This window comes from Carcharodon carcharias, chromosome 17 (assembly GCF_017639515.1).
Source record: "Carcharodon carcharias isolate sCarCar2 chromosome 17, sCarCar2.pri, whole genome shotgun sequence".
NCBI classification, from domain to species: domain Eukaryota; kingdom Metazoa; phylum Chordata; class Chondrichthyes; order Lamniformes; family Lamnidae; genus Carcharodon; species Carcharodon carcharias.
The window spans coordinates 79,586,180-79,874,537 of NC_054483.1; the positions used below are offsets into that span (position 1 = coordinate 79,586,180).

The window sequence follows — 288,358 nt, forward strand, 5'->3', positions numbered from 1 at the left end:
AAGCATTAATGACTTTTCTGACAGGGTTGAAGATTGTCAGCATCAACCAATCAGCTCTCATGCAAGAGGGCAGTGAACTCTTGATAGTTTTGCCATTGTGAGATTTGAACTCTTGATACTCTTTTGAGTAAACCTGTTTCCATCTGTTTCAGATGAAGTTACATTGTTTCATAGTTTGCCATTGTGAGATTTGAACTCTTGATGAAATCTATCAATGTATCAGTCATTACATTGTTTCATAGTTTGCCATTGTGAGATTTGAACTCTTGATCTTGGGGTTACAAACCCAGTACCATAACCACTTGGCTACTTAGGCCAAGCCCAGATCTGTTGTGTAACTCTTTCGAGTACAAACACGTTTCCATCTGTTTCAGATGAAGTTACATTGTTTCATAGTTTGCCATTGTGAGATTTGAACTCTTGATCTTAGGGTTACAAACCCAGTACCATAACCACTTGGCTATTTAGGCCAAGCCCAGATCCGTTGTGTAACTGTTTCGAGTACAAACCCGTTTCCATCTGTTCCTATTCAGATGAAGTTACATTGTTTCATAGTTTGCCATTGTGAGATTTGAACTCTTGATAATTTTTTTTTGAGTAAACCTGTTTCCATCTGTTTCAGGTGAAGTTACATTGTTTCATAGTTTGCCATTGTGAGATTTGAACTCTTGATAATCTTTTTTTTGGGTAAACCTGTTTCCATCTGTTTCAGATGAAGTTACATTGTTTCATAGTATGCCATTGTGAGATTTGAACTCTTGATAATCTTTTAAATGAAAACCAAATCAACAAAATTGGGATAAATCAGGCACAGCCCCTAATTCAGGTCAGCTGTAAAACCAAGAACAAAGTTTTAAAGGAAACTTACAAACTTTAAATCAAAATGTGATTAAAGGGGTCAACAAAACACCCCAGTCCCCGCGGTGCCCACCGAGCACGGAATTGAACTCTTGATCTTGGGGTTACAAACCCAGTACCATAACCACTTGGCTATTTAAGCCAAGCATTAATGACTTTTCTGACAGGGTTGAAGATTGTCAGCATCAACCAATCAGCTCTCATGCAAGAGGGCAGTGAACTCTTGATAGTTTTGCCATTGTGAGATTTGAACTCTTGATACTCTTTTGAATAAACCTGTTTCCATCTGTTTCAGATGAAGTTACATTGTTTCATAGTTTGCCATTGTGAGATTTGAACTCTTGATGAAATCTATCAATGTATCAGTCATTACATTGTTTCATAGTTTGCCATTGTGAGATTTGAACTCTTGATCTTGGGGTTACAAACCCAATACCATAACCACTTGGCTACTTAGGCCAAGCCCAGATCCGTTGTGTAACTCTTTCGAGTATAAGCCCATTTCCATCTGTTTCAGATGAAGTTACATTGTTTCATAGTTTGCCATTGTGAGAATTGAACTCTTGATCTTGGGGTTACAAACCCAGTACCATAACCACTTGGCTATTTAGGCCAAGCCAAGGTCATCACAGACAGGGTGTAACAGTCCTCAGGATGCCTCCACCTCCGCTGTGGATGTCTGACAGGGTTTGGAGAGTTAAGAAGATGTAACTCTTTCAAGTACAAACCCGTTTCCATCTGTTTCAGATGAAGTTACATTGTTTCATAGTTTGCCATTGTGAGATTTGAACTCTTGATCTTGGGGTTACAAACCCAGTACCATAACCACTTGGCTATTTAGGCCAAGCCACACGTTTCCATCTGTTTTTTCAGATGAATTTACATTGTTTCATAGTTTGTCATTGTGAGATATGAACTCTTGATCTTGGGGTTACAAACCCAGTACCATAACCACTTGGCTATTTAGACCAAGCCTTATTGTAACTCTTTCGAGTACAAACACGCTTCCATCTGTTTTAGATGAAGTTACATTGTTTCATAGTTTGCCATTGTGAGATTTGAACTCTTGATACTCTTTTGAGTAAACCTGTTTCCATCTGTTTCAGATGAAGTTACATTGTTTCCCATTGTGAGATTTGAACTCTTGATCTTGGGGTTACAAACCCAGTACCATAACCACTTGGCTACTTAGGCCAAGCCCAGATCCGTTGTGTAACCTGTGTCTTCCCACTAAAGTAGCAAACTGGCACTTAACAAGCTGACAACGAGCTCAGTGACCAGCCTAATTAGATATTGATCTGAATCGGGTCCTGCTTTCCCCCCTCCTGAGATAAATTGCTGACTATCAGAATGGTGTCAGGAAACTGGCATGACAGCCCACCCACCCCCATCCCTGACCCCACATCGAGGCTCCATATTTAGTATTCCAGTGAGGCCAAAACCAAATTGCATAACTATGAAAGTTGTAGTGTGAATGAACTCTAAAGTGAAACAGAAGATACAAAGAGGCCCAAATCAGAGGACTGGAGGGGTCGAAATTCATCTCGGACAGTGGTGCAAAACAGTAATGTCAGATCAGCTGCCCATTGTGCCCGCCTGATATTCAGTCCCGTTGCAGTCAATGGAATTAAAGTTCAAGCGCTGTAAATAATGGGCAACCATCCAATGCCATCTGTTTTGTGGCACTGCCTGAGTCAACTTTCAACACAGAGCCATTTCTGCAGGTGGTCTGGCTACAATTGAATAGGCAAGAGTAGAATCTAGCAAGGGTGGGCCCATAGACCTGGACAGCAGAAGAGAGTCACTGTGGGGGAATGGTGTGCTCAACCTTGTTAAAAATAACTAGTGTTCTGCAGCTCTCAATATTCCATTTCAATTCCTCTGTAAAAGAAATACAATGCTGGTCTCTTGAGCACCACCCACCGCCCCCCCACCCCACCCCCAATTTTAATTGCTCCATGATTGTTGGCTGTGCTTTCAGCTCACAAAGCCTTAAACTCTGAAATTCCACAATTAAACATCTCTGCCTTGCTACATCTTTCTGCTGACACTTCTTAAAACCTACCCATTTGATTAAGCTTTTGGTCATTTGCTCTATTATCTCCTTATGTAGCTTGGTGTCAAATTTTAATGTCCCTGTGAAGTGCATTGGGATGTTTGACAGCGTTACTGCTGCTATATAAATACAAGTTATTATTTTTGTTATTTCAGAGCTCTGAAGAAGGGTCTTGCAGACTCAAAATTTTAACTCTGTTTCTCTCTCCACAAATGCTGTCAGACCTGCTGAGTTTTTCCAGCATTTTCTGTTTTTGTTGTTATTTTTGTTACTGTTGATTGCAAACAGTCCTTTCATTTCATTACTTTGTCATATGGTGCATTCAAAGAAATGTGAAAATAATTAAAATAGCCTCAAATGTTTATATATATAAATACACAGAATCTGAATTTTCTGCAGTTTTATAAATTAGTTATGTTATGGAAAAGAAAGCTCATATTTGTAAAAGTTACATATTAGAGCCTCACTGCGTGACCTGCATTCTACAAATTTTATTTAGTTCAACAAAAACATTGGGGCTCTTAAGCGTATGGCAGACACCTAATGCAAAATTAGGCACTCCTTTCCAAGCTGCTACACCAAAGGGGCTTGTAGCCATAATGTAAATGGTGCATTAGACTCATTTGGCCTTCAGGTTCTACTTATATGACCTGCTGCCCCATAATGTACTGGGGCACTAGAGCAGCCAGGTAGCCCACTTCGGACAGCTCCAAACAGGCAGCACCCATTTCGAATGGTTGCTGAACTGGACACCATCATTAAAAACCAAATTTAAATCCACTGGTCTTGGTAGCAACCCAGCCCTTGACATCAATTCAGCACCTGCCCAGTGCCCTTGATGCCTCTCCGTGCCCCTCACTTATTCCCTCACTCAATGCCTGGTGTTCTCCGTCACAATGAGAAAGCATCTCAAATACAATGGGCAGCCAGAAGTTCTTCACTGGCTACTTGCACAGCCAGGGCTGAATTTTGTTGGCGCAAAGCCAGACGGGAAAGCTTGGGGCACCCATGCCTTGACCATTTGGAGGATTTCCAGCTGCATTTTTTAGTTCTTAGGCAATTAACCTTTTAAAAGACAAGAACCCGCTCCAGAGCTGCTGGCCGATCAAAAGGCTGGAAGCTCTTCATTCTCAGCAATGCCACAGGATGCGGTGGTCACTGCAGGGACTGCAGCTTTCAAAAATATATAATGACCTCCCTGCAAAATAAGTGGGTTCTGCCAATCAGACAGGCCCTCGTGAGGGATGAAAGGAGTGGTTTGTGAGGGCAGGGGATGTTTCTCCAGCTTGGTCCTTGCTGCCAGGAGGCCCTCCATGGGTCCCAGAGCGCCCCAATCAGGAGACTCCATCCACAGCCCATAGGGAAGCTGCCAGGTTTTACTGAGCAGACTCCCCATGTGGGAAGGGGTCCATCAGCATCTGGTAAAATGCCAGCGGTGACAGGGCGGGCCCTTAATTGGCCACTTAAGGGCCTCAATTGGCCTCTAGATACCTTGTCCACTACTCATTAAATTCCATGATAAGGCAATGAGCACTTCGCACTCCCCCTTCCTCCTTCAGTACATCCCCCTTCCCACCCTTCCCCATTCCCCCCGCTCCACCTTCACCCCTTACCCTATCTTTAGAGGACTGTTAAAATTCAGCCCCCAGTGAATAAGAGATTCTGCCAAAGCGACAGTGGATTATGCAAATATGCAGATCCCAAAGGTTGGCCCGTGTGTGTACAGTGTTACCACCAATAGCATGGAACTTGGATTGGACTATTGACCTCACTGCCATAACTCTTTGATCTGTTTGAGTGCGACATCTATGAAATAAGTCTTTCAAAATATTTCACTATAGCTTTTCTCTTTTTTTGTAGCCTCACCCTAACTTTTCTGCTTTCTAGCAATTACTTTCCCATTTACAACTCCTATTTTACTCTCACAAGGGCAGCAAACGAACAAACATGAACAGTGCTGACAATGATTTAGTTTTATCCATGCTCTGCATTTATTGTCCATTCCTAGTGCCCTGAAAAGGCAGTGGTGGGGCTGCATAGCAGTTTGCAAACATAGCAGTTTGATACAATTGATAAAAACAAAAAAACTGCGGATGCTGGAAATCCAAAACAAAAACAGAATTACCTGGAAAAACTCAGCAGGTCTGGCAGCATCGGCGGAGAAGAAAAGAGTTGACGTTTCGAGTCCTCATGTTCTGTCGAAGGGTCATGAGGACTCGAAACGTCAACTCTTTTCTTCTCCACCGATGCTGCCAGACCTGCTGAGTTTTTCCAGGTAATTCTGTTTTAGTTTGATACAATTGTCGGTCTTGCTAGATCATTCCTGAGAGCTGTAACGATTCAAACATGTTGGTATGAGGCTGGATTGACATTAGACCAGACATGGTAAAGACAGCAGATTTCCTTTCTTAAAAAACATCAGTGGCCCAGTTGAGTTCTTATGTCAATTTGATAGCTTCGTGGTCACTCTTTTTTTTACTAAAACAAGTTTTTTAAAAAAAAAAATTCCTGATCTAAGATATAATTCATTTAGTTTCCAAACTGTGATGGTGGGATTCAAACTAACATTAATTCAGAATTCTGAATTGCTGGTCATGTTACATAACCGGGGCACTACCATAACAAAATTCACAGGGCAATACTTACTTTGAAAATATCATAAGGATTGTACAATTTTTTAAAAGTTATTTGAACGTAGTTGCGTAAAATATGAGTTGCACAGGATGTGTACTTCATAAAGAGTCGCATTTTAGGGCACTTCAGTGTTAAACAGTTCAGCTATCAGGATGACATCTAGTTGCAAAGAAAAAGCATATAAATGTTTCCAGATTTTTGATTGTAGAACTATCACAGAAAATAGAGATGACGCCAGAGCCCCTGCTACATTTGAAATGTATTCCTCCTCATTGATCTGTAACTGTCACACATTATATGGAACTAAAATGCCGCTAGTGGAAATAACACATGGATCTCCATTGCCTAATATCAATGCACAGCATCTATCAATAGGAAAGGCCAGGCTGCTGTTCTCTACAGAGAAGCCCGTTAACATTCTTTAAATCTAAGGCCAGAGTTTGAATACATGGAACATGCAGAGAGTTATGTATAAAAGTGCCCTCTGCTGAGTTATCTATTAAAGTTAGCCAAGCAATGGTGGTTAACTATAGGGGTATTGAAGAAAATGAGCCCAAGGTCGTTTACCTTTGGCGGGAGCACGGGATCAGCAGGCCTGGGGGCAGTCGGGAAACAGGCCCCCCACCACAATTGGCACCGACCCCGATTTCACGCTGCCTGGCCAATTAATGGCCAGCCAGCAGAAAAGCTCAGCGCTGCTGAGGTGGGGGCGGGTGATGATGTTTCTACGCACACAGGTGAACAATGCAAGAAAGCTCCCTGAAGGCAGATAGCCGCCTCAGGGAGCTGCGGGCCTGAAAATGCTCAAAGGTTTAAAAAGCTGCTAAAAAATGTCCGTGCAACACAATAAAGCACCTGAAAGTACAGCTGATGAAAATGCTGTTCACGGATATTTATTCTTACTTCATTTCATAATGGAAATTTCATCCCGCCCTTTCGTGAGGTCTGATGAAAATGTAAAGGCCACGTGGCCGATTCACCTGTTCTCCAACTGTAAGGTTGGATGGGCCATGAAAAATCAGAGACAATTGCGCCATTAATAGGCTTAATTGCCCTCTTAATTGTCAGTGGGCGCACTTCCGACATTTGCATGCGCCCGAGAGAAATATTGCGCGAGGGCACCATCACGTAGGTACACTTGCCCGGTGCTATCTCGCGCGATCGGGTTGGGTGCATGCCCACCCATGGGATATAAAATTCTGCCCAAAGACTGACATACATTAGCTCATTATCAATATTACTGAATCAATGCAAGAGCAAGTGAAAACCGGCATGTTATAATGCTTTATTTTAAAGGCAAGAACACCTAGAGCTCAGATGACTGCAAATTAACAAATTAGCACAAAGTGACAAAGTAACACAGAATGAACAAGTTACATATATTCTAGCAGGTTAAATATAAAAATATTATGGATATTCAGCTTACAGTTTCCACCATAAACCCGAGTGTACACCAACAATATAAAAATATTATGCAACTGTGCTGAAATAAGAAAGGTACTATCTTCAAAGGTCATATTTAGAACCTTAGCCATGACTATATAAATGTTTAAATTGTGCTTTGATTACTTGCCACATGAGAATGTAACATTGGATGTAAACAATATTTAAAACACTCGAAAGTGATGTGATACAATATTGCTAATTGATTTTTAAAAGTGCCATTTCATTGAAGGGAAATAATACCATTTTGGACATAGAAATAGAATGAAAACACCAGTATGCTTAGCTGCTCGCAATCTCCTCAAATGCCCACATTTCTAATTGTGGAACATAAATCTAAAATCAGAGGTACTAACAAAATAATTAGACATACTCAGATTTTATCCATTCGACACTGATTTTGAGTATCTTTAAATAGAATTTCTTGTATCCGTTTATCTCATTAGTTAAGTTTGTGTTCCTCTCCTGATTGGTTATTTTTGACATTTGCTAATCAACGAGAATACGACACTAAAGCTCTCGCTAATTTGAATTTTTGCCTGAAACACATTCAACCACAAATTCTAACTTATCACATCCCACCATTTTTTTCCAGGTGCAGCTACCATTACAGTTCTTCACATCCAATTATAAAAAGGGGAACTCTGTGGTTCCAACTTGTGTACAATGGAAAATTCATCTTTGTCCCTAAAACCAATAACATGTATCCATTGGAATCCTGGTTTTATTCATTTTATTATGCTACTGCCCAAGGAGTAGGAAGAAAAAAAGTAGAGACTGGTGGGACAAGAACAGGGTGCTGGATGTTGCTATTGGAAAGAAGAGCATATTAAGAACTAGAGAAAGAGAGCGAGAGTTCTCTGTCTTGTGGTACTGGGATTGTTGAGTCTAACTATATAAAAGAGGTATACCAGAGAGATAGAAAGGTCCAGAGAGTTAGAAGGAGGAACACCCAGTTAAAGAAGGGTAGAAATGAAGACTTTTGGGGGAGGAAAAACAGAGGGAGAGAGAGAAAGAAGTGACGTTTATGAGGGCACATATGCTTCTACTGAAAGTGCGAGTGACTATTGCTGTCAGAATTTAGCGGACCACATTTTAAAACAGTCAATCCTCCAACACAAAATGAACAAAAGATCCAGAAACATATATGGGATGATCTTCCAACTTCCACTCCAGCTTTTTTTTCATTTATTCATTCATGGGATGTGGGTGTCACTGGTTAGGCCAGCATTTATTGCCCATCCCTAATTTCCCTTGTTCAAAGGCATTTAAGAGTCAACCACATTGCTATGGATCTGGACTCACATGTAGGCCAGACCAGGTAAGGACAACAAGTTTCCTTCCCTAAAGGACACTAGTGAACCAGATGTTTATTTTTACAACAATTGGCAATTATTTCTGGTTGTCATCATTAGAGTTTTTAATTCCAGCTTTTTCTTGAATTCATATTTCACCATCTGCCATGGTGGGATTCAAACCTGGGTCCCCAGAGCTTTACCCTGGGTCCATGGAATACTAGTCGAGTGATAATGCCAATATGCCACCACCTCCCCATTCTTCTGCCCCAAATGGGCATAAAATCGGTAGGGTGATTGCACTACCCATCTAAATGCAGCATCAGGAGACAAAATTATTTTCATTTTGGGCCTGCTTAATTTTTGAACCCAATTGCTTCACTATTGTTCTTCAGGGAACTGCCACACGTACCTAGTCTTTCTGGGACTAATTGTGATTCCTGTCCCAATCAACATGGTTGAATCTTATTGCCATCAAGCAAACAAGGGATGGGTAATAAATGGAGCACCGCAGACATGTGTAACTCTTTGCCTCAATTGTTCAAGTTGGTCAATAAGGTTTTAAAGTTTCATCTTAAATGTAAAATAATGCTTCCTTTTTTTCAATTTATTACTTATATCCTTTAGAGAAGTAGCATGGGAATGAGGGATCAAAAGAGATTTCTAATTTGTTTTCCTATAGTGTAACAGCAATTGTTTACCCAGCAGTTGGAAAAGGGACTCCAATATATTTAAATGTGTTTAGGTTGGCCATCCTTTCGATTGAAGTAAGTAACAAAAGTGAATGTGCAGTAACATTCAATGGTCGAAATTTCAGTTTGGGCAGAGGCAGGTGTATAATGGGCATCCAATCCACAATGGACAGTTTTCCACTTGCAGCCAGCCTGAAAATTATCCCTGTATGTTATCCCTATATTTATGCTTTCCTTTAATTGTTTCAAATTCATCAAATTTATTGCTTTACTTACTGATGACAGTTTCACTTTTGAAATCAAAAGGTAATTTGTTTTGATTCAGTCTAATTAGAATCTGGAATTTGGTATCTGGATGGAACCTCTGAAATCAGCAATTGTTTAACGAATCAAAATGATATAGTTTGTGCCCATAACCAATAATAGAATATTGTGAGTCCATGTAAGTTGATATGCATTCCTCATTTTCAGTAAGCCGCTTGTTAGAACTTTCCCTCGTTGGCTTTTTACATTTTACTACAGTTCAAATTAATTTTGCATTAGAATGACTGAAATAGCAATCAAACTGAAAGCCACATGTGTAACTCTTTGCAAAAGTGATGCCTCAATTGTTCAAGTTGGTCAATAAGGTTTTAAAGTTTCATCTTAAATGTAAAATAATGCTTCCGTTTTTTTCAATTTATTACTTATATCCTTTAGAGAAGTAGCATGGGAATGAGAGATCAAAAGAGATTTCTTATTTGTTTTCCTATAGTGTAACAGCACTTGTGAAGAATGTGTAACAAAGATCAGAAATTGCCTTGATAAACAACATATCTGCTGCACGACCAGTGAAAAACAGCATTGGGGCAGGTCCAAAAGGCAACTACCAGACAAAAACTAAAGTTATATCTCACCATTTCAATACGTGTACCAAAAACTTGGCTATTTTGATATTATTACCAAAGTATCCACCTAGATGAAGAATATTAACTCCAATACAATAACCCTTTGCATTGCAACTATTAAGGGTTTTAAGTGATTTCAGCTTCGATAAGTCAGATCCCAAACTGGCTCCAGAATAAAATAGGGTGAAACGCTTTGAAGTAATCTCACACTGCTCAGAGTATCTGCTGGACTCCATGCAGACACACTGTGGTTGCAGCAAATCTCAATTTAAATGTTTAGAGTGTGGAGATTCTCCACTCCTTGCAAAAATGTTTAAATATTTAACTATTGAAGAGAGCTTTTCGCAAACTTGCATCCAGGCATGCCTGGAACTGTCTTTTGGACAAGACTGGCAGGAGTTCGACAACGTACATGTAGTTCTACCTGTCTAAACATGTGCTGCAGTTACTGGTTTTAAACCAACAGCTGCAATATAAATGTACCCTTGGTTGTTGCTTCAGGTCACATAGAATAACTTCCTATCTGAACACATTGTTATAGAATTATCTATTTATGATATAAGACTTGTGAATATAGTACTGCTGATAGTTTTGTGAGTCCTGTGTCTGTTCTAATAAAACTGAATGCCAACAACACTTTGCAAACCAGAATCCACTGTGTTAATTTGTCTGTAACCTACTTCGTTGCTGAACACCCTTGAGTCACTGTGAGTAAGTAAACTGCTGTTCTAAGAGATTGGGCACTTGGCAAATACAGGCTGCAACATTTCTGGTGCAACATTTTCTTGTAGACTCTCCCTAACCATCCTCATGTAAATGAGGAAAAAAGCGTCTTTCAGGCTGTACTCTTCTGCGACCGATAATTATTTAGTAAAGTTGCCAAACTTAACTTGAGCAGACCAATAGCAATAGGGAGGTACAGTGCAAATCTCAAATAGATTTAAAAACATCTGAAGGAAGTTTCTTTTGCAAGTTACTAGGATAAATGATTAGAGAAATCTGGTAGATATTGTCTAATTGGACTTCCAGAAAGCCTTTGATAAAATATCTCACACTAAATTACTTCACATGATGGAATCTTGTGGTATTGGTAGAAATTGGGAACACTGGATCAGGAATTTGCTTCAATCCCACAGCCAAAAAGTGCTAGTTAACAGATGTTAACAGCTTGGAGGCATATTATTAACGGTGATCCGCAGGGAGTGGTCCTGGACCTGTTTCTCTTCACAGTCTTTATTCCTGACCTGGACAGCAGTGCTGGGAGCATGGTAAGTAAGTTTGAAATCAAGAAAGTTTGACACCAACATCTGTGCAAGGGTTAAGAAGTTAGAGGAATCCCATCAGATCCAGAAGATTTTGATATGCCAGGGGAGTGGGTCGCACATTGACAAATGACATGAAATTTAGCTAAATATAATACTTCATTGGTTATAAAGTCTTTGGGATGTCCAGTGGTCATGAAAGGGACTATATAAATGCAAGTCTTTCTTTTCCCGCGCATGTTTTTGGCTAACACAGAATTCACCTATAATTTAGGAGAACAATAGTGAAAGAAGATAAGAGAGAAACAGTCTTAATGCTATTGTGCAAAGATTACTGAAGGTTCATGACCAATGTTGAGAAGCTAAAGCTAAAGCTATCAATGCATTGGGTTATGTTACAAGAACCATTCAGTATAAAGCAAAGGATACCACCATGACACAGCACAGATCGCTGGTCAGACAACATCTAGAGCACTGTGCCCAGTTTTGATCCCCCCACATGGTGGGTGAAATAGTCACCTTGGAAAAGATCCAGAGGAGAATTACAAGAATAATATCTAGCTCAAAGAACCTCAGGTGCTTAGATAGACTCAAGAACCTTGACCTAATTACTCTGCAGCGTAGATTCCAGTTTAACAGATTGAGAAGGACATGGGGACGTGAGTTTAAATTAAATACGGATAAGAATAGACTGATATTAGGCAGTTCTTCTTCTCCAAGAGAAATGTGAGCTTCCAGAATACATAGCCAGTTAGTGTGATGGATACTGACTCTCTTCTTGCCTTCAGAAGGGAACTGGACTAGTTCTTGACTGTGGCAGATTTTTGCATCAAGTTGAAGCACCTTTTATATATATATCACTTAGTCCATGTGATCTCTGAAACTGGTTTTGATTGTCTGTGAGGGTCAGAGAGGTGTTTTACAGAGTATTTTCCCCTTATTGGCCCTGTGTTTTTTGTCAGTCGCAGAGGTTTAGCTGGCTGTGGGGTGGATGCAATGGCAGTCAGGGGAGAGTGGCAGGGAGTGCTGTGAAGTGTTTAACCATGGTGGTCCAGCCATCATGGTTTGAGGCAAGCTTGATGGGCCAGCTGGTCTTATCCTGCCTGTCAATTTATTATGTTTGGATTCCATTTTTTACAGTACAACTCATAACGCTGCAGTAAACTAAATACTCCCAATAGTTTGAGAAGATTTTAGGGTATTTTTCAAGATACATAAATCATATCTATGTAGTGTCGATTAGTGAAGGCCAGTGTTTCCAAAAAATACTGGTAAAATGTTCTCCTGTATGTATGCAGCAGTGTGGCAAGTTTTCTAACTACATCATGCAGGAAAGTGCTGAATAGTGTAAAAGTTGCATATGTTATATATTAAAATAATGAACTGAGTATTGTGCCCACAAATAACATGACTGCATCTTGTTATTTTAAATGAATTGGAAAAGGTTTTTTGTTATTTGATATAAAATATCTTGACCGTGATCATTTCGAAATGTCCTTTTTCTCGACAAGGATTTCCTATAACTGGCGACGTCTGTGTCGAACCCGCCTGAAGCGCTTAAGGGACAGATTGATCGGCTGCTTCCCAAACTGCTCCATTATCTCTTTGATTCTTGACAGATTCGTTCTGGCCAGAACAAAATGACACTGCGTTGCTCCCATGTCGTATCCCACCTCACAGTGTCGGGTTGCACTCGAGTAACCTTCAGCCTTGGCAGTAACTTTGTATTCGCCAGGATTTAAGAGCCGCCAGTAGTCTCCATCAATTGCTGCAATAAAAGATGCACCCATAGGATTAAAAGGCTGTGCTCATTTGGTATATCACCAGCTTTAACTGTCATTCTGCACTCCATTTTATGATCAGACTTCAACTGGGAGACAGCAGCAATTTGATTAACAACCCAATGATTTTTTTGGGCTGCTCTCCAAAATCTGTTATAGTATTGAAAGTTTGTTTTTTTTTTATATTGTGTATTTTTTTCAATGATTGAAGTGGCTAGCAACATACACTTGTTCTTCTCAATTTTCCCAGTCTGTTACTCTTACATTGGTCAATACAAGCTGAGACATCATTCTTGTTGAAATCCTCCTGGCTTATTAATGATAGAAGTGACTATGGGCAGGATTTTCCCCCTGTCAGGGGCGAAGTTGAACGGCGCCCCCAATTGGGGGCATGGTAACATTTTACGTGGGTGGGCCAATTGAAGCCCACCCAGGGTGACCTCCGCACGGAAGTGCTATGCGCTCCCTGTGCAGGCGGAGGGGGGGGGGATCCCTAATCCCAAGAGTGCGCTCTTTCACGCTTGCGCACGAAAGAGCGCACTCATCTCCCTGAGGCTAAGTGTTGCCTCAGGGAGATTGGCTCTACTGTCAAAAGTATTAAAAATAGAGAAAAAAAAATTCTCTGACATGTCCCCTCATGTGACACTGTCACAAGACTTGGGACATGTCCATAGTTTTTTTAAAAACTTTAATTAAATTTTTAAAAGCCTACATGAAACCTCATCCCGCCCGTGGATGAGGTTTCATGCTTTTTCTACTTCCCGCCAGGGCTCCTGGCCTGCCCGCCAACGAAAAGGTTGGACGGGCAGGTCTATTATTAGTTTGATTACTCTGTCAATGGCCTCAATTGGCCATTGCTGCGTCCCCGCCTACCTGAAAATTTAAATGGAGCGCGGGACTCCCGACGTCACCGTGCGTCGGCGAGCGGGCCCCGCCCCCTGATGGGAAAATCCTGCCCTATATTCTGCTTCAGTTTTTATGAGAAGAATGCTTCCTTTGTCAACCCACCACCTCTAGGCCTCTTTATTTTTATGGATCTCCAATAGTTAATATACCCAGTCAATTTTCTATACATTCTTTGGCTTGATAATATAAAACAATGCATGTTAGTTAGATTTCATATAAATATATACATACACACATAAATACATAGATAGATAGGTTTTACTTCTAAACTTTTTTCTGATTTTCTCCATTTTTCTTTTTTCTTGCCTTATATTTCAGATATTCCTGTGATTTATTTAACTTCTCTGGCTGCTTTTACTTCCTGAGATCATTTTATTTTCCTCCATTTTCCAAATCAGTCAGTCATGTCCCCAAAAGATCAATGCCATTGAAAAAATACTTGGGCGGAATTTAAGTTTTTCCCTTCTTGGGGAGAGGAGCAGAATAGAGATGGTCTGCTGTTAAGACATAGTGGCTCCACATCCCGTTCTGTTCCCAGTGATTCCTGATTTTAATACTGTGGGTTTGTATGGAATCCCAGTGGACTCAAGTGGGAGCCTTGTGCATAAATGCAAATTGGGGTCCTATGACATCAACAGCTTCCCAATGATGTTTCAAATTTGCAAGGAGAAATAGTAGGGGAAGTTACTGTGGCTTCCCTGCCAAGAAAATGTAGGATAACTGTTAAGGGTGAAGAAGACCCCACCCCACACCCCCATCACCCGGTTAGAGAAGTAATTTCTATTACGTGGCCAGGAGGAGCAGAAGCGCTGCTCCATGATCCATACACAAAGTCATGGTCGACCAACTCCTGGAATCTCTCCCCCACCTGCTGAAATACTCTGCACCAGTTACCTGCACGCCAGTGGGCAGCCATAAATCATATGATCTTCACCTTCTGGTATGTGGTCTGCATGCATATCTCAACAGTCCTAGGCAGGAAGCAGACCAGGGCATTTAAATGAAGCCTGGGAGTTAAAGTACCCCAAACTTGTAATTTAGATCAGTGAGTGTGTTTCACACTTGCCTCATCTTTATCTGCCTGAAACTTGGTTAAGTTTAACTCCCTTGTTTCAGCCTTCCCTGAATATCTCAGTGAGCAAGTCAGTGGATCAGATAACTCCTTCAACCCTGGTTTCAGCAAAGGAAACTAAATTCATGTATTTGGTTCAATGATTATCTTCGATTTTTCATTTCTTTCTTTTAAGAGTTTGTTGTCAAAATCACTCACTTGATTAGTTCTTTGTCACTTCTTATTTTCCCAAATGGCTTTTCTTATCTAGTGTAATTTTTTTGGTCCCGGCCTTGTAGCAAGCACCAGCTCAAATGCAAACACTTTATGACTCCCTAAGCAAATAATCTCTTAAAGCAAGGAGTCATTGACCTCAGGTTAATTCAGTGCTGTCACTGGAAGGATCCTGTGCAGTAACTTGTCTCAGGCAACAGCACCTCACTTGTCTGACAGAGTGCTGTTGGTGGCAATGGAGCAGGTGGGGCATGAAGGCAGTTGGTTCAGGGCTAGATATTGGTTCAGAGCCAGAGGCAGTTCAGTAACCTGGACAATAAGCTGGGTGAGCATAAGCTTGTCCCATCTCTGTTTCTCTGCATTAAACCAGTTTGCAGCATTGGCATGTCTCCGACAGTACTCAAACACTTCCCTCCTCCATGCCACCTGCTTCTCCACCAATCAGAAGGGGACACTGTAGTGATTCTCTTTGTTCCAACATTATACACATCTTTGCTGCTGCCCTCATGACAGGGATACACTGAAATCTTCTGTTACCTACAAACAACTGTGGAGCACTTCTCACTGACTGCTTTCTCATTTCATATGGCTTCCCCACTATTTACTCGCAACTTTATTGCTCAGCATGCACACTATATGACGCTGATGCTCACATTGGCACAAATCTTTTCAACAGCCATGCACTAACTCTTGCCCTCTCTTGCAAGAGGATAAGTTGGCTCATAACAACCAGTAGAGAATGAGAAAGCCCAGCACCCATCCCAGCCCTCATTTTGGAGGAAGGATAGACATCATCAGGGCAGGTAGGGTGAGGGACATTGCTGATGTTAAGGCTAGAAGCAACACTCTATAGGGTATCAGCCTATTACTTGCATTCTTTCTCTTTCAAACAAACATACATTCAAGCAGTATGAAAACCTTGTGGTGCATCCTTTGCCAAATTTCTGCCAATACTTCAGCTCTCTGTGCCATTCTGACCATTGTCCCTTTTCCCTTTCTTTTCTATGTCCTTCTGAAGATCTTGGAGGAGGTTAATCCTGCTGAAGAATCATGGACAATCCATCTCTTCAAGCAGCAATACAGAAATCGGCACCACAGGAGGAATGGATAGAAAGTTAGAGGCATCTGCACTGAGTGAAATGCACGGAGCAGATGAACTGGAACAAGGCCTAATGGAAAAGACAGCCCAGCAGACAGTTCACTGGAGGACAACCTCAGATCATATTCTACTGCAGAGGATAGAATCGCCAACTCTTGGATCCCAACCCTCAATTAGAAGCTGCTTTTAGCACATATGCAATTGTGTGAAGAATTGGAAAATCTGCCAGCAGTGTTGTTTGATGTTTGGAGATATGGAGAGTCACTTCCAATTTGGGCTGCATTTTGGTGCTGGCATCAACACTCTTCAGTTTTCCACAGAGCATGCGATCACCTCTGTGGACATTGATGCTGGACCAGACACCAGAGGAGTCTGTCACCAGCTCTTGCAGCATTGATTGAAGCTGAAACTGATGGCATTCAGGCCCCGGGTTCCATTATCTCTATTACATTGAAAAGGTTGGGGAACAGCATGGATGGGAACTTCAATCACATTGCTAATGACCTGCCCTGCTCCAGTTCATTGAGAGTCTCAGTGACACAATGTGAGTGTTACTTGTTGCTTTCTCTCAACCAGTGCTAACCAAATGCCAGAAAGTTAGCTGGATCAGACTGCCTTGGTGATAGTTGACATTAATCCCATCTGTTTGCTCTAAACCTCTACTTTGCTTCTTGTAAAATGTTTAAATTGCAATTTATGTTTCCTGTTTTTTTTTGACTTCCTGATTTGCAGCCTACATGTGTCAGTGAGGATTCTTCAATCTGATTGTTGAAGATCCCCTGCACACACCACCACAGACCCCTAGCAGAAGGCACCACACTGGATCAGATGTGGGATTAGTGGAAATCTCCACTAACAAACCCATTAGAAGGCTTTGGAAACTGTACACAAAGTGAACGGCAAAAGCCATTTCTTTGCCACTGAGAGGAAAATCACCTTGATTCCCTGAAATACACTCCTTGTGAGGGAAAATCTGAAGAGGGAGTGCAGGGTTGTGAACAGATCCTTCCCACTGATTCCACTACTTTTGCAAATGAAATCCTAAGTTTGTTAAAATGATGAAATACAATTTTGCAGGAAAACTAGCCTGGGTACAAATCCTGCATACTAGGAAATGCTAAGCATAGACAAAAGGATGACGTTTGGTATCGTAGGTGTAGTAGGTGCTTTCAATAAACTTGACTCTTTATCAAAGTACTTAAAATTGAACAACTTCTACATTTCTAGCATATGTCTGTCCAGCTGGACAACACCTTGGAAAAGGATTGCAAAGGATGTGTGCCAGCCATGGCTCAGTCAGTAGCCCTTTTGCCTGCTGAGTTCAAAAAGTTGTAGCTTCAAGCCCCAATCCAGGATTTGAGCACAAAAATCTTGACTGACGCACCCAGTGCTGAGAGAACACTGCATTGTTGGAAGTCCTGCTTTTTGAATGAGACATTAAACCAAGGCCCTGTCTGCTCTCCCAGATTGATATACAAGATTTCATGGCACTATTTTAAAAAGCAGCTAGCTATCCCTGCCGTCCTGGCCAATATTTATCCCTCAAACTAACATCACAGAAATAAATTATCTGGTCATTGTCACATTGCTGTTTGTGGGAGTTTGCTGTATGCAAATTGACAGCCACATTTCCTACATTACAACAGTAACTGCACTTCCAAAGTATTTCATTGACTAAAATGTTTTGGAATATTCTGAGGTCATAAAAGGTGCTATATAAATGGGAGTCTTTTTTTAAATTAATCTGATTGAGTTGATCATCTTTATTTACAACTAATGGTCATATCCCACAACTAAGTTTCCATTATGATACTGAGATATCTGCTGTTATCCCACCACAAAGAGACACTCTTAAGATTTCTTGCACATTGTATAGGATTTAATTCTCATCTACATTATCATTTGTACATTTTGGTCTAATTTTATTGAGAGAAAAATAATATTTTCTTACCTGTTGTAATATCATGATTTATGCCTTCAACAGATATGACAGCATTTGGAATGCCTCTTCCTTGTTTATCTTGCACTAAACCTTTGATACCCCTGTGGACCTGATTAGGAGAAAAAACAAAGACTGAAATACACAAATGTTAAAAGATAAGTTTTCTGTAATTGCAAATCTTGCAATTAATATAATTGTTAAGTGCTAAAAGATTAATTCATCCTGTAACAGATATCCTGGAATTCCTCAAATATATTTTGTGTTATGACAGAACTTTCAGCACTTTGTGATGGGCTAATGTGTCTTAACCACACAATTAACTGTACTGGGATTGAAACTAGCAGCAACACAGTCGAACAGTATGTATGTACAAAAGATACAAGAGTGCATTGTTCAATATGGATGCAGTTTACTGCCAAATGTTTAGACCAGGGTTAAGCCCAAACGAAGTAAAAGTGTGCTGTTTGTAATGCAGTCTTTCATTGCCATATCACATAGTTTGAGGCACAGATTTGGATATGAGTAGAGAGCATGGGAGCAGAATTTATATTCACATGAAATTTGACAGAATGCAGACAATTAACAGGAGGTGTCAGACTAGGGGGTCAAAAGATCTTTGTGGACGTAGGTAATGCTAAATAAAAGTATTTCCACTTATTGACAGCCTTATCCAAGACAGATGGGGGACTAAAATGTGACAGGCAAAAATGAAGCGAGAGGAAACCTAGTTATCAGCAAACGATGGAGCAATTCACAGTCAACCTCCTGTTTGATGGCTGCTGATGTGGAGGTGGTACTGCGCGTAGGACCTTGATAAAAACAAAAGAGATAAGGATTTGGAATATCTGTGGGGCTTCTCCCAATCTCTCACAGTGGCAAAGGAATCCTGGAGAAGGGGTGTAAGTAACCATTTCTGTGATATCTGTATAGGTTCCACTGAGCTTCTTCTGAAGTTAGAGTTGGAGATCAGGTAACTCTGAAAATTCCAAGATTTTCACCCTAAAGTGTATATTGAGTTTAGATGAGATAGTCAAAATTCAAGCCTCCAAAATATAAGTTACTCATCATAATGTAGCACAGCAAAGTCGGTACCCATGAATGTTAATACTCTTCTAGGAACAAAAAAAATCTAACAGGGGAACGTCAAAGCTAGCTTCTACCTAAAGTTTTATCACAGCATTGTAACATGGAGAGAAATAGATCAGTACCTCGTCTGCATGTAAAGGCAATGATTTGAATGCAGGGCATGAGCATGGAAGGTATGGTAACTACTATAATTTTATCATGATGAGAAAATGTCCTTAGGGTATTGAAAGGTATTACTCATCATTGTAATTTTGCTTTCACGAGTATTGCAGGCAGCTTGTTCGCATGAGGAAAATGTTTTGTGTTATTTTATGGTCATTCCCTTTGCTTATGCCATTATCACAAATCCACTTTCCTTTGAGAATTACCATTAGATTGTTTCAAAATGAAAATATATTAAATCTTCATATTTTCCCATTTATTCATGAGAATACTGAAAATGAAGGAATGCTTTTTAACAGAAACATCTTCTGTAATGCAATAGAAATCTGCATTTTTTGTGTTAAGTCATTGAAATGGTGTGTGTTTTGAAAGCAATTTTCATTACCTAAAGAATTAAGCAGTTTTAAGTGTCAGAAACAATGATAGAAAAATATATTTTACTCACAGAATATCTGTAAGATTTTTAACCGATCATTTGAATTTGGTATTTGTATTTACAAAGAGCGATAAATATACAAGTGGTAGGATGATATGTAGAAAGGAGTTTGTGGAAGTCTGATACCAAAACAACTGAAGCAAAATGGTCTGTAGCTTAATCATGTAAGTAAACGTAAGCCGATTAACTGAAATTTTTCACAAACTGCATTTAATCATAAAATTCAATGAAAACACATTTAAAATGGCATCTATCAAGTTGAAAATGTCTATTTTGCTTACTTTTAAATGGTGTTATTTCTACAAGTGTCCTTTTTAAATGTTTTCATGTGGAATAATTTGAAAACAATGGTTTCAATGGTCAGGACTTGGATCTTACCTGAAAATATTTAAGTCTTGAGGTTGGGGAGGGTGCTGCCAGAGCTGTGAGGGTGGGGTTTGGGGTGTGCCACAGTGGTGAAGGCAGGGGTGGGGGGAACAGGTGCTGCCAGAGCTGTGAGAGCAGGGGTTGGGGTGTGCCACAGCGCTGAAAGCAGGGGTGGGGGGAACAGGTGCTGCCAGAGCTGTGAGAGCAGGGGTTGGGGTGTGCCACAGCGGTGAAAGCAGGGGTGGGGGTAACAGGTGCTGCCCGAGCTGTGAGAGCAGGGGTTGGGGTGTGCCACAGCGCTGAAAGCAGGGGTGGGGGTAACAGGTCCTGCCAGAGCTGTGAGAGCAGGGGTTGGGGTGTGCCACAGCGCTGAAAGCAGGGGTGGGGGGTACAGGTGCTGCCAGAGCTGTGAGAGCAGGGGTTGGGGTGTGCCACAGCGCTGAAAGCAGGGGTGGGGGAAACAGATGCTGCCAGAGCTGTGAGAGCAAGGGTTGGGGTGTGCCACAGCGCTGAAAGCAGGGGTGGGGGGAACAGGTGCTGCCAGAGCTGTGAAAGTGGGGGTTTGGATGTGCCACAGCGGTGAAAGCAGGGGTGGGGGGAACAGGTGCTGCCAGAGCTGTGAGAGTGGGGTTTGGGGTGTGCCACAGTGGTAAAAACAGGGGTGGGGGGAACAGGTGCTGGCAGAGCTATGAAAGTGGGGGTTGGAGTGTGCCACAGTGGTGATAACAGGAGTGGGGGGAACAGGTGCTGCCAGAGCTGTGAGGGTGGGGTTTGGAGTGTGCCACAGTGGTGAAAACAGGAGTGGTGGGGTACAGGTGCTGCCAGAGCTGTGAGGGTGGGGTTTGGAGTGTGCCACAGTGGTGAAAACAGGAGTGGTGGGGTACAGGTGCTGCCAGAGCTGTGAGGGTGGGGTTTGGGGTGTGCCACAGTGGTGAAGGCAGGGGTGGGGGTAACAGGTGCTGCCCGAGCTGTGAGAGCAGGGGTTGGGTGTGCCACAGCGGTGAAAGCAGGGGTGGGGGGAACAGGTGCTGCCAGAGCTGTGAGGGTTGGGGTTGGGGTGTGCCACAGCGGTGAAAGCAGGGGTGGGGGGAACAGGTGCTGCCAGAGCTGTGAGAGGGTGAAAACAGGAGGAGGGTGGCTATTGTGCATGCGGGTGACTTAAAGGCCCAAATTACTTGAAAAACAGCATCCCGGGTGAATGCAAGCCAGGACACAGGACGGTGGGCTCAATTATGAGACAATCCCATGAAATAAGAGATTTTGGGTCACCCTGGCCATGATATTCAAAGGCTGCTTGGGAGAACCAGACATGGGTAGTCTCTGATGAAAGCCAGCACTTCTCAGAGGGGAGGTGCAGTCTGGCTACAGAAGGAGGGAAACACTGCTGAACAAAATTACTGGCTGCTAGGCCTCAAGATTGTGTGCCCTGGGTCTCAGATGCTGCTTTGGAAGGCCTAGTCTGAGCAGTGATCAGGAGGAGGGAGACTTTGATATCCTGGGGTAGAGAATATACCACATACAGGACGGAATTTTTTGCAGTGGGATTTTACGTTCCTGCCGAAGTCAATGGAGTCTAGCATGGCTCGCCATATTTTACAGCCCCGTCCCCGCCCTACAGGACTGTAAAATACCCGCCATAGACTGTTCCAAACTGGAATTTGCAAAGAAACTTGGGTGTGGGCTGCTCCAGCTTCTACCTGTGCATCAAAGTGGGCCACCAGCCACCATTTATAAAGCCCTGGGATTTTAAACGTGGATCTGCATCCATTACTAGTGATGTATTTAAGTCCTGATCTGCTGCAATAAGGTCGGCAAATTGGCGACATTGGAATTGGGGCTGTGGGTTGACTGTGAGAGATGATGGTTTGGAATACCTGCCCTGAAGAGCAGCAGGCTTATTCTACATTTTGCTCTTAGAATGTGTAACTTGTGGAATAACTCTCATTGATTCTATACCACTGACCTTTTGGAACTGTATATAAGGGTGTTGCCATTTATTAGAATAAAACAACAATCCGAACCGTAAAGTAACATAATTTGAGCAAAAGCCAGTTTTTTTTAATTCTTTCACGGGATGTGGGCGTTGCTGGCTAGGTAATAACTAAATTGGACAGGTCAATTCAGGTCACATTTTAGTAAGAATAATGTTGGAAACTCATGCTATTTGAACAATAAGTCCTCTGAGCACTGAAGCTCTTTTTGCTAAGCCTATCATCACCATTCTGGCATCAAAGAATAACTATCATCTCTGACTCAAAGCAACAATCGCACAGAAGAACCTATTGTAGCTTCCACTTAAGCTCCTTGCATCATCTTTTGATGCAAGAGCATGGAACAGAGGAACGAAGAGAGTTAATTATTTACAAAGAGAGAACTAATCTTATCATAGATGGGAGAAGTGTCAGATGGTATGTCAAATGCAGCTGGGTGATAGTGACTCATTCCTGAAATGAGGCAGTAATAGCACTAGCATGAGTATATTGCTGATAGACTGACGGCCATTGTTGCAACATCTTCTTCCATTCAGGAAATGTAATTATAGCCACCATAGTCATCATCTCCATAAGAGCTGCTATCATTTGCTATAATGGTTCTTGAAGCAGGCAACGACTGTAGACTACTTTTTTGTCCATATGTTTGTTGTGTGCCTAACAGGAGAAGGTATAACCTGCCTTACATACCTTACACATGAATAAGTCTTAGCAACTCGATAAATAAAATAATGAAAATTTGGCTTTAAATTTCAGAGAAACCACATATTGAAATATTCCAAATGTTGTTTTAGTTTGCATATCTTTTAGTTATAAAGATATTTGGCTGATGCATTAAATTTGCAAACCATTAATGAATTTTAAGTAACAGTGACTGCTTTTAATTTGGCATTATTAGAATGGTAACAGCCTTGAAATTTTAGTGATAGCGACCATAACATGGTACAATTTAAGCTTGTTATGGACAAAGAAATAGACAAGTTGCAAAAAAATGTTTCGGATTGGGGGAGAGTGAATTTTAGTAAAATAAGGCAGGATCTGGCCAAGGTAGGCTGGGAACAGCTAATTGTGGGGAAATCTGCAGAAGAGCAGTGGGGGGCATTCAAAAAGGAAATGGGGAGGGTACAGGCTCAACATGTTCCCTCCAGGGTGATAGAAAGGAGTACAAGCCCAGAGAACCATGGATGACCAGAGATATGCAGGATATGATGAGAAGGAAAAGAGAGGCTTTTAGCAGATACAAGGGGAGCAAATCAGTCGGGGCATTAGTGGGGTACAGAAAGTGCAAGGTGGAGCTTAAGAAAGCAATTAGCCTCACTGGCCACAGGGGAAGTGCCAGAGCACTGGAGAACAGCTAATGTGGTTCTGCTATTTAAGAAGGATTGTAGAGATAAGCCAGGGAACTACAGACCAGTAAGTCTCACATCAGTGGTAGAGAAACTATTGGAGAAAATTCTGAAGGAGAGAATCTATCTCCACTTGGAGAGGCAAGGTTTGATCAGGGATAGTCAGCATGGCTTTGTCAGAGGGAGGTCATGCCTAACAAATTTGATTGAATTTTTTGAGGAGGTGACCAGGTGTGTAGATGAGGGTAGTGTAGTTGATGTAGTTTATATGGATTTCAGCAAAGCCTTTGACATGGGAGACCTATAAAGTAGGCAAATGCACATGGGTTTCAGGGTAATTTGATAAGGTGGATTCAAAATTGGCTTAGTTGTAGGAGACAGAGGGTGAAGACAGAAGGACGCTTTAGTGACTGGAAGCCAGTGTCCAGTGGCATACCACAGAGATCTGTGCTGGGTCCCCTATTATTCATCATTTATATAAATGATATAGATGACTATGTGGGGGGTAGGATTAGTAACTTTGTGGATGACACAAAGATTGGACGGGTGCTTAACAGTGAGGTTGAGTGTCTTGGGCTACAGGAAAATATAGATGGGATGGTCAAATGGGCAGATATGTGGCAGATGGAACTTAACCCTTAAAACTGTGAGGTGATACACTTTGGAAGGAGTAATTTGACAAGGAAGTATTCAATGAACAGCATGACACTAGAAAGTTCTGAGGAACAAACGGACCTTGCGTGTCTGTCCATAGATCTCTGAAGGCAGAGGGGCATGTTAGTGGGGTAGTGGGCATATCAGACACTTGCCTTTATCAATAGAGGCACAGATTACAAAAGTAGGGAGGTCATGTTGGAGTTGTATAGAATCTTGGTGAGGCCATAACTGGAGTACTGTGTGCAGTTCTAGTCGCCACATTATAGGAAGGATGTGATTGCACTGGAGAGGAGATTCACCAGCATGTTGCCTGGGATGAAACATTTAAGTTATGAAGAGAGGTTGGATAGACTTGGGTTGTTTTCTTTGCAGCAGAGAAGACTGAGAGGCGACCTGATCGACGTGTACAAGATTATGAGGGGCATGGGCAGGGTGGATAGGGAGCAGCTGTTCCCCTTAGTTGAAGGGTCAGTCACAAAGGGACACAAGTTCAAGGTGAGGGGCAGGAGGTTTAGGAGGGATGTGAGGAAAAAATTTTTTACCCAGAGGGTGGTGACAGTCTGGAATGTACTGCCTGGAAGGGTGGTGGAGGTGGGTTGCTTCATAGCCTTTAAAAAGTACCTGGATGAGCACCTGGCACATCATAACATTCAAGGCTATGGGCCAAGTGCCGGTAAATGGAATTGGGTAGGTAGGTTCAGGTGTCTCTCACGTGGCGGTGCAGACTCAAAGGGCCGAAGGGCCTCTTCTACACTGTGTGATTCTGTGAAATGGGGTCATTAATCTTACCACTCCATTAAGCTCTACCAAGCATTTATCACCATTTTGAAAAGGGCTTACTACTAGATGCCCAAAGCTACAGCCTTTTTCAGACTCTTGGCTGCTTTTAAGATGCAATTTGAGATACCCATTGACACCTTAGTTGCAATTGGTAGAGTGCATGCCAAATATGTTCTGATCATCTGTGTGGCTAATAAACTTACACTTACTTGGCTTTGTATAGTTCTAAAGTTAATCTGTGGGGCTGGGAGATCCTGCCCTGGCACCTTCCCCACACCACACTCTGTAATTACGACATCGTCCCCGCACTCACCTTGCTACAAAGTATAGAAACTCGATATTGGCCAAATTTAATGCTGTGAACTGTTTCAAAAGGAATGTTTGGAAACCCGTACTTCAACATAAATCAAGCCAGAGCCTCAAAATGGTTGCCGTCTCTTTGACATCAGCCTGTGACTCCTGAACTGATAAGCGACCTCATGTTTTTTTGCCCACTAGTATCACCCAGTCCAGTCCAGCTTGTCTTGCACTGGAATGGTATTATATCCTCTATCCAGAAATAGTTACTCATATTTGTGGATATATAGTACAGTGAATGACTCTTCTATAATGTACCTGTTCCATGAAAACAAGGAGGGATTCTCGGTTGTTTTCCCACTGATCTGGCAGTTCACTCTCATGAGGGAATTTGTCACAGCCCACATACATAGAGATTTCAAAGCAGTTTGTGTGCAGATAACTGAAGTCATTCATACCTTTAAAAAAGAAAATAATTTTATTTTAACAACAGTTGCCTAATAATTATCTGGCCAATTATCATAGAAATATTTCATTCAAATCAAAGTTCCATGGTTTGCTAACATTTATTCTTCAGCATTTACTTCAATTTTGAACTTATTTAAGTATATTTTACTTGCATTGTACTGTTATAGAATACTAACATTTTCACATTGTTATAGATATACAGTGGTTAACATTCTTCAAAATACATTGAGAAAATAAACTGTTGTGGCTGCTGTTTGCCACTACATTGTGAATACATTCAAAAAGAAAATGTTTGTGCTTTCATTACTTTAGGTTATTTCTTGATCTGAATTTTCGGAATCAAACTTTTATATCTAGAACTGATACATTAAAGGGTATGGTAGAGTCAACAACAACTTACATTATATAGTGCCTCTAATGTTGTAAAATATCCCAAGGCAATTCACAGGAGTTTAATCAGGTATAAAATTCAAGTGAAGCAACATTTCACTTGCATTTCCTCCAACTTAGTCTACTGCATTTGTTGCTCCCAATGCGGTCTCCTCTACATTGGAGAGACCAAACGTAAACTGGGCGACCGCTTTGCAGAACACCTGTGGTCTGTCCGCAAGAATGACCCAAACCTCCCTGTCGCTTGCCATTTTAACACTCCACCCTGCTCTCTTGCCCACATGTCTGTCCTTGGCTTGCTGCATTGTTCCAGTGAAGCCCAACGCAAACTGGAGGAACAACACCTCATCTTCCGACTAGGCACTTTACAGCCTTCCGGACTGAATATTGAATTCAACAACTTTAGGTCTTGACCTCCCTCATCCATCCCCAACCCCTTTCTGTTTCTTCCCCCTTCCTTTTGTTTTTTACCAATAACTTATATAGGTTTTTCTTTTTCCCACCTATTTCCATTATTTTTAAATATTTTTAAATCTTTTATGCTCCCACCACTCCCACTAGAGCTATATCTTGAGTGCCCTACCATCCATTCTTAATTAGCACATTCGTTTAGATAATATCACCAACTTCGACACCTGTGTTCTTTTGTTCTGTTGTCTGTGACATCTTTTGATGATCTGCTTCTATCACTACTTGTTTGTCCCTACAACCAACACCACCCCCCTCCACTTCTCTCCCCCCACCCAACCCACCCACCCCCCGACCTTAAACGAGCTTATATTTCACCCCTTCCTTGGATTCACCTAGTTCTGTCGAAGGGTCATGAGGACTCTTCTCCGCCGATGCTGCCAGACCTGCTGAGTTTTTCCAGGTAATTCTGTTTTTGTATAAAATGACACAGATCCAGAGAAGGAGACATGAGGGCAGCTGACCAAATGTTTAGTCAAAAAGGTTAAGCTTTAAGGAGCATTTTGAAGGAGGAGATGGAGGAGGAGAGGCAGAAAGGTTTAGGAAAGGAAATCCAGAGGCTGGAAATCCAAGGCTGAAGCCACCGTGGGCAAAGGAAATGAGGATGGGAGGGGGAGGGGGGCACAAGGAACCAGAGTTGAAGAACTCAGAGTACCTGGAAGGGATGAAGATGATTACATGGGTAGGGAGGGATGAAGTATTTGAACATGAGGATGAGAATTTTAAAATTGAGGCAGTTTTGGACTGAGGGCTATAGTCAGTCAGTGAGAACAGGGATGGTGCCTGAATGGAACTTGCTGCAAGTTAGGGTACCAGCAGCAGAATTTTGGATTAGCTCAAATATATAGAAGGTAGAAGATAGAAGGCCAGCTAGGAGAGTGTTGAAATAAAAACAGAAAGTGCTGGAAATTCTCATTAGGTCAGGCAGCATCTGCAGAGGGAGAAACAGCGCTAACATTTCAGGTTGCTGATCTTTTGTCAGAACAATTTTGTCACAGCTGTTGACTATGAGATTGCTTAGCTCTATCTACAGCATGCTGACTACACTATTTAGCTTAACTGTAGTCCTGCGTTGTAACTTCAGCAGGCTGACACCTCATTTATAAGCACTCCTGCTGCTGCTCCTGACTGCTCTTCTACACTCCTTATAGAAGCTGGTTTGAGGGTAATGGTAATGGTGAGAACTATGTCAGGCAATTAGGTTACAGATTGTGGTTGAATAGAATCTGCTGCTGCTGATGGCCCACAGCATTTCATGGATGACTGGTTTTGGGCTACTAGGTCTGTTTTGAATCTATCCCATTTAACACAAAAGTAGTGCCACACAACACAATGGATGGTGTCATCAACGTGAAGTCTCCACAAGAACTGTATGGTGGCCACTCCTACTAATACTGTAATGGACAAATGCATCTGTGACAGGTATATTGGTGAGGAGGAGTTCAAGTAGACTTTTCACCCTTGTGGGCTCTCTCATCATCCGCTGCAGGCTCAGTCAGGCAGCTCTGTCCTTCAGGACTCAGCCATTCAGTCCGTAGTGATGGCCATTAAAGTTTCTCACTCAGAATTAATTTTGTGCCTTTGCCACCCTCTTTGTTTCTTCCAAGTAATGTTCAACATAGAGAAGCTGTATTTCCTAATTTGAAGAAAGGTGATAGGTGGTAATCAGCAGGCGGTTGCCTTGCTCATATTTGACTGATACCATGAGATATAGGAGTCCAGAATCAATGTTAAGGGCTCCTAGGGCTATTCCCTTACCACTGTATACCATTGCAATGTCACCTCTGGTGGGTTCTGTTCTGCCAGTGGGACATACCCTGTGATGGTGATGGAGAAGTTTGGGACATTGACTGAAAGGTATAATTTTGTAAACTATTACTTGACAGCTCTGTGGGACAGCTCTCCAAAGTTTTGAACAATTTTCAGATGTCAGTAAGGAGAACTTTGCAGGACTGACTGAGCTTGGCTTTCCTTTGCTGTGTCTGCATCAGGTGATTGGGTCAATGCCAGGTGGTCAGTCCAGTTTTATTCTCATTATCGTTCACCATTGCATGTTTTAATAGGGCTGAATGACTTACTAATCTGTTTCAGAGGGCGAGTAACAGGCAACCACATTGCTGTGGTTCTGGAGTCAAATGTACCACCAGGTAAGGATGATAGATTTTGTTTCTTGAAGTACATTAGTGAACCAGATGGATATTTCTTTTACAATAATCAGTAGTTTGGTTTATATATTTAAGAGTTGTAATCTGATGCAATTCTATTAAAAGCTGAAAATGAGTTTATCAGAAAAAATAAGTCTTTTCAATAAGGATCCTTTAATCAGTCCTCTGCTGTGAATAATCTAATTAGAAATCATTGAAATGACTTTTAAAACTACACTGAATCAGTTAATACTCAATTTCTTATAAATTAAATATTTTTATATGATAACTGTTTTAAAATTTGCCTACTAGCACCTGCGTGCCAAAGGAAATAAGCATAATTTGAAGAGCTTTCGTGAAGCAATGCTATTGGCATAATCTCGTAATTGTAACTTGGGGGCATCGCCAGTTCAGTTAGTGGAGCTGACTTGGGCACTTTGAAGTTGAACCAGTGTGAAATATCTCTGAAAACATGGCCATAAGCAGTTTTGGGTGTAACTCACTTACATTTAATACTTCTGTTAATTTGGATTGTTCCACCCAGATTGCATAGTTGTATCCAGCGGAACAAGAGACACTTGTCCCCCAGACCTTTAATATATTCTAGTTAATCTCACATTATGCGGGGTTAAGAGGGTAAGGGATAATTGGACCACAGTATACAGATATAATTCCATCCCCAAGGCAACAATATACCTGATTTTAATCAAATATTTTGATTGTGTATTACTATGACGGTTAAACAGCAAAACTGACAATATTGGAAACAAAGAACTAGAGCTTGCTGCAACAGAAAAGTGACTGACACAAGTTGGGAGATGTAAAACTGAAGTGCAATAACACAGCAAGTTTACACAGATAGTTTCCATTACAAACATGAGCATAGTAATTTATAGTGGGAAAAACTGATAGAAAAGTGTTAACAAAAATACGTGAATGGAAAGTGAGGCTTTGCAGACAGAAGTGAGTGTGGGCACAAGATTTTTAATATATTGTAGATAGTAACATTTTTCCAAAGAGTGAAAACTGTGAGATTGTTGTTAGATAATGACTTTTGGTTAGTTAGGTTGTTAGTGACAAAGAAATTTGTGCTCATCAGTTTGCTCTGTGCTGCAGATTTTCACATGCCAGATGTATTATGCAGTTGCGTCAAGTTTCTATTAAAAGTTCAAACATTTGATCAGAGGTGTCAGTAACACTGAGTTAATGGTGTTCTTTTTTGAGCCAACTGTGGTAGCTTTGATGTAATTGGAAGCATATCTTGCAGTCACTGTGATTGGTGAGATATTGACCTGCAGCTTCCTCATATTTTATACTAAAACTGTAGTGTAGCACATGTCCCGTTTTTAGTGAGGAAACCTGTGTATGCGCGACCTCTGCCACTTTCGCACTGAAAAAATTCTGCATGCAAGTTGAGCCACTCTGTTCGACCTCTTCCCCGTACTTCTCATTTCCATAGCCGCTGCATTCAATAGCACAGCTGGCAAGAGTCTTCCAGCTTTAATGCCACCATTGCACTGTCACTGTCACCTGATTTCAATGCAGTTGAAATCAGGTGCAGTTTGAGGACAGATTTTCTTTGATTTCTGCAATTTTCTTGTGAGTTTCCCAGCAATTATTTTGACTTATATCTCAATGAGGCCTGCACTAATACTTCATAACAAAAGGCATTTTTATGCAAATTGTACTTTAAACTGACTCACAGCACTCCCTAGGAGTGCCATCTTTGAACTTGTCTGATTTGGGTTGCCCTGTCAAAAGCAATTTTCCAACAGGCAGAGCTCCTAGTCTCATAGGACCATACAAGCCTTTTAATATTGCATCGAAGTGCAGTTCCTAGAGAAAACAATGTATGAAGCAGCCTTCATAAATAACTCACTCTGTTTTTTCCTAACACTGTGCGTCATCCCAGTCTCTAGATGTCCCTTTCTACCGCCTATTTTAGTGCTGCATCTGACAGTTCTAATGTTCTTTAGGGAGGGAAATCTGTCGTCCTCACCTGGTCTGGCCTACACATGGCTCCAGACCCACAGCAATGTGGTTGACTCTTAAATGCCCTTTGAAATAGCCTAGCAAACCACTCAATTGTAATAAAACCGCTACCAAGTTACAAAAAAGGAATGAAACCGGACAGACCACCAGGCATCGACTTAGGCACCAGAAACGGCAACAGCAATCGCAGCCCTGCGGATCCTGCAAAGTCCTCCTTACTAACATCTGGCGGGCTAGTGCCAAAATTGGGAGAGCTGTCTCATAGATTAGTCAAGCAATAGCCTGACACAATCATCCTCACGGAATCATAACTCACAGATAATGTCCCAGACTCCACCATCACCATCCCTGGATATATCCTGTCCCACCGGCAGGACGGGCCCAGCAGAGGTGGTGGCACAGTGGTATACAGTCAGGAGGGAGTTGCCCCGGGAGTCCTCAACATCGACTCCGGATCCCATGACCATCATGGCATCAGGTCAAACATGGGCAAGTAAACCTCTTGCTGATTGCCACGTACCCTCCTCACTCAGCTGATGAATCAGTGCTCTTCCATGTTGAACACCACTTGGAGGAAGCACTGAAAGTGGCAAAGGCGCAGAATGTACTCTGGGTGGAGGACCGAACTGGCCGAGTCCTAAATGACATAGCTGCTAGACTGGGTCTGCGGCAGGTGGTGAGGGAACCAACAAGAGGCAAAAACATACTCAACCTCATCCTCACCAACCTGCCTGCCACAGATGCATCTGTCTATGACAGTATTGGTAGGAGTGACCACCGCACAGTCATTGTGGAGATGAAGTCCCAACTTCACATTGAGGATACCCTCCATCATGTTGTGTGGCACTATCACCGTGCTAAATGGGATATATTTCAAACAGATCGAGCAACTTGAGACTGGACATCCATGAGGCGCTGTGGGCCATTAGCAGCAGCAGAATTACATTCAAACACAATGTTTAAGCTCATGGCCTACTCCACCATTACCATCAAGCCAGGGGATCAGCCCTGGTTCAATGAAGAGTGCAGGAGGGCATGCAGGAGCAGCACCAGGCGTACCTAAAAATGAGGTGTCAACCTGGTGAAGCTATAACACAGGACTACTTGCACACCAGACTGCATAAGTAGCAAGAGATAGACAGGGCTAAGCAATCCCATAACCAACGGATCAGATCTGAGCTCCGCAGTCCCATCACATCCAGTTATGAATGGTGGTGGACAACTAAACAACTCACAGGAAGAGAAGGCTCCACAAATATCACCATCCTCAATGATTGAAGAGCCCAGAGCATCAGTGCAAAAGATAAGGCTACAATCTTCAGCCAGAAGTGTTGTGTGGGTGATCCATCTCAGCCACCCTCACAGATGCCAGTCTTCAGCCAGTTCGATGCACTCCACGTGATATCAAGAAATGGCTGAAGGCACTGGATACTGCAAAGGCTATGGGTCCTGACAATATTCCGGCAATAGTACTGAAGACTTGTGCTCCAGAACTTGCCATGCCTCTAGCCAAGCAGTTCCAGTACAGCTACAACACTGGCATCTACCCGGCTATGTGGAAAATTGCCCAGGTGTGTCGTGGTCACAAAAAGTAGGACAATTCCAACTGGCCAATTACCGCCCAATCAGTCTACTCTCCATCATCAGTAAAGTAAGGGAAGGGGTCATCAACAGTGCTATCAAGCGGCACTTGCTTAGCAATAACCTGCTCACTGATGCCCAGTTTGGGTTCCGCCAGGGCCACTCGGCTCCTGACCTCATTACAGCCTTGGTCCAAACATGGACAAAAGAGCTGAACTCCTGAGGTGAGCTGAGAGTGACTGCTCTTGTCATCAAGGCTGCATTTGACAGAGTGTAGCACCAAGGAGCCCTAACAAGACTGGAGTCAATGGGAATCGGGGGAAAACTCTTCGCTGTTTGGAGTAATACATAGCGCAAAGGAAGGTGGCTGTCGTTGTTGGAGGTCAGTTATCTCAGCTCCAGGACACCACTGCAGGAGTTCCTCAGGGTAGTGTCCTCAGCCCATCTTCAGCTGCTTCATCAATGACCTTCCTTCCACCATAAGGTCAGAAGTGGGGATGTTCGCTGATGATTGCACCATGTTCAGCACCATTCATGACTCCTCAGATACCGAGTAGCCCATGACCAAATGCAGCAAGACCTGGATAAAATCCAGGCTTGGGCTGAGAAATGGCAAGTAATATTTGCGTCACACAAGTGCCAGGCAATGACCATCTCCCACAAGAATGCATCCAACCATCGCCCTTTGATGGTCAATGGCTGAATCCCCTACTATCAACATCTAGGGAGTTACCATTGACCAGAAACTGAACTGAACTAGTCATATAAATACTGTGGCTACAAGAGCAGGTCAGAAGCTAGGAATCCTGTGACGAGTAATCCACCTCCTGATTCCCCAAAGCCTGTCTACCATCTACAAAGCACAAGTCAGGAGTGTGATGGAATTCTCTCTGCTTGCCTGGACGAGTGCAGCTCCCACAACTCTCAAGAAGCTTGACACCATCCAAATCAAAGCAGCCTGCTTGATTGGCACCACATCCACAAAACATTCACCCCCTCCACCACTGATGCACAGAAGCAGCAGTGTGCACAATATTCAAGATGCACTGCAGGAATTCACCAAGGCTCCTTCGACAGCCGATGACCGCTACCATCCAGAAGGACAAGGGCAGCAGATATATGGGAACATGACTACCTGCAAATTCCCTTCCAAGTCACTCACCATCCTGACTTGGAAATATATCGCCGCTGTTCCTTCACTGTCACTGGTTCAAAATCCTGGAACTTCCTCCCTAACAGCACTGTGGGTGTACTTACACCGCGTGGACTGCAGCAGTTCAAGAAGGCAGCTCATCACCACCTTCTCAAGGGCTATTAGGGATGGGTAATAAGTGCTGGCCCAGCCAGCGAAGCCCACATCCCATGAAAGAATAATTTTTAAAAAGTCCCCTGAGTGCCAGGAAGGTGGGACGTACTGAGCTTCTGATACTGGACTGAAGGGTCAAGAGACTGAGGTGTCCCTTGGCTAATGGCTTCCTGTCATGAAATCACAACTGGCTGTACCTCTGGAGGTTGCTCCTGGGTAGCATTTTCCTGCCTGCTACTGGTATGGTAGTCTTCAGGAGAAGGACAGAGTTCTGGTGGATCCTGCTGCACTGAGAGTCAGGCATTTGGACTACAAGAATTACCCTTCCATTAACCCCAGTTATCAGCTGGATGGTTGGCATGATGGCATCAAATCCTGCAAGCACTGACTCACTGGATTGGCCAACAAATGAAAAGCAGGATTAAAGGAGACCCCCAATGTGTCCTTGAGTGTCATCAGAACTTCAGTCATGCTGACTTGAAGGTGAAAGCCTCAAATGGTCCCTGTATGTCTCTTTCCTGGGGAGCTACTGCAGACCTGAACCCAGCTGTTATATGCTATACATTTACACATTTCACTCAATTTCTATGAGATATCACAAATATTGGGAAATCATCCTCACAGCACACATTTGCCTTTCATGTTGTTTGCCTTGTGAGGGAAAGACCCTTGATGTCTGGGTTCCAGAACTCTGAAGTCCAATTGGCATTCTTCTACTCAGACTCTGTGGAGAAGTGGCTTTAACTTTCCCATTTGCCATTATTTTGGGTTCCTCATGCTTTCTGTCTTGCTCAATGAGCTATCCTGACATTTGTTAACTAGCTCCCATCCACCCTGCACCACCCACACCCCCCCCCCAACCCACCCCCGACCGTCAATCTCTACACTAGCTCTTTGAACATGTCAGTCATATGACATAGGTGTTAAGTCGAAGAGGATGATATGCTCTCAGCAGAGGACAGTAAAATAGAGCCCTGGTCTTCCTTCTTGACATCTGGGTCTTCAGAAAGATGGAGGCCCAAACCTTCCTTCTCTTTGAGCTGTTCCCCTTTTTCTCAATTGCTTTCTGCTGCTGGACTGGATCTGCAAGGGTCACAGTCCTGGAGCTAGATGGCCCTCTCCTTAAAGAGGATCAAGGTTTTCAGACTGGGTATTGGCCTTCCAGTGGTTTGTCTCTGGTAGGTATTGTGCACCAACTTGTCCTGCAAGGAAATAGAAAATATCTGTGAGACGTGCAGTTGATTAACTGTGTTTGAAGTGTTATTGCAGAGCTGATGTGCAAGCAGTGTAAGTTTAGAGGTGCCAAATTGGTGAAGCATGTGTCAGGGATACATTAGTCAGTTGCTGCATGTTTAGGGAGCCATGTATACAGCAGGATAGCACAATGGAGGTGCCCTGAAGCTGAGTGTAGTGTGAAATGTCAGTTGATTAGTGCTGCTTTAAGAGCTTTTAAGAGTAAGTGCTCAGGGTGGACAGGAAAGAAACAGAGTGTCTTACCTTTCTCAATCTGATCACATTGATCTGGGTTTGGGAGATAGAGAGTTAGCACTCAGTGCCAGTGCTACCACCTTACAAGCGTTATGATCCAAGATCCTGCTGGCTTGACTGTCCTGTTCCCCAGAAATCAGTCTCTCCTCATATGAATCTCCTCCATGAGTACTTGCAGGTGGTCAGTAAGGAAGTTACAGGTCCTCTTCCTGACTGTATTGATTTTCTGTCCAATGGGCACAATGGTCAGCTCTCCAGGCTTTATTTTGGGCAACAGTCGCCTCAAACACAGAGCCTGAGGCCAGCTCAAAATTGGTCCTTATTACCATGTTACGCATGAGCTGCTGACTCCTCTGCAAGTAGATCATGAATTTGACAAGCATGAGTATTGGGCCACTGATGTCACCAACGGCAGCTGTAAGGCAAGTCCCAGGTCCATAATTAGAGTTGGCAACAAGAGAGCGAGATGATGGAGAGGATTTACTGCACTCACCATCAGGACAGCATTTGATATCATAGCATGATAGAGCATTTTAATTTTAAAAAGATCAAAACCTAAAGTCAGTGAACATTTAAAAACCTTGAATTGTGTAGGTCCAACAACAGCCCTGCTTGTGTTCAATTGTTCAGTGTTTGGTTGCGTGTGTCCACTGACTTTTCTCTTTGCTGGGTGCTGTTAGTCAAGCCTGTAGGTGTGGTTATAGAGGAAGGGAAGCTGAAAGCAACTGGAAGCTTGTGACTGTAGCCATTTAAAAAAATCTTTTATAATAAAGTTCTGTTCACACATAGAACTTGGCATGTATCATCTCTGCATATCTCCAAGGTACAAAACATCTTACTGCTCATTTTATTAGCATTTGTTAGAGGTCTTCAAACATGTACTTGACCCAGAATATAGACATTTATAGGACCTAGTGCTTGTTTTAGGCAACCACCAAGTGAAAAATAGTCCAATTCAATCGTGGCTCAAATGTTTTTGAGGCATCCTTTGGTCGTAGGATGTTTAGCCTCAAAAATGGGCCTTGTGGCACCTGTCTTACCCTTGCATAATAGGGTAATGAGGTCCAATTTCTACTCAACTGAGAATAGAAATTTAAAAAAAAGGAATGAGAGAAGCAGCAGCTGGCACTTTTACCTTCTACTTCCAAGCATGCCAATGAAGAATGGTCTTTGTAGAACACTTTTATATTGTGGAAGCTCTCCTGGTCATACTAAAGTTCGATTTGTTTTATATTGGTATTTCTATTCCAGCATAAACAAGTGAGCTCTGTAGGGAACTGGTGTGTAACTTCCTGTCAGAGCAATCACTGAGAGCAACATGTAAATAATGGTGCAATTATGGTGTGAATTAGATTGAGGAAATTCCAGACCATTCTGTTGATTCTATAAACAGAAATTAAACACTATAATCACTGAGAGTGATCTATAAATTAATTCTAGAATGTCAACTCATAATTCACATTTGTGTATTATTATTTCATTCTATTGACAATTTATATTACAATCTGTACTAAATAACCATGTAAGCCACTATTCAAAGCTTTATATAATGTGATGTTGCCAATATCAGTTTTATATTATATCACATCTGTGGCATAACATAATCTACAAAAACATCTGTTCCTGTACAGTTAATTTACAAAACGCCACTATTTTTCATGAACCATGTGAAGCAAAAGTATTTTATGCATTTAATGTAAAATGGCAGGGCTATGTGATAAATTACATGAATGGGAATCATCATTATTTTTGATTTGTACATGAAGTAGAGACCTGAACCACATCTATCTCTGTAAATCACCTCTGTCTAGTCATTGTTTATTTTCTGTCACTGTTGTAAATTACTTTGCATTAAACAGTGAAATTATTATCCATTTCTTGAGAACATACCATATGGAACAATGAAATGCCCATTTCTCCCCCAAAATGTCTCCTTTCCTCTCACCTCTGACTTGTGTATAGTATCAAGGGTGATAGCAGCCATCTGGGGCCTTGCCCGAATGGTTATTATTCATGTGCGAGTTTATGTAGTGAGGGCTGCTAGGCTATTCAGTTGTGGATGACACTATCTTCAGCTGATAACCACACAAATTGCTTTCCAGCAGTGATTACTGCAGAATAATTGGGAATAGAAGTACCCGCAGATTTCCCTGTGTTTTAGACAAGGGATGCCAAGCCATTTTAGTTCCAGAACTGCTACGTTGGCTGAGACCACCTTATTTAGCACAAGCCGAGGGCCAAATTTAGGAGCTCCCTAGTGTGTATTGCACAATGTGATGCTATGCAGTGTTTAATCACTGAGCTCTGGGAAATTTGCAATTCATATCACCGATTACACTTTACAAAAGGTAATCCACTGGGAGTAAAAGCACGTTGGGATGTCCTGAGAATGTGAAAAGTTGTGCATAAATGCAAATTATTTTTTCTCTCTTAACAAAATTATTATTTTCATAAGGTATATCTCTAAAGTATTCTTATGTTAGTATCCATCAATCACATAGTAACGCCTCCCGTCATGGAATAAACATGGAATCCCGTGTCCATTAGATATCCTCTACTCTTTCTCAGAAAATTATTTCAACAACAGATGTTAAAGGATGGGAGGATATATTAATGTCAAAGCTGCATTATGAAAGCCACGAGACATTTATTATCTACTAGTGGACCAGCCTGATAAATCATGAGCTATGATAGAACAACTGATTTACATTCAGTGTCTGCATTGGGCTATATATCACATCCCATAGGCTTTCAACGTTTATTCTGTTTATAACATATATTAAAAATTTAATTATGTAAAGAATGCAAAGTTGATCCTGGAAAGAAGTTAAAACAGATATACTTAATGGCATGTGGCCCCTTGTGGCATAGTTTCTTATGTGCTGTAACTCTTGGCATGGTTTCTCCTTGCACAGTCCCTTGAGGCATAGTTCATGGCATGCTTGCTAATGGTGCATTTCCCTGTAGCATGCTTCCTTGGGGGGTGGTTAAGTATGGTTGCTCATGGCGCTGTTCCTCATGAGGCCATTCCTCATGGTGTGTTTCCATTTGGCACAGCTACTAGTGGAAAGGTTGATTGTGGCACCACTCCTCATGGCACGCTTCCTTTTGGTGCAGTTCCAGCACAGCTAAAGCTAGTCTGAATTCTGATTCCCTGGTTATTATGTGGCGTGGATTTAGAATACTTGTTATTTGTACTTTCTCGTTAAATAGAAATTAGAATGAAAACTAATTCCAGCAATTTGAACGTGATGCAATTCCATGCCAATAATATTTAAAAAATATTTATTAAAAATATCAAGTGTGGTGAGAAATAGTTTAAAAAGCTAACAGTAGTAAAACGCAACAGTGGGCAGAATTTTTCCCTCATCGGGCAGGCACGAGCCTGATCTGATTGGAGAAAAATAGTGTGCGATGACGTTGGGCGAGCGTCCCAACGTCATCACGCACTCATGCAATATTTTGGTTAGTGGGCATATGCAGGAGTTGGCAGTGCCCCCCGCCAACAATTAAGAGGGCTGTTAAGCCCATTAATTAATTTTTCCCTGCCCGTCCAACCTTACGGTTGGGGGGTGGGCGAATAGGTCAAGCAACCTTTGGGTTATTGAGGAAATCGTATCCATGGGTGGGATGAGGTTTCCGATATTAATTAATAATAAAATTAAAATTTTTACAACTCATTTTCAACATGTCCCTGCTCATGTGTCACGGTCACATGAGGGGGCAGGTTTTCTTTTTTTTGACAACATTATTTTTAACGTGAAAAATCTTCAGTTCTCTGAGGGAGCTCTGCACCTTCAGGGAGCTTTCTGTAAGCGCACCCATACATATGTACTGACTTCTGCACTCGCCCTCCTCCCACCTGCCCCTACCTCACTACACCTCTCCCTTCTCCACCCCCCCCCCCACCCCCCACCACCCCCCCCCCCCCCCCCCCCCCCCCCCACACCCCCCCGCCCCCCTCCCCGCCCTGGCAGAACTGAGGTTAGCAGTGCACGTTTCACACTGGCTGGCCGTTAATTGGCCGCTAATTGGCCAGGCAGTGTGAAATTGCGGGTGGGGCCTGAACATGGGCAATGGTCCATTGTGCGGCTGCTCTTGGGCCCGCCCGCCGCACCCGCCCGACAAGGTAAAAGTTCTGCCCATTGATAATTTGGCCAAAGGTCGAAAGGTCATCAGCCCGAAACATTAACCCTGTTTCTCTCTCCACAGATGTTGCAAAGAACAAGGAGCATCTGTAGACCATACGGTCCCTCAAGCCTGCTTCACTATTAAATACAATCATGGTTGATCCTTCTGCCTCATATCCAGTTTGCTGCCAGCTCCCCATACGTCTCGATTCCCTGAAAGACCAAAAATCTGTCTACATCAGCCCTGAATATACTCGACAATGGAACATCCGCCACCCCTGGTATAGAGAACTCCAAAGATTCATGACCCACTGAGTGAAGAAATTTCTCCTCATCTCAGTTCTAAACAATCTCTTACCCTGAGATTGTGCCCCCATATTCTAGATTTCTTAGGCAGGGGGAACAACCTCCCAGTGTCTACCCTATCAAGCTCCCTCAGAATCTTGCATGTTTCAAAGTGATCAGGTCTAATTTTTCTAAATTCCAGAGAATATAGGCTCAATTTACTCAGTCTCTCACCAGAAGACAACTCCCTTATAACAGGACCCAATCTAGTGAATGCAAGTATATCCTTCCATGAATATAGATACCAAAACTGTGCACAGTGCTCCAGGTGTGGTCTCACCAAAGCCCTATACAATTGTAACAAAACTTCCTTATTCTTGTACTCTAATCCCTTTTGGAATAAAGACCAACATAGCCTTTGCCTTCCTAATTGCTTCTCTGCCAGTAGGCTAACTCTCTGTTTTCTTTGTACAAGTATACTAAGGCCTTCCATTCCGGGCTGGAGCCCCTATTTTATGACAATGGTTTCATGGTTGTTATTTTGACTGAATTCAAATGATTTTTATTGAATTAAAATTTCACCATCGGCTGTGGTGGGATTCAAACCTGGAACCCTAGAGCAGTAACCTGGATTTCTGGAATACTAGTCAGTGAGAATATCACTCTGCTACCGTCTCCCCAGCGGGTGAGTGGGTAGGGTGAGTAAGGTAAGTGGGTGACGGGCAAGGGTGGGTGAGGTAGTAAGGTGGATAAGGTGAGTGGGTGAGGGAATAGGGTGGGCAAAGTAAGTGGGTGAGGGGGTAGGGTGTGTGAGGGGGTAAAGTAGGTAAAGTAAGGTGAGGAGATAGGGTGGGTGAGGGGGTAAGGTGGGTAAGGTAAGTCAGCATGGGGGTAGCGTAGGTAAGATAATAGGTGAGTGGGTAGGGTGGATGATGTTAAGGTGAGTAAGGTGAGTAGTGAGGGGTAAGGTAAGTGGGTAAGGGGGTAGGAGGGTAGGTGGGTAAGATAGTGAGGTTGGGTCAGGGAGTTTGTTGGGGAGTGGGGGGATTCAGGGGTCAGGGGGTTAGTTGGGGGGCAATCAGAGGGTCGGGGGCTTTGGGGGATGGGGGGCTAGTTGGGTGGCAGTAGCAAATCAGGTTGGCTTGGGGAGGCGCCATTGGGGTTGTCGTCAGGGGGTGGGACAAGTCAGGTTGGGCCAGGGGAGTTGGGGAGTCGGGGTGGAGCTGGACGATCAGGGACCATTGGGCGGTGTAGGGGTAGTTGGGGGATTAGTCAGGAGGGCCAAAGGGGTAGTTAAGGGTGGGGTCAGTGTAAGCGATTAGGGGTTAGTTGTATAGTTAACCAGGTGTTAGACTAGGTTTTAGTTTATCTAACATTTCCTGCGTAACTATCCAGGTAAGCAAGTTGGAAATGTCCAAAGTCAGAGACTTCATCGGTAGGTCCCTCGGCAATTCCCATTGAGTCATTGTGTTGGCACTTCTGAGTGGTCCTGCAGTGAATCTTGCGGGGAGGGGGTTGAGGGTGGTGTATGTCCAGTCTACAACTATCCAGGAACTGGATGATGTTTTTATTCATTCATGGGATGTGCGCTTCGCTGGCTCTGTCAGCATTTATTGCCCATCCCTAATTTCCCTTGAGAAGGTGGTGGTGAGCTGATTTCTTGAACTGGTGCAGTCCATGTTGTGTAGGTACGCCCACAGTGCTGTTAGGAAGGGAGTTCCAGGATTTTGACCCAGCGACATGAAGGAACAGCGATATATTTCCAAGTAAGGATGGTAAGTGCCTTGGAGGGTGGTGGTGTTCCCATCCATCTGTTGCCCTTGTTCTTCTAGATGGCAATGGTTGTGGGTTTGGAAGGAACTGTCTACGGAGCCTTGGTGAGTTTCTGAAGCACATCTTGTAGATGGTACACACTGCTACCACTGAGCATTGATGTTGGAGCAAGTGAATGTTTGTGGATGTGGTGCCAATCAATTAGGCTGCTTTGTCCTGGACAGTTTCAAGCTTCTTGAGAGTTGTGGGACTGTACTCATTCAGGCAAGCGGGGAGTATTCCATCACACACCTGACTTGTGCCTTGTAGATGGTGGACAGGCTTTGTGGAGCAGGAGGTAAGTTACTCATTATACAATGCCTAGCCTCTGACCTGTTCTCGTACCCACGGTATTTATATGGCTGGTCCAGATCAATTTCTGGTCAATGGTACCCTCCCAGGCTGTTGATGGTGGGGGATTCAGCAACGATAATGCCATTGAACACCAAAGGGTAATGGTTGGATTCTCTCTTGTTAGAGATGGTCATTGCCTGACACTTGTGTGGCACGAATGTTATACGCCACTTGTCAGCCCAATCTTGGAAGTTATCCAGGTCTTGCTGCATTTGGATATGGAGTGCTTCAGTACTTGAGGAATCATGAATGGTGCTGAAAATTGTGCAATCATCAGCAAACATCCCCACTTCTGACCTTATGATGGAAGGAAGGTCATTGGTGAAGCAGCTGAAGATGGTTGGACCGAGGACACTACCCTGAGGAACTCCTGCAGTGATGTCCTGGAGCTGAGACGACTGACCTCTAACAACCACAACCATTTTCCTTTTTGCTAGGTTTGACTTCAACCAGCGGAGAGTTTTCCCCCTGATTCCCATTGACTCCAGTTTTGCTAGGGCTCCTTGATGCCACACTCAGTCAAATGCAGCCTTCATGTCAAGGGCAGTCACTTTCACTTCACCTTAGTAGTTCAGCTCTTTTGTCCACGTTTGAACCAAGGCTGTAATGAGGTCAGGAGCTGAGTGGCATTGGCAGACCCCAAAGTGGGCATCAAGGAGCAGGTTATTGCTGAGCAAGTGCCACTTGATAGCACTGTTGCTGACCCCTTCCATTACTTTACTGATAATGGAGAGTAGACTGATGGGGCGGTAATTGGCCAGTTTGAATTTGTCCTGCTTTTTTGTACAGGACATACCTTGGCAATTTTCCACATAGCTGGGTAGATGCCAGTGTTGTAGCCGACTGTTGTAACTGGAAGAGCTTGGCTAGGGGTGCAGCAAGTTGTGGAGCACAAGTCTTCAGTTCTATTGCCAGAATATTGTCAGGGCCCACAGCCTTTGTAGTATCCAGTGCCTTCAGTCAATTCATGATATCACGTGGAGTGAATCAAATTGGCTGAACACTGGCATCTGTGATGCTGAGGACTTCCGGAGGAGGCTGAGATGGATCATCTACTCAACACTCCTGGCTGAAGATTGTAGCCTTATATTTTGCACTGATGTTCTGGGCTCCTCTATCATTGAGGATGGGAATATTTGTGAAGCCTCCTCCTCCAGTCAGTTGTTTAATTGTCCATCACCATTTACGACTGGATATAGCAGGACTACAGAGCTTAGATCTGATCTGTTGGTTATGGGATTGTTTAGCTCTGTCTATCACTTGCTGCTTATGCTGTTTGGCATGCAAATAATCCTGTGTTATAGCTTCACCAGGTTGACACAGCATTTTTAGGTATGCCTGGTGCTGCTCCTGGCATGCCCTCCTGCACTTTTCATTCAACCTCGGTTGATCCCCTTGCTTGATGGTAATGGTAGACTGGGGATATGCCAGGTCATGAGATTACAGATTGTGTTCGAGTACAATTCTGCTACTGCTGATGTCCCACAGCACCTTATGGATGCCCAGTCTTGAGTTGCTAGATCTGTACGAAATCTATCTCATTTAGCACGGTTTAACACAATGGAGGGTATCCTCAATGTGATGGCAGGACTTCGTCTCCACAACAACTGTGCAGTGGTCACTCTTATCAATACTGTCATGGACAGATGCATCTGCGGCAGGCAGGTTGTTGAGGATGTGGTTAAGTATGTTTTCCCCTCTTGTTGGTTCCCTCACCAGACCCAGCTATGTCATTTAGGACTCCAGCCAGCCCAGTCAGTGGTGTGCTACCGAGTCACTCTTGATGATGGACATTGTTGTCCTCCACCCAGAGTGCATTCTGCACTCTTGAGGGAATGCCCTCAGTGCTTTCTCCAAGTGATGTTTAATATGGAGGAGCACTGATTCATCAGGTGAGAGCGGGCAGTACATGGTAATCAGCAGGAGGTTTCCCTGCCTATACTTGAACTGATGCTATGCTGTGGGTCTGGAGTCATGTGTAGGCCAGGCCAGGTAAGGCAAAACAGATTTCCTTCCCTAAAGGGCATTAGTGAACCAGATGGGTTTTTACAGCAATCGACAATCATTTCATGGTCATCATTACACTTTTATTTCCAGGTTTTTAAAATTGAATTCAAATTCCACCATCTGCCGTGATGGGATTCAAACCCAGGTCCCCACAGCATTACCTTGGGTAATTACTCATCCGACAACAATACGACTAAATCATCGCCTCTGGGCCACTGCCTCTCTGAACAGCAACATTTAGAAGGTTCATGCTTTTTAAGAAATATTCTGCTTTTCTATCCTAACTATAAAAGTGAATAGCCTCACACTTCCCCATATTATGCTCCATCTGCCTTTTGTTCCCACTTACTTAACCTGTCTATATTCCTTTGCAGCCTCTATGAATCGTCCTCACAGGTTACATTCTCCCTAGCATCATGTTGTCAGCAAACTTGGATACATAAGTCTCAGTGTCTTCGTGTAAGTCACTAACACATTTTGTAAACAGCTGAGGTCCAAGTACTGATCTTTGCCACACTCCACTAGTCACAGCTTGCCAACTTTAAAATGCCCATTTATCCCTCATCTCTGCTTCCTGTCCCTTAACCAATCCTCCATCCATGCTAATATATCACCTCAAACTACATGAGTCCTTACCTTGCGTATTAACCTTTTGTGTGTCATCTTATTAAATGCCTTTTGAAAGTTCGAGTATACTACATCTAATGGCTTATCTACCCTTCTTCAAAGATACTCTGAAGCTCTCCCTGAAACACGGAAACATTGACATTAATGAATGGGAGGACGTTGCTGCAATCATTCAGAATGGCATGTAAGGAAAGGGTTAAGGGACTGACTATGAGGTCAGAGCAATGTTTGTTATGTGGAAACTGGATCAGTGCAATACTTGCTGTTTACACGGATACTTGTTAATTGCAGGGATACTGCTGAATCGAATAGAACAATTTGAATTGAATAGAATTGTTAATCGCAGCAAACTGGTTGAAATCAGTGGAGGCTGATTGAAACCTATAGGTAATCGCAGTGGGACAAGAAGAGTTCCTTATATGGTTAAGCCATTGGGAGATAAATTGGGGATAAACTAACCAACCAACAGCTGATCATTCACCCAACTAACCAATCTGTATCCAAAAGAAGGATATGCATGAGCTTTTTCAAAAACTGTATTCTATATGTAAACCCCTGAAGTATCCCGAACAGGAGCATTCCAAAAAGAAAGCAGAAGATAGATATCAACGAGAAGAGTCCTGGGCAACCAAGCAGGAAGACCCTGGTCAAAGATAACTCCTATGGTCATCTCAGATTGACCACCAGTGGGGTAAATGTGTGCTTTAATTGAAAATGTTTTGTTTAAAATTCTCACTAAATGTGTTAGATTTAGTGTGAGATTGCATCAATTGTAATTCTAGGTCTCCGAATTTAAGAAAGAGGTAAAATCAACAACAAGCGGCAACTTATCCAAGAGGAGAATTTTCTGCCCGTTGTGGGGCTTGTGCAGACACTGCCTGACTTGCTGAGTATTTCCAGCACCTTTTGTTTTTATATAGTCATGGTTAATGGTTCCAACAATTGTTTGATTGTCACAGTAAAAATATTTCACAAGTAGTTCCTGGTGTAGTTTGAACAATGTCAAATGCTTGTATTCGTAGTGGCCTTGAACAAGCTAAAGGTCCCATATGCTTCACAAAAGGCAAAAATAGATACTAATAGAAGCGGGAGGGAAATGCTTGAAGCCAGGTTTTGAGGAGGGTCTTGAAGAAGAGAAGACATGGAGAAAATAGCTTAGGGAGAATATTTTAGACTATGAGGCCAAAACAGCTGACTGCTCTTTCACTGATAGTGGAGTAGAGGGATGGGATGGTAGGAAAGAGGCCAGATACAGAAAAAATTATGATATATGTTGACATCGGTCTGCAGGAGTTTCAGAGATGTGGAATGGTGATGCCATGAGGAAACTTGCAACTGAAAACAAAGATTTTGAATTCGCTATTGTTGGGTGATTGGGCAGCATGTATTATAGGAGTGCAGGATTTAGTATGCAAAAAGATGTGGACATCAGAACTCTGGAATTTGAGTAGGGTGAAACTTGGATGGGTGGTGAGGAGAATGTTCAAAAAGTCGAGGGTAGAGATGAAAAATATAAGACGAGGATTTCAACTGCCATAGTGATGAGATAAAGGTAGAGGCAGGTGATGTGCAGAATAAATAGGAAGGCCAGCTCAGGGTCACAAAAGACACAGATTGCACATCAACTAACTGGCCAGAACAAGTAGGCAGCTAGGGGGAAGGTATTTGGAGCTTGAGTGCAGAGATCTTGGATGAAGCCAGACAAGGTGGTGTCAGCCTTGCTGATACATAAGGTAAAGTTGCTGCTTGTCCATGACTTAATACAGTTCAGTCAAACAGCATAGGAGTGCTGGAGCGCAGATTACGTCTTCAAGAGTGGTGAGATAGACCTCAGTGGCTTCACCACATAGGTGGAAAATGACCAATGCCTATGGGGGAAAAGACAGCATGCAGGTGAAAGGAAAAAGGAGATTTCTAAGCATGAACCCTTAGGAATGAGAGGAAATAACATTAGAAAAAAAAATGTAAAGGTTATTTTGGGACAGGTAGGAGTGGAATCAAATGTGAGCAATGTAATGGAAGGAAATCAGAGAGGACACAGTGAAGAAGTCGAAATGGTTATCCACAGAGAGATTAAGTGGGACAAGGTGGGATTTAAAGACATAGGTCTGGATTTTCATGGATTCGGGTTGACTTGGGAGACCTTTAAAAATGGCAGAGGGGAGTCCTGATTCCGGGATTCCTGACCCAATTCCTGGGCTTTCCAATTTTCAGAAGTGCCTTTTAAGGGCATGGCTAGGTTCAAGTCATGAGCCTGCACACTACACTCCTGACCTGGCTGACTCCATTGTGGGGATAAGCATGCTCTAGTCATCTACAATTTTCATGGTGTCAGGCCAGCTTTCCAAAGAGTCATGGTACATGGCAGCCCAGAGGTGTCATGAGCCATAGTTTACATGCGGGAATCTTTTGAAAGGTAAGTTCAAAAGGTGCTCCTCATGCCTCCCATGCCAATGTGTAACCCACGCCCAACCCCTATGGCCATTCATCCCACCAAGCCAAAGTATGCCCCTCAAACAACCCCAATAACCTGTCATGTCCCCATGGCAATGTATGCTTCCCAAAGAACTCCTTTTGCCCCTCAAGCCTCATTATGTATTCTTGGCTGAGAGCCCAGAAATCCATTAGCCTGTTGAAATACCTGGGCCCCAGGGAAAACATTGCTTGATTGACAGCTCTGGCTCTCTGATCTCTTCTGTCAATTTCACAATGTTTACTTACACAAGACAAAGAGGTTACAAGTGTGTGCAGTTTCTGCTGTTGATACTTTAAAGGGTCTAGATGATTGACACTCCTATTGGGCTGTTTTAAGGAGGAGATTTTAAAGAAAGCGGGAAGTTATCAATGAATGTCTGCTTTTTATAGCATTTTTTTTACACAACCTACTTTCACTATAGCATTCATTGCTTCCATACAGTAGATAGAGGGTGAATGGACATGGAAATGCCATAGCTTGGACTGGGAGGCATAAGGGCCATAGGAGGTGAGTGGGGGGGCTTACGTTGGCATGTGTGAGGCATGAGGGACCATAGGGGATGTGTCGGGGGTATGAGGTGGCATGGATGAGGCATGGGGAATGAATGGGGGATGTGGGAGCATGTGGAGTGAGGACCGGAGGATCTTTTTGTTTTCATTATAACTGGGATGAAGTCCCAGAGCTCCAAGGCTGACCTTTTAAACAGCCCGTCTCTGCATCCTGTGGCTATCTCTGAATTTTTTCCCAGGTCACCTGGGCTTGCATCTGCACCCTACCCGACCCCCCCCGACCACTGCACCACCCAGCTCCCCCCCACCCCCCACCCACAACAAAATGAAAATCCTGGCCTTGTGGGCACTTTCTCCCAAGGAGGGTGGGCCAAGCTGGGAATTTTTGCAACCCTTGATACCTACCTTGAGGATGAAAATCAAGCCCATGGTTACCATCATACATGATGTTGTTGACCTTGATCAAGAAGGTCTCTGTGTGGACAGGCAGAAACCAGGCTAAAAGGCTTCAGGCAGGGCAGAAAGGGCATGCATTTAGGTGGTGTAGAAAATACACAGCACTTTTTATTCTTTCATGGAATGTGGGCATCAATGGCAAGGCCAGCATTTGTTGCCCATCCCTAATTGCCCTTGTGAAGGTGATGGTGAGCCAGCTTCTTCAACCGCTGGAGTCAACATGGTGCAGGTACACTCACAGTGCTGTCAGGAAGAGTGTTCCAAGGCTTTAAGCCAATATTATTAAAGGAACAGCAATATAGTTCCAAGTCAGGATAGTGTGTAGCTTGGAGGGGAACTTGCAGGTGGTGGTGTTCTAATGTGTCTGCTGTCCTCGTCCTTCTAGGTGGCAGAGGTCATGGGTTTGAAAGGTACTGCTGAAGGAGCCTTGGTGAGCTGCTGCAGTGCATCTTGTAGATAGTATGCGCTGCTACCATTGTGCATTGGTAGTGGAGGGAGTGGATTTTTAGGTTGGTGGATGGGGTGCCAATCAAGCTGAGAAAAAGAGACTGAAGATCGAATAGCACATGAAAAAAATTGTGGAGTGTTAACAGTAGACTTCTGAGGAAAGGAAATGATGGCAATGATTGTACTGATGTACAGAGCCTTAGGAAAGGGTGGTGTACTGTACATTATAGTGCTGAGAAGTTAGATGGGATGGCGTTTAGCGCTGAGGGGCGATGTTAGCTCTGTGAAGGCTGGTTAAGAAAAAAAGGCTCCAGACGTTTATTAGGAAACTAGCATTTCCTGAGGCTCACCTGCTCCATTAGCAGCAGAAGAAATGGACAGGACACATTTCTTAGGATCTTATCATGCCTCCTTTTTGCCAATGTGGCACAACTCCAGCATTCCACTGGCAGTTTGGGGAACATATCCATACAGATGAAAGTGGCTTACCTCAGCCATATCCAACAGTTTAGTGCCAGGATTTGGGTCTGGAATTCCAATATAGAGTTGAGGCAGATGAGGTTGCACTCCACCACATCGTACCAATGGAGTGGACCTCCAGAAATTTGAGCCACAGTTTTTGTCTTTTGATAATGAGTATGCAGGGAGGGAAAACAGCATGAAGCATATTTTCAGTTTTGGATGAGGAGAACCAAAAGAATATTAACCATAGTAACACCAATAAAATAAGGCTAAAAGGGTTGTGATAGGGAGAGACGATGGAGGTTAGTGTTGCAAAAGGATCACCAACTAGATGACACCCTTTCTCTTGTAACCTACCCATTAACAAAGGAATGGTGTTAGATAAGCTTTGCAAGGTATTCATGTCTTGGAAAGAGTTAAGAACTGAAGGGAGAAACTTTTGACATGAAAGATGCAACCCACAATTGTAGCAATGGTGGAGATGAGATGCAAATACAACATGGGATGAAATGAAAATAAAAACAAAAAGTGCTGGCAAACTCAGCAGGTCTGACAACATCTGTGGAGAGAGAAACAGAGTTAATGTTTTGAGATCAAAATCGGTTCTGAAGAAGAGCCATACAGACTCAAAACGTTAGTTCTGCTTCTCTCTCTACAATGATGCCAGACCCACTGAATGTTCCAACATCATCTGCTTTTATTTCAGATCTCCAGCATCTGCACTATTTTGCTTTTATATGGGTGAAACTGATCCAACAGGAACAAAAAAAAATGGTCGCTGGAAAGTGAATGGGAATAGTCTAACCTGGGCTGTCAATTCACTAGCTCCCCTTTTGGCTTAACACCCAACATCAATTTCACCACTGCCCCGCATTCTGAAATGTTTTTAATGATAATTTGATGTTGGGAAATGTTTTGCTATGTAACGTTCAGAATACAAATAAACCTTTTTTCAGAATTAGTTGCCAGCTGTCATTTATTATAGCGACTCAAATTACTTTGTTTTCATTCTCAAGAACTGCTGCAAGATCTCAGCTGTAAAATGCATGTGCATTATGGTTGGATTTAATATTAATATAACTTATTCCAAATCAATAATCTCAGACTCAATAATACAAGTTTGATAGCATCTGTCATATCTGTTCTTTGCATATAATTAAAGTTCCCAGTAGACAGCTAGCTTTGAAAATTATTTCTAACTTCCACTCACACACAAAGTGGATATGTTGTTGCTATTCTTACTGTGGCATCTCCATGTTTCACAAACACTTATAGTTACAGAAGTCCCATCATATGATTCTATTTCAATAAAGCAATAGGAGTCACTGCAAAATATTAAATTAAATATCTAAAAGCCAAGCAGACTAGCAGCACACCCTCAACTTCTCAAAGAAATGACAAAAGAGATAAGTAAGACTCAAGCAAATCAGTAAATTAGAGAATGGGAAAGAGCAAAGCTAACCAAAATGCTCAGACAGAAGAGAGACATGAACCTGGAAATTGTAGGTCACTTAACCTGATGCCCATTGTCTGGAAAATACTCTGCAGCAATATATAGTATATTATCAATGCATGTTTAAAGAGCACAAAGGCCAAAAGAAATAGTCAGCATGTAAAAACAATAAACCATGCCTCATCAAATCTATTGAAACCTTGAGACTGGCAAATAAGTTTGTAGATGAGCAGCTGATTTTGGTCTAAATGTGATGTATTTAAATGAGGCCAATACTTATGAAATTAATGAGAAATTATTGTTTGATTGCAGTTGAGCTTGATAGCAGAAGGTAGCAGAAGGTGATAAATTGAAAAAAGCTGTGTGCATGGCAGCAATTAAAGGGATTCAACAGTCTTTGTATGCACAGATCAAATGATTTGGAGAATATTTTGTAGCATTATAATATTTGCTGATAAATCTGAGAGTCTAAATGATGAGATAGCATTAAAAAGATATGTGAATTCATAGTAAAAAAGCTAAGGCACATAGGAACAGGAAGAAGCCATTTAGCCTCTCAAGCCTGTTCCACCATGCAATGAGATCACAGCTAATCTGCAGCATAACTCCACCTTAATATCATTAATTAACATAAATCTAACAATTTCAGACTTAAAATTAATAATTGGCTTAGCATCAATTGCCATTCGCAGAAAAAAGTTCCAAACTTCTACAAGGATGTGTGTAGAAGGGTTTTCTAATTTCACTGCTGAAAAGGTCTGGCTCTAATTTTTAGACTATTTCCTCAATCCTAGACCCTCTAACCAGCAGAATTGTCTACCTTATCTGTTCCCCTTAAAATCTTAAGAACTTTGATCAAATCACCCCTTAACTCTCTTAAACTCTAGAGAATACAACCCTAGTTTGTGTAATCTCACTTCGCAATTTAACCCTTAGAGTTCGGGTATCGTTCTGGTAAATCAATGCTGCACTCCCTCCAAAATCAATACATCCTTCCTAATGTGTGGTGCCAAGAATTGCTCACAATACTCCAGGTGCGGTCTAACTAGGGCTTTATATAGCTGAAGTATAACTTCTACCACTGTGCATTCTCAGAATGAAAATGAATTTTAGTGTGGACGTATGTCATGTGGTGTATTTTGCAATAACAAACAGGAGTGGTGTGTACCCACCGAAAGGGCGTTCAACGAAAAAGCTGAAAATACAAGAATATGATTATTGACTACTCATTGAAGGAAGTGGCACCAAATGTTATCAACAAGACAAATCAATTAGAATCTATTTAGCCCATTACAAGTTAAAAGTATTTAACCTAGCTTCATGCAAATCTTTTGGTGATGCCACATTTAGAAGGATGTATACATTTTTGAATACCATTTTACTGCAATTTTTAAGTACTCATTGGTAGGAAGAGCATTCTTATTGGACTATCACTTACCCTTAGAAAGCTGGTAGTCAAGGGGCTGTTCTTGGGAATAATCAGAGGGGCGATTGCTTGAGGGTTGTTGAATGGCGTTGCACACTCACCACCACCCAAGCATGCAAGTCCCGACCAAAGGCATGACTCACCACCGACACTTCAGGTAACCTTTTCCAGGTTGTGACTGTGCTCTCGAGATGACAACTTGTCATACAGAGCAAAAATAATCTTGAGATATTGGAAGCTGATGGAATATATGCCAAGTGTCGGACTTGAACAGTCTAAACAACCCACACACCAACCTGAGTGTCAGTAACTAACAATGCATCTTGTAGCTGGGTTGATTTATAGTGATTTAAGATTTTGGCTTTGGAAAATGTAACTGGAGCAAGGGAAATGGGGTGTTATAAGACAAAATCATTTTCCTTTCAATTAAATACACCAACCCATTGACAGGTAGACATTTCCACTGCCTGCCAAAAATAATGGGTGGGAATCAAGCATTATGGATTGCCACCCTCACCTATCCAAGAACAACCTGGACATACAACAATATGAGGCAAGACATCTCAGTTCCTTTTAAAGTGTCACTACATTTCAAACTGGAAGTATTTGAAATGAACAATAATGGGTGTTTTGTTCTAAGATTTGTTTGCTATGAAACTTCACTGACATTTCTACTTCTGTGCTGATTATTTAAATTTTCTATACTGTTTTTATTAAAAGCTTGTGGGAAGTGATTCATTTCTTACAAGTTATAGTAACAGATTTTTTTTCTGTCTACAGCGTTTTCACTAAGGTCATTATCAGAAAGCTTACTATCAGTTGTATTTAAAAATGTTAATTATTATATGTTCCTATGTTAGCTTTATTGTCTGATGCATTGATCTGCATTATTCCATCAGCTAAAATAAATACTAAATCCTTAGGTTTAGTTAGATTTAGGCCCTTCTTAGTTTGCTGTAATTTCCCTATGTATCGCTGCTCACAAGATACGTGTGGACATAAACAGTTTCACAGTGAAGCAGGATTAATGATTATTTCAGCTCTGACAAATACAGGAGCTAATAATTAATAACGGCAACAGATCAGTCAAAAAATATCTATATGAGGGCAATCAATTTCAGGACTTGTCTTAAATTATGCCAATACAATAATATTCAACACTCGTTTATATAGGCCTCAAAAAACGACATTGTCTGTGTATAACAGCATCCTCTATATAATACAGTTAGTATACAGGAAAACATCACAGACCTTTAAGGAGGAAGAGGTAGATGAAGGAAGGAAATGTTTATGAGGGTGAATTGAAGAATTTGGGGAATAAGTAGGTTTCTATGATGTCTTTCAAGGCAAGGGAAAAGAAAGCAAGGCAAAGGGGTTCAGGAAGAGCATTTCAGAAGGCAGGGGCAAAATAGCTGGGTATCACATGAAAAATGGGAACAATTATTTTAATCTTTTTTGATTCTTTCCAAGATCATAAACACAAAGACACAATTAAAATTTGTTATTATGGTTCAAAAGTATTGCTGCCATCCAACTCTTAATATACTCAGATTCATTTCCTCTGCTATTTTATTGGGGGCAATAACCCATTTAAAATAAGCTGATTAACCCCTCCATTAAAATAACACAAAGAATAATTTGACATGGACGAAATTTACACAATACTATCCATAATCTGTACCCTATGGAAACTGAGGAAATGTTGCACAGGAGCTAAGATATCTCTGAATTAGAAAAGCAAGTAGCTATGGGTCATTTGTTAATTATTATATCTTTGCTCATTACATTCATGCACACTTTTCGCACTTACTTCCTGCTACTGTGTGCCAGGATGCCCCATTTATAGTTCCATCTTCTTTAGCAAAATCATCAGTGTGGCACACTCTTCTATTTGCATTTGTCATTAGTCGGTGAGTGGAAGCATAAGAGAATGCCAGCCACCGGAAAACATGATCATCTGGCGTGGCAGAGTACTCGTGGACTTTTGTGCTAAACCGTGTCATGTCGAATGGGTATGTCACAACCAATTCTCCTCCTTGTATATTTCCACCCAAAACAAATGGAATTTTTTCCATCCAGGCAATGACTGCTCGTGTCTCAACAGCTACCTGTAAAATTAATTGTTTTCAATCAGAATTAAGTTCAATATTTAATGCAAAATAAGGAAGAGATGTGCAGCTCTCATTGACTCCTGATATGAAGACTACATATTCTCACTAATACTTGACACATGCTCCAAGGACTTAGATAAGTTCAGGTGTCATCAAAGCTCTCATCAACCCCATAGCCCACACCAAGATCAAATGGATTAGGTCAGTTTCCTGGATGGCTAGACTGTTGTGCAGAATAACAGCCCCACATTGGCTAAAGTAGTTCTTGGGGCCTGCCTCCTCACTTTACCCCATAGCAATATCATGTATAAGACATGATTAGCAACTCTCAAACAATAGAATGTTACATGGAGAGACTAGTAAATTTGTACAGCTTTGTTCTTCATTGCTGTGAATAAACCAAATAAAATGTTTACATAGTTTACTTATGACTCTCTATTTATTTAATGACTTTGTCCAATTCTGATATAAGCACAATACAACTAAAACTCATGGCAGGCAATAGTTAAAACCAAGAGTTCTTTATTAAATGGAATAGGCAGGTTAAGTAAGGAGCGTAATATTTGCTGCATCATTGACTCGATTTTTTAGGTTTATTTGAAATAGTTTTGGTACAGTCAAAGTTAAAATTATTTGAAATATAAAACATAAATTAGCTCTATATAGTATAAATTTTTGGATTTGGTGCCCATCAACTCCAAAGCTGCAGTTTGCTGTCTCATAATAACCAACGAAGCGATACTTGCACCCATCAGTGGGTTGACCACTGAGCCTGGTGGAATTGGAAAGTGGTTATGAGTCGTGGGGGGAGGTGAGAGGTGATGGGGAAGGGGTTGAGTTCATTTTGATATTTAGTTAGGGGTCAGAAGTACAACTCCTATGCAACATGTGAGTAAGTTACTGTAGTGGGGGAGGCGGAGAGGAAGTTTGTTGCTGTAGGTTGTAAAAGCCAACATCCAATTCCTGAAGGCACAGCAGGCAAGTATTTTTAAGTTTATTCTTTCACAGGATGTGGACATCACTGGCAAAGCCAGCATTTGTTGCCCTTTAATTGAGTGGCTTGCTAGGTCATTTCAGAGGGCAGTTAAGAATTGCTGTGTGTCTGGAGTCACATGTAGGCCAGACCAAATAATGACAGCAGATTTCCTTCCCTGAACGACATTAGTGAATCAGAAGGATAGTTTCAATTGAGGACAGTTTTCATGGTCACCATTACACTGACACTAGCTTTCAATTCCAGATTTTATTCATTGAAACCTAAATTCCACCAGCTGTAATGGATTTGAACTTGTGTCCCAAGAACAATAGCATGGCTTCTGGATACTTGTCCAACAACATTACCACTATGCCACCATCTCCCCTAATGGTAGATGTGGTCTCCTTCAGCTTTTGTCAAAACGTTCAACTTCAATGGTTTATAACCTAAGGATTCCTTGATCTCCTTCATATTCTGGTAGCTTATGATCGAGGAACAAGTCAGGAAACTAGGGGAAGGAAGAGGTGATGCCACAAGTTTGCAGATGCTGAGCTACAGAACCCTCTTGACAAGATCCACCAGAGGAGAGACCATCTGCTGGGCTTGCAGGGAAGGAGGCACCAAAAATACATGGAGGGAGAGAATGGTGGCACAGCCTTCACTCACCCTCAGCACAGCCCACTGCAGGTCCTCCTCAAGAAGTAGCTGTCGTTAGACAATAGCTATCTCAGTTCCAAGTGTCTCTTGTACCACAGCAGTTGCCAACTACCTCTCATGACACTGGCCTATCAGTGATACTTAGATGCAGCCTGAGGATAAGTGTTAGAAATGTACACCTCATGGAAATAGTAATAAGAAGCAGGTCGAAACACATTGTAAAATATAAATGATGTTTCATTTTTAATTATATTTATGGCTCAATGATATAATTACATCACATAAGCTTTGGTAGGTGTGACATGCCATTTTTACAAGTGGGGGCCAGAAAGACACATGTGGGGCAGGATTTTTCATTTGGCGTACAGGTGCACGGGCCCAACACGTGAAATAATAGGCGATGACATCAGGCGAACGTCCCGACTTCATTGCGCACTCGTGCAATAATTCGGTCGGCGGACACGCGCGAGAGTCGGCAGTGCGCCAGTCGACAATTAAGAGGCCTATTAAAGTCATTAAAGTTTCAATTAACAGCCATTTTTCGCTGCCCATCCAACTTTACAGTTGGCTGGAGGGTGAATCGGCCAGACAGCCTTTGGATTTTTTAGGAAACCTCATTCATGGGCGGGATGAGGTTTCTGACATTAATTTAAATGAAAACGTTTTGATATAGGTTTTATTATGTTTCTGTTCATGTGACTGAGTCCTATGTGGGGACATTTTTTTCTGATCTTTAAAATCTTTAATTCTGAATTTAAAATTCTTCAGTTCCCTGAGGCAGCTTAATGCCTTCAGGGAGCTCTCAGTCTGTGCTCCAATCCTGCGCATGCGCAGACTTTTACGCTCATGCTCCTCCCACCCCCAACCTGGCAGCACTGAGCTTCTCAGCATGCCTTTCACACTGGCTGGCTATTAATTAGCGTGAAATCGCAGTCGGGGGCCATTCGGGGGGGGCAACAGGCTCCCAGACCCGCTCGCCGCACCTGCCCGCCGCCCTAAAAATTCTTCCCATAGATTAGTTGGAATTAGCCAAATGCTGGGGAGATGTTGAGGTAAAATGTCACTAATCTGTTGTATTACTAATGATCTCCAGATAAATTTCTGAATAGTGAAGTAATGAAGGGCATAGGAGGCAAGCACAATATAAGAGACCTTCAGTGTCTCTCCAAATCCTTACAGAGTATAACTTCACCTTCAGGCCCCCTATAGCCCTCTTACTTTGGTGGATACATGGGCTTCGCTCTAGTGTTTGACCCTTTATTATGGCATTCCCTTTTAATTGTTCCCATCTGTTTGGGTTTTGAAATGCAATTAATACTACATGTCCTATCCGGCTTGGTGCAGTCATGTGACCTCTGTTATGAGGGACTCCCTGCAGGCAGCCATCTTACATTCAGTTCAATAAAGACATTACACTAGAAAGACTGTAGTCTCTGAGCTCGTAACACCATCCATTAGACATACGAAGAGATTTTCCCTGCTAGCCCACTCCATCCAAATCACTCCTGAAGTTATGTAACTGAACTGACTTAGAAACCAATAATTGCCATTCTGGCAATGATACCACTAAAGAGAAATAACTAGGCTTGAGAGTCCATTAAAGGTAGCTGGCGTATAAAATGGAAAAATTCACTGCTGCCATTCGGAAATTCCTCCAAGGTTTGGTTAAACACAATATATTTTAAAAATGACAAATGCAGTGATGTTCCCGCAGTAAAGTTACAATAAGTAGATTATTCTCTTGAGTGGATATAGAGGCGTCTGACTGAACAGTAAATGGCACTTATCAGTCAACGTTTGATTTATTTTGGAAATTCTTGCCATTTTATTATTTTGTTCTAAAAATGACTGTTGGATTAAACCACTGCATTTCCTCAGCACAACGCACCTAGGTCAGATATGTTGCCATACTTGCCAATAAAAAGGTAAAAGAATATAGGAAGTGAATTGGATTTTATAAACACAATTTCATTGCTGATGTTGGCATGTGGACTCATGTGGATTTTCATTGCTGACCCATCTGTTTTACATTTACATAGTGTTAGCTTGCTACTGAACTCATTTGACATCTCCTCATTTCAGACTGATGAACAATTTGCAGGTTAACCTGCTGAGTGTGTTCTGAATCTGAAAGAAAATTGATGAAACACAATTCAAAATCTTATAGGGGAATGCCTTAACATTGCCTTAAATGTGTACTCCAAATAGAACCAGTAGTTAGACTGAGTGCTAGGAAAGAACTTTCAGTAATTAAGTCAATCGGGCTTATCCAAACAAAACAGGGATAGAAAACAAGCTATCAAAACTACAGGCCCCAAAATGGATTTAAAGCAGGGGGATAACGATGTCCTGCCCATCTGGATCTGTGTTAGCCTCATTATTAGCAAAAATGTGAGAAAACAGGGCATAAATAGATTCACTGACATGCCAATACTTCACTAATTTGAAGGCCACCAGGGGTATCATCAGAAGAGTTTTAACATGTCACTCAAATTGCTCAATAAAATTGGGGCTTCTATGAAAATTAAGGACATGTAAGTGTTTATGACACTAAAGTTATGCTTTCTGTTCTCGATCTTCAGGCCTTGATTCTTATTTTAGCTCTAATTCTTTGAGCAGTCTCTGTAGCAGAAAGTGTAGGAGTTATTTATCTAGAATATGTAGAAGGCTATGCAAAATTAGAAAGGGAAATTCTGACAGATAGAGAACAGCTGCAAAAGTTATGATGAAGTGTATCACTTAGGAGGTACAAGTTTTCCTGAGATCAAGGAAGGCCAGACATAATCCAGCTAGTCCAGAATCAATTAGCAATGTCAATCAAGAACTCACCCAGGAGCACAAGATTGAGGAGGAACAGAACAGACAGATGTTCCCAATCACTCTAAACTCTCAGAGGGCTAGCACCATGCTTCCAAAGGAAAGTGAAGTAACCAGTTCATACTTTTGCTAGCTCTTAAGGATGAGATTGTATAAATTCTCTAAACATTAATAACTACAAGCATGTTGTAAACATTGTTTAGTGTTTCACAGAGAGGTCTGGAGGCTTGAACATGAACCATTTATTGATAACCATAAATATGTACATATCCAAGGTACTGCCATGCATGGGTGCTGTTTCCATGACAGTTCCTTCAAGACTCTGGATTATCATGTGACTCTATCATGTGACTCTCTATATCACTATGTGGGCGGAATTGTTCTCCAATCTACATTAACTCTTGCTCTGCTGAACATCCTTATCCTACAAAACACATAGACCATACTATGTTCAATAGACTCATTAATTTGTCAGCTAAAGAGTTTAATCCTAAATTAATCTGACAATTTATATCAGACACAGATATTGATCTCAACTGTAAATTTAAAATCAACGAGCAGTTAAGGCACAGTTACTATGACATGACAGTGCTTGTAATGTTATTTATTTTGCAAATTACCCATACTAAATGTGCAAACTCAGTACTTAGGTGCTGATTACTGATGCTAAGGTTAATAAAAAACTGTTAGTTCATGACTTGTCTGCCTTCTTTTATAATTGGCAAGACAGTTACTTGATTTGCAGAGTAGCTTGTGTTGATGTTGATGGAAGGTTGGAGGTGTAAATGCTAATATAATTCAAATTGGTTTCGACATGCCAAGTTGAACATCATTAACTTACAAGCATCGACTTCGTGGTAAACCTCAGATGGTTCTTTAATGAGAAGTTAAGGTAAGAATTGGCTGGTGCTGTTGATGAATATGCTTGGCTGCGTATTGATCCTAGTGTTTTTATAATCTCCAGATAGGTAAACAAAAAGCTTACCTTTCATAAGGCCACTGCCAGAATAATTCTGCTTAGAGGCAACAGCAACTTTGCTTTAATTATTTGCTTTCTTCAGTTTGACATCAAATCCCAAATTGTCCATTTTATCTTACATTATAATTTTTAGGGGCAGGTACTTTGAAGAAGCCATTCGTTTTGCCTGGTTTTAAACTTCACTTCTGCATATGGACATTTTAAAGCAAGGAATATCAATCATTTCAGCTTCTGATAGTCAGCAAGATTCTTCTGTATTCACCATCCTTCAAAGCTGGTTCACTTCCAGATTTTCTCAGGCAAACACGATTGGCTTATTTCAATAGGAAAGGCGGTTAAATTGACCCATTTTTGCCATACTATCTGTTTCAATTTACCTACATTGTAATGAATGGACAAAAACGCCTCCTTATCCTCACTCCCACTCCCAGCTGTTTCACATTTTGAAGTTCCTGTAACAGATTGTGGCATACAGTCATTTGGATTCTCTGTTTATACTCAGTGAATCACAAACCTGGAATTCAATTTTTATTCTTGTTTTTGTCACTTGTATCAAGGTGTATTGATTAACCCCAAGGATCCCTATTTGTTTCCATCTTTCCAAATAATTGTTTATCATCAAATTCCACAGCATTACCAATAATAAATATTTTCTGACAGGCTCTCCAGATTTCTTTCTTTCTTTCATATCCTACAGATTGGATTTCGTCAAGGCAGTCACCTTACTGCAAGATTCAAAGTTTCATCATCTGTGACCAAATTAGATCACTGGTTTTATTTCAGGGGATTCTGTTGTTAACGAGGAAATTATTAATTTTACTTTTGTGACAAAGAAGCATTTCACCGTGCCGTGCCTTCACAAAATCTTTATGGAGCTGAATGACTTGGCAGATCTTAGACTTGTAGATTCTAACTATTTTCTCCTGCATTCTCAAGTTCCTTGTGAATATCATATTTATCTTTGAATAATTCTCAAGTCGCATTCTTCTGCACTTACTTCAATTTTCCCTGCAGTCATAACTACCATCTTATCCTTTTGGTTAACGCCTTTGGCATACTCAATATGCCTTATTATGAGATAGAGCTATCCCTTTAATAGTATGCATAACTTGACAACTACTCCTACTCGCTTAGAAATTTGTCTGCTATTTAGTTTCTTTGGTAACTCTAAGCTGGGTGTAAAAGTTGGCAAATGCATTTCTGAAAATATTTGAACTTTGTTTTCATCTAGTCTCTTTTGACAATAATTCTCTTAAACTGGAGGTGAAAAAGCATCAGTTTTCATTAAAAAACAGGATATTACCAATTTCACAATATGGGAGGAGGTAGTAGATTAATTGGGTGGGATTAGAATAAAGAAGTGTTTTTTAAAAGGTTGACAGAGTAGAAAAGTCATTCAGTCTGGATGGGATGCAGCCTAAATTGCTGAGGAAACTAAGATTGGAAATTGAAGATGCTCTGACCACAATCTTCCAATCCTCCTTAGATATGGAAGAGTGCCAGAGAATTGAGGATTGCAAATATTACACCTCTAGTCAAGGAAGGAGAGGTGGATAATCCTGGAAATTACAGGCCAGTCAGCTAAACAGTGGGGGTGGGGAAGCTTTTAGAGACATTAATCAAGGGCATTGTTGATTGGCACTTGGGAAAATATGGGTTAGTAAATGAAAAGCCAATAGGGATTTGTTAAAGGAAAGTCATGTGTGGCTAAATTGATTGAGTTCTTTGATTAAGTAACAGAGGGTAGTGTGGTGAAACTATGCATATGGACTTTCAAAAGGCTTTTGATAACATATCACTTGTTTGCAAAATTAAAGCCTTAAAATTAAAGGTTAAAGGGGCAGTAGCTGTGTGGATACAAAATTAGATAAGGGACAGAAAGTTATGAATTGTTGTTTTTCAGACTGGAGACAACTGTGTAGTGGTGTCCCCGAAGGGACCACTGCTCTTTTTGGTATGGATTAATGGGGCCTGGACCTAGGTGTACATGGGATCATTTCAAAGTTTCCAGATGATGTGAAACTCAAAAACATAGCGAACAGTAAAACAATAGTAATAGGGGTCAGGAGGACATAGATAAACTGGTGAAATTATCAGATAATGTTAGTTGTATCAATTGCGGTAAGTACATACAGGTAGAGGATATTGGTTGGATGGTTGAGCAAATTTACAGGAGTAAAGTAGAGTTAGGAGATAAATACCTGCAATGTTTCTTTCTTAATAAGTCTATCCCAAGATTAGCTCTGGTTTCTTCCTTCACCCGCTAACTATCAGGAGTTTTTCAGATAGATGAAGTGAAGTGATAGGTGAAATTTAATGCAGAGAAGTATAAAGAATGGTAGGAAGAATGTAGAGGGGCAATTTAAACTAAAATGTACATTTTTAAAGGGGGTGCAGGAACAGGAGACACCTGGTGGTGCAAGTAAAAAAGTCATCAAAGGTGGTAGGACAAGTTGAGGCGGCTTTATAAATAGAGGCAAAAACAAGGGAGTAATGCTAAATATTTATCAAAGAAAAACTGGCTAGGCCTTAGCTGGAGAATTGTGGCCATTTCTAGCACCACACTTTAGACAGGACACCAAGGCCTTAAAGGAGGATTGGAAGAGATTTACTAGAATGATAAAAGAGATGAAAGATTTCAGTTAAGTGGAGTGTATGGAGAAACTGAGGCACTTCTTAGACCAGAAAGGTTTAAGGGGAGAGTTGACAGAATTGTTCAAGGCTATCTTAAATGCTTTTTATAGAGTAAACAAGGATAATCTGTTTCAAGTGGTAGAAGATTCAGAGGACATATTATTTTAAAAAGTGGCAAAAGATAAGAGAAAAAAATTACGCAATATGTTATGATATGAAATGTACTGCCTGGAAGGGCAATGGAAGTAGATTTAGTAATAACTTTCCAGAGGGAACTGAATAAACAATTGAAAAGGAAAAAAAAATGCCAGGCAAGTGCAAAGATTGAGAAAAAATAGACAGCTCTTTCAAAGAGGATTGATGGGTTGAACATATGGTTGCCAACCCTCCAGGGTTGGCCTGGAGTCTTGAGGAATTGATGATCAAGCTCCAGGATACTGCTGTGTGCACCTCTGGAGAAAAATCATTGCGGCATTAAAAAGGATTGTTTTACTTTGTAATTTTCTTTGAACATTTATCTTTACGAGATATAAAAAGATTGAAAATAGGAAAAAAAAGGCTATTTGGCTGACAGTCAAACATTATCTATTAGGGTAATGAGACTTTTTGCTTTCTAATTAGTGTAGGAAGGCAGTGCTTCACAAGGATAGGATGTGTTGGCTGACTAATGGCTGAAGAATGGGGGCAAGTCATGTGATGAAACTTCCAGGAATACACTTAATCACAGTTGACAATCTTAGCCAAGTGGCCTCCTTCTGTGTTGTGACATTCTATGATACAACTTGTTTCAACATTTCTTAATTTTCTATTTTGGCAACTACCCCTCAGAACCCCATCTTCCTTTTGGGTCGTACCTTCATAGTTCTAGTCTACTGCAAAGCTATCAGGATTAATTGTCTATCTGCTCTCCTGATTCTAATGGATAACCAGATTCAAAAGTATTAAATGCTGAAATAAGTCAACATTTTCTGGGACCATTTCCACGTTCAATTAACACTTCACCGGGGATGATTTATGTCCCCAGAGCCTATGGATTAAGAAGCAGACTTCGAGCATCTTGATGATTGTCAGCTAGAAAAATTCCACAGTCTTTCACAATTCGTGATGGACATCAGTTATCCAAAAGAGTTTTATTTTTCTGATGGGGTTATAATTTTGTAAGCCAAGGTTCTGTTTAGAACAGTGGTGATTAGTCATTCCCACTTGCTCCGAAAGTAACTTGGACAAGACAGGCCAGAAGCTTCAACTCGGCGAGTGGGGGCAGGGCCAGGGGTGGGGGCGGGATCGTAAAGTGACACACAGTGACGTTGGGCGTGTGTCCCAACGTCACCACATGTCATTTCGATTTTCAGTTCAACGGGCGCGCACCGGAGTCCGCTGCGTGCCCGCTGAACTGTCAAAGGCGTATTAAGGCCATTTAAAAATTAATTAAACCACTTAACATAGCTGCCTGTTGAACCTTAAGGTTGGTAGGCAGGCAAAGAGCCCAGATGGCCTTCGCATCTTTCATGAAATCTCATCCACAGATTTTTAAGTGAAACAAAGAGTTACATTTGAATTCATAGACATGTCCCAGCTCATATGACACTGTCACATGAGGGGACATGCCCTAAATTTTTTTTTACTGAAAGTTTTGAAACTCAAACTTATGAAACACAAAGTTGCCTCATGGAGATTTCTGTGCTCTTTCGTGTGCATGTGCGAAAGAGTGCAGGCCCCGACTCACCCTACTCTCCCTGCCTGCACAGGGAGTGCTTCCAGGTGTGCGACACACTGGGCGGGCCTTAATTGGCCCACCCACATAAAATGGCGGTGCACAGCCGATCACGGGCGGTGATTAGTTACACGCCCACCCAACCCCCCCCCCCACCCCCGCCGACGAGAAGAAAATTCTCCCTATAGTTTTGTTATTGTCTTAAATAGCTACTCCTTTTTGCTTGCATGTTCCATCTTTGAAGCTGCAATCTTGACCTAAATAAATATATGCACTGCCATCTAGTGAGAGATACTGCTGACGGAAACCTTTACTTCAGGTGGTTTTCAGCTAGGCAATGGACAGTGCAGCCAGGTTGCCTGCTCAATGCCATCCATGAGAGGCCCAAACCGCTGTGATGTTTGGGCCTCATTTAGGTTTCACTGGAACCCTAGGTGGCCCATCCATTCCCAGCGGTGACAGGCAGCCTGCCAATTCGAGGGTAGGATTTCTGGCAAATCTGCTGCCATTTATAGAGTCAAACAAGATTTCTTTTCAGTCTCTGGGAATTATTGCTACTTTATATGGGATCCATCCATGTTTCCAATCCAGTTCTGACTTACACTGGGATTGTGCCACTGGACCCATAGATATTTGGGCATGCATCTCACAGGATAATGACTACCTAGTGATAATAATCAGAGGTTGGTATGCCTAAGTTTGTATGATTCATTATATAAAATTAGGTTTGTCTACCAGCAGCGAGTGAACGTTATATGTAATACTTATAACAGATAGCTTGTATGTGTAGATATGCAGCACACTGACAATGAGGAGAAATACAGTATTGCTAAATTATCAATATTTGTTTGTTTTCATTGAGATGTATTACCAGGTTAAAATGGCATTTCTTAGAAACTGTGGAATAATGGTATTGCTATAAGGTGGTAAACTGAATGCCCTGAGTTCAGTAGGTTGTAATTAAATTAATTCATTTATCATGGTTTTGTACAAGCTTGGATGAATGCACATGCACACTATGCTCTGCAAAGTTGCTCTACATTTAGTCAGATAAAGCCAGTGATGAAGCAAAATATTGTTTAACCAAGCTTACTGATCATAGATGCAGAAAGCCACATCCGCTTATAAAACATATGAATATATCACAGACTCTTGTTCAGATTGTCAAAAACATGATTTTGTGAATGTGGGGTACAATGTACCCCACATTATTTAATGCCAGAATAGCTTCAGTAGAAACATTCTTAAGTGCTTGTGCTGTGGAATCATCCTTTTTACCCCAGGGCAAATACCCCAGCACCAGTGATGGCATAAAAACAACTGCGGATGCATATGGTTGCACACAAGCAGTTGTTCAAAAGTTTCCATTGCAACTTTCATTTCTGGCTTCTCAACCTCTGCCAACGTACGTGGAAAGTCTATTCAGACGAGTTATGTGAAAACCATTGACCTGAATGTACGGGCTCAGTGTTCAATCATTCCCAGCCAGTGCAAATAATACCATGTGCATGCAGCAATGGCTATTTATGTTTTCCCCGGGCAACAGTGTTGCTTTCCAGAGCAGAAGCAAAGCATCACCTCTTCAGGTGACTCTCCACTCACTATTTACAATACAGTACTGCAAGTGAAGTCTGGCTGCTATGGTGAGTGAGTGGCAGTGCTGTAACATAAAAGGAATATTTAATTACTATGTTTTTAGGATGAGCTATCTGAAAAGTAACCTTTATGACAGCTGGCAAGATTAATATGAAGTATCTTTAAAAAAATCTAATTTCTATTAAGTAGATTATTTTGCTTGTACCCCCTCTAGCTGCTGTTTTGTCCATCTTCTGGTATGAAGTGATGAGATAATCTTCAATCATTTACCTTAAAATTTGTTATTCTAAACAACATATTCGAATTATTATTTTATATATCTGTCATATATAGTGACAACTCACAGTGGCGTTTTCAGATAAGTACCACATAGGGAGGGGTAGGTGATGATTATTCATCTTCTTGTATCCCCTTCTGCGCTCCTCTGCTTCCCAAAGAACAGAATTGAGATCAGGAAAGTTGTGATTGATATCGATGCCATCATGAGTCCAACGTCCCAAAGACCAGCCTACGAGTTCAGAACCCTAAAATTCAACAAAAGAGAGTGATTACATTCACATACACTTATGTGATGGAAAAAAAGTGATGGTGGTGAGTTAGTAAAGTTCAAATAAATGTAAATGTATGGAGGGAGCAACAACTGTTAGAGGTTTAATGAAAAATTACCACTTCGCAAGCTTTTTCATATCCGTCAGGATTAACGGAAGGCAAGAAATGGATTCTAGTCTCCTCCACAAGGTGCTTGATTCGTGGATTTCCTGCTAAGTACTCTTGACACATGAACTGCATCAGTAAGAGGAGCAGCTCACGTCCAAGAACTTCATTGCCATGGGCTCCTGAAGAGTAATGGAACTCAGGCTCACCTAGTTCGGACAAATACAATCAAAAATTACTTCATGCAGACCTAAAAGTAAGTAACACCTTGCTTACCCCATATCATTTCTATTTAATTTCTTTATTATCATAATGGACTGCAGTATCCTGTGACCTTTTAAGCTAGAAAACTTTTAAGTTACACAATCAACATCTTGGGGGCTACCATTAATCAGAAACAGAACTCGATCAGCCATATAAATACTGATGCTACAAGAGCAGGTCAGAGGCTGGGAATACTGCATAGAGTACCTCAACTCCTAACTCGCCAAAGTCTGTTCACCATCAGCAAGGTGCAAGTCAGGAGTGTAATGGAATACTCCCCACTTGCCTAGATGAGTGCAACTCCAACAACACTCAAGAAGCTTGACAGCATCCAGGACAAAGCAGCCCGCTTGATTGGAACCCCACCCATCACCATCAATATTCACTCCCTCCATCACTGATGCAAAGTGGCAGCAGTGTGTACTATGCACTGCTACAACTCACCAAGGCTCCTTCAACACCACCTTCCAAATCCACAACCTCTAACACCTAGAAGGACAAGGGCAGCAAATGCTTGGGGAACACCACTACCTGCAAGTTCTGCTCCAAGCCACTCACCATTCTGACTTGGAACTATATCGCTGTTCCTTCATTGGGTCAAAATCCTGGAGCTCCCTTCCTAACAGCACTGTGGGTGTACTTAACACCACATCGACTGCAGCAGTTCAAGAAGGCAGCTCACCACCACCCTCTCAATGGCAATTAGGGATGAGCAATAAATGCTGGCCTAGCCAGTGATGCCCGTATCCCATGAAAGAATTAAAAAAAAGGTAAACACTTTGGACAGCATTTTCTGGTCGGTGAGCGGTGGCGGGGCCCGCTCGCAGACGTGTAAAATAATGTGGGTTGATGTCAGGTGTGCATCCTGACATCACCCCATGTCACTTAGGTTTTCAGTTTGGCAGGCGCGTGCAGACCTGTCAACGGCCACTTAAGGCCATCAGTGAGTTACTTAAAACACTTCATCGACCTGCCCGTCCAACCTTAAGGTTGGGGGGCAGGCGAAGAGCCCAGGCGGCCTTCAGACAAAACATTAAACCTCATTCATGAGCGGAATGAGGTTTCATAAGGGTTTTAAAATCTTAACATACTCTTCAAATAAAAGTTATGGACATGTCCCAGCTCATGTGACAGTGTCACATAAGGGGACATGTCATTAAAATTTTTTCTATTCTTTAATCTGTTTATCACATTTTTTGCGCATCCACGAAAGAATGCTCTCCTGGCTCAGGGAATCCAGGCACATGTCATGTTGAGCGGGCCTTAATTGGCCTGTCCACATAAAATGGAGGCACGCCCCCCAACCGGGGGTGCCAATTGGGAACTCGCCTGTTTGCACCCGCTCCTGCACAACCCTCCCGATGGGGGGAAATGCAGCCCTTTGTTTATGTATTTAGGTCACCATTAACTTTAGTGAATGATTTCCTGAACAAAACTAATACACATGAGATAAGATCAGTTTACTTTAGTTTTCTGGAAAATATCCTAGACTATGGGTAACTAGCTATACTAGGGAGCAAATTTCAGCAAATTTACGATTTCTAGGACATAGTTGGCCTTCAGAATCAAAATGTCAATATTTAGTATGATATTCTGATTGCCTCAAGTTGTTTACATTATATTAGCATTTTCAACATTTTAGCAGTGAGCTTCTATTAAATTATCAATACTCACAAGTCATTTTCACTTAATTAATTAGATCACAAGATCAATTTGGATTGCAAGGGCCTTTCATGCCTCTTATTCTCATCTTTCCAAAATACCACATTCTTATTAACAGCATCCAGTGAATTGAGTACAGTTTAATTCAGTTTCAAACTAACTAAAAATAAAGCTGAGCAATTCCAAACTATACAAGTCAATCCCATTTATTTGATGGAAAAGTTAAATAATTGACTATCCTAAACTGGCGCTGTGTAAATATTTGCAAGTTTATTTTGGACGGACTTTTCAAAGTTTCAAAAGAACTTGGATCCTCAGTAATGAATGCGTTGTCATCTCTGGGATATGTCCAACACAATTTTTGAGTAATGTATGTAATTTCTTCCATTATATCTAATGCCACTTGACTAGATGGTACTAGTTCAAACCTTCAGTCCATATATTTATATTGTCAATAATTCAGCCAATTGAATATTTGATATGGTTTGATACACCCTTTCCTAAGAGTTTCAGAGACTTAATATTGGTATGATTAGAACAGATATTTCACACACTTCTCAAACAGCCATATCATCAATTCTAAAAATATTGCACCCACACTTCGTTTTAAAACTTATTGAGGTCAATTTTTAATCCGAGGAAATGCAGTCCAGCAAGTGGCTAACTTGTTCAGGAGATGTCATTGGATGACTTAGCCAACTTTAAAGGCCAGCCTGCATGAGGATGCTGATTGCTGACTTCTAATCAAAATGACCTATAAGCCAGTCAGAAGCAGCTGCCCAGCAGTTAAGATCAGATGGCTTAGAGGCCAATTTTGGAGTCCAGGGTCTCCCACACACACTAAATGTCTCAGGGGAATTAAGGAAGGGAATCCAGGTCCGTGGCTGTTCCCTCTGATCCACAAGGAAATCTGTAAAAAGTTAGATTTTGAGTTTACCCGGATCACTTCAGGCTCTAGATCTCAATTCAACGGGTTTTGGATTAACAGGGAAGCCATCACTGCCCCTCTGCAAATCAGGTCTTTTTTTTAGGCAATTTTGAGAAAAAGGTCAGGCCTCAGGTTGGGCAGCAATGATATCATTGGAGACTTACCGTATACTTAAAGAACTACACTGCCAGATTTTGGCAATTCTAAATTGCCAGATTAAGAATGGAGTGGGTAATTTCCTCTGCTCCATTTAACTGCTTCTCCTCTGGCTTCTACCAGATTATGCTAAATCAATCTTATCACTTGTAATTTAACATACTTTGTGAAAAGTGAGTAAATCTTCCACAGTGTTACTTACAGAAAATTGGATGACATTTATTCTCAATGACGGTTATGTTTGTAATGTACAATGTATTTTTCTTCTTTTGAAGTGAAACTGTGATTTCACGATTTTTGTTAAGGAGTCTCAGGTCAGAGTTATGCTGTTTGTCGAGAAACTGTTCAGAGCAAAGTCAATTCATGATTAATTGTAGGTCAGTCTACTAGGCCAATTTTCTTGATCCTTGTTTCTGTTGAAGTCCTATTTTTCTGGCAGAGAAGGGTTGGACAGCTCTTCCTCTAGGAGTATGCACATTTTATGTTGACAAGATTTCTATTGCTTCCCAGAGAAGATAGGCTGTGCTTACATCTGTATTTGATGCGAACTGGACAACCACATGCTAAAGAGACAAAAGGAGGCATTTGCAACCCTCTCTTTTATTCTTACAACACTGACTAGGTTATTCAGTACAAAGATGCCCAATGAAACAAGGTGCTACAGCCTGTCTTGCTGTTATTCTGAGTCTTCTGTGGCCTAACTAGTGATCCCCAAAGTAAAACCATCATTGCTCCTCCTCATTCAACAAAAATACTGCAGTTCATGCCTGCTCTACCTTTTGCTTTCTGCTCCACTCCAAGGACCAATCTGCAGGCCAGCTTGGCATCAGAATTAGTCAGACCTCAATTGATGAGCTTTTTTTCATTCGTTCATTGGATTTGGGAGTTGCTGACTAGGCCAGCGTTTATTGTCCATCCATAATTGCCTTTGAGAATGTGGTGGTGAGCCACCTTCTTAAACTGCTGCAGTCTATGTGCTGTAGGACCACCCACAGTGCTGTTACGAAAGGTGTTCCAGGATTTAATCCAGCAAATGTGAATTAATGATATAATTCTAAGTCAAGATGATGTGTGACTTGGAGGGGAAGCTACAGGTGGTGATGTTCCCTTGCATCTGCTGCCCTTGTCCTTCTAGGTGGTACAGATCATGGGTTTGGAAGGTGCTGTTGAAGGAGCCTTGTGTCACAATGCATCTTGTAGATAGTAGCAGCAGTGTGTACCATGTATCAGTGGTGGAGGGAGTGAATTATGAAGGTGGATGGGGTGCCAATAAAGTGGATTGCCTTGTCCTGAAATGGTGTCAAGCTTCTTGAGTGTTGTTGTGGCTGCACTCATCCAGGCAAGTGGATAGTATTCTATCACCTTCCTGACTTGTGCCTTATAGGTAGTGGACAGGCTTTGGGGAGTCAGGAGGTGAGTTCCCAGCCCTGACCTGCTTCTGTAGCCACAGCATTTATATGGCTGGTCCAGTTCAGTTTCTGTCAATTCCAGGATGTTAATAGTGGGGGATTCAACAATTATAATGCCATTGAATGTCAAATGGTGATGGCTAGATTCTCTCTCACTGGAGATAGTTATCACCTGACTCTTGCTTGGCATGGATGTTACTTGCCATTTATCAGCCCAAGCCTGAATATTGCCCATGTTTTGCTGCATATGGACACAGACTACTTCAGTATCTGAGGAGGTGCTGAACATTGTGCAATCTTCAGCGAACATCCCCACTTCTGACCCTATGATGGAGGGAAGGCCATGGAAGGAGCAGCTGAAGATGGTTGGGCCTAGGACACAACCCTGAGGAACTCCTGCAGCAATATCCTGGGACTGAGATGATTGACCTCCAAAAACCACAACCATCTTCCTTTATGCTAGGTATGACTCCAACCAGTGGAGAGTTATTCCCCTGATTCCCATTGACTTCAGCTCCACTGGGATGCTCAGTTGACACCTACAGTTCACTGATTCAATGCAAATGAAGCCTGGTGGCCCATTTTGCTTGAGATTGCGCTGCCTATTGGTTTTCGACACTAGTTGAATTTCCCTCTTTGTTCTTTCTTTCGCTTAGTCTCAGCTGTGAAAAAACTGTTGTATCGCTGCTGGATGTATAGGCCAGCTGCTGATATACATGGCCTGGGGTGATTGCTGAGAACTGATGTCAATTTGTCAGGAATAGAGGTTTGACTGTCAAGATTTAAGACCAGCCTACTTGCTGAGTGGGTGAAAAATCCTATTCCAATGCTTAAGTTTAGAAATGTGGTAAAAACTACTGACCAGATCAGGAGGCTAGCCACTGCATCAGTGTTTAAATATTTTTTCAAAAAGTTTGTTTCAGGAGCATATATTTTAGGTGGGTACCCCAGGTTTTATCTTGGGACATTTCATTAGTAGACTATATATTTACGGTTGAAAGTGAGTTGTAATGAAGAAAATATTTATCTTAGAAAATGAATGGGATTTTAACAGAGCAAATGGAAGCATGAAAGACAATCTGTAGTCTTTCAGATATGTATCTTACCAATTTCATGCTCTCCTGGATTATCAGAGATCTCGATGGCGTACAGTTTCATTCCCTGATAGCTTTTGCCAATGTTGTAAATCCTAGTGATGTTTGGACACTGTTCGTTTACTATCTTCATCAACTGTTCAACAAAATGTACAATTCAGTGTGAATTCAGTGGTTGGGGCTGAAAGAATCACAATGAGTTATTAGCTCCCTTGAGTGACATTTCATAACATCATTCTTAAAGGCTCTCTCAAATAGCTCAGGTAAATTGTGTGCACCCTACAAATACTTCAACACTTCCAAAGATTAACATCATATAAAACATTCAGAAGTTTAGGCAAGTGAGTGCTAAGCAATGATAAAGATTAATAAATCATCAGTCAACTAGGGTTGCACTAAAGACAGACTTTCATGCTTAATTAACTGAATAAATTGGTTTGTCCCTTATTGCAGAATTTTTTCTATCTGTATCAGGGCATCATTTTAGAAGTTAATGATGCAGAATTGTGTCATATGTTGTGCTGTAATCCCCTAAAAGAAGCTTGATAATCTAATGAAACAACTTGTTAACATGATATGGAAACTATGCTGGTGTGAAAACTTTAAGCCGAGCACACTTTGCTTTGTATGCTTCATACATAAATCATTGATGATGGCAGGATAGGTTGACAAAGCAATTAATAAAACATTTGGGGTCTTCAGCTTTTATAAATAGGGACATAAAGTACAATAGCCAGGAGATTATGCTAAACTTAAATTAAACACCAGTTTGTTCCCAGATAGAATATTATGTCCAATTCTGAGCACACTACTTTGGGACAGGCAGGAAGGCTTTGGCAGGAGTGAAGAGAAATTTACTAGAATGTTTCCAGGGATGAGGTATTATAGTTCCTTGGATAAACTAGAGAACCTGGAGTAGTTCCTCTTGGGGCAGAGAAGGTTAAGAGGAGATTTTATAGAGGTGTATAAGATCATAAAATGTTTAAATAGAGTAAATAAAACGAGAAACTTTTTCCAATGGCTTAAGGATCAATAACCAGAGGACACGGATTTAAATTGATTGGCAAAAGAGGCAACATAGGCAAAGATTATTTTATGCAATAAATAGTTAGGATTTGAAATGCACTCTTGATTGCCACTACTAAAGAGTAGCCTTCAAAAAAGGGAACTGGTTAACTACATGAAGGAAGAAAAGTTTCAGTGATATGGGGAAAGAGGGGGAGTGGAATTAACTAAATTGCTCTTCAAAAGAGCTAGTGTAGACTCAACGGACTGAATAATCTGTGCTGTACCGTTCTATGATTCTATAGATGTTTGACATGATAACATTTGGTTAGGAGATTTTTATTTGAATATATATAATTTTTTTAAATTTCTGTTGCTCAGATAGAATTTTATTCTTGGTGAACCATGCCAATGATTTTTGATTTGTGTGCACAACATATGCACACAAACTCCCAGTCAAAATTTAAGAGAACTTGCTGTTCCTGATGCTATAGTTTGAACATCTAACATGCTCATATCAAATTGCTATCTTTGCCAATTGTACACAGAGTTCTTCTTGTCATAATCTTAGTTACATAACTAGGTGACCAGGCATTGACTAAATTAAGGGGCTGGATTCCCATCTGCTGGGAAAGGGGTCAGGAATGACAAGCACTTAGAATTTATTTTTTCACTAATTTCAAATTTGCAGTGCTTTCCTGACTCCGTGCTATTTTTGTGTGGCCTTTGGGTCATGACTCCGCACACATCTCTTCTGAATTTGGGGTTGCCATTGAGCCCAACAGGAAATTTCCCACCCCTGCTATTTTCGTGTGCTGCTGTGGGTTTTGGAAGCCTTAAGAAACTTATCTCATTGGAGAGTTTGTGACCAATGGGAGAAGCCTGCTCAGGAGCTGGGAACATTCTGACTGGTAAGTGTAAACTGTTTTGACAACTACAAATGTCACTATTAGATAATGCACTGTAACGCACATGTGTTTTAACTGCAATGATTCATCATAGGGCCCTATTCTGAAAAAGTAATTTGGCCATTACATCGACCAGCATTGTTTAAGTGTTGAGATGATATAGTGGAAATGGGGTTCAGACACAGGCTTGGCTTTCGGAAGTCAGGAAACACGAGTCAAGTTTGTTCCTGAGCCTGACATGAAAATCCGGGCCAATAATTGTGCCTTAAAATATGCTCCTACTGAAGGTAATTCATTCATTAGTTTTACCAGATCCACCAACATTGTCATTTTGAAGGTAGGCAAATTAAGATCAGCTATATCACAGCAGAGTACGTTTCAAAATTGTCTCTTTTCGCATTTTGGAGAAATCACTGAATAAAGCTGAAAAAAGAAAATTATCCTTAAGTTATTGCATATTTATGAAATTATGTTTTGCATCGTTGAGAAGCAAATTAAATTTGTCAAGCAAATTTGATTGTTTCCAGTTTGAAAATAAAATATTTCCTATGCCTGTGAACATGTTTCCAGGTACTTAGCGAGTTCAGAAGATTTCAATTCCTCCTCACATTGAAAATCTGTCATACATCAGAATCTGTTCCACTGATAGTATATGTCGGTTAAGTTTGCAATGAAATTATGAACAGATCAACAGGCCACATTTTATTTATGATTTGTACTACCAGTTACTTGTGCTAACTTGGGTTTGAAACAACCTCAAATATCAAAGTTTATCATTGCCGAGGACAAGATTTCAGCCACAGATTTATTTTCTAGACTGCTGTGGTTAAATGTGAGAGTACTGACCTGAGATTATACTGTGGGACAGTGCTATTGCATTCATTGCTAAGTATCCCATGGGCATTCCTTTTAATACTTTCTGAAAGTACCATTTGCCTGCCACATAATATACTTGGGCAGATCAGATTCAAGCCTAGAATTTGCTGTTCATAAGCTAATTAACTGAGTTTTTAAAGATGTTTGGTGAGTTTAATAATCTTGTTCTTTTCAACCAATAGGCTAAATGGTGAATTATATCTCCCTCACCATGGGCCAGTCAATGAAAGGGAAATAGCATTCACCCTCTTAATCAGCTACAAGCTACAATTAGGAGGGACATTTGAGGTTACCAGAAATTCAGCAGCTTGCAGTGAAATCCTGCAGCCAGATATCATGCTTATTCCTCTATATCACATAGGCAGTATGGTGGTTTAGGTGTTGCCAGTCTAAAGCAAAATACAAGTGCCAAGGGACAAAAGCGTGCTAATTTAAGCTATCATTATCCAGGTGCAATACAATCGAGAAAATAAATGCAATGCACTTGACTTGAACATTGAGCTGAGTATTTATTTGCCATTGGTTACAATATTTTTGAAAAAATTAATGGACATGTCCCAACTTGTGACAGTTTAACATGAGGGGACATGTCCTTAATATTTTTTTAACCTTTCTTCAATGTTTCATAACTTAAACTAATCTCCCTGAGGCAACTCTCTGTCTCAGGTAGATTTCTGCGCTCTTTCGCGCACATGCATGAAAGAGCGCAGACCCCGACTCAGATAGGGAAACCTCCCCCCCACCCGCACAGGGAGCGCCTTAATTGGCCTGCCCATGCAAAATGCCAGCATGGCCCCGATCGAGCGTGCCGATTGGGTTCGCGTCTGCCCCCGCACAATCCCCTTGACAAGGCGGGGGGGGACATTTCTGCCCATTGTCTTTTCAGTCATTGTTAGGAATCTCATCCTGCCCATGGATGAGGTTTCGAAAAAAATGCAAAGGCAGCCTGGCCTATTCGCCCGCCGGCCAACGTGAGGTTGGATGGGCAGCAAAAAATTGAATTTAATTACTTGATTAATGGGCTTAATAGCCCTCTTAATTGTTGGTGGGCGCACTGCCAACTCTCACATGCACCTGCCGACCGAAATATCGCGTGAGTGTGCGAAGATGTTGGGAAGCTCGCGCTATTTCACACTCGCTCATGTTGGGCATATGTTCGCACGCCGAGCTAAAAATCCTGCCCACGGAGTCTATTCACTTCTACTTGATATGTATATGTTTGAAGTGACAGCGAGCGAGGTACAGGTTTAAAACACTATCAGCTGCTTATTGTATGTGTTGGTAACTTTTGGGATCAGATGGGTGGAGCCCAGGCAACAGCACAAACCTATTGACCTTAAAGGCTGCAATATCTAATCGCCAAAAATAGGACACAACCTCTGTACAACTGAGAGCGGGATTTTCTGGTCCCATCAGTGGCAAATGGGGCGGGCAAAAAGCCAGTTCCCCACTGGCGTAAAATAAGTTAGCAACTTTCCGCTCCTGACTTTCATGGTGGGCCAGGTAGTCTACTGTGTCATGCTGGGCAGCGCATTTGAATGTATTTGAATATCATGAATACTCATTGAAAAAAGGCAGCTCACCAGAATCATGCCCCATTCCAGGTCAAATGTCCACGCCGGCAGCTAATTACACAAGCGTGATTCACAACCAGATATAAGTGACATGCACCTGGCAAGCACCATTTCACTCATGACCTCAAGGTATGCCCACCTATCTTTCATTGTGCTGCCCCCGTGGCTACTCCAGCTCTGTGCCAAGGCAATGCAGGCAAAACGAAGGGAACTCAAGGAGTGGCAGGGGAGGGTCAGATCTAAAGCTTACCTTACGGGGCCAACGGGAAGGCGGAGGGGGAATGTTTGGAAGGTGCTGGAGGGCAAAGGCTTGACTGGGTTGAGGGGGCGAAGGAAACAAGACAGAGGCAAGGGAAGGGGCTGGAGGGCAAAGGCTTGAATGGAGGAGGAGCTGAGTGGGTAAGAGAGCACAGAGACACATAATGGATGGTGAGGGAGCGGCGGGGGGTGTGGGGTTTGCCACAAAGCAGAGACAGTCCTGGGCAGTTGCACAACAAGTAGTCGGGACCACAAAGCTGAGATAGTGCTGTGGATCTACGCCATAACTTAGAGGGATCTGCTTGGCACACATGTCCTGGTCCCAGTCCAGGGATGGAAAAGGCTTGTCAGTCCTGTGTCAGTTGTGTCCAGCATGGAGTGCAGGGTGTGCTCAGTCCCTCAAACACATTGGTCCTAGGGTTGGTGGCTTGATACTGGGTCACGGATGGCACAGTCACAGTCAGGGGTAGCATCTGCAACCTGTAGATGGGGAACAGGTAATGGGGGGGGGGGGGGTGCGCTCGATGGTCTCATGTAGGGGATCTCTGTAAGTCACAGCACAAAGGGCCTCAAGATGGGAGGGGTCAGGTCTACATGGGACATTGGGAAAACAGTTCAGCAGGGAGGACAGGAATTTCAACAACTATCATATGGGCTCAAGGATTAGAGGGGAAGGATTGTAGGGAGGGAAACCTGAACATGATGTTCATCCAGCATGATGGGAGGAATTTCGACAGTCACAGTGGTTGGTGGGGGTGGGGGCAGGGGGAGGCTGCTGGAAGCTGATCTGGTAGTAATACCTCCCTATCACCATTTTTCAAGCTGATCCAATGACGCAGTTGCAAAACAAGCTACAAAAAAGATTAAGGCAAAATACTGTGGATGCTGGAAATCTAAAACAGAAACAAAAAGTGCTACAAAAACTCAGCAGCTCTGACAGCATCTGTGGAGAGAAAGACAGAGTTAACATTTCAAGTCCGTATGACTCTTCTTCAGACTTGAAACGTTAACTCTGTCTTTCCACAGATGCTATGAAAAAAGATTGACAAGGGAGTGCTCTCAGGGCTTGTGGGAGGAGTCAACTACTGCACTTGTGTACTTATTGAAGGCATACCCCACTACATTCCGCTTTACCAAATGGAGAGGAAGGCACAGCTGAGGCATGTTAGCAACAGACAAATGCCAATTTAGGGAATGTGCCATTTAACTCATGTTGCGCATTCTTAAGAAAGTATAAACCGAATTGGAGCCATTGCAGAATTGGCCTCCAAAGACCCTTTGTCCCACTCATGGGAAATCCTGAGTGTCAGAAGGAACTGAAGAGGGGCCACGGACCAAGTTCATATGCCCTAATGGCCTTAAGACCTCTAAATCTTGCAGCTTGCAGTTTAATATTTTGAAGGCCCCCTCCCCACAATACTCCCACATAAAACGAGTGCAAGTTGGAACTGTTGTATAATCCTAAGGATACAGTCTGATAGTGCCCTGACTGAGGCTTCTCTCATCTGGCAGAACTCAATCAGATCCAAGCCCCTGCGTCAAAGCCTTGTCATGCCTGTGTCGTTTGGGGGTAGGGTTATTGGGGCCGGGGGGGGGAGGTGGGGGAGGCGGTGGCGCGGGGAGGGGCTGGTCCCCTACCAGTATTCCAGAAGGCTGTAATAACACTCCAAGGGACTCAGTGGGGATGTAATGTCTGGGATGAAAGTGACCCATGGGTTCCACAATAACTCTCTGGTTAGCGATTGGAAGGTGACCATTGAAGGTGACCATTACGTTCACTCATGTTTCTGTTCAATGTTTTCATAGACACAAGTTTGGGTGCCTCATGGATGGAGTAGGTAATGTTGCCTTCATCCTGGCAATCAGTCAACTAAGAAGGAGAGGAAGGGCCTGTCATTGCCAGGCTGAGCTAAGGGAAGGGCCTCACCCTTTTGAACAAGGGCCAGTTGGGCCCCCTCCAGACCCAGAAGCTAAGGCTGACAGAGCCATGGATTGGAGGGGTCTAGCAAGACCAAGTGTATAGAAGACATCTCATATATGTCCAGATGAGCAAGAAACAGTACCGTAGATGCCTTCACATGCCTGAGAATGTGGTAGCTCACATCTGCCACATTCTCCAAGAGGAGTTGGTACCACAGGAACTGGGGGGCCACCCATTGCCAGTGGCTCTAAAAGTGATGGTTGCTCTTAATTTCTTTGGGAGTGACTTGTTCTAGGACTCCACTGGGAATCTCTGTAGGTTTTCTTAAGCACCTGCTCACAAATACATCTGAGGGGTTACAGATGCCCTATTTAGCAAGGCGCACAATTACGTCCAGTTCTCCCTAGTTGAAGCCAAACAGGCTGACAGAGCTGTGATATTTGCAGTGATCCCTGAATTGCCACTGGTGCAGGATGCCATCAACTGTGGCATTAAGAGCTCCCTGGGAACAGCTAGTGCAATTAATCAACAGGAAAGGGTTCCACTCTCTCAATGTGCTGTTCGCCTGCAACCACCAGGAGCATGTCTGGAGTCACTCACAGGTGCCACAGATCTTCGAGGGTCCGCAGGGCATCCTGGATCACAAAGGCTACCTGCAAAGGATGTGGTTGATGACACCTGTTTGTCAGCCACAAAATGCCTCAGAGGAGAAGTATAATGCTGCTCATTTTGCAACATAATCATTGATTGAGCAGACCATTGGCATCTTGAAGATGCGTTTTCGACATCTGGACATTGTGGTGATGCTCTCCAGTACTCACCACAGAAGGGTCTCCCGCATCATCGTGGCTTGCTACACCCTATGCAACCTGGCGCTCAATGTGGGGGCTGTTTTGCCAGAATGAGAGATGGAGGAACTGAACATCTCCTCCGATGATGAGGACATTGAGGAATCTAAGGATCTGGAGGAAGGGACTATAGTATGGGCCAGACAAGGCAGGCATGCACGTAACATGCTTATAGCCACCAGGTTCCAGGATGATGATAACTAGCTCGTGTGAACCTCTTTCACCACTGTTGTCCATGTCGGGTCCACCTTATCAGCTTGGTTGCGATCTTAATCAGGTCAATACAGCACATCCATCTCTGAATGAGGAGTGACAATCCAGCGTCACAATGTCTTCATCTTTAGAAGGTATGGCAGCCTTGGGAGCATGTAGCCTGTCATGGGATAAGCGCAACATGGCATTTTGTACACAGTTGAGATGGTGCAGCCTCTTCAAGCATCTTGCCAACATTCCACTGCATATACAGCAGCCTTCAAGAGGCAGGAGCAGCACTGCAATCCTCAGTACACTTGTGGTAGTGTGCCTGCAGTCTGGCAAGGCTTCTTAAGGAAGTTAATCATCACCCAATGGTTCTTGCCTTCATGTGTGAGGTTGATTCTGAATCCGCACTGCATTTTGTCCAAACAGCCAATCGCTCAGGCAAGACAAGTGTTCAGGCCGCATCATTATTCTCAGTCCCCAGCATTAGATATATCTTCAGGACGCAGTGATCTGTAGCTCTCAGTAATGGATGTGAGGCTGCACTTCAGCTCGCCTTTCAGTGGACCATGAAAACCTCAGGAGGCAGCATAGTCTAATATCTGTCAAGCACTCATGATCATGCCTCCTTTTGGCGTCTCCCTTGCTGCTTAGCCATGGCATTTGTGGGCCCGAAAGAAAATACTGACATTCCATCTGGGCCTAAAGGACCCCAATCATTGATAATGAAGAGGACGTTTTCATTCCAACAGTCTGACAAATGCAAACGGAACCCAGGCACACCGATACCATGGTAAGTTGCACATTACCATGCTGACTGATCGCCTCAGACCTGGAAGAGGGTTAATGTGACGGGACATTAGCCAGATTTTCAGATCCAGCACTGCATTGTCCCATGTCCAAGTCTGCATACAACTCCTAGATCACACAGTTTTAACCATCCAGCAGGAATCACAAGGCTCAACATCTGTTAGTGAGGCTCATAGCTCTAAACCATGGAGGTGGGAAGATGGGGACTAATGTTGGGGTGATGTTCAGATGTACACACGGACATGAGATAATGCTGCAGGCAGACAGGAGTGATTAAGAGTTCGAGTTTTGGTTCATATGTAAGGCACACTCAGGGCTGACAGAAGCTAAATGGAGGCTAATGAAAGGTGCACCAACCCCATGCACATCACCATTCACTCCTGTTAGATCCACATTGAGCATTCTACAGTGCATAAGCATCGGAGAATAAAGCAGCCACCAGGTTTGAAGCTCATGAGGCAGCATTATATTAACCCTGAAGCAGGTCTCAGAGATGCCTTGTCCGACCACCACGTTCTTAGAGCCAGAGAGAACAGTCAGGCACTGTAATGAGATGGTTCTAGACAGCATAGAGCTGATGCAGACAATGGGACATTTGGGAGGAGGGGGGCATCGATGACACTTGACTGACACTGGGGCATTTCATCAGATAGAAGAAGTATACACTACATCAGAAGCAGAATGAGTCAAAATCTATTTACATTTGTGCAAATTCCATACAGATTGTGGGCACCTGTGCTCTTAATATTTCTTAATTTTTCTTATCTTATTTCTACATCTAGGTGAGTCCCCAACATCCAGAGGTGGAGGCAGCCAGCTGACTGCAGGCCAGGGCCCTCCAGGCCCCGGCTTTCCAGAGGATACCCACCAGGTACATCATAGACAACAGGGCGTAGCAGTCAGCCGACTGCCTGACCAAGGCCTGACCAGCAGGATGCCATCTTGCTGTGGGGCAGGTGCACCCTCTTTGACCTGTGGAGCTACAGATGATGGGGTCGCAGGCAGAGGGGATTGGGGTCGGCTGGATACTCTCGGAGTCAACTTGGTGGATGGCACCGGGGTGTCCAGCTGATGGTCCTCTTCCCAATGGGTGCCCGAGGACCTGACTCCCTATGGGTGCCCTGCCTGACTCCTTGAGGAGACAGGGCACCTGGGGTAAGGTTGAGTTGCCCCGTCTCCCTCTCACCTAGCCACTGATAGGCTCCACCAAAGGCTGCAGGTCCTGATGAATATCAGGAGCAATGTCCCGGACAAAGGTCTCCATGGTGGTTGCCATCATACCTGTGTTGACCTCTGTGTGCTGGCATGTCAGCACAATCGCATAAGATTGAACATGGACAGATTCCTCCATCGTCCGTTGCAATCTGTTGACGGCATCTGACAATCTTGCCTGATGTTCCCATGTCTGTCTTTGCAGCTCCAACATCTATGTTAGGGCTGAGTCCAGAGGCTCATCCTCTGACTCGGATGCTGCAGGAGCCTGGCCTCCAGCAATCCTCCAAGTGCCGGTGACCTTGGATGTCCCTGCCTCCACCTGCTGTGGATCAGAATCTGTGCTGTGCTCACCAGCTTGTGACCCCGAGCTCAAGAGCGAGCTAGGTCCCACCAAGTGTGGACCTCTGTGCTGGTGGGTGAACGCTGTGATGGCTCTACATCCTCAGGATCCTCATCTGATGTGAGAGCTGGGGCTGATGGGCTGGCTGGCAGTGGGCCTCTTTGTTTCCTGCTGGTGCCTGTCAAAGAGAGGAGATTATTAATGATTGGCTGCATAGTCACCAACATTACAAAACACTCAACAGTTTTGTTGCATGACTGAGCTGTTAATGAGTTCTCACTGGCTTGGGAGATGCCGGCCTCACCCTTGGCGCAGGCACTGTCCTGGTCCTCACTGGCCAGTTCTGCCGCATGCTTTTCATAGATGATGAGGGCTCTAAGCTCAGGCATTCCCCCTCCAGGCTGGGATCTCTCCATTCTGTTGTGGGCACTCTTGTCCGGTATAAAGACAAAAATGCAGACTGTGAGCAGGAGGGATGCTGAGGCAGATGATAAGGGTGCCAGCCATGTGAGACCTGTGTAAAGCCTGAGGACGTGAACTGCTCAGGATGTGAGAAGAAATGAAGATGTCAAAGCGTGCGTGAGAAAGTCAGTGGTGATGTTCCTTGTGATGGCAGTGTGTGAAATCCCTGTGGACTGTAACCTCACGAATGCCTGATGGGCTTTTGAGAGAGTGAGTTCAGAGTGAGGAGACTTATCCTAGCAGAACGGATGAGATCATTCACCCTCTTTCTGTACTGGATAGCAATCCTCTTTTGAGGAGCATTGGCACTGACCACCCTGGCAACCTGCTCTCAAGCCAGCATGGTGAGGTTTGTGGACCTCTGTCTCCCATCACAGAAGTAAAGAATGTGCCAGTGTGCCTCCACAGCATCCAGAAATGCCCCCAGTGCATTGTTGCTGAACTTGGGGGCAGTAGGCTACTTACTTTTTGGGGCCATCACTCACCACGACCAGTCCCGGGCTGCACAGAGTGGATGATGTCTGCGGGTGCGGTTTAAATATGGCGCCCAGAAAGATGATCCAATGGGGTCACAGTGGGGATGACAAATCCCAGCCTGCCCCACCACGAGGTACAACATGCTTCACGTTCATGAATAAATAATGAGCTGAAAAGTGGACGATCTGGTGCGGAAACCTGCCACACCAGCCGATGGGAAATGTGTCCCTTCCCCCAGCGTATTTAGTCTCCAGAGCAGAAAACTCTGCCCTGAGTCCAGGCCCACATTCTGCTCCATTTATCTTGGTTCTGCTTCTTTTCACAGCCCCTAAGTGCAGAATCTTAAGGGTTATTTAGCCAATATAAATCAATTGCCCTACTTAAATATGGATGGAATTGCAAAAAGTGATCCCAAAATCTCATAATAAAGCTGGGAAATTGTATAAAAAAGGGTTCTTCCAGTGTTGAGCAGTGGCTCAGGTCATTAACAGCTCTTTAACTAAAACCACTGTTTCACCTATGTTTTAGTATTGACCTACTGATTGTTACTTGTAGTTAATATAGAATAGCGTTAACACTTTTCAAACAAATGTCTCAGAATTGTGCAAGAATCCACATTAACTAATAATTAAAGCTGCTCCTGAAAGTCTACCAATCTTCTGCAAAAGAAATTCATGGATAAGTGAGAATATATCAGAGAGGAGCATGAAAAATAATGCTTTCACAGTATGCTAAGAGATTTCAATCTAATGTTTATAACTGTTTGAGCAAAGTTATAAATATTCTACTGAACCATGCTTAAGTTATTTAATACCTAATGTTACAATCCCAGCTGATGTTATTACTGGACAAGTCAGATCCCAGAGTAAAACCTGGCTTGATAGATCCTAACTTTTATTTTTTTTAGAAACCGTGTAGGTAAACCATTGAACAAATTCACAGGAGTTTGCTGATAAGCTTTTAATTCAAAGATTAAAACATTTATTGAAGAAGAAAAATGAATCATATTACACCAGACAAAAAAGTTGGAAGGATCTCAATACAAACACAACAAATGATTCAAATATTCACTATTCCTTCATCTCCAGCTATATCTTTTACAGACACAAATTTGGAAACATAAAATAACTTACCATATCTATCTAACACTCTTAATATTCAGGGTAAAAATTTCCTACATGTGAACCAACTGGTGAATGACAGATGCGACCAGAACAGATTCTATGGATTTCTCAACAACACACACAGAAGCTTGTCACACTGTGAGCCAATCGGTCTCACTGAAACTCTGTCTTTCTCACGAGGGTTTCCAATTTCCACCTTTGAAGAACTCGTCTCCACAAACTGCTCCCACTCAGACAGCTTCAACAAGAATCTACTTCCAGGGTTTCAATCTCGCCAACTGAAGAATTCCTTTCCCCAGATCTCCGCATGTACTCAAAAGTTTCACCTTTCAAGTACACTTTCAAGACCTTATGCAATGCCAAACAGAACACCACTGCTCCAAAAGGGTACCTTTGCTCTTACCACCCACAGCATGGAGTCACCAACCTCTTGGATCTTCAGGGCTTCTCTCAAGCTCACTTTGCTTTAAGTCTGCTCCCCTCAGCTCTCTCTCACTCTTAAATTTGGAGCCTATTTCGTTGTTCCTTTCACTCAACTTTACTTAGCAGAACCTGTTTCTGATTTCTGTTCTTGTTGCTTACCTGGGACTGTCTCCTGAGACCTCTTTCTGTCCCACTCCCTTGTTTGGGATCTTCTTTTTTGTTTGGGACCTTCTCCCCATTTCCTGCTCCCTGGGACACCTTCTCTCAAATAGTGCTCCTGTTCAGGTCACCTGCCCGCAGTTTCATGCTGTTTCACTTCCTCTCGTCCTTTTCTTCTTTTTCTTCTGCACATATGTGCAGGGCTGCTTCCTGGCCTAAGGACGTGAAAATGGACGAACTTCGCATGTGCGGCCCTTTCGCAGGCAGCACATACGCAGAAGTCCCAAGGCCCAATGGGAACTGTAGTTCCAGAACTATGACTAAGATTTAAACTTAATGAAAGTCTTTTTCTTTTTTTTGTTTCATTACACTAAAGTACATGCAAAAATCAGCCCCAACTGCTAAACGTTATAAAGTGTTAAACTTGACTGCGAAAGTTACAATTCCTAATGGCTCAATGCTTTATGGTGTGGTACTGAACTATTTAGAACAGGAAGGCTTCCAGTTCTGTATTAACATTAAATGGAATGGTGTTGCCACACCTACTGCATGCCTATTTTCAATTGGGATCCAATATCTAAACCATTAATTTTAGATGAGAAAGAGGAAGGAAAATAGGCTTTAAATTTTTCCTGTAGTCTTCAGTTTGCAATGAGCCAAAACTGTTTAACTTCAGCTGTCTTATTTTCCTAACAAGTTCTGTAATATGACATATTAAACATCGCTGTGGTTGCCAGCTTCATACTCGGGTCTGCACTTAAGAAGTAATGCATCACTTTAGCTTACCAGGGATCTTTTCAACTTGGATTGTGCTGCATTGAACTACACTGGAAATTGGCATAGTGACAAGTGCAAAGCTCATATGATACACAATCAGACATGATGTTAAGTGTTTGAAAGGTTAGGTGAAACAAGAACTTGAATTAAAATAGTTCGATCAGAAATGATCCAAAATACAATTGAGCCTCAGGAGTAAACTATTAAATAAAACATAATGGATGTTATCGTTAAGTGAATAATGTGTACTTCAAACACCATTTATCATTAGCTGAAGTGCAACAATGACATATAATAATCTTCAGCAGATAAAGAAACTCTTCAGTAGTATGTCATTAAGCATTTTCAGACTCAGGTAAATTAATTTTAATATTAATATACAGAAAGGTAATGAATTGATACATATTAATAAACAGTTTTACAAGTAAATGAATTGTTGATTTGGATTGTATAATATGATACAGTATTAGAAAGACAAAATCTTACTTTTAGTTTTATTTCCCTCATCTTTATTACTTAGCCTGAAAGAAGCTGTAGTTTATTTCAAATACAAATGGTCTTATATGAACTGTATATTAACAGTGCTTGCATCAGTATAAAACTAACAAAAGTAGCCTAGTGGGTCCGAAATTAAACTTAAGCCCCATAAAGATAATAATAGTCATCAGTTCCATGGAAGTAATATTCTTAGATTGGTTTCATTAACCTATTATTTTGAACTATTTATGCAATTTTAATTTGTAAACAAAGCTCCTTGCTTCTTTCTTTCATTAAGGATTAATAAACTTGCATTAGAACAACCAAAAGTTACAAGTGGCACATTTATGTGACTATATAAGACTCCAGTGGATGGTAATTATGTTTTATAGACCAGGCAAGTTCAGAATAGCGAGACTATTAGATCATGGAGAATGTTTATGGATTTAACTTGACCTATATTTGACTTGCTGTGGTTTATGCAGCAACGTAATTGAAACATGGCAAATTAATAGAAATTCTTTTGTATTACTGTATTTCTAGTAGAGCTCTTACTTAACTATTAAGATGCATGGAAAAACATAAAATAGTTAAGCTAGTATCAGGACTGCACCATTCAGTATGTTGATGTAATAATGCAGTGTGCCAAAGGGAGTAAAACGTTTCATGTTATGAAATTGCAGTTGATGGCAAACACATGGCTGCCTCTCTATTTACTCTATACAGAAAAATCAACAGTCCGACTTTATTCCAATGTCAGTGGAGTCTTTTCATGTGGCTCTTGTGAACTCCTGACTGATTTGCTTGTCCACATTTGACTAGCGTTTGATGCACAAGAGAGAGAAATGTAAACAGGCCGTGAATGAATAGAAACTAGTTTTAACATTGCTCTCCCAAAACCCACAAAGAGAAATCAAAATAGTTTTATTCACAATTTCCCACTCTGCTTTTATCCTTTGTCAGGTAATTAGTACTCCATGAAGATCAGACTAATGGATTAGAACATGTTTCCTCACAGAGTGGAACAGAGTTTTAGCAAAATTAGATAGGACTAAATGGTTAACTCTTTCCAAAAGGAGCTTGGCTAAATACCCTGTTGCAAAGAGGAATTGTAGCCTATAGGAGCCTATGTAGACTAACACAACTAAATGTTCTATTGTGCACAACAGTTTCTGAACTGCTGAGTGATGGCTGAAATCCGAGGAGGGTGGGAAGCTGAGGATGTTCATGGAGAACAGCAGACCACAGTAAAAGGTAAAGCTATGAGAAAACTATTTTGGAGCCTTGCTAGAAAATCTTGGGAAATCAAAGAGTGGCTATTAAAGGTTTTCCTATAGGAGGTCAAATGGATGTACATGGTCTGTAAAAGGAGTTGGCCGAATGGGACAAAACCTTTAGCCTCTTTCCGTGATTTTATTTTTGCCAAAGTTTCTGTTCTTTGTCTTCTGAGGTGATATGATCCTGCATGTGCCATGCATTCTTTGTAATAGTGAAGTCCCTAGAGAGAATTTCTGACCATAAAGTGCACCATAACCAAGCTTGATCATAAACTCATCCCAAATCTAGACATGTACATTTTCCAATGAGTTGCTCTGGATAGTGGTCAGAAAGAGGTGGCGGGCTTATTTTTATAGCCTGGCATTGCTAGTGCTCCAAATCCAGTTAAGTTTAGTCAATTGAGTACAGGTTAAGGATCACCCCTGTAAGTCCTGGTCTCAATGGCTCATTCACACACGACCTTACCGGCTGCTCTGTGTTTCTTTTTTTTGCCTTAACTGACAGGATATGAATAGAAAAATTGAAAATAGGAGCAGGAGAAGACCATTCATCCCTTCAAGCCTGCTCCATCATTCAATCTGATCATGGCTGATCCTCTAGCTCAACGCCATGCTCCTGCTTTCTTCCCATACCCCATGACTCTTTTAGTATCTAGAAATCTATCCATTTCCTTCCTAAATATATTCAGTGATTTTGTGGTAGAGAATTCCACAAGTTCACCACCCTCTTAGAGAAGAAATTTCTCCTCATCTCAGTCCTAAATATGGGCCTAGTCCATATCCTGAGACAGGGACCCCTTGTTCTAGGTCCCCCAGCCAGAGGAAACATCATCCCTGCAACCAGTCTGTCCAGCTCCATCAGAATTGCATGCATTTCAATGAGATACCCTCTCATTCTTCTAAATTCTGTTGAGTACAGGTCTAGTCAATCCAATCTCTCCTCATATGGCAATCCTGCCATAACAGGGTTCAGTCTGGTGGTGAACCTTTGCTCCACTCCCTCTATGGCGAGTATATCCTTTCTTAGATAAAGAGACTAAAACTGCACACAATACTCCAGATGTGGTCTCACCAAGGCCACGTAGAGCTGCAGTAAGACATCCTTGCTCTTGTACTCTTATATCACTCTCATATTACTTGCAATGAAGGTCAACATACCATTTGCTTTCTTAACTGCTAGCTGCACCTGCATGCTTGCTTCCAGTGACTGGTGTACAAAGACAGCAAGGTCCCTTTGTACATCAACATTTTCCAATCTATCACTATTTAAATAATACTTTGCCATTCTGTTTTTCCTATCAAAGAGGATAACATCACACTTATCCACATTATACCACATCTGTCATGTATTTGCCCAGTCACTCATCCTGTCTAAATCACCTTGAAGTCTCTTTAGATCTTCCTCACCACTCACATTACCACCTAATTTTGTGTCATCAGCAAACTCGGAAATATTACATTTGGTTCCCTCATCCAAATAATAGATATGTATTGTGAATAGCTGGGGCCCAAGCACTGATTCCTATGTCCCGTTAGTCTCTGCCTACCGCTCTGAAAAAGACCCATTTATTCCAACCCTCTCTTTCCTGTCTGCTAATCAATTCTCAGTCCATGCCAATATAATACCCCCAATCTCATGTGCCTTAATTTTTGCACAGTTACCTCTTATGTGGGACTTTATCAAAAGCTTTCTGAAAATCCAAATACACCACATCCACCAGTTCTCCCTTACCTATTCTACTAGATAAGTCCACAAAAAAACAACAGTAGGTTTGTCAAACATGATTTCCCTTTCATAATGTCTAATCCCATCGATATTTTCTAAGTGTCCTGTTATCACATCCTTTATAATAGGCTCAATAATAGATTCATCCTGAACCACTCTCATTCATCTCCTGTGGGAAATTTCCAGTTCTTGAAGCAAGTCATTTATGACCTTTTGATTGGAAAATAGTTTGTGGTGAAGGAAATCCTAAAAGGGAACGGTAACTAAAATGCAGATTAATGGAAACAGTAGTTAACAAACTCTTTGCATACATTCACCATTTCACTTATCACTAGAGGTCATGTTTCATTCGTCTTAACCGATGCCATGCAAGAAGGGAAACTCAGAACAAGGTCAGCATCTCACATTACCCTCATGTTACTTCTTTGGGAAATGTTTAGAATCTGGGTTATCCCTCCTCATTGAAAAGAACAATGTGGACAGAAGGAGAAAACAATGAGAAAATACAGAAAACAATTGCAACAATCGGTATCATTAATGCAACAATTCTAACATGAACATGTGGACATGGTTCATTTCTATTTACAAGTAGATTTCTGACTTTGCACTCCCAGTGAGGAGCTTAAGCCTATGAGTATAGCATATCCAAAATTTGTATTTGCTCTTGATATGATTTTCCAACCAAAATGATTTACAAAATTGGACCAAGTGCCCTTGATCAGGGTGCAAATACACCCTGCCAGGAGCACGATGTTTAAAAAAAACTATAAATATACAGTGGTTAAATTCAGTTGAAGTTTTCAATGCAGCACAAAATGAACATTTAGAAAATCACAATATTTCAAATACTGACCCAGAATATGATACAAAGAATGCTCACATTGTTCAGTGTATAACTTTTTCACTGGTTGAAAATAAGTTGTGTATTTCAAACTAATAACAAAAAGTACATATTGACTACAAATAATCTTAAATATTAGGCAGCAGATACATACACTAACCAGATAAATTATTTAAAGGGCAGATAAAATCGCTTCACACATCATCATTATTCAGTTCACATCCTTAATAAATAAGCCGTGTTTGAAAAATATCAAAAACGTTTTAGTCAGTTAAATTAAAGTTCTGAAGCATTGATTTTTTTTCCTGTTTCTGATTAAGGGTCCTGCTCCTACCTGCCTCATTTCCTTATAACTGTGGTGTTTGAAGTCAAGATCATCTGTTGTGGTGACTTCATTTCGCCTGTGGTAGTAATTGTTAGGATCTGAAAGTAAATGAAACACAGAATTTAGGCTCCAGCTTGTTAAGCTCAGTAAGATTAATAAGACTTACAGGTGTAAAATAGGCAGAATAAGGCCCAGTTTTAAGGAATTGACCCATTTTGACGACTTCCTTGGCAGATGCCTAAAACAGGTATTTATGTCTTTAAATAGATGTTAGGCATATTATTTACATATTACTGAAATTGGGATATGCAATGAGCAGGGCACATGTTGGGCCTGCTGCCTTTTTGCTCAAATTCTGCAGCTGGTGAGGTGCTGAAGGTAGCTTTCTTCAGAAAAACATTTTTAAAGATTCTTCCTGTAGAGCAAGGAGGAGCAGAAGCACACCTCCATCCTCCAGAATGCTCAGGATCCCCCCAACCTGACAAACAGCCTGCTGCCATCTCCAAACCTCCCTCCTGGGTCTTATCTTCGGCCACTGTCAGCAAGATATGAGGGGCCAAATATTCTGAGTAAAAGTTGTGAGCTGCCTCTGGAAGCATTCTAGGCACTGAGAGCATATGCCAAAGATGTTATTAAGTCCCCATTTCATGCTGGTCTTAGGCCTACTGGTTGGGACCTATGCTATATGTGAGCTCTAAAATAAACTCAAGCGTATTTCTACCTCAAACATCCATTCTAGCAAAGGTCAGAAACATTAGGAAAAAAAAGAGAATCCATCGATAGACTAATCAGAGAAAGGATGTAAATATGCTTAAATGGTCTTAAAACTGCGAAATAGAAAACAGAAATATTAAGTATTATCAGTGAGATAACGCAAATAGACAGGGCAGAAACGTTCCAGATTTGCACTAAGTGTGGTAGAGGCGGGTAAAATGATGTTTTATCCACTGGCTGCAATGGTGGCTTTTCATGCCATTGCACGCCATTCATCCCAAACCCGTTGCATTAATTACGCATCCCCGGGAATTATGCCCTTTCTATGGCAGATGGACTCTCATTCGCCCACCAAGCCATCACCTGGCCACTTCATCATGCCAGGTAGCATATTTAAAGTGCAGCCATGCATGCGTAAACCACTCAGTGCTTCCAGCCCAGGATGGCTGCATGGAAGACATGGCCCTGAAAGGCAAGAAGACTGCAGCTCCTAGGTTCAATGACATGTCCCTTGAGCACCTTTTGGACACAGTGCAAGCCCACTGTGATGTCCTCTTACCCCACTGTGGCTGCAGGATAGACAGTAGCATTGCTTATCCAGCTTGGGAGGTTGTGGCAGCAATGATGGCAAAGAGGACAGCCGCCCAGTGCCACAAGTAGATGAATGATCCCCTCCATTCCGCCAGAGTAAGTCAATCTTCTCACCACTCTCAACTCACAAACCCATCACACATCCACAAGGATCTCTCTCACTGCCAGTTCAAGGGACATCACCACTCACTCTCTCACACACACCTTCATTGGCCTCATCCCGTCCATGGGACCACTCACCACCCACACATGCCAGGCACAATTATCATCTGGCCTGGCAGGCATCCTGCTTACACTCCCTCCATCTCAATTTATGCAGGACAAGCTGGCACACAAGAGGAAGAAGAGGTCGCAGACCGGTGGTGGAATGCCCAAAATCAAAGTCCTCACAGACTTTGAAAACAGAACCATCCAGCTGGCTGGCGAGGATCGGGACTGTTCTGTGCTGACGGTGAGGTTGGCGCTGCTCTACCATGTGAGGATCCAGCAGTGCAATATCCATCAGACAACCATGCTGTAAGTGATGTGTCCTGTTTCACACTAATTATCTCCCCTTGCTTTCACAGGCACATCTGGGAAACAGCCGACAGAGTCCATGACCCAGGGCCTCCAATCAAGCCCTGAGGGAAGCTCAGAAGAGGAATCCGCTGAAACCCTCCCTAAGGACCCGTCATAGCGCTCACCCACACCCTCCACCAGCACAGAGATACACACCTCAGTGAGACCTAGCTTTAGAGTGGCCTGGGGCTCACAATCTGGTGAGCACACCGCACTTTCTGATCCTCAGCAGGCAGCAGCAGGGACTTCCCAGGTTTCCAGCACTCGGAGGACTGCTGGAGGCCAGAAATTTGCTGAGTCCGAGTCAGATGACGAGCCTCTGGACTCGGTCATGTCACAGTTGCTGGAGCTGCAAAGGCAAACTCGGGAACATCAGGAAGGGATGTCGGCTGCACTCATCCGATTGCTACCTCTGCCCCACTTCACTTGACCAATTGGCGGCAGCTTTGGCCATTGGACTGCATGCTGTGCTCTCAGCTCAGGTGCAGGCATTCTCCTAACCCACACTGCATGACTGCACTGTTAGCTTTAATCATGGGGGAGATTGATCCAAACTGGGTTGATGACATTGAAAGAGGCTGTGAGCGCCTCCACCAGTGACTGCTACACGGCCAGCTTTAGCAAGGAGATTGTACAATGTGCCCAGTCGTTCAACTGTTCTGCACTCCACTAAAATGCTCATTAGTTTGCAGTCTGTGCCAAGGAGTGAAAAACTCTGGAGTACTAACGCACCTCAAGCACAGAGCAACCCTGTGAAACTCATTGGTGTAGACAGATGATTGGGGGGGGGGGGGGGGCAGGTGTTGGGGTATGGGGGATGTTTCTAGCGGGCTGAGGTTCCCCAAGGTCCGATGACAGGAAACGCGGCCCATCATCAATGGGCTGAGCGGACGATTGCAAACTGGTTTCATGACGTCGTGAAACCAATTTTTGGCCTTCTCACCATACTGTCCGCCCACACCGCCAAGCACACCCAATGTCAGTGGGCATGGATGATTCCGTCCACAGAAAAGATAAACAAATGTGTAAGTAGTCAAGGACAAAACATACAAGAAGTCAGTGTGCAATAAAAGCATGGTAAGTGGAACAAGATATTTGAATTTCCAATAACTGACTAGAAGGATCGCATGACAAGATTTTTTTATATTATTCGTTCATGGGATGTGGGCATCTCTGGCTAGGCCAGCATTTATTGCCCATACCTAATTGCCTATGTTCACATTGCTGTGAGTCTGGAGTCACATGTAGACAAGACCAGATAAGGATGGCAGATTCCTTTCCTAAATGGCCTTAGTGAACCATACGGGTTTTTACGACAATTGGTAATGGTTTTGTGGTCATCATCAGACTTTTGATTCCAGATTTTTTTAATTGAATTCAAATTTCACCATCTACCATGGTGGGATTTGAACCTGGGTCCCCAGAGCATTACCCTGGATCTCTGGAATACTAGTCCAGTGAAAATACCACTATGTCATCACCTCCCCGTTTCAAGTTAAGAATTTTACTACCATAAACAAACTAAAAGCAACATTATCTAAACACTATTCAATAGGCATCTTATACTCTAAACATAGAGAAGGTCCCACAGTTAACTGTCAAAACCACCAAAAATACCCCTCCACAGTTATACTTTAGCTATCGCTTAACAGGACACTTCATTCTCCAAGAACCAGTCCAAAGCTATTCTCAGCTTCCAATGGCTTGCTTCCTTTTCCATCCAGATAGCTTCTAATTCCCAAGCTGACTTCCACAGCAAGGGTTACCCTGGAGATTCTTCCCCTTAGCCAAAGCTAGGCAAATCTTCCAGCCTCATTTAAATTCTCACAAACCTGGTTGCTTCAATCCGGGCATGAGCTCCCACCCGCGTTCTGAGTGGTGAACAGAGACTGGCTACCTCTATCTCTCTGCTCTCTCTCTCTCTCACACATTCTTGCAGACTGATTTGTCTCTGTTGGATTCAGTGATATCTTAGAAAGCCCTGTAAGCCAATATTACAATGGCTTGCAATGGACTCTTCCCCTCTTAAAGCCCACCTCCATGGCAACGACAATGTCAATCACAAAGGCCTAGTAACCAGATAGAAATGCTAATTAGCTATCTTTTATACCTCTGGCCCAACTCCGTTCTTTCTTGGAACTAAACAAACAGTTCAGTTTATAAAAACAGACATTCCTAACACCTCCCTGTGAGACTTGGAGACTAACAGTCTATTCACCATCAGTACAGCTACTCTGGCCATTGTTTATAGATGTGATCATTTTGCATCACCTTCCCAGCAAATAACATGGGCCCACCCTTTAACCTTTGACAACCAGGCCACCCAGGCTTGTTGTTGGGTCAAATTCAGAACAGGTAATATGATCCCCTTCATTCCTGCATTCTACCCTAAATTAAAGAGACAGTGCCAAAAGATAACAGTGTTATAAACTTGTAACATCACAATGAAATTAGGAAACACAAGACAAGCAATAAGGGAATGCACACAAATGATAATTTGAGTATTGGATGCATTGTTGAATAAATTTCACATGGAATGTTTGTTTTTCCTGCTGTCTTTTATTTCAGAAATGTGGTCAGGACACTGCTGTGATGTCCATAACAGAGGAATGGTAAGGTGGGCAAGTACTGAGCAATGGGGACCTGGGGATTCATTCGGGAAAACCAAAGTCTGATCAGACATTCACAGACAAGCCATTCAGGATAATGGACATTCATCAACATGATGTCCTGAGTGTGGTCACACCCCAGGTGTATGATGGGTGAGTGGTTTCCTTGCACCGAGCTGCAGTGCCCACAAGGCCGTGTGTGTGCAATAGATAGCTCCCTGCATCATGGAAAAGCCTTCTACCCGAGCAAAATGCATGCTGTTCCTGCTTCTCTGTTCAGACAGGAAATAAATGAAGAATCTTCTTCTAGCATACAGGGCCTCCAGGATGCAACAAAAGCCACTGAGCTGAGAAATGTTGGGAATGTCACCTGTTACAGCCTGGAAGGATCCACTAGCAGAAAAATTCACAGCCATGGCAGTGCCATACACACCCTGCTTGGAGGCTGCAGATCTGGCTGCAAAAGGCGGTGCAGTTCTGTGACCCCTAATTCATTCTGAAGCCAGTTGAAGTGGGAAACCGGAGGCCAATCTTTCACTTAATATTAAATTTAGTTCCTAAATGCAACATTACAAATGCCTACCTCCTCCCTTACCAACACCCAGTGTCCCATAAGTCTCTATATTCTCTGAGTAATTTTTTTAAAATTAACTAATAAACTAATTAACAGTCCCTTAAAAGGCACTGTAACAAAATACAAAATGTTAAAGGAAACTTACCAAAAATAAATTAAAATAGCATTTCTAGTGCTGATGATGCACTCCAGTCCCTGCAGAGCCCACTGGTTGGGGAAGGTCTCAAGTGTACTGACAGACCTAACTACAAAAGAGAGGCAGACAGTCGGGTTGAATAACCCCCTTAACTGCCCGCCTCCTGGACCTATTCATGACCACCTTGGCTAGGCCCTCAAACAGGCTAACAAGGAGGTCCATCATCCCTGCCCGCCCTATTTCGTGCCGGGTGACCAAAGGTCAGGAGGATGGGGCTGAATTGCAAACAGAACTTGAGGAGCACCCCCACAAATAATGGAATAGGGGCTGCAACCTTGGCCAAGCTATATACATATGGAAAATGACTCAAGGTCACAGGAAAATACAGATGGCCTGGGAACCCATGAACCATCTTAATCTCCCATTGCATGGGACTGCTGCTTGCAGTACCGTCAATGCCAAAACTCAGGTGGAAAAGGGGAGGACCCCCATGTAGAGAGCCTTCTACAGGGGTCCCCGCCACCTCCGGACAGCAGTGCTATGTCACAGCATGTCCGGATAGTTGATGAGGGCAAGGAATTAGAGGCTGTGCAGCAGCAGGCAATACAGGAAACGCCTCCGCACAGAGTGGAGCGGCACGGAGGGAATTTCTGCGAGATGGCTGAAATTGTAGGGCTGGGATTCCTGAGGGAGGCATCAGGACCTGGGGCCAATGCAAAACTCCATCTGAGTGGGGATAAGTCTTATTTTATACTCTTTGAGTATCAATTAAAACAAGTGAACAAACATTCAAATAATCAGCCTCATAAAGGGGCACTGTAACAAAACCAAAACTTGAAGGAACCTTATCAAAATTAAATTATAATGTTGTATGGGGGCTGATGATGCACTCCAGTCCCTGCAGTGTCCACCTCAAGCATATCAGCAGACATCACGTGCTCCCTCTCCAGGGACACCTGGGCAAGAGAGTTGGAAAATTGGATTGAATGGACCACCTTGGTCAGGCTCAGGAGCAAATTAACAAGGAGGTCCTCCAATCAGTCACCTCACCGCACTGGATGGCCAAACGTCAGGAATATGGGGCTGATGTGCCAGCAAAACCTGAGGAGCAACCGCTCAAATACTGGAAAAGGGGCTGTAATCGCGGACCAGCTATATGTAGGTGGAGCATGGACTCCTCAAAGCCACAGAAAATAAAGGCGGCCTGGGAGTTCGTGAACCATCTTGACCGTCAGTTGCTTGGGACTACTGCAGGCAACAGCCCCCACACCGAATCCCCAATGGAAAAGGCAAGGGCTTGCACCTGGGGAGCCTCCACAGGGGACCCCTGCCACCTCTGGATGGCAGGAAGGAACGCTGTGGTATGTCCAGACAGTTGACGAAGGCGAGGAAGTGAAAGATGCGCAGCAGCAGCTCACGCAGGAAAGCCCCCTGTGCAATGTGGAATGGCACATAGGCAATTTCCATGAGATGGCTCAAATTGTGGTCTCGAGGGAGATTTCCGAACAAGAATAATTCTCTCTTTATACTCTTTTGAGTACCTATAAAATAAAATAGACTGATGAATCAAATAAGTCAATTAAACAAATTGATAGCCCCTTAAAGGGGCACTGCAACAAAAGTCAAAACTTTAAAGAAAACTTACATAATTAAATTAAAATGTTATTTTCGGAGCAAGTATACTGCTCCGCCCCCTTGGTGCCCACAGTTTGCAGAAGGGCCTCAGGCAGACCAGTGGACATCGCATGCTCCCTCTCCAGGAACACCCAGGCATGAACGTAGCCGTGGAAGAGGGTAGACTGTCGGGCTGGATGACCCCCTCAACTGCCCGCTTCCTGGACTTGTTAATGGCCACCTTAGCCAGGCCCAGGAGCTAGCTAACAAGGAGGTCCTCCTCCCTGTCCACCCCTTCCACACCAGGTGGCCAAATGTCAGGAGCGTGAGGCTGAAGTCCAGCCAAAACTTTAGGGGCATCCCCTTCAAATAGTGGAAGGGGGCTGCAACTTTGTGCAGTCTATATAAGCTTGGAACACAGGTTCCAAAAGGCCACAGAAAACACAGTCAGTCTGGGAGTCCGTGAAACATCTCAATCTACGGTTGTATGGGACTGCTGTATGAAACACCCTTAATTCCAGAACCTTGATGGAAAAAGGGAGAATTCCCACATAGCGAGCCTTCCACTGGGGACCCCCGCCACCTCCAAACAGCAAGGTGGAATGCCACGGTGTGTCTGGACGGTTGACGAGGGTAAGGAAATGAAAGATTTGCAGCAGCCCGTATAAGGAACCTCTCCATGCAGAGTGGAATGGAAAGGAGGGAATTTCCGCCAGATGGTTGAAATTGTGGGTCTCAGGGTCCCAAGGGAGGTTTCCGAACCAGAGTAAGTCTCTTTATATTCTCTTTTAGTATTTGGGTAGGTGGTGGTGGCCCTATCTTACAGTTCATTCAAAGAGTCTGAGTTGCGGTGGCAACATACACTTTTACACGCATGTAGTCTGGAGATATGGACAGTGATGATAGAGGCTCCAATTTCTTTCCATCACATGGCTGACCAGGAATCTCTCCCACTCTTACCGCCTACAATTGGTGTATGTATTTTGCAGGATGATAATCGACCTGTTTGGCTGCCTTATGATCACACCTCCCCTGACCATCAAGTCCTGGGGTGAGACATGAACTCAGAGCTTCCATCTCAGAGACGCTACCCACTGCACCACAATACTTCCCGAAATGTCACCATCTTCCGTGGTGGGATTCTAACCTGGGTTCCTCAAGCATTACCCAGGGTCTCTGGATTACTAGTTTAATGACAATACCATTAAACCAGCCTCCATGATTTATCCCAACCAGCTTGCATGGCGTTGAAATGTGCAGTGCTACTGAGCTGAATTTTCTGGTTATAATCTCCAATCTATTCCTGTGTCAATCTAGTCCTGTCTCAACCTGCTGCTCTGTTCTCCCAGCTCTAATTGTGATAACATCATTGAATATGCTGACAGTGGAGATATTGGAGACTTCTGTCCAGCTGAGGCTGAATGCCAATTCTCTGATTACTCCTCCTACCTCCCTTTGGACATGGCCCATTACTGAACACCACAGTATCATTTCTCAGATTGTACTGATCTCCTGGGGATCTTGTGGATCAGAGGTAGTGACCCTGCGTCTGAGCCAGAAGCTTTGGGTTTGAATTCCACTCCAGGGCTTGATGGCCAAGGTAGATGGGTTCATAATGTGAGCAAACAGGTTGAGTATCAGCTTGTTAATAATTTCAACCTAAGCTAATGGCAAGTGGTAAGAGCAGGAGGGATACCTGGTCAGCCATGTGATGTGATTGATCACTATCTATAGCTCCAGGCTACAACATGCTTGTAAAAGTGTATGTTGCCATGGCAACTTGGACTCCTTGGGGGCTGGTTGGTGCAGTTGGCTGGATGGCCAGTGTGGATCAGATTGATGCCAACACTATGGGGTTCATTCCACATTCTGGCTGAGGTGGATTTGGGACCTGCCTCCTTACCCTGCCTGGTGGAGATCGTGGCGCCGTGGGTCAGACCTGCCTTTGGGGAAAGAACTCAAGAAAAAAGAAGACTGACCTCATCAGTAGGAAGCATAAATAGAGCTGTCTGAGCAGACCAATTATTTCAGCCTTTTTCTCACCAATCTACCTGTCGCAGATGCATCAGTGCATGACAGTATTGGTAGGAATGACCACCGTACAGTTCTTGTGGAGACAAAGTCCTGTCTTCATATTGAGGATGCCCTCCATCATGCTAAATAGATAAGATTTTGACTGGGCATCCATGAGGCACCTCAGGTAATCAGCAGCAGCAGCAGCAGAGTTATACTCAAACACAATCTGTAATCTCATAGCCTGGCATATCCCCACACTCTGCCATCAAGTCGGAATCAACCCTGGTTCAATGAATAGTGCAGGAGGGCATGCCAGGAGCAGTGCCAGGCATACATAAAAATGAGTTGTCAACCTGATGAAACTACAACACAGGACTACTTGCGTGCCAAACAGCATAAGCAGCAAGTGATAGACAGAGCTAAGAGATCCCACAACCAATGGATCAGACCTAAACTTCGCAGTCCTGCGAACATCCAGTCGTGAATGGTGGTGGGCAATTAAACAGTTAACTGGAAGAGGAGGATCCATGAATAGCTCCATCCTCAATGATGGGAGAGCTCAGCACATCATTGCAAAGGTAAGGGTTGAAACATCTGCAACTATCTTCAGCCAGAAATGCCGAGTACGATCCAGCCTACCCTTCTCCGGAGGTCCCCAGCATCACTGATGCCAGTCTTCAGCCAATTCACTCCCATGATATCAAGAAATGGTTGAAGGCACTGGATACTGCAAAGGCTATGGGCCCTGACAATATTCCGGCAATTGTACTGGAGATTTGTGCTCCAGTACTTGCCGTACCCCTAGCCAAGCTGTTCCAGTACAGCTACAACACTGGCATCTACTCAGCAATGTGGAAAATTACCCAGGTATGTCCCTTGTACACAAAAATCAGGATAAATGATGATCCATCTCGACCTGCTCCCGAGGTCTCCAGCATCACAGATGCCAGTCTTTTGCCAATTCAATTCACTCAGTGTGATATCAGGAAACAGCTGAAGGCACTGGATACTGCAAAAGCTATAGCCCCTGACAACATTCTGGCAATACTACTGAAGACTTGTGCTAAGACTAGCCATGCTCCTAGTCAAGCTGATCCAGTAAAGCTACAACATGGCATCTACCCAGCAATGTGGACACAAAAAGCAAGACAAATCCAACCCAGCCAATTACTGCCCCATCAGTCTACTCTCGATCATCAGCAAAATGATGGAAAATGTCGTGGACAGTGCTATCAAGCGGCACTTACTCAGCAATAACATGCTCACTGACACTCAGTTTGGGTTAGCCAGGGTCACTTAGGTCTTGATTTCATATTACAGGCTTGGTCCAAACATGGACAAAAGAGCTGAACTCAAGAGGTGTGGTGAGAGTGACTGTCCTTGGCATCAAAGCAGAAGCTGACCAAATGTGGCATCAAGGAGCCCTAGCAAATCTGGAGTCAATGGGAATCAGGGGAAAACTCTCCGCTGGTTAGAGTCATACCTAGCACAAAGGAAGATGGTTGTGGTTGTCTGAGGTCAGTCATCTTAGCTCCAAGACATCACTGCAGGAGTTCCTCAGGATAGTGCCCTAGGGCCAACCATCTTCAGCTGCTTCACCAAAGACCTTCCTTCAATCATAAAGTCAGCAGTGGAGACGTTTTACTGATGATTGCACAACGTTCAGCACTATTTGCAACTCCTCAGATACTGAAGCAGTCCATACCCATATACAGTAAGACCTGGACAACATTTAGGCTTCGGCTGATAAATGGCAGGTTACATTATTGCCACTTAACTGCCAGGCAATGACCATCCCCAACAAGAGAGAATCCAACCGCCTCCCCTTGACATTCAATGGCATTACCATCACTGAATCTCCTACCATCAACATACTGGGGGTGACCACTGACTAGAAACTGAACTAGACTAGCTATATAAGTATGGCAACAAGAGCAGGTCAGAGACTAGGAATCCTGTGGTGAGTAACTCATCTCCTGACTCCCCAAAACCTATCCACCATCTACAAGGCACATTCAGGAGTGTGATGGAATACTCTCCACTTGACTGGATGAGTACAGCTCCCCCATCCACAAACATTCACTTCCATCACCACCAATGCTCAGTGGCAGCAGTATGTACCATCTACAAGATTCACTGCCGGAACTTACCAAGGCTTCGTCGACAGCACCTTCCAAACCCACAACCTCTACCACCTTAAAGGACAAGGGCAGGAGGTGCATGGGAACACCAGCATCTTCCCCTCCAAGTCACACACCATCCTGACTTGGAAATATATCGCTGTTCTGTCACTGTTGCTGGGTCAAAATTCTAGAATTCCCTCCCTAACAGCACCATGGATGTACCTACGCCACATGGACTGCAGCGGTTCAAGGAGACAGCACACTACACCTTCTCAAGGCCAATTAGGGATGAGCAATAAGTGCTGGCCTAGCCAGCGATGCCAACATCCCATGAATGAATAAAAAAATAATTGTAGCAATACATTGACCTGCACAGCAACAACTAAATGTGAGACAAGCTAGAGGAGAGCAGTAATCCTCAAGAAAGTTTAGTTCTACTCATTGCAGTCTGACACTTTTAGCTGGAATTTAATGCTCCCCTCAGAGCTAGAATGGCAAGTGGGAGGAGGGATGGGACACAAAATTAGGTGCCATATCAGCGGCACCATACGTGTCACCTGCCCGTCTGCCCAGCCACTGTATTTTACCCATGGAGAATGAGGTGTCAGGCAGCCCGCTCACCCATGGGGCAATTGTGGCCCTTAAGCAATCAATTAATGACCACTAAGGGGTCGCCTGCCACTGCTGGGATTTTATCTGTGGTGAGGGAGACTCGCACCAGGTCTCCAGGCTGCCCAGCAACAGTTGTTGAGTTTGGAGGTCATGCTGGGGGGTGATGCCTCTTGGGTAACCCCGTACCCATCGCAGACCCCTCCAAGATGTGAACCCCACCCCTCCCCCACACGCCAGCCTGTCCCTGGCGAGAGCCCAGGCTCAACTCACATTGCTGAAAGCCTTCGTCAGGGACTGGCGCATTCCTACCAGTGGCCACTGCTCCCAGTGACAATACTGGGACAAGAGAGCTGCCAGCCACTGGATTGGTCCCACTTCAATCCAATTAAAGACCTGACGGCTATTAAATGACTGTGGGGTGAATAGGCCCAATGCAGGCGTGCTCACCATCGACTTTTATGTTGGGTCATGGATCCCGTTTCCAGCCCTTTGTTTTTCGACAATGCCCATAATCGCAGAGTAATTGAATACAGTAACCCTGCTGCTGAAGGACAAAATGTGCAACTTCCCTGAAAATCCATCTCTTGTGCAGTATTCTGAAGTCTAAAACTACTTATATACTGCTATGTGTTTGTGTTGAACTCTGCAAGAATGGAATCTGTGAGTTCACTCCTGATGTTTAGATTACTAAATCTGACACCTTTCTTCCAGTGGCAGAATCCTGAAACCATGCGAAACAGCGTCTATAATTCTGCCACCGAACTTTGCCACTGAAGTTTATCTTGTATTTTCCCACAGCCAACCTTAGCAAATCCAGTATGTTTACTCTGATGGTGTTAATGACTGTGAGATCTGTACCTTACTAGCTTATTGCCCAGCACCACACTAAACTCAACATATAAAGCTACAACTCAGCATTCAGAAACATTTGACAGTCTGAAATGCCAGCAGCAAAGCTTCACATACCACTCCAGGACTCTCTCCCAGATACTCATTTCACATGAATCTGTCTCTTATACCCATTAGCTTAGGTGAAGAATCACACTTCCTGTCTGTGTACCATATCTTTCCCTATCTCAATACACATAAATACGTTTTTTGGAGAGATTAGAAAAGCTTGGATTCTTCTCCTTGGAGCAGAAAAAGTTAAGAGATTTCATAGGTGTTCAAAGTTATGATGAGTTTGATAAGGTAAATGAGGAAAAATTGTTTCCACTGGCAAAAGGTCAGTAGCTAGGGAACAGATTTAAGCTAACTGGCAAAAAAACCAGAGGCAACATGAGGAGAATTTTTTAATGCAGTTGTTATGTAAGGCTGGAATTATAGAAGCTGATTCAATAGCAACTTTCAAAAGGGTACTGGTGTATATTTGGAAAGGGTACAGCTGCATGGATATAGGGAATGGGTAGCTCTTCAATAAGCCAACACTGACACAATGGGCTGAATGGCCTCCTTCTGTACTGTATGATTCTATGATTCTACATGCATACGTATACATACTGTATAGCAAGTTAATAAAATTACTTATGGAATAACTCTGACATTAGAGTGTTAATCAAAATTAGTACAATGAATATTATGTATGAATATTATGAATGAATATTATGTATAATATGATTGAATTTACATTCTGTTTGAGAGAGAGAAGAGTGGGACTTAGACTAGTATTTTAAACTTAAATAAGAGCAGTTATGAGGACATGAAAGCACAACTAGCAAAAGTGAACTGGCAAATTACCAAGGAAATGGTACCAAGCAAATTGTTGGAACTGCGGCCTAATAAGTCCCTGGATCCTGATGGACTTCACCCTAGGGTCTTAAAAGAAGTGGCTAGTGTGATAGTTGATGTGCTGGTTTTAATTTTCTAAAATTCCCTAGATACAAGGAAGGTTCCATTAGATTGGGAAATAGTGACTATAACTCCTTTATTCAAAAAGGGACGGAGACAGAAAGCAGGAAACTATGGGCCAGTTGGCTTAACATCTGTCAAAGGGAAAATGGTAGAAGCTAATGATTAAAGACGTTATAGCAGGGCACTTGGAAAAATTCAGGTAATCAGGCAGAGTCAACATGGTTTTGTGAAAGGGAAATCATGTTTAACCAATTTATTAGAGTTCTTTATGGAGTAACATATGCTGTAGATAAAAGGGAGCTGGTAAATGTACTGTACTTAGATTTCCAGAGGGCATTGGTAAGGTGCCACATCAAAGGTTATTGCAGAAAATAAAAGCTCATTGCGTAAGGGGTAACATATTGACATGGAATGAAGATTAACTAGCCAACAGGAAACAGAGGTTAGGCCTAAATGGGCCTTTTTCTGGTTAGCAAGCTATAACGAGTGTTGTGCCACAGGGATCAGTGCTGGGGCCTCAACTTTTTACAATTTATATAAATGATTTGGATGAAGGGGCCAAAGCTATGGTTGCTAAATTTGCTGATGACTCAAAGATAGGTAGGATAGTAAGATGTGAAGAGGACGTAAGGTGGCTACAAAGAGACATGTTAAGTGAGTGGACAAATGGAGTATAACGTGGTAAAATATGAAATTGTTCATTTTGATAGGAGAAATAAAAAAGCAGATTATCTAAATGGTGAGAGATTGCAGAGCTCTGAGATGCAGAGGAATCTAGATGTCCTAGGACATGAATCACAAAAACCTAGCATGCAGGTACAGCAAGTAATTGGAAAAGCTGACGGAATGTTATTGTTTATTGAGAGGAGGATTGAATACAAAAGGAAGGAGGGTATGATTCACTTACAGGGCATTGGTGAAACACCTAGCGTACTGTGTACAGTATAGGTCTCCTTATTTAAGGAAGGATGTAAATGCTTTGGAGGTAGTTCATGGAAGGTTTGCTAGGTGAATACCTGGGATGGGCAGCTTGTCTTATGTCTGCTCTACTCTCCATCATCAGTAAAGTGATGGAAGGTGTCATCAACAGTGCCACCAAGCAGCGCTTGCTCAACAATAAGCTGCTCACTGACGCTCAATTTCGGTTCTGCCAAGGCCGCTCAGCTCCTGACCTCATTACAGCTTTGGTTTAAACATGGACAAAAGAGCAGAACACCATAGGTAAGGTGAGAGTGACTGCCCTTGACATCAAGGCACATTTTACCGAGTGTGGCATCAAGGATCCCTAGCAAAACTGGGGTCAATGGGAATCGGGGGAGAGAAAATTTCAAAGACTCACAACCCTCTGAGTGAATAAATTACCCCTCATCTCAGTCCTTATCCTGAGACTATATTCAGTAATTCTGACTTTTCAGCCAGGGCAAACAGCCTCTCAGTGTTTACCCTCTCAAACCCTCTCAGAATCTTCTATGTTTCAATGAGATCACCTCTCATTCTTCTAAACTCGAGAGAACAGAGGCCCATTTTACTCAATCTCTTCTCATAGGGCATGTGTTATCATCCCTGGCATGAATATAATGAACTTTTCTTGCACCCATTCTGATGTAAGTATATCCTTCCTCAAGTGTGGATCCAAAAGTGTACAGTGTACTCCAGATATGGTCTCACCATATCCCTGCGCATCTGCGTAAAGGGGGCCTTACTCTTGTACTCCAACACTCTTGTAATAAAGGCCAAAATACCATCTGCCTTCCTGTTTGCTTGATCTATCTACTGTTACCTTTCTGAATTTCGTGTACAAGGACACCCACATTCCTCTGGACACTGAGGGCAGGACTTTTCCTGTGAACTTCAAGGCCCTGACATCAGGGTCAAATGGGGGAAACAGTCACCTGGCAGTGATTTTCCCCAAAATGTTCTACTAGTGGCCAGAGGTTGGGCTCGGCATCCAATTAAAACTAATAGGAATCCCTCCAACACTGGAGAAGCAATATGGCTTTCAGATTAATGAAAGAGTGGGCACTCTCACCAACCTTCTGAGCTATAAAATAAAAAATTGCGTTAGCAGCCAGGCCACCATTGTAGAGGGGAACTTTCCAGCTGTGGCCATGGACAGGCAGGGAGGCCCATTATGCCTCCCTGGGTTGCTCGCCCACCCCACGGCTGTTGTTGGGAGACCACCTCCAGGCAGGGCTAAGGAGAGAAATCATGGGCCCTGATGCTTCTCCTGTTCCTGGGCGCCTTCCCCCTTCACTCAATCATGCACATTATTTTTCCCCCTTTCAAGATCCACCAGTTGACACACCAAACAATCACGGAAAGATCTGAATAAAATGATAACGCCCTTAGTTGGTATCTGGTTGCAAATATCATCCAATATGGGTCATTGATATTAAGAGAAGCAACGATATAATGCAGCGCTGGTTTGTGTGCACCATATAGGTGATCCCATTGTGACTATTAAACAAATTTGTGAGTATAAAACTATCCCATTATCTATTTATAGCACTGTGCAGACAACAACACTGATTTCAGTGACTGCCTCATTAACATGTTCTGTACATTGCATCATACATGGTGACAGAAAATTCATAAAATGCTGCAGATACTAGTAATCTGATATAAGGAAACAAAAAACGCTGGAAAAATTCAGCAGGTCAGACAGCATCGGTCAAAAGAAATAGAGTTAACGACAGCAATAGACTTTTCATCAGAACAATAGATTCATTTTTGGGGGAAAGATACAATAATTGCAACCCAGATTGCAAGAAAACCATTAGATTTTGTTTTTTTCATATTTCGACTACCTGTTCTCTATAGAAAAGAAAGATTGTCTTCATGCTGCAGCTCACATTGTTACACTGGAGAGTTGTAGAAGGGAAAGAGGAAGACAAGGAGAGTGGATGGTCACATACATTTGCTGCTGCCTGAGCTTCTTCTTCCCTCCCTGTCTGGAGCAGCCAAAGAGGCAGCTCACCACTTCACCTCTGCCCGCCAACCTTGCCATGTGGGGCCACATTGCTCAAAAAGAGAGGGAAGCCAGCCAGGATACGCCATACCCTACTGCCGGCCATGAAGGTAGGGAAGGAATGAAGAGCTGCTGGAGATATATAATCTCTCCATTGTACAGAACCCCCCCCCCACCAACCCCAGCCACCTTGGCAAACTGGCTTTGGGTTTGCCACGTTCACAGTCTCCCCCACCCACTGGGCCAAGAAGAGAAAGTTAGTGGGAGGCCCGCGGCCCCAGGACTGGCTCCCAGTAGCCAGCCATTGCTTTGGGTTTGGGGTCCTCTGTCTGCCAGGTGCCCAGACAGTTGACCACATCCAAAAGCCCAGGGATGGGGTTATTTTAATATTCAAACAGAATAACTCTACTGTGTCAGCTAGCGAGTTGGAGGCAGGGCAGGGCTTGAGAGTCTTCGAACTCTTGAACAAAGAAACAAGGAGCCTCTCCTGTGTTGCTTCAATCCCACTCCAGCCTTTCCTCTCTTGTCTCTTTCCACACTTGCACACTCTGAACTATTTGCTGGGTGTTTGGCTTTCAACTGCAGTCAGTGTTTGGGTGGGATCAGCACTTTACCCAACACATCTTTGTCTACATTGTAATATTTCATGCACTGGATTTTCAGTTACCTCAATCAGGGTTAAGACATTCTCAACCACGTTCAAATCTACAAAAATCCTCCGGCTGTATTGAAGACAGCTTGTGTGACCCACACTGTAGCAGCTTGAGATACTCTCAACCTCTGACAGGCTTTGCACTCTCCACCCTCAATCCTTGTTGGTTGCACTGATAAGAGCAGCATTGTACTCTTGAGTAATAAATATATGCCCAAAATTACTGAGTTACCACTCTGCCGCTAGAAGTGGGAAAGTGTCTGCCAGGTGGCCAGACTGTTGACCACATCCAAAAGCCCAGGGGTGGGGTTATTTTAATATTCAAACAGAATAACTCTACTGTGTCAGCTAGCAAGTTGGAAGCAGGACAGGACTTGGGAGCCTTCAAACTCTTGAGCAAAGAAACAGTTTACAGCAGGATTATTTCTTCAGCAAAATGTAATGAGTGAAGGATAGCTACTAATACAAGTTATATGCTGAAAATCAAACCCAATTACTTACAGAACTGCAGACACCAGGGCCAGAATTTTACGTTCTGCGGACGGGAGTGCGCCTGATCCAAACAGGCGTAAGACCATGCAAGATGATGCCAGGCGAGCGTCCCGACATCATCGCGCACTTGTGCGATATTTCGCTCAGCGGGCACACGCAAAAGTCGGAAGAGTGCCTGACAACAATTAAGCAGGTAATTAAGCTCATTAGTGGCACGTGTTCCTTATTTAAGGAAAGATGTAAAAGAATTAGAAGCAGTTCAGAGAAGGTTTACTAGACTAATGCCGAGCATGGGCAGGCTGTCTTATAAAGAAAGGTTGGACAGGTTAGGCTTGTATCCACTGAGTTTAGAAAAGTAAGAGATGACTCGATTTTAAGATCCTGAGGGGTCTTGACAGAGTGGATGTGGAGAGGATGTTTCTTCTTGTGGGAGAATCTAGAACTGGGGGTCACTGTTTAAAAATAAGGGGTTGTGCATTTAAGAACGATGAGGAGAAAAATTTGCTCTGAGAGGGTCATGAGTCTTTGGAACTCTCTACCTCAAAAGGAGGTAGAGACAGAGTCTTTGAATATTTTAAGGCAGAGCAAGATAGATTCTAGATTACCAAGGGGGTGAAAGGTTATCAGGGGTAGGCAGGATTGTGGGGTTGAGGTTACATTCAGATCAGCCATGAGCTTATTGAATGGCGGAGTAGGCTCAAGGGGCCGAGTGGCCCATTCCTGCTCCTAATTCATATGTTTGTATATCAAGAGCAGGTCAGAAGCTAGGAATCCTGTGGAAAGTAACTCACCTCCTGACTCCCCAAAATCTGTCCACCATCTACAAGGCACAGGTCAGTAGTGTGCTGAAATATTCTCCGCTCGCCTGGATGAGAGCAGCTCCAACAACACTCAAGAAGCTTGACACCATCCAGGACAAAGCAGCCCACTTGATTGGCACCCTATCCACAAATATTCTCTCCCTCCACCACTGACGCACAGTAGCAGTAGGTGTGCCATCTACAAGATGCACTGCAGGAACTCACCAATGCTCCTTAGACAGCACCTTCCAAACCCACGACCGCTACCATCTAGAAGGACAAGGGCAGCAGATACATGGGAACACCACCACTTGGAAGTTCCCCTCCAAGTTACTCACCATCCTGAAGTGGAGCTATATTGCCATTCCTTCACTGTCGCTGGGTCAAAATCCTGGAACTATCTCCCTTACTGCACTGTGGGTGTACCTACACCACATAGGCTGCAGTGGTCCAAGAAGACAGCTCACCAGCACATTCTCAAAGGCAGTTAGGGATGGGCCTAGCCAGCGACACCCACATCCCATGAATGAATACAAATAAAACCTACCACATCGCTCACCCTCCCTCCAACGACACAAGCCTCAGCTGATGAATCAGTGCTCCTCCATATTGAACACCACTCAGTATGTGTTGAGAAATCACTGAGGATGTACTGTGGGTGGTGAATTTCAATGTCCATCACCGAGAATGGCACCACTACTGACTGAGCTGGCTGAATCCTAAAAGATATAGCTGCTAAACTGGGTCTGCAGCAGGTGGTGAGGGAACCAACAAGAGAAAAAACCTACCTGACCTTGTCCTCACCAACCTGCCTGTCACAGTTGCATCTGTCCATGACAGAATTGGTAGGAGTAACTACCACACAGCCATTGTGGAGAAGTCCCGTCTTCACATTGAGGATATCCTCCATTATGTTGTCTGGAACCATGCTAAATGGGATAGATTTCAAACAGGTCTAGCAGCTCAAAACCTGGCATCCATGAGGCACTGTGGGCCATCATCAGCAGCAGAATTGTACTCAACCACAATCTGTAACCTCATAGCCCGGCATGTCCCCCACTCTACCATTACCACCAAGCCAGGGATCAACCCTAGTTCAATGAAGAGTGAGGAGCAGCACCAGGCATACCTAAAAATGAGGTGGCAACCTGGTGAAGCTACAACACAGGAATACTTGCATGCCAAACAGCAAAAGCAGCATGCTATAGACAGAGCTAAGTGATCCCATAACCAGCGAATCAGATTTAAGCTCTGCAGTCCTGCAACATCCAGTCGTGAATGGTGGTGGATAATTAAACAACTCACTGGAGGAGGAGGCATCACAAATAGCCCCATCCTCAATGATGGGGGAGCCCATCACATCAGCATTTGAAATAATTTTCAGCCAGAAGTGCCAGGTGCATGATCCATCTTGGTCTCTTCCAGAGCTCCCCAGTATCATAGATGCCAGTCTGCAGCCAATTCAATTCACTCCACCTGATATCAAGAAATAGCTGAAGGCACTGGATATTGCAAAGGGTAAGGGTCCTGATAATTTTCCAGCAATAGCACTGAATACTTGTGCTCCAGAACTAGCTGTACAGCTACAATACTGGCATCTACCCAGGAATGTGGAAAACGGCCCAGGTGTGTCCTATACACAAAAAGCAGGACAAATTCAACCAGGCCCAGGACCACTCCATCAGTTTACTCTCAATCATCAGCACAATGATGGAAGGGGTCGTCAACAGTTTTCAGCAATAACCTGCTCGCTGATGCTCAGTTTGGGTTCCACCAAGGCCACTTAGCTCCTGACCTCAATATAGCCTTGGTCCAAAAATGGACAAAAGAGATCAACTCCAAGAGGTGAGGTGAGAGTGACTGCTCTTGACATCAAGGCCGCATTTGACTGAGTGTAACATCAAGGAACCTGAGCAAAACTGGAGTCAATGAGAATCAGGGGAAAAGCTCTCTGCTGGTTGAAGTCATGCCTAATGCAAAGGAAGATGGTTGTGATTGTTGGAGGTCAATCATATTAGTCCCAGGACATCAGCACAGCACATTCCCCCCGTCATATGGTTAGAAGTGGAGGTGTTCGCTGATGATTGCACAATGTTCAACACCATTTGAGACTCCTCAGATATTGAAGCAGTCCGTGCCCATATGCAGTAAAAGCTGGACAACATTCAGACTAGGGCTGGTAAATGGCAAGTAACATTTACTCCATTCAAGTGCTAGACGATGGCCATCTCCAACAAGAGAGAACCCAACCATCTCCCCTTAAAATTCAATGGCATTACCGTCACTGAATCCCCCACTATCAACATTCTGGGGGGTTACCATTCACCAGAAACTGAACTGGACTATCCATAGAAACACTGTGGCTACAAGAGCAGGTCAGAGAGTGGGAATACTGCAGTGAGTAACTCACGTCCTCACTCCCCAAAGCCTGTCCACCGTCAGCAAGGCACAAGTCAGGAGTGTGATGGAATACTTCCTACTTGCCTGGATGAGTGCAACTCCAACAACGCTCAAGAAGCTTGACACCATCCAGGACAAAGCAGCCTGCTTGATTGGCACCCCATCCATCGCCTTCAACATCCACTCCCTGCACCACTGGCACACAGTGGCAGCAGCTTGCACCATCTATAGGGTCCACTGCAGCAACTCACCAAGACTCCTTTGACAGAACATTTGACCGCAACCTCTACTACCTAGAAGGACAATGGGAACACCACCACCTGCAAGTTCCCCTTGAAGCTGCACACCATTTTGCCTTAGAAATATATCACTGTTCCTTCACTGCTACTGATTCAAAATCCTGGAACTCCCTTGCTAAAGCACTGTGGGGGTACCTACACCACAAGGACTGCAGCGGTTCAAGGCGGCGGTTCACCACCACCTTCTCAAAGGTAATTATGAATGGGCAATAAATGCTGGCCTAGCCAGTGATGCCCACATCCCAGGAAAGTATACAAAAAAGTAATGTACTTGGAATTTGCCAAGACAAAAAGTACACATGTGAGGCAAACAAAAAAAGAGATAGCTTGAATTCTGAGATCTATTTACTCAAAAATCATCCTCCAAATTTTTGGCAAAAGTGCAAGCTTTGTATTCAAGTGGGCTTCAATTCTTCCACAAACTATGATAAGATCTCTTTGTATTATAGCTCCTGGGAATCCTGTACTGACAGTGCTGCTGAGAGGAATTTAAGAATTGATTATCTATAAACACATCTAGCATCCTAAATTTCACATTATCACAGTCATCTTTCATTGCCTTAGCAAACTTGTTGCAGTGGCTGAATGTCATTTCACTGTCAGGAGGATGAAACGTGAGGTTTGTGTTCCAGTGTCCTGTCAGGAGTCGTTCCACAGCTTAATTCTCTATAACCTTACACTAAAACATTCAGCCCCATGCACGCCCTGAGATAGAAAACAGAATCCTAAACAGAAGCACTGCTTCTCTCTCTCCAGCAATTTGGCCTAGGTATCTTTCCATGAATTCAACAGAGGAGGAGGAGGGCGTGAGGTACTGGATGACCAGATAGTGCTGCAGATCGCCCTGGATCGGCTCTCGCTGCTTGGCCTGACAATGGACGGAAACAAAACTCCATGATTTAAAACAATGAGCCTGGGTCTCCCTAACCCATGGCCCCTGCGTTTTGCATCTAGTGCATCCCCCTCTTCCAGGCCCTGCCTTCAGGCAGCTGGCATAATCCCCAATGCCTCCAGGGGAAAATTCCAGTCTGCCTCTGACAATAGCCTTTTAAGAGCTTTAATTGGCTACTCACCACTTCCAGGCCCACAGCCCTGCTGTCCCCCATCTTGCCTCTAGGAAAAGGCCTGGGGGCAGGATAGCGCTAGAAAATCAGCATACCAGCTGGTAGCACAAACATCTGCACTGCCTCCTTGCTCACTCTCTCAGGGCCTAAAAATCAGCCCTAATATTTATTAGCTCTACACCATTTAAAAAATAATCTGTTTTTTCTATTCTTCCTACCAAAGTGATTAAACTAACATTTCTCCATATTGTACTTCATCTCTCAAAGAATGGCAGAGAATGATGAAAAGGTTAATCAGGAGAAAGAAATTAGAGTATGAGAGGAAGCTAGCTAGAAATGTAAAAACAGATAGCAAGAGTTTCTACAGGTATTTCAAAAGGAAAAGAATAAGTAGAGTGTTAGTCCTCTAGAAAGTGACAGTGGGGAGTTAATAGTAGCTAATAAGGAAATGGCAGAAGAAATGAATGAATATTTTGCTTCTGTATTCGCTATAGAGGATACAAACAACATTCCAGTAATAGCTGCAAATCAGGAGGTGAACAGGAGAAAGGAACTTGGTGAAATTGAAATCACTAGGGAAACGGTACTGAGCAAATTGATGGAGCTGCAGGTTGGCAAGTCCCCGGGTCCCAATGGACTATATCCTAGGGTCTTAAAAGAGGTAGCCAATGCGCTGGTGTTAATTTTCCAACGCTTGCTAGATTCCAGAAAGATTCCATCAGACGGGAAAGTAGCAAATATAACCCGTCTTTTCAAGAAGGGAGGGAGGCAGAAAACAGAAAACTGTAGGCCAGTTAGCTTGACGTCTGCCATGCGAAAGTTATTAGAATCGATCATTAAGTAGGTTATAGCTGGGCACTTAAAAAAGCCAAGGCAATAGGAAAGAGACAGCATGGCTTTGTGAAAGGAAAATCATGTTTTAATCAATTTATTGGAGTTTTTTGAAGGAGTAACATGTGCAGTGGATAAAGGGGAGCCTGTAGACGTACTGTGCTTGGATTTCCAGAAGGCATTTGACAAGCTGCCACATCAAAGATTATTACAGAAAATAAATGCACATGGTGTAGGGGGTAACATATTAGCATGGATAAAAGGTTGGCTGGCTGGCAGAAAGCAGGGAGTATGCATAAATGGACCTTTTTCTGATTGGGAGGATGTGACAAGTGGTGTCCCACAGGGGTCTGTACTGGAGCCTCAACATTTTATGATTTACATCGATGACTTAAATGAGCTGAGCTAAATGTGGCAGCTAAGTTTGCAGATGACACAAAGATAGGTAAGAAAGTATGTTGTGAAGAGGACATGAGGTTCAGTGAGTTTAAAGATCTGGCAAATGGAGTTTAATGTGGGGAAATGTGAAGTTCACTTTGGCAGGAGGAACAAAAAAACAGTATTATTTAAATGGAGAACGGCTGCATAATTCTGAGGTGCAGAGGGATCTGGGTGTTCTAGTACATGAGTCACAAAAAGTTAGTATTCAGATACAGCAACTAATTAAGAAGGCTAATGAAATGCTATCCTTTATTACGAGAGGGATTGAACATAAAAGTAAGGATAGTATGCTTCAGTTATACAGGGCATTGGTGAGACCACGCCTTGAATACTGTGTGCAGTTTTGGTCTCCTTATTTAAGGGAGGATGTAAATGTGTTGGAGGCCTTCAAAAGGAGGTTTACTAGATTGATACCTGGAATGGGTGGGTTGTCTTATGAGGAAAGGTTAGACAGACTGAGCTTGTTTCCACTAGAGTTTAGAAGAGTGAGGGGTGATTTGATTGAAGAATACAAGATCCTGAACAGCCTTGACAAGGTGGACGTGGAAAGGATGTGTCCTCTTGTGGGTGAGTCCAGAACTTGGGGGCACTATTTTAAAATTAAGGGTCACCCTTTTAGGACAGAGATGGGGAGAACATTTGTCTCTCAGAGGGTTGTGCTACCTTAGAATTCTCTGTCTCAGAAGGTGGTGGAGGCGGGGTCATTGAATATTTTTAAGGTAGAGGTAGATAGATTCTTGTTAGGCAAGGGAATTAAAGGTTATAGGGGTTAGATGGGAATGTGGAAATTGAAACACAAGAAGATCAGCTATGCTCTTATTGAATGGCTGAGCAGGCTCGAGGGGCTGAATGCTCTACTCCTGTTCCTATTTCTTATGTTCTTATGTTATTAACCACTCACTTAGCTTGTCTATGTCCCTTTGCAGCCTCTTTGTATCCTCCTCATAGCTTACTCATCTACCTAGCTTTGTGTAGTCAGCAAAGTTAGATGGATTTCACCTGGTCCCTTCACCTGAGTCACTATTATAGATTATAAATAGCTAAGGCCCGAGCACATATCCTTGCAGCAGCCCACTGAAAATGATATGTTTATTTCTACCCTCTGTTTTCTGTCCTTTAACCAATTTCTTATTGATGCTACTGCATTATCCCAACTCCATGAGCCTTTAGCTTGAGCAACAACCTTTTGGTGGCACTACATCAAAGGCCTTTTGAAAATCCAAATATGCTACATCCAGGGTCCCTTTATCTAGCCTGCTAGTTACATCCTCAAAAAAATAACAAAACTTTTAAACACAATTTCCCTTTTGTAAAACCATGCCCACTCTGTCTTAATCATATTATGATTTTCTAAGTGCCCTGCTGTCACTTCCTTAATAACAGATTCCAATGTTGCTGATGGCTGATGTCAGGCTCACTGGCTTGTATTTCCCATATTCTCTCTCCTGCCTTTCTTGAATAAGTGAGAGGTTAGGAACATAAGAACATAAGAAATAGGAACAGGAGTAAACCATTCAGCCCCGCAAGCCTGCTCCGCCATTCAATAAGATCATGTCTGATCCTCCTGTGTTTCGATTTCCACATTCCCATCTAACCCTGATAACCTTTGATTCCCTTACCTAACAAGAATCCATCCAAGATAAAAGCAAAATACTGCGGATGCTGGAAGTCTAGAACAAAAACAAAAATACCTGGAAAGACTCAGCAGGTCTGACAGCATCTGCGAAGAGGGATACTGTTGATGTTTCGAGTCCGTATCCAATAAGAATCCACCTACCTCTGTCTTAAAAATATTCAATGGCTTCGCCTCCATCACCTTCTGAGACAGAGAATTCCAAAGTTGCACAACCTTCTGAGAAAAAAATTTTCTCTTCGTTTCTGTCCTAAAAGGGTGACCCCTAATTTTAAAACAGTGCCCCCTAGTTCTGGACTCACTCACAAGAGGAAACATCCTTTCGGTGTCCACCTTGTCAAGGCCGCCTTCCAATCCACTGGGACCATTCCAGAATCCATGGAATTTTAAAAGATCACAATCAGTGATCAACTTACTCTGCAGCCATCTCTTTTAGGACCCTAGGATATATGCCATTGGGCCATGGGGATTTGTTGGCTTTTACTCCTGTTAACTTCTCCACAAGTATTCATTACTAATATCAATTACTTCATGTTCCTTATTCTATCTAGACCCTTAGTTCTCTACTATTTCTGGCATATTTTTGTGAGCTCTACTGTCCAGATAAATACAAAATAGGTGTTTAACATCACTGCCATTTCCATATCCCCCATTATAATTTCTCCTGTCTCAGCCTCAAAGGTATTCACACTTGATTTTGCTATTTTCTTTCTCTTTACATACTTACAGAAGATCTTACAATTTGTTTTTATTGGAAATTTATTGTCAAATTCTATTCTCTCATTTCTATTTGTTCCTTCTTTATAATTCCTTTGCTCATCCATTTTTGGTCTCCAAAACTCTCCCAATCTTCAGTCTTACTCCTCTTCTTGGCAACATTAGATTCTTTTAATCTAATGCTATCCTTATGCTCTTTAGTTAGCCATGGATGGATCATTTTTCCCATGGAGTTTTTATTTCCCCTGCTCACTGATGGTCAGTTTGGTTTCTGCAAGAATTACACAGCTCCAGATCTCATTACAGCCTTGGCTCAAACATGGACAAAAGAATTCCGGAGGTGAGGTGAGAATTATTGTCCTTGGCATCAAGGAGCATTTGACCAGATGTAGCATCCAGGAACTCTAATAAAGCTGAAGTCTATGGGAATCAAAGGAAAATCTTTCCACTGGCTAGAGTCATACCTAGCACAAAGGAAAGTGTTTTTTGTTGTATTTGGCCAATCATCTCAGTCCCAAGAAATTGCTGCAGGAGTTCCTCAGGATAGTGTCCTATGGCCAATCATCTTCAGTTGTTTCATCATTCTCCTTCTCTCCATCAAAAGGTCAGAAACAAGAATGTTCATTGATGATTGCACAGTGTTCAGTTTCATTCCCAATCCTTGCCGCATGCAACAAGACCTGGTCAATGTTCAGACGGGGATTAATAAATAGCAAGTAACATTCATGTTACCCAAGTTCCAGGAAAAGGCCTTCTCCAACAAGAGAGAATCTAAACACCTACCCAAGACATTCAATGACATTAACTTTGTTGAACTCCCTACATCAACATCCTCAAAGTCACCATTGACCAGAAACTTTACTAGACCAGTCATATAAATACTATAAAATACAGCAGGTCAGAGGTTGGGTATTCCATGACAAGTGACTCACCTCCTGACTACCCAAAGTATACCATCACTGAAGGGCACAGGTTAGGAGTATAATGGAAAAGTCTTCATTTTACAGATGAGTGCAGCTTTAACAAAACTCACGATGTTTGACTCCACCCAGGATGAAGCATTTTGCTCGATCGGCACCTGATCACCACCTTAAAACTTCACTCCTTTCATCACCAGCACACTTTGATTGCATCTACAGGATGCACTGCAGCAACCTGCCAAGACTTCTTCAATAGCATCTAAAAAGCTGCTAACTTAACCACCTAGAAGGACAAGGTCAGCAGGTTTTTGGGAACATTACTACCTCTAAGTTTCCCTCCAAGTTACACAGCATCAATGACTTGGAATTTTATTGCCGCTCATTCATCACGTTGGATCAAAATCCTGGAACTTCCTATTTAACAGCACTGTGGGAATACCTTCGCCACACAGACTGCAGCAGTTAAAGAAGGTGGTTCACCAGCACTTTCTCAAGGTAAATTAGGGGCAGGCATTAAGTGCTGTTCTTGCCAGTGATACCCACATACCTAAAATGAATTAATAAATGGAATCTATATTAACTGAGAATTATGAAAATTTTTTCATAGTTCACCATTGTTTATCTACCCCATGTATTTAAATCTGATTTCTTAATCAACCTAATCCACTTTAGCATCATTCCTATTTAACTGGCTTTATTTAGGTTTAATACTCTAGTTTCAGACTTAAGTACGTCACTCTCAAACTCAATCTATTCTACCATATTATGATCACTCTTTTCCCAGAGGATCCCTTACTATGAGATTATTAATTAATCTTGTCTCTTACACAAGAATAGATCTAAAATAGCCTCTTCCAAAGTTGGTTTTATGTGTATAGCCAGTCTGCAGAAGATTTCAAGTTGCAGCTTAAAACTGAAACTATTGTCACATTAGAAAGGTGAGCTCATATAGCAAGCATCCAACAAAACTGAGCAGCGTGATTCATGTGTACTTAGTCACATCCACTGGAATGAAGCACAGACACTTCAGCAGCTCCTTGTGCTTTTCAAACTTCCAGCATTTCAACACCACGTTTCCACTTGCGGAAAAAGACAGTGCATCACAGACCAGAATGAAGCCATATAAAGGAGCGCCACATGGTAGCTATCAACGCCACCTTCCATCATTTTGCTAATGATTGAGAGTAAACTGATAGGCAGTAATTGGCTGGATTGAATTTGTCCTGTGGACAGGACATACCTGGGGATTTTTCACTTTGTTGGGCAGTTGTCTGTGTTCTAGCTGTACTGGAACAGATTAGTTAGAGGTGCAGCTCATTCTGGAGAACTACAGTGAGGTTTTGTTGAGGTCCATTGCCTTTACTGTATTCAGTGAACTTAGCTGTTTCTTGATATCACCTGGCTATTCCTCACAATTTCAATAAACAATCATTGTGTGCTACCTTTGCCAATCATAGCACTTGGTTAGGTTTTGATGTAATATACTTTTTTTTACTAATTATCGAAACAGTCATTTGGTAGTACAGAACTTGAGTATTGCTGAAAAAAAGGACACTTTTTGTCAAAGGTTTTCATCTTGCACTCATCGGGACAATTCACCAGAAAATGCTCATGCCAGGGGAACAACAAATTTATACTGTATAAGAAGAGAGTGCTAGTTGGTTGGCAAGTGGACTCTGATTGGTAGAGGCATTGCCATGGAGAATGTACCAGTTTATGATGACTGACAGTTAACTGCCAAGAATCGTTTGAAATTTTAACTAGGCAGCTTGAGTCTGAATAATCAAGATATTACCCTGGGGAATGAACCAGCGAATGGCTGCCACTTATTTTGTTTAGCTGAAACAGGCACAGTATGTGTACATGTTCTTTCTGTGTGCAAAGAATAGTGTCCTATGTATTAATATATGTAGCTTCCAGTGCATACAAATGTGCCACATTGCGAGCCCAACTGACAATCTTAAATTGTTTGTCAGTGTATCAAAATATTAGTTGAATTATGAGTTGAAAACAAGTATATTTGCAAGGGAATATGACTCAGTAATCACATTCTAACTCTACAATGCTAACACAGAATTTTACCTGGCATGGGACAGCCCAAAACTTCCACTCTCATGCAGATGTCACCCTCTGCGTACCAACTTCGAGGGTTTATTCTTATGTAGCGAGCAATCACTGGAGTGGGAAACTCATTAAGTACAGGAATCTCTTTCTCTTGGTTTGCTTTAAATATCTGAAAAGTAAAATTCCAATGAATAACTATATATGCAGTATTTTCAAAATCTATAACAGGCTAATGTTTCAAACTAAGGTAGATACAGACAACTGGTGATAATTTGCTCTATGTGGTGATGACCTTATTAATCCTAGACTAGGATTAGCAACTAAAAATAATTGAAAAGAGGGCATATGTTTCACGAATTTGATACAAATGGCTTCTGGGATCACAGAGAAAAATTCTACTTGACTGCTGAGGGGCTAAGCTTTCACACAGTATGAAGCATACTATATATACTTGACTCAGCAAATAATGGATAATTTTGCGTTTGTTCAACAGATACTAATGGTTAACCATTGTTACACCATTTTCCTTCCCTGGAGTAGGATTTATATCCAAAGCACTTCAAAAGTACTTGATTATAAATCTTGACTATAGGAAGCCACCAGTTCATGGGTAATTCCATAGGCATTGGCTGCATGATACTGTAGAAAGAGCTAGTAACAATGGAAAGATACAACCATGTTATTATGTCCTCCATTAAGAACGGTTTACATGATTTGAGAGCTATGATTCCAATTTTCAGCAAAAATCCACGTTGTTGCTGGAATGAATAATTAATATCTGTTATGATAATTGTTCTAGAAGGATGTAAAAAGTGGTATACCTCTGAACAAACTGACCAGCTTGACTCGAAAAATTAGTTTGAACTTATGGATATTTGGCACAAATGTTTAGTTTAACCTTTTTCTTCTGGAGTGGAGAGGACAAAAGTTAGACACTGACCTTTGCTTTACAAAGTATTTATAGGGCTGATTGTAAAAGACGATAATTAGTGCCACCGCAGGCATGTAATATTACAGTAGTGCTGGTCATATATCACTTGCACAATATCTATATTTTCTAAATGAACTGTACATGAAGGGTCACAGGTAGTCTATATAGTATTACTAAACCAATCCCCTTTATAAAATAAAAATATATTTAATCTAAAAATTGTCATTGAAACTATTCCTAGCCAGCTTTCTTCCCAGTGAACTAATACATAGCAAGCCATGTCGACACACAATTCATGCCAACTTTTTATTTTTACCATTCTGAATAAGGAAAGAAGATATCAGTGATTTATGTGTTATTTTAGGATACACACCCAAAAGTAACATTTTAGACAAAATAAAGCATCTTAGAAAGAAACATCATTTCATTTTCAATAATTTCTGAATGCATCTATTGAAGAAGACTGATAAAACTCGGAGGGGAGAAATTTGATAATACTGTGCCTGCTTTTCAGGTGCCTAAACATCTAACATGGTGGCAGTGCTATGTAATCATTTCACACCATCCACCATATTGATAAAGGAGGTAAAAGGGCATCCAGCTCCTATGTTTGAAGCAGGCATTAAGGTCTTTGTTTTTGTGAATAGGGGGCATAACAACTGTTCGAGACCCAATGCAAAACTAGGCTACATTGTTTGCACCCAACCATGGGGCTAAATGTGCATCTGGAAGATACAGGAATTCTCCCAGCTCCACTGGAATGTCAAAAACTATTGAAAACTCTGCTTGGAGCCTCTCACATGAAAACTGGCTCTAAATGCAAACTGGTCCAAATTCAGTTCCTTGTTTTACATTTATACTTTGAATGTATTAATTATCTGTGGCATCTATTATTTTAAATAGAGATTATTAAATGCAGTTTGCCTATCATTATCTATATAAATCATTACAAATATCAAGGAGCTCACCATATCATCTGATTCATTTTTGACGGTGACCCAGCTGTGGCTGTCATTGCTCAGCAGAACGCAATACGATGTCACCCAGTCACTCCTACAAGGATAAAATTGCTGGTGAATAAGATTTTGCCTTGGGATTCCTGATATTTCTTCCTTTGTCTTTCATTCCTAGAAAAGTAATTCATTTAATACTGAAGGAAAACAGCTCTTCAAATGCGTTTATGTGGCAACAATGAGCTGAAGTTTCTCATTTGAGTCGTAAGCCCAACATTGGGCTGATTCTGGGTTGCGAAGCTCGACATGTATGTGGTGGGACATCAGGTGCAATCTTTCAGAGCAGCCCAATTTTGAAGGCATCTGCTGGAGCACTGTCCAACTGGGGATGACAGGCGGCCTGAGGGCATGAGAGGGCCAATCAAGCCCGAAGTGAGGGGTGGCTGGCAAACCCAGTCTGAGTGTTTTGTGCTGCTGAGGTGAATGTCGAAGATGAGGATGGCACAAAACAGAGACCTCATACTGCAGATAGGACCTGCAGCCAATTCCTCACACCCAGCATTATATGGTGAATCCGGCTATAGGTGACAAGCAAACAATTGCAAGCAATTGCCTGCTGATGTCCTAAGGAATACCAATTTTATCCTTTCAAGTGACCACTACATATGAATCCAACCTTCTGCTCTGCTTGCGCCTCCTTTGAGTAGATGAGCTGAAGGCACAGCAATGTCCTGTGCTGCACTGGCAAAATTCTATAGCCTTCCAAATATGCCCACCAATTGCCTTCCTAATTACCTTAATTGGTTTCCTGCCACTGATAGGCAGGTTCGGCACTCTGATTCCACCTGCAGTATAAGTGCAACGAGGCGGGAACACGTTGAGGATCTGGCCTGATGCATATTTTTGCCATTTACTCACACCCTTTCTCCAAGCCTGCCCCTCAAATCTTCTAGCAAAAATATTCAAACTATGTTAACATGCAGCACTGTATGCAGAACTGGGACTATGCCTGGGCTCCCTGAACAAATACTGCATAAAAAGACATATTTGCTGCATTTAAGAAATTACTTTGCTAACAATTCACACAGAAATTGTGCATCTTGAAATTTGGAAAACAGCACATCAACATTTGACAAATTTATATGATATCCTTTTGTTATTTTACCAGAAATATTATTTAATCAATAACCGTTAAACAATCATAAACTGCTATCACAGTATAATTTCAAGGACATGATGAGTGTGCATTCCTTACAATGGTGTCACTCAAACAAGAAAATATATTTTGAATATAATTAAAATGCATTCTACCAGATAAGACTAAATTTTAATTAGTTGGCAATTGATACCTGATACCTGGTCAAGAATAGGGCTGAAAAAGGATCCACTTGTAATGTTACTGAGTTCGGTATGGCTTTTCATTCCTCCATGGTGTTACACAAGACTATTGAGCATGCACTACAAATTGCAACAATATTGAATACTGTCATTAAAGCCACTTTAACTGATATATGTCCCACTCAAAATAGATGTTCAATCTTGGGCTTTGCAACAACACCTGATCCCACTTATTGGCAGAGGTGCAATGACAAAGAACTGTCACATCATCCAAGAATCGTTCTAAGTCCAATATTTCCAGTAAGGATGGATACATGCTGCAATCAAGTTCAGCCCGCAGTGCATCTGGGAGTGATTTTAGACAGCAAACTGAAAGCTGTTGCTACATTTTTTCAACCTGTCAAGAGTTCCCCAGAACATCCTTAATGGGGCAACAATATTGCAATTTAATCATGGGAAGGTCAGGTATACAGTATGAAAGGAATGATGAAACTAAACCAGTAAACTTTTAAGTGTATGATTTGATCTATGCATAGCCAATTTGTTTGTGGTTCCAAAAGCTCCAAACACTCTGACTAAGGATTACTGTCAGCTTAATTGATGACACTGAGAAGCTTCAATCAGTTGCTGTACTTTTAATTTAATGTTATCCTTGTACTGTCAACCATGCCTTTAAAAAATGGACCATAATCTTTTGGTAGAATGGATATTTGTTATTTTCTGTGAAACAAGACATTACCTTAAGAGCCGCAATGAAACATGTCCACTGTTAATGGAGAGAGGTCACAGCCTTTACAATTTTCACCTCATGGCTCACATCACATACCATACACATCTACACATTTATCTGTCAGTACGCCCCTGATGTTTTGCCAGCATGAGCAGCTTATTCAGAAAGCTCAAGCTCCAATTTCTATCAATCCTTAGGGGCAGATGTGAACAGGAGTGAAATAGTGCGCCATGACGTCTGGTGAGTGTCCCCGCACAATCCGGTGAATGTCATTGCGCACACTCGTGATCTTTTGGTCGGCGGGTGCGCGCAAGAGGCGGCAGCACGGCCGCTGACAATTAAGAGGCCTGTTGAGGCCCTTAAGTAAATAATTAAGTTGCATTTTTTCGCTGCCCGCTCAACCATTTAGTTGATGGGCAGCGAATAGGTCAGGCGGCCTTTGCATTTTTAACGAAACCGCATCCACAGGCGGCATGAGGTTTCCAATGCTTACTAAAAAAACAATAAAACATTTTTAACATCCTTTTTCACAAGACTGAGTCACATGTGGGGACATGTTTATCTCATATATAAAAAGTTTATTTTTGTATTTAAAATTCATCACTTCCCTGTGCCTTTAGGGAGCTGTCAGTATATACTTCCCCGCGCATGCGCACACTTCAGAGCTCATGCTTCTCTCCCCGCCCCCCCACACCGGCAGTGCTGAGGCTCTTTTTTTTAAGTTCTAATAATGGCTCTATTTAATTTGAAATATTATTCATTCATTTACAATGGAATGCTGGTGCAACACAGGGTAGGGTTCAAACGTTATATCCAATCAGGCCTCTTCGGCCAATGTAAAATCAGATCACAATTTCTGTGGCCACAGGCATGTTCCTTAGGGCATCATTTACAGTTATTCATTTGTAACTCCCAGCCTTAAATGATGCCACAAGACCCTTGAAGCTTTCAACAGCCACTGGGGTTTCTCCAGGAGTTGAAGGAGTGAGCTCCGCCTGAGCATATTTCCAGAAGGTAGCCAGATGCGGTTTAGAGTAATTAGCAGCAGCCAGGGCAAGCTTGGGGCCACCGGTCACCACTTTCAGCATAAACTGCTGCGCCAGCGCGCCTTTCACAGCGGCTGGCTGTTAATTAGCCAGTCAGGGTGAAATCGTGGGCGCAGCCTGATCATGGGCAGCATTCGGTTTCATGGCTGTTCCCAGGCCCACCCGACGAGTAGAAAATCCTCCCCCAGGTCTGTTGAGTTCATCCCACACTCCTGCTGAATTGCAGGCCCAGACCCATTTTTATCCCAATGTGCTGGGGGTAAAAAGCAAGAAAGCTACTGTGTCTAGTTGAAGAGGCAAAAAGTGCTCTGTGAACAGGGATGTTTTGATGGAAACAGTGCCTCTGCAAAATGTGGAAAGAAGTTGGAGAGGATGGATGCTTCTTTTAAGCAGGAAAAAGTATTGCTAAATGGAGGGAAGCGGTGAGGAAAATGAGTTAAGAGAATGGACGATCAAAGCAAAATATTGCAGATGTTGGATATCTAAATTAAAACGGAAGTGCTGGAAAAACTCAATAGGTCTGGAAGCATCTGTGGAAATTGAAACAGAGCTAACGATTAGCCCAATGTGACTCTTCTTCAGTACGGGTATTATATAAGAGAATGAATGGCCTGGCTGAATTATAGATAATACAAATGGTGTTTATTTTTTGTTTTTATGATTAAAAATAGATAAATCATGAAGTAAGAAAATAAACATATTGCATGACTTTTATGTAACACCTTAAAGGTTTATGGGTAAGATGGTTCTGGGCCCCCAAAATGCACTTGCCATTGACCATGAGAGTTGGAAGAATTTAGAAAATCTTTTCTCAACACTTCTGTTGTGAGCTGCCTGCCTTTACCTGCCGCCACCTCCAACAAGGTCTGATTTCAATACTGTCTGCCTAATAAACTCCGATTGTTAGGTAAAGTTATGAAATTTAAGTTTATTAGTTAAATTGATTGGCAAATTTAAGTATAAGACCCTACAGCATGGATGAATGTGATAAATGCAAAGTACCTAGAAGGAATCAGTATATATTCAGCAGGCATTTACTGATATCTGGCTCAATTTGTTTATAAAATTTGACCGAATACTATTAAGCACCTCGTTGATTGCTTTGCTCAATTCCTCAGGAGTATTAAAGCATTCAATTTATCCTATCAGGATCAGAAGCCATTTTATTTATATGCTGGGTAATTGATAGAAGTGATGCCTTTGATTCTAATTTATATCATTAACTATAATAAACTCAAAAAATACCCAACCCCGCTAGTTATTTTAGTAATAAATACCCTGGTTATTATTTGCTTGACTAGAGCAAATCAGTGTAGATTTCATGTTTATTTGGGATCCATTTTGAATATTGGGTGATTGACTGCACTCAAAAGAAAGAAATGGATCTCCACCCATCCACTGATCACACTCTTATGCAGCATATGATCTCACCCACCACGACTCTCATTTCACTTTCAACTTAGCAAGCATGGTCTGATTTCACTGCATTATGAACTCCCCATCTTTTAGCCTCCCCTGTTCACCCATTTCCTCTACCCCATTGCAGTTGACCTCCCCAGCATCATCTGCCACGTCCCCTCTATTAGCTACCAGCCACAACCCTTTACCTTCGAGAATGTCCAGGTGAACGTGCACATTCCTTATCTTCCTGAAAATCCCACCCACATTCACTTTCACCTCCCTGACCTCCACCTTCCCACCACCAAGGTCCATATCTGCCTCCGGGTTCCCACCAACCACCCTCGCTGTCCTGTCTATCACTACCATTGAACCCTTACCCTCCCACCCTACCGCCTCATTCTGCCCTCAGTCATTCTCACCCTTCCTCCATGCCACGCACACCCTCAATTCACTCCCCAGGAGACAGACATGGACCTATCCGATCCTTCCCATGCACGCTCACCTGCACATTCCCCCTCTGCACCCTTTCCCCTCTTTGCACCCCTTAACCCCCAGAACCCCTTCCCGACTTCGCACTCCTTCCCCCCAGAACCCCTTTCCTTCCAGGACACCTTCCTCCCCGAGCCCTCCCACCCACCGCCAGCCCGCTTAGTCCCTGACCCTTCCTGACTCCTTCCTCCATCCTTACCTCTTCTGCCACCCTTTGTCCCTCCCCTTGCCCAACTCCTTTCTCCACCCTTACCTCTTCCTCCAGCCTGATCGCTTCCTACAGCCTTATTCCTATCCCCTTCCTGACTCCTTCCTCCACCCTTACTTCTTCCTCCACCCTTACTCCCTCCCCTCCCTGCACCCTTTCCTCCCCCTGGAAACCCTCCCCTCTCTGCACCCCTTCCTCCACTCGGCCTCCTTCCCTTTTCTGCAGCCCTTCCTCCCCCTGGACACCCTCCCTTCTCCCTTCTCTGCACTCCTTCCCTTGCACCTTCCACCCCCTTACACCTGCCTCCCCAATTACCCCATCCTTCTCCCAGCCCTCCCTCCCCTCCAACCTCCTTCTCCAACCCCACCGCATCCTAACACCTTCAATACCCCTCTCCCAACCTCACCCCACCTCGGACACCTCTTCCTCTCCCAATCGATCCTAGCCCTTCCTCTCCCACCCCCTCGACCATCTTCCGTTGTGAGCATCCACAGTGACTTCCAAATTCCATGAGCTGCTTCACAGCAGAGCCACGTCCATGAGAATCCACCCAGCATGCCATGGACATTCCCCTAGTGTGCTGCTGCTGTCGGGCTCCAGCATCTCCAGCTCCTCAGATGTCCGCAATGTGAGCAAAGCCCTGGCGGACTTCTGCACATCACAGTTGTCAAGACAGGTTCCATGCCAGTATGATTTCCCATTGATGTGGACGGACGATCCAGCGGGAGAGATGGGGGCGCGTGGGGGCGCGTGGGGGTTGGGGGTGGGGGGGGGGGGGGGGGGGTGGTGGGGGGGGTTGGGGGACGATTCTGACAATCAGGCCTAATAATGATACACTGATGTATTACACTGAGGTTACCAATAGCAGAGATTCTGGCTCATGGACAATCATAAACTGGTTTCCCGCCGTTATGAAGCCGATCGCGCCATATTGTCCACTCACGTCACTGAACACACCCAACCCCAGCGGGCATGGAAAATCCCAGCCAAACAGTCTGGTTTAGCCTCATGCAGTGACCAGGGAGATCAATGGAGTTGACAACTAGGGCATGAAGTGTCTGCTCACAAACTGCTCCTGGACTCATGTGTGCTCTGCAACTGTCCCTGTTGTTCACACTGTCACTGTGATGTCCTCTAACCCCATTCTTGCCCCAGGAGGGGCAGCCACATTACCACTCCAGCTTGGTAGGCAATGGCAGTGGTGGTCAGTGCCAATGTTGCACAGAAGAGGTTGGCCAGCCAATGCAGATAGACGATGAATGATCTCATCCATGCAGCCAGGGTATGGCAACCATCTCATCACTCCAAACTCACACACTCAAGTCCTTCACACATTCACTGGCATCTCACTCACTGCCAGTTCACGCGACATCACCACTCATTCTCACACACATACCCTCACATGTCCATCTGGCCTCATCTCCTCTGGACGCTGTCTCCTCAGCACTCACCATCTTGAGACTACTTGCACAGTTCAACATGTGCCCCCACACACACTCTGGGATGCCCTTCTTTCCCCAGTACAGCTCTCGTCCTGCAGCCTCTTCCCTTGCCTGAGGCCACTTTACCACCCCCCCCCCCCCCCCCCCCCCCCCCTCTGCCAAGCAAGACCTTGCCCTGCAGCTGCTGAAAAGCCATCCATATATGGCTAATCTGGTAGGTAGAGACATACCCGTGAGCCCCCATAAAAGTGATGTGATGCTGTCTGTGAAGCCTGGGGCTGATGGCTGTAAGTGCTGACCGAAGTAAGGTAGGCAAACAAACCTCGAAGGCCCGGGAGAAGCGCAGCCCACCAAGTGCATACCCTAAATATGCTGTTGTGAAACTCGTCAATGGGAAAGGCAGATGATCTAGTAGGGTGGGGGGATGAGTCCAGCAGGCTGGTCTCATAATGATATGCTGATGTATTACAATGAGGTTCCCAACGTCCATTGGTGGGGAACACGGCCTGCTATCGGTGGGCTGAATGATAATTGCAAACTGGTTTCACGACATCATGAAACCAATATTGTCTGCTCATGCCACTGAGCACACCTGACGCCAGCGGGCATGGAAAATCCTGGTCTCTGTATATGAATCGCTCCAATTAAGCTTATCTGCCTACCACAGCATTGAAACTGTGCTAATCAAAGTCACAAATTGCATCATCTGTCACTGTGAGAATGGCCATTATCACTTCTCACTTTCCCCATCCTTCTTGATCTTTGTGGAGCATCTGGCACAGTTTACAGTTGACCCAACCATCCTCTCCCCATATCTCTCATTGTCCAACTGAAAGGCCTTGCATTCACTTGGTTCCACACATGCTACTTTAACTATACCAATTGCTTCCATGCCTTTGTGATCTTGACTACTCCTTGGCTGGCCACCCTTCATACACCTTAGCTCATCCAAAACCCATTTACCCTTTGCTTAGCAACACCACATTGTCTGTTGTTTATCCATATAGTCTTATTTAAAATTCTCGCCTGCATGTTCTCTTAATGGCCTCACCCTTTCCTATCTTTGTAATTTCCTCAAGGCCTGCAACCCTCTGAAAACTTCAGGTTCCTGCAACTCTTTTTTTATCTCCTGCTCCCTTCGCCCAACTATTGCTGTCAGTGTCTTCAGTCATCTCAACACTGAGTTCCGGAATTCACTCCCTCTCTGCCCATACACCCTGCTCCTTCTTTAAGGCTCTCTTTAAACCTACAGCTTTTAGTTACCCTTTCCAGTATCTCCTTTAGTTCAGTGTCAAATTTGCTTGATTATGCTTCCCTGATGAACATTAGGATGTTTCTTTGTACATTAAAGGTGAGATGTAAATGCAATGTAATTTTGTTTCATTGTAAAAGCATCTACCAAAGTGCTCTTAAAGATTAGAAGAAGCCTTTAGATATTGATGAAATAGTGTTTCAGAACCAACATAAAATGTATTTTAAATAAAAATATTTGACCTGAAATGATACCTTTTTACTACTAAGGCAGGTAAAGTGCTTTTTTGATGGAGTGAAAAATAATTATCTTAATAACACTGTTAGAGACGATACGCTACTAAACTGACTACATCTGAAGCGACTGCAGCATTCTAAAAAAAGATTTCTTAGCAATTACAAGCCAACCTACACTAAGGAAAATTTTACCTTAACATTTTTTGAAATATTGAAGGAAGAAGTTTTTTCACTGTAATTACGATAGTTAAACCTTTTAAAGACAGATGCAGTACCAGGGATGAGACTATTTGGACAACTAAAGTTAAGAAGTAACCTTCATTGCAGCTTTAAAAATTAAGTTCACTCATACCTTCTGGTACAGTCTGCATACTTCAGCCTCTGAGACCACACCTAGCAGATGGGTTTTCACACTATTACTTTAATTTCTTATTTGACCTTCTGTGAATGCATTGGTTAACGCAATAACTGTTTTTCCATCTTCTACCCACTTACGTAAGTTACATCTAAACAACTAGCATTCCCTTCATTGTTAGTGTCAGTGGAGATTAAGGAATGGAGTTTTTCCTTAGCAAGTTTTGGAGGAGGGAGCACAGGGTGCAAAGGTTGGAGTACGTGTCCACTGTCAGAAATTTCTGGCTCAAGGTATTCTAACTCCCAGGCCTCACCCAGATGCTGACAGTCAGTTGCTCACCTAAAAGGGGCAGAAAGTGACAGTCGGCCAGGTGAGAGGGGGCGATCAAACAGTCCAGAGATGTCTTTGCATACTGAAAGTCTGTCACTCCTGGCTCCACAAAGAAATGTTTTACACTTACCATGGGCAGTCCCCTTCTGGCCTGCATTATTGCTCCTGGAATAGGAGTGCAGAGTCAGGAAAATTCCGGGCTCCGCAAATCTGATCTGGGAGTAAGTGGCCCAGAAGGTTGGTTTTTCAGTCTGGTTGGGGTTGGGAGGAGGGCGCGATGATGGATGAATGTTGGGAATCATGGTGGGCGACCCCGGAACGAGTGCAGAATGTGTGAAGGCAGACTGGGCGGAAGGCTTGCCTCGGTGCAACGGCACTGTGTCAAAGTTTTAAAAAGAAAAGAAGGTAACATAAAATAGCTCTCCAACCCTCACCCCCCCCACTCGCTCACCACCCCCCCCCCCCCCCACACACACTCCTCAAGCTCCATCCAAGCCAACCCATGCCTCCTCATGGCCCCACCTGCCTCCCATGACCCCTCATACTGTCCATGCCAACCCATGTCCTCACACATACCCCAAGACCCTTTATAGCCCCTATGCCAACTTATTGCCAACCAATGCTTCCACCCTTTTCCCTTATAGTTACCATGCCAATTCACCCAGTATTCACCCTGGGCAGAGCTCAAGGCCCATGCTGAAATAAGATAAAATTATTAAGTGTCTATTGAAGAATTCACTATTTAAATAAATACTCTCACTGATAAAAAAAAACACAGTAACTGCATTTAACTTCCTTTAATCCCTTACAAGATCCAACAGTGGAATTCATAGTCCCACTTCAAAGAATTTACAGCCACTTGGAGTGTCAATCGCCCAGTGAAATGACAGGCACCCCACTCTGATAATGAAAAGCTGTGAAATCAGTCATGCATCATCAATCATATAATGTTAGTCCTTAGACTTTAGTCAACAGACAGGGTGAAATAGCAAGCACTGATTTTTTTCACACTATAGCCAGTTTCTTTTTCAAATCTTTAAAGGGCAGGAGTTTTAAACACCTTGACAGCTTGAATGCTCCTTTTGACAGATACTTTTGACAGCTCCTTTTGATAGTTCCAATGAGCTTGACAGTTCCAATGAGTTTAAGCACTTTTTACTCACATTCACGCCTACCTTTAACAACCCCAAAGAGCACCTTATGTCTCCCAAAGGGCACCTGAACATTCCCTTAAGGCACCTGACCTCCCCAAAGGGAACCTTATCTTTTGAAAAGGGCACCTTACCTCACTTAAAAGGCACCTGACCTCCTTTAAAAGTGTCCTTAGACCATACCCAAAAGGGTACCTTACCTCCCCAAAGAACTTTGGCAGCTTTAGGCCTTCTCCAGTGAGGTTTCAAGTGCACAAGTCGTGTTTTGGATATCCCACCAGTGACAATCAGCTCAGCCTGAGGCAGCTACCTCTTAACATTTATAGCTGTCTCCATGAACCACAGATGTGTACATTAGTACCCACCCCCAATTCCCCCCACCCCATCAAAAATATTAGATGCTGTGTTAGGAGGTGTACTTCCGGATTTGGGTCTCTGCAATGGAGAAGCTCTGTGTCTTTACAAAAATTCAGACCTCTGTCCAAAACCAGCTGCAGACCTGTTTCAGCTTTCTTCTCTGCTCAAGCACTGGTTAAAATACCATTGTGATCCTATTGCAGTCACTGGAGCATTGTTACACAGCCATCTTTCCATCAATTGAATAGACCGAATATCAGGCAGGCTCTATAAAATGTGTGCTATCATCCCCCAAATTGCTGTCCAGGCAATGAAGATGAAAATCTACAACTGTATTTCTAAAGTACTGGAAAATGAATTAGAAAGCGGGAGAAGAAATATAAATTGAGTAGAGGCCATACCTCCAAACCATCCCTATCCCTAGAAAATAAATTTACTCCATCATTGCTCGCAGCCCCTGTAAGAAATGTCTAATTTTGGGGATTGTAAGAATACGCCTTTGTGTGTATTTATTTCTCACTGTAATATAAATTATGGAATATTGTATATGTTTACAGTTTGAATTATGACAAGCCTCGTCTTACTGCACCTCATGTGTCTTCACAAGTCGTAGGCAATGTTTTTGAGCTTCAGCTTTCTCAAAATGGGCCACAGTGCAAATGAGATCATTGAAAAACTGGCAAAGATTCTGGAATCCCATGTAATGAAAGCAGCATTCAACTTATTCAGCCATTATAAAGCTGTGCCATTGATCGGAGGCCTACATGCGATTCATGTTGAGTTACAAGCTTTTTTTTTGCATACCATTAGCAAACATGTACAATTTTCTTTCCAAAGATAATTCCATATAATAGGCACCAGATAAATTTTAATACCAAGCTTGGGTTCCAGAAGCCCGAATATATTCAATGGAAGTGAAGGCTTAAGGAAAAATGGAGTTCGACAGTTTGGAGAAATGAAAAGAATTAATTGAAATTATGATATTGAGGAATCGGTCCAGCTTTCAAATATGTGCAGACGGAAGAATGGAAGAATGTGCAAGATCATGCATTTTTGCAAGGTTGCAATGAAGAGTGAGAAATCAGGGAAATGACACAAGCCACTCTCATATCCAGACCAAAAACTTCCTCAGACATTCGAGCAAAGTACCAAGGGTGGAAAGCTCCTTAAATTGATGCTATTGTGCATTCTTAATAGTACAGGGTCATTCCGATCGCTGCAAGAAAAACTTTTATAGGAATTCTCCTGTCCTGCTCCATCACGGCCAAGCCCTGGATGAGAAATTCAGTTGCAGCCCTGTCTCCAAAGAGATCGTGCTATATTCCCTGTGGCTTGAGTCTTTCAAAATTATTTACTTGCAGCCCTCATTTCATTAGTGCAGCTTCCCTTTTAATAGGGACTGTACCTTTGCAATGGGGAGGTTACCTGCACCAGGTGTTAACAGCCTAACTCTACACAGTCCCCTGGTCAGACCAGAGGCTGGCAACAGTGCTACAGGGAGGACAGCAGTGCAGAATATGCCCATCCACACACTAAAATCACATTAATGAGGTGGAGATATCAAATTGACTTGCTTCCCACCTCCACAGGAATCAGTGTGGACAAGCCCCAAATCGTGACCCCCACATTCAGAAGTGGTGCAAGCCCAATTTCTAACACCTTGAGTCTGACCTAACCCGATACTGAGCTCTAAGGAATCCACAGCATTTCTAAAGCAAAGTTCCACGCTAATTTAAATCTAAAAATTTTTTATCCAGGCTCGAAAGTCAAATTCCTAGTCTTTGCCAGACTTAAGTTCATCAATGCTTTTAAACTAAATTATTGAAAAAAATAATTTTTATGAGGACTCAGTGAATGTGTGATGTCACCCTAGGTGGGGTCACTTTGTGGCACATGTCATATTTTATATTACCAATCATAATCATATTACCAAATATAGGCTAAATGGTTCCTCACTTTAAGAACAGTTTAAAGGCGGGGCACAGGCCTCCCACCTACCCTCCCAGCCCGGGATGCTGATAAGAATTAAACAAGGCTCTGCTGAGATAAAGTGGCCCCTGCGGCATTGCTTGAAGAAGCGCTATGTGAACAAGTTTCTCCCCCTCTTATTATAAATTAAGAATTGATTGATATTAGCCAGGGACCTGAGAGCTAAAGGAGAATCTATCCTAACAGCTACAAATCCTGGTAATATGTTTCTGTTCAAAATGTTTCAACAGTTGGGCTAGGTCAGTGAACTGTTCATTGCATTGAAAATCATGAAAATAAAATGCAGTAACACATGAAATTACCACACATATCACTCTGAGTTCGAAACTATAACTCCTTTCTATGATAGCAAGTGAGCATGTAATAGAAGATAACTAAATGACTGGACATGACAATCAGTTATAAGCAACCAAGTTGCCAGTGATATTATCAATTGTTTGTACCTCTTAACCTTAGGCAAGCACAATCCTTCACCAGTTCTGTAAAGATCAACCAACAAATTAATAAGACTAAGGAGCAAAATCTAGAATTTATTGGTGTCACTGGGGTGAGACCAATAGGCCAGAAATATGTTATTGACTGTGGTAAAGAATTAATCTCTTGTAGAATGATGTCCTTTCTAAATTTGTTAATGAGATGTGGACGTCACTGTCTAGGCCAGCATTTATTGCCCATCCCTAACTGCCCTTGAGAAGGCTGTGGTGAGCTGCCACCAATGACAGGAATCAATCTATTACTGAATATGTTGCTTGGAAGCCACAGCTCTTATTAAAGTGCATAGGTGGCCAACATGAGTCAACCTCTTTTCAGAAGATCCATGCCAATGTTACGACCAAGATGGGAGGAGTGTGTGAATTATCAAGCCCCACTACGCCCCAGGCCGTTTCATTAATTTAAGTGTTTAATTTTCTCACTGAAATGGCCACTTGTGTAGCTATACCTCTAGTACCCAAAAGGAAACAGACTCTGACCAGGTTTCTTTCAAACTCAGAACGATTATTTTAAAACAAAAATTCTCTTAACAAGTTGCAAGTACTGGTTAACATACAATTGTATTCAGGAAGTATAACTATCTATCTCTTCCTAAAGAATTCCCCCAGCACACATACACAGGCGCACACATAGACAAGCAAAGGACAACTATAACAAGTAAAAACTAAGATTAGGTGAAAGCGTGGATTCGCCGATCAACGATCTATACAAGATGGCAGAAAATTGCAACTACGGAAAATGAAAGATGAATTGATTTGTGATTGTATAGTAGTTGGGTCCTAAACAATCTCTATAAGATCTCTTGCAAACCGAGAGGAGATCTAACTTTAATTAAGGCAGTACAAATCGTGAGGCAAACTGAACTCAGAAAGCAAAAGAGAGCGTTTGTTCATTGGAAATGTGAAGTCCCCTGGAAATGAATGAGTGAGGCCATTCATTGTGCAGGCCAGAAGATGGAAAGCACTCCAAAACAGAAGCCCGTGAAAACGCAGAAATGCGTGCTAACCACCATCATGAAATGCTCTCGGCGTGGTGGGAAAAACCTGCACAAGCGAGGAGAATGCCCCGCAGGGGAGCAGAGTGCCACAACTGTGGGGAGCTAGGACATTTTAAACTTTTCTGCCAATCTAAAATACAGGGAGCCCACAAAAACAACCAAAAAATTTTAAGGCCAAGCCACATACAAGAAGAGGAAGAACCACAGAAAAAGGAATTAACTTCCCTAGGAGAAGTATATGAAATAGAAAATAAATATTAGAGCATTAAGCTTGAAGCAGATAGACACCCCACAGTTTAAAAAGTAGACAGAGGGGCAGGTGTTTCATTCTTATCTGACGAAGTAAAGCGGTTTAAGCACATCATGTAACAGCCATCATCTATCCAGTTACAAGGTGCCAGCGGGGCTATAATGAAAGTCATAGGACAACACCTGGCAGAATTAAAATACAAAGGCAGAGAAATCATTGAAGATCTTTACCTCATACAGAACCAAGAATCATTGTGCTTAAGCAGGGAGGCATGCTTACAATTGAAGCTGATCTATAAAGTTGATGAAGTTGCCAATGAGCAGTACAGAAACACATTCAGGAATCAATTTCCAAGATTATTTATAGGCTTGGAAAAACTGAAGACCAAATAACATTTTACCCTATGAGGTGATGCTAAACTAACTTGCTTCTTCCTACCAAGGAAGGTCCCTCACCCACTCTTCGACAAAGTCAAGGGTGAAATTGAGCACATGCTGCCGCAGGGAATTATCTCTCCAGTAACCATACCTACAAAGTGGTTTTCTTGAATGGTCACAGTCTCAAAGCCAAATGGCTCAATTAGAATCTGCATGGACTTGTCTCAACTAAACAGCTCAGTGGAATGTGAGATCCACCCAATGGCATCAATGGATAAGAGTCTTGACAAACTAGCTAAAATTATCCTATTCACCAAATTAAACGCAAACAGCGGCTTTTGGCAGTCACTCTGGACAAAGAATAGAGATGCAGAACATATTTATAATGCCATTTGGCTGTTATTGCTTTAACAGATTACCATTTGGGATTGTGTCTGCTTCAGAAATATTCCAGAGAACAATGTCTCAGACCCTAGAAGGCATGGAAGGAGTAACATGGCATATGGACAACATATGGCTCCACAAGGGAACAGCATGGCCTTAGAGTGAGAGCAGTCCTAAAGGTTCTATAGGATGAAAATTTGATATTGAATGAAAAATGCAAATTTTCAAAACCTATGATTAAATTTTTGGGGCATGTCTTGCAAGCCTCAGGAATAACAGCTGACCAATAGAAAACAAAAGTGATTAGAGAGTTTCCCCAACTCAGGAACATCACAGAGCTACAAATATTCCTAGGAATGGTCAACCAAGTAGGCAAGTACTAAATTTGCCAGAAACCAACAAGCTGCTGAGATAGCTGTTGAGACATGCTCAACAGTGGTGCTGGAATGTGGACCAGCAAAATGCTTTTGAGAAGATCAAAAATCTTATTTCTCCTGAAATTTCAGCACACTACAATCCAGAACTATTGACCATTATTGCAGCAAATGCATCATCTATAGGTCTGGGTACAGTTTTATTCCAAGAACAAAGAGATGGTAAATGTAGACCAGTTTATTATGCCTCAAGATCACTCACAGACACAGAAAAAACATCTGCTACAATTGAAAAGGAAGTGTTGGGAGCAACATTGGGTACAAGGAGTTCTCAGTTCAATGGAATTGCGGTTTAAAATTGAAACCGACCATAAGTTATTAGTCACTGTTCTGGACATGAAGGAAATTGCGAAGATTCAACGCTTCAGGCTGAGGCTAATGAGCATAATTCAGTAACTGAGTACATTCAAGGGAAGTGCCAGGTGACAGCAGGTACACCATCAAGAATACCAGTTAAAAGGAATCAAAATAGAGGATTTGAATTTCATCAAGGAGGTGGAAGTGTATCCATCACTCACTACCACATAACTACTGGCTACTGCAAAGAAGTTGCAGGAGGTAAAATAAACACAACAGGAAGATGATGAATATGTCCAGATAAAGGAATGCTGTCTGGAAGGATGGCCAGACTATACTCCTAACAATCCAGTACTATGGCAATACTTCAAACAGAGAAAGCACCTTACAATCTGTTACAGAGTTGATCTTCAGACAACTTTTCTTAATGGAAACATTTAACTTTATTTACAAGACTGCAGCAGCAACTACACGTGTGCAACAAACTCCATAACTAAAGAAGAACTCTCTTGTAGAGGTTCCCCGCGCTGCTAACCATTGGGTTACACAGATCATGACCAGGATTTTGCCCTCATTGGGCGGCTTGGCGGGATTGGACAGGAACGGTTGGGAAGCCAATTGCTGCCCATGATCGGGGTTCGACCATGATTTCACACTGGCAGGCCAATTAATGCCCACCCAGCATGAAACGTGTGCTGCAGCACTGCCTGTATGGGATGAGGGAGGAGGGCAAGCAGGGAACTTTGTGCATGTGTGTGGGTGTGTGCAGGAAAAGCTCCCTGAGTCAGAGAGTTTAAGAATTAAAAATAAAGATTTTAAATTGTTAAAAAACATGTCCCCTCATGTGACACAGTCACATGAGCTTGGACATATTATCAATGAAATGTTTAAATTTTTATTTAATTTTTATTTGCTGCTGGAGACCTCATCCCACCTGTGAATGAGGTTTCCTAAAAAATCCAAAGGCCGCTTGGCCTTTACACCTGGCCGCCAATCATAAGGTTGGACGGGCAGCGAAAAATTTAATTCAATTGGGAATTTAATGGCCTCAATAGGCCTGTTAATTGTCAACAGGTGCACTGCCAACTCTCATGTGTGCCCGCTGACCGAAATATCGCAAGATTACGTGATGATGTTGGGATGCTCGACCAATGTCATCGCGTGTCATTTTGCACTCGTTCGGGTTGGGCACGTGCCTGCCCAACGAGCTAATAATTCTGGCCTATGTGATCTTACAATACAGGATTATTCTTAAAGCTACAGTCCAACATTTCCCAACACTATAATTTCCACATTCCTCCGCCTTTAACTTTTCTGTACATTTTGTTTCTACAAGGATATTTATCTCATGCCATTACAATATTTACACAGGCCATGAAATTACAAGTTCAGTCTTTCAGGTGGTTTCCTGATCCGTGTGGAAAGACGTAGCTCCATGACTTCATATTATTTTGTAAGAAACACATTCTCTGGAATCGCATTCACATCGGGTACCTCATTAGGCACCACTCTGACAGAGACATCGGGCATGTCCATCCCTGGCTGTGCAATCTCAACAGGAACCACTGACTCAGCAACAGTTATAGGTGGAACATCATTTTGTTGGGGCATCTCTCTTTTTCTTAAATGATCAACATGCTTATGGGTGATCTGGCCCTCCACTTCCACGTGGTGTGACAATGGTCTGATCACAGAACTCACTTTGCCTGGTAACCACTTCGGTCCTCCACTGAATTCTTTACATATACTGCTTCTCTGACAGTAAATTGTCGCTCACGACTATGCAAATCATGAGTTTCTTTTGGTTCCCTTGGCTTTCTCCGCCTTCCCCTTCAAATTGGGAAGTATTAGGCTTAATCTTGTGTGAAGACAGCGCCTCTTCAGTAATTCTGTAGGTGTTGCTCCTGTCGTAGTGTGTGGGGGGTCATTCTCTAGTGAAATAAAAAATGAGCAAGTTTGGTCTCCAACGAATCACCTGTTAACTTTTTCATTCCCACCTTGAAAGTTTGTACTGCCCTTTCCGCCAGGCTGTTTGATGACTGATGGTAGGGTGCAGTCTTCACGTGGTTAATACTGTTGAGGCTGATAAATCGTTGGAACTTAGCACTCGTAACTACAGTACCATTAACTGAGATGATTACCTCTGGCAATCCATGGATGGTGAAGCTCTGGTGTAGTTTTTCTATAGTAGCACCTGACATTGGTGACTTTACCTCATAAGTGTCTAACCACTTTGAATGAGCATCTATAATCAATAAAAACATGGTTCCAAGGAAAGAACCTACGTAATCAATGTGCAATTGCACCCAGGGTCTACCAGGCCACTCTCATGGGTGTAATGCGGCTGCTGCCGGCAACTTTTGTAGCTGTTGACACTGCACACAGTGTTTTACCACATTTTCAATATCGCTGTCCATCCCTGGCCGCTAAAGATAACTCCACACTATCTTCTTCATTCAGGAGATCCCTGGATGGGCACTGTGTAGCTCTACTAAAAGTGGTTCCCTTCCTTGTGTAGGAACTACTACCCATGCATCCGATAATGAAATATCATCTTGACTGCACATCTCGTTGTCTTCTTTTTGCCACAGAATTTATTCTCAGCCTTCTTTTTGATTTCATTGTCAGCTGTACTTCTCTCAGATGCAATCTCAACTTGAATTAGTTCAGTAGTAGAGCTACCCATGATTTCATTATCTTCATTATCTGCTCGCATTATGGAAAGTTCTTCGACTTCTGCTTTCAAAGTCTCTTTAGCTTCATTTAGCTGATTCTTCAGCTCTTCTGCCTCCTTATATCTGTTGGCTTTCCCCTGGAAATTTGAACATTGTTGCATCTTCTCTGCCAACTGGTTCTCCAGGTTGTTCAGAGAGCTATTAAATTCTTCCTGTTTCTCTTCATAATTTTTTAGAGGCACAAACTTTGACCTGAGGGATCCTTGTAGTGTGTGAAGGTCTTTCCACAGGTTTTCCTTTCCTTTGTGAAGCTCACTTGCTTCATCTTGAATTATGTCATTCAGCAGAGTCTTATTGGGTTCCTTCTGCTGTTCTTCCATCTCATTGTTTAAGACAGTCTTCATTTCTTCAGGTTGCTGAATGTTTACATACTCCTTTTTCATCCTGTTGCGGTCCTTGGACTCTCCAGGCTCTTTCTGAAGTACCTTGCTTTGTTCCTTTTTCTTCCAGCTTCCTTTTGAAATCTCACTGGCCAACAAAGGTTAATTTCACTCAATGAATCTTGACCTAGAAGGTTTGGTCCTCTACCTTCTTACACCATCACTGATAGCTGAGCCAACTGGAGTCTATAATGAATAGTTGCTCTGGTGATACCTTTTATTTGGAATCCTTCACCTGTGTACATTTTCAACTTGGTAGATGTTTGTTCCAAATTTAGCTGTTGATCACCTTTATTTAAATATCTGAACGTATGTTCTCCCGTTACAGTGGTAGAAACACCCAATGTCTACTTCCATTTTTAATGGTTTATCATTCACTTGCACTGTAACAAATATTGGCTCTGATTGCCCAACTTTCATGTTGAATAATGAATGAATGTCAGAATTGGTTATTTCTGACTCTTCTACACTATAGGCTTCATTGGACTTTGTTTGTGGTTTGGAGGCCTGTTTAAATCTCACTTTACACTGTCTCATTATGTGTCAAAATAACATTCTACTTTTTAAAATTGCCAATTGCTGGAAGAATGATTGCTTCCACATCGCTGAAAGTTATTTTTCGACTTAGTTGCTAAGCTGTTTCCTCTCATTTTTCGGTTAGCTGGGGCTGTTTCCTGCTTCGCAGTGGAGTCCCAGCTTTTCGTGTCACTTTTGGCTGACTGTTCCCACGCGACGAGGAGAATGACGCCATTTTGCGCCCCTTGAATTGCTTGTGAATCCCTTACACCGCTTTCCATTGCCAGCACTATTTTGTTCGAAAGTGATATAATGCTTTCTTAAAATCAAGATTCACTTCAGCCAATAATCTTTACTAAATAGTGTCTTCCTGCACGCCACATACTAAACTATCTCTGAGCATGTCATTCAGGGTTTCCCAAAATCATAATATTCCATTAGTAGTTTTAATTTCGCCATGTAGGCAACAATTGTCTCCCCCAGAGCTCTATTTTGTGAATTGAACCTGAAACTCTGCATTGTTACTGAGGACTTAAGTTGAAAATGTCCCTTAATGAGGTCTACTAATTCACTGAAAGTCTTCGAATCTGGGGCACTGGGGGCCGACAAGCTTCGAATTAAACTGTAGGTCTTGCTCCCACAAATACTCAGGAGAATCGCTCTCTTCTTTTCCTCCCTTGTGATTTTGTTTGCTTGAAAGAAGAACGCAAGACGTTCTATACATTGAGACCAAGCATCTGTAGCTGGCTCAAAGGGATCAATTCCGCCAAACTGTGGCATTTCGGATGAGTATATCTTTTATTTTTAACGAATGTAGACACCCACAATCACTGGGTGAGGTACAGCACCGAATCTGATTTACCCTCATCGCCAGTTTGTTATAGATTTGATCTTCAGACAACTTTTCTAGGTGGAAACATTTAATTTTATTTACAAGACAGCAGCAGCAACCTCATGTGTACATCAAACTCCATAACTAAAGAAGAAGTTTCTTGTAGAGGTTCCCAGTGCTGCTAATCATTGGTTTACACAAATCATGTGATCTTACAACACAGGATTATTCTTAAAGTTACAGTCCAACATTTTCCAAAACTATAATTATGACATAATCATTGATGATCTACTAGTTTTTAATGACAAAACAGTCATTCCGAAAACACTTAGGCTTGATATTCTCAAAAAAACTCATCAAGGTCACTTAGGGATAGCAAATTGTGGAGCAAGCGCCAAGCAATCAGTCTGGTGGCCAGGCATTACCCACTCTATTGAAGAACTAATTTTGAATTGCCTTACATGTGCAGTGAACAGCCAAGAGCAAAAAGAATCACTGTCTCACTCCACTTTTCAATCAAGGCCATGGGAGCACCTGGGAATGGATTCATTTAATTTTAAAGGCTAGGTATTCCTTTTTGTCATTGATTACTGCTCCAGATGGATTGAAGCAAACAGATTGCACAGCATCATGGCAGAAGCAGTCATTCATTCACTGAAGAGAACCTATGCAACATGTGGCATCCTAGACATTGTAGTGTCAGACCATGGTCCACAATTTGTTAATGAATTATTCTACAACTTTGCAAAGGAATATGGGTTCATTCACATGAGTGTCTCACCTCAATATCCTCAATCAAATGGGGAAGCTGAAAGAGGTGTTTGAATCATTAAAGTCAAAGACTGGAAGAAAAATGAAGATCTCAACTTAGCCCTTCTTAGTTACTGAACCTCACCACTGCAAAATGGGTTCTCACCCTCACAGCTGTTAATGGGAAGATAACCTGAGAACACAACTTTCAGCTCTGCAACAGAAACTAGAACCAAATATCAACTCCAATGACCATAAGAGAGTTAAAAACTGTGAAGAGGAGCAGAGACACAAATAATTTTGTAACTTCAACCTCAGGCACAGAGTACAAGACTTAACAGTGCGACAGCCTGGGGAGAGAGTATGGCCACAAGGCTAGCAGAAAGAAGGCATAATAATAGAAAGAGCTCCACAACTAAGATCTTACAGGATTGAGATGGACCAGGAAAATATGAGGAGAACCCACAGTGCCTTAATATCGTTGGAAAGAAAGTTGACAGAAACTTGGGCTTACTATTCAGATCCAGACGGAGATGAAGATCAAGAAACAAGACAAAGCTCTACACCACCCAGGCGAAAGTCACTCATATTGAACAAAGAGAGAGAGCAGAATGTCCTCGACCTCAGAAAGAGATCAGAGCAAGATCAGGGAGATTGGGCAAGGCACCTCAGAGACTAACCCTGTGAAGTCTGAGACTTTAGGGGAGATGTTAAGCAGATGTATATAGTTAGGATAAAGATGTGGGGGGAAATGTAGAGTAAAGGGTTAACATCAAAAGCATGTGATGCTAATGTAACGATGATGTAATGACACATGTCCAAGTAACAGAGCTTTGGCGAGTGGAGAAGTCCAACTGCCTGCAGAGTTCCAAGATGTACATAGAGCTGTAAACAAGTAATAATGGTCTTAACAAACTACAGTCTTGAATAGCTTACTTAGGGAAGATAGGCACATCCCAAAGAACCCCATCTCAACCTCAAAACAAAACAATATCCTTACAACTGAACCATCAACCTCACACTCAGCTCAATTCACTACATCCTCTTCACTCACCCATGAACATTCTCTATTAAGCACAACTTATTCCTCAATTTCATAGCTTCAGCTCACTCTCTCACACTTAGCATGACTGCAAGCTGCACTCATATCTCCCAGTTTACAAACACTAATAGCTATTCACCATGACAGTCACATCACCCATACACACCGCATTACACTCACTAACACTCCCCAATTTCCTGCAGGACCAGGCAGCAACAGTTAACCAGTAGAAGATTGACACAGCCACATCTCCTCAACCCAATGGAGGAAAGAATGGTCATCATACTTGGAGCAGCTGCCATCAAGGCCATGGCCAGTGGGAGGGCTGAGATCATAGAAGATAATGGTATGTTCCTACCGAATTCTTTTCCTCACTTCCAACTTTCCCCTCACCCTACAATCTCATTAAATATGATGGTATAAGCATACATTACTAGCTCCCCCCACCCACCCTCACCACTACCTTACCCCAAGAATCATAAAATCAAAAAAATAGCTACAGCTCAGAAAGAGGCCATTCAGCAGGCCATTATGTCTGTGCAGGTTCTCTGCAATGCAAATCAGCTAGTCTCACTCCCCCATCTTTCCCCTATAGCCATGCAATTATTTTCTCTTCACATTTTATCCAATTCCCTTTTGAAAATCATGTTTGTATCTTCCTCCACCAAACTCTTAGGCAGTACATTCCAGATCTTAACCATTCACTGTGTAAAAAAAAAATCCTCATGTTTCCATTAGTCTCATGTTTGCAAATCACCTTAAATCAATGTCCTCTTGTTCTTGACCCTTCTGCCAATGGAAACAGTTTCTCTCTACTTACTCTGTCTGGATCCCTAATGATTTTGAACATATCTATCAAATCTCCTCTCAAGCTTCTCCTTTCTAAGAAAAAAACGCAGCTTCTCTTATCTATCTACATAACTGAAGTCCTTCATTCTCATAAATCTTTTCTAGGCCCTCTCTAAAGTCTAAACATCCTTCTTGAAGTATGGTGTCCAGATTTGGACACAATACTCCAGCTGAGGCTGAACCAGTGTTTTGTAAAGGCTCATCATAAGTTCCTTGCTTTTCTACTCTATACCTCAGTTTATAAAACTCAGGATCCCGTACGCCCTTTTAACCACTTTCACAACCTACCCTGCCACCTTCAATAATTTGTGCACATATATACCTAGGTCTCTCTGTTCCTACACCCCTATTAAGATTGCACTACTTATTTTACATTGCCTTTCCTCATTATTCCTACCAAAATGTATGACTTCACACTCCTTTCCATTAAATTTCATCTGCCATGTGTCTGTCCATTCCACCACTCTCTGTCCTCTGGAATTTCTGTCACAATCTTCCTCACATTTCACACTACTTCTAAATTTTGTGTCACCTGCAGATTTTGATATTGAGCCCTGCACGGCCATCTAGGACATTAATATGGATCACCTTTGTGCCTTCCTCAAATCAGATGCCCAAGAACTGCTACTCAGCCAGGCCCTGATGAAGGAGCATGAAGACCAGGAGCAGCATGGCACTAATGATAAAGAAACACCATCGTCCGATCTGATACTGCAGCCACCAGCTCTGATATTGGCACTGAGTGTACTTTAGAGGAGAGCACAGAAGCAGGATCTCTAACTGATGAATCATCGGGCATGAGTGGCCTGCAGCTGGGGGAGAAGGTAGGACAGGTGGCAGTTCCACAGAGGGTAAGGTTGCAGATGGGTTCTGTTGCAGGGGACTCAGATAAGGAGTTTTTCTCACATCACATTTGCAAATCACTTTAAATCTGTGCTCTCTTGTTCTAGATCCTTTTACGAGCGAGAAAAGTTTCTCAGTTTCTACTCTATCCAGCCCTCTCATGATTTTGAATATGCCTATCAAAGCTCCTCTTAGCCTTCTCCTCTCCGAGGAGAACAGTCCTGACCTCTCTAATCTATCTTCATAGCTCAAGTTTCTCATCCCTGGAACCATTCTTGTAAACCTCTTCTGCACTCTCTCCAATGCGATCACATCCTTCCTATAGTGTGGCGCCCAGAACTGTACACAATACTCCAGCTGAGGCCTAACTAATGTCTTATATAAGCTCAGTATAACCTCCCTGTTCTTATACTCTATGCCCCTATCAATAAGGCCCTGGATACTGTATGCTTTATTAACTGCTCTCTCCACCTGCCCTACCACCTTCAATGATCTATGCACATATACACAAAGGTCGCTCTGGCCCTGTACACCCTTAAGAATGGCACCCCTTATTTTATATTGTCTCTCCATGTTCTTCTCACCAAAATGAATCACCTCACACTTCTCTGCATTGAACTTGACCAGCCACTTATCTGTCCACTCCACCAAGTTGTCTATGTGCTTTTGAAGTTCTATACTGTCCTCCTCAAAGTTTACAATGCTTCCAAGTTTTGTATCATCCGCAAACTTTGAAATTGTCCCTTGTACACCAAGATCTAGATCATCAGTAGGTTTCAGGAAAGGCAAGGGTCCCAATACTGACCCCTGGGGAACTCCACTACAAAAATTCCTCCAGCCCGAAAAACATCCATAGACCATTACCCTCTGTTTCCTATTACTCGGCCAATGTCGTATCCATGTTGCTACTGTCCCTTTTATTTCATGAGCTATAACTTCTCTCACAAGTCTTTTGTGTGGCCCTGTATCGAATGCCTTTTGAAAGTCCATGTACACATCAACAGCATTACCCTCATCAGCCCTCTCTGTTAACTCTTCAAAAAACTCCAGCAAGTTAGTTAAACACGACTTCCCTTTTAGAAATCCTTTAGATTTCCTGTCAAAGGAACATGGAGACATCTCGCACCAACTTAGATCAGGGCTTTGTGCAGAACTTGGAATTCATTCTCTCCAGTGTGGAAGTGGTGGTCAAACCCATGAGAACACTTGCGAACCCAACCAAGATGCAGCATCTGATGGCTGATGTCTCAGTTTCCATTGCAACTCAAGCAGAAGCTACTCAATATCTGAGAGGAAGCTCAGATGATGTCATGATATCCCAGCTTGTTGCCATGCAGACTCAGTCTGGGGCATCATGGTTGCCAATACTATTTCTCAAAGGGACTTGAAGAGTGTCTCAGAAGTCCAGCAAGCTGTGCTCCGGTACCTTGCTAGGATTGCTGATGCAGTGTGGCATGGTGCATAAACCTGCTGTTTTCTCTCAGGATGATAACATCCCAACACTGCCACTCTGCCAGTGCCCGTGCTGTTATCTCCAGCTAGACCAGATTGCTGCTGCCTATGTCAAGGTGGTGCTGTCCAAAGTTGAGCCTTCTAGATCCAGGGCTGCTTGTGGTCATCCCTCAAGTCCAGCTGCAGTTCCCCCATTGAAAGTCAGCAACCTTCCACTTGCCATGCTGCACAGGAACACCAGGACAGACAAAGGCGTGTGGAAGACAGGCACCAAGGGAAAGCACAAAGGGTGATTATTTGAGTTTTGTATTGAATAAAATTGGATAAAAGTGGTCTGGAATTGTTTTCTGGTGGCTTTTATTTCAGTATTGTGGCCAAGAGGAAACTGTCGTGGTCCATATTAGAAGGATGGGAAGGTGTGGGACGGTTGTACAATGGGGTTTGTTCATGGGATCCAGAGACAAGTGAAGATGTTCACAGGCAGCCTAGTAAGAATGTGGATGTGCCGACTGTCTCCGCCTCTCCCTGCCCCTGCTCCTCCTCCTGAGGTGCTCACTGTACCCTAGTGCCAAGGGATATGTTTTCGTGCTGGTCTTCATGAATCAGGACACCTACTCCAATGAGTACTGGAGCTTTCCTCCAGAGAGGTTGAGGCAGTGGAACCATTGCTTCCGCACCCAATGGTCCACTTGTGAAGGAATGCCGTTATAAGATTAAAATAGCGATTCTTCTATCAAGTAGGGATTAAAAATTAAAAACAGAGTTCACTTGCTGGATAAGGGTTTAAAAGATTATAAACATACCAGCATATTGGATGTTCAAGCACACCAACATCCTGTAGCATAGAATATGGCATATCCTTAAACACAAGGCAGTCCTGAAAAAACAGGAACTGGCCTCTACATCACCTCAGCGAAATGTTGATAAATTATAAAATACTACAATAGATAATCCATCTAACAATGGATAACCTGAAGGATGACCCTAAATAACTTGTTAACTGAATCCTGGAAACTGAGCGTAGGGACCACTATCTGCATTCTCAAATTCTAAATTGACCTTCTATTCTAAAATGAAGGGTGTTGATGAAAACAAGGATGTTGTCCAACATGAGTGCTCAACATGCTTTCTGCTGCTTCAGTTCTTGTATGGTACAAATATCAGAACCATACAGTAGGATTTTTAGATTTGTTGGATTCACTCCAGCACCTCTCAAGGTAATGGCATTGCTATCCCTTAATTGGGATAGAGGTATCTTATTAGGCTCAGTGGCTTTACTCATGGAATTAAGGTAAGTACTACTTTAAATATTGATAGGTATATTAAAATTTCGCTCTGTAACATTAATAAGTCTTGGATTCTCTAATAGAAACAAGATTATACTTACTTTTTCTAGAACTGTCAATGTTATTGTTACCATCAAAAATGAATTGCATGTTTGGTTATTTTGTTATATTTATATAATTTAGAAAATATATTGTCACATACAGTCTTCTATACCCAAACTCATAAACTACCTCCATACACACTTCAGTGGAGAGATACACTATTGAGGAGAGATGTCCGGACCCTTATAATATCCGGGTTGCTACAACCTAGTTAAAACTTGTTAAAAATGCTACCTGGAGCACAGTAATATTCTCTGGTGTCTCCGTTCCTTCAGGAAGAGTTAGATCAGTTCTTCAGACCCATTTAAATGTCTGGATGTCTGTATTTCTCAACCTTAAGTGAGAGTAATCATCCGAGGAGTACACCTGATCCAGAATAGTCTCAAAAAGGGGCCAGGATTATAATCCACTTCATACTCTATGTTGTTTCTCGTGACAGCATGGCTGGCCACATGAAACTGGAACATTGAATGGAGTCAGGAGTCAGGTGGTCAGCAGAGAACCCTTGACCTCCATAGCAGACAACCTGTGCTTTGAACATAGCAGCTGAAAGGCTGAGTGAATTGTGGATTGGCACAGAACAAAAGCAATATGACTGCTGCCAGGACAGCAGGCATTCACCAATAGGATGTGCTGAGCATGGTTGCACACGGACTGCCCATTCAGCAAGCAATAGCGTTTGCGATTGTGGTTCATCACAATATTGAGATGTGATGCCCACAAAGCCATGTCTATAATTGACGGCACCCAGCAGCAACAGGAAGCCCACTAACCTGGTAAAACTACATGCATGCTCCGCTTGCTTCTCTCTGTTCAGAGAGAACATAATGAACTCCTTGCTCCAGGTATTATGAGTGTCTGTCACATCTCTGATGCCACAGGGAACACTGAACTGGAAAATGTTAGATATTTCACTTGCTTCAGCCTGGAAGGATCCAAGCACAAAGAATTTCAAGGGCACAGTCACATTCGCAGCCACAGGCAGTGCTGTCCTTGCCCTGTTCTGAGGTGCAGCTCTGATTCCAAGCAGTGACAGAGTTCTGTGAGCACTCCCTTCATAAACAAAGACAATAGACACATTGCACAATCTGGCTTTAGTTGGAGGGAAGAAGTGCTCCCAGAACACCTTAGGCGGATAAGGCATCCAACTGAGAGCCTAGCTTTCTCCCACTCCTCCTCTCTCTGCAAGGAGCTTTCCTCCACTTTTTTGCCTCTCTTCCATCTTCCTCTCAGGCTGCAGCTCAAGGGGAATTGTAACTGTACCACCCATAACTGGAAGCAGGGTCTGGGTGTGCCTAGAGCATCTGTAGTCACAACCAATGGCTTCTACACATATAGCAGGACTCCCTGCAGACATCAGCAACTGTATCCAATTCCTCAAAACATCCAGAGTTTCCACATGCTCAAACAGAAAACAATCAGAAACTAACCCTTTAATTAGCACTGGTTCGCCGGTGGTGGTGGGGCGGGGGGGGAGGCAGTGCTTCCTGCTGCTGAATGCATGTTCAGCAATGCAAGGTTAAGAGGTGTTAGTGAGAGTGACATTATAAGCTAGCTGATATCATGATCTATCTACTCCGCATGCTTCAGGGTACAATCCTAATGTCCGTGCTAACACCCTCAACACTGTTTTGACATGCGCTAGACCAGGAGTGTGCGTGTGCATACACAGATAATATTTTGGTACCATTTGGCGCACATTGTGTCAAACCCTGGATGCAATGCAGCCCAATATCGTGGCCATAATGTTTGTGAAAAGTTCTGGTCTTTCGCCAAAACTTGCTAAAATGAATATGGTATTTAGTGCTTCTGTCACAGGTGACAAATGGCACTTCTGCTGTCCTGTTTTGAATGCATCCTATATGTTTCTACGTTAGTTCTCTCTCTCTCTCTACTTCAATATATAGTATTTAGTCAGTTGTATTTTAATAATGGACTAGGATTGACATAGAGACCTTTGAATTTCTTTGCGATGACGTTAGCTGAAACCCTGAAATATAGCAGTTTATACAACTATAGATGATCACCAACTGAAATTAGCTGGAGATGGGAGGACTTTTTGCAGAAATTCTACCCAAATAATTTTTAGTTAACACCAAATTGATTTAATTATCAAATAAACACTGTTAAAAACATGGGGGAGAATTTTCTCCCCGTCGGGGGGGGTACGGCCAGGAGTGGGTGCAGCATGTGCACAGCCAATCGCCACCTACCATCGGCTGCGCCCTGCCATTTTACGTCGATGGGCCAATTAAGCCCCACCCAGTTTGACGCACACCCGGAAATGCTGAGCATTCCCTGTGTGGGTGGGGGGAGTAGGCTGAGTTGGGGCCTGCGCTCTTTCGCGGGTGCACATGAAAGAGCACAGAAATCCTCCTGAGGCACAGAGCTGCAAGTACAAAACTTTCAAGTGCAGAAAAATTTAATAAAGTAAAAAAAAATTAAGATATGTCCCCTCATGTGAAACTGTCACATGGGCTGGGATATGCCTATTCATTTTATTAAAAAATTTTACAAGACTTTAAAAACCTTCATGACACCTCATACCTCATACCACACATGGATGAGGTTCCATGAAAAATGCAAAGGCAGCCTGGGCTCTTTGCCTGCCCGTCAACCTTAAGACTGGATAAGCAGCTCAGTTTATTGACTTAATTGATAGTTAACTGGCCTTAATAGGCCTTTGACAGTTCGGTGGGCGCAGAGCCGACTCTGCTGTGCGCCCGCCAAACTGAAAATCTGAATGACGCACAGTGATGTCAGGACACATGCCCGACATTACCGTGCGTCATCTTACACCTTGGCGAGCAGGTCCCACCCCTGCACATCGACCAGAAGATTCAGGCCACGATGCTTTTGAAAGAAACCGAGGCCCTGAAATTCCGCTGCAATTTTCCTGATCTCCAAGATCAGCAAAACCCCTGAAAAATGGTTCAAATTGGTCTATTTCAGGAACTAAATGTCTTCCAGTCACTCTGGAGGTAATTTTAAGAAGTTCTGCGACTGGCAGAATGCTTTGGTAGATGTGAATGCGGGTCAGAGACAGGGCTATAATAACATGGCATTAGAAATCATCATGTGGAAGCTTGATAATGATGTAGAGAAAATCAGACTGACTTCCAGTCAACAAATTAGACATGTGAGGGCCAGGAAATTAGGCAATTGATTTTTTTCAACTCCCTGCTAGATTCGTTCAATGTATAAATGTCAAAACAGCCTTTTGGGCCAGTGTAAAAGGAAAGTTGTTAAAAAAAAACTTATGGGATCCTGGGCTTTATTAGTACAGGAATAGAGGACAAAAGCAAGGAAGTAATACAAAACCTTTTTAAAACACTGATTAGGCTTCAGCTTGTGTTTTTTGCTCAACTTTGGGCACCACACTTTAGAAGGGATGGCCAGACCTTGAAGAGGATGCAGAATATATTTACTAAATTGGTACCAGGGATGAAGGACTTCAGTGATTGTATATGGTCAGGCTGGGATTCTACTCCTTAGAGCGGAGAGGATTAAGAGCAGATTTGATAGAGGTTTTCAAAATCATGAATTGTTTTGATAAAGTAAATAAGGAGAAACTGTTTCCAGTACCAGAAGGGTCAGTAACCAGAGGACATATATTTAAGGTAATTGGCAAAAAGAAAACCCAGCAGCAACATTAAAAAAAACATTTTTTACATGAGTTGTTGCAATCTGGAATGCACTGCTTGAAAGGATGGAAGCAGAGTCAATAATGACTTCCAAAAGAAAATTGGATAAATACTTGAAGGAAGCTAATTTACAGGGCTATAGGGAAAGAGCAGCAGAGTGGGATTATGTGGATAACTTTAACAAAAGGCTAGCACAGGCATGATTGGAAGAATGGTCTCCTTCTGCATTGTGTCATTCTATGATAGCTTCAATTTCGCCATCATGCTTGCTCCAAGCAAGGCTTACAAAATTATCCTTTTTGCTCCCATTGTGGCCTAAATTAACATTCCCTGTGTAAAGCAATTTCTGATGAATTCTTTATTTGATCTGTTCATGACGATTTGACATTATGCCACCTTGTTCTGGAAAAAAAATTGAACCAATGAAAGATCACTGGGGACTCCAGAGGTAACTAGATGGGAAAGGTCTGGAGGGTTATGGATTAGGTACAGGTCAATGGGACTAGCGGAATAATATTTTGGCACAGACTAGAAGGGCCGAATGGCCTGTTTTCTGTGCTATAGTGTTCTATGGTTCTAACAATAGTGGTGTCAGAAGAGAAGTTTTTGCTGGAGATGCTAGCAAAACTGCAGTGCATGGGAATCAGGGGGAAAACTCTCCAGTGGTTGGAGTCATACAAGCACGAAGGAAGATGGTTGTGGCTGTTGGATGTCAATTATCTCAGTTATAGGACATCACTGCAGGAATTCCTTAGGGCAGTATCCTAGGCCTAATCGTCTTCGTCTGTTTCATCAATGGCCTTCTCACTACCATAAGGTCAGAAGTGGGGACATTCACTGATGATTGCACAATGTTCAATACCTTTTGCGACTCCTCAGATACTGGAGCAGTCCATGTCTGTACGCAGCAAGACCTGAACAACATTCAGGTTAGGTGACAAGCAACATTCGCGCCACACAAGTGCTAGGCAGTGACTATCTCCCCTTAAATCAAACCATCTCCCCTTGACATCCAATGACATTACCATCACTGAATCCCCCACTTGTCAACATCCTGGGGGTTACCAATGACAGAAACTGAACTGGACTAGCCATATAAATACTGTAGCGACAAGACCAGGTCAGAGGCTGGGAATACTGCAACAAGTAACTCAACTCCTCAAAACTGTACATCATCTACAAGGCACAAGTCAGGAGTGTGATAGAATACTCTCCACTTGCCTGGATGAGTGCAGCTCCAACAAGACTCAAGAAACTTGACACCGTCCATGACAAAGCAATCCACTTGATCGCCACCCCATCCAGCACATCAAACATTCACTCCCTCCACCACTGATACATCTTGCTAAGTTGGAGTCATACCTCGCGCAAAGGAAGATGGTTGCAGTTGTTGGAGGTCAATCATCTCAGCTCCAGGACTCAGTGCAGGAGTTCCTCAGAGTAATTTCCTCAGCCCAACCACCTTCAGCTGCTTCATCAATGACCTTCCTTCCATCATAAGGTCAGAGGTGGGGAAGTTCGATGATGATTGCGCAATGTTCAGCACCATTCATTACTCCTCAGGTACTGAAGCAGTCCATGTCCAAATGCTGTAAGACCTGGACAATATCCGTGCTTGGGCTGACAAGTGGCAGGTAACATTCATGCCTCACAAGTGCTAAGCAATGACCATCTCCAACAAGAGAGAATCTAACCATCACCCCTTGTCGTTCACTGGCATTACTATCACTGAATAACCCACTATCAAAATCCTGGGGGTTACCATTGACCGGAAACTGAACTGGACTAGCCATATAAATATTGTGGCTACAAGAGCAGGTCAGAGGCTGGGAATCATGTGATGAGTAACTTACCTCCTGACTCCCCAAAGCCTGTCCACCATCTACAAGGCATAAATCAGGGGTGTGATGGAATGCTTCACACTTGCTTGGATGAGTGCAGCTCCAGCAACACTCAAGAAGCCTGACACCATCCAGGACAAAGCAGCCCACGTGACTGGCACCCCTTCCACAAACAGTCACTGCCTCCACCACCGATGCACAGTAGCAGCAGTGTGTACCACCTACAAGATGCACTGCAGGAGCTCACCAAGGCCCCTTGCACAGCACCTTCCAAACCCACAACCACTACCATCTAGAAGGACAAGGGCAGCAAATAGATGGGAACACCACCACCTGGAAGTTCCTCTCCAAGTCACTCACTATCCTGACTTGGAAATACATCACCGCCGTTCCTTCACTGTCACTGGTTCAAAATCCTGGAACTTCCTATCTTACAGCCTCGTGGGTGTACCTACACCACATGGACTGCAGTAGTTCAAGAAGGCAGCTCACCACCACCTTCTCAAGGACAACCAAGGATGGGCAATAAATGCTGGCTCAGCCAGTGAAGCCCACACCCCATGAATGAATAAAAAAAAGTAGCAGCATGTGTACCATGTACAAGATTCACTGCAGCAACTCACCAACATTCCTTCAACAACACCCTCCAACCTGCAGCCTCTACCGCCTAGAAGGACAAGGGTAGCAGAAGCATGGGAACACCATCATCTGCAAGTTTACCTCTGAGCCACTCATCATCCTGGCTTGGAAATATATTGCCATTCCTTCACTGTCACTGGGCCAAAATCCTGGAACTTCCTTCCTTATAGCCTAATGGGTGTACCTACACCACATGGACTGCAGCGGTTCAAAAAAACGGCTCCACAACACCTTCTCAAGGGCAAATAGGGATGGAAAACAAATGCTGGACTTGCCAGCAACACCCACATCCGATGAAAGAATTCAAAAAACCTTTCACATTTTAAATATTTCAATGAGATGCTTCTCATTCTAAAACTCCAGACTATAAGACCAGTTTACCTAGTCACTCACCTTAAGACAACACTCCCAGAAACCAATCTAGTGAACCTTCAGTCTACCTCCTCCAATGCAAGGAAATCCTTTCTTAAGTATGGAAATGAAAACTGTGCACCATACACCAGGAATGCTCTCATACTTACATGCTAACTTCCTGTGTTCCTGCTACAAGTACACCCAAGTCCCACTTTTTGTCCTTACATTCCCACCAAGCTTTGTATCATCAGCAAACTTAGATATATTACTCTCTGTCTAAGTCATTAATATAGATTTTAAATAGCTGAGGTCTTGCAGTCCTTGCAGCACACCACTAATCACACCCTGCCAACTTGAAATGCCCTGTTTATCCCTACTCTCTGCTTCCTGTCAGTTAACCAATTCTCTATCCATGCTAATATATTACCCCCAACTCCATGAGCCCTTAAACTGCACATTAATCTTTTTGTGGCATCTTACTGAATACCTTTTGGAAATCAAAGTATACTACATTTACTGATTCCTTTTATAAAAGCAAAAAACTGCGGATGCTGGAAATCCAAAACAAAAACAGAAACAGAAATACCTGGAAAAACTCAGCAGGTCTGGCAGCATCAGCGGAGGAGAGCACAGTTGACGCTTCGAGTCCTCATGACCCTTGAACAGAACAGTTCTGTTCTGAGTAAGTAGAATTTGCCTAACATGGGATGTGCTATCTCCAGCAGAGCTGAACTCGCAATTTGACAGAGGTGATCTTAAAGTGGATTTCATCTTAAAAGATCTTGTTAAAAATATTTTACTATACTACTGCCAAAATGTTGCCACAGTTACCTTTCTGCCATTTATGAACTACACTTGTTCTGAATCAGCAGAACACCTTCTGTGGGCCATGATCTCAGTTTTAAAATTGTGAGGTGGGAGTTATTCTTTGGCAGGGATTTTCCATGCCTGACAGCGTCGGGCGTGTTTGGTGGCATGAGCAGGCAATATGGCATGATCGGTTTCACAACGGTGTGAAACTAGTTTGCAATCGTCCACTCAGCCTGCCAACAGCAGCCCGCGTTTCCCGCCATTGGATGTTGGGAACCTCATTGCAATACATCTGCATATCATTATTAGGCCAGCCTGCCGGAATCATTCTACCCCCACCCCCCCACCCCGCTGGATTGTCCATCCAGACAGAATAGTTCTGTTGAAGGGTCATGAGGACTCGAAACATCAACTGTGCTCTCCTCCACTGATGCTGGCAGACCTGCTGAGTTTTTCCAGGTATTTCTGTTTCTGTTTTTGTACTGATTCCTTTTGTCTATTCTACCAGTTAAATTCTCAAAAACCTCAAATAAATTTGTTAAACAGGTTTTCCCTTTCATAAAACCTTGCTGACTTTGATCATATGTGATATTCCAAGTTGTTGAGACTTCCTTAATAATAGATTCCAGCTTTTTCCCAATGACTGATGTCAGGCTAATAGGCCTGTAGTACCCTTTTTTCTCTCTTCTGCCTTTGAATAGCGATGTTACATTTGCTAACTTCTAATCTGCTGGAACCATTCTAGAACCTAGGGAATTTGGGAGAATCACAACTAGTGTATTCACTATCTCTGCAGCTACCATTTTAGATGCTAAAGGACAGAACATGGATTCCAGCTCATCTGCTTGCTAATCCAGGTATTTATCCAAGTGTGTGAGCTTCTGATGCATGTCATGGAAAGCTCATTTCCATAGAGGGAGGGAAATGCAGAAAAGGAAGTGAATATCTTGACTTGCACCATGTAACCTTGAGAAAATTAGGTGTATAGCATGGCCAACAGAGCAAGAGGAGGAAGCAATGCCAACTCCAAGGGCCATCAGGAACAAGATGGCACTGCTAGGTTCAGGTGTCTCATTAGATTGGACAAGCATTCCAGGTTCGTTCCTGAAGGGAGACAGCAAAACCAATTCTGCTCCAAAAAGGTTGTCAAGTATCACTTCAAATGTAACAACACTGAACTGAAAGTCTCTGCAGGGCGGTCCGCTGGTCAAACTATCACTTTCTGCTAGCCGAATGTAAGAAAACCAGAACTTCAGAAAAGCAGAGAGTCCAAAAATGAGAGTAAGTGTTACAGATCTCCACCTGCTGTCCAGATTTATGCGGTTTGCAGTCTGGAACTCCTTTCACCTACATTTTTCCATAAGTTGCTTTCAATTCCTTTCCAACCTCAGTTGCAAAGTTAACACACTTAAGTTATAGGTGCCACAGTAGTAAATTTAGTTTTGCACCTGTAAACAGGCTTTAATAATATTTTCCGATCCAACAGGCAGTCAAATATACACAGTGGCTAAATATAACCAAGGCTGTTCCTCTTAAAGCAGATTTGAGAATGTACATGTCAAATAACCATTTCATCAGATGTGAGACTGGCCTTTCCCACCAGAGTCACCTGCAATCTACAGGTTTCAACCATGCTGACCCACTACTGGTTCAGCCTAAGTAAACTGATCAAGATTGAGTTGGCCCACAATTATACCCTGGTAACATTCTCATCCCTTCTTTATGCCCATATGGGAATGAGGGAAGAAAGGATTGCTCATTTAAATTGGTTGCGCAAAATATCTATTTGAAAAATAGATTAACAATTCAATGAATTAATTATTCTGCAAGAAGAGCCAACCTTATTGAATAAGCTGCAAAGAACATAATGATCCTAGAGATATCCAACAAATTGATTGCCTTTTTAAAATGCATTCAGTGCACATAAATCATTGCCAGTCTCCATCATTGTGTTTTATTTTTAATTAGCACCTACACTGCTGGTTGTTTAGCTCGGAAAGATTAAATGAAACCGGGCACATTTCCACCCACACATCCGATTTACACTCTGAAACTTTCTTTCCAACACAGCAGAAAGAAAGTGAAAGGCATACATTTCAAAGAAAAAAGGGCTGCAAGATCTTGAGATTTTGATCAGTGCTCTTTTGGTTACAGCCATCTTCAGGAGCTCACTTCAATTGCACATTGACCTACCATCTCCATATAAGGCAATAATTAGGGTGAACATGTCCAGTCATTTAATAGCATATCATACATTATATAAATTTCTCTAAATAGTTATTGCTAAATGTGCAAAATGCTTTCCTGTCTAACTTCTGCTTACTTCATGCCGGTAGCATTCCACTACAGAACATAACAGTATCTGACATGATGAGAATTGGCCTTGTAGCTCAGCTGTGATTTTAATGAGGGCTGAATGATTCTTTAATAGTTCCAGTGGCCCGCTTACAATTTCCACCTCTCTGGTGGCAGCTAGATATAAACAAACTGAGCATACTGTTGGCTCGTGATCAGGCACCATGGAAGAAACATGTCGCGCAATTTTAATTGGAGCGCATGCAGAGATCTGTGTATGTATCAGGCTCCAGTGGATGATTTAATCCAAATGTTGTTTAACTGTTATTAAAAGAGTAAGTAGAATTTGCCCAACATGGGATGTGCTATCTCCAGCAGAGCTGAACTCGCAATTTGACAGGGGTGATCTTAAAGTGGATTTCATCTTAAAAGATCTTGTTAAAAATATTTTACTATACTACTGCCAAAACGTTGCCACAGTTATCTCTCTGTCATTTATGAACTACACTTGTTCTGAATCAGCAGAACACCTTCTGTGGGCCATGATTTCAGTTTTAAAATTGTGAGGTGGGAGTTATTCTTTGGCAGGGATTTTCCATGCCTGCTGGCGTCAGGCGTGTTTGGTGGCATGAGCAGACAATATGGCATGATCGGTTTCGCAACGGTGTGAAACTAGTTCGCGATCGTCCACTCAGCCTGCCAACAGCAGCCCGCGTTTCCCGCCATTGGATGTTGGGAACCTCATTGTAATACATCTGCATATCATTATTAGGCCAGCCTGCCGGAATCATTCCACCCCGATCCCCCACTCCACCCCGCTGGATTGTCCATCCACATTGGCGGGAAAGCAGGCCAGCGTGTTTCACAACAGCATATAAAAGGCGTCCACTTGGTGGGCTGCACTTTGAGGGAAACTCGAAGCTGAGTACATAGCAAAGATGTCCAGTGCTTGCCAGGGTCGCCTGCTGGATTTCAAGCTTGAGGAGCGTTGGAGGGGTCAAAGGCAGCCCTGCCGTTGAGATAACTTGGGGGGGACAAGGGCTGCCATTCGGTTGAGGTGACTTGTGGGGGGAGGGGCAAGGGCAGCCCTGCCATTGCATATAGTGCACAAGCATTTGGGGGGGTGAGGACAAGGGAAACCCTGTCATTGACTATAGTGCACAAGCTTTCGGGGTGGGGGGTAGGGTGGGCGAGGGAAGCAGCCACGTATTAGGGAAACCTGTATAATGTGACCATTCCTCTGCAGCTGATTCAGTTCAAGTGCAGCACATTGATATGATTGGTGTCGGGCTTCTAGATTATCTGTCCACTCAAGCAACACAGAGGCATCAAAGTGCCACCAAGTGCCCCAAAGCTTTTCACCTCTCCTCCCCACCCCGGCACAGACTGCAAATTCATGAGCATTTTAGTGGACTGCAGAATAGTTGGATGACTGCACATGTTGTACAATCTCCTTGCTAAAGCTGGCCGTGGAACAACCACTGCTGGAGATGCTCACAGCCCCTTGCAGTGTCCGAATCCTGGTTTGGACCAGTCTCCCGATGATTCAAGCTAGCAATGCAACCTTGCAGCGCAGGTTAGGAGAAAGCCTATGCCTGAGCTGAGAGCAAAGCATGCAGTCCATGGGCAAAGCTGCCGCCAATCAGTCGAGTGGAGTGGGGTGGAGGTGGATGGGGTTTCAGGCAGCCATGCAACGCACTAATCTCTGGCCATCCAAGTGGTGGCCAGCCCTCTCTGGGAAGCATTAAAGAGCCTTCACACTTAACCAGGACAGGTTTTTAGTATACCCATGCAAACCAAGTGTCTCTCTCTTTCATCCTGCAGGAGGAGTACATCAGGATCATGGAGCCTGGTGAACTGGCTGTATAGACATACAATGATATGAGTTAGGAGCAGGAAGGTTTCAATTAAGTCGCCTCTTACCCTTCTAAATTCCAGTGGATACAAGCCTAACCTGTCCAGCCTTTCCTCATAAGACAACCTGCCCATTCTTGGTATTAGTCTAGTAAACCTTCTCTGAACTGCTTCTAATGCATTTACATCTTTCTTTAAATAAGGAGACCAGTACTGTACACAGTACTCCAAGTGTGGTCTCATCAGTGCCATGTACAACTGAAGCGTAACCTCCCCATTTTTGTATTCAGTTCCCCTCACAATAAATGATAACATTCTATTAGATTTCCTAATTACCTGCTGAACCTGCATACTAACCTTTTGTGATTTATGCACTGGGACATCCAGTTCCCTCTGAACCTCAGAGCTCTGCAATCTCTCACATTTAGATAATAAGCTTCCTTTTTATTCTTCCTGTCAAAATGAGTGATTTCAAATTTGCCCACATTATACTCCATCTGCCAAGTCTTTGCCCATTCACTTAACCTATCTATGTGACTTTGTAGCCTCCTTACATCCTCTCCACAAGTTATTTTCCTACCTATCTTTATGTTGTCAGCAAATTTAGCCACCATTCTTTTGGCCCCTTCATCCAAGCCATTAATATAAATTGTAAAGTTGAGGCCCCAGCACTGATCCGTGAGGCACACCAATCGTCACATCCTGCTAACCAGAAAAGGACCCATTTATGCCACTCTCTGCTTTCTGTTGGCTAACCAATCTTCTATCCATGTCAATATGTTACCCCCAACACCATGAGCTTTTATTTTCTGTAATAACCCTTCATGTGGCACTTTATCAAATGCCTTCTGGAAATCTAAGCACAGTTCATCCACCGGTTCCCCTTTATCCACAGCACATGTGACTCTTTCAAAGAACTCCAATAAATTGGTTAAACATGACTCCAGCTTTTATAAAACCATGTTGACTCTGCCTGATTGCTTTGAATTTTTCTAAGTGTCCTGCTACAGCTTCTTGAATAAAAAATTCTAACATATTCCCTATGACAGATGTTAGGCTAACTGGCCTGTAGTTTCCTGTTTTTTGTCTCCTTCCTTTTTTGAATAAAATAGTTACATTTGCTATTTTCCAATCTAGTGGAACCTTTCCCAAATCTAGGGAATTTTGGAAAATTAAAACAGTACATCAACTATCTCACTGGCCACTTCCTTCTGGACCTTAGGGTGAAGTCCATCCGGACCTGGGGATTTGTCAGCCCGCAGCCCCAACAATTTGCTCAATACCACTTCACTGGTGATTGCAATTTTCTCGAGTTCCAACATTCCTTCCATTTCCTGATTTACAGCTATTCCTGGGATGTTTTTTGTGTCCTCTACAGTGAAGACCAAAGGAAAATACCAGTTTAATTCATCTGCCATTTCCCTACTTTCTATTATCAATTCCCGAGGACGCACTCTCTTTAGGACCAATGCTCACTTTGTTGACTCTTTTCTTATTTAAATATCTATAGAAACTCTTACGATCCATCTTTATATTACTAACTAGCTTTCTCTTATACTCTAATTTTTCCCTCCTTATTAATCTTTTTGTCTTTTGCTTTTCTTTATATTCTTTCCAATCTTGTGACCTGCTATCCGTCTTTGTGTAATTATATGGTTTTTCTTTATGTTTGGTACTCTCTTTAAGTTTTTTAGTTAACCACGGATGGGGGACCTTCCCCTTGGGATTTTTCTTTCTCATTAGAATGTATACCTTTTGCGTATTCTGAAATATCCCATTAAATGTCTGCCACTGAACTTCTATTGACATATCCCTTAACCTTATTTGCCAGTTCACTTTAGCTAGGTCTGTTTACATGCCCTCAAAATTGCCCTTAATTAAGTTTAAAATACCAGTCTTCGAATCACTTGTTTCTCCCTCAAAATGGATGTAAAATTCAATCATATTATGATCTGTGCTATCTAGAGGTGCCTTCACTATGCGATTATCAATTAATCCTATCTCATTGCGCAATACCAGGTCTAGTACAGCTTGCTCTATGGTTGGCTCCAGAACATACAGTTCTAAGAAACTATCTCAAAAACATTCTATGAACTCTTCATCTACGTTACCTTTGTTAATCTGATTTTTCTATTCTATATGTAGATTAAAATCTCCCATGATTACTGCTGTACCTTTCTGACAAGCTTCCATTATCTCTTCTTTTATACTCTGTCCTACTATGCAGTTACAATTAGGAGGCCTGTACACCACCCCTACAAGTGACTTCTTGCTTTTGTCATTCCTCATCTCAACCAAAGTCGCTTCTACATCCTGGTTTCCTGGACTTAGGCCATCTAATGTGCTAATACTATCATTAATTAACAGAGCCACCCCTCCACCTTTTCAGAACTTCCTGTCCCTCTTAAATGCCATGTACCCTTCAATATTCAGGTCCCAATCTATGTCATCCTGTAGCCATGTCTCTGTAGTGGCTTTCAAATCGTACTTGTTTATTGCTGTTTGTGCTATCAGTTCATCTATTTTGTTTTGAATGCTGCATGGGTTTAGATACAGAGCCTTTAGTTTTGTCCTTTTATTATTTTTGTAGTATCTAGCCTTATCTGCTGATTTACTCTTAGAATTTTATTCTTTCTCCCTTCCTGTCACATTGTTTATCGTTTCCCATTTTTTTTCCTGTCTGTCCTGCCTTGTCTCCACTCTTTGATTTACCACATCTTCCCAAATTTGATCCCTTGCCCAATTATTCAGCTTATAAACTCTCTACTCACCTAGTTGGTTGGTTTGCGAAGACGCCAGCCCCAGCAAGGTTCAGGTTTAGACCGTCTCAACAGCATAGATCCCACTGTCCTCAATACTGGTGCCTGTACCCCACAAATGGCCTACAGAGCACAAAGACGGTGGAGGAGCCAACAACTGAGGCTCCTGGCTGTGCAGAGACAGGAGCAGCAACCTCAGGAAGAAGGGACGGCTGGGGCTTCCGCATACACCATCCAAGAGCCACAGTGAGCCATTGCTGGTTGGCGCCTAGTGACACTCAGGGTCTATAGGCACCGCATTTCATTCCTGCAGATGACCAAGAACCAGTGTCATCAAAAACTGCGCATGTCTAGGGAGCTAGTCGGTCACATCTGCCAGCTACTGCAGGATTTGGTGCCATGGGGACACGGAGGGCATCCTCTGCCAGTAGCTATGATAGTGACCGCGGTGCTCAATTTCTATGCCAGTGGCTCCTTTTGGGGCTCCACAGGTGACCTCAGTGGGATCCCACAAGCCTCCACCCACAAATGCATCCATGAGGTCACAGATGCTATCTTTGCGAGGGCACACAGCTTTGTCCATTTCACCCGGGACCAGGACAGCCAGGATGCAAGGGCATTTGGATTCGCCCAGATCTTCGGTTTCCCAAAGGTGCAGGGTGCGATTGACTGCATTCTTGTGACGCTCAGATCTCCGTCACAACATGCAAAGTACTACATCAACTACAAGGGCTTCCATTTGCTGAATGTGCAGCTGGTGTGCGACTACCAGAAACGCATTCTGCAGATGTGCACATGGTTTCCAGGGAGTGTGCATGACTCCTACCTCCTCAGTCAGTCACAGATCCCTGAAGTCTTCCAGGATCCACAGAAGCTTCACAGTTGGGTCCTCGGGGACAAGGGCTACTCGCAGAGGCTAATGACACCCATGTGGCAGCCTCAGACTGTAGCAGAGCGACGGTATAAGCAGGTTCAAAATCAGAATCATCCCAGAATTGCACTAGGTGCGGTAGTGGGCATGAAAAATGATGTTTTACCTGCTGGCTGCAATGGCGGCTTTTCGCACAGTATCATCCTCTTCCCACCTCATAAAATATGCAGTCATGGGAAACACATCATCTCGCTGGAGGGTAGCCTCTGATTTGCCTGTCACGCCATTATCTCACCGCTTCCAGTCTGCTCCAGTGAAGACATGGCCCCAAAAGCCAAGAAGAGTGCCACCCTCTAATTCAGCGACTGTTACAGACTTGAATTTCGAGACAGGTTACTCATTCAAAACATCGAATTTTAGTTACAGGCTGCAGCAGCAGTTACATGCTTCCATCAAGCTCCACAACCAGAAGAAGAACTGCCGCTCTAAGGAACCCCATGCTTTGAGCTGATTTGTTCACACTGTCATGTGATACTATACTCACAATAAGTCTTAAAGCTACAGTCACTACATTCCTTAAAGCTATGATTACTACATTCCTTCCTCTTTAAATTTTTTGTACAGTTTGTATTTACAAGAACATGTACCTTCATGACATTACAAATATATACACGGGTCATGGAATTATAAGTTCAGTCTCTCAGGTGGTTTCCTGATCCAGATGGAACGTCATAGCTCCACGACTCTCAAATCTCTTACAGGATCCACATTATCTGGAACAGCAGCAACATCAGGTACCTCTTTAGGCACAGTGTTATCTACTCGGACAGAGATGTCTGGTATGTCTATCCTTGGTTGTACAATTTCAACAGGGACCATGGATTCTACAATGATTACAGGTCAAATATCATTTTGTTGGGGTATCTCCCTTCTTTTCAAATGATCCGTGTGTTTTCAGGTGATCTGGCCCTCCACGTCTGTGTGGTATGACAAGGGTCCAGTCACAGAAACTATTACACCAGGTAACCACTTGCATCTTGGAAAGTTATATGACACTACCTTTCAAAGCCTCTTTTGCTTCATTTAGCTGATTCTTTAGCTCTTTGTCAGACAGCTAGCTTCACTGAGCTGGCACTGCCTTGGAGTTTCTCTGAACTCCTGTCTCCAGGTTGTATCCAGCTATACATGATTCCCAGGGCTCCCAGTGAGCCCTCTCCAATTACCAGGGCTTTCCCTGAGCCCTCTCTGATTACCAGGGTTTCCCCTGAGCCCTCTTCGAGTTTCTTCTGCTGTGCTTCATTCTAGTGTTTAAGACAGTGTTCATTTCTTCATGTTGCTGAATGGTGACATATTCCTTTTGCATTTGATCTTGAAGGACAATCAACTGTTCTTTCAACTGTTTATTTTCTTGTTGCCCTCCCTCTCCTGGTCTCTTGTTGCCCTTGGCGGAGTTGCCGTCTCTCTGGGTTCCCTTGTACCCTTCGGCAAAGTTGCCCTCTCTCTGGGGTCTCTTGTTGCCTTCCACAGAGTTGCCCCCTCTCTTTGGGGTCTCTTGTTACCAATAGACTGGTATTGAGAGTTACCCACCCTTGGGGTTTCTTATTCCCTTCAGCAGAGTTGCTCTTCCTCTGGGGCCTCCTATTGCCCTTGACAGAGTCGCTCTCTCTTGGGTTTCTTGTTGCTTTCTTCAGGATTGCCCCCTCTCTGGGGTCTCTTGTTGCCTGTATTGAGAGTTACCCTCTCTCTGGGGTCTCTTCTAATTTTCTGTCCAGAGTCATTTATCTTGCATTTACCATTTTAAATTTATGTCCACTTTAAGAGCAGTGACCTTTTTTTTAACTTGGGCTGCCTCTGTAGCTGTTGGCTTTTCTGTGCTGCTTTTGAGTTTCCTGCACTTTTTGTGTTTTGGCGGGCTCACTGGCGAACGTGGCTGCTTTCTTTTTAACTTTGAAAAAACTTTGTTCCTGTTCAAAAAAAAACACAGCAGCAATCTCTTCTCCCTTTTCTGGGCAATCCTGCAAATTTTTTTTAATAACTTCGCAGGTTCTTTTGATGTTGGACATCCCGCACTTCGGGAGACTGTACGGCCTCAAGGGCCGATCGGGGCCGCTTTTTAAAAAAATTTAAAACTGCAGCACTTCTTTCTGCTCTGATTGCCCTTTTCTAACTTGCAACTATCAACTCTGCAGCAAGCATTTTTTTATTTTTAACTTTTGCAGTTTTTTTTTACTGTGCACTACAGGTTGTTTTTACATTTTTCTTTTTTTGCAGCTTCTCTAGCCTACTACGCTTCCTCTGCAGATCACCTCATCCCCATGGGGCTGCTGCCTATTTTATAATATAAGTACAGATTCTCTTCTTTTTCTTTTTACCTCTGCAGGTCCTGTTTTTTTTAATGTTGGGGATGGTCTGAGAGATTTCTCTGCCATTTGGATTGGAGCCTGGTTTTTTTTTAACTTAAAACAACATCACTTCTGTTTCTTCTGTTTGAACTCTTCAGCATACCTGGTGAATATATTTTCTTTTTGTTCTGTTTAAACAAGATACTCACAGTTGCTGGGTGAGGGACAACGCTGGACCCAATCCCATCCTCATCGCCAGTTTGTTATGGACTTGATTTTCAAGACAGGTTTCTCATTAGAAATATCGATAATTATTTACAGGTTGCAGCAGCAGTTACATGCTTCCATCGAGCTCCACAACTAGAAGAAGAACTGCTGCTCTAAGATGCCCCACACTTAGAGCTGATTCATTCACACTGTCACGTGATACTATACAACACAATAAGTCTTAAAGCTACAATCACTACATCCCTGAAAGCTACAATTACTACAGTGACTTATCCCTTGAATATCTTTTGGTCAATGTGGATGACCACCACTCTCTATCTCTGCTCTGGCCGCAGGAGGCCCATTAGTCTCCTTGGGCTTGGGAAGCAGTGGCGGCGGTGGTCATTGCCAACACTGCACACAAGAGATCGGCCATCCAGTGCAGAAATAGGATGAATGATCTCATCCAGCAAGGTAAGTCAACCATCTCATCACTCTCAACTCACCCACTCACAAGCCCATCACACATTCATTGGCATCTCAGTCACTGCCAGCTCAAGGGACATCACCACTTGCTCTCTCACATGCACCCTCACATCTCCACCTGGCCTCATCTCCTCTGCAGATCACCTCATCATCCCATATACGGCTTCACTCAGCACACACACATGCCTGGCATCCTTCTCATTTAAAATAAAAACAGAAAGTGCTGGGAAAGCTCAGCAGGCCTGGCAGCATCTGTGGAGAGAGGAACAGAATTAATGTTATGAGTCCGTATGACTCTTCTTCAGAGCACCTGACTCATTCGAGAAGCTGGGTAAAAATGGACTCAAAAAGAGGATAAATACCTTTTAAAAATATTACCACATAACTGTGAACTATTTTCCAACGCAAGAGCCTGGTGAAAAAACAAATTTTTAAACAGTAAAATCAAAGGCATTGCACCAATCTTCAAAAAACAATAATCAAACTGTATAGCGTAGTGAGAAGCAGTAAATGGATGCCCCATTATTGATGGAGAACTAGACATTACTCTTTGAGGGAAATCATTGAGGGAGCTGCATGGCTTTAATAATGAGGAAAATATACATAACATTATAGGGGGCGTATATTAACTTTTAAACTGATAGCTTAAGAGGTAAAACAACTGCCTAAATGAGGACAAGTAAAAAAAATAAAGTTTCACAATAAAGATCTCATCACAGATTTTCTTCAATTGAAAAATGTTGATTCCATCTGTTAAACAATACAATTCCAAAATACTAGTGAATCCAGCAATGTCTGATTTGTGTTAAAAGGTTGTACGTTCCTCTCTGCATTTTCATGATTTTGTGTTTCTAAACATTCTACATCTCCAGCACTTCCCTGGGTGACCTGAATGGCACCATTTCTGAGAGCCATGGTAAACAAATAGAAAATAACTCGAGTTCCTGCAGCAAAACCGCCCTGATATGTCCCCTAACATCAGGGCTCCCTGCACCATGTAATCTTTTGGTAAGATGTTGCTGTGTAGTAGCATTGTACGTTTTCTTGTACTCTCAAAAGCTAAAAGCAGGCAAAAGGAAGTATTTGCAATCAATGTTATCATGCTGCTGTTTTATAACTAAAGAAAATCACTGCCTCTTAAGTGTTCAATTGTACCTGCTCATAATTCAGTCAATTTACATTTCAAAACATTGTTAAAACAAGTGCTGCTGATGTACAAAATAGTAAAAAAAATGCAAGATCTTAACTGTTTCAGGCCTCAAGCTCAGAATGTGAGGCCTCAATCTAACAGCAGGACATCGCATTCAGTCTTTGTTTTACTCCCCATGACTTGGGGTAAAAAGCGAAATTGACTGCTGCCTGCACCTTCACTCAAATATACAAATCCTTTTTCAATATTTTAGTGCCCAGATTTCACAACTTTGGGCAAGACCCATCCTCAGCATCAGGCTTGTCCTTAAAAATTGGACACACTGGAATGTTAGGGACAATGCCCACACAAGAAGACCTTGCAAAAGAAGACAATACAAACCTCTCTTATTTTTTCATCCTCTATGTGCCTTGGCTGCACTTCGGTTCATGTTTTCTTTGGAGTTATTGTAAAGGCCTCTATATTTTTGTGATTTTTGTTTATCTTTCCACGATTACCTTTCAGCGTTATGCCTGCGTACTGATGACTTTGACATGGTACCATGAAGAGGGAATGTTGATTGTTCCTTTATGGTTCTGAATACACTGCATAACTGAAATAAGGGAGAGAATTCCTGAGAAACAATGGCCTGAGACATTCTGCTATGCCTATCGCTAACCTGGGATCTACTCCTGGCCATGTCAACAGAGACACCTCTGCTTCAGATAGCAGGCTACCACAGAGTTGTGCCATCTGCTGTGAAGCATCAAATATAGAACTTTTGAAACAAAGAGCAAGATTGTGCCATTTGGAGAAAAAACAAAAAATGCTGTAAAAACTCAGCCAGTCTGACAGCATCTGTGGAGAGAAAGACAGAGTTAACGTTTTGAGTCTGTATGACTCTTCCTCAGAGCTATGAAGAAGGGTCATACGGACTTGAAACATTAACTCTGTCTTTCTCTCCATAGATGTTGCCAGACCTGCTGAGTTTTTCCAGTATTTTGTGTTTTTGTTTCAGATTTCCAGCGTCTGAAATATTTTGCCTGTACCTTTGTGCCCTTTGGATTGGGAACATTATATGGGGGTCAAATGGGGGGGGGGGGGGGCGGTCACAACCCCACATAGTGTATGAAATGATCACTGGAATTAATTTCCCCAAATTGGCTGATTACTGGCCAGAGGATAGGCTCAGATGAACTCTCGAAGCTGCAGGGTCAAAAGCAGCTCTCCAATTAAGCTGCAGCCTGCAGTTCAGGCAAGAGAAAGAGAGACGGCGTCTCCATCTTGAGTTGCTTCTTTCTAACTTACTAAACCTTTAAGTTTGAAAATTGCCCTCAGCAGTCAGACCACCATTGTGATGGGGGGAGCCAGTTGTGGCCAGGCAAGCAGAGGCAGCCTTCAAACGCCTGACTTGGGAGCACTCCCCTACCCCATCCTGCTCCAGTCTTCTGCCAGGAGGTCCACTTTCGGGCAGCTGGCCTTTTCCCTGATGCCTCGAGGGCCCCTGGAAAATTCTAATCTGCCTCTGACATTAGGCCTTAATAGGCCTTTAACCATCCTCACTTGACTATCAGCCGCTTGCTGATGGGTAGCCCTGTCGACTTTGATCCCACCTCTGGGAAAATGGTCTGGGGACACAGTGGAGCCGGCAAGCTTTTGCGTCTGGCCGCCTCCATGCTCACCTCGAAGTGAGCTTGAAAATCTTGTCCATAGTTCCTCCAGCAGATATGGATCAATTCTACAAACGCATCCATCCTTAAGCCCCCCAGGAGACATCTATTATACCAGACAGTCGCAGTGCACACTTGAATAAAGGACATGATAGTCAATTAAGTTGCAAGATAATAACAATTTCTTCATTTTTACTTTCGCAAAAAGACATGGTCTGGACATGATACACAGGTTTCACTGGATCGCAGTATTCCCTTTGGCGTAAACTTTCACAGCGTGTAGGCATAAGCAGGCAAGCCAACCATCAGAGTTTCATACCAACATTAAGTGTTTGCAACCCAAGTCTATGCCTCAGCATTAGTTGACAGAAATCAGTGTAATCAGTGTGACCTCAACTATCCTCTGTATTACCCCAAAACGTCCTGTAATTTTGCACTGCGGATTATGTGCAACCACAGCAACCCATGTCCCTTGCTGCTTGATCTTCTAATATTGCCCGTGAATAGCCCAAAATTCTCACTGAATACAAGGCTGATGAAAGTGGGCTCTGCACTGCCTGACTGCATTTCCACTGTCACCCCACAAAGCCAAAGCTGTTGGCTTGTACACACAAGATCATCACACGTTAAATGTATTTTCTAATGCAGATGTAATGCAATACTGTTAGTTCTGGCACTTTTGACAAATACTATTCATTTCTAGACCATCAGATAATATTTGTACAGAAATTACACTTAACCTCTCCACTGGGACCAAGAGAAATTAACAAAAAGTTTTCAAAACTACACCACTAGAGATCTAAAATCAGCAGTGTTGGAGAGTTTTTCCAGAATTTCCAGGAATTCCAGAGCTGAAGACCCAGACAGCTTAAGGCATGGCCACCAATAATACGGCGAATGAAGAGGGCGCTGCATAATAGGCCATAGTCGGAGGAACACAGAGGTTTGTAGGATGATACAGAGCTAGTGAGTGGCGAGATCATGGAGCAATTAAAAATTTTAAAATCACCCATTGGTGGGTCAGGAAAAAACGTAGGTTAGCGAGCACAGGGATGGTGGGTGAACGGGACTCGGTGCGAGTTAGGGTAAGCAAAGCAGAGTTTTGGTTGGCCTTAAGCTCATGGAAGATGGGAAGCTGATCAGAAAAGCGTTTGAGTAGTTGAGATAAGAAGTATGCATCAGAGTTTCAGCAACAGGTAGGCTGAAGCAGGGGTGGAGACGGGCGGTGAGATGGATGTGGGAGTAAAAAGGTCTTTATGTTGGAGAAGATATGTGGTCAGAAACTCAGCTAAGGGTTGAATAGAATGCCATGTTCATGCTGAAACAGTGGCCATGGATGGGATAGAATCAATGGCTAAGGAACAGAGCATGTGGTGCGCGCTGAAGATGATGACATTGGACTTTCTAATGGTTAATTGGAGGAAGTTTCAGCCAATTAGTAATGGCACCTTCTCTTGCACTGGACTTCTTTTGTGGTGCTGCATATATTCTGGGTGCAGGGTACTGCAAAGAATTGTAATGTTAGAAGCAAACTTATTCCCTCCTCTATTCAAGTCTGATCACAACAGGTTCTGCGTCCAAGAAAACGCATAATTCTCAGTCCACTGCCTCTTTTGCCTAGCTACTATTCCATCAAGTTAACTATCAGCTCTTTAATTAATAGTTTATAGTCCTTTTAGGAAGCCAATACATTTTAATAAATTGCAATTTAATTAGTCCGAAAGAAAACTGGCTTCATAAAACATTTCAGGGTTAGGCTTTACAACAGATATATATTTGATCAACTGCATAGAAAATACAACTATGAACTTGTTTAAAAGAAATTTCTCTCCAAAATCTTTTATGAAAAGCTTACTGTATTATGACCACTATATTTTTCAAACTTGGCCACTGAATGGTGACATTTCTTCCCTTAGCATGGCTTCCTTCACTCGCCCACACTATTCTATTGAAAGCAGAGAGTGGCAGAGGAAGATGCTGGGAGCTAAAGCCAAAGTATAAGACTTTGCATTTCAATATCCAGCTGCAGAAAGAACATAAAAATAGCAACCTCAATTGGGAAGGCCAACATGGTATTTTAATTTAGAATTTTCAATATTAATTAGATTGGAGATATTTTTGACTCAAATACTCAAGAATATGCATATATATGGGTGTTATTCTGGAATATTCCTTCAAACTTTGCAAATTGGATTGCAAGAGGCATAAATAACAAGTATCTACTGTATATGGATGATAAATGCTGAGCTGTTCAAATCCCTGAGGGAAACTTGAAACAACTGCCACAACTATTTTACAATTTGTATTTATTTCTAGTTGCGTGCCTTGAATTCGTATTAATAAGACCACTGAATCTAAAAGAATTCTTACAAAACTAAATTAAGCCTTTATTAAATCTTAAAAAAAAATGATTTTAAGCACATATATAGGTTTACAAATTACTACTATGATAACTCCTAGCTCCCTTAGTTAATTAACTCCCAGTTACACCTCCGTTAAGGCAACAGTAAAACAAATAGATTTTAAAAGGCCCAACCAAAGTAAATGATACCCTCAACAGTCGAATTCAAATTGAGTTTTCTTCACTTCCATTCATGTAGACAGCAACAGAGGCTGGAGGCTTTTCACACGTGTTAGATCTTAGAATTCCTTCTTTCCTCACACATAACCTCATCTCTTTTATATATACGTCTTCCTTTTTAACATAAATCCCATTGTTTCAATATGTATTTTCAACTCTACTTTTCTAGTCATAAAAATATTTCAGTGCCAATTTTATCAGTAAGCTTTGGGAATACTGTTTGACTTAGTATCTGTTGGCTAGGTGTAACACCTTACCACCTCTTTGAAATTTGCTACTCGGGTCTATCTAAAAATGCAAATTTTCCTTTTACGCCTCATATTCTACAACTTTAACCATGTTTACCTAGTTAACATTTCATTCCTAGCTTGTCTTCTGATGCATCAAAGCCTTCAGACCAGTTGCCTTTAATTCAATTAAGTCACACACAATCACACACACTTCCTATACTTACAATAAATTCCAAGAACATTATGAAAATTATTATATTTTCCTGACACCACAGTTACTGAATCCCATGTGCATGCTGTCCATGCTTGAAATCAGCAGGACTTCAAATATCCCACATCAATCCAAGTCCACCTGTGAGTTGCCACTGTTCAGTTCCTCTGTATATATGTATTCTGTTTCCCAAAATCAGCTACCTGCATCCGACCCCACTGATAAAGGCAGGAATTTTCTGGCCCCGTTGGCATCGGGTGCCATAGCGGGCAAAGAGGAAGGGATAATATAACAAGGTGGCCAAAAATCGGTTTCAGGCTGACGTGAAAGCACAGCTGGAACATCCGATGGTGTCCACCGTGGCGGAACATCAATGCCTGCTAATGGGATGCAAAGTAAGGCCTGACCGGAATCGTCTCCCCATGCCAAATTTACCATTGCGCCAGCAGGAAAATATGCCAGCCCAGAACATGCCTCAACAAGTGTGATGTGCAAAAGTCAGGACTTACTGTTAGGACTTTGCGCACATCAAGGAAATCCGAGGAGCAGAAGATGCTGGAGCCCCACAGCAACCAGTCCCTGGAGGAACACGTACATCACATGCTGGATGGGTTCTCATGGGCACGGCTCCACTGCTAAGCAGCTCACGGAAGGTGGGAGATCTCCACTGATGTCTCAGCTCTACTTCAGAACATCACAGTCTTGACCATGGGCTGTACGGATGATCAGAGAGGTGAGGGGAGAGGAAGGCGCAGCTGTGAGTGGGAGAGGGAGGTGTACTGGGGGAGGGGGGTGCTGAGGTTGTGGGGATAATGAAGGTGTCGGGGGGCGAGGTTGGGAGGGAGGGGGCGAGGTACAGCGGGGAAGGAGGGTGTAAATGGGGAGAACACGGCAAGTGGGGAGGTAGGTGTAAAGGGGGGATGAAGGTATAAGGGAAGGATTTTGGAGGGGGGAAGGAGTTCGGGGGGAGGAAGGAGTTTGGAGGAGGGAAGGAGTCTCCGAGAAGGATGGAATAAGGGTGGAGAAGGGACTAAGGGTGGAGGAAGGAGTAAGTTGGGGGGATGTCCAGGTGTACATGCATGGGAGAGGTCTGTGGTGTCAACGACTGCCTCCTAAGGAGCAAACTGAGGTTGGGCATGGTAGGAGGGAATGGTGAGCATAAGAGGGGACGGAGTGAGCCAGAAAAGTGGGAGGGTGAGGGTGTGACAATAGCGGTAGGAATGAAGAAGAGGACGGTTGGTGGGGGCTTGGAGACAGATTCAGACTCCGGAGGTGGGAGGGAGGAGGGCAGGGAGGTCAATGTGGACGGGATGGGATTCTTATGAAGGTAGGAAACGTGCATGTTCACCTGAACACCCTGGAAAGAAAAGGGTCCAGGTTGGTAGGTGATGGTGGGAAGGTGGGGTGATGCCAGGGGGCCCAACAGTGATGGGGGAAAGGAAATGGTTGACTGAGGGAGAAGAAAGGATGGAGGAGCTGACCAGAAAGTTAACGAGAACCAGGCTGTCAAAATCGAAAGTGAGCAAAGCCTCGTGTTGGACAGGCAGGGGTGCAGCGCTGGAGTGCAATCAGTGGGTAGGCGGAGATGCAGGGCAGCTCAGATGGACAACTAAAACATAACCCCAGTAGGGGTTCAAGGGGAGGTGCACTCAATCTGGAGGGAAAGATTGTAAAGCGAGAAATGACATCTGGCCCTACAGATTAGATACCTAGGTTCTCCCATGCTACCTTGGAAGCCCTGAACAAACAATAGAGAGGAGGAGAAAGATCCTCCTCCCTCCCCACAGGCAACAACTCTGCTACCAGGGTCACTAAGGAGGTCATTGCCAGAAGCTCAGCTCCAAAGACATGACTGCAATGTCACAAAAAGGGTTGGCAAGGAAAAATTATTGTTCTCTTACTTTCCGTTCATACGTTTGTCACCTTCAACATACGTTCTGGAGAAGACAGTTCCAATATGGTGGCTGATGCACCTCAGATTCAAAATGAGTGAAGACAACTTGCACACCATATTTGTGGCTTATGCATTCATTTAGCACCTAAAAAAAGTGCATAGTGCGATCAAATTTCTGGGCCACGATCTCTCTAAGTCATCAATGAGCCTAGGTTTGTGAGTCACTTTATAATTGGTTGTGAGGTCGCTACAGCTTCCATGACTAACAGGCTGGAAGTGTTTCAGGCGGGAAGTTTCACAGGGCCAAAGCTTATGTGAGCAGGTCAATGTATTGGGGGAATAAGAAAGATCATGGGGTAGGGGGGTCTGGATTGCAGAGGAAGTCCCCATGGGTGTCTGGGGTCCCAATCACGGTGAGGGGATTGTGGAGATGGGGGGAAGGTGAGGGGAGGGTTAGATGATAGTCCGGGAGTCCCAATCAGAGGTTTCCCAATTGTGGCGGGGGCGGGGGGACACACATGTTGGTCCAAGGCGTTGTAGTGTCCCAATCCCTTACAAGCCCATCTCGCCTCCTTTAAACTGCCAAGTTTCTTGAGACTTGGGAAACCCGGCTACCTATGGTTAAAATTAGAATGACTGTTAAAGTCAACAGCCTCATTATAGTATTTAATTGACCACTTTACTTCACACAAGCAAGTTGACCATTGGTCCTTGTCCCACCTTGGTTAAACTGGAAGTGAGTGGGTTAGAGGCATGTTTGTTTTCGGTTCCAGATGTTTTGCATTTTAGCCTCTGACATGGCCCCAACCCACCAGGTTGTGATTCAGCCCATCGCTTTAGCTATGTGCTGAGCACTCACAACTTTCATGCTTCAAACCTTGCTTCAGCATAGAAGGAAACTTCAGACTGAATGGGTTGTGTACAAGCTGAGATTTGCCTGGGAAATGTTAAATGCTCCTCTTTAGAATAAACAATCCAAGAAAATTGCTGTGTGCCGAAAATTCACAGAGTTATCCATAGAGACTGCTCGGGGATTTTTCAAGTACTCTAATCATTTAACACTTTCATTAACTTAGCAAAACTTTTTATGTTTTTGTTGTTACTTATGGTAACTAATTAATATAGTAAAGACTTAGCAGATTCCAATGAGTCGATTAACAAAATAAGTATACAATGAATGGAATTAAATTAACACAGGGAGAGCTAGAGAAAGACATAGAAAGAAAGAATTTTATAGAGTCATGGAGTTATACAGCACAAAAACAAGCCCTTCAGCCCATCATGAATTTTCATTAGGAAACAATCGTATCCTACAAAACACTACAAATATTTGGTAGCCAATTTACTACTTTTAGAAATTATGTAGGCAACCAATATGTGCACAGCAAGCTCTCACAAATGGTAAAGCAATGAACAGTTAATTCATTTTTGGTACTAGTATATGAGGTCAAAGTGCTCAGGGCACCGGGAGAACTTCCTGTTCTTTAAATAGTGCCATGGGATCTGTTACATCTACTGGAGCAGGCAGACATTTTAATAGCTCATTTAAAAGATTACATCGCCGACAACATAGCAATCCCTCAATGCGATGAAGCGCCAGTCTCAGTTAAACTCAAATTACCAATTGACACTAGTAGCTGGATTACAATCAATGTGCAGAGAATGTGTCAAAATAATTTTTAAAAGAAATTGCTAGGCTACATAACAATACTGCACGTCTACAGAAATTAGTTCAAATAGAACTATAGAAAAGTTACTGCACAGAAAGAGGCTATTCAGCCCATTGTGTCAGTACCGGCCAAAAAAGAAAAAAATTAGCTGCCCATTTTACTCCCAGCTTCCAGCACCCAGTCCGTAGCCTTGCAAGCTACAGTACTTTAGGTGCAGATCCAGGTACCTTTTAAGTGAGTTGAGGGTTCCTGCCTCTACCACCAAACCAGGCAGCGAATTCCAAACACCTACCACCCTCTGGGTGAAAACATTTTTCCTCATGTTCCCTCTAATCCTTCAACCAATCACCTTAAATCTATGCCCTCTGGTAATTGACCTTTCTGCTAGGAGAAACAGGGCATCCCTGTCTACTTTATCTAGGCCCCTCATAATCTTGTATACCTCAATCAAGTCACCCCTCAGCCTCCTCAGTTCCAAGGAAAACAACCTCAGCCTATCCAATCTTTCCTCATAGCTACAATTTTCAAGCCTTGGCAACATTCTTGTAAACCTCCTCTGCACCTTCTCCAGAACAATTATATCCGTCCGGTAATGTGGTGGCCAGAACTATACACAAAATTCCAGTTGTAGCCTAACCAGCGTTTTATACAGTTCCAGCATTACATTCCTACTTTCGTATTCTATACTTCATCCAATAAAGGAAAGTATTCCATATGGTTTCTTTATCACCTTATCCATTTGTCCTGCTACTTTCAGGGACATGTGGACATGCACACCAAGATCTCTCACTTTCTCTGCCCCTCCCAATATCCTCCCATTTAATGTGTATTCCGTAGCTTTGTTTGCCCTCCCCAAATGCGTTACCTCACACCTCTCTGAATTGAGTTCCATCTTCCAATTTTCCACCCACTCAACCAAACCCTTGATATAATTTTGGAGACAACAGTTATCCTTTCCACTATCATCTGCAAATTTCCCAATCATACCACCCACATTTAAGTCCAAAGCATTAATATATACATCAAACAGCAAGAGAACCAACACTGAGTCCTGTGGAACACCGATAGAAACCGTTTTCCATTCACAAAAACATCCATCAACCATTATCCTTTGTTTCCTGTCACTGAGCAATTTTGAATCCAACTCACCACATTCCCCTGTATCCTATGGGCTTTTACTTTTCTGACCGGTCTGCCATGTGGGATCTTGTCAAATGCCTTACTAAAATCTATGTAGACAACACCCACTGCACTACCCTCATCAATCCTCCTTGTTACTCACTCAAAAAATGTGATTAAATTATTAAGACATGACCTTCTCCTAACAAAACCACGCTGACTATCCCTGATTAATCCGTTCCTTTCTAGGTGACAGTTTATCCTGTCTCTCAGAATTGATTCTAATAATTTGCCCACCACAGAAGTCAGACTGACCAGCCTGCAATTATTTGATCTATACCTGGCACTCTTTTTAAATAATGGTACAATGTTCGCAGACCTTCAATCCTCTGGCACATTGTCTGTATCTAGTGAGGTTGGAAAATGATCCTCAAAGCATCCCCTATTTCTTCTCTCGCTTCCTTTAACAGCCTAGGATACAATCCATCTGGCCCTGGTGATTTATCCACCTTCAAGGATATTAGCCCTTCCAGTTCATCCTCTCTCACTATGCTTATTGTATCTAATATTTCACACTCTTCCTCTTTAACTAGAATATCTGCATAATCCCTCTCCTTAGTGAAGACAGAGACAAAATAATCATTGGGAACCATGCCCACATCTTCAGCATCAACGCATAAGTTACCTTGCGCATCTCTAATCAGCCCTACCCTTCCCTTAGTTACTCTCCTGCTCTTAATTTACTGGTAAAGCATCTTTGGGTTTTCTTTGATTTTACCTGCCAACAGTTTTTCATATCCTCACTTTGCTTTCCTAATTATCTTTTTTACTTCACCCCTGTACTCTCTATACTCTTCTAGGCTTTCTACAGTATTAAGTTTTTTGTGACTGTCAAAAGCTTTCTTTTTCTGCTTTATCTTACCTTGTATACTTATAGATAACCAGGTGGCTCTATATTTGGCTGTACTGTCCTTTTTTTTGTGGGGACATGTATACACTATGCCCATAGAATCTTGCTTTTGAATGCCTCCCACTGATCTGTCACTGATTTCGTTTCAAGTAGCTATAACCAGCCCCCTTTCACCAGACCTCCTCTCAGCTTCATAAAATTTGTCTTTCCCCCATTTAGAACATTTACTCTTGTTCTATATTTATCCTTTTCCATAATTATATTAAATCTAGCTACATTATGGTCACTGTCTCCAAAACAGCGCCCACTGCTACTCCATTCACTTGCCCGGATTCATCTCATAATGCTAAATCTAGAATTGCACTCCCTCTCAGTTCATGAATTTTGTGCCCTCTGTGCCTATTACACCATGTGTATCCCAGGCGATATTAGGGTAGATGAAGTCCCCAACTATTATCGCCCAACTGTTTTTGCACTCAGAAATTTGCCTACATATTTGCTCCTCTATCTCCTTCTCACTATTTGGCGGTCTATAGTACACTCCTAGTAGTGTGGCTGCCCCCTTTATATTCCTCAGATCAACCCATATGGCCTCACTTGATGATTAATTTAGTCTATCATCCCTCCTGACAGTTGTAATTGATTCTTTAACCAATAATGCTATACCCCCACCTTTTTTAGACCCTTTTCTATCCTGCCTGAAAACCCTATATCCAGGGATGTTGAGCTGCCATTTTTTCACCTCTTTAAGCCAAGTTTCCATTATAGCGATGATATCATGCTGCCTTGTCTATCCGTGCCCTCAGGTCATTGGCTTTGTTTGCTATACTCCTTGCATTTAAATAAATACCTTTTAACATTGCCAAATTTCTGTGCTGTAAACCTTTTAACCTTTGCTTCTTCTGTCTTTCAGAGTCACCCGCTAATTTTCTATCTCCTGCTCCCTGCTCTGAATTTATCCTCTCTGAATCTGCCCTCAGGTTCTTATTCCTCTGCCAATCAAGGTTAAACCCTCCCAACAACACTAACAAATCTCCTTGCAAGGACATTCATCCGGTCCCATTCAAATATAGACTGTCCTGCTTGTATAGATCCCACCTTCCCAAGAACTGGTCCCAATGCCTCAGAAATCTGAAGCCCTTCCTCCATCACCACCTCTCCAGCTACGCATTCATCTGGTGTATTCTCCAATTTCCATACTCACTAGCACGTGACCTTGGAAATAATCCGGAGATTACTACCTTTGAGGTGCTGCTTGCTGATCTCTTTCCTAACTCTCCAAACTCAGCCAGCAGGATCTCAAAGGTCCTTGCTCCTCTCCGCAGATGCTGCCAGACCTGCTGAGTTTTTCCAGGTGTTTTTGTTTTTATGTTGAGCAGGACCTCATCCATTTTTCTACTATATTGTTGGTACCAATGTGTTTAGGCACCATGTCACAGAAAATATATACTGTTGGCAATACAAGCAGATGAAGACTTAGCATATTTAAAGAATGAGTATGTCTACTATGTTACATTTATTATACTAATTTACATTTAAATAAACACGCTAATGCTTACATTAAAACAGTGGACAATGAAGTCAATGAAGTGCAATATTTCAAGAAGTACCCATGTGGTGGGTACTTCAATTTTCAGCAATGGTGGATGACAGACTATCAGAGTTCATTATACATACTAATTTCAATGGAAGGATTAGCGGGCTGTATTGTGGACAGGCAATTTGATATATATAGTCCCTTATAAATTAAGATCAGAAGTTAAACTTGGTCGCTTGCAGAGCTCATCTGTTCATTTGGCCAGGGGTAATTTCTAGACTACAATTCAATCAGAAAAGCTATAGAACCTTGTAAAAAGGTTGATCTTAGGGTAAAAGCAATTGCTAGGAGGAAAGAATTATAAAAGGTTTGATGTTTATAGGATAGAAAGAAGATGGTTAAGGAAGAACAAGGTTGAAAAAATTGAGAAGACCATAGAAAAAAAAGGCAAATAAATCACACCAAAGCAAAGGTTTTAAAATTCCAAAGGTTGTTCGAGGGTCAGGGAGAATGAAGATGTTGCAGGACCGTGCAACCTCAGCTTAAGAGGAGCAAGAGAGGAAAGTTCATAACAGGATTAAGTGCGGTGGTGTGAATAAGATACAGAAAGCTAGCCAAGCTTTGAAGGATAGAAAAGAGTTGCAGGTTGGAGAGTGATTATTGATCAGGTGACCAGATTTCTTCTTGAATATTGTGTTGAGAGAAGTGTCAAAAGAGCCACTGAGACATGAGAGCAGTATTCAAATCCTACATGGATTTAGGGTTGGTGCACAGTTAAGAAATAGTGAGGAAAAAGTGTGTGGTGCAAAAGATGAAACTAAGGCCACAGGTGATGCAGTGGGCCAGCCAATAGTCCATTGACTTTTGATGGGACTGGACAATCCTGGCAGTGGGCGGGGCCGGAAAATCTCAGCCTAAGTGTATTGGAGGCAACTTTAGCAACAAGTGAGATGTGTGAGTTCTGTTTGAGATCAGAGCAGATTTTTTCATATTCATTCAGGGGACATAGGCTTGGCTGGCTAGGCCAGCATTTATTGCCCATCCTTAATTGCCCTTGGGAAGGTGGTGGTGAGTTGCCTTCTTGAACTGCTGCAGTCCATGTGGTGTAGGTACATCCACAGTGTACCTAGGAAGGGAGTTCCAGGATTTTTACCCAGTTACAGTGAAGGAACTACGATATTTTTCCAAGTCAGGGTAGTGAGTGACTTGGACGGGAACTTCCAGGTGGTGGTGTTCCCATCTATCTGCTGCCCTTGTCCTTCTAGATGGTATTAGTCATGGGTTTGGAAGGCGCTTTGGTGAATTTCTGCAGTGCATCTTGTAGATGGTACACATTGCTGCTACTGTGCGTTGGTGATGAAGGCAGTGAATGTTGGTGGATGTGGTGCCAATCAAGTGGGCTGCTTTGTCCTGGATGTTGTCAAGCTTCTTGAGTGTTGTCGGAGCTGCACTCATCCAGCCAAGTGGGGAGTATTCCATCACACTTATGACTTGTGCCTTGTAGATGGTGGACAAGCTTTGGGGAGTCAGGAGGTGGGTTACTCATCAGACGATTCCTAGCCTCTGACCAGCTCTTGTAGCCACAGTATTTATATGGCTAGTCCAGTTAAGGTTCTGGTCAATGGTAACCCCCAGGATGCTGATAGTGGGGGATTCAGTGATGGTAATGCCATTGAATATCATGGGACGATGGTTGGATTCTCTCTTGTTGAAGATAATCATTGCCTGACACTTGTCGCGAATGTTATTGGCCACTTGTCAGCGCAACTGAATATTGTCCAGGTCTTGCTGTATTTGGACATGGACTGGTTTATTATCCGAGGAGTCGCAAATGTTGCTGAACATTGTGCAATCATCAGCGAACATCCCCACTTCTGACCTTATAATGGAAGGATGGTTATTGATGAAGATAGTTAGGCCAAGGACACTATTCTGAGGAGCTCCTGCAGTGATGTCCTGGAGCTGAGATGACTGACCTCCAACAATCACAACCATCTTCCTTTGTGCTAGGTATGACTCCAAACAGCGGACAGTTTTCTCCCTGATTCCCAATGACTCCAGTTTTGCTGGGGCTCCTTGATGCCACACTCTGTCAAATGTGACCATGATTTCAAGGGAAGTCACTTTCAACTCACCTTGGGAGTTCAGCTCTTATGTCCATGTTTGGACCAAAGCTGTAATGAGGTCAGGAGCTGAGCGGAACCCAAACTGGGTGTCAGTAAGCAGGTTATTGCTAAGCAAGTGCTGCTTGAGAGCATTGTTAATGACCCCTCCCACTACTTTACTGATGATGGACAGTAGACTGTTGGGCGATAATTGGCCTGGTTGGATTTGTCCTGCTTTTTGTGTACAGGACATGCCTGGGCAATTTTCCACATAGCCAGGTAGACACTAGTGTTGTAGCTGTACTGGACCAACTTGGCTAGGGCCGCAGTAAGTTCTGGAGCACAAGTCTTCAGTACTATTGCCGGAATATTGTCAGGGCCCATAGCCTTTGCAGTATCCAGTGCCTTCAGCCATTTCTTGATATCACATGGTGTGAATTGAATTGGCTGAAGACTGGCATCTATGATGCTGGGGACCTCCGGAGGATGCCAAGATGGGTCATCCACTCGGCACTTCTGGCTGAAGATTGTAGCAAATGCTTCAGCCTTATCATTTGCACTGATGTGCTGGACTCCTCGATCATTGAGGTTGGGGATATTTGTGGAGCCTCCTCCCCCAGTGTGTTGTTTAATTGTCCACCACCATTCATGGCTGGATATGGCAGGACTGCAGAGCTTAGATCTGATCCATCATTTGTGCAATCGCTTGCCCTGTCTATGACTTGCTGCTTATGCTGTCTGGCATGCAAGTAGTCCTGTGTTATAGTTTCACTAGGTTGATACCTCATTTTTAGGTATGCTAGGTGCTGCTCCTGGCATGCCCTCCTGCACTCTTCACTGAACTAGGGTTGATCCACTGGCTTGATGATAATGGTAGAATGGGGGATATGCCAGGCCATGAGGTTACAGATTGTGTTTGAGTACAATTCTGCTGCTGCTGATGGCCCACAGAGCCTCATGGATGCCCAGTTTTGAGTTGCTAGATCTGTTCAAAATCTATCCCATTTAGCACGGTGGTAGTGCCACACAACACGATGGAGGGTATCCTCAATGTGAAGGCGGGACTTTGTCTCCACAATGACTGTGCAGTGGTCACTCCTACAGGTACTGTCATGGATAGGTGCATCTGCAGCAGGCAGGTTGGTGAGGATGAGGTCAAGTATGTTCTTCCCTCTTGTTGGTTCCCTCACCACCTGCTGCAGATCCAGTCTAGCAACTATGTCATTTAGGACTCAGTAGTGGTGCTACCGAGCCACTCTTGGTGATGGACATTTAAGCCCCCACCCAAAGTACATTCTGTACCCTTGCCTCCCTCAGTGCTTCCTCCAAGTGGTGTTCAACTGATTCACCAGCTGAAGGTAACAGGGTAGGGGTGGGCTGCAGTACATGGTAATCAGCAGGAAGTTTTCTTGCCCATGTTTGGCCTGATGCCATGGGACCTCATGTTGAGGCTGATGTTGAGGACTCCCTCCCAAGTGTATACTCCTGTGCCGTCACCTCTGCTGGGCCTGTCCTGCTAGATAGGGCATACCCAGGGATAGCGATGGTGGTGTCTCGGGGATTGTCTGTCAGGTATGTTTTTGTGAGTATGACTATGTCAGGCTGTTGCTTAACTAGCCTGTGAGACAGCTCTCCTATGCCAAGCTATGCCCCTCCACCCATCCCCATGGCCCCTCATGCCCCCTATACCAAATTATGCCCCTCCACCCAACATCCATGTCCTCACTTGCCCCTGTGCCAAGCTATGTCCCTCCACCAAACCCTTGGCTCCTCATGCTGCCCCCTATGCCAAGACATGGCCCCCATCCACCCCTATGGCTCCTCATGTCCTGTATGCCAAATTATGCCCCTCCACAGCCCCCATGGCCCCTCATGCCCCTTATGCAAAGTTATGGGACTTCCATGCTCATTGATCCACTGTACACTGTATAGAAGCAATGAATTCTACAGTGACAGTACTATGTATAAACTTTAAAACAAATCATAACTTTCCACTATGTTTAAAAAAACTTTTACAGCAGGGCAATAAAAGTGTCAATCATCTGGATTCTTTAAAGCTTCAATAGCTGAAACTACAAGCATTTGAAACCTCTTAGCATTGCTTAAATAAACATTGTGCAATTGACAGCAGAGCGCGAGCTGCAAATTAAGCATTCTTTTCTCAGGGGCTCATGTATTTTAGTACTCCCATGTATATCTGGGTTCTCAACGAAGCCTCATTATGTATTCATGATGGTGTATAGCAGGTAAATGCCACAGCTTGGCAAAAGGGATATGAGGAGCCATGGTTGGCGTGGGTGGAGGGGCATGGATTAGCATGGGGGCATGAGTGACCATGGGAGTGGGTGGAGGGGCATAGCTTGGCATAAGGGCCATGAGGGTCATGCAGGTGGATGGGGGGGCATGAGGTGACATGGATGGGGTGGCATGGGGCGTGTGTGGAATGTGAGGGCGTATGAAAGGTGAGGGCTCAAGGGCTTTACTTTTTTTCATTATAATTGGGGCAAAGTTCCACATCACTGAAGCAGGCTTTTTAAACAGCCTGTCTGTGGCAGCTGCTCACCTATTTCCCAGGTCAGCTGGCCCAACTCCAGCCCACACCCACACCTGCCTCTGCCCTTGCCCCCTCACCCCAACCCCCCCGCCCCCCCGCACACAAACACACACACACACACAACCCCCTCCCACCCCCACCCCCAGCAGTGAAGATTCCCTCTTTGTGAGCAGTTTTTCCCAAGGCGAGCAAAGCTGGCAATAGTCAGCTACCATCTCGAAGGTGAAAATCTAGGACAGTGTGGCCTTGAGGAATTGACAGAAATCTAGATTTTATTTCCTTTGCACTGCAATGTTTTACATTGTAGAGAATGGAAAAATTGGAAATAGTTTTCGCTTCAAGTGAAACACCGCCACTATTCTAATACTGACTTCTTATTTACATGTGGTCACAAAATGCATGTGCATTACATACTGCAGATCACACAATACCTAGAATTCTTGCAAGGTATGAGGGGGATAGTAATAGGCTTCAGCAAGACATCGACAGGTTGTGGAATGGACAGGCATGTTGAAGATTAAATGTAATGCAGGGAAGTGTGAAGTGATGTATTCTTGTAGGAAGAAGATAAAGGACACAAATTTTAAAGGGGTGCAGGAGCTGAGGGGCTTTGTGGTATATGTCCACAAATCATTGAAGGTGCCAGGACAGATTGAGAAAATGGTAAATAAGGCAAATGGGATCCTAGGATTTATAAATATAGACATGGGGCCAGATTTTCACTACCATGGTAGCTATCTCAAGTCAGGAGGTTTCCTGACTGGGCAGATCTGCCTCAATATAAAGGGCCCCACCACAAGCAATTTTCACTTTGGGGAGGTGGGGGCATGATCGCGTTGAGCTTGCTGCCTCCAGACTGGTTAGAAGGCCCATCTTGGTTCTCTGAGACATCGGTCCAGTGTTATGAAAGACTGTTAAGTCTTCGAAACTTCAATGCCAGCCACCCCCATGCTCCCCTCATGCCACCTCATACCCTCCATGTCCCCCTCCATACTCATCCAATATCCTCTATGGTCAGACCTCAGGAGCCATGTGGGGATGGAAAAAAAAATAAACTAACAATCTAACAAAGCTCTCACTCATACAGATTTGATACAGAAAAAATACCCTCATTCATGAGACACATTCAAATATTTTAAATACCCTCAAGTAGCCAATCTGTTATAAAAACAGGCATCTAGTTAGTAACCACATCAAAGATACCTAATCCTTTAATAGCCTCTTAAAACAGTAAACTCAGCCTCCCCCTGCTAAGCTAAGTGGTTTTTGACCTTTTGAAATTCAGCCTGGCATTCATAGTGGGCTGAGCTATAATAACAGCAATTGGAAATGTCAATCATGAGAATTCAAAAGGGAAGTGGATAATTACCAGAAGAGAAAAAAATGCAGGGCTACAGGGAAATGGTGGGGAATGGGGATAGCTAGATTCCTCTCACTGAGTGCTGGCATGGGCATGAAAGGTCAATTGTTTGCAAAGTGTTTTGCTTTGAAACATTTTTTTTTACCAAGGCTGGTGGGATTACTTACGACCAAAGTGAGTTTCTTCCTTGTGTTACAACTCCAGTGAATTTTGTTAGTCTTCTAGCATCCACTTCAAACCACTGTGAATTATCATTCCTACCAGCACACCAAGCTCCATCATAGAAGTCATCTTCAAAGATGCCAGCCTGTGGGTAGGGAAACACAGTCTAAGTACTTATGGTGCTAATTTGTTTAAGCTATTTTCAGTTTTAGAGGATAAATAAAAATGACAGATAATAACTTAAATGATATCTTGTCACTTAGCTGCTAGACATATAAAAATCAAGGAACTCCTGCCAGCAGCAGTTGACATAAAAGCACTGAGATCATCAACTGCACTTAATTATTCTGCAATCATTAAATCCCTTCCAGTTATAAGGAAATTAATTATTGATCTTTTTGGACAATTTTCCACACAAGTAAAATTCTAATGTAGAATCTTTATGATAGAATTAGATCACTTTGGTCTAGGTTATGAATGAGTGGAGACAGTTATGCATGTTGAATAGGTAAAAGCAGCCTATATTGGAGATGGAATTCTGGCACCCCTGTGGAATATGAGGGCTGACTAACCGGGAGGTGCAGTGGGAGGCTCAATCCAATTTAACAACTGGGCCTCATTTAAATGGAGCCAAAAAGACTCCTGGCCCAGGCTGGGACCCAGAAGCAGTTTGTTGGATTTGGACTGGTACAATACTGGGCCAGTCATCAGGGTTTTGGAGGGTTTCGGAAATGTGAAAGTTGGAGCAGTAGCAGACCAAATAATTTTTACAGCATCTGGAGGGTCATTACTGCTGCTCCTGGCCTTAAATAAGACATTTTCTTCATTACCTGGGAGGATCTCTGCATCTGGTTTGACTGTTACTATTGAATGGGCATTCTGTACTGTAGAGCCATTAAAAATATACTTTAGGCTCTTTTCTGCATGCTAGGACCTCCGTTAGCATAAGGTCGTGAGGCTTATGGTTATCCTAGACACAAATCTATCTAAGGCAGGTTCTTCATTTTTACTATGATGCCTATTGCCAGAGGTTCTCTGTTTATTCATATTTTGGTAGGCCAAGGGTGTTATCATAGGATGAAGGATGCCAGTGATGCTGGCTGTAACATGAACCTCTTGGCACCAAGCAGGCCTTCATCTTTATGCTTCTGTGTCCTAGGAGGACTCTTCAGCAGTCTGATGTATCCTGCCACTCAGCATGAGCAGGTATTTGATGGAGCTGGCTGGAAAAGTCACAGGCGAGAGAACAGCATTATGAAAACAGGTTTTATCCATTGTTCCAATTGTACTGAACCCTTGGTCAGTATGCGCACTGGTTAGTGAAAAGACAGGCATGATGATATCAGTTAGAACCTACAGACATTGAGAGATGTTGCCCCAAAGCCTGCAGCACTTGGTTTTCATTATTGCCTCTATGTGATCTCCCAAGGACTGAAGGCCAATGGTCAAGGCATCCATGCTCGATGCACTGATTGTTCAGGGGGGCCTCTCTGTCCAGGAGATGGCTGCATATGTTGATGGTTTGACCGCCAGTTTATCTCATATTGTTACTGAGGATTAGCCTTGTCACGTGTCAGTCTGATGCTCCAACATCTTTGTTTTAAGAGCAAGGTGCACAGACCTGAGTCCATATGGTCTAGACCCAGGGATTGATTTCTGTAGAAAATGTTATGATCCTGGACAAGACCCACAGGTTTTTAATAAATCCAATGAGGAACCAATAGCTTTTGGTTTAAAGTAGACAAAATTTGAGATTCAAGCCATTTGTTAACAGAGTAAAGTCACAAGGTTTCACAGGTTTTGAACAAACAAAAAAAAAACTTTACTGTACAAGGTCAGAAAGATAAAACAATTTACAATATCTATCTTACACTATCATATCCAGGGTTAATATGAGGTATGTGAATTAACAGGCAAACTGTGGTCAAAAATACCGCACTGCACAATCAATGGCAAAGTCCACAGATTTCTCAACAATCCACCCAGATGTCAGTAAAACTGTGAGTCAACTAATCTCATTGAAATTCTGTCTCTCTAACAAAGGATTCCAGTCTTCACCTTTGAAGATCTCACCTTGGAATTCTCTCCAAAGGTCACTCCAACTCAGATAGCCTCGCTGGTTTCATTCTTGTTTCCCGAGACTCCGTTCCCCTTGATTCCAGAATCTGCGCTCCAGCATCAATTCACAAACACAACTTCAGTTCTTTGACCGTGCTGAGCAGAACACCACTGCTCCAAGCGGTTACCTTCACCCTAATGGCCCACAGCACAGAGTCACCAACATTCTGCCTTCTTCCATTGCCAGGGCTTCTCCTGAGCCCTCTCCATTTTAGGTCTGCCAACTGCAGCCCTTTTTCTGCTTGGAGCTTCTTTCTCTGCTCTCCTTTTTTCTTAACTGGGACCTCTCTCTGTCCTCTCTCCCTCTGGGGCCTCTCCCTTTCCACTCTCCCTGCCCCCGCCAGAGAATCCCTTTCAATTATGGTGCTCTACTCCTGGTCACATGATTGGGGTTTTCCCGTTGCTTTCTTTTTACGCAGGTGCACCGGCCCTGTCCTTGGCCCAAAGAATTACAAAAACACCAGATTGTGGATGTGCCTCCTGCTCCAGTCTGTGCATGTGTGGGATCTCCTGAGGCACGCTGGGAGTTGTATTTCCAGGCCTCTGCTCTCAATGAGCTAAGTTTGGATCTCATAACAAACCGCACTCCCAACTGACCAATCCCACTTTCACGTCTTAACATATCTGTCGGTGAGAAAGTAATAAATAAGAGTGCAACACAGAAAAAGGGACTACAAGAAAGGAGTGGGAGAGTAGACAATTCACCTTAGTTACTCTGTTGAGGCCATGAAACTTCCCTCTGCAGCTCAAAGGAGTCCTGGAATTGCAGGAGCTGACTTTTTCTCTTGGTCATACCTCAATTAGGAGGGCATGCAGGTTCAGTTCTCCATCTATCCTGATATATCCACCCACATCAGCTGCTCATGGCCCATTATTGTCAGCTGTGGTTCAGTTGGTTGTATTCTCATTTCTGAGTCAGAAGATTATGCGTTTGATCCCACTCCAGAGACTTGAGCACACACTCTAGGTTGACACTGCAATGCAGTACTCAGGGGATATTGCACGATTGGATGTGCTGTCTTTTAGATGAAATGTTAAACCAAGGTTCCATGTGTTCTCTCAGCTGGACATTTAAGACCCAGTGGCAGTACAGCAAAGAAGAGCAGGAAAGCTTTCCCTGATGTCCTAGCTGATATTTATTCCTTAACCAACACCCAAAATCTGATGATTACATGATTGCTGTTTGTGCAAGTTGCTGTGTCCAAATTGGCTGCCACATCTCCTACATTACAATAGTGACTACACTTTGAAGAAATACTTAATTGTCTGTGAGGTGCTTTGGGACTCCTGTGGTTGTGAAAAACGCTGTATAAATGCAAATTATTTTATTTGAGGCCTAACTCTCATCTACTCAAACAGTGTGCACACCATTTTATACATACAGCTGTGCTTTACAACAGGGTCAGCACCATGGCTGCATGGTGGGTCAACATCATAACGCACCTTAGTAATGGCAGCACGAAGGCCTTTCATTCTTACTGTCCCACATAATTAAGGAAATTATTTCACACTGTTGGGCACAATCTGATTTCGCCTAGTGATATGGCAGACTGGTAACTAAATAGAATTTTGCAGTCGCAGCCCAGGGCAAACTGTCTGACAGGGTTACTGTTTATTATAAGCTGTTGAAAATGGCTTGAAGATACAACAGCTGAGTTCTGCTCAATTTGGATGGACTCAATTTTACGTTAAAATGTTTGACGTGTAAAAAGATATCATTTATTTGGTTGCAACGCCACAATTTTTATGCCAACTTGGAATCACAAGGATATATAACATCCAAAATATGTGATATTTTTGAAAAGCTTGAGTTACATGGTTCATACAAAGTTAACATTATTTGAAGTGATTATGCATGAAAAGCACTTGTTTGACTATTTAAGTAAAATGAATTTTAAGCAGTCACATGTTTGATTTCCATCCAGACCTAAATTCCATGCATAGTTTTCAAGACACAATGGAAGCCTGGTGTATGTGGTGTGCATTATCTGCTGCAGCACAGGTTTAAACTTCTCTGCTTATTCAGTGAAATTATTGAGTATTGTTGATTCAATGCAGAATATTTTCAACAGCCAAGATTCTCAAATAAGTGTGACATTAATTGTTAGATATTAATTACAAAGTAGTTCTGTTCATTTAATTGACAGAACAAAAATTAGTAGCTGCTGTGTAAAAAGCAGTTATTATTCTGGGAATTAATATGAACATACATGACTATATAACAGGTAAATGTGTATTTACAACATGATTGTCAAGTTTAAGAAATAAAGTGTTATGTAGATTTTGTTTAATATTATTTATATTATAAATAAAAATATCAAACAATGGGTGGATACAGAGCTGAAGCAACATTCTCGTGATATGTATGAGAAATATTCCTCAATGATTCTGCTGATTAAGGCAATGAGTGACTGAGCCATGCAAGTTCGTAAAATCCCAGGTTCGATCCCTGATCAGAAGGGCAGCTAGATTTGTTTCAGAGGGCCAGAAATAGGGATTGAAAAAATAACCAGGAGATGAGCTGTTTTTCAACTTACAGGGCAGGCTCAGAAGCAGCTACGTCACTATACAGTCAAACAGTCTGCCAGAACTCAATGTCGAGACTAACTTATGAAGAATGACCATGTGGGCAAGATACCAGACGGCTAATGGCACGCAAACCTAACAACAGCTCAAGGTGGAAGGGGACAATTTTCAATTGCCAGTCACTTGTTCCTGCCCTGAAAAGTGAGTGACTAGAAGAGGGAACCTTGTCAACCCATTAACACCTGTAGCCCAGTTTCCAGGTCAGCTTGTAAGCAGGCATCAGTGTGTTCACCTGAAACAGGCAGATGGTGCTTAATTGTGCGAATCATGGTCCTACTTGGCATAGAGGGCATGAGGAGGGGTGGGTGTCATAAGGTCTATGAGGGGGTCACAGGTTTTGGGTGGGACATGGGAGCATGTGGGGGTGAGAGAGTGTGAGCGGTGAGGGCTGGAGGGCCTTTCTGTTTTTATTTTAACTGGGATGAAGTCCCACAGCACCGAGGTGTGCCTTTTAAATAGGCCGCTTTAGCACCCGGCAGTCCATATGGCTGCTTCCAATCTTTTTCCCGGATCAGCTGGCCCGACTCCAGCCTGCACCTGCTCCCTTCACTATCCCCAACAGCCCTCACCACACTCTCACCTCCCCATGAAAATCCTATTCTTGCGGACACTTTCTCCCAAAGTGGGAGGCGAGACAGAAATTACCCCGACTCCCATAACAGGCCATAGGAGGGATATTCCTGTGTTTCTTTTTAAAGCAATTGGAGATTTTTCACTTCAGCATTCCCAGTTCACAACCTGCTGTGTTCACATACTCATAAACTGTGCAACCCCAGCCTGTGATTTTCTAACCATTTGTTTAATGTGCAAAACTCATGAGTTACTGATGCCCAAGATCCTGATATTTGTTTTCTGTGATTACAATACAATGCAGATGCTGGATTCTCAACTTGCATAGATCAAATGCAACCCCATTGCTGAGACAATTATAACACTACTGGCGGTAATTTTAATTCATGGCATGGTGTAAAGAGAGTGCTATTGGTAGACAATGGAAAGGAAATGTGAAGAACATGTATGATAGGTAGTGAATCCAATATCACCTGTGTTAAAATAAACAGTTGCATGTTATGCACCCTGTTTGAGTTTGGAAAGTCAGACAGGGTAGAAAATGGATGAGAGATTCACTACCCTCTGTTTTGCAATCCTGCCTAAGATGAATTTCACTGCTTATAACACATGTTGCTTTCACTGTTCCTACTACTGCTTTAGCACAATATTGCATAACTTTTAACCGCTTTTTTGTTTTAACCAAGTGAGAAAGACTGACAGCTGCCAAGGTCAATATGTAGAGCATATTTCACCTTACTACCAGTATCAAGTTTCCATCAGAGATAAAAACAAAAAAACTGCGGATGCTGGAAATCCAAAACAAAAACAGAATTACCTGGAAAAACTCAGCAGGTCTGGCAGCATCGGCGGAGAAGAAAAGACGTCAACTCTTTTCTTCTCCGCCGATGCTGCCAGACCTGCTGAGTTTTTCCAGGTAATTCTGTTTTTGTTCAAGTTTCCATCCACTGTATACATAAATTATTTGAAATTAAAACAAAGACTGGTCAGCAGAAGCTGTTTGGTAAACTATCTATAGTCTAAACAGTGGTTGAAAATCCTTAAAAGGACACACTGTAGTGAGGACCAAAGTAGCAAGTGACTAATGCCATCAGCTTTGGTTGATGTGGTGTACATGGACTTCCAAAAGGCATTTGATAAAGTGCCACATAATAGGGTTGCCAGCAAAGTTGAAGCTCATGGGATAAAAGGGACAGTGGCAGCATGGATATCCAGTTGGCTGAGTGACAGGAAACAGAGATTAGTGGATTTTTACTTCATTTTTACTTAATATAGGAGGATCTCCACAATTAATTTTCAGAAAAGTTGACCGGTGCACATGAAAAATGAAGCTACCTTGATTGCAATGGCCAGTGTAAACAAAAATTTTTGTTTATATTTTGCCAATAAAACAATTCTTTTGATGTTGAACAACAAATGCTCGTTCATTTCCATTAGCTGTTGAGACAGTTGCATTTAGACAACGATAAAACCCTTTCGCACAGAGAATTCATGAACTTTGAAATTACCAACACTAAACACACTCCTCTGAGTTTTGCGAAATGTTGTATGGTGAAAATTAATAGTCCTGTGGAGGGGGGCTGGAGGCAGGATAGGGGTCAAAATTTGACAATACCATGGCCTGAGTTTCACGCCTGTCGGGCACATGAGGTCAGCGGGGTTGGAGGCAGCCAAGATTTCAGCTTTCGCACACAAATATCAAAACAATGCAATTTCACAATGGCTGGCCAATTAAGGACTGGCCAGCATGAAGTGCGACCCCACATTGGAGAAGGGCTGGCGGCAGGGGCAAGAGAGTGGCTGGCAGCGGGTCCAATTGGGACCCGGCAGGGTGTTTTAAATTGGCAGAGGCATCACCCTGAAGGCTGCCAGGAGTTCCAGAGGAGGCACAGGGAGCTTTCCAAATATAAGCTAGAGTTATGGCATCAGCACCTGTTTGTCACACAAAGCGGGAGGGTAATGCAGGTGGGCACACTGCCTTCCACTTCCCAGACAAGTGCCTGCGCACTCTCGTGGGGGCAGTGAGTGCCAGGCGGGACACCCTGATGCCACAGGATGGCAAGATGAGGCCACCCCACCAAATGAAGGCCTGGGCAGAGATGGCAGCCACAGGTCAGTGAGCACAAGGTGGTGTGCTGCATCTGGATTCAGTGCCAAAAAATGTTTAATGATCTTCTGTGCTTGAGAAATATGAGTACCAATTTGGCATGGTACTGTGTGAAGCCTTGAAGGGTGGTGCTCAGAGGTGTAAGATTCAGAGTAACAGAAGACACATATACTTGTGCCTGCTAAGGCTGGGAGATTGGACTGGACCCTCGGGTGCATTCAGGGATCAAAAATGACCGGCACTTCAATCTGCTTCCTGGGTGGGGGACGGGGGGGTGGGGTGGGGGGGGTGGAGGAGGAGGAGGTGGGTGTTGGCGAGCATAGTATGGTGTTGCAGATACAGGGTGGACTAATGATTGGACCTTTGTCCATACAAGAGAAGAGAAGCCATAATGCTGCTGAGGTGGCCACCCTGCTCATCCTGAGCAATGTGAGATGGACGCCCTAGAGCTCGAGTGTGAGCGCACACCAAGGTCAACAGGTCGCGGAGAGGCAGGCATCTCGGAGGAAGCTAAGAGCCCAGTGGACAGATGTGGGATGGGCAGAGACTGCCAACAATGTAGGGTTCTCCCACCTCAAACGATAACTTTCAATCAAGAGTCCCCAGTGATCCAGCAATGACAATGCCACCATGATGCTGTTGTCCATACTCTCACCAGGCTGCCTAGCATGCACATTCAATATATGATGATTGTTATCACTGACATATTGTCTTCCTCCCTCAGATGTGCCATCCTCCTGAGGCACCTGGAACCCCAAGGACCCCTCAATTGACACCGATGGAGGAGCCAAACCCGCGTCACACCCTCTCTCGCTACTAGTCATCAGCTCAGATACCGGGATGTCGGTGGGCTGTAGTTCATTGGCTCAGATGGTTGTGCACTGTGGGGAGGTCACGGCACACTCACATGGGGTGCTGGCGGAGGCATTGAATGCCCAGGGCATCAGCTGTTGGAGAAGTGCTGGAGACCAGGACGATGCTGAGTGCGAGGCAAGTGATGAGCGTCTGGAGTCGTCCATCAGGTGGCAGACGCTGGATGTTCAGCAGGATGCATGGGAAGATCTGGCGGAGATCTCTGAGGGTCTGTGTGCCATGGTCTCTGTCATGGAGGAGTCCAGAAAGGAGCTTGAGCACTGCATGAACCTGAACACCAAGCGCACAACCTCCTCCATTGGGAGAATGGCGACTCTCAGGAGAGGCAGCTCCAGGAACAGAATCAGGAGTTCCTGGAATCGCGCTTAGGCCTGTACACCCACACACCCACTGTGACCTCAGGAGGTCACTGCCAGTGTGAGAGATAGATGAAGCACCTTGTCTCTCTGCTAGATGCCCATCCATCGATGATGAGCAGGGAGGTCCAGATGTGTCTCACACTGGCGGACGAGCTGCTTGACGTCTCTATGGGCTCCTTCCACAATGCTCTGGGCGAAGGTGGCAGCTCCTCCGCCCCTCTGCCAGTGACCATGGCATTTTTTAAGGCGGTGATGATAGATGAGTGCCCAGCCTTATTGCTGGACGTAACCTCCCAGCCAGAGCCTGCTCAGGCCCCGCCGGCCAGAAGACGACCACCAAGATTATCAAGGTCAACACGACTGCAGAGTCAGCAATCTGCTGGTGATGGTGGGGGGGAGGGGGGGGAGGGGGGGGTAGTGTTGGTGGTGCACCAAGACATAGCACTTGCAAGTGGAAGTTTAAGGCACCGTGAGCACAGGATGGGGTTATCAAGGGTGACATTCTTTCATTTCATCACTGTTGTGTACTGTTTTTGTGTGACAGCCACAACCATGTTATGTTATGTTCCTTGTTTGCAACTCTGGTAAAGATATAAATCAAGATTTTGTTTCAATGACCTGAGCGTTCTTCATGTTTTCCATTGGTGTAGGCTTCATCAGTGCCTTATGATAGTTGGCAGGGGCAGCAAACTTTATTACAGCGGTTGTGAGGCGACGCTGGGGTCATGGGGTTTCCTCCTCAGAAATGTGTGGGAAGGAGGTGGCGCCCTTGGAATGAGAGTGAAGCCATGCCTTGGCAGCCTAGCTGAAGGTATGTTGAATCAAGGCCTCCCTGGTGTACCTGCCTCCTGAGGGTTCCTTAAATCTCCCTCCATGGCCTCACCCTGTGAAGCCTGGGATCCTCATCAGATCTTTCGGTGGAGTCTTCCTCTGAGGTTTGTGGAGCTGCCTAGCTGACCTCATCCTTCTGTGGGTCCCCTCTTGCCAGTGCCAGATTGTGTTGAGTGCATCAGGCAACAATGATAAGCAACACACAGTCTGGAGGATATTGCTGGGCACCCCTGATCAGCCCAGGCAGCGGCATCTCATCTTCAGCAGCCCAATGGTCCTCTCAACCACCTCCTTGTGGAGGCATGATTCCTACTGTACCTCTCTTTTGCTTCTGTCCTTGGTACTGGAGTGGCATCATGAGCCACCTTTTCAAGGGATATCCCTTGTCATCAAGCGACCAACCATCCAGCCGAGCTGGAACCACAAACGGCCTTGGCCTTGGGAGTGTTGCAGGATGTATGTATCATGGTAGCTGCCAGGGTACTATGGCAGAATCTGGGTCTTGTGGTCGCATACTATCTGCACGCTCACGGAGTGGTAACGCTTTATATTCACGAAGTCACCCGGCCGACCTGCTGGCACCTTGATGGCCACGAAGGCAGTTTATGCCACCCTGGATGCGAGGGAACCCAGCGATAGCTGCAAAGCCTCTGGCTCGCTCAGCCCAGCTGGCTTGGTCCGTCCAGTAATGAACAAATGTGAGGACCGTCTGATCAGAGCATCCGTGATGAACCTGTCGCAACTGTGGACAGTTGATTGGGACCTCCACACAGATTCTCCGCTGACCCCTGGAAAGATCCAGGTGCAAAGAAATTGAGGGCTATGGTGACTTTCAGAGCCACTGGCACTGGGTGCCCACCCACACAGTTGGAGGCAATCTCTAAACCAATCATCTGGCATATTGATGGCACAGTGTTCCTTGAGAGGTGGATCCTCCTGCGGCACTGGACCTCACACATGTTGAGGTAGCCGGATCGCTGCCTGTACACAGCAGGATTATAGCAGCTTCTGTGGCCCCTTCCGCCTTGCTCTCCCTGTTGTTCTGCTCCCACTATGCCCGCGCCTCTCCTCCCATAGGTTGTTTCCTAGGATGCTGCCTGTGGACAGCTGGCCTCCTCTCCCTTCTGCGCCTCTCTTCCTCCTCAGAGGAGGACCCCCCCAGCGGAGTACACAATCCCCATCTGCTGAAATGCAGATGGCACTGTCCTGTGCACTGAAGGCTGCACTCAGCAGAAATGCTCCAAGTGAGTTGATGAAACAAAAAAGTCCTCAAAGCAAAGCTATACAAGCAAAAACTTCATACGAAATGACAGGAAAAGGTTTGAAATCTCAGCAGCCGAGCATCAGCAAACTCTCACCTGAACTCCTAACAACTCAAACAGCCAATGATCCGCTCCCCTTTTCTCCCGCCCTTGGATGAGAAAAGTGAAAAATCGAGTTGGCCACCTGCCGGTTTTGCCCATGCAACAAGCGCAAAACACACAGGCTATGTAAGCTTGCCTTCAATTGCACTTTTAACTGCCTTAAGTGGCTGATTAATTGTTGGCGGGCGCGCTTCCAAGTCCTGCATGTGCCCTCCAACTGTAATATCACGTGAGTGAACTATGATGTTGGGCGTGTGCCCAAAACCTTCTCATGGGATTTTACGCTCTTTCGGGTCAGGCGCACACCCGCTACTACTGTGTAAAATTCTGGCCCATGTTACATTGGCTCCCCGGCACGTTTCCACTTCCGAGCAATCTAGCCGGGCCAAGCAACTGGGTGGGTAGCCAATTAGGCCACTAAAGGTATCAAATGGGGGCAAGTTGCTAAGGTTCCCCTTCCATCATGATGGACCGACAGCTGAGGCCATTCTTTACTTTTAAAATCCTGGAAAGCTTCAGAGAGCAGTTCTATTTTGAGACACCCTTGCAGTCCTCCATCTGCCTTTCACCACCCCCCTCTCCCAAGGGGGCAGCCAGCCGTCCAAAGTTTTGAGCCTTCTGATTAGGCCCCTCACCTCCAATCTGTATTTAGACACCAACTATGGAGGCAGCCTTTTAATTGGCTGCCTCCCATAAGAATGCTGTGCTGTGAGCTGGATCAGTGGGGCCAGCACTGCTTTTGGGCCTGACAGCAGAAAACTTTCAAAGCTGGTAGGATTCTGTCAACCATTCAGCTGAGCTGAAGCCATGAATGGCCTCGGCACATGGGAGTGTCACAGGATGTAAGCATCATGGCAGCTGCCAGGGTACCTTGCACAGACTTGCAGAATCTGGGTCTTGTGGTCGCATACAATCTGCACATTCATGGAGTGGTAACCCTTTATATTCACAAAGACATTTAGCCCAAAGTATCAGTTGGCTCTTCTGGACCTGGTAATGTATAATTGGACAAGATGAGTCAATAAGCTCATAGTAAAGGAGCTTCTAGGCAGCAGCGATCATAACAAGATTGAATTTCACGTTCAGTTTGAAGGTGAAAAATGTGGGCCTAAGGCTAGTGTTTTAAACCTAAATAAAGGTAATTATAAGGCTACAAAAGCAGATCTGGCTCAAGTGAACTGGGAAACTAGGTTGAAATATAGGACAGTAGAGATGTAGTGAAAGACTTTTAAGGACAATGTTTAATAACTCTAAGCAAAGATTTATCAGAGTGAGAAAGAAAGACTCTTTGAAATCATCTGTGGCTAAATAAGGAAGTTACGGATAGTATCAATTTGAAAGAAACAATGAACAAATCTGTGAAGGTTAGCAGGAGGTCAGAAGATTGGATAGAGTTTAAGAACCAGCAAAGAATGACTAAAAAAGTAATGAAGAGGGAAAGTAGAGTATGACATACAGCTATCTAGAAATTGAAAAATAGGTAGAGTTTCTACAAATATTCAAATTGAAAAAGAGCAACAAGATCGAGTGTTGCTCTTCTAGAGATTGAGTGGGAAATTAATAATGGAAGACAGGGAAATGGCAGAAGCATTGTACAGGCATCTGTCTTCACTATAGAAGACTTGAAAAAATTCCCATAGATACTTGAAAATCAAGATGTGAAAGGGAGGGAGGAACTTACAACAATCACCATCACTAGAGGAAAGATACTGGGAAAACTATTAAACCTAAAGGCTGAAAAGTCCCCAGGGCCTGATGGCTGCATCCTAGGATCTTGTAAGAAGTGGGTGCAGAAATAGTAGAGGCATTGGTTGTAATCTTCCAAATTGCTTCAATTATGAACAGTCCTAGCAAATATAACACCTTTAATCAAGAAAGGAGGAAGACAGAAAGTAGGAAACTATAGTTAGGCTATCTACAGCCTAACATCTGTCATAGGGAAATTGTTAGAATCCATTATTAAGAGGGTTAGAGCAAAACACTTAAAAATCATGTTGTGATCAGGCAGAGTCAACATGGTTTTGTGAAAGGGAAATTGTGTTTAACTAATTTATTAGTATTCGTTGAGGAAATAACAAGCAAGGTGGATAAGGGGGAACCTGATGATGTGGTGTGCCTGGATTTCAAAAAGGCATTTAATAAATTGCCACATCAAGTATTACTATACAAAATAAGAGGCTTTAGTGTGGGGTGGGGGGGTAGTAACATATTAGCATGGATAAAGGATTGGTTAGCTAATAGGAAGCAGAGAGTAGGGATGGGACTTTTTTGGGTTGGCAAGCTGTAGCTAGTGAAGTGTCACAGGGATCATTGCTGGGGCCTCAACTACTTGCAATCTGTATCAATGACTTCGATGAAGGGACCAAACATGTGGTAGCTAATTTTGCCAGTGACACCAACGTAGGTAGAAAAGTAAGGTGTCAAGAGCACATAGTCTACAAAGGGATGTAGAGAGGTTAAGTGAGTGGGCAAAAAATTGATAGATGGAGTATAATGTGAGAAAATGTCAACTTGTCCACTTTGTCAGGCACAGAAAAGCAGTATGTTATTTAAATGGGGAGAGATTGCAGGAGTTAGTGGTACATAAGGACAGAGGGATCTGGGTGTCCTATACATGAATCACAAAAATTCAATATGCAGGTACAGCAAGTGATTAGAAAGGCAAATGGAATGTTGCTGTTTATTGCAAGGGAAATGGGATATAAAAGTAGGGACGTTTTACTGCAGCTGTACAGGATTCTTGGTGAGACCACATCTGGGGTACTGTGTACAGTTTTGGTCTCCTTATTTGAAAAAGGATATAACTGCATTGGAAGCAGTTCAGAGAAGGTTCACTTGACTCATTCATGGGATGAAGGGCTGATCTTATGAAGAGTGGTTGAATAGGTTGTGACTATATCCATTGGAGTTTAGAGGAATGGGAGGTGATCTGACTGAAACGTATAAGGTCCTGAGGGAACTTGATGGAGTGGATACCAGGAGGATGCTTCCTCTTGTCAGGGGGACCAGAACTAGGGGATGCAGTTTAACAATAACGGATCTCCCTTTTAAGACAAGGATGAGGAGAACTTTTCATCTCAGAGGGCTGTGAGTCTGGAATTCTCTTCCCCAGAAAGTAGCGAAGGCTGGGTCATTGAATTTACTCAAAGCTAAATTAGATAGATTTTTAAACGACAAGAGAGTCAAGGGTTATGGGTGGCAGGTCAGAAAGTGGAGTTGAGACCGCAACCAGATCAGCCATGATCTTTTTAAATGGCAGAGAGGCTCAAATGGCCTACTCCAGCTCCTCCATCCTCTGTTCCTATGTATAAACTGCTTATGGTAGAAGATTCCATGTTCGACTAACCAGGTATTACATTTATAATTTCCTCCTCAGTTTGCTGGTGAAAATCTGGAATCTATGCCAATTTAATTCACCAATCAGGGGAAACTGTCTTTCACTATTTATTCTGTCCAAACCTTTAAGAAAACTGTAATTAGGTTACAGTGAAATGCCCTAATTTTTAAAATCTTCCTTTTGTGACCATAACCTTCTCGTGTGTCAGTTCAGCGTATCTTCACTGCAATGATTCTTTCAATGACTCTAATGTCCATTTGATAACAGATTGTCCAGAACCCCACATAATACTCCAGCTGTGCTTTCTGTAAATTCAACATTGCTTCCTTGCCTTTATGTGCAGTGCTGCTATATACAAAACCCAGAATCAGATTTGCCCTTTTTTGTTGTCTAATAGGTTTTTGTTTTTTTCTAAAATAGTGCAAAGAAATTCCAAATTGATGCTTTGATTCACAGGCGTTCCACTGTCTAATTTCAAGACCAGAATGTTAAAGCACGCTGGCATGGAGCGTTTCACAGGGATTATTTTTCAGCCGGCAGGGGGGGAGTCTCACCCACCAGGGAGGCAAGTTGCCAAAGCGAGCACATGCTGGGCATCGTATTCAAAGCTTTTAAAGCAATACTCAGAAAATCATGAACAGCACATGCTTGAATTTCCAATGTGCGCTTCTGATGGGCAAGGGTACCCTCCCACAGTGTTGGGTTAGAAGAATACCATGAGCTGTTTTACTTTCTGCTTATTCAAAAATAACAGTGATTACAGTGCTCCACAGGGATACTGAATCCACCCATTTTAAAGGAGAGAATTAGTGTTAGGCTAACATAAGTAAAGAGAATTCCCATGCAGCATCTGCTTCACAGAACCGCAAACAGTGGCTTTGTAATGCTCAGGGCTGTTCGCGGACCACTCTCACTGTGTTTATTTTTTCCCCTGTTGCTATTGAGCACTCATTGTGTGTTTTCTAACACAGCAACAGCCAATTAACTGTTCTCACTCCTTCGATACATGCCCACTGTAAGGGGATTTTTTTTTCCCTACAGAACCTTAATGTGTTTGCCCTATTAAAAATGAAGAGACATTAAAAAAGAGTTCATTAAATGCAACAATTTTGAGCCCAATTATGAAAGTAACATGATGGAGGATTGATGTTGATTTAAATCCTTCCACAAAGGTTTCCTTCAATGTTGCTTCTTTGATGTATTACTTACTTGGCACTTGAAGGTTGAAGAAATCACCTCCATACAAAACTTAAATATTCTTTTAAATACATACCTGGATATTCAGTCTGCCTCTGTGAGCCCCCAAACCATAACGCTGGACAGTAGATGCATGGAGCTGAAAGTCATCAATTCGCAATGTCTCCAAGCCCAGAGGAGGACATTCTGTTAAAGAACAGAAAGAAATAATTCAAACCTGTAATATATCAATACTAAGCATGTTAATATAGCCCCCCTCTGCCATTTATTGTTTCTGTCTGGTTGAAATATTTTTCAGCTATTAATGTGATAAAATTCTGCAAAGGTAAATAAGATGTAGCAAACTTGCTTTTAAGCTAATCCCTGCATAACTTAAAAAGTTGGCCAAAAACACCTTATTTTCTTTTTATCTTTTTTCAACTTGGCTCAGTGATATTGCTCTCACTTCTGAATCAGAAGTCATGCGTGCAAGATCTACTCCAGAACTTGAGTGCATAATCTAGGCTAACTCTTCAATGCAGTATGCAAGGAGTGCTGCATTGTTAGAAGTGCTGTCTTTTGAATGAAATGTTAAACTAAGGCTTCACTCATCAGCTTTATGTGGAGATGAGATACTGTGTTTCAGTGAATAGGTTTCCTTCAACCATTACTACCCCATTGATGGGATTAGTTAATCATTCATTCGTTTGCTGCTGTTGGGATCCTACTGCACACAAACTTGGCCACCAAGTATAATCCTTTTGGACTTTCTCCAATTATTGAAAGCCAACGCCTTATTGGTAACAGTGATGGCTTTCATTTGATAAAAGTTAAACCAATGCTACTAACAAGACTTAATATCATACTTGAGCAGCAGTTTACAAGATGCTGTTGAGAATTATATTACTTGAGTGTTCCTCAGGTAGATCTTGTGACTCCTGTTCCACATTCTCCCCCCCACAGTTTGTCCTTGTTCACCCGCCATGTGCTCGCTGTTGAACTTTCTACACATAAGAGTTGCCCTAAGCCCCGGGTTACACTTCACTTGCAGCAGAATTTATCCAATCAGGTTTTCTCTCACACTCCAACTCAATCATGTTGGCACATGTCCAAACACAGACGTTGGTTGGACCTCTTTTATCTCTGTCTTCAGTCTCATCACAAGCTTCTTTCAACTCTGGGTTAAGGGAGAGATCTGCAGACCTTGAAACTAATGGCCTTATTGACTATTTGCTAACTTAATTAGAGGAATGAAAGTATACCATGACCTGAAATGAGATGTAGTATACTGAGGCACAATATTATAAGCTAACCAAAAATATTGTAGCTTGGACAAAGGAATAAACAGGATATTTGTTGGTAAAAACAAAAAAACTGCGGATGCTAGAAATCCAAAACAAAAACAGAATTACCTGGAAAAACTCAGCAGGTCTGGCAGCATCGGCGGAGAAGAAAAGAGTTGACGTTTCAAGTCCTCATGACCCTTCGACAGAACTTGAGTTCGAGTCCAAGAAAGAGTTGAAATATAAGCTGGTTTAAGGTGTGTGGGTGGGGGGGAGAGAGAGAGAGAGAGAGAAGTGGAGGGGGTTGGTGTGGTTGTATGGACAAACAAGCAGTGATAGAAGCAGATCATCAAAAGATGTCACAAACAACAGAACAAAAGAACACATAGGTGTTAAAGTTGGTGATATTATCTAAACGAATGTGCTAATTAAGAATGGATGGTAGGGCACTCAAGGTATAGCTCTAGTGGGGGTGGGGAGAGCATAAAAGATTTAAAAATATTTAAAAATAATGGAAATAGGCGGGCAAAGAAAAATCTATATAATTTATTGGAAAAAAACAAAAGGAAGGGGGAAACAGAAAGGGGGTGGGGATGGAGGAGGGAGCTCAAGACCTAAAGTTGTTGAATTCAATATTCAGTCCGGAAGGCTGTAAAGTCCCTAGTCGGAAGATGAGGTGTTGTTCCTCCAGTTTACGTTGGGCTTCACTGGAACAATGCAGCAAGCCAAGGACAGACATGTGGGCAAGAGAGCAGGGTGGAGTGTTAAAATGGCAAGCGACAGGGAGGTTTGGGTCATTCTTGTGGACAGACCGCAGGTGTTCTGCAAAGCGGTCGCCCAGTTTACGTTTGGTCTCTCCAATGTAGAGGAGACCACAATGGGAGCAATGAATGTAGTAGACTAAGTTGGAGGAAATGCAAGTGAAATGCTGCTTCACTTGAAAGGAGTGTTTGAGCCCTTGGATGGTGAGGAGAGAGGAAGTGAAGGGGCAGGTGTTGCATCTTTTGCGTGGGCATGGGGTGGTGCCATAGGAGGGGGTTGAGGAGTAGGGTGTGATGGAGGAGTGGACCAGGGTGTCCCGGAGGGAGCGATCCCTACGGAATGCCGATGGGGGGGTGAAGGGAAGATGTGTTTGGTGGTGGCATCATGCTGGAGTTGGTGGAAATGGCGGAGGATGATCCTTTGAATGTGGAGGCTGGTGGGGTGATAAGTGAGGACAAGGGGGACCCTATCATGTTTCTGGGAGGGAGGAGAAGGCGTGAGGGCAGATATTTGTTGGACTGGAATGGCCTATTATCGGTTGCAGCAGCTCGAAGCAAGGATGCAATTTTTAATTCTTTCAGACTAGTTTCCCTAAATATCTACTTAACCCACTTCCTTGCTGATGATCACCTGCATAATAATAGCAAACACACTTCAAACGTCTTCTTCGATAGCACCTCCTAAATCCGCATCCTCCACCATCTAGTAGGCAGGGCTGCAGATGCATGGAAGATCGTCAGCTCCATGTTTTCCCTCCAAGTCACTCACTATGTCGACTTGGATATATGTCACCATCCCTTCTTGATCACTGGGTCAAATTCCTGGAACTCCCTGCCTTACAGTACCATGAGAGTTTCTTCACCACATGGGACTGCAGTCATTCAAGGAAAAAGCTCACCACCAATTTCTCAAGGGCAGCTATGAATGGGCAATACAAGCTGGCTTTACTATTGACACCAGTATCCTCAAGAAGTATTTTTTGAAAATAATTCATTAGTCATAAAGGAATTGTTAGTGTGTTGTATAAACAAAAGTTCTTTATTGTTGAACTTTTAGCTGGATACATATTACAAATAAGCACACAATTAATGTGCAGTTGTATACATCCCATATCTGGGCCACATGGTGGTGAGGATGTTGAAATGTTTCACATTGCACAGTCATTGCAACATTATTTACATCCTGGGGGTGGGTTTACAATGAATGCTGCAGGACATTGCTATCAAGTGTTAAAGTTAGTGCAGGCAGACTTCAGGCCTGGCAGAGAAATTCCACAAAGCCTCCCTGCCACATTTTCTTCCATAAGTTGCTCCAGGACCCCCAAAAACAGGCAGAAAATCAAAAGAAAATCTTGCCTCGGAATTCTTTAATGTATGTTTTCTGATTAATTTTGCGGGGGTGGAGGTAATACCCTGCCTCGAGGGTGTATTGTCCCTATCAGCTTTCACGCTGGTAGTTTCTGTTACCAAAGTAAGAGCGTTCTTTCAATATCCTGGCCAATATTTGCTCCTCAACCAATATCACTAAACAGATTATCTAGTCATTATCACACTGCTGCCTGTGGGAGTTTGCTGTGAGCAAATTGGCTGCCACCTATCCTACTTACAAACCCATTGGTTGTAAAGCACTTTGGGATTTCCTGAGACTGTGAAATGCAATATAAATACAAGTCTTTAGTTCTTTTCAGATTATATTTGTCAATTGGATGGTTAGCCCTATGCAGTGGATGGATTTTAGGGATCCCATAAGCCATCGATGGTGGGGGTGGGGAGTCCACCCACACCCAACTAGGCACAAGTGCCCCGTTGGATGTCCACTTAGAATTTAGAGCCAGAGCTTCTGTTTCCACTGGCTAGGGCTGTCTGGAACAGGACTTGAACCCTGCATTGACTGACTCAGACAGAATACTAACCGCTAAACCAAAAACTTACCCCTATGTTTTTTGAAAGCCACTATCAAAATAAATAATGCTTGCAATACATGAAGATACAAGCATGCTTTGCATGTGTCAAGGGGATAATGCTGATCAGAATATATATCCCAACAGGAATTCCACTCTTTATCTCATGTAAAGCCATGGTTCAAAATGGAGGTTTCTGCCTCTTCACAAAGTTTGAAATAGAAAATTAGTCTTCTAGTAAGAAATCAGTGAAGATAAAGATCCTTTGATGGTTGAGGCAGCAGGCTTCAAAATATTAATGCTTGCAAGTTGACAGGTGAAATTGTAATTTCTAACCATGATTAGGTTTTGGCAGGAAATTCAGTAACACAACAGTTACAAGCCTTTGCCAATTAATTTGCTGAGCTGTAAAGACTGTGAACACGATGGCTGCTAGCCTACTTTTAAAAAAATGGTTTTACATGAAAGCAATTCTGGCTACTACTTCTGAGTCCTGGTAAACACATCCAGGTTCTCTAAACATCTGTGACTCATGTACTATGTGAAGAAAAATCACACTGAAAAGCTGTCAACAAGTAAAGAGAAATCTGGCTGTTGCATCCAAAGGGTCTGTGGTTTGAAAAGAGACTTTAAGAATCAGCTTTCTGAAAAAAATAAATCATTCCCTTGTAGACAGGTTCCAAATCTCCTAGGACAGAATTTACTGTCAAAATAACAGTGAGGATTATGATGTTCTTTATTAATAATGTGTAAATGGTACAACAACTTCAGGTAAGCAGCAGATGCACAGCTAAATACAAATATTTAAAGATTGCTCTCTGAGTTGTGTGACTCTGCTGTTAGCTTTGCAAAAACAGCATTTCACTGCCTACTGCACCACTGACCTGCACTGAAGTTCATAAATTTGCTTCATTTGTAAACTAGATATGAACTAGACTGGCTGCTGATATTTACAGTTAAAAATTAGTAATGTAAGTGCCATTTTAACAATGAGATAATTGTTAATTGCTTCCATCTCCCTGGCACTGAAATTAACTAGTACAAGAGTAGTCTCATTCCTTCCAGTTTTAAATTTTTCAGGGCATTTTCAAAAATGTCCAGCTGTTCATTTTTAATTTTTTTCTTACTTTCCCTTTCTGTCTCACATTTCCCAATCAATCCAGTCCTTCTTTCCCCCTCTTCATTTCTCTTTCTGTACCTGATTTGATACAACATTGAATTCATCCACTCTAATTCGCGGCCCTTCTCAGTCCTTTATTTATTTCCCAATCTTTAAATTTCATTGATTAAGGAGAAAAACTGTTGACTGTCATTTTCACTTAGCTTTCAGATGCTCCATTTCATTCATTGTGCCGTTTTCAGCAAACACTTTCCATATCTCTGAGAGCTGAAGGGTGTATGGCAAGTCTAACTAACAACAGATGCCACTAGATACATTGCTATAGCAAAATCTGGCCCATTATTTTGTTTGTATCTTTTCTATATTTCTTCTACCTATTAATATATATGTAAATAAATCTAGATAAGCAATTTTAACCTATATAAAGATCTAGGATCTGTGTTATTCTTCTGTCTTCTGAGATGACAGACGAATATATAAAGCATACCATAAATTCTACAATAAAGGATTTTACTGCTGTTTAAGGTTCATTGTTAAATTGGAATACTCTAACCCATGCACATATATGGCAGAGAATAAATATGTAGGCTTCATTTCATGCAGGACTTGCCTATATATGAAACTATACTTTATGTATCGGAAAAAGCTTAAAATTACCACTCCCATCTTTTTTTCCTTTTATGATCAGTCATCCCAAAACACAAATCATAGTTTCAACAGAAATTTGGAAAAAAAATGCTGCTGGGGCATAACAGTCTGTTGCAATATTATCTTAAAACTATTTAATTTCAGTCATATAAATCTGTGCTAAGGTATATCTATATCAGCATTTTAAATACAGTGTTAATAGATTTGCAGCTATCTCATACAAATCTCATGGTTTCTAATAAACGTCTATAATAATTGGATCTGAAACACACTATATTCTGTCATTATAATGTAATGTACTAACTGGCAGGCATACAAAGGCAGGAAGAGGTCAAGCCAAATGATGAATATGACTGGATTATTACTGTCTTCTATCAAGTAGGTAAGATTTAATCATTCCATACTATAGAAGGCAGTAACATTGAATGAAAGGATTTATAGTTACTCAGAAATTGTTATAGCTTCCAACGCTGTCACTGAAAATCAGTCATACAGAGAAATAAATTATATAAAGTAGGTGTCAAAGAAAAGGAGTCAGGCATCTTAATGCTTCTGTGTGAAATTGAGATACGACATTTTCAATAAAAAATGAAATATGCATCATTATTAATCTTTAACAGAGATAAAAGGTCTGACACAAAATATAGTCCATGTTATCTTAGCAATAGCAATATGTGGATCTATGTGAAAACTTACTCTTTCAGCGCTGGTTGAGATTGGTTGTTCAATACACTAATGTCAGATCATTTACTTCCAGTAATTGGGGGGAGCATTGGGACATTTAATTGTTGAAATATGCTATCAGGATTTTTAGTTGTCAAGCCTCACGGAAGTTATTAATTTTACATCAAAATTACAATTGTTTAACATATATATATATATATATATCATTTCTGCATTTAAGCTCATTTTTGTTTAATTTTGAACAGAGGAATAAAAGGCAACTGTGGCCCATCTGATTAATCCCAGTCTTCAAATAATATCATTCAATATGTTTTCCATATCCTACATATGTTCCTTATACCAATAATCTAGCCAAACCCTACTTCTTTGCTGAGGCCACTACCTTCTCTGAGAAATAATTACATTTCAACTGTCTTTTTGCCTTCCCACTTTTGAGTTTTGGCCAGTGCTCCTGCTCCTGTTACAGAGCTCGTCAGTGTTTTATATATTTTTTAATCATTGATATGCAAATACTAATGACCATTAAAATATTGAGCACCACAGTGCTGTCAAGAACCTGGCTCTTCTTAAGAGCCAAGTGCTTGGAGGGAGCTGAGGGATGGTGAATTGATCTTTGATAATTGTGCAAAACCAGCATTGATGAATCAGCAGCTTGTTTTACATTCATCCAGCTTTATTCCACTGATAGTCAATGGAAACGACAATCGACTGGGCTATAAAACAGGCTGCTGATTCATTATCAGCCATTTTGCTCTACCTCCAGAGATCATTTTACCCACAATATCTTAAAAGTGAAACCACAATTTCTTCATCATATTTCAGAGATAAGGCACTTAGTCAGAGGCAGGATGTGGTGTAATACTATCCGGACTCCAAACCTGCAGGAAAGTCAGTGGATTTTTTAAAGTGGGGTTTAGATTGTAAACAAAATTTCAATCGATTGAGTGCTGGAACCACGACCAGGAGGTTAAAATGCCAGCAAAGGGCACATTGTCTCTTGTCCTGCTGAGATGGCCAAAATTATACCATATCATAGAACGTGAGCCAAAAGCAGCAGACAATGTTTGCCTACCTGTCACTGTATTCCTCTTCAAATCTTTCAGATTACTGAACGATAAAAACAAAGCTCAGCGTCAGACCCAAATAGGGCAAAGGAAACAAATGCTGATGGATGGTCGAAAATCTTTTGCAGGTCTAAATTTTGCTTTTATCTATGAAATAAAAGGCCCCAAAACCATTGCTGCGCTTGACCCATTTGAATGTGCAAAGGCACTTATCATAAAACATGGCCAATGGGCTGGATTTTACGCTTAATGGCAGGGTAGAAGAGGCGAAGGGGAAGCACACGGTCCGCTCGCTCCCATCCTCGCTGTTGCATCACTTCAAATCAAGCGTTGGCCAGTCAACTAATGGATGGCTGGCGGGAATGTGACCCAATTAGCCTGGTGGGGGGGGGGGGCTCTGTGACAAATTGAGCACTTAAGGCAAGGTATTTGGCGAAAGAGGGGGTTAGGCTATGAATTGAGGTCAGTCCTGGCAACCAATTAAAAAGGCCCTCTGGCACCTCACTCTCTATTTAATTGTTCTGTCAGCCTGTAGAACCTGAACAAATCCAGTTTACTGGCAGCCAAACACTGTCACCTTCCACCTTCAGCAGCAGGCTCTGCTGCTACATACACCCATGGGCCTGTTTACAGGCCTTTTCATGCACCCTTGTGCCACTGCTGCATAAGTCACTCCCAATGTTTTTCCTGTGTGCCTCCTGTTAAAAAGGAGTAGATGATTAAAAAAATGCAGTCCACTAGGTTTTAAAAGCTTGTTAAGTGACTTTTTTGTGAAAGCAAGTGAGCTTCCAATTTCGGGACTCACCCGTCCTGGGTGACATCAGATTGCTGAACCACCATAATCGCGTTATATTTTGTGTTGGCGCAGTGGGGTAGTGAGAGAGGGGGGAGGGAGGCAATTTGCCTCTATAAAACCCAGCCCAATGTATCTGGCATGTTTGTATCAATCTGTTGTTAGTTTGGAGTGATTTGGAGTAAATCCATGGGGAGAATTTTCCCCATGTCAGGTGGACCTTTTGGGAGCGGGTACGGACCTGATTGCCACCCGTGGTCGGGTCTGTGCCACCATTTTAGGCGGGTGGGCCAATTAAGGCCCAGCCAGCGTAATTCTCAATTCCCGTGAATAGCGGGAGGGCGCGGGCGGTGGCAGGAGTGCACTGACTGCCGGGTCCAATAGCGACCCGGTGGCCTGTTTAAATGAAGGCCAGGTAGCCTTTGCAAGGCTGCTCACAATGGCCCGTAGAAAGGCTCACTAGAGGGCTTCCTTTGAGCAAGCAAGTCCGGAAGGTAAGCCAGCAGAGCAGGCCAGGCCGGAGGGTAGGGCAGCAGGGTAGTGTGCTCCTCGGTTCTCGGATGAGTGCCTAGCTGCTCTCCTGGTGGAGGTGGCAGCACGGCGAGAGGTCCTGATTCCGAGGGATGGGAGGCGGAGGCCTCCCCACCTGACCAAATGTGCATGGGAGGAGGTGACTGAGAGTGTGAACTCCCATGATATGGTGCGGTGCACATGGGTCCAGTGCTGAAAAAGATTCAACGATCTCCTGCACTCAAGAAGGGTGACTAACCTGCTTCTTTGTGTGAGTGTGCAGCAGCTGCGGGGTAACAAAGAACTGGAGCCCTGCAATGTCCCACTCTGGTTGGATTGGCAGTTATGCGATGGGAATCCAGGTACAGGCTGGACTAATCAATGTTCTTCTCTTCTTTTCAGGAGAAGACTGCACACAATTCCACCAAGCGGATGTGGACTGGCAGAGGCCAGGCCCAGTTGGCCTTCTTGACTCCTTTTGAACAGGAGGCCATGGATCTGGAGAGGTGCCATGCACCCAGGTCCACCAGTGGCGTAGAGGCTAGGCTGCCACAGGGCAGTATGTTTGCCGAGCACTGAGGTACTGAGGCCACCAAGTGTGTCCCAGCAGACATGGCACTGCTGAACGCTCAGTGACTGAAGTTTGCAATATGGGTTGACCATTGATTATAGAAGGATGAGCACATAATGATCTGTGGAACTGGCATGCAAATTGATATTGTCTCCACTTTAACTGATCAAATGTCCTTGTTCTTCCTTTCAGCATCAACAGAGCATGGCTGGGAGGAGGAGGCAGAGGACCCACCTCTGACACCTGAGGGCACAGAACATATCAACTCACCAGCGTCACACCATCTCTACCAGGCAGGCACCAGCACAGACACTAGTACCTCGGTGGGAATTAGATCTTCGCCTAGTGTCCCAGGGCACAGCAATGAGGGCACTTCACACTCGCTTGAGGTGCAGCCAGAGACAGAGAGTGCCCAGGGTGGCGGCAGTCGGAAAACTGCTGGGGACCAGGTACATACTCGGTCAGTGTCTGAAGATGTGCCTCTGGAGTCGTCCGTGAGGCAGCAAACACTGGAAGTGCAGCAGGGTATGTGGGATGATCTGGCGGAGATACATGAGGCAATGCGTGGCATGGTGCCCGTGGTGGAGGAGTCCACGTGGAGCATCACCAGTGCAATGTGCCTAATGGCCAGGCGCCATGCTTCTTCCATGGAGAGAGTGACAACTCTCCTGGAGAGGCTCCTCCAGGAGAACAATCAATGCCTCCTGGGGTTGCGCTTGGATCTGCAAGCCCTCACAGCAGCATTGACCTCAGCTGGTCAGTGCCCGTGTGGGAGATGGTTTGGGCATCAAGTATCCCAGCTCGGTGTCCATCCATCTATGGTGAGCAGGGAGGTCTGAAGCAACCTCACATCGGCGCAGCAGCTGCCTGTCGTCTCTGTGGGCTCCTCTGAGGGCACTCCAGTTGAGGGCAGCAGTTCCTCCGCCCCTCTGCCAGTGACCATGGCATCCAATGAGGCTGCGGCGACCGGGGAGAAGCCAGCTGTGGAACTAGCTGCTCCCTCCCGGGCGGAGCCATCAAAGGCTCCACAGGCCAGAGGACGGCCGCCAAGGTCATTGAGACCAACAGGACAGCACCGTGAACAGGCTGTCTCAGATGCCAGTGCCAGCGAAAGGACAAAACCTAAACGTAGCAAACATAAGCATAAATTTAAGGCACATTAGGCACACCACAGGTTTCTCAGTGGTGCTTTTATGTTGCCCCATATTAGTTCATCTAAGGTTTGATGTGATGTACAACACCTTTTTTTTGGTTTCTGAAGTTAATTTTGTAATCTCATTAATTTTGATATGTAACCAGGCTCAGGGTGATTCCTTACTTCAGGAAGCCATGATGTTTTGAGTGAGCTGTTTGACATTGAGCTTTATTGACAAGGGCCTTAGTTAATGTTCCTATCCAGGCAGACTTAGCACTCAGTATTGAGTATGGAGCCTGCAGCCCTGGTGTGTGCTGAAGGTCCATCTGTGGTGGGCTAGCTGAAAGCCACGCGGGTTCTCCTGCCTCTCTGGAGTATGCCCGTCTACCCCCTCAGCGTTCACCTGCACATGCTCATCCTCGGACGCACTGCTGGACTCATCGTGTGCATCCAGAGTAACTGCGTCTACGTCTTCCTCGTCCACTGCATCACTCCTTTCCAGTGCCAGATTGTGTAGAGCACAGCATGCAATCACTATCAGCGACACATGATCTGGGGGGTACTGGAGTGCACCCCCTGAGCGGTCCAGGCATCAGAAGCACATCTTGAGAAGACTGATGCTTCTCTTTACCACAGCCCTTGTGGAGGTGTGGCTCCCATTGTACTGCTGCTCAGCCTCTGTTCTTGGATGACGGAGAGGTGTCATGAGCCACCTTTTGAGGGGATAGTCCTTGTCACCCAGCAGCCATCCATCCAGTCGGGCTGGAGCACTGAAGAGACTCGGCACCTGGGAGTGTCCGAGTATGTAAGCGTTGTGGGTGCTGCCTGCACAGACTTGTAGAATCGGCATCCTGTGGTCACAAACTATCTGCACGTTCATGGAGCGGAAGCCCTTCCTGTTGACGAAAGCACCGGGCTCACCTGCTGGCGCCTTGATGGCCACATGTATGCAGGCTATTGCACCCTGGACACGGGGGAAGCCAGCAATCGCTGTGAAGCCTCTGGCTCGCTGTGTTTGGCTGGCCTCACCCCAGCAGTAGTAGATGAAAGTCAATGCAGGCCTGAATAGAGCTTCTGTCACCTGCTTGACACAAGTGTGGGAGACTCCGCAAAGATCACCCACTGACCTCTGGAAAGAGCTGGCGGCATAGAAGCTGAGGACAGCTGTGACCTTTAGCGCCGCTGGCATGGGGTGCTCACCCACACAGTTGGCGTAGATCTCAGGGCCTATCATCTGACAGATGGAGGTGACTGTCTCCCTTGAGAGACGGAGCCTCCTTTGGCACTGCACCTCAGACATATTGAGGTAGCTTCTTTGCTGTCGGTATACCCTGGCAGCAGAACATTGGCACCTTCTGTGGCCCCTTCCGCATTGGGCTTCCTGTTGACCCTGCGCCCCTTGTGCTTGCACCTCTCCTCCCGAAGGTGGCTCCGCTGGAGGCTGTATGTGGTTTTCCAGCCTCCTCCCCCTTCAGGCCCTCCCTTCTTCCTCAGAGGAGGCGCCTCCAGTGGATAGCACGACTCCCATTCCCAGGCTAAGGAAAGGCTTCGTGAAACCTGCAGGCCCCAAAAATGATCTTTACTGTAGAGTCCTAACCAAGGCTTTTACTCCTGTCCATGTGGCTGGTATGAGTTTTGAAGTATTCTGCTCACACAGGCAAGTAGCAGTAACTTTCGCACTTAAATGTCTTAACAAATACCATTCACTCCACTCACCCCTCTTATCCTACCTGTAAATGAGTTTTATACAAATGTCTTCTACCCGCTTGCTCATTGCGCCCATGCACGTCCTGTAGATCGCAAGGATAGAGGATTGGCCAACCAACAGAAAGCAGAGAGTTGAGATAAATGGGTCTTTTTCTGGATGGCAAGCTGTAACTAGTAGGGTGTTACAGGGTTCGGTCCTTGGGCCCCAACTATTTACAATCTATATTAATTACTTGGATTCAGGGATACAAGGGACTATAGCTAAATTTGCAGATGACACCAAAATAGGTGGGAAAGTAAGTTGCAAGGAAGAAATAAGAAATTTACAAATGGATATGGACAGGTTATGTGAATGGGCCAAAATTTGGCAGATGGAGTTTAACGTGGATAAGTGTGAGGTTATCGATTTTGGTCAAAAGAATAAAAAGGCGACTTATTATTTAAATGGAGAGAAACTTCAGAATGCTTCAGTGCAGAGGGATCTGGGTGTCCTTGTGCATGAATCGCTGAAAGCTAGTATGCAGGTACAGCTGGTAATAAGAAAGGCAAATGGAATTTTGTCATTTATTCCTAAAGGAATAGAGTATAAAAATAGGGAAGTGTTGTTGCAACTGTACAAGGCATTGGTGAGACCGCACCTGGAGTACTGTGCACAGTTTTGGTTCCCTTACTTGAGGAAGGATGTAGTTGCATTGGAGGCGGTTCAAAGGAGGTTCATTAGATTGATTCCAGAGATGCAGGGCTTGTCTTATGAGGAGAGATTGAGCAGTTTAGTAGGATGAGAAGAGATCTAATTGAGATTAAGATGCTAAAGGGGATAGACAAAGTAGACGTGGAGTGGATGTTTCCCCCTGTGGGGCATTCTAGAATGAGAGGCCATAGTTTTAGACTAAGGGGTGGTGGATTTAAATCAGAGATAAAGAGGAATTACTTTTCTCAAAGGCTCGTGAATCTGTGGAATTCACTACCTCAGAGTGCAGTGGATGCCGGGACGCTGAATAAATTTAAGGAGGAGATAGACAGATTTTTAATTAGTAATGGGTTGAAAGGTTATCAGGAGAGGGTGGGAAATTGGAGTTGAGGCCAAAATGAGATCAGCTATGATCATATTGAATGGTAGGGCAGACTCAAGGGGCTGAATTGCCTACTCCTAGTTCTTATGTTCTTATTTATAGGCCCTCACTACCCTATTAATGCCAATTTTATCAAAGGAAAGTCAAGCCCAGTGTTTGTGAATAGCACAAAAATTTCCAAATGGAAAAGTTTAGATCATTTTTTAACTGTGGTTAGTTTGTTTTCTTTTGATTCATAGAAGCTAATAGCTTAAGAGCCATAAAGAATCATGCAGAAGTTCACGAACGAACAGTTCTGCAAGATTACTATTTTTGTTGTCAGGTTTAACTCCATGCTAACTCCAATAACTAGGATAATAATTCCAGTTATTATTCTAAATGGTGGTTCAAACTGCTCTGAATGATAGATACTTGAGATGTCTGCTTTGGGAATATAAAATGGTTTGCGGTCTGACAGGTAATAATGAAGTGGAATACAACAATATGGCTCACAACAAGGCCAGTTCACAAGATGAGGTGAGCGAAAAGAGGTCGCCAAACACTCCCCTCGTTACAAGTGAGTGAAAGAATGCATGAGAGTAAAAAGAGGCCAATCCATTTTAGATTCACATTCTACTTTTTCCTCATATTAGTAAGAGGAAAATGTACCCAAAAGTAAGTAGACAATTTTGAACCCATTTGAGAGAAGATATTATTTGGAAAGCTGTATAAGTGAAAAAAATTTATCAGTGGAACAGTAAACAGTTAATAGGTGAAAAGATTTACTTGAGAAGATTCCAAGGTATGATTGGCTGCCTACATGAGGCATGGGATTGCAACAGTTTTTGCTTCATTGACATTGAAAGATGTCAAAATGTGCCAGACGAATTTTCCAGGCTTTCACTATGAAACGATGCAGAGCTTTAGAAAAGCACAACTGGGGTTTGAGGAAAACACCATCTCCCCTGGAAAATGAAAGTATGCTAAAATACTTCTCTCTGATTTATGTCCACAAGGTCAAAAATGCACAGCCATATGTTTAACTCATTATTTACCATTCTTCAAAATTAACTAGGACATCTGAGGACAACTTCAAGGGTTAGTAAAATATGTTTCTAAGAAGAGGAGGAAAAATTGCCCAAGCATCGATCTCATGTATCTCCTGGTTTTAGAAGCTAAGTCAGTAAAGACCTTGGAGTAGATCCCCTGGCCAGCATGATGCACCATGTGCAGATCCTGCCCCTGTACTTTCCTCTGAGGTATGCGCTGTGCCAGTATCTGAGCTGATGACTGCCAGTGTCAGATCGGGTGAAGCGCTTCTTCCTCGGAGCTCTACTCTTCCTCTGGGCCTTCATCGTCCTGAGGCATCACTGGCTGGCCAGGCAGCAGAACTTGGGTATCTGAAAGCTTAAAAACACAAGGGGCAGGATTTTATGGTCGTTGGGCAGGCGCATGCCCCAACTCGGTCAGGCGAGCGTCCCGACATCATTGCACACTCTTGCAATCTTTCAGTCAGTGGGCGCACGCGAGAGTTGGCAGCACGCCTGTCGACATTTAAGAGGCCTATTAAGACCCTTAAGCAAGCAATCAATTTGTATTTTTCGCTACCCGCTCGACAGTTCGGTTGGCGGGTGGGCAAATAGGCCAGGTGGCCTTTGCATTTTTAACAAAACCTCATCCATGGGCGGGAGGAGGTTTCCAACGGCAAATATAAAACCAGTAAAAAAAACGTTGCCACAATTTCGAACATGTCCCTCTTCATGTGGCTGAGTTACATATAGGAAAATGCTTATTTCATCTTAAAAATTTTTATTGGTCAGTGTCCAATTCTTCAGCTCCCTGAGGCAGCTCTGTGCCCTTAGGGAGCTATCAGCACGCACCCCACCCCCCCAACCCCCATGGATGTGCAGACTTCTGCACTCACCATCCTCCAGCCCTGACCCTGGCAGCACCTTTCACGCTGGCTGGCCATTCATTGGCTCCCTGGCCCACCCGCTGCGCCTGCCTGACGATTCAAAAATCCTGCCCCATGTGTGTGGCAATTGGCCGGATTAGATCTGTCCTGCTTTTTCTTCTCAGGGCATAGCGGGGCAGTTTTCCACATTGACAGTTAGATGCTAATGCTGGAGCTGTACTGGAACAGCTTGGCTGGAGGCACGGCTTGTTCTGGAGCACAAGTCTTCAGTTTTATTGCTGAGGTGTTGCAGGGCCCAAGGTCTTTACAGTAACCAGTGCCTTCAGCCGTTTCTTGCTATCACATGGAGCGAATCGAATTGGCTGAGGACTGGCATCTGTGATACTGGGGACCTCAGGAGGATGTCGATGTGGATCATCCACTCGGCACTTCTGGCAGCAGATGGTTGCAAATGCTTCAGCCTTTTCTTTTGCACTGATGTGCTGGGATCCCCCTTCATTGAGGATGGGGATATTTGTGGAGCCTCCACCTCCAGTGAGTTGTTTAATTGTCCACAAGCATTCATGACTGGAGGTGGCAGGACTGCAGAGCTTTGACACGATCTGTTGGTTGTGAAATCATTTAGCTCTGTCTATCACATGCTGCCTCTGTGTTTGGCACGCAATTAGCCTGTGTTGTAGCTTCATCAAGTTGACACCTCATTTTTAGGTAGATCTGGTGCTGAGCCTGGCACGCCCTCCTGCCCTCTTCATTGAATCAGGGTCGATACCCCTGCTTGGTGGTAATGCTAAAGGGGGGGTGGATATGGCGGGCCATGAGGTTACTGATTGTGGTTGAGTACAATTCTGCTGCTGCGCTTCATGGATATTCAGTTTAGAGTTGCTAGATCTGTTCTGTATTGATCCTGTTTGGCACAGTGGTAGTGCCTTACCACATGATGGAGGGTATCCCCAGTGTGAAGATGGGATTTTGTCTTTGCCAGAACTGTGCAGTGTCACTCCTGCTGATACTGTCAAGGACAGATACATCTGCAACATCTAGCTTGGTGAGGATGACGTCAAGTATGTTTTTTTTCCCCTTGTTGGCTCCCTCACTACCTGTTCCAGCAGAGCTTAGCATATATGTTCTTTAGGACTCGGTCAGCTCAGGCAGTTGTGGTGCTGCTGAGCCACTCTTGGTAATGGACATTGAAGACCCCCTCAGAGTTTTTGCCACCCTCAGTGTTTCCTCCAAGTGGTGTTCAAATGGAAGAATGCTGATTCATTGGTTGAGACAGGGCAGTAGGTGGTAATCAGCAGATTTCCTTGCCATATTTGACCTGATGCCATGAAACTTCAGGGAGTCCAGATCCAATGCTGAGGACTCACAAGGCAGCTCCCTCTCAACTGCATACCACTGTGCTGCCACCTCTGCTGAGTTGGCTCACTAACGGTCAGTTTGGATTCCACCAGGGCTACTTGGCTCCTGATCTCATTACAGCCTTGGTCCAAACGTGGACAAAAGAGCTGAATTCAAGAGGTGAGAGTGACTGCCCTTGACATTAAGGCAGCATTTGACTGAGTGTGGCATCAAGGCACCCTTGCAAAGCTGAAGTCAATGTGAATCAGGGGAAAGCTTTCCACCAGTTGGAGTCATATCTAACACGAAGGAAGATGCTTCTGGTTGTTGGAGGCCAATCATCTTAATCCAAGGCCATTGCTGTAGGAGTTCCTCAGGGTAGTGTCCCAGGCCCAACCATCTTCAGCTACTTCATCATCGACCTTCCTTCCATCATAAGGTCAGAAGTGGGGGTGTTCACTGATGAATACATAATGTTCAGCACCATTCACGACTCCTCAGATACTGAAGCAGTCCATGTCTATATGCAGCAAGACCAAGACAACATTCAGGCTTTATCTGATAAATGGCAAGTAACATTCAGCCACAAAACTGTCAGGTAGTGGCTGTCTCCAGCAATAGACAATCTAATCATCTCCCCTTGACATTCAATTGCATTACCATGACTGAATCCCCACTATCAAAATGCTGGGGATTATCGTTGACCAGAAACTGAACTGGACTAGCCATGGCTACAATGTAGACTATGGCTACAAGAGTAAGTCAGAGGCTGGGAATTCTGTAAAAGAGTAACTCAACTGCTGATTCCTCAAAGCCTGTCCACCATCTACAAGGCACAAGTCAGGAGTGTGATGAAATATTCTCCAATTGCCTGGATGAGTACAACTCCAACAACACTCAAGAAGATCAACACCATCCAAGATAAAGGGGCCACTTGATCGGCACCCAACATCTTAAAAATTCACTCCCTCCACCACCAACACAAAGTGGCAGCAGTGCATACCATCTACAAGATGCACTACAGCAACTCATCAAGGCTCCATTGACAGCAACTTCCAAACCTCCTGCCTCTACTACCCAGAGGGACAAGGGCAGAAGACTCATGCGAACACCACAACCTGAAGTTTCCCTCGAAGGCACACATCATCCTGACTTCAAAATATATCTCCATTCTTTCACTGTCGTGGGATCAAAATCCTGGAACTCCCTAACAACACTGTGTGTATACCTGCACCAGATGGACTGCAGCAGTTCAAGGGCAATTATGGATGAGCAACAAATACTGGGCTAGCAACACCCACATCCCATGAAAGAATGTTTCAAAATGAGTCCAGCTGTTAGGATTGATATTTGAAATGTGTTCAGTGATTGACCTTGACCACTCTTGTGAGGTCATTGAACTTTTTCCAATACTGTAACCAAGTACTTGTGGCCAGATTCACGTCTGTGGCTATCTGCTCTCACTCCCTCCTGTGTGCCTTCTGGAAGGCCTCCTGTCCCTCTGTGGCAAGATGACCACTCTGCTCCTTTCCTCTTACACAAAGGCCTCTAATGATGTATCTGGGAACCTAGGAGCCCACACTCTGACTTGCTGCTTCATTGTTCATGGTGTCTTCCTAATTTCCAGCCCCTACTGCAGCCAGAATGCATCTTCCCTCCAAGAAGTTTATGCTAGCTTTAATTGGTAGTAGTTTGGTATAAACCTGGGTCTCCTGCTGAGCATGCAGCCACTCTGCAGCATGTTTAGCACTGGTTGTACACCACTATCATGCAAGGAGTTTGTATGTAATCTTCCATCGAGCATAGGTTCATTGTGCATCACAATCTCTGCACCCATTAATGCACCTTAGTAGATTTTTTCCTCCAGTAAACTCTACTTGGAATTAGCTTATTTTTAAAATAGGAGCTTACACAGCCCCTTGTGATCAAACCTGACCTAGACCAATCTAAATCAAGCTGAGTCTGAAGTACATAGAATTATATGGAATTTTGCTTCCTGTCCAAATGTCCACTCACAGCACAGAACACCGTATAATTGATAAACTACTGTAGGAAGTGTACACTTTGAAGAAATATATAAAGACTCATGCACTTGAGACTATGATTATTTTATTCATTATTTTAACTAATCAGAATTATGAGCTGTGACTTTGCGAGACTGCTGTGTGGGTGTACTCTTGCAGCAGCAAGGAAGCCTGGTTGCAGCAAATTCTCTGTGGAAAATTTTTCCCCTTCATTTGAATGGGCTTCCTGAACATGCAAAACATGCAAAAACAACCTGGCAAAGTGTGCTATTGGCTGAGGGTTGGAACATCTGACCAGAGGTCAACTCTTACAGAATTAACACAATTTTGCCATTCTTGCTAAAGTTCTGCAGAAAAGGAAATCGATACAAGTGGAAATGTGGGCTTGGGCTTGTAGTGTAATGGATTAATAGAAGAGATATGCCAACGAGTGATGCAGACTATGATGTATTTGTAACATAAGCAGTCATGTACTAGAGACTCTACAGCAGACAGGCAGCACTCAGGGGAGATGTGCCTACTCAGTAACCAATTTGTATATATTGTACAAAGTGTAAAAAAACCAAATTGAAGTCACTACCTGAGTGAGGCTACAACCCCTCTTCATAAAGTACACGACTAAGCATGCCCCTGAAGCAGGTCCTACTGTAAATGCAGAGATACAAACATCATGGAGGGAAGGATCATGAATTGATACACTCATGCTTGCCTGCTTCACAATGATTCACAAAATTGTGTGGGATTCCATTTAACTAAAGATCCAATTATGGTGATTTATAATAGATCAAGGATTAACCCAGTGAGAAAGTATTTTTCCTGCAAGAGGATTTCTGACTGAGGGACAAAATAGCGCACTTCATTTGTTAATCTTTCAGTAGAGACTTTTCTTGCTTCTTTCACCCTTTTTGGTGTGATTGAAAGATAATTGCAGGGCCATTCTAAATGCTTCAGGCGAGGGAGGGTGGCTGCAGTATAAACAATGTGCTATGAATACTTTTAAGCAGGGTTGGGTGGGAATGATGTTGGATAAATAGCATCAAGATCTCCTAATATATTTGCAATGTATAAAAGTTGCTTCCTCTGAGCTTTTTCCCGTATGCTGGAAGTCAGAAATAGAGATTGCAATGGTTCTTTCAGTGATCTAACATGGCAGGTTAGATACAAGAGCAAACATATGGTTAATGAAAAGGACACACTTTTCGTTAGTTTTCACTTCTGAAGGTAACACCGCAATCTTGATACTATTAGATAGATGTACTGCTAAATTGCTACAAAGCAGAAGTGGTTTAGAGTTAAGGCACTTTAATTGGATAATGCTGCTGTACCTAGTTCCATTTATCCACTGTGTTTCCTGAAATGGGAGAACTCATATGTTCATTCGTTCAAATCGTTGTTGTTTATGTTGGCTTCAGTCGAAACAAGGAAGGTTCATATTGTCCCATTATTTAAGAAGGAGAGGAAATCAGACACTAGGAACCACAACAAATCAGTTTGATGTCAGTTGTATGAAAGCTGCAAGAAGGCATTATATGGGATGTGATTTATGACCACTTAGATAGTTCAGCAGTTCCTAACAAGGCTTCAGGAAATAGAAGTCCTAACTCACTAATCTGATTGAATTTTTTGAGGAAGTGAACAACATACTGGATGATAGCAGTTCTATTCATTTTATAAAATTTTATTCATTTCAAAAATATGAAAAGTGAGATTTGCAGTGTTCCCAAATGGTCCTATGGCCTTGAGATCTCTTAAACGTGGCTTTGAGCTAGTTTGCAATTAAACAGCCGCTATTTTGAAGCTAATCCGATGTGAGAATGCTTTCTGGAGATGGTCTTATACTTCATGCCTAAATTCACTTTAAGCGATTTTACGTGTGAAATACATTGCATGCTCTACCAGACCTAAACACATCAACATAAAATTTGAGGTGCTATTTGAAAAGATTAGATCACATGGAATGATTGGACAAATATACACTGGATAAGAATTGTAATCCTTGGGGGAATTTTTGTCATTAATGTCGGCAGATTTGAATGAAGCCTGGTCACATGTTGAGTTTTACAAGGATCTGTGTTGGGATTGTTGCTTTCCATTATTTTTAATAATAATCAATGTGAGGCAACTAATAGGAAAGTCAAATTGGACCACACATTTCAGCAGATTAAATGTGCTCTTCAATTCATCCTGATCCAATATGAAATCCCATCCCAAATGCCAGAGATGGGATCTATTGTCCAGCTGAATGCATCCAAAGCAGTGGCACTGAATCTCGGAGCCCTCTCCTTTCCTTGCAACAACATGACTTCTCTTTGAATGTTCAAGACCAATAATGTAGCATCCTGCAGCGCACTGCTGCAATTTCCCTTTTAGAGGGTCTGTGCCTTTAAACACGGGAGGCTGCCTCGAACAAATGCATTCTATTGAACTCTAATCAGCCCACTGGAGTGCCCAAAATGCCAGCATTGAAATGGACACCAGGACTGCTTTGTGGTCGCACCTTTTGATGCCACAATCTTGGAAATGAGGTGGGTGGATGAACTTTCTTTCTTAACCACCCTGTTTCCAATGGATATGAGCACGCCGCAAACCTCAGGGCAACGCAATTCCGCACCCACTGACTGACCGTCCCCCCACCACCCATGCCCCTCACACCCCACCCCCGCCCCCACCCCCCCCGCCACTCCCCACTGTTCAATGTCTGTGGGATAAGATTATCAAATTTTTGTGGGACCAAAGTATCACTTTGATCAACAAGTGTTAAACACAGCATGAAACGTTTTACCAAATAGTGGTATATGCTTTAATGTTCTTCAATAACCCGCTCTAAAATTAATCTTTGTTGGCTTCGGCAATGTTCAATTTAAGAAAAGAGTGGGCATTATATCAAGCAAAGAGTCATGAAATGGCAAGGGAAAGTGCCATTGGATCAGTTATCTGAGTCCATTTGTACTCTGAGAAAATAGGAATTTAAAAAGTTTGCACAAACTTTAAAAAATAGTAAAATAGGAAAGTGAAAGAAATGGGATGCAGAGGGAAGAACTGATCTTCTAAGTGAAAGTTATAAAATAGATAAAAATAAAGGAAATTAAAGACATTATGAACAGACTTCTGCTCAGTGTGGAGATGCTTTAAATAAGCACATCAAATTCCATCTGTAAAAGCTTGGATTACAAGTCAGAACAATAATGTATTGAGGCCAGTTCTGCAATATTGGCCACCCTACCTCAAAAAGGATAGAGGTGCCTTGGCAATTTTTCAGAGAAAATGGCTGAGTTAATTCCAGGCCATGGGGGCTCAGTTTAGAAGAAAGGTTCAAGCAGCTGAAGTTATTTTCACTGAAGCAAATAAAGCTGAGCAGAATCACACTATGGGTCTTTAAAGTAATAGAAAATATGTATTATGCTGAAGTAAACAAAATGTTCAACTTGCACAATGAGCGTCAAAATAAAGATCATAAGTAAATATTCAAAAGCCTCAAGCACAGTTAAAAATGGGGATTCTCCATAAATTGATGAATCCCCTTATCTTAGGATTTCCAGTCCCCTCAAACCAGTTCATCCGAGGCAGATGGGGCTGGAAAAGTGCTTAAGGATTCAATCTGCCATGTTGCCGTCTACTTATTATTCTGGAGTGAGGACATACCAGCATAAAATATATCAGTCCTTTTGTGGGCAAGTGCTTGATAAACACACTGATTTGAGGGAAACACAACTATCTTTTCCTACCATTTGTCCTGTTTGAATGCTGAATATCAAGAGCACCTGTTAAGATCCAGTATCCAGCCTTCAAAGGCTCATAGCGAGAGCATCAATAGTTTCTTTACGGAAGGACCTGTTTACTTGTTCTCAGAACGTGTCATGCATCAGCTTTTTTCCAATTTCCAATATTTTTTATGCAGCTCAGATATAACTTTCAGGAGGCTTGCCACAGTTTCTGGCCCCAATTCCTACATTACATCAGTGACCACAATTCAAGAAGTACTTAATTTGTTGTAAAGCACTTTGGGACATCCTGAGGTCATGAAAGATGCTATATAAATGCAAGCCTTTCTTTCCTTCTATGTCAGGGAGCCCACGTCTAGTAGTCAATTTGGGTCAGTGGAGCTTCATTGTACTGTCCTGCACCCTAAGCAATGCAACCCAACTGAAAAGCTTAAGCCACTGACCTTCTTCAGCAGAAAAAGAGGAAGCACCTTTGTGTACCTGAAGTAGAGAATCAACAGGTGGTCTTGAAAAGAGGAGAGCTCATGATAAAGTTATCTTACCTGGACACATGACAGCACTTAATTGGCTGTAAAGTGCTTTATGGGCTAAATGGCTTTTCTCACCTCCAGACCCGCTTATGTTTTTAAGACACAAGTGCATTTTACTCTGATGAATATGCTTAAATTGAATGGCATTCATATACAAGTATGCCTCATGAATTCTTAATGGAAGCTAACCATTGACAGTAGATGTCATAAGTAAAAGCAATAAATAATACTGGAACATGAATATTTCTGCTGTGTTAAACATGTTTTTAACCAGAATATGCTTAAAAATGTGAAAAAAAATGTTCTTGCTCTCATTAGTAGGCTTTAGCCGGGCAATAGGCATTGTCCTTCAGTATTATCTCTTTTAATTCATGTTAAAATCATTATCTGTAGCTTAGATTAAACAAGCCTTTAAAATGAGACCCATTTATCTAAATTAGAGCAAACATCATATCATAACAAATCTGTAAATCTGTCAGGTAAGCGATCATTTATTTTAATCAAATGCTTTTCTTCTGCTGGACTAAAGTAATATCAAAATAATTGTTCGATACTTATGGTTAATTACACGAAGCAAATTATTTTAACCCTTTTCCAATCAAATGAACAAATCAAACTATTATCCCAATTTCCCTCAATACTCCTGAAGTCAGTGACTCTTCCTGCTCCAGGAAAGAATGCCAAGTGTAGTACCCGCCTGCCTAAAGACTACCAGAACTAAAATTAGCAACAGGGTTTGAACCTCATTTACCATCCTGATCCTACAGGTACAATACAAGGCCAGGATAAGGACTCATCCACTGAGTCATCAGACTATCCAGTTATGATGAAAATCATAAGGGCATCAGAAATTTCTATGACTAAATTGAGAAAATTGAACATCTAAAATATGTGCATCAAGTTTTTATCTTGTCATGATGCAGTTAGTATCATTCAAGCTTTAGGGAGAAACCCTAAGGGCAAAAATTTTCCCGCATCAGGCAGACTCGGCGGGAGCGGGCAGGGGCGGTTGGCAACCCAACCATCGCCCGCGATCGGATGCATGCCACCATTTTACGCGGGCAGGCCAATTAAGGCCCGCCCAGCATAATGCACGTCTCCGGGATCAACGTGGACGGGTGGGCGGGGACGAGGGTGGGAGCTCAATGTCTGCCAATGGCGACCCGGTGGCCTATTAAAAACCGGCACAGGCAGCCATGCGAAGGCTGCCATTGACTTTGCAGTACCGTAGTGATGCAGAACAGGGCAGGCAGGAGGGCAGGTCGGCGGGCAGTCGGCCCCGAGGTTTTCTGGTGAGTGTCTTACTGCCCTCTTGGACGAGGTGGCAGCATGCTGGGATATCCTTGTCCCAAGGGACGGGAGGAGGAGCCCCCCCCCACCAACTCAACAACAATGCCTTGGAGGAGTTGGCATCCAGGGTGAGCCCCCATGATGTTGTGAGCCGTAAGCAGCTCAATTACCTCCTACAATCGAGTAGGGTGAGCACCGTGTTGGATTGGGTCGCTTAGCACAGCAGTTAGGAGCACCCCCCACCCCCAACACCGCCTGACCTCAGAGCTCTTAGAGTATGAGTGGCCAATGTCAACGAGGCAGCATCTGGACAAGGTGGTGAGCCCTGGCTGCTCAGAATGAGTGTCTTGCAGCTCCAGGGTCACAAATCAGCTGAGGCCTGCAAGGTTTTCCTCAGATAGGGGTGGCAAGGCTGCACTGGCAATGCAGGTACAGGGTGGACTAATCAAAGTTCCTCTCTCCTTTCAGGAGAAGACAGCCCACAATAACACTGAGAGGCAGCGGACTGGCGGAGGAACACCCCACCTTCTAATCTTGATCAGATACGAGCAGGAGGCACTGGAGCTGGAGAGGCGCCATGCAACTAGGTCAACCGGCCGCAGTGAGGTTGAGATGCCACAGGGAGGTAAGAGTGCAGTGCACCGAGGTCAGAAAGTCTGTCATAGGAACCATTCCACTGTTATCTCTATATTGATGTGAGCTTTGAACATGGAATCCCCATTGATAATGGAAAGATGAGGGCACCTTGATCCAGGTGCCAGGCGTGCACAGTAACAGTGTAATGACTTCAACTAATGACATGTCCTTGTTCTTCCTTTCAGGCTCACCAGAAGACCCTCAAGGTCAGGAGCCTGAAAGACCACTCTTCACCCCAGAGAACACAGAGGATATAAACGCACCAGTGTCACACCCTCGCAGCCCAGCAGGCAACAGCACAGACACCAGCCCCTCAGTGGAAACTAGGTCATCGGCTAGTATCTCAGTGTACAGCGATGAGGGCACTTCACACTCACTTGAGGTGCAGGCAGAGGCAGAGAGTGCCTAGGGCGCTGGCAGTCAAAGGACTGCTGGGGATCAGGAACATGCTCACTCGATGGCTGATGATGAGCTTCTGGAGTCGTCCCTGAGGCAGCAGATGCTGAAAGTCCAGCAGGGTGTACGGGAGGATCTGGCGAAGATACGTGAAGCATGCCATGGTCTCCATTGTGAAGGAGCCCATGTGGAGCATGAGCAATGCAATGACCCTCATGGCCGAGCACACTGCCTCCTCCATGGAGAGAGTGGCGACTCTCATGGAGAGGCTCCAGGAGCTCAATTAGGGATGCGCTCAGACCTGCAAGCCCTCACAGAGGCACTGTCAGTGTGGCAGATGGATTGGGCACCCAGAACCCCGGCTAGGTGCCTATCCATCAGTGGTGAGCAGGGAGGTCCAAAGCGACCTGACATTGGCACACAAACTGCTTGTCGTCTCTGCGGGCTCCTCTCAGGGCGCTCCGGATGATGGCAGCAACTCCTCGGCCCCTCTGCCAGTGGCTGCTCCCTCCCAGGTGGGGCCAGCACAGGCTCCATGGGCCAGAGGACATCCACCAAGGTCATCAAGGCCAACAGGACATCAGAGTAAGCAGGCTGTCTCAAATGCCGGTGCCAGCGAGGGGTGAGAACCTAGATGTAGCACTCGTAAACATAATTCACCTTAGGCGCCTTATCAGCTGTGTTTTTTTTTGCCCCATTTATAAGTTTTTATAAGTAGATGTGATGAAGAACATCTTTACATTTAATTGGATTTATGTATGCCTGGAACCACGTCAGTAAATGTGTTTGTTTTCAGCAATCCTCTGGGTGCTTCATTAGTTCTGCAGGTGAAGGGGAACCCATGATGTTATGAGTGACTTGTTTGTCATTGAGCTTTATTGAAATGGCACAGAGTGCATGTTGTTCACCAAGCAAATGTTCCTGTCAGGTATCAACTATGAAAGCTGCAGCCCTGGCATGTGGTGCAGGTTCATCTTTGCTAGGCTAGCTGAAGGGGTGTTGGATCAAAGCTTCCGGGTGTCCCTGCCTCCCAGGAGACTGCCCAGGTCAGCATTTTTTCCCTCAGCATTCTCCTGAGCGTGCTCATCCTCGGACTCACTACTGGACTCATCGTCTGCTGCCAGAGCAGCTGCGTCTACGTTTTCTTCCTCCACTGCATCCCCCCTTTCCTGTGCCTGAATATGGAGAGTGCAGCATGTAACCACTATCAGTGATACACGATCTGGGAGGTATTGCAGTGCATCCCCTGAAAAGTCCAGGCATCGGAAATGCATCTTGAGAAGACCGATGGTTCTCTCTACCACAGCCCTTGTGGAGGCGTGGCTCCTGTTGTACCGCTGCTCGGCCTCTGTTCTTGGATGGCGGAGAGGTGTCATGAGCCACCTTTTGAGGGGATAGCCCTTGTCACCCAGCAGCCAACCATCCAGTCAGGCTGGATCATGGAAGGGCCTCGGCACCCAGAAGTGTCTTAGAATGTAAGCGTCATGGGAACTGCCTGGGTACCTTGCACAGAGTTGCAGAATCTGCATCCTGTGATCACACACTATCTGTACGTTCATGGAGTGGAATCCCTTCCTGTTGACGAAGACTCCTGGCTCACTCGCTGGTGCCTTGATGGCCACATGTATGCAGTCGATTGCACCATGGATATGGGGGAACCAAGAAATCACTGCAAAGCCTCTGGCTCACTCTGCCTGGCTGGCCTTGTCCAAGTGGTAATGAATGAAAATCAATGCACGCCTGAACAGAGCATCTGTCACCAGCTTGACACAACTGTGGACAGCTGATTGGGAGACTCCATAAAGATCAACCACCTGACCGCCGGAAAGAGCTGGAGGCGTAGAAGCTGAGGGCCACTGTGACCTTCAGAACCACTGGCATGGGTTGTCCACCCACACATTTGGTCTGATCTCAGGATCAATCATCTGACAGATGGAGGTCACGCTCTCCATTGAGAGGCGGAGCCTCCTTCAGCTTTGCACCTTGGACATATTGAGATAGCAGCATCGCCGCCTGTAAACCCTGGCAGCAGAATAGTGCCATCCTCTGCGGCCCCTTCCGCCTTGGACTTCCTGTTGGCCCTGCACCCCCTGTGCCTGCGCCTCTCCTCCCACAGGTGGCTTCCCTAGAGGCTGAATAAGGATACCTGGCCTCCTCCACCTTCTGGCCCTCTCTTCCTCCTCAGAGGAGGTGCCTGCAGTGGAGACCACAATCCCCATTCCCAGGGTAAGGGAAGGCCGTCAGACACCTGGAAGGCCCCAAATGTTATGATTCCTCCGGAGTCCTGAACTGAAGCCTGTTATTTCTGTCAAAGCAATTCTGAAGCGAAATGAAGTTTTCCTGTTCACACAAGCAAGTAGCAGTAAGTTATAATCTAAAGTACTAACAACTTGCATTAGCGAGCTCACTCACCCCTCTTATCCCGGCCCTGAATGAGGTTTTTAAAAATGTGGCCTACCCGCCTGACCATTGCACCCGTGCAACGCCCTGAAAATTGCACAGGCTGAGCAAAATCAAATTCAATTGGTACCTCAAGGGCCTGAACAGGCCTGTGAATTAATAGCGGGCGTGCCTACGTCTTCATTGCATGCCCACCTTCCAAGACATCGGGACACACGCCTGACATCATCGCACGTCATTTTACATTCCACCCCCGCACACCAACTATAAAATCCTGGCCTAGGAGTGAGGGCCAATTGATGTTACTTGAGAACATCAGGCTGGACAATTTGAATTCACTTCATGAGGATCTTAGTCTGTTCAATTAAATGGATTTGATGGGCGTAAAATGTCACTTAGGAATAGATATTTACTAACGGGCAGCCACCCAGAAAAATATAAAGGTAACTTGGATTGACACAATCCATAGGCTGCCCAAAACAACAAAAAAAATAGAGGGAATACTGGCCTTCATCCAGATTTCATGTTTGTACCCAAGGAACAGTCAGCTCCAATGAATCATATTCCATTTATTAAATCAAAGTATTAAAAGGAATGATTTATATTCTACATGTCTTCTATCAAAATACTAAAAGCTTTTCTTTGTGCTTCATCTGTTTGTTTTTTAAACAATCCTCATGTCCTCATGGGCTTTAGTTCTGTTTGCTATTATATAGTTTTGAACTTTTTACCTTTGTATGTATATATCTTTACTTGCACTAATGCAGTACCATTTGGGATGTGTGATTATAAATCTCTCATCGCTCAGTACATCTTTTCATGTTAAGCAAAGTTGATATAAAATATAATTAGAATACTTGGAAGTACTTCAGACACTAATTTTGTTTTGTGAGGTCTTTTTAAATGCCACATGCTGAACAGAAATGTAGGAATACCATTAAAGCGTGTGTTTTTGTATCTTAATTGGAGAAGTCTAATGATTCAGAATAAACTATACCACTGTAGATTACAAATCAGAGGACAGTAAATTGCAATCAAGAGAACAATGAGTTAGCAAAGTTACAACTCGAAAAATTTTAATGTTCTCTAATTATTCATAAAACTCAGTTCTAACTTTTGAATGAAATGAAAATATGCACAGGAATATTGTATTTTATTGAGGCGGCACAAGAGATTACAGCCTCCATAGAGCCTATAGGTCCTTGGTAATCAGCCTGACCTTTGTCTTGACTCCAGGAACAGAAATTACCATGTTAAATTTTTATAAGCGTAAAGAGGCTTATGCATTTGGATAATAGGCTTAACTTAATTACCTTCAAAATCCCAATACCTAATTTGTGGATAATGGCAGGGAGTCTGATAACAGCTAAAGATATGTTTGGCCTCTTAACTGCCCTTCGAAGTGCCCTAGCAAGTCTCTTATTTGTATCAATTTGAGATTGAAGGAGAAGGCCCACCTTCTCAGAGAAACTGGGGATAGGCAATAAATGCCAGTAATGCCCACAAACTGCGAATTACTTCTTAAAATGATTTTCTTATGAGGAGAAATTACTTTGACATTTTTAAAATCTTTTTATATTTAATATTATACAGTCTTTGGTGGAGAAATTTAAAGAAAAGGATTTTTAAAAATCTTAACCAATGTAATATTAAATATATACCATAGAATTTAGATGTTAATAGGAAATGCATTAGAAAAGATTTTTAGATGATCCAAAGTCAATCTATGAGTAAAAAGGTCACTCTTGGGAACTCCAGATATTTTTGTATTTTATATGCACTCTCACTCTCTCTTTCACAAACGTTCTCACACTTTCAAACGCACACTCACACAATCAAGTATACTCTCACACGTCGTGTGCATCATACAGTTCAAGTCTGCAAGCCTAATGCATCACAAGTTTTTGTCAACATTTAACATTGAAACATTTATAATGGAAAAACCTAAGAAACATGTCAACATTTTGCCAGCAGAACTTGTTGATGAATTAGCAGAATCATTCAAAATGGTTCTTTTCATAAAACTATTTTTTTTTGTCAGTAACTAAACCTTTCAAAATTTCCAAAATTAGCTTTTAAAGAAAAACGTTAAAATATAAGTTCCATTTCACAGTAACGTGGTGATAATGACACAACAGGTTGTCCTTAGCCTTCATTTAAAGTTTTTATTTCAAGGCCCAAAGTTGAAAGCCTGGGCTTCAACAGCATATTCTTTCAACCGGATCGGTGCACTGGTGTGTGCTTTTTACAGAATTGCCCAACATTCAAACATTCAATCTGTGCATCAACAAGATATAAAGGACAAAAGGGTGTTTCCCATCATGCTTTCAGGATCTGAATGTTTCTTTGCTTTCTTCCAAATTAGTTTAGGTGCATTTTAATCAAATCCACTTTTCAGGAAACTGACAGGATTTAATTGAGTGACATTTACACTCAGACAGGAACCTCATGCATAAATTTTAATGATAGCCCTCATGGCATTTCAACAGTAGGCTGACTGGAATACTCACCCCACTCAATGACATCCAGTTTGAAGGCAGCAGAGGCTCTCAAAGGCAAACAAAACAGGAAGGAAGAACAGTAATGGGTTTGGGTACTCCTCAAGAAAGGCCTGGATGTCCACTGCCTTGGGCTCTCCCCCTTCCCCAGCAATGAGGCACTGCCAGTCAATCCCTCCAGCCTGCATCCCCAATGCACAAATTACCTGCATGATGATAAATTTTCCTGTAATGCCAACACATAGCCTCTGGGCTGCCTGAATATCTGCTCCTGCCTGTAAATGAGGCTTGGAAGTTATAATACCTCAGGTCTAAAATTTATGCCTGCAAATATGTTTTGTATTCGTCTTGCCCCATCCACCCAAAACCCACTCCAAGTTAAATCCAATACGATGCTGTTCAATGTTACAGCACATGATAAAATGGGATAATAAGATCAGCCAATAAAAGTAACTTCAGCTTGTATTTTTGTGGCAGTTTTTCAATGCTTTAAATAGCATTCCTTTGTGCACCAATTTGAACAGTTTGTCTATTCAAGGTAATGAACCATAGGAGATAGAACAAGCCGGCCTCACACACTGTTCACATGTGTACGATTCCAGCAGAGGTCACTGGATAACTACCAGAACAGAAAATCATGGCCAACTTTTCCTTCCTCCCACAGGGATGCAGAGGCCAGCTTAATGATTCCACCACTGTCCCAACTGAGATTAGCTAATTCACCACAGTACAAACATCAAACCTTCAACCTTGCTGGCCTCAACACTTTTACCAAGTGACCCATCAGGGAGATCAAAGAAATTACAAAGAAATAATATACTGGGTTAGTGGTGAATAACATCCTTGAAGATATGACTATTTTAGCACAGGATATGGTTTAGTAATACACATATTATTGAGGAAAGAAGCACTACAAGCTCATAACAACACAAGTAGTTTGCTTAAAGGAAAACAGATAAGTATGATAAATCCATTCTACAATTACAATGGCTTGTTTTGAATGAGTTTGAGAACTAACCCATCCCTAATGTTTGGATTTAGAATTAACAAAGGATAAATGACAAATTCACATGGATTTCATCTCCTAAAAAATCTTAGTTTTATATATGCCTTAATATTTTAGATCAAAGAAAAGCAGTTATTCTTCAAATCCTGCATTATTTAGATTTGTTGTAAGCTAATGCTACAAATACTGACAATAATGGATTGAAAAACATTCACATCAGCAAAGATTTTCTAACTAGCTTACACTGAAGTCACATCAAAATTAAACAACCTTGACCAAAGGACTGTGGTTATGTTTTGTATGTCAGAATTAGTTTGCTATGGTTGAATTCTGAAATTGCACAATTGAGACTTATAAATTCCTTGTTTGTCTTATTTTCAATTCCTGCATTAACCATCTAGTCCAAGAGCAAGGTCACACTCTCCATGTGAACATGAAACTTGCCCAATCAGTATTTAAATCAGATATTTACTGTTTGGCGTTAAATTACCAAATTTGCTGGACAGTTATCCTGAAACCAGATTGTCTGGTTCGAACGCCACACATGATCACTTCAGCTAACATGGAAGACTGCTGCATTTACCATGATATGAGACATACAGGATTGTAAGCTAGTCATATAGTAATTGCTGATATTGGTTTGCAGAAAGGGTGACTGGTTTACAAAGTGTGTAATGTTAGAAATAGCTGTCAAACAATTAACTAATTTTATTACAATTAATTGTCATTTAAAAATTAATGCAATAATAAGGATTAAGTAAATAGAACTGGTAGAAAATAAGGGACAAGAATTGAGTGACTACAAGCATTGTGTTTAATTGTAGCATGCAATTCATCGTGCTATTTTGGGAGGTCAAAACAGGTGCCAGTTTCAAACATTATTCACAGCAAATAAACCTACAATATCATGTTCACATGTGTGGTATAAAAACTTTATTACCAGGTGGTTTACAAGATGTTGATAGCAGCCAAAGCAAATATTGATGTAGTTAATAATTAATAATTTCAGTATTATTCTTATGATTGCATTAAACAATTTTCAGTCAGGCATTAAGTTTTTTTTGGGTCTTTGCAAACTTTCAGGCAAAAGGAATGGCAAAAGGCTTTATTATGAAACTGATGATATCTGTCAAAGCTTGCAATAAATTCATAAAAGTATATTCCACCCTTCCTCTCTAATAGACTTTAACAGTCATTGGCTTTGTTTAAATTCTCTTCTATTCTTATAAAAGTCACGTAATGCTTGTATAATTAATGTAGTGGCCTGAGGCTATAACTTTCATAAGACAACTTGGAGATGGTAAATAAGTTACATTGCCAGCTCCACTCTGCTCCTGCCCAATCAAGCAGACAAGCAGAGTTCTGCACACTGGCATCTAAACATTAGCTACATTTACAAAATGGCTGAGGGAACAATTGGTTCTCTTTCCACAATAAACAATGCAAGAAGTTCCTTGAAAGTGCAAAATTGGCCTGACAGTTCTGCAAAGTTTGCTCACACTGAGTTAATCATACCTCAGCCAAGGCAAATCTGAAGTAGTTTGAAGAAGGGTCATACAGACTCGAAATGTTAGCTCTGCTTTTCTCTCCACAGATGCTGTCAGAACTGCTGAGTTATTCCAGCATTTTCTGTTTTTATTTCAGATTCCAGCATCAGCAGTATTTTGCTTTTATTTGACGTAGTCTGAGATGTTTCTGTGAGATGATCTAACAATGCTAGAATTCATTCTGGCAAACTTCCACTCTTCAATTCACTGCAAAACCAAACCTGTTTTACATTGATGTAAACTGTCATATAACTGACCAATGGTAATTGTACATGAACAAAATATTTGAGGAATTGTCCAACCTCCCAATTTTTGTATCTCTGTATTTCACCTATGTTACTGACTCCATACACTTAATGACAGGCACTTTGGTGCATCAATAACCCACATGACCTTGGAACACATTCACAGCCAAAGGATTTGGAGTCCAAATGACTTAGTAATCCACTGGTACAAAGTTGGAACATTGCAAACTTTCAATGCGCAGTACCATTCAGTGTCATAGATACACATTGTGTCACTGAATTTATTACACAGCGAAGGTATGGAGAGAAGGTTCAAGTCTTCCACCCAACATGAGTAGCCAGTAGCTGATTTATAAATGTAATGCCTGCATGGGTACTTATTCCAAACTCTTTCTTAATGCTGCAGTATAGATTGTAACAAATGTTCAATTGCATTGAGATGTAATTTCAAATTTTAATTTCTGGGCATCAATAAGAGCTAATTGTCAGTGAGGTTGACTGGCTAACAAGAGATTTCATCACTCACTCTCAATCTTTTCTTCAGGCACTCTATAGGTTTCTTGATTGCTATTTGGTGTTTTTCCATTGGATTTTTTCTCAGCTCTTTTCTTGCCATTTTTGACTGGAAAATAGAAACAGTGTATGAACAATCTTATATAACGTATCAAACAGATAGCTTCAGTGTTATTATATTAGCAAATTTCATAGAAAATTTAACAGTGCAATATTAACACTGCAGTAAAACTGAGTTCATATTTTGTAAAAAAAAAAGTAAAGCAGACTTACACGTTGTCTATATTTTCTATTTTGTTTCCCAAGTGATCATGAAATCACTTCATTTATGAACTATTCTGGACAATTCATATTTATTATCCATTATTCACGAAAACATATATATTGCATGAATCTTTCGTGTTTCTTACAACTATTTACTTGTTTTGAGCGCAGTTCTATTGAAATGTATCTTTAATTTTGCACCATGTACAAAATGCGTTCATCCTTGCCCGGGAACTCTTGCAAAGTTTAATAAAAGAAATATCTGTTTTCGGTATTGCATGATATTGTTTAAAAATCTTGTCCACACATAAGTTATAATATCAAGCCATATTCTTCGCGTTACATTTAATCCCAATCGCCTCTTGTTTGTATTTTCAAACGCAACTAAAATGAAAATCTCTCACTTTTTTAAGGGTTCACATAGACACCAAGCGCAGCGTTGAGATTTTAAAATGTGGATATTCATGGCAGAGTACATATTGTACTAATGCTGGCAACTATTAAATCTTGCAGAAATTACTCGGCAATAATCTGAAACCGTTCTGTTTTAATGACAGCCACTGTTTACCTGGCGTTCCCAGTGGTTTCTCTTTTTCCTTCTTTAGTTTCGCCTTGGGCTCCCTTTCTAAGGGTACCTCTGGATTCCTTCGACGCTCCTCGGGGTGGTAGTAAGGCTCCCTGGAAATGATCTCTTGCAGGTAGTGATCGTGGTCTTCCACGGGGTCCCCACGGGCATCATCCGAAAAGATTACTAACCCTCCTAAACAGAGACCGAAAACAGCAACGCAGTAGCCACGGGCCAGAGGGAACATTGTAGGAACTCCAGCTCAATTTAGCACCGACTCCACCAAAACCAGTGTGGCCAAACACATCTATCGATTCCTCTGCGTTTTCTTTTATATAATCACAAACTTGCTTTGCCCCAAAGATTTGATGAGCCTGAATTGAAGAAGTCCATGCGTCAGGCAGAAAAAAGGGCGACTTCAGCCTGGATGTTGGCAGGTGACTTCGGCATGAAGATCCCAGTGCTCACTGAAGCTCTCGGCCAAATCCAGAGGCACTGCACAATTCCAAGGGACATAAAATGATCAAAACCATATCCCCTTACAAAGCACTGGAACGCATGTTATTTTAGAAGAGGTTTGGCAGCGGTCACCAATCTTAACCTTCTCCAACCGCTAATAAAACAATGACAATAAATGCTTTTCGCTTGCTTTGTGTGTGTGTGTGTGTTTCATAATGCTGATGGCTGCAGGTTAAGCACTGTTTCTTTTTGCTGGCTTTAGTGAGATCCTTGCCAGCGTGGCTCCCGAAACTGATCAACCCCAGAGCCAAACGCAAGAGAAATTATGTATAAACAGCTTTTTTTTAAAAAAAATCGATTTCTCGCTTTCAGCGTTCACGTATACGTGGAGTTTTCTGAATAAGTTTGTAGCTGTCTCCAGCTGTCCGTTCTTGCAGAAGCCACGCTTAAGGCGTTCTGCAAAGAATAGCCAGGAAGCAAGTGTGAATTGTTCAATTGATAGACTCAGCAAGAGTGCAAAGACAAGTTAGCGAGAGGGCTTAGTGTTCACTGGTGAGAGGTATTTCAATGACCTGAAAACACCCACTTTCTTTCTCTCTTTTCCACAGACAAGTTTCAGATATGAGGCAGGTTTAAACAGAGCCAGTGCGGCTGCACTATTAATCTTTCTCGCTGTCACAAAGAATCATTTCACAGGTTGAAGAGTGTTCTCAGCACCAGAAGACATTTACCTTAACTGTCGCTTTAACCGAAAAAAAAACTATTCATAAGCCATAGTTTTAGTTTTTTAAAAAATTGAGATCATCACTTGGTGCCAAAAATTAGAAAGTTTCTAAAAACAATTTTGCTTTCGAGATGCTAAAGCGAGCAACCTGCCTCAGCAATATTTCCGAACCTGTTGCTTTAACTACCTGTTTCCATTCGAATCGAAATGTGCTGAACAAAATGTGTTCAGTACATTTCCCCGCTCGGGATTCAAAGAGTTGTTGTTGTATTGTTTCCATATACCAACATGGGAATATTAATCATATCAATCTATTCGTTTATTAGGGTGACCTCTATTAGGCACCACTGTAAAGTTACATCTGGCAGTGGTCTAAACAATGCACAGGAAACACTTCCTTGTATCATCAGCAAAATTGAAACACAGTGGGATAAGAGGAATTGTCATTTAATTCCATAATTACAACTGAAAGATAACACCAGCGCATTGCTCAGTAGAATTATTGAACGCCATACATTGTGATCCTGGGAAGTTTATTTATATTCAGAACAGTTGCGACATAACACCAGGGAGACTGGGACTGGTGTATACTGGGACTGCTGTTATATTGTTACATTATTCTGATTTAGGAGCTAATTGTTATGTGAATTTATATCCTGGCTTGCCACATTCACTGTTGCACTGCAGTTATGTGCCAAGTAACAATGTATCAGTCTATCAGTATTTCAGCCACATGGGTTGCTGCAAGAAATACACTCAAGGACGCTCCAACATTTTGAGTCTAAAGTGTGATTATTTCTAACTTAAGGGAGGCAGAATACATAACATGGTGGCAGCGGGTTGTGTGTGAGTAAAAACTCAAATGTTTTGAACAAATTTAATGATGAATTAGTTTGAAAAATCAATCCAAATTAGTAGCAGAGAAATGGAGAGAAAAAACTGAGTGAATCATGTGAAAATGAAATGGCCACCGCCATAACGATAAACACCAGCTCCAGTTCATCATGAATTAGGAGGCTGATGGTGTCATAGAGATAATTGAGAAGCTTGAACAAAAGTGCAGACTGACATTCAGTAGCTTTCTAAAAGGCACTGGCGAAAGGGAAAGGGTGGGCAAGAGGAAAGGGGCTAAATTTGTTTTAAAGCTGGGAGCTGGGTGAAGACAACAGCAAAAACCCAGGCAAATTTTTGAAAAATGAAGCACACATCTACAGCCAGTCAAATCATCAGATTTACGAATGTGAATTACAAAGCCTGAGGCAGGAACCAGGTGAGCCTGTTGACAATTTCTTAACAATATTGAAAATTGCATCCAGAAAATTTGAATTCAAAGACACAGCTGAAAGCCTACTAGATCAGCTCATTTGTGGCTCTGCAATCCTGAAGTACAAAAATAATTGATTGGAAAGGAAAAACTCACAATATCACAAGCTTTAGATACTGCCAGAGCACATGAAGCCATGAATAGAGATATGAAGATGCTACTATGCAAATGGCTAACTTCTAGTTAAGACAAGAGAAAGGCAAAAAGATTGATGCAGCGAAACAGCAATAAAAGAATGTGCACCAGTCAGAAAGAAAGATGTACAAAAGCTGTGGATGACCAAATGAGTTCACAGAAAGAAGGAAATGTCCCATATATGGATCAAACTGCAGAACTTGTGGAAAGCCAAATCACTGGGAAAAGATGTGCAGAACAAAGAAAAAAACTGGTAAGCAAGGTAAGAGACAGAGCAACAGGACAAATGAGAAGCATTTGTATACCGTGATGCTATGGACTTTAGCTACTGTTTTTGGGGAATTAATTCTAGAATTCTATCCATTTTGCACAGAGCACATTTTACACATAGTGTTGCCAACTCCTCTTGGAGGTATTCATAGAAGCTTCATCACATGAGCTGCCACCTCCAGCTGCTCCATGCAGCCAAACAGGATTTTTCCCATCTCCAACTGTTTTATAAACAAAAATGTTCAAAGAAAAAAAAACACCCAACATTTTCAATGCTCCTGTAATGTTTCTCTCAGTTTGCTCACAGCACATAGGTACAGAGAAACAGGAGTAGGTCATTTAGCCCATTGAGCCTGATCACATTCAATGAGACCATGACTGATCTGCAACCTAACTCCATGCCCCTTAACAGCATTGGTTAACAAAATTCTATCCATTTCAGATTTGAATATAACAATTAACCCAACATCAATTGCTGTTTACAGAAGAGAGTTCCAAGCTTCTGCAATCCTTTATGCATAGAGGTGTTTCCTAATTTTATTCCTGAAACATCAGGCTCATGGCCTTTGGTCCTAGGGCAGAATCGTCTGTGGCCCCTGGCGTCGGGCGTGTTCGGTGGCATGAGCAGGCAATATGGTGAGAAGGCAAAAATCAGTTTCACAAAGTCATGAAAACATTTTGCAATTGTCTGATCGGCCTGCCAGAATTGCACACTCCCCAACCACCCGCCCCCCACCCCCCCACCACCCCCACCCCCACCCCCACCGGTGGATCATCCACCCACATACTGATGTGTTTCACAATAGCATACAAAAAGTATGCACTTGGAGGGCTGTACTTTGAACTTTGAAGGGAACTCGGAAGTGAGCGCTCGCTCGAGTTGCCTGTTGAGGTGCATTGGGGATATGGATGGGCAAGGGCTGTACTGTAGTTGAGGTGCATTGTTGGGGGGCAATGTCTGCCCTGCAGTTGAAAATAGTGCACAAGCACGTGCAGGGTGGGGGGTGGTGCGGGCAAGGGAAGCGGCCAAGTGTCAGAGAACCTCGTATAAAGTGACCATTCCTCTGCAGCTGAGACAGTTCAAGCGTTGCCAATTAATATATTGGAGTCAGGCCTACAGCTTCTCCGCCCACTCAAACAATGCAAAGGCATCAAAGTGCCACCATGTACTCAAAAGCTTTACACCCCTCGAGCACAGACTGCAGAGTAATGAGCATTTTAGTGGACTGCAGAACAGTTGGATGACTGGGCATGTTGTACAATCTCCTTGCTAAAGCTGGCCATGGAGCAGTCACTGGAGAAAGTGCTCACAGCCCCTTGCAATGTCATCATCCCAGTTTGGACCAGTTGGCTCAAGATAACAAAGCAGCCTTGCAGTGTGGGTTAGGAAAATGCCTACACCTGAGCTGAGGGCACAGCATGCAGTCCAGTGGGCAAAGCTGCCACCAATCGGTCAGGTGGAATGGGCCGGGGGTAGGTGGGGTTTCAGGCAGCCATGTACAAACTGAACTCTGGCTATCCAAGAGGTGGCCAGCACTCTCCGGCATGTGTTATGGGGCTATCATATTTAACCAAGACAGGTTATTCATACACTCAAGCTAACCCAAGCATCTCTTTCATCCTGCAGGAGGAGTACATCTGAAACATAGAGTCTGGTGACCTAACCGTATGCCTCGTGGCACACAGAGATCGAAGACGACTGGGAAGAGATCAACTGAGGTGACTGGCTGTGCACAATGAGGAGCAGCACCATCTGGAAGAAGGGAGAGCTGGGTATCCCGCATATGTCGCCGATGAACCGCAGAGAGCCATCGCTGGTTGGTGCCTAGCTAGACCCAGGGTCTATAGACGCCGCCTTTCATTCTTGCCAGGAACCTGGGAGGTCCTTGCTGCTGCCTGCTGTGAATCAGAAAGTGTGATGTGTTCACCAGGTTGTGATCCCGGGGCTATTCTAAAGCTAGGTCCCACCGAGGTGTGTGCCTCTGCTCTGCTGGAGGGTGTGGGTGAGCGCTGTGATGGGTCTTCAATGAAGGTGCCTTCAGATTCCTCTTCAGAGGTTTCTTCAGGGCTTGATTGGGGGTCCTGGGTCGTGGAATCTATCGGCTGTTTGGTAGATGTGCCTGTGAAATCAAGGAGAGATAACTAGTGCACGGCAGTGGCCTGTGAAATAGGACACATCACTCACAGCATGGGCGTCTGATGGATGTTGCACTGCTGGATCCTCACTTGGTAGAGCATCACTGACCTCACCGTCAGCAAGGGAAAAGTCCAGATCCTCGCTGGCCAGCTGGATGCCTCTGTTTTCAAAGTCCTTGAAGATCTTGATTTCAGACATTTCTCCATCAGTCTGTGACCACTCCCTCTTGCTGTTTGCCAGCTCGTCCTGCATGAATAGAGATGGAGAGAGGGTAAGCAAGATGTCTGCCAGACCAGATGATAAGTATGCCTGGCCTGTATGAGTGGTGAGTGGTCCCATAGTTGGGATGAGGACAATGAAGGTGTGTGAGAGAGTGAATGGTGACGTCCCTTGAACCAGCAAGGTGTGAGATCCCTGTGGACGTGTGATGGGTTTGAGAGTATGTGAGTTGAGTGTGATGAGAATAATGACTTACCCTGGTGGAACGGAGGAGATCATTCATCCTCTTGCGGCATTGGGTGGCTGTCCTCTTTGGAAAGGCGTTGGCACTGACCACTGCTGCCACCGCCTTCCAAGCTAGATTATTGAGATTGCTGCTCATCCTGTGGCCAGAGCAGAGGTGTAGGACATCATGGCAGCCTCCACTGCAACCAAAAGGTGCGTGAAGGACGTGTCATTGAACCTGGGGGCTGCAGTCTTTTTGTCTTTCGGGGTCATGTCTTCTTTGCAGCAGTCATGGGCTGGAAGCGCTGAGAGATGAGCGCGCGGCTGGACTTTAACTGTGGTGCCTGGCATGATGAAGCGGCGAGGTGATAGCATGGCGGGCGAAATGAGTGCTGGGAATACATAATTAAGGTGGAGGATTTGGGATAATATGGCATGAAAAGCCACCATTGCAGCCAGCGGGTAAAACGTTGTTTTACCTGCCCGCTACTGCACATAGTGCAAATCTGGGAAAATTCCTCTCCTGGTCTCCCTGACCAGAGGAAATTGTTTCTCCCCAACTACTCTATCTCTTCCCCTTAATATCTTGAAAATTTTGATCAAATTACCCCTTAAACTTCTGAATTCCAGGGAATACAAACTTAATTTGTGTGAAATCTCCTTGTAACTTAACCCTTGGAGTCCCGGTATCATTCTGGTAAATCAAACTGTGTTCCCTTCAAGACCAATTTATCCTTCTCAGGTGCAGTGCACAGAACTGCTCAAAGTAATCCAGGTGTCGTGTAACGAGTGATTATCTTATAGTTGAAGCTTAACTTCTTTTTGTCTAGTATAAGAGAATATAACCGTGTATATAGGTCAGCATTCCATTAGTCTCTTTGATTATTTTTGTGCCTGTTCATGACATTTTGATGCTCTATGTGCCTGGACTCCCAGGTCATCTTTGGACCTCCACTCTTTCTAACTTTTCATCATTTAGGAAATGTCCTGATCTATACTTTTTATGTCCAAAGTGGATGACCTCACATTTGCCTACCTTGAAAACCATTTGTCAGTTTTGGCTAAAGGCAAAACACTGAGGATGCTGGAAATCTGAAACAAAAACAAAACATGCTGGAAAAACTCAGCAGGTCTGACAGCATCTGTGGATAGAAAGACAGAGTTAACGTTTTGAGTCCGTATGACTCTTCTTCAGAGCTAAAGGGAAGTATTTCACCACATTTCTACTTCTCTTTAGCTCTGAAGAAGAGTCATACGGACTCAAAATGTTAAGTCTGCCTTTCTCTCCACAGATGCTGTCAGACCTGCTGAGTTCTTCCAGCTTTTTCTGTTTTATGTGTCAGTTTTGGCTATTCACTTAATCTATGATTTTGTTTTTGTAATGTTATGCTTCCATTTACACTGTCTATAATGCCACCTATCTTTGCATCACCAGCAAATTTAAATCTGTGATTTACATCCCATCATCCAAGCATTAGTCAATACAGTGAATTGTTGAGTCCCAACACAGATCTTTGCGGATGCCTCTAATCACATCCTACCAATTAGAGGACTGCCCATTATCCCTACTCTCTGCCGTATTCCGTTCTCTCAGGTGAAACCCTGACTTTGTCATCAAACCAGCTGACAAGGATGGTGTTGTTGTTGTCTGGTGCACTGACCTCTACATCGCAGAGGCTGAGCATCAACTCGCAGACACTTTCTCCTACCTCCCCGTGTACCATGACTCCACCACTGAACATCAAGCCATTGTTTCCAATACTGTCACTGACCTCATTTCCTCTGAAGATCTTCCTTCCACAGCTTCCAACCTCATAGTCTCCCAACCTTGGACGGCCCGCTTCTACCTCCTACCCAAAATCCACAAACAGGACTGTCCCGGCAGACCGATCGTGTCAGCCTGTTCCTGCCCCACGGAACTCATTTCTTGCTATCTTGACTCCAGTCTCTCTTCCTTTGTCCAGTCTCTTCCCACCTACATCCGCGATTCCTCTCATGCCCTACATCATATCAACAATTTCCAGTTCCCTGGCCCCAACCACCTCCTCTTCACCATGGACATCCAGTCCCTCTATGCCTCCATCCCCCACCAGGATGGTCTGAGGGCTCTCCGCTTCTTCCGCAAACAGAGGCCCAAACAATCCCCATCCACCACTACTCTCCTCTGTCTGGCTGAACTTGTTCTTTCACTGAACAATTTCTCCTTAAACTCATCTCACTTCCTTCAAATAAAAGGTGTGGCTAGGGGTACCCGCATGGGCTCCAATTATGTCGGTCTCTTTATGGGGTATGTGGAACATTCCTTGTTCCAGTCCTACTCAGACCCCCTCCCACAAGAATTTCTCCAGTACATCGATGATTGCTTCGGTGCTGCTTCATGCTCTCGTCTGGATCTGGAAAAATTTATTAATTTTGCTTCCAATTTCCACCCCTCCATCATTTTCACGTGGTCCATCACTGACACTTCCAATCCTTCACCTCTCAGTCTCAATTTCTGGTGACAGATTGTCCACCAATATTCATTACAAGCCTATCGACTCCCACTGCTACTTTGACTACAGCTCCTTATACCCCGTTTCCTGTAAGGACTCCATCCCATTCTCTCAGTTTCTTCGCCTCCGTCGCATCTGTTCTGATGATGCCACTTTCAAAAACAGTTCCTCTGACATGTCTTCATTCTCCCTTAACCGAGGTTTGCCACCCACGGTGGTTGACAGGGCCCTCAACCGTGTCCGGCCCATCTCCTGTGCATCCACCCTCACACTTTCTTCTCCCTCCCAGAAACATGATAGGGTCCCCCTTGTCCTCACTTATCACCCCACCAGCCTCCGCATTCAAAGGATCATCCTCCGCCATTTCTGCCAACTCCAGCATAATGCCACCACCAAACGCATCTTCCCTTCACCAGCCCTGGCGGCATTTTGCGGGGATTGTTCCCTCCGGGACACCCTGGTCCACTCCTCCATCACCCCCTACACCTCAACCCCCTCCCACGGCACCTTCCCATGCAACCGCAGAAGGTGCAACACCTGCCCCTTTACTTCCCCTCTCCTCACTGTCCAAGGGCCCAAACACTCCTTTCAAGTGAAGCAGTATTTCACTTGCACTTCCCTCCATTTAGTTTATTGCATTCGTTGCTCCCAATGCGGTTTCCTCTACATTGGAGAGACCAAACGCAGACTGGGTGACCGCTTTGCAGAACACCTTCGGTCTGTCCGCAAGCATGACCCAAACCTCCCTGTCGCTTGCCATTTCAACACACCACCCTGCTCTCATGCCCAACTGAATGTCTTTGGCTTGCTGCAATGTTCCAGTGAAGCCCAACGCAAACTGGAGGAACAGCAGCCCATCTTCCGACTAGGAACTTTACAGCCTTCCGGACTGAATATTGAGTTCAACAACTTTAGATCATGAACTCTCTCCTCCATCCCCACCCCCTTTCCGATCCCCCTTTTTTCCAATAATTTATATATATTTTTCTTTTCCCACCTATTTCCATTATTTTTAAATGTATTTCCATCCATTGTTTTATCTCTACCTTTTAGCCTATTTCGATTCCCTCCCTTACCTCACCCCCACTAGGGCTATCTGTCCCTTGCTCATCCTGCTTTCTACCCTTAATGTCCCCATTAGCACATTTCTTAGCTAATATCACCACCATCAACACCTCTTTGTTCTTTTGTCTATGACATCTTTTGGCAATCTCCACCTATCACTGGCCCTCTATCTAGCTCTACCTGTCCCACCCCCCTTAAACCAGCTTATATTTCACCTCTTTTCTATTTTTCCTTAGTTCTGATGAAGAGTCATTCGGACTCGAAATGTTAACGTCATCCTCTCCGCAGGTGCTGTCAGACCTGCTGAGTTTTTCCAGGTATTTCTGTTTTTGTTCTAGATTGCCAGCATCCGCATTATTTTGCTTTTATCCCTCCTCTCTGGTTCCTACTGCTCAGCCAATTTCCTAACCATAGGCTCCACAAGATTAATCTTTAATTCCTTGAGGCTCCAGGATAATCATGGAAGGTTGGCAACCCTACTAATGCTCTCTGAAAAAACAGTTATCAAATTCAGTATTGAAACACATTTTACAGTTAAATCATGCCAGGAATCAGGTTAATGGCTTAGGAATGTGGAGAAGGTAGAGCTGATGTCAAGAGTGAGCCACTGAAAGCTGAGAACAAGTGAGGTGGTGTATCAAATGTATGGGCTAGAAACTATGAGTGTAGTGGGACAGGCAGGGTGGGTTGTATATATTTTTAACAGTTTTTTTGTAGCTTTGCATATAATGTTATAAATTGTAATTTTTATTTGGGTGTCTGGGGGAAAATTGTAGATATAAAGAAGAATATTGGCTCATGGCTGCTTTTGGGTGTAAACTGAGAGATGCTCATGATGCAAGAACCAGAAGAGGCCAGCCTGAGGAACACCCGGAACTGGCCCTTGGGCCTCATCTTAATAATTTGGTCATGCTGCTGGAGCCCACCACACCTCTAGAGGCAGCTTGGTGCTCTGGTCCCCTTCAATTTTATGCTGCTTGTATTGCCAGCAATGACCCTAAGCTAAATCCTAGGAATGGGGTGGCGGAGGAGAGCAGAAGGAAATGTGACCCTGAGCTGGTAGCAGTGTGCAGTATACCTGCTCCTCCCAGCTCCTCATCAAAGTAAACATTTTTCCAATTTGGTCTTGGCTTGTCACTCTGAGCAAAGCAATATGCACAACTCAGGAATTCGTAGGATCTCATTTTAGGGATGAAGGGGAAAGGATTCTGGAACAGATTATTACAATACCCTACCTGCCCAATCCAACAAATTTCTTCAGTCATTAGGAGAAATCCCTTAATAAACAGAAAGACGGCTGGAATAGTCACTGCCAGCATGGAGGGTTCCGATTCCACAGCAAACGTTCTGACATAGTAGGCTGAATTATACAAATATTATGATTGTGTTAGCTGCTGACCCCTTGCTATTCCACAATGCAAGAAGAAATCTGAAAAAGGCACTTCCTATGTGGAAAAATGTTACTTTATATGCCTGGTTTCTTTGAACTTAGATGCAAAAAACGAAAAGCTAAATCAACATAATGGATTGTACTGAAATTAATCCTTTTGATCACTGATGCAGTTTATTATCTCAATAAATTAAGGCAGTGGGTATGGTAGTTTAGTGGTTTTGTTAATGGACTCGCAATCTGGACCCATGGTAACAAAGGAATTTAAATTTAGTTAATTAAATAAATGGTGAAACAGAAAGCTAGTCTTAGTAATGGTGACCATGCTACTGTTATGATCCCAGCTGATGTTACTACCAGACAAGCCAGATCCCAGGGTGGAACCCGGCTTGCTTTATACAAAAGTTTATCTTTTGTTTAGATATCTGGAGAGTGGCTACTGAACAGAATCACAGGAGCCAGCTGATGAACTTTTAACAAAAGAATAAAACATTGATTAAACAGGAAAAGATGAACCATATTACAATACTCCTTCACCCACAACTATACCTTTACAGGTATATACAGATTTGTAAGGATAACACAAGTTACAGAAGCTATCTTATACTCAAATGTTTACAGCAAGTACACAGTCTGTGTAAACCAATAAGCGACCTGTGGTCAGGAACCACCACACTCTGAAACCAAGAGCAAAATTGTACCAAATTTGCGCCTAGTGCAGTAGCAGGTAGGAGAAACGACGTTTTACCTGCTGGTCGCAATGGCAGTTTCTCATGCTGTATCGTCCCAATCCCACTGTATTAATTATGCATTCCCAGGAAACCCGCCGTTTCCATGGTGAGCGAGCTCACATCACCTTGTCACTTCATCATGCCGGGTGGCATATTTAAAGTACAGCCGCACGTGCACCTCTCAATGCTTCCATCCTAGGACTGCCGCAGAGAAGACATGGCCCCGAAAGGCAAGAAAGCTGCTGCCTCCAGGTTTAATGACATAGCCCTTGAGCGCCTTTTGGATGCCATGGATGCCCTCTGTGATTTCCTCAACGCCTGCTCTCTGGCCACAGGATAGGCAGCAACACCCCCAATCCAGCATGGGAGGCACTGGCAGCAGAGGTCAGCACCAACATCCTACAAAAGAGGACAGCCACCCAGTGCTGAAAAAGGATGAATGATCTCCTCCATTCCGCCAGGGTAACTGATCCTTTTCATCACTCTCAACTCACACACTCACAAACCCATCACACATCCATAGGGATCTCAATCACTGCCAGTTCAAGAGACATCACCATTCATTCTCTCGCACACACCTTCATTGTCCTAAACCTGTCCATGGGACCACTCAACACCCACACATACCAGGCATACTTATTACTTGGCCTGGCAGGTGCCCTGCTTATACACTCTCTCCATCTCTATTTCTGCAGGACAAGCTGGCACACAACAAGAGGGAGAGGATCGCCTGAAATTAAGGTCATCACGGACTTTGAAAACAGAGCCATCCAGCTGGCCAGCAAAGATCTGGACTGTTCCTGTGCTGACAGTGAGGTCAGTGGCACTTTACCAAGTGAGGATCCAGCAGCGCAACATCCATCAGGCAACCATGCTGTGAGTGATGTGTCCTGTTTCACAGGCCACAGCCATACACTAATTATCTCCCCTTGCTTTAACAGGCACACCTGGGAAACAATCAACTGAGTCCACGCCCAGAAGCCTCCAATCAAGCCCCAAAGAAACCCCTGAAGAGGAATCTGGAGACACCTTCATTGAACACCTGACACAGAGCTCACCCACATCCTCCACCAGTGCCTAGACACACACCTTGGTGGGACCTAGCTCTAGAATAGCCTCGGGATCACAATCTGGTGAACACATCACATTTTCTGATCCACGGCAGGCAGCAGCAAGGACCTCCCAGGTCCCCGGCACTCGGACGACTGCTGGAGGACAGAAATCTGTTGAGTCGAAGTCCGATGACAAGCCTCTGACTCGGTCATGTCTCAGTTGCTGGAGCTGCAAAGACAACTCGGGAACATCAGGAAGGGATGTCTGCTGCACTCCTCAGATTACAAGGCATGATGGAGGAGTCTGTCTGCCTTCAGGCTGAGGTGATAGCGCCGGCATACCAACGCACCGAGGTCAACACTGGTAGGATGGCGGCCACCATGGAGACCTTGGTCCAGGACATCAGTCCTGCACTGCTGCATGGGCTAAACTCATCGTTGATGTCACAGTTGACCTCCAACAGTGTTTACGTGAGAGGGGTGTAGGGCAGTTCCATCTCACTCCAGCTACCTTTTCTCCTCAAGGAGTCAGCCAGGGGCCCTCGGGCGCCCATAGGGAGGAGGAGCAGCAGGTGCACATCCTGGGCTCATCCACCTAGGTGACACTGGGAGTATCCAGCTCATCCGAATCCCCTCTTCCTGTGGCCTCAGCAGCTCCAGCTCCACAGGCCAAAGAGGGTGCCACTGCTACACAGCAGGACCCTGAAAGCAGGCCATGGCCCTCCAGGTCTCAGCCCTCAGAGGCTGCCTTCACCTCCATTGTGGATGCCTGGGGAGCACCAAGACGTAGCAGTGGGGTTAGGAAGGTTAAGAAGATGTAGTTGCGCAGCCTGTGCATGGGTGTTGATCACTTGTGCATAATGTTCACTATTATGAATTAACTCCCAAGAATATTTCCCTGCCCATGGCACCTTATTCTGATGAGCAGTGTTTGTGTGACTCAAATGTGAAACTCTGGTTCATGCACAAGATAAAGGTAGGTGTCCATTTCCAGGGCCTTTTCTCTGTGCTTTGTGCAGTCTTCAGATCAAAGTCATGGTTAGGCCTCTGTTACAAAACTGTCATATTTTTCATAATAGTATTGTGGGATATTGTAAGGTAGGTTTATGGTTGCGAGTGTAGATGGTTCTTTCTGTGTGACTAATTTAATTGAATTAGAGTCAGATAGACTGCAAGGTTGAAACTATCAAGAGAAGTTAGGTGTAAAAAGGCATTTGAAACACTAATGAGTAAACATGGGGCAGCATATAAGATGTGAATGAAATTTGCATTTTAATATAAGTGGGGAGTTGTTTGATTTTCAAAGGGATAGTAGGATGTTTACAACTAACAAGATAAGCATGGCCAAGCAGTATGTTTATTTTTCCCAAAGGCACTGACCATATTGGCAACATGAAAGATTTTTATATGGGAAAAGTATATTTCCAAAGACATGTAGAACAATAGGATTTTACACATCAAAGAAAGAGAAAATTATGTAAAGCAGGATGGAGGCTATGTGGGGGTGGTCCTGTAACATCTTGAAAGGTACACCATGTAAACCATCCTTGGGAAAATCCTCTAGCCACTTTTGTAGAAGTTGGAGAAATGCCTTTGGAATTCCACTGTCAAGTGGGCGCTGTGGTAAACTTGCTGGATTGCTTATTTAAATTTAAGATCTATTTTGGACTGTTCCCTTAAAAGGGGTATGTCATCAGGAGTCAGGTTAATTAGGAATTTGGGGATTTGTTATAATATCAAGTAACTGTAATCTTATGTCTGTGTTTGGAATCTTTTCTCTTGTTAATAAATGTTTTAATTTAATTTTTAAAATCTCTAAAGTTGTTAGTGGACTCACTACTTCTGAATTCAGTGCACAAATCTTCTCATAATAAATACAAATTGCAAAACTGTTGTGATAGTGTAGCCAAGTTTCCTTGTGGATGTGGTCCACCTGGCACATATCACCTGCCACACCATAACACCTCACATTCCCTGGACACATTACTGGTGCCTGCACCTCAATGATGCTTGATATTGCTGCCAAAATGTCATGGGCATTTTGCCATCATAAAGTTTCACCATTCTCTCTGTGTGGTCTCAGCTCCTTTAGAATGGGGCTGGCACCCATCTCGTCAACATCTGTGACCAGTGAAGCTGTACTCCTGAAGGGGTCAGGCGCTGAAGGCTGACAAAGGATCAGATGCATTTAAAGTTTCACGGCTGCGTCTCTATGACTTGACCCTGATTACAGAGCGCAAGCGAGATGCCCTCAGCCAGACAGGAGACAGACATCCAGAGAGGCTATGCAAAGATATATAGAGTGTCCTCATTGCATGTCATCGTTATCCTCCTGCAATCGAGCAACTATTAGGGTCTCCATTGCATCTCCATGACAGGAGCCTTATCAAAGAGGATATGTGCACTACCATAAGCCAGGCTGGAGTCAAACATTCATAGAAGCAATATGAAGATCCATGGTGTCTCCTCACTGCATGTCGTCATCATCCTCTACAAATCTAGCAGCTATGAGGGCCTCCCAAGCATGCCTGTCTCATCTGGCCAGTGCGATGGCCTCATCGCCATCATTGTCACCTGCAAGGACATCCGGACCCTCATCCCCATCAACGTCCTCCTCATCGGAGGAGACCTCCAGCTCCTCCCTCTCCTCCTCAGCCAGTTCCTCTCTCTGTTGCAGCAGCAGGTTATAAAGGGTGCAGCAAGCAATGACAATGTGTGATACCAGCTGCACATTCAGCGAATAGAAACCTTTGCAGTTGACATAGTTATCCACTTGTTGTGAAGGAGATCGGTGTACCATGTGAGTGCAGTCGGTGGCATCCTGCACCTGTGAAAACCTGAGATCTGGGAAAATCCAATCACTCCTGCATCCTGGCTTTTCTGGTCCCAGGAAAAATGCACAAAGTTATGTGCCTTCACCAAGATGGCGTCCATGACCTCATGGATGCTTTTGTGGGTCGAAGCTTGTGATAAACCACAGAGGTCATATGTGGGGCCCTGGAAGGAGCCACTGGCATAAAAATTGAGTGCTGCAGTCACTTTCACTGCCACTTGCAGAAGATGTCCTCCATGTCTCTGTGGCACCAAATCCTGCAGTAGCCAGCAGATACGACCAACCAGTTCCCTAGACATACGCAGTCTTTGGTGACACTGGTTCTTGGTCATCCACAGGAATGAAAGGTGGCGTCTATAAACCCTAGGTCTAGCTAGGCACTGACCAACGATGGCTCATTGTGGCTCTTCAGCAGCATGTGCGGGAGCCCCAGCCACTCTTCCTTCCTGAGAGTGTTGCTCCTCCCTCTGCGCAGCCAGGCACCTCCATCACCCTGTTCTTCATTGTCCGAGCTCTCTGTACATCACAAGGCATGCAGCTTGGTCATCAGGCTCCATGCTCCTGATGTACTCCTCCTGCAGGATGAAAGAGAGAGATGCGTGGGTTAGCTTAGGTGTTCTAAGAACCTCTCTTATTTAAGTCTGAAGGCCCCTTAACATATCCGGGAAAGTGCTGGCCACTACTTGGATGGCCAGAGTTTAGTGCGTTGCATGGCTGCCCAAAACCCCACCCATCTCTGCCCACTCCACTTGACCGATTGGCAGCAGCTTTGCCCACTGGACTGCATGCTGTGCTCTCATCTCAGGCGCAGGCTTTCTCCTAACCCACGCTGCAAAGATGCATTGTTAGCTTGAACCATGGGGGAGACTGGTCCAAACCGGGATGATGACATTGCAAGGGGCTGTGAGCGCTTCATTCAGATATTCAGTTCGGCAGGCGCACACTGGAGTTGGCTGTGCACCTGCTGAACTGTCAAAGGCCTATTGAGGCCATTTAAATAACAATTAAAGTACTTAACTGAGCTGCCCATCCAACCTTAAGGTTGGTGGGCAGGTGAAGAGCCAAGCTGCCTTTGCATTTATCATGAAGCATCATTCATGGGCAGGATGAGGATTCATGAAGGTTTTCAAAGTTTAATAAAATTTCACAGCCCCTTGCAATGTCATCATCCCGGTTTGGACCAGCCTCCCTCATGGTTCAAGCTAACATGACAGCCTTGCAGCGCGGGTTAGGAGACTGTCTACGCTCCCTAGCTCAGCCTACTCCCCATGCCCACACAGTGCTTACGGGTATTTGTCACACTGGGTGGGCCTTAATTGGACCATCCACAAAAAATGGCGGCATGCAGCCAATTGCGGGAGGCAATTGGCTGCGCGCCTGTCCACACCTGCTCCTGCTCCAACCCAACCTCCCTGACGGGGAGAAAATTCTCCCCTAAAAGTCAATTTCTCCCTTTCTTGACACGTGAATATAGAAATACAAATCAAACTTAAACATTAAAGCTAAAACTCATTCCTAACACCCACAAATACAAATATAACTTACTTAAACTATCTGGTTTCTAACACAACTGAATGTTTATAAGAACCCATCTAGTTCACTCATGTCCTTCAGGGAAGGAAATCTGTTGTCTTTACCTAGTCTGGTCCATATCTGACTCCAGGCTTGCAGCAATGTGGTTGACTCTTTATTGCCCTTTCAATTGGCCTAGCAAGCCATTCAGTTATATTCAAGAAGTTGGCTCACCAACACCTTCTCATGGACAAATTTGGGTAGTACAATACATGCTGGTCTCGCCAGCAATACCAACATCCCATGAATGAATATATTGAAAAAACTTCTTTTTGGAACAATGGAGTTTTGTAATTCTGATGCACCAGCTTAAAATTAGAAATAGTGCCCAAACTGTAACATTTGAAAATGAAGGTCAATGAGTGCTTTGTCCTTTTACTCAATCATCACTATTTTTGATCTTGACTTTTCTAAACGTAGCTCAGAATAAGTATTTATTAAAATAGTCCAGAAAACTTAAAATAATTAGAGCAAGTCAGCAATTTCATTGAGGCAAGACCAATAACTCAGCCTAAATGTGGTACTACTGACAGATTTTTAAAAATTAATAGCATTTTTCAGCTGTAAATTTCATGAAAGTTACAGTCAATGTAATATCAAAAGTAACCTCAGTGATGAGAACCTGCAGACAGGTCTAGTTTACACAGAAATTCAGTTGGAGTGAGAAGATTTTTAATTGCACCACCAGTTATTTTTCTGAAGAAAGTTGCTTCTCTTATTCTGTGCTACCTATTTTTTTTATTGGTTTTTACTAAGAATAATCAAAACTATTTAGGGATTTTAAATTGCTTGATTCTAAAAAAAAATGATGTTTAAGCTAGTTGGCAAAAGAGCCAGAGGAGAGATGAGAATTTTGCTTGCATGGCAGGTTGTTATTGTTGGGAATGCATTATATGAAAGATAGCTGGAAGTAGGTTCAATAATAACTTTGAAAAGAGATTTGAATCTACACTTAAAAAGGGAAAAAATGCAGACCTATGGGGAGAAAGGAGAGAGAACCAAGTGGATAGCTCTTTCAATGAGCTAACATATGCACACTTCACTGAATGGGCTCCGTCTATGCTGCATGATTCTATGATTATTCTAACTAATATTGGAACAATGCAATATTTAATCTCCTTACAATTCTTATGTAGTATCTTGGCTGGAAATGTTTAAGACAAGAATATCTGATATATTACAAGTGAAAAAAAATCCCAAGTTAATCGGCCTCTACTAACAGATCTATAGAGAAAAGAAGTTATATTCTGCACTTCTCAACATTTAACTGCGTCACAAATGAATCTAAGGTTTTTGCCTTCTCTACCTTGCTGGAGAACCATTGATTAAATTATTGATCACTCTGTTTGAAATTCTCTAGACCTTTCTCCTAAATAGCCCTTTGACCCCTTTGGCCTATGGCTATTCAAATAACTTGTCATGAATTATTACAGATTGAACTTATCTACAACCTTTTATGTATTGTAGACTTCCATAAGGCTGGGTGGAATGGAAGTCAAACTCCAAATGGTATATATGTGGCTTTTTCACATTGACGTACATTGGATCCCAAAGATTTTTTAATGGTCGACTGAGTGGATTGACCATTGCTTATTTTTTTTGCTCAGTAAATCCCAGAAATCTTTGTGGGCAAGTTATACATTCTTTTTAGAGGGTTTCAAGGAGGAGAAATGCTTTCCCAGCCCCATAATGAAAGTGTGGGTCATTGCCACCTCAGGCTCACACTATTTCTGCATTTGCAAAATCCTCCTGAACCTCTTGATGGTTTACCTGAGAGCTGATCAGATGTCTCTAGGCCTCACAATTGGACAGTCTACCGAGCTGCCTCTGGACACCCCTTTTCGGTGGGCTGCTCACCACATCCATGTCAATATAGCTTCTCTCAGCACTTCTCAGATGGGAGAACCTGATATTCCACAGGTCAACCATCTGGGAGTTCAAATTCCCCCTTTCAGATTTGAATATTTCTATCATGTCTTGATAACCAAAATTAAACACAAGTCTGAAGGTATGACTAATCAGAGCATTCCAAACATTTAACATGCCACCATGGACCTGTATCCCGGTGACTTAGCCATATAGTTCCACATTCTATATGCTTTGTTTGCTGCACAGTAATTTGAAACATTCGCCTGGGTGTTGACAGGAATGAGTGACGAGGGTGGAGGATTGAGTTTTGAATGCTTAGGAGTTTTAACTCTACAGAGTGTGTCTTTTGCATTTGACAGGTCCCCTGCCTGGAAGTCAGCCTGACTGACAGGAGGCTGGCTGCAAGAGATGTTAGCTCTGAAACTAGGGTGATTTGATCCCTGACCACAGGAGTGGGGTGTGGGAGTGCAGGTGGGGCCTGATCTCAGTGGTTTTTATGGGTTGGCGGAAAGCATACATGGTCTGCTTGGCAATGCCGTGAAGCTACTTAGATTCTTGCCTCCTTTCAGCTGCCTGGTTACCTGCATTCTGGTAAATCCAATTTCTCACTTTAAAACTGCAATACAGGCTAATTCAGTTGCCAGTAACCTCATTAACATAATAACTCACCAACCAGTCTCCTGGAAGCGGATTGGTTGCTCAGTTCTTGCCCCACCTCCCTTAAACCTAGAAGTGGGCGAGTTGGAGGCAGATTGATCTTGGGCTTCAGGTTTTTAAAATTTTAACATCTGACTTGACCCCATCTACCCTGTTTATGCACGGGAGGGGGAGGTCCCTAGGCATGTCCAATAGCAGCAACGTTTGCATCATTAGATGGTGGCAAATGCTTCAAGTCTTCTCTCACAGTGCTCTTGTTCCTAAGTGGGCTCTCAGTTCCCAGAGTGAGCTCACTCACAGAGCACGTGGACCAAAGCAAAGATCATGGCCTGGTGATTCATGAGGCCAGAACGTGCTTATGTGAATGCTGGACTCGTTCTCGCTGCAAGTGGGTGGACATCCCCAGGTGAAAGTAAATGGCATTGAGGGCTAGGAGAGATTTGGCCATATTCCCTCACTTTAACTTTACTCTTCCCTGTCAGTGATTAACGTATCATGGGCACGTCTTCCACGTCTTCCTTCCTCCATGATGTGATCATGCTCACACTGACCCTCAGCAGCCTCCTGAGGTTCCTGGGCCTCTGGATCTTCATTCTCTGATGAGTTCTCATCCTCCTTCAGTTCATCCTCTGGTAGGGGATCGCCCCTTTGCATAGCCAGATTGTGAAGGGCGCAACACAATGCGATGATGCGGGAAACCCTGTCAGGAGTGTATTGGAGTGAGCCACCTGAGCGGTTCAAGCATCTGAAACACATCTTCAGGAACCCTATGGTCTGCTCTATAAGGGAGCATGTGGAGCTGTGAGCAGCATTGTACCTCTCCTTGGAACGACACTGAGGACGGCACATGGGTGTCATCAGCCAGTGTTTCAGTGGGTACCCCGTATCCCCAAGCAGCCATCCCTGCAGACATCATGGATGCAATCTATTACACCCTGTACTCTTGGGAAGCCTGAGATGGTGGCAAAGCAGGTGAATCTCACACCCTGACTATCTTCATCCAGAGCAAACCTGACGTAATATTGGCCCTTCCTGTAAAGGGTATCTGTGACCTCGTTTATGTATTGATGTGTTGCAGACTGAGAGGTGCCGCACAGGTTCCCTGTTGATACTTGGAAAAGAACCAGAGGCAAAGAAATTTAGCCCTGCGGTCACCTTCAAAGCCATTGGCAGGGGATACCCTCCAACTCCACGTGATGTCAGATCTTCACAAAGAATGTGGAATATATGATGTACCAGAACTCAGGACAAGCACAGACATGCACGGCATTGCCTCTCGCTCATTTGTAAATGGGAGACTCTTCTACGATAAGCCCTAGGTCTGGCCATTCTACCTATTGTCTGGGCCTCTCCTCTTGACCATCCTGTTCATGCTCTGGTTCCGCTTGACCATGTCCCTTGGGGGTGGCACCCTGCTGGACAGTCTATTTGTGGAGTTGCCTCTCCCTCCTTTGCCTCCTCCATTTCATTAGGACCCTAACAAAGGAAGCATTGAGCCCTGGATCCATATGTGCTTTTGCCTACTCTCTGAAAGGAAATATTGAAGACATTAATAATTCATGAGGCAAGACAGTGAAGCTCAGAAGATGACTTGTTTGGAGACTGTAAGGGTCCACAGCTTTTCATGCCTTACTTGCATGGTGGCTGATGCCACCTGGTCCCTGAGACATTGGAATATATCGAGGTGACCAAGATGGCATCACAGATATATAACACCTTGAGCCCTGCTTGGGATGCTAAGGTTTAATTGAGATGAGTGACTCAACCTAACTCTGTGCTCCAATCTCTGATGTGGCATATTAATGACCAATCAGTAGCTCATGGTCAATGAGTGGATGCCCTTTCTCCCATTAGAAATGTCAAATCTGGTGGACGTGTGACAGGCCTTCATTGGTGGAATGCCATATATGATACAACTGTGCTTGCTTCACTATTGCCTGCATCCTCAAATTCCACATTCCTATGTGTTACTTTTGAGATTCAGCGACTGTGATGTGAAGCCACTGAGTTCTGAGTAGCCCTTTAACAGTGCTAATGAAACCGTTGGCTTTCAGTGACTTTCATCGCAAGAAGGTCTTCTTCCTTTCTTTCTAAACAGACTCCTGTTTACTCCTGCGGTAACAAGAGTTTACAGGGTGACGCCAGGAAGGCCCCCCTCGTGTTCGCCTTTCCCCCTCAGTACTGGTCACTATCTGAAAGTGGAGGCCTGCATGAGCACCACAACACAGTGGAGTTCTTCGGGACAACGTAGGTAAAGAGCAGGACCAAGCCAACCCTACAGCCCCAGCAGTTTGGCGTTCATTGCAACCAGACCAGTGAAGCGCTATGGCAGGTGCACTCGCTTCGAAGTTACGAGCGAACTGAGGTCTGACTTGTGCAAGCCATCCATTTTCAAATGTGTTTGAGGCTGAAGTAATTCCCTGCTGGTGTGAGGCAAGATTGGAAGGCGTGACAAGATTCCAGTGAGCAGCTGTTTTAATGAGCTTTCATGAGATGTTAATGAATGCAAATGACATTCACACCACTTGTCGGCGGGATAACCAACCCACCATAAACCCATCATCGGCAGAATTGCAAATTGTTTTTACGCCGACAGATTTCCAGCTTTTTGCCAGCTGCTGGGTTCTCTGGTCCCCCCGCCACGAAACCTGCTGGAACCGGGATGGGAGAATCCTACCCATAAGTTTTATTCTTTGCATAGTTTTAACTTTGTCCTTCTTGTTATTTCTCTATGATTACAGTATTCTTACTTGCAGTCATCAAATTTCCTTGATGATGCTATTGATATTGCTATTCTAGAAAATCACTTTCTAACCTGATTTCCAGAAGCTGGTATTTTGCATACACCTGCTCCCAAACACCACCAGGGGACCAGCTGGGAATAATTGGCAGTGAAATATTAGGATGATCTGGCTGTGCAGATTTGCAGATGGCATTCTGCGCTGCCATTTTAAAACCTTTCAATTCTGTTTGTTGACTCCTGGAACAAAGTAAAATGAGAAACACTGCAGCGTCCATTGATAGTAGGCTTTCAATCTACCCCTTCCCACTTAGATACAGGGTCTGAGGAGAGGTCACTTATAACGTTTTTCAAATTCCAAGCCAGCAGCCTGATCAGCAAGATGAGTCATCACCGATTGCTGTCTTTGGACAGCAATACTCAGTACTCAATTCCATTTGCCACAGGCAGTTCCATTCGCAACTCCGCACGTAATGAATCAGTCCATGTTTGCAGCCAACTAAACCTGGATGATATTCAGCCTTCAGTTGACAAATGGTAAGTAACATTTGACCACATAGTGCCAAGGAGTGCCCGTCTCCAACAAGAGAGAGTCTAAAGTCTTCTCCTTTACATTCAAAGACATTACCATCAGCAAATTCCCTAACGTCAGCATCCTGGGGTGTTAACCATTCACCAGAAACTGAACTAGACTAGCCACATAAATATTGTGACTACAAGATCAGGTTAGAGGCTGGGAACTCTGCAGTGAGTAGCTCACCTCCTGACTCCCCAAAGCCTGTCCACCATCTACAAGGCACAAGTCAGGAGTATGATGGAATACTCCCTACTTGCCTGGATGAGTGCAGCTCCAACAACATTCAAGAAGCTCGACACCATCCAGGACAAAGCAGCCCGCTTGATTGGCATCGCATCCATCACATGAAACAATCACTGACTCAACTACCGATGCACAGCGGGAGCAGTGTAAACCAACTACAAGATGCACTGCAGCAACTCACCTTTGTCAACACCATCCAATACTAGAGGAGCAAGGGCAGCAGATGCATGGGAACATCACCTAAATATTCTCCTCCATTTCACATTCTATCCTGACTTGGAACTATGAGCTGAATATAACGGGGGAGGGAGTGTGGCCTGCTACTTGCCCCATCTGAAGAAATGTCAGACGCCAGCCAACCCACATTAAACAAGGCCATTCTGCAGCTATACGATGCTGCCAGCAGCCTTAAGCAGGTGAGAGTGGGATTTCTGCCCCTCAATGAGAAGAATCCTGTCATTGAGAGCTGCTGGCCAATCTGATTGGCTGGTAGCTCTAGACGTCTCAGCAGTGCCCGAACTCAGTAGTGGGCACTGCTTGGACTACAGGTACTTGCCGGGGAGAAGACAACATGGATCTTGGACTAAGATTAGTCCTCGACTTTTAGGGCGGGAGGGGATCATGGATCCTAGGGAGGTGGCCGGGATCAGAGGTGGGTTTTGGAGGCCAGGTGGGAAAGAACAAAGGGGATTAATAGCCTTGGGAGGTCCCCCGATGTGCACAGAGCACCTCCTCAAAGGAGGCACCACCTACCTTCCTGCGTTTTAACCATTTTATTAAAAAAAACGGCCTGCCCTCTCCGACCCACTTGCCCGTGCCAACTTTTTTCTGGCATGGGCAGTGGAATATTCAGTTCAATTCGCTTGGTAATAATTTCAATTGCTCATTAATTGTCTTTTTAAAAATAACGCGCGGGCTGCCGACTTCAGATAAAAGCAAAAAACTGCGATGCTGGAAATCGGAAACAAAAATAAAAATACCTGGAAAAACTCAGCAGGTCTGGCAGCATCTGTGGAAGGGAGCACAGTTAACGTTTCGAGTCCGCATGAATTTACAACAGAACTAAGGAAAAATAGAAAAGGGGTGAAATATAAGCTGGTTTCAAGGCGGGGTGGTGGTTGGGACAAGAGACCTGGATAGAGGGTCAGTGATAATTGGAGATAACCAAAAGATGTCACAGACAAAAGGAAAAAGAGGTGTTGAAGGTGGTGATATTCTCTAAAGGAATGTGCTAATTAAGGGTAGAAAGCAGGACAAGCAAGGTACAGATACCCCTAGTGGGGATGGGATGGGGTGAAGGAATCGAAAAAGGCTAAAAGGTAAAGATAAAACAATGGATGGAAATACATTTAAAAATAATGGAAATAGGTGGGAGAAGAAAAATCTATATAAATTATTGGAAAAAAACAAAAAGGAGGAGGAAAAATCAGAAAGGGGTGGGGATAGAGGAGAGAGTTCATGATCTAAAATTGTTGAACTCAATATTCAGTCCGAAAGGCTGTAAAGTGCCGAGTCGGAAGATGAGGTGCTGTTCCTCCAGTTTGCATTGAGCTTCACTGGAACAATGCAGCAGGCCAAGGACGGACATGTGGGCATGAGAGCAGGGTGGAGTGTTAAAATGGCAAGCGGCAGGGAGGTCTGGGTAATGCTTACGGACAAAAAGAAGGTGTTCTGCAAAGCGGTCACCCAGCCTGCATTTGGTCTCTCCAATGTAGAGGAAACCTCATTGGGAGCAACGAATGCAGTAGACTAAGTTGAGGGAAGTACTGCTGTTTCACTTGAAATGAGTGTTTGGGCCCTTGGACGGTGAGGAGAGGGGAAGTAAAGGGGCAAGTGTTGTATCTTCTGCGGTTGAATGGGAAGGTGCCGTGGGAGGGGGTTGAGGTGTAGGGGGTGATGGAGGAGTGGACCAGGGTGTCACAGAGGGAATGACCCTACAGAATGCTGCCGGGGGGGGGTGGTGAAGGGAAGATGTGTTTGGTGGTGGCATCATGCTGGAGTTGGCGGAAATGGTGGAGGATGATCCTTTGAATGCGGAGACTGATGGGGTGATAAGTGAGGACAAGGGGGACCCTATCATGTTTCTGGGAGGGAGAAGAAGGTGTGAGGGCGGATGCGCGGGAGATGGGCCGGATATGGTTGAGGGCCCTGTCAACCACTGTGGGTGGAAAACTTTGGCTAAGGAAGAAGGAGGACATGTCAGAGGAACTGTTTTTGAAGGTAGCATCATCAGAACAGATGCAACAGAGGCGAAGGAACTGAGAGAATGCGATGGAGTCCTTACAGGAAGCGGGGTGTCAGGAGCTGCAGTCAAGGTAGTTGTGGGAGTCGGTAGGCTTGTAATGGATATTGGTGGACAGTCTATCACCAGAAATCGAGACAGAGATATCAAGGAAGGGAAGGGAAGTGTCAGAGATAGAGGATGTGAAAATGATAGAGGGGTGGAAATTGAAGCAAAATTAATAAAATTTTCCAGGTCCAGACGAGAGCATGAAGCAGCACGAAGTAATCATCAATGTACCGAAGAAAGAGTTGTGGGAGAGGGCCAGAGCAGGACCGGAACAAGGAATATTCCACACACCCCACAAAGAGACAGGCATAGCTAGGGCCCATGCCGGTACCCATAGCCACACCTCTTATTTGGAGGAAGTGAGAGGAGTTTAAGGAGAAATTGTTCAGTGTGAGAACAAGTTCAGCCAGACGGAGGAGAGTAGTGGTGGAAGGCGATTGTTTGGGCCTCTGTTCGGGAAGAAGCGGAGAGCATTCAGACTCTCCTGGTCGTGGATGGAGGTGTAGAGGGATTGGACGTCCATGGTGAAGAGAAGGCGGTTGGAGCCAGGGGACTGGAAATTGTTGATACGATGTAGGGTGTCAGAGGAATCACGGATGTAGGTGGGAAGGGACTGGACAAGGGGAGAGAGAATGGAGTCAAGATAGCAAGAAATGAGTTCCGTGGGGCAGGACCAGACTGACACGATTGGTCTGCCCGGACAGTCCTGTTTGTGGATTTTGGGTAGGAGGTAGAAGCGGGCCATCCGAGGGTGGGAGACCATCAGGTTGGAAGCTGTGGAAGGAAGATCTCCAGAGGAAATGAGGTCAGTAACAGTCCTGGAAACAATGGCTTGATGTTCAGTCGTGGGTCATGGTCCAGGGAGAGGTTGGAGAAAGTGTCTGCGAGTTGATGCTCAGCCTCCACGAGGTAGAGGTCAGTGCGCCAGACAACAACAGCATCACCCTTGTCAGCGGGTTTGATGACAATGTTGGGGTTGGACCTGAGAGAACAGAGTGCAGCAAGTTCAGAGAGAGACAGGTTAGAATGGGTGAGAGGTGCAGAGAAATTTAGACGACTAATGTCACGCCGACAGTTCTCAATGAAAAGATCAAGAGAAGGTAAGAATCCAGAGGGAGGGGTCCAGGTGGAGGGAGAATATTGGAGGTGGGTAAAAGGATCTGTTGAACGGGGAGAGGACTCCTGCCCAAAGAAGTGAGCACGGAGATGAAGGCGGCGGAAGAAGAGTTCAGCATCATGCCGAGCCCGAAATTCATTGAGATGAGGGCGTAAGGGTATGGAACTAAGTCCTTTGCTGAGCACTGAACGTTCAGTCTCGGAGAGGGGAAGGTCAGGGGGTATGGTGAATACACGGCTGGGGCTGGGATTGGAAGACGGGATGGGGACAGAGGGGCCAGCAGGGGTGGAGGGACCTGGATGGGTGTTGGTGTCGATGAGTTGTTGGAGCTTGCGTTCCTTTGCACCTGAGAGAAAGAGACAAAGTTTCTTGTTGAGGCGTCGGATGAGACGAAGAATAAAATGAAACTGGGGGCACGCGCAGCTTTGAAAAAGGGTGCAGTGCTGCAGCTGGAGGGAGAGGTCGAGTGGGTTTATTTGGCGGTGCATGGCGATGAGTGTGGATCTCAGAATGCGATAAGAATAACAGTCCGAGGAGTGTTGTATGTCCCGGAGGTACCTGTAATCCTGGGTGGGTTCGAAACATGAGGGATGGAACTTCAATTGAAATCCACGTGGGGTAAGTCGGAGACGAAGACAGTCACTGAGAAAGGAAATGTGGCTGTGAAAGCGGGTTTTAGTAAACACCTTGTCAAACACCAGGAGAGAAATGGAAAGCAATGAAGGTGAACAAGGCAAAAGAGAGATACGAAAACTCTGATGGAGAGAAAAGCAAAACTTCTTCAAGGTCGGCATTCCTTGAAGAGACGTGGCAGTCAATTAAACACTAAGATAAAAGCAAAAAACTGCGGATGCTGGAAATCGAAAACAAAAACAAAAATACCCGGAAAAACTCAGCAGGTCTGGCAGCATCTGTGGAAGGGAGCACAGTTAACATTTCGAGTCCGCATGACTCTTCACCGGAACTAAGGAAAAATAGAAGAGGGGTGAAATATGAGCTGGTTTCAGGGCGGGGGGTGGTTGGGACAAGAGAGCTGGATAGAGGGCCAGTGATAGGTGGAGATAACCAAAAAATGTCACAGACAAAAGGACAAAGAGGTGTTGAAGGTGGTGATATTCTCTAAAGGAATGTGCTAATTAAGGGTAGAAAGCAGGATAAGCAAGGTACAGATAGCCCTAGTGGGGATGGGGTGGGGTGAAGGAATCGAAAAAGGCTAAAAGGTAGAGATAAAACAATGGATGGAAATACATTTAAAAATAATGGAAATAGGTGGGAGAAGAAAAATCTATATAAATTATTGGAAAAAACAAAAAGGAGGGGGAAAAATCTGAAAAGGGCATGGGGATGGAGGAGAGAGTTCATGATCTAAAATTGTTGAAGTCAATATTCAGTCCGGAAAGCTGTAAAGAGCTGAGTCGGAAGATGAGGTGCTGTTCCTCCAGTTTGCGTTGAGCTTCACTGGAACAATACAGCAAGCCAAGGGTGGACATGTGGGCATGAGAGCAGGGTGGAGTGTTGAAATGGCAAGCGACAGGGAGGTCTGGGTAATGCTTGCGGACAGAACGAAGGTGTTTTGCAAAGTGGTCACCCAGTCTGTGTTTGGTCTCTCCAATGTAGAGGAAACCACATTGGGAACAACGAATGCAGTAGACTAAGTTGAGGGAAGTGCAAGAGAAATACTGCTTCACTTGAAATGAGTGTTTGGGCACTTGGACGGTGAGGAGGGGGGAAGTAAAGGGGCAGGTGTTGCATCTTCTGCGGTTGCATTGGAAGGTGCTGTGGGAGGGGGTTGAGGTGTAGGGGGTGATGGAGGAGTGGACCAGGGTGTCACATCTTCACATATCACTGGCCCTCTATCCAGTTCTCTTGTCCCAACCACCCCCCGCCCTGAAACCAGCTCATATTTCACCCCTCTTCTATTTTTCCTTAGTTCGGTTGAAGAGTCATGCGGACCCGAAACGTTAACTGTGCTCCCTTCCACAGATGCTGCCAGACCTGCTGAGTTTTTCCAGGTATTTTTGTTTTTGCTGCCGACTTCAGCATCTGCCCATGCCCTGTTTTATGGGGCATGTGTCGGAGGTGGGCAGGAAGGCAGTGGGCTAGCCACCGATCATATTTTACATATTTTAAGTGCCTTCTCCACTGAAAACATGCCTGGCAAGTGTGCTGTAAAATCCAGCCCTATATCTCTATTCCTTCACTGTCGCTGCATCAAAATCCAGGATTTCCCTTCCTAACAGCACTGTGGATGTACCTACACCACATGGACTGCAGTTGGTCAAGAAGGTGGCTCACCACCACCTTCTCAAGGGCAACTAGGGATGGGAAATAAATGCCCACATCCCATGAATGAATATAAAAGGCCTGAGACCAGCGACCATTATCACTGCTGTAGGCCTCTCAGGTCTCCCCTGCTTTACAGTGCAGGTCTCTTCTGAGGAGCATCCTGCACTGGGGAACATCAAAGCCATGGTAATGTCCTCAAATTGCGAATAGAAATGGATTCATGTCCTGTCAGCATCAGGCAATAGTGTGTTATGAATGCTCATAGGAAATTTTGATATCTGTACATGTTTAGATGGCTAAGGCCAAGAAACCTTCAGCCACTTAAAACCATAGAAGCCAACAAGTGAATTCAGGGCTGATCTAAGTTAGTGTAAAATAAGAGTAAGGTCATGGAAGGGGACTGATGTAATGGTCTTTACCTGAGGCTAAAACGGTGAGACCATTATATTACAAGTTCAAGAGACACATGGGTTGATCAACTTGCAACTGAACACAACTATAATGTGAGGTCTCCCGCAGCTTTTACATCATTGTGTGTGATGTCTGTCAGAATCATTTCCTCTGATAAGCCTATAAAAATAATTCTGCATCTAGAACTCTCATTCCTGGTACAAAAACAATATTCCCTCCAACATTAATCAAAAAGTGAACTGTGAGAGTGTTTTGTCCAATTTGCATTCAGTCAGAGAAGACAAGAAGGCAAGAAAAGAAAAGGTGGAAAAACTCAGCAGGTCTAACAGCATCTGTAGAGAGAAAGGCAGAGTTAATGTTTCGAGTCCGTATGACTCTTCTTCACAGTTTTTCCAGCTTTTTCTGTTTTTGTTTCAGGTTTCCAGCATCTGCAGTATTTTGCTTTTATCATAGGCAAGAAGGAAAATTGCCCCAATGTATAATTATCCTACATGGACTTCTCCTGCTTCACCATTAACATGTGTTGATTTCTTACTTTAAGTGTTTCTTTATAATTTTGTTTTAATTCATTCAAGGGATGTGGGATTCACTGGCTGGGCCAGCATTTATTGCCCATCCCTAGTTGCCCTTGAGAAGGCTGTGGTGAGCTGCCTTCTTGAATAGCTGCAGCCCATGTGGTGTAGGTACTCCCAGAGTGCTGTTAGGAAGGGAGCTCCAGAATTTTGACCCAGCGACAGTGAAGGAATGGCGATATATTCCCAAGTCAGGATGGTGAGTAGCTTGGAGGGGAACTTTCAGGTGGTGGTGTTCCCATCTATCTGCTGCCTTTGTCCTTCTATATGGCAATGGTCGTGGGCTTGGAAGGTCTGTTGAAGAAGCCTTGGTTAATTGCTGTAAGCTAGCCCCCTAGAGCCTGGAATCATATTTAACATTATTCTCTAGATCCTTTCTACTGCATTTATATCACAAGAAGGTCTCACATTTTGCCTGCTATGTGCAAAGGCCAGCACAACATGCTAGTGCTATTACAGTACTCCACTACATTACAAGAATGTTGCAAATTTAGATGCATGCAATGCACCTAGCTTTAGTCAAACTTCAGTCAGTACAGACTGTAACCTTACACCAATAAAAGAAGAGTAAAAGGACTTAAAAAAGGCAACTGAGCACCAATGTTGTGTTATTTACAGTTGTTTCCCCCCTCGAAATACTGAGGGCAGTGACTTCAAGTATTTGATTAGTGCCAAGCCATTTAGAATTGAGCAAGAACACGTCATGAGCACAATACATTCAAGCAATAGTAAACTGGCTTGGGAAAATAGCCCACAGCTGCTAATCATTAAAATGTAATGAAATAGTGTGTACAAGATGTCTCCAGTTTATGTTAAGTGCAGCTGTTATTGTGTTTTCATTGTCAGTGATATCGTGATAGAAATAGATGGCGTTACTGCCAAGTTGCTGACAATGTACAGCAGAGTTAATCTGTGAACATCAGGCATTGCTGTGCAGGTAAAATTCTAAGTGCCCTCAGAACTTCAAAATGGCATCCACATCATGTGCACACACTTGTGGGGCAAATAACATCAGATGCCCATTGGTGAGGACATTAGCATAAACACAATATCTCTATTATAAGTATTCAGAGAAGACAAATCAGGATATCAATCAGCCTGGAACAAGTCAGCTGATCTGGCACCAGTGCTGCTATTTTTGAACTCAATGCTCCCATAAACACACTCTTGATCTCATACAACTGAATATGTGTTCAGCAGCAGGAAGGATCCTACACCATTGCTATTTAAAGGGATCATCAACTGACAGTTTTGTTAAAAACAAAAAAACTGCGGATGCTCGAAATCCAAAACAAAAACAGAATTACCTGGAAAAACTCAGCAGGTCTGGCAGCATCGGCGGAGAAGAAAAGAGTTGACGTTTCGAGTCCTCATGACCCTTCGACAGAACTTCAAGTTCTGTCGAAGGGTCATGAGGACTCGAAACGTCAACTCTTTTCTTCTCCGCCGATGCTGCCAGACCTGCTGAGTTTTTCCAGGTAATTCTGTTTTTGTTTTTGACAGTTTTGTTGCTGGTTAATTTCTTCCAGCTATTGCTTTGAGCCTATAAGTGTTGTTGGGCGCTTCCTATGGTTGTTTAACATTGCAAATGTTTACAGCGTGTGGTGTGACAGGTGCTGAAGGACTTTTTGCTGATTTCAAGGCTTCTGCACGAATCAGTTGCTTCCAGATATTGGTGCACTTGTAGATATTTTCCCTGGAATACAATATAGCTTGGAGAATGACAGAGGCCTTGCAGAGCAGGACAAGCTGCTGGAAGAGGGAGCTAGAGGAGGTGAAGGGCTCTCAGGAGAAGGACACATCCAACCAAGGTGTTCAGGGGTCAATTCTTCTAACTGAACCTCAGTGGGGGACAATGGACTGGGTTTTGTGGAGCCTGCTGGAGTGAGCAAGATGGCAGGCAAGCAAGGAGAACTGTGAGGGAAACCACATGTCAGACTCCTGGCAGCAGGAAGACTGTAAGTGATTAAGTCAGTGCAGGGAAGGTAACAAAATGGGAAACTTTCCATGACGGCAGCAGTCTGAGCACCACTTAGATATTGGTAGCCGCTGCATGTGCTACTGGAAGTTGCAACATAGGCCATCAGATGCTGCATCATCGTTGGATTCACAAGTATGTAAATGGAGTTGGCCACCAATTCTATACTGTAAAGAACAGGTTCCAACATCTGCACAAATCCCTGTGCCAAGTTGATGTAGGACTTCTCAGAAGGGGTCCCAATGTGCAATGCATTTCAGTGTGCATACCCATCAGCAGTTTTTTGTAGGCTGCCCGATCGTAGTGCTCATCTGAGTCCTCAGCAGCAGAACTTGTGGGTGACCTCGTGTTCCAGTGAGATCCCCCTGCCCTGGCTGCAGGCCACTCATGCCCAGAATTTCAACACATTCAGATACCATGTCTCTGTCCTCTATATTACACAGTGTCTGTATCAGAGATGGTGGCTTCAAGTGAGAAATCAAGTGATGGTGCTGTATCTTCATCAGCACTGTCCCCTTGTGTTCCTCCATTGTCTGGCCAAGGTTGTACTTCTTGGGCATCTGAAAAGAGAAATGCACATGGGTAAAGTTATGGTGAGGGGTGGGGGAAAGTAAGAGGTACATACATTATGGACAGGAGAGAGACTAACTGAACTTTGTTACCCTCTTCCCATCCGTAAGCAGGGATGTTTTTGGATTATTTTTAAAGTAGGCTATGGCGTGTTTCCCCAATCCCTCAGTATGTGTGATCCAATTTAATAATCACTTGCAGCAAACCGACGTTATGATTAACTCAGATTCACATTCAAACTCAGGAAGGGGGTGGAAGTGGTTGCAACTTCACACAGGCACCGTCACACACATATACAGAAAAAGGGAAGATTTACAACTATGGATAACAACAATAAAAGAACCACAGAAATGAATGTTTTAGTTCACATGATTTCCAAAGTCCAAGAAATCAAAGTCCAGGGGGTGTTTCCTTCATGATAGAGTTGAGTCTAGATAAGTTACTGGTTGGGCACAACAACACAAGAGTGTTTGAAACAAATGATGAAGCAGCAGGATGGAGTTTCTGTGCTTAGACCGCTTGGCAGGTGATGATCAGAGACTTTTAAAATCCAACGGGCTTCAAGGAGTTGATAGATGGTTGCCGGCTGCTTGCTCAGCCGGGAGCTGCTGAAGTTCTTTCCAGTTGGTGTTAAATTAGCAGATTGAGGCTTTCTCAGTTCAAAAGAAGTACTAACGTTTCAAAATGGTCACTCAGCCATGTGACCTTTCTCCACATTGATTTCAAAAGGGAAATTTATCTACTGTCTGGGACTGGTTTTGGTTTCAGGGCTGATAATGTCCCAGCCATTAGGTTTTGAAAGCGTTACCATCCATATTGAGTTTTTGTGTCAGGATGCCATTTTTTAGACAGACCCTCTGACTCCACTCGAGCAGTGAGCTTATTAAGCTGCAAATGACATTCATTGTCTACTTTTGAAATGGACGTGAGCAATCCCAGGTGTGAGATGGGTCTGTTAACAACTCTGCAGGCATAACAAGTTTCAATCTGTGATTCCTCTGGTTTTGTGATTAGAATGTCCTTACAATTGGGTGTGAGATTTCACAATGATGAGACGAGGATTCTTTTGTTCTTCTTACTGCTGTTGGTTGCTTCCAGAACAAAAGACCAATCCTGTGGTCATGTGACTTGTAGCAGCCATCTTTTGGTTTAGCAAAAAGTCCATTTTAAAAATAGGAAAAAAAAATAAAGTTTTCATATACAGTTTTCAATTTCTTTTCATGCCTTATTGACACAACACATGCTTACATCATCTGCAGTTTGTAAGTCATAACACAGAGTGGAATGAGAGGAGTAGGATGTGAGAAGGAGAATTAGTTGTGAGGATATTGTCATCTTTCACAGTTTCAGCCAGTCACTGACCACAGCCTCAGCAATGGCTGCCCCAGCATTTGCCCTTTCTGGTTAACTCCTGCTGCCTCCAGTTGTGCACCACTTTGTCCTTCAAGAGAGAAGAAAATCTGTCAGTGAGTGTTATGCAAACTGTTTGGGTGATATGGCTGTCATGGTTGAATAGCTGGCAATGTGTGCAAGCTGTGAATTGTGAGTGTAAGGTTTGCAGTAGTGCTGACTGTGTAAGGGTGCAGGGAAGTGTGCAAATTTCAGTTTGGAATCCGGATTGATAGAAATTGTTAGTACGTGAGTGAAGTGGGTGTGGTGAATTGAACATTGGCAGAGGCTGGTGTTGCAGTTGGTAGGATAAGACATTTGAAGATGTATTCACTGACCTTGACCACACATGTGAGCTCATTAAACATGTTGCAGCACTGCATCCAAACACTCAGGGTTTGCCTCTTGGCAGTCCACAGCTATCTGCTTCCAATACTTTTTCAGCACATGTCAGGAGGGCTTCCTATGGATACAGGACATCTCTTCAACTTTTCACCTCCTCCACCTCCAGTGCAGCATTTGACAATCTTGGAGACCACTCTCTTCCATGTTGTGCCGTTCATCACTGTTTCCCAAATCAGGTTCACTTCCTGCAGCCAAAATGTGCCTCCCCTTTCAGTGATGCAAGGTATAGTTTTAAGGGCAGGATTTTAACCTCGTTGGGCGGGCACGGCGAGTGGGCCGGGGAGTGGTCACGAAGCTGACCACCGCCCGCCATCAGGTTTCATGCTGGCTGGTCAATTAACGGTCAGCCAGCGTGAAGCATGTGCTGCAGCGCTCAGCGCTGCCAGGGTGGGGTGGAAGTAGGGCGAGCGTAGACGTTTGCACCTGCGTACACTGAAAGCTCCCTGAGGCACTGAGCTGCCTCAGGGAGCTGAAGATTTCTAAAATCAAAAATAAAGAATTTACAAATGTTAAAAACATGTCCTGTCATGTGACTCTGTCACATGGACAGGGCTATGTCATAAATGATATTTCAACATTTTTATTTTAATTTTAGTTTCTGTTGGAAACCTCATCCCGCCCGTGGATGAAGTTTCATAAAAAATCCAAAGGCCGTCTGGTTGATTCGCCTGTCCCCCAGCCATAAGGTTGGATGGGCAGCGAAAAATTGCATTCAATTAACACTTTAATGGCTTTAACAGGCCTGTTAATTGTCGGCGGGCCACTGCTGACTCCCGCACATGCCTGGCGACCGAACTATCGCGCGAGCGCAAGATGATGTTGGGACGCTCACCAGACATCATTGCGCGTCATTTTCCACTCAAGTGGGTCAGGCATACGGCCACCAGCTCAGCGAAAAATCTTGCCCTAAGTGATGCTAGGAAGTTACAATTTTGGGCTCACTGCTAATGTGTTCAGTCAATGAACAATGTGGTTAACCACAGCTGGATGCAGAGAATATTCACATGATTGGACAGCACAATGGACAGGGTTAATCGTGGTGTGCAATTCACCCTCACCTGTTTTTGGGGGCTATCCAATCTAGCCCCTGGAATGTCTCTAGAATTATCTGCTAATCTGATGATTTTCTTTTGTTTTATATATATCATTCCTGTTTTAATAATGTTTATTGAACTTCACAGCATGTAATAGCACAATGACTCAAAGCCCTTCACAATTTTTAGTTCAGTGTTGAAATTTCCATGCTGTAATCAAAAACTAAGCAAGAATAAAAGTAAAATTATCCATAGGCTTGTACAGTGCTTTGCTTTTGAACTTTACCTTCTTGATATCCTGTGATGTTTAGTAAGGGTTTTCCAAATATCATTTTAGAAAAGCAAAATAAATTGGAGATAAGGAGCAAATAGTTGCAGGGCTGCGGGGAAGGGGGATTCACTGGGTTGTTCTTCAAAAGAGCCAGTGCAGACTTGATGGGCTGAATGGTGTCCTTTTGTGCTGTACTATTCTATAACTCTATAATTTCTTTGAGGAAAATAAAAGACAAATTTCTTAAAGGCCATATCTTAAAAACATGGAAGAAAGGTAGAAAGGAAGAAAGAGAGAAAGAGAAAAGAAGGAAAGGAGGACCTTATGTTTATCACTCATACCTTCAGGGTATCTCAAAGCATGTTACAACCAATGAAATATTTTTGAAGTGTAGTCACTGTTATGTAGGCAGACATTAACAATGGTTTCTACCCAAACTGTATCATATCTTTTCTTTTCATAGATGTTGTCTGATCTGTTTTAATGTATTTCTATTGTGTTCTGCTTATGTTTCAGATTCTAAGCACTCGCAGCATTATCCTTTTGTTTGAGAAGGGAATATGTTTTGAATTGCTAAATTCAAAAGGATTTTTTTCTGTTTGTAAACAGTATCTGTTTACAATGGAGATTAAAATTATTTTGTTGCAGTAAAGGAAGGCCCAGTGGATTTTTTACTTGCAGATTTTTCTTTTACTATCTCCCTAATCGAGGGGGTGATTATAAGTGCAGGCATTAAGGGAGAAGAAGATGAAATGAGATTAGTATCTTTATTGAAGCAGCAACCCCACCAATAAAGTCAGTGCTATGCATTGCATTATAAAATGTCTTATGCTTATTCAAAGCTGTTTTTGTGAAGCACAGGAAGGGGCAGGTTTAATGCTAACAGGAGCACTTGCCCACTTCTAGTGCTCGGGCCTGTTTTAATATGCAAATTGAGATCCTGGAAACCTGATTACCATTTTAGGTTGGAAATAGTGACAGCACATTGACCAGTTCCACAGGAGCTGAAGAAGCCACCCTAAAGGTTGAATTTATTGCTCTGGGCCCCATAAAAATAAACTGGGCCACCATTGTCCCAGTACCCCTCTGAGGGATTGCATCCCTTCACATCTACATTGCTGCCAGACAAAAGGGCCAAAATTAGCCAACCCTCAATCTACCCAGTGGCATCAGGATGCCTACTGGGCAGTCAGCAACATGCCTTTGTGATGTAAAAGGGTTCACAGGGCCTCAAACTCATGGCTGACTCTGTGATCCGGGTACAGACAATTCACAAAGACAAAAGCAGCCCCCTATCATTGAAGGATTTCTGGAAACTATGTTACTTTTTCCCTTAAGTAAATTTGCTATTTTTTTGTGGAAATCAGCAGTGAATTATAGAAAAACACATGTTTTTTCTTTGTCTTTTCTCTTAATATTTCACCTTGTTAGAAAATTTTTCAACTAAAAGCTGCTTACTTCTGGCCTGAAGAATGGTAGTCAGCAGCAGAAAATCAGAGGGAGGGTGGCATCTTGGACACCATACAACCAGCAAGCCTTAACAGAGTGCCCATTTGACACCCACAGCTTGCCAATGGCATTAAGTAATGTTCTTTCTAGCCTTTGAACATCTGTTTTGGATGGGTAGTGTAGTTATTCCACTGCCAATGCCAGCATTTTGAAGATTGGTCCAAATGCGTCATGATTTAACTATTATTGTCTGTTTGATTATTTTGTGGTTAAAGTATAACTGCTGCTATGCTATGTAGCATTTTCAGTAATTGTCAGTGCTGCTAAGCATGTGCAAAATATTGTTCTTGATTGTGTGTTTTATGAACCAAAATTTCCATGGATTCTTTCCATGACAGGGCAGGACTGCTGCCCAGCATTTTGCCACTCAAATGCAAATTCTGTGGGTGAAGTCAAATTAATATTCAGAGCAGGTTCTGTGTCTGTAGCAGATGGATGTGTCCATCAGTGCCAGCACGATCTTAGAATTGCAGCCCTGTGCAGACAGGAGTCAGTGTATTTATTGAGTTAATGAAAAGATAGTAATAAAACTGTTAAAGGCTTTGGTCAGGAGGCAAAGGAACACCACAGAAATTACATTTAATCTTTGTAGAATCTGCTGGCATAGCCTTCTTCATTCTAACCCCCATTAAAATCCACAATGGGAACTATATCTGTTCTCCTGTTCTCAACAGGTATGATTTCCAATGGAGCAATTTTAACGGGCAAGCGAGATAAGTCTGGGTGTGCGTGAGGAGTTAAATCCCCTAAAAGTGATTTCAGGTCAGGATCCTGACGTCGTCCTACTCACTTCCTGTTTCACCCAGGCAGGTTTGCAAGTGAATTGGGATCCACCTTAGAACTGTTAGTTATCATATGCAAATAGGTCATTAACTGCTGCTTTAACCAAGCATCCTGGTTTTAACAGCCAGCACATATATTTCCCGAGCTGTCAGCATACCAGCAAGAGCAAACAGGTGAGTGCACAGCAGGGAATGATTCATCAGTAAACCTGACACACTGGGAAACATTTGAGCAAGAGCCCAGCCTTGACCAGGCAAAAGGCTGTTTCTCACAGCACTTTTTCAGAGAGGGTACTTTCAGCGCTTCATTGATGATTGCCAACTGCCTGGAAGTCAGTTCATCTGTCTTGCACTTCATTCACTTGAGCTGCATGCCTTTGCTGTTAGCCTCCTCTGCGGCATTGGAGCAGTATACATAGTTCTAACTCGCATTTCTGATGAGGAACGCGAGGAGTAGCAGCACTAACAGCACCAGAAGGAACACCACCAGCAGCAGCACTGGTTGCCTTCTCTTCAAGCACACACCCTTGGACAAATAACTCCAAGGAAATGAGACCCCAATATGGGGTCTACAGGAAAGGAACATCTCTATCTATATGTGAGGTGAGAGTGACTGCCCCTGATATCAAGGCAGTATTTGACCAAGCGTGGCGTCAAGGAGCCTTAACAAAACTGGGATAAATGGGAATTAAGGAGAAAACTCTCCATTGGTTGGAGTCATTCCTAACACAAAGAAAGATGGTTGTGGTTGCTGGAGGTCAAGCATCTCAGTTCCAGGACATCACTGCAGGAGTCCCTCAGGGTAGTTCACACGGCCCAATCATCTTCAGCTACTTCATCAATGACCTTCCTTCCATCATAAGGTTAGAGGTGGAGATGTTCAATGATGATTGCACAATGTTCAGCAACATTCACAATTCCTCAGGAACTGAAGCAGTCCATATCCAAATGCAGCAAGTCTTGGACAATATCCAGGCTTGGGCTGACAAGTGGCAAGTAACATTCACAGCACACAATTGCCAGGCAATGACCGTCTCATTCAAGAGAGAATCTAACTATCATCCCATGACATTCAATGGCATTACCATCACTGAATCACGCACTATCAACATCCTGGGGATTACCATTGACCACATGGTCTGCAGAGGTTCAAGAAGGCAGCTTATCACCACTTTCTCAAGGTAATTAGAAATGGGCAATAAATGCTGGCCTAGGCAGTGACACCCACATCCTGTAAATGAATAAAAAAAATGTCTGAGCACCGGTGCCTCAGGAGGTTCAGGTTTTCATGGAGGGTGTTGGTAACATCTTCAACCTCCTGGATCAAGACTTTCTTCCCAGTGGACCAAAAAGGCATGCATTGTCAGTGGCTGTGAAGGCAGTTGGAGTTAAAGAGCCATGGCAAAGCCCCTTCCAACAGCAATCAGATTCCCAACCCGTTACACATCCCATTACTTTACTAGGGACTAAGACGCGAAAATTCTCCACAGTCTAATAGAACTGAGCTGGGAGGAATTCCTAATGTAGTTTGATTTCTCCCTTAGACATACCCTTAATTTGCTGGACGTGGGGTGTTTGATGCTTTTTCCATCCCTCGCCAAATAGGAATTTCAACGTGGTGCAAACAGCACAGAACTCCAGTGGATCTGGGTAATGCCGCAAAATGGGACCCCCTTTCCCAGCCCCATGAATTTTGGGAGCTGTACCTTTACATTTGTCACAATTGATCTGATCTGATATTAAGGACTTTCAATTGGTTGGCAAAAGGTATTGGTAACACAGTTGAACATGGTGTCAAAAATCATATCAACTTCTACATGTCATGAAAAACCATCTGGACTGACTTCTATTTTTTCAATTGCTATGGTGTATGTTCATTGTTCACTATTTAGCCGAAACTTCTTATGAAAGGTTCTTCACATCAACATTCCATTCACAAGAGGATCTTGGCCAGTGCTGATGGATTCGCATAGACTCCATAAAGAAAATGATTTATATGTGCAAAAAGATTGGTGAATTTTTCTCTGCACTGGATTCGAGCCACTGCTCCTATAGTCACATGTCTGTAATAAAGATGTGCAACAGATGCAGACATCTGTATGAAAAGGAAGATCATTGTTCTTCCTTTTCCTTTGACAGGATAATTGATAGATGCTATTTTTGGCAGGATATAAAAATGCAAAGTATTTAGAACTGTTCATCAATTGTTAATATTACATTACGAGCATAATGCAAAGAGAGAAAGGGAGACAATATGTTGTGAGTCTTATCTTTATCATAAACAGGCTTGTTAAAAAAATCATGAAGTATTCTAAGGATATCATTCTATGCTGTCATGTAGATTTGGTAAAGTGCTTGGATTGAGCATGTGGCTTTCAATCTTTAACAAATATTTATTTTGTCAGAATGTGTGAATTACAATTTGACCCACTGTGCAAAATTACATCATTGGCTTGTAAAAACAGCCATATCCATGGGCAGCCTCAAGGATATTGATACAATTGAAAGAGCCCCTGGCCAACAGTGAACATTAGTTCCAAAACATCCTTAAAACTGCAATATTATTTTTTTTTCTGTGGCATTTATGAGTATATTTGAGAATCTGTGGTGATATAAAAACAATTTCCATCCATTTCATTTAATGTAAATACTCCACCACTAGTCTTCATTCTTCTAGTGACTTGAATCACATTATAGTAATCTATTCAGTGGAACTGACAGAACGACTCTTGTATATATGCACATAGGCAATTGTTTGGTTTGTTTTAAGATAGTGTCTGATAATTGGAAGGGGAATTTTGTACTGATTAATGTTTTCAGACACACAGAGGGACAGCCATCTTGGAAAGAATAAAGCACCTACTTTCATGATGAGACAGTAGCTATTTTGCTGTATTTCCTTGAGATGTTTAAGTCAAACACCTTAAACATAGTTTAAGAATAAGAGATCCCCTTTTAAGGCAGCAATGATTTTTTTTTCTCATAGAGGTTGTTAGTCTATGGAATTCTCTTCCCTAGAGAACAATGGGGGCTGGGTCATTGAAGTTTTTCAAGGCACAATTAGATAGATTTGTGGTAGAGAAGGGAGTCAATGGTTATGGAGGTGGGGGGGCGGTGGTGTGGTGGTGGGGGTGCGGGGATGGTGGTGGACAGGAAAGTGGAGTTAATGACACCACAACCAGATCAGCCATGAACTTATCAAATGGCGGAACAGGTTCAAAAGACTGAGTGGCCTGCTCCTGCTCCTAAGTCCTATGTTCCTGTGTTCCTATATGGCCATCAGCTAACAAAGCAATGGAACACAGAACTTGGCAGCTGCACTATTCCGAAGGTCCAATGCTGTCAGAGTTAAATGACCTCACCAGGAATGGTAAACTCCATAATGTCATCTCAGATTAATGTAAATCAACATGCTAGGTGCATGAACTCTTCCCTCTTACCTGTACATCCTCTACAATGTCTCCAACAGTCAATAGTCGCCAATTATGTCGCACCATTAACTTCCTAGCTCCTTCAGTAGGACCCTGCACAAGTCTCTGTATTTTTCTTTGTATCTCACCTGTATCTTGTGCATCAGTGTTTACCTATTGATAGAATCGGGACACATGATGTTGGATTTTTGTTCCCTGCCAATGGACTTGCCTGCCGACTATGCACCCATCCCTGCCCCTACTGTAATTTTACTGGTGGCTGGGCTGGCATTGAGCCAATTGAGGCCCTTAAATGGGTAATTAATTCCCACTTCTGGCCCTTAACCATCTGGGAGAAGTCCCCATGAAGTGCCCAGCCAGGCAGGACTAATGGTGGACAGAAGGGGGAGGCCCCTCAGTAACCGGGCCTCAGGGCCCATCGGAGGGCCCCTGCAAGGTATTATCCCTGAGGTTTCCCTTCCCTCATAGCCTGTCAAGACCCAGATCCTAGCTGCCTTGCCCCCCTCAGTGGGGCCTACCTTGTTGGCACTAGGCGAGACCCCCCAAACACTAAATCAAATCCTGACCCAACACTGCACAGCTTTGATTGGCCAGCAGCTCTCTCAGGCAGCACCTTTCAAACCCACAACCACTACCATCTAGAAGGACAAGGGCAGCAGACACAAGTGAATATCACCACCTGAAAGTTCCCCTCCAAGCCATTCACCATCCTGATTTGATAAAATATCATCGTTCCTTCACCGTTTATGGGTCAAAATCCTGGAACTCTCTCCCAAACAGCACTGTGGGTGCACTGTGCACACTGGACTGCAGCAGTTCAAGAGGCAGCTCACCACCACCTTCCTAAGGGCAATTAGGGATGGGCAATAAATGCTGGCCTAGCCAGTGATGCCCACATCCCATGAATGATTTAAAAAATTATTATCCAACTTACATGCCGCAGCTGCAGTGCCAGCAAATTTTATTCCAAATAACGTGATGAATTTAGTGCCTAATGCTACAGTTCTTCCCCTGCCTAATACTCTGTTTGTGTACACTATGCTATCTAATCTGAATGTTTCGCCTCAGTCCGTGCCTTATGGCTGGAGCTTCTGAGCTGGTTGGCAGCAGTGCACTTAGGAGAAGTTCTTGGGATTGAGGTGATTCTTGCCTTCTGTGAGCATGGCGCTGAGTTGAGTTCCTGCAGTGCATCTTATAGATGGTACACACTGCTGCCACTGTGCATTGCTGGTGGAGACAGTTTGTGGATGGAATGCCAATCAAGCAAGTTGCATTGTCCAGGACAGTGTCAAGCTCCTTGAGTGTTATTGGAGCATCGTCTAGTCAATAGGAGATAATTCCATCATACTCCTGACTTGTGCCTTGTAGATGGTGGACAGGTTTTGGAAGCCATGAGGTGAGTTACTCACCACAGGATTCCAAGTCTCTGACCTGACCTTGTAGCCACAGTATTTATGTGTCTGGTCCAGTTTAGTTTCCGGTCAATGGTAATCCTCAGGATGTTGATAATGGGGGATTCAGCAATGTTAACGCCATTGAATGTCAAGATTCTCTCTTGTTGGAGATGGTCATTGCCTGGTACTTGTGTGGCGTGAATGTTACTTGCCACTTGTCAGCCCAAGCCTGGATATCGTCCAGGTCTTGCTGCATTTGGACATGGTCCGCTTCAGTATCTGAGGAATCGTGAATAGTGCTGCACATTGTGCAATCATCAGCAAACATCCCCACTTCTAACATTATGATGGAAGGAAGGTCATTGATGAAGCAGTGAAGGTGGCTGGGTCTAGGACACTACCCTGAGGAACTCTTGCAGTGATGTCCTGGGAGTGTGATGATTGTTGTCCAACAACCACAACCATCTTCCTTTGTGCTAGGCATCACTCCAGCCAGTGAACAGTTTTCCCCCTGATTCCCATTGACTCTGGTTTTGCTGGGGCTCCTTGATGCCACACTCGGTCAATTGCTGCCTTGATGTCAAGGGCAGCCATTTTCACCTCATAATTGAGTTCAGCTCTTTTGTTTGGACCAAGGCTGTATTGAGGTCAGGAGCTGATTGTTCTTAGCAGAACCTGAACTGAGCAGCACCTCAGCTGTTGTTTGCTACTTTAATTATTTGATACCCAATGCTATTTACCCATAAAACTTAAAATGATTACTGGATTACTTTTGGTTTCTTCCAAATGGGTAGGAATTAAAACAGGTTCCATAGTTTATAGCTTTCACCTTGAATGCTTTCTAATATCTACCAATACCAGAAGAAAACTAGCTTGGAACCATGATGGATAAATTAAAGATCTACCCATACTTAGACTGAAACAAATATTTAAGGTCCAGCCTTTTCAAATAAAATCAAAATGATTAACTTGTTTTACTTTTTCCCAATGGACAAAGAAAATTCTTGTATTAAATTGCCATGAGTTTGATAACAGTTTAGTAAGATAATTTTTCTTTTACTTTAGCAACTGAGAAAAGCATGTACGAGCAAAATTCAGCATAAACTACGTTCAAATTTAAAGTATAGCTAAAAGTACACATAATATATGCACTTAAGTAACCTTGGGGAAGATGTTTCCCTCAGTGGGTGGGCTCAGCGGGGCGGAGGGAGCTGTCAGGAAGCCGACTGCCGCCTGCGATCAGGGCCGGACTGCGATTTCATGCTGGAGGGCCAGTCAAGGCCTGCCCAGCATGACACATGTGCTGCAGCTCTCAGCACTGCCCATGTGGCGGGGAAGGAGTGCGAGCGTGAACTTTGTGTATGCGCGCGGGTGCACCCTGAAAAAGCTCCTTGAAGCAGAGAGCTGACTCAGGGAGATGAAGAGTTTTGAACATTAAATATAAAGATTTTTAAAATGCTATAAAACATGTCCCCTCATGTGGTCACATGAGCAGGCGCATGTTATTAATGAAATGTTAACATTTTTATTTAATTTTATTTGCTGTTGGAAACCTTATCTTGCCTGTGGATGAAGTTTCCTAAAAAATGCAAAGTCTGCTTGGCCTTTTCACCTGCTCGCCAACCATAGGGTTGGACAGGTAGTGAAAAATTTCTTTCAATTTTAACTTTAATGGCCTTAATAGGCCTTTAAATTGTTGGCAGGCGTGCTGCTAACTCCCGTGCACACCTGCTGATGGAACTATCACACAGGTGCGTGATGATGTTGGGACACTCGCCCGATGTCATCGCGCATCATTTTACTCTCGGTCGGGTCTGGTACGCGCCTGCCTGATGAGCATTATATTCTGGCCCTTCGTGTCCAGACTGGTCATCATTATGGACATTTCTAAAGCACTTGTCAATGCTTATGCCCTGAAAGTCTTAAGTAAAAAGCCTAAGTATAACAGTGAAACCATACTGCTGCTCTACTCATGTATAACACTTGTTTCTTGGGGGATTCAACCATTTCCCAGTTGAAATATGGGCCTAAAAGTGCACTCATAGAGTTTCAAAATTGGAGATCAAATAGGCTTAAATTAACTCTGCATCCATTTTTTGATAAATGTGATGTTTCATTAGTATTATATTCCACAGTATTCTCAGCCAAACCACAAGTGACAAGAATTCAAAAACTCTTTGATAAAGTATAATTCCTTTACAGGCCTCTTGAGCTACTGACAGCTGGGTGGCTGTCCTCTTTTGAAGGGCATTGGCGCTGACCATCATTGCCACTGTCTCCCAAGCTGGGTTGATCACATTGCTTATCCTGCGGCAGGAGCAGGGTACAGAACATCCTGGCAGGCCTCCACAGCATCCAAAAATCACTCAAGAGACCCGTCATTAAACCTGGGGGCTGCAGCCTTCTTCAGTTTCAGGGCCATGTCTTCCATGTGGCAGTGGTGGTCTGGAAGCACTGAGCTGTGCGCTTGCGGCTGGAGTTTAAACATGGTGCTGAGCGTGATGCAGCGGTGGGGTGATGGCGAGCAGGTGAATAAGAGCCCACCCGCCATGGAAATGGTGTGTTTCCTGGGAGTGCATAAATAATGTGGCAGGTTTGGGACGATGCGGCACGAAAGTCCGCGGCTGGCGGGTAAAATGTCGCTTTACTCATCCGCTACCGCACTTAGTGCAAATTTGTGTAAATTCTGCCCTATAGCAACCAGCACATGGTTTGAGTGACTTTTGGTCAATTACCTCTCTAAGATTGTCACACACTAGCAGCTCTAACAAGTAGGGCACATTTAATAATGGACATCAGTTGGCCACACTGAGTTCTTACATTGGTTAAATTACATTTAGTTGTCAAGTTATTTTTTAAATAATAACATGGGATGCTGATCTCATAAGAAAGTAAGATGCATTTGGAACTTTGTCTGTACACATGGTTGATGGCAAACGCTCAAAGACAGTAGACCATCTATGAAGCCAACTATATTCCCTTGTTAAGCTATTTTTAAATGTGCCTAAAAGAAAACTCCAAACCACATTCTTCTTTATTCCTTTTATCCAGGGATTTATGCTTAGTCCTCTCTCATCAACAAAACCATATGCAACTTAAAATGCTAAAGCACTCAAGGGTGCTGCTGTTGATAGCAATGAATAAATCCTGCATAATTTATAATAACAATTCCAATGCTCCACATCCATGGTTTAGTATATTACAACTGATACTTCTAGACTATTTTAATTGAATGACAGCCAATGTGAGGCCACATAGGCCACAAATTAAATGTTTTGAAAAGATGACCTGGCCTATGCAAGTTCATTATTAGTGGAACAAATGGACAATTGGTTTCCTCTGTATTTGTTCAGCATCAAATGGACCTAAAATGACGCCTCTTGAGCTAGTGGCATTTTGCCAAATTGCTATTTCATTTCATTTTAAGGGAGACTTTTCTTCAAAGGAGAGAATTTGCCTATTGAAGGATAACATCATGATTAATCCTGGAAATTCAAATTCATTTCGCAGAAATGCAAATTAAAGGAAAGACTCCAGGTTGGCAGGATTCACCCTTAGTAAAGCTAAAAATAATAGCTATTTTGTGAATAATATTAAGTTTGGAAATGACTATAATCAAGTTTGCTCAGCTTTGAAATTCAACACAGCAACATTTGAATAATCTTAGGAACAAGACAAGGTCCTTGAATTATGCTGATTCTCTGAATGGTCACAATAGCAATGTTTTTTTCTGTGGTGTATTCCATTTCCAAAATAGTTGTTTTATGGCTAGTGAACTGGTCCAAAACGGGATGCTGACCATGCAAGAGGATGTGAGAACCTTCAGCAATGATTACTCCATGGCTAGCTTTAGCGAGGAAATTGTACAACATGTGCAGTCCAACTGCTCTGCAGTCCACTAAAATGCTCAGTGATTTGCAGTCTATGCCGAGGTGGGGGTGGGCTGGGTGGGGGCGGGGGAGGGAGCTCTGCAGAACTTGGTGCCACTCTGATGCCTCTGCGTTGCGTGAGTGGGCAGATAGCTAGGACCCCAACCCCAATCATATCAATGTGGCTGTACCTAAACTGTCTCAGTTGCAGAGGAATGGTCACTTTATACAGGTTTCCCGAACACAAGGCCACTTCCCTCGCCCACCTACCCCCCAACCCAAATGCTCATGCGTTATATTCAACAGCAGGGCTGCCCTTGCCCTGCACCGTGCCCCCACCCCTCGCCACCAGTCACCTCTGAGGCAGGGCTGATCTTAACCACCACCCTCCCCCGCAACGGGTTGCCTCAACAGCAAGGCTGCACTTGCACCCCCCCCTCCTCCACCCTGCTTCCCCTCACCCTCAAAAGTTACCTCTGAGGCAGGGCGGCGCTTGCTCCCTGTTCCCCCTCACACTAAAGAGTCACCTCCGAGACAGGGCAGCACCTAACCTAGTCTCCTCCCCCCCCCCCCCCCCCCCCCCCCCCCCCCCCACTCCCGGGGGCAAATCAACAGGCAACCCTGGCGAGCTCTGTAGAATGTTGCTGTGCATTCACCTCCAGTTCACTCAGTGCAGACTGCCAAGTGCACGTCGCCTCTGAGCTGTTGTGAAACATGTTGGCGTATTGTCCTGCTGACGTGGATGGATGATCAAGCGGGGGGGTGGGAGGTTGGGGGGGGGTGGGTTGTGAGAGCCTGACGGGATGGCCTGATAATGATATGTTGATATATTACAATGAAGTTCCCGACGACCAATGGTGAGAAACGCGGCCCACCATCAGCAGGCTGAGTGGACAGTCGCGACCTGCCTTCCTGCCACCATGAAACCAACTGTGCCAAATTGTCCGCTTATGCCACCCATGACGCCCGCTGCAAGCGGGCATGGAAAATTCCACCCATTGTCACATTTATCCTAAATCAGAATGTATGAACTCCCAAACTGAAAAATACAATGGATCTAACAATTTGATTATTACGTTATTTTATCAATACAAGTTTTTTCACTATATTATACTTATTTATATTTGTGTTTGTCAAATATGCATGATAGTGGTCAATTAAACATGGTCCATGAAACTCTTGTGCCTAATCTATGCATTTTCTGCTTAGTTTTGTGGTCATGGTAAGGAACGGATCGCAATCCTCAAGTATGGTGTGTTTTCCTCTTAACACTCAGAAATGACCTCAAAACCACCCAGGTCTGGCAAAACTCTCATTAGGTACAATTTAAGTAATAACTCAACACTCACAATACATTAAGCCCCAACTCCTTTAGACCACTTTCAATGAAACTGGTCATGCATTTTTTATTGAGTTTGTTAAATTAAATCATACACAGTTGTCAACTTGCCTCAGTTTGTTGCTTGTTTCTAAGTCAAAGGATTGTGCAGGGCAACTGAAAAGAATTTGGGCACAGAGCCCAGGCAGATACTTGCATGTCATATTCTATTATCGAAGGAGCCACCCTTCAGCTTGATATTGTGGGAGACTTTCAAATGCTGGCTGCTCATTTTTCACCTATAAAACAGGTAACCATAAGGTAAAATCTGTTGGGGACTTACTGCATGCACTTGCCCTTCAGAAATGAACATTCGGACAAGCCTTTAAATGGACAAAATAAGTATGCAACTAATTAGCTATAGAAATTGGGGTCCCACATCTATGGTAGAACACAAGAACACAAGAAGTATGAGCAGGAGTAGCTCCTATGACCCCTTGAGCCTGCTCTGCCATTCAAATACCATTATGTTTACCCTTCTGCATCAACTCCACTTTTCCGCCTCCTACACATATCTGTTGATTCCCTGAGAGACCAAGAATCTGTAGCACCCCAATTTCAGGTTTCATGGAAAAATGGGCAGTGTATACACAGTGCCTGTCACTCCCTTTCCTCCAATCCTCTAGAGGTCTAACCGGCAGCCACCAAAGGGACGACTGGAGCTATTTTCCAAAAGATACGCCTTTTGTAAAGATTGTTGTGGAGCTAGGAGGAACAAGAGTGCTCCACAAAATTCTTTTGGTCCTGTGCAGACCCAAACGCACATCCACCCACCCCACCCCTTCTGCCCACCACTTCAATAGACCCTGCTTTCCAGCTGCATGCAGCAATTGACCGATTCTCATCCCAAGGAAGCCAGTGAGCTGCAGTGGGGCAGCACTTCTAGCTCATCAAGAGAATGTTAAAGAGACCTGAAGCTGAATGTGGGCTCGGGCTCCCGATGGCCATGATAGTTGGGCACCACAGAAACATGGCCAATATAATGCCCATTCAGCACCCGACTCAGAAGCCTCCAGTAAGGGAGATTCTTTCTAGGTCTGCTTCCCCGGCACACTGGGTATCCCGCATGCATGTAGTTATCCAGTAATGGAAGGAAAATTAAATAGGTTCCTCCTTAAAGTGGTGCTCAGACTGACCCAATTTCCCGCTATTGGCTGCATTCCGGTGATCCGTTGTACATTAATGCAGACCCAGGAAACTCTCCCCTATTAGATCTCAGTGCAGTCTGTTTCTTCCAAAAGTTCAGGTGGATGGCACCATTGAAAGGACCATTGGGGATTTTACCTGTGTCCCTCAGCCTTCAACACTTCTCAAACAGACTATCAAATCATTCATCTCACCACCTTTTGTCAGATCTGGCTGTATGCCCAGTGGAATGTAATAGCTGTTGTGCAACAAGCCACTGCATTTCACAATAATTCACTGTATTTGAAAGACTTTGAGATATTTCTGAGTGGTTGTGAAGAAACTATGGGGAAGGATTGGTGGGGGTAATTTGGTAAATTTGTGAAACTCAGCAACCACCACCAGTGTAGGTGGCTATTTCTGGTTAAACTGCAACATGTTTGAGAGTGCCTGAGCGCCTCATACTGGAGAGGCAGATCTGACATTACAATATGTAAACAAAGTTCCGTTCCTAATATTTTGGGAACAACTGAGGGCTCGGGAAACCCAGCAGCTAATGGGAGGTGGGAGAAGACAGATGAAGCAAATTTTCTATCACAATTTGTCTGACCCTGCCTCCATCATCAGCCCCTCTTCACACTACCTGCCTCCCAACTCCCCTCCCCACCAACCCTCCCCACCCCCATCACCCCCTCCTCATCCTATCCCCACCCCCTCCCCACTGCACCCCATCCCCGCCACTCCCGCCCCACTCCCCAACCCCACCACCCCCCTCATCATTCCCCCTCACCACCCACCCTCCCCACAGCACCCCTTCCCACCCTCCTCCCCACCGCACCCCAGCCATTAAATTCGACCGGACATCATGTTCTTGACATTTCCAGATTTTTCAACCACGCTCCCCCACCACATTCCCACAAACATCAGGACCTATGTAGCTGCTAGGAGAAGAATCTCCACAAAGTTTTCCAGATCTCCCACTGTAACTTTGGAACTCACAGAGAAACAGCGGAGACAGCTGTTTTTAGTCATTGACACTGCTTTGCTGGGAGTTCTGCCAATGTTCCAACAAAGTTACAGTGAGGGATCAGGACAAACCCCATGAAAATTCCAGACGTGAGCCTTTTTTCCTCTTGTGTAACCTTAAACGTCCAGTCAGTTATTGGTATGTGATTTCTTTCAAACATTCCAAGACACAACAGCTTAAGAAGATCAGGAAATGAAATATGATAAAGCAGAAAGGCCAGAGATAATCTGGAAATACAAAGGAACAAAGTGTTTTTGAGCTAAGAATTTATAATCAAGCATTACCAATTTCCTCAGTGTCACTGGGGGTACATTACTTTGAGCAGTCTCAGACTGAGGGTGTGTGGGAAGTTAACTTTCCAATCTGAGAAAATTGCTCTATGTCACCAAATCAATTTTTCTGGTTGCTGCCCTTTTTTAAATTACAAGGATACATATACAATGAAAAAAATCTTAAAGTTACAGACAATCATTTTTAAACATTCCAAACATAGTGGGGATGATCTTCAGATGCACATCAGGCAGGCCTGATCGATCTCACCAGCCACCAGGTAACATTAGCAAAAGGCCCAAACCATTTTCCAGACCTGGCCTCATTTAAATTTGATTGTTGAGCTGTCAGTGCTCAATGAGCATCGACTGGCTGTTATCTGATTGGGCGCGGCCAGAAATTCTGGTGGCTCTTTCATGGGGTCAAACCAGAGGTAGGGCATTTGTAAGACCACATCTGGAGTACTGTGTACAGTGTTGGTCTCCTTATTTAAGGAATAATGTAAATGATTTGGAAGCAGTTCAGAGAAGATTTACTAGACTGATACCTGGAATAGGAAAGTTGTCTTATGAGGGAAGATTGGTCAGGCTAGGCTTGTATCTGCTGGAGTTTAGAAGAGTAAGAGGTGACTTGCTTGAAACATATAAGATCCTGAGGGGTTTTGACAGGGTGGATGTGGAAAAGATGTTTCCTCTTGTGAGAGAATCTAGAACCAGGAGTCGCTGTTTAAAAATAAAGGGTCACCCATTTAAGACAGAAATGAGGAGAATTTTTTTCTCACAGAGGGTCATAAGTCTTTGGAACTCTCTTTCTCAAAAGGTGGTGGAAGCAGAGTCTTTGAACATTTTAAGGCAGAGGGAGATAGATTCTTGATAAGTAAGGGGGTGAAAGCTTGTAGAGGGTAGGTGGGAATGTGGAGAAATCAGATCAGCCATGATCTTATTGAATGGCAGAGCAGGCTCGAGGGGCTGAGTGGCCTACTCCTGCTCCTAATTTATCTGTTTGTATGTTACAAAAGGGCAGACATGTAGTGGGGCAGTGGGGGGAGGAGGGGTGTTGATAATTGGTGGGAAAATATTGTCAGGCAAAGGGTGCCTGTCGGATGCCCAATTTTTCAGTCTGTCTAAAACAAGCATGAGCCTGCTAACATATGTCAATGTTGGAGTTTGTAGGGTAGAGCAGGAACTGGGCCTTCTCTGGATTCATCAATGGCTACTGTAGCCTAAGCCCACAAAAACTGAGTTTTGAAGAATACAATTTTTAAAGTGTTCCTGTGGAGCCAGGTGGAGCAGGATTGCTCCCCTGAGTTGACGGTACCATTTCCTGTGCCTTCACCAACCCCACCCCCACCCCACCCTCATCGTTCACCATCCCACATTGCCTTTCCTTCCCAAGCCTATCTACAGCCACTGTCAGCAAAATTCACCTTTTTAAAATGGGAAAACTGTAATAGGCACCAGCAGCTCAGCCAAAGAATTGTTTTGAATCCCAAGGCTAGTTTCAGGCCAACCTCAGGCCTCACAACCGGGGTACCTGCTTCATAGTCAGTGAACATTTCAGGACCTAAAATGGGCTTAATACAATTTTCAACCTAAGCATCCTGACCTCAGTTTTCTCCAGAAGGGCTTGGCTTCCTCAACCAGTAAAACATTATGTTCCTCTGGCTGTTATGCCCTGGTGTCTTGTTAAGCTACTTGCTCCAGGGGTCCTTCTGTAGACACTCTTGAACCAGCAGAAGGAAAATTCCTAGGACACACGGTGGAGTTAATGAGTGAGTGTTCTTTCTTATCTGTTGTTCCCCAGTCTTCTGGGCGGAACTGTCTTTTTAAGGGCTGCATTTCCAATTTTCATTCACCACAGCAGCTTACACCATTTTACATAGGGTTTCCTCCAATGGTTATTCCAATGCTGTTGCAAATGAGGAAACCCTCATGCAAATATCTTTTCTGACCACAATGGGTATTTAAAAGGCACTTAATAAGGTGCTTCACCAGAGGTTTGTCGATAAAAGTAAAACACATAGCATGGAAATTGGTATGCATTACACCTGCTTTTTCAGGTGTAAAAGGGTGCAATGCATACCAGTGGGAGGGCTGGAACATGACCTGTAGATTGTGCCACTGCCAAATTTGTGGGTCCCATTTTTTTAGTTTGAAGCTTCTGAAATTTTCAAAGTGGCGAGTCAGGGTCAGAGAAGAAAGCACCATCACAGGTCAGTCGTGAGAGTAAACAGCAGCCCTGTAGTTCCTGCTTCTTTAAGTTTAACATTTTTCTTGCCCTAACATGTACCCATTTAATCACTGGGTATATCGTGGTTCTTTTCAGACCTCAGATGTCGATAATCTATTACTTGTCGTCCTCTGCTTTTTAAGATTCACGACACCCATTCCACTGTAATATCTCATGTCTACCCTGTCCTGTCATTTGATCGTTTAGCCCACAACTGAAGATAAATAACTGAACCTGTATTGCATTGTATGACATTCATTGTGCTTTTATTACTTAAATGTCAGACATTTCAACCATTTTTGAATTTTGAAGCTTTCCCCTCTGCCCTGCCACCATTTCCTGGACACATAATAATGCCCTTAAATTAGTATTGTATAAAATTCTCCTGATGAAAATACTGTGGAAGTAACATTCATTGTGACAGTTACAAAGCAGCATTCATAAGTATTGTATTCTGATCAAGCTGATTCAGCATTCATTAAGCTTATTGTTATTGAATACAGAAAAACTGTAAAATTGGATCAAAGATCCAATGAAAAATATATTCCCCACTAATCCTTACTCTGTCCATACTCTCAGATGTACCGTTCAACCTTCAACCGTCAGAAATGGAAAACTAATATTTCATATCATGAAAAGTATGGTTCAAAAGCCACTTAAAATTTCAATGATGTATATGTTTCCCCCTATCTCACCTCTCTGACTTTTAATGAATCCACTTGTTGTCTTTCACTTCTAATTCTTTGCATAATATGTACATTATATTGCTTTCCTCAACTTTACCTTTTCATTTATTAGAATTGTTACACCCAGTGTCCTATTCATAACCTTAATTGTGGACTGCATTCAGTACAGAATATTTTGGAACTGTCCTTGATTTGAAAATGGACACTAACAAGACTGTGAAGATGGTTGCTGAGGGTCAGGTGACTTTTGCAAGTTCTGCACAGACAAACGATAAACACATGTCTGGGAATGCCTCTGGAAAGTTCTCAAATGAAAATGGGTTTCATAGGTGCAAAGGCACCATCCTTGCCATATAAGGGATCTAACAAATACTAACTGCCAGATGTGACAGAGCTATGAGGATGGAATATCAAATAAGGTCTTCCAGTGAGCTAATCAAAGCTGGTATGTTGATGGATTACCAATCATTCTGCCCTTTGTGAATCCATCACTCTGGCTCCAAACCATTATGTGGACAATGGAAGGCACTGAAACTTGGCATCATGTGACCGAAACCGGCTGGAGATAACAAATCTATTGTCCTAAGAACCAGAGAAAACTCAAGGAGCCCACACAACACCAGCTGCAGGACATCAGCAGCAGAAAAGGCAGTAGACCACACCTTTTCTAAGTCTGAATACTTACATCAAAAAAGTCTCCCTGTCTGATTCCTATTCCAAGTCCATCTGTAAAGTCACTTGATCTCCTGGTAAGAAGAAACTACAAGTGACTAACTTCACAACCTGCTGAACATTCTTCTTTTTGAGGGGATTCTACAATAATCCCTGATATATAACTGCAGTTATTGAAACCGACTAAACTGCCCTTTTGGAGTGAAAATGCTGCCTGCACCGAGCCCACAATGACTGTTTTTCCTACAATGAGACATGAACTATGAACTGTTCCTTTTTAAACAATTTGTAAAAGTGCCTTATTCTCTTGAACTGTATCTTTCTTGTGTGTGTGTCTGCGTGTGTGTGTGTGTGTAAAATGTAGTGTTTAGACCTTTGGGGTGAACGTGTGAATAAATAATCATCTTTATTTAAAACCACAAAAGCTTGCTGCTTTATTTAAATTGACTGTGCATACTCCAGGGGCTAAGAAACACAGACATCTTTCTTTCCGTGACCACGCTGATTTCCAACAGTAAAGAAAAGGTACAGGGTTCAGTTCTCTCCTGGCCCTCTCTGGAACAGAATATTTCTGGTTTCATTTTTTAAATATTTCTCCTTCCTGGTCTCTTTATATCAATACCTACATCAAAATTTTACATCTAGAGTGTGGTTCCTCTTTGTCATGTTAACTTGTGTGTCATCATTTTCACATGCTGCATGTGGGTTTAAGCTCAAAGCATTACTTAACTTTAATTATGTACTAATCTTTCAGTCTACCCACCACTGTAAGGTCAGTTTTCTTGAAGTCAGATGTATTATCACTTTTACCTGATCCATGATATCAGATCTAATGGCACTGTGATTGATTTTGTTGAAGTGCTCTTTATTTCTGCATTTCTGACCCTCTCAAACTAGCTGCAGTTGTCAGATTAATTTCTTTTAGAAGCAGCCTGTTAAGCCCCAGCTACATATCATATCGGCTTGAAATTCAATCTTGTGTTATTTGTTTTTTTTCTGTATTTTGTTGCACGCTGTTGAGCCCCAATTTTAAGCTAACTGCCCAGCAGGGATGAGATGCACACCCACTTTACACCCACCCAATTTTATGCCACTTTGACCTCCAGGCAGGTTAAAGTGGATTGGAAATTCTTATAATGTAACTTGGTCTTTGATGTGGGTGAGCTTTAAAATTTCTTATTGTATGTATTTCTTAATGATTTGCTCTTGAGACCACCAGAATTGATGCAGAGAAAAGAAAACAAGGTTCAGCCCAGTATATTCTATTTAAAGCTATTTTTGGTTTGTTAAACATAAAAGTATAAAGAACTTTTATTTCTCCATTGTTTCCACCAACTATTGCTAACAGATGCTTTGATTAATAATCACATTATAAAATAGCGTAGAATGCAGCTGATTTACTTCAAACAATCCTTTGCTTTGTAGCAAGGAATTCTGTATTAAATGTATTAAAAATGCAGTTAAAAAGATTTTTATCCCTCTTGCATCCATTTCAGAATTGATTTTTTTTGGAATAAAATGACTGTAAAGTGTGTTGGCACTGACACGCCATAGGCACCTGCTAATAATTTTATTTTCAATGATTTGAAAATGCCATAGTTTACAACTGCCAGGGCGAAATCTTCAATAAAATTAACAGCTCTTTATTTTTAAGTGCTGTTTAAAATCTTGGCATTCTTTGCCATTAAAACCAGAAGGGCATTTAGAATTTGCAAGTTAATTTAGGATTGCTGAAAGTGTGGCAATTATTCAGTCATCAATCAGCTAAAATTACTGTTATTAGTTTCAAAAAATTCAAAATTTACTACTTCAGAGATTTCTTCATTTGTTGAAACAGCAAATAAATAAGCTTCCCACTCAAGAAGGTATTTACTTTGTTAATTGCTGCCTCTTAATACTTAGGCATTGTCAGGTTTATTTTAATTTCTCTTGCCTGGTGAAAATCAGGTGGGGGAGGCAGTGAAACAAGTGACTTATTTAGCTTTTGCTAACCCTGATCAGGCCGACCGCAATTTAAAATTGTAGGTGACACGAAACCACCCCCCTCAAGGCAGCAAGAGCTTTATTAAATATGCGCTTCAGACTCAGATGGCTTCATCAGGGCCTGGATTAACCCAACACTTGCTTGGTGATGGCTTGCACATTAAGCATCGCAGA

At 43.3% G+C, this 288,358-nt stretch overlaps 1 protein-coding gene across 1 annotated transcript; it reads right to left on the reverse strand.

The window, feature by feature from the left end:
- Positions 1–6,820: 6,820 nt before the first annotated feature.
- Positions 6,821–233,672, reverse strand: LOC121289858 (inactive carboxypeptidase-like protein X2). The gene is made up of 14 exons (XM_041209764.1): positions 232,796–233,672; positions 231,977–232,072; positions 198,772–198,881; positions 183,359–183,498; positions 119,793–119,877; positions 117,912–118,062; positions 89,224–89,312; positions 71,206–71,329; positions 65,693–65,889; positions 65,371–65,550; positions 53,353–53,650; positions 25,580–25,719; positions 18,150–18,249; positions 6,821–12,895 (listed from the first exon to the last, which is right to left on the reverse strand). Exons 1-14 carry the CDS (start codon positions 233,037–233,039, stop codon positions 12,645–12,647), a joined length of 2,205 nt encoding a protein of 734 aa, XP_041065698.1. The 5' UTR covers positions 233,040–233,672; the 3' UTR covers positions 6,821–12,644.
- Between the last annotated feature and the right edge of the window lie 54,686 nt (positions 233,673–288,358).

Coding starts and splice junctions, on each gene's coding strand:
- LOC121289858 (XM_041209764.1), bottom strand. CDS start 233,039: ATGTTCCCTCTGGCCCGTGGCTACTGCGTTGCTGTTTTCGGTCTCTGT. Junction 198,882..231,976: donor GCCTGAAGAAAAGATTGAGA/GTGAGTGATGAA, acceptor GTTCTTTAACAG/AATGTCCTCCTCTGGGCTTG. Junction 118,063..119,792: donor AAAATGAATCAGATGATATG/GTGAGCTCCTTG, acceptor TTTACTTTTCAG/ATATTTAAAGCAAACCAAGA.